The 260844-nt window shown below is 46.5% G+C and overlaps 1 protein-coding gene across 2 annotated transcripts; it reads left to right on the forward strand.

Moving 5' to 3' along the window:
* Positions 1 to 75889: 75889 nt before the first annotated feature.
* Positions 75890 to 243267, forward strand: B3GALT5 (beta-1,3-galactosyltransferase 5). 2 transcript variants are annotated; one of them, XM_086935429.1, is made up of 2 exons: positions 75890 to 75901; positions 239431 to 243267. In XM_086935429.1, exon 2 carries the CDS (start codon positions 239431 to 239433, stop codon positions 240385 to 240387), a length of 957 nt encoding a protein of 318 aa, XP_086791555.1. In that variant the 5' UTR covers positions 75890 to 75901; the 3' UTR covers positions 240388 to 243267. The 2 variants fall into 2 exon arrangements, with proteins under 2 accessions (XP_086791555.1, XP_086791554.1); XM_086935428.1 differs by lacking the exon at positions 75890 to 75901 and adding an exon at positions 177927 to 178230.
* The last annotated feature ends 17577 nt before the right edge of the window (positions 243268 to 260844 follow it).

Here is a 260844-nt window from a genome sequence, read left to right on the forward strand (position 1 = left end):
GCCACTCTCACAATCACTCACTCTCACACATTGTCATTTATAAGTAGTTACTCACACATGTACCACTGACATATCCATTCACTCACCAACATACCTATACACACACTCACCCACCCACACAGCCCTTCTCAGATGCACTCTTGAACACATATACCCAGTGAATCACCCACTCACACATCTATGCACAGTGTCAAACACCCCCACCAACCCGCACAGATACTGAGGCACCCATACAGATACTCAGACAACCAATCACTAACCCATATAGACACTCTTTTAGCTTCTCACCAACCCATGCAGCCGCTTATACACCAACTGACAGACTAATACAGACATTTACACAGTATACTCACTAACCCATGCATTCAGTAAGACACATTTAATCACTCACTTATACAGTCAGTCACGCACCTACTAAATCATCTATTCAGACACTCATACACCCGCTTATACTTCAGTACACCATGGCATATATATGTATATATATATATATATATATATATATATATATATATATATATATATATTACCTACTGGCAGTCGCCAGTAGGTAGTTATAGTTAGGATTTTTTTCAATGCAAAATCTCAAAATTCTATTGTGAATAACTTTGGCGCCGGTTGACGAATCTGCCTGAAAATTTCCTCAAATTTGCCTCGCGAAGCTCCGGTCCTTCCTTGAAAGTTTGGGAGGGATTCGTCAAGCGGGGGCTGAGATAAAAGGGGTCCCAAAACGTGTTTTCCCCATGTTAATTTCCATAGGGCGGTCGACCTCACTTTTAGCCCGAACGGCTGAATGGATTTTCACCAAACTTGGCAAAATTGTAGGAACTGGTAGCACGATGTGCCTTTGCTATGTCTCAAGAAATGTGCTCCAGTGGTTTTTGAGTAATTTAGGTTCAAAAAAATATATATATCTATGGCCACGCCCTGGTTTGCACACCGGGGCGCGCTCCGGGCGCGCCACGCGAGGTGCGCATGGAAAGCTGATTGGCTTTCAGGTGTCTGTAAACATTCGAAACAGTCCGGAGCGGCTGCCATCTTGTGTCTCGGTAGGATCGAGACACAAGAGGTGGCAAAAACAAAGGGGGAAATGACCATAAGGGGGCAGAGTAGACCCCCCTGACGCCCTAGGTTTGATGTGGGGGCTATAAAAGGGCCCCGAGGGGCAAAAAAACGTTTTTTTTTTTTTTTGATTTGCGCGGGGGGAGCGCCCGGTACGGGCACCGCGGAGCGTACCGGGGAGCGTTCCATGGGGAAAAAAGAATGATAGAGTTTCAAAAAAATTTAGCCTTTTTTTATAATTTGGAGGTAGTTCTAAAAAGAACAGTTTTTTTTCTTCTTTTTGTTGTTTTATATTTTTTTATGTTTTTTGAACATTTTGTACTTTTTTTGGCTTTTATGAACTATTTTGTATTTCTTTTGTTATTTTTATGGGGAGAAACAAAAAACAGGGAATTGAAAATGGCTCAACTGGAGTAAAAAGAAATAAGGAAAAAATTAGGGTTTTTTGGGGCAATTGTGGTTGTCACCAGCAAGGAGGATGAGCTTTAGGCTCTGCTCACCATAGGAGATGGTCTTACCACAAAAAATACAGGTGACCCTAAATTCTCCAAACCGTGGTTGAATGCAAGGGATTGTCTCCCTTGTCTCTGGTGCCGATGGAGTGGGTTGTTTTCGTTTGGAGGTGCTGGGTGTAGATTGGGGAGGGTTGCTGGCCAGTTCTCTCATCTCTGCGGCAGCATAGTTGTTAGGATGCTTGCGCTGCATGTGCCTAATCATGGTATTGTTCCCAAATGAATATTTGTTATTTGGGTTACCCCTTGAAAGTTCCATGTCACAGATAATAATATAACTTGATTTAGCTTTAAACATCCGTTTTTATAATCTACTATGTTTACTAACACACGTCTTTCACCATTACAAGATGGCGCCCAAATACAGATAGTATAGTCCTCTTTCGATCTCCAAACTTTTATGTTTAAATTCACGCGATCCCGCACTGCAGCTTCTTGCTTGCAGAGTGACGGTGGACACTTCTGGCTATCCGGGAACTTTGAACACTAGAACAGGTAAATGCTCCCTGCCCACGCGTTTGGTCCTTTGAGACTCATTTAAACTTTGCAACTCTTAATATGGGTTGTAATTTTTTCTCCCATTTTATTCATTCAGATCGCTCATTTCTGGCGACCTTGCTACTAACGGTGATTCTCTTGACAAGTGTGCGAGGATCCACATATAAAGAGAGGAGCTTTAATTGCTCATTTCCCGCTCTCACAGGTAAATGCTCCCAATTTATGTACCGAGTCTGTGGACCCATTTACATTCCGTTTCTCTTTTTTTAGTCATGGGTTCTAAATTTCTGACCCATTTTATCCTTATAGATCGTCCAACTTTCACGACTTTTGAATTGTTCTGCGATCCCCTTTACAAAGTAGGCGAGGTTCGACCCAGCCAGACAAAAGCTCTGAGGGCCATCTTCGTTTGAGTGCATAGGTAATGATATAACCATGCTAATATCTAATTACCTTATTTAATGACACACGAGTGGGTATTAACAATCCCCCACTTTTCAACGTTACAGATTAACCTTCACCCCGGCGTTCCATACATCTCCCTCCATCACACGCAGTTAAGGTTATCGATTTAAGGTACCGATTCAACCATAGAAACATGACTAGATTAGAATGCTAGATGTTAATAACACTATGCCAGTTAATAATATCAACATGCAATAACATGGATGCCCTATGAGTTCGAGGCATTCGACTTTCCTTGTGTGTGGTCGCATCTTAGAAACGTGCTTTTGTCATGTTCTATTTTTGTTAAAGTGTTATTAATTTAGGTCATTCCTTGATTTTCTTTAGAATGAGATTAAATCATTGACTCAATATAAATTTCATGCTGCAAGGAGTAGACGCACTGTAAATAAGCTTCTATTGCTATTTTTGTACAGAATTTCTATGTCACTGTTTTGTCCACATTGTTAATATTGTCTAAATGTCAGTTCTGCGTTTAATATTTTAGCTTAAGTCATATATTATAATGTCTTTATTTTAGCTAGGTTAGATTTTTTCGTGTGTACATATGTGTATAGTGCAACAATGAACTTTGAATTCAGTTATTATGTCATAGTCATACTGTTTTGTTCTATTTTTATTAGGGATTTACAATATAAATTTCTACTGTCCTGATGATGGTCTTGAAGAGTTGCCCGTAAAGACCGAAATGTCGACTCTCAGCCTTATCCAAAGGAGAATTCTTTAAATCTTTATTTTGGATAGGCGGCTTACAGGCTTTACAGAGATTTTGATTTGTTTCCCGATATTTATCCTGTATTCCTGTTTTGCACATTCTTTATGCTTTGTATTTTTCCCTTTATGATCTAATTTTGATAAAATTCACTTATTTGCCTATACACACGTCTATTTGTTTTTGTCTTAATGTCAAGTATTGTTGTGTCTAGTTAGTTTTTAAGTATATGAATGTTTATTTAAGCTTTTGCAATTAATTTCATCCAGGATAATCAGGTTACCTGTATTCAATTCAGTTACACAATTGAATCAATCCAATTGGTATAACAAACTCCTTTGGAGGCAATTTTACCCATTCTACTACGTTTTTACCCAAGCCACCAAAGGTTTACTGGGTTGCTCACTCTATCTACCACAGATAAGGCAAGTCACCTTTGCCGCATTCACTTTCTTTTTTCCCTCAGGGATGGAAAAAAACTCCCATACAATGTGTGGCTTGGTATGGGGTATTGTGTTCTTCCAGCCACCTCCTCCTCGTCCCCTCCTCCTCCTCTTCTTCTTGACCACAAATGTGATGTTGTGGTGGTCCTCTTGGTGGTGGTGGTGGTAGTGGTGGTGCAGATGCTCCAGCTGATGCTGCTACGGTAGCCATTTCAAAGTACAAAATATACCTCAAAGATTTCAAAACAGGTCTTCCTCAGTCAAAGGACAAAGTCAGAATAAGGAAAAAAGGTGGGGTCTTTCATCATTTGGAAAAAAAAATGTCCTGAACCAATGAGACGTGTTATTTTCAGGTCACAAGACCAGGGATTTCATCATTATGAAACCAAAACTGTTCTGCACCAATTAAAAGTGTTATTTTCAGGTCACATGACCCGACGCGCTTACGCGATGGGCCCCCGGGCGCGCCCCGGGTCGCGCCGCGTAAGTGCATCGGATGTTTACGTTGCGCGATCGTATTCGCTCGAGTGCTTCCGGGTGCGCTTACGCCATGCGTATCACGTGGACGCGGCTACGCGATACGTCACGATGATGTTTTCGTACGCGGCAATAGCGCTAACGGGACGCTCTCCGGAGCGCGCCCTGAGGCGCTTCAAAAGACTACGCTTTCCGGGGCGCTCACCGGGGCGCGCCCCGGGAGCGCTCCAGGGCAAAAAAAAAGAAAAAAAATATATACATTTAAAAAATTGTTTTAAATACAAATATAATATAGGATTCATTCATTTTCAAAAATATAACATTTCATAGCTATTGACATTCGCTATTAACAACATTTTGAAATTCACTGAAAAAAAACATAGGTTTGGGGCCTTATATATAGTTAGGAATTAGCATTTAAAAAACCTATGAAATTCACTGAAAAAACCATAGGTTTCACACCAGTTATAATTAGGAATTAGCATTTAAAAAACCTATTAAATTCACTGAAAAAACCATAGGTTTCACACCAGTTATAGTTAGCTGGAAATTTTACTGACATAAAACCATTGAAATTCCCACGTTATAGTTAGTTGGACTCACTATAACTTGTGTGCCTGCAATGCACTGCTGATGACGTCACATATTACATCACTCATGACATGGTCAGTGACATCACTCATGACATCACTGATGACACCATCCTTGTGATAGACTGACAGACCTCCTTTCGGTGTAATATAACCCTTGAAACACATATTAAAAAATAGAAACTAACATTTTCAAAAAAATTGAGATACCCATACCAGTTACAACAACCAATTCAGTAATTCCACCATCTATATACACATCCTCTCATTCAGCAACAGTTCTATATAGTCACTCATACATATACTCACTCATCATATGTAGTGATACACATATATATCCTGTTACACACCGACAGTCATCCAAAAGTTACTCACACACAGTCACACATGCAAATAAACTATTGAACATCCATTTATTTGCATATACAGCTATACACACACTAGCACATTACTTCTAAGGAAACTTACACATACTTACTCTCTTAAACAATCACTTATAGAAACACATACTTATTTAAACAGGAACTCTTTCAATCTCTCACTCACACATATACTCACTTATATACATCAATACTCACATATACTAGATTAAAACATATGTAGTTACTCATAAAGACACTAGTGAGGCAGGCATTCACTCACTAACACACACATATTCACACTCATCCACCCATACAGTCCTGCACATACGCCTTAAAAACACATACAAACAGTGAGTCAGTCACCAACCCATGCAGCCACTTATACACAAAGTGAAACACTGATACATATATTTAAAATGTTTAAAAATTACTCTGTAATATATGTATTCACTAAGATACACTTTATAAGCCAGTTAACCAATCAATATTTTATTAAAAATAAACATCCATTTACACACTTATTTAAACATTTATTCGTCCATCGACCTTTACAAATACATATATAAAACATATTGATATTTCAGAAAGACACACATTCACTGGATGGTGCCATCAGTGATGTCATGAGTGATGTCACTGACCATGTCATGAGTGATGTTATATGTGAAGTCATCAGCAGTGCATTGCAGGCGCGCAAGTTATAATGAGTACAACTAACTATAACGTGGGAATTTCAATGGTTTTATGTCGGTAAAATTTCCAGCTAACTATATCTGGTGTGAAACCTATGGTTTTTTCAGTGAATATATATATATATATATATATATATATATATATATATATATATATATATATATATATATATATATATATATATATATATATATATATATAAAAACTTACATTTTAAAGAAACACACATTCACTGGATGATGTCATCAGTGATGTCCTTTGATATGTCATCACTGCTGTCATCAGTGATGTCACTGATCATGTCATGAATGATATAATATGTGACGTCATCAGCAGTGCATTGCGGGGGCGCGAGTTATAGTTGGCTGAACTAACTATAACGGCCAAATTTCTCTGGTTTTGTACAAGTGAAATGTTTAACTTACTATAACGTCCCTGAAACCTGTTTTTTTCAGGGAATTTCTATGGATTTTTAAATGCTAATTTCTAACTATAACGTCCCTGAAACCTATGTTTTTTTCAGTAATTTTCAAAGGTTTTTTTAAATGCTAATTTCTAATTATAAAGTCCCTGAAACCTATGGTTTTTTCAGTGATATATATATATATATAGAATAAAATCATTTTCTCATACAAAACTGGTTAAAGGGCCTCCGTTCGTAATTGAATCAATAAACTATTGATAAAAGACAATTCATTAAATGGAACTGTAATCACAGTACCTGAAAAAACTCATCCTTACTTCCCAACTAATTTCTTGTGTTTATAGCATGAACAAGGAATCTAATCACAGTAATGCATACTTGGTCTGTCTGAAACAATTGTAGATACTCTAAAGCCTCATTACATTTTCTTATGTTTACCATTTTCAGAAGTGGCTATAAATACCATTTTCTCTTTTTTTTATAGAGCTAAATAAAACATACAATTGAGAATAAGGCATGACCACATTGCATGGACATACATCCAAGTCCTTCTTGGAGAAAACATTGGAAGGATAAGACACCAGAAAATGGGCCAGGCGTAATCTAAGCCTCAGGAGAAAAAATCTTTGATAACCAGGTACCCTCAACACATATTGTTCAATGCCAGGTGTAGTACACAGTGGTAGGTAGGCCATCATCCGCCCCTTATTCCGCACGCCTCTCAGCTCTTCTCATCAATATGGTCCAGTAACTAGTTTTTTATGAGTAATCTGGAATGACCATTAATCAGCAGCAGGTTACTAAATAACTCTGACCTGCCATTCTATGCAGTTTATTCTTTACATAGGTCAACCTCCTGATCTTATTGGCATTTGGTTTTAAGAAGTCATTAATTAATTACTGTGTCAGTACTGCCTCAGGTCTTGACCAGGTCTTGACCAGATGGAGAGACAGAGTAAAGTGGACGCTGTTCTTATAATATTCCCAATATACTGCAATCCTACTTCCTCATGCATTATTGACGAAGTGGAACCACAAGTAAGTGACAATAATCCAGCAAAACAAAAAAATATTTTCACTAGTTGGTAATGCTGTGTAGTCAGTGTACCCCATACACCTGCACCCTATGTGGCTATCGCTACAGATCTAGCTCTATAAATAGTGAATGCAGCATCCAACTTAGAGCCAAACCTAAAAAGGGCCGCAATAGCCTGTTTCAACTGTGCAACTCATACACTTTTCAAGGGCACACAAGTGCTCAGAGAATCGAATGGGATCCCTAAGTATGTAAAGTTAGGAACAATTTTGAGAGCTGTATCAACAATATTGAATGTAGATATTCAGGTACTCCGGGTGTCCACATATTATAGCATAACATTTCATTTTATTTGTTGACAACCCTAAATCAGACAGAAGTCCCACAAAACAGTCAAATAATTGTTCAAGTCCCCTCCCTGTTTGCACTATAAGTACACAGTTATCTGCATACATTAGGGCTGGTAAGTAACATGACCCTATCCTAGGGGGGGCTCTGCAACCACTGAAATCAGCCCCTTTTCTAACTCATTAATATAAAAACTAAAATGGAAAATGGCCATCATGCACCTTTGCCTGACCCCTTTTGTGATCGTATGAAGTGCACTCCCCTTGTGGCCCAATTGTAATCTTACCTGTCACGTCAGTCTGCAGTTGAGTCAAAAGGTGAGCAATTTTTGGGTTAGTCCCTTTACTCAATAACACGGTCTACAGTTTCCCCCACAAAACATTGTTAAATTCTGTACTTAAGTCTATGAACACTAGAAAGAGACATCCCTCCGTGTCGGTCACATACTTACTGAGAACCAGGTGGAGATTCAGACACTGATCTACCATCCCTTAAGTTTGTCTAAAACCAGACTGAGGAAAGAATCTGATTTTCTATTGCCCAAGTCCCCAAATGATCCTACAAAACTCTATCCAATATCTTCCTGGTCGAATCTAATAATGGCATGGGTCGATAAAAAGGAGGCTTGCTACTATCCCCCATTTTAAAAATAGGGACAATTTTCACCCAAGGCCATGACTTAGGCAGAGCATCCTTAATCGTACTCCTCAGCAAATTCACCAAGACAGGGATCCACAGTGCCGAAATGCCCTCAAAAAGATCGACAGTACTCCATTGGGTCCCAGCGCATTGTAACTTTTCGGTCTACTTATGGCAGAGATAGCATCCCCAAGTGAGATTATGAAGTGTTCGTTGAAATCATGTAGCATCTCAAAATGTTCGACCCAGTCATGTTCTGGAATAGTTGCTTCAACATCGACTCTGGGACAGTTTGAGAAAAATGAGGTGTTCACTATCTTCCAGAATTTCTTAACATCATTTCTGGAAGAGGCACTAACAAGCTGTTGTCACGCCTCCTGTTGGAAATGGGGGTTGCCCAAGTCTCAAAAGGGGTAGCATGGCATCAAGCGGGCAGGCCAAACTTCGAGGACATGTGAAGCATTCACGCAGTACCCTCAGTCAACACACCAGGCACACCACAAAAGAGGCAGGACACCAGTTCGAGTTGGAAAAAGATATGTAGTTTAGTAGTGTTTCCAACCTGCAAGGCAAAAGAATGCAAAACAGTAGTGTCACAACATGACGCCAATTGGCGCCAGAGCCAAGTGAATAAAGGGGGGATTATTTACATAGGAAGTAGTCCAAAGTGTCTAGCTGAAATATAAAAAGGTTAGCATTTGGCACGCACATCAGTGACACCTATATAAGGGAAAAATGCACTTTGCGTATTCGCCCATTAACCATGCAACCAAACATTAGGGATAAGAACCCAAAATAGGCATTAACATTAGGCAGGAACACCTGTAATAAAACATCAGGTTTCTTCCCCCCTCCACCTAGGGAACTACACATCAGGCAGGGCCTACTCAGGCCTTCATCCTTGGGAGGTTGGCTGAAATTGTAAGTTGCATATTAGCATAACTACACCTCATGCGTGGCAACGCCAACCCAACCCCTGTAAGGGAAAAACATCATATAATACCAGACAGGAACATGAATCCTCAGCCCCCCTGCAACCTGCAACACAAACATTAAGCAGTGCATTGGTATCAACAACATATAAAACCAGGCTTGAATCCCACTGCACCTGGGCATCACTTTAGTGTAGGCATAATATTAGCAAGATAATCAGCCTACAATTCAAACTAGGCACGGAAGCGCACCACACTTTGGTAGGTCACATGGAAATGCTGCGTTACCTTAGGGCAACCAGTATCCTAATTAGGATTAAACATGGCAATTAACCATTGCAGGACCCAGGGATAAACAAGCCACTAACAACCAGGCTAAGTTACCCAGCCCTTCACTCTGCAGGGCCCAACACCTAGCTAGGGGTTAACTTGTCCCTGTACCAATCCTGGGGGGGGGGCCTCAGTAATGTCCCGGCCCAGTCTAGAAGTCTCAAAGGGGACCAAAAGGGCCAGCGAGGCTCAGAACAGTTTCCAGGGGCGAGCCCTAGTCCTGGGGTGAGCACCGACCCTGTGCCCCGACTTCCACACAGGATAATCAAAACCCCACTCACCGGGATTCCTGCGAGTGCTGGCGGCTCCTCCTCCGTAGCTCCAGATGTTCTGGGGCAGGGCCCTCACGACTTCTGGAGGCCCTACAATGACGTAAGCCAGCTGCCCAGGCCCTTCTTCCTCACTGGGGCCAGGACTTCAGGGCGGCTGAAGGAGGGTTTCACCCAACTTCTTGGTCCCTCCCTAGGGACAGGGGATGAGCTGGCACCGTCCCTGTGCCTCGTCGCTCCTTCTCCCCCTCCTCATGGTACGTGGGCTGGGTGGCACCAACGCTGTGCCTGGGCAATCCTTGCCCGTCTCGCTCTCTCCACACGTGGGACTCTCCACACCACCCCCTGTCTCGCGCTCCTTGAGGGGAGCTCGTTTCTTCAATTCCGGCCCCTCGTTTGGGAGGGGGCCGGTCAGGGGAGGCCTGCGCGGCTCTGGCGCTCTTCTCGGGGCCTCCCTGCTCTTCACCCGGGTAACGTGGATCTCCACAGCGGAGGGGCCAGGCACCTTCAGTGTGCCTCGCGGCCCCCTCCCTTCTGTCTCCTCAGTCCGGCACGGCGCTAGGCTCTCTTCCGCGAGGGGGGGGTGGGGCAGGCACCGACCGTGTGCCTCGATGCCCCCTCCTCTCTTTCGACAACCGGGGCTTCACCTGGGTTCCCCTCTTTCCTCACGGGGACCCAGGGCTTCAGGACGCTCCTCTTCTCGGGCTGCCGGTCGGCAACCAATCCCTGCGCGGCCTCCAGGGGTCACGGCCGCGCAGGCCAATCCGCTCGGACGGGGGCGGGCCGATGACGCGGTCAGGCCCCCGTCACGTGATGCGGAACACAGCGGCCTCAGGGCCTGGCGCGGCCCTCTTTCCACCTCGGCGGCCCCCTCCTGACACCGGGGGTCGCTGCAACGATGCGCCGCCCAGCGGGGAAGGTCTCCTCACAGCGCCGGGTTGCGGCGGTGATTTTGGTGTCACAAGGGGTAGGCTCCCTTTTTAATTAATTATTTACTTCACGGGCAGTTCCAACCGGCGTGAGGCGTCAATAAGGTGTAGGCTCCTCACACTCGATCCTCCTCACAGTGCCCTCAGGCCACAGCGCGATTCTCCTCAGCAGATGACGCTATTTACAGCGCACTGCTCCTCCCTCTTAGCCCAACAGAATAGAGGCAGTTCAGGGCTTCTAGGGACACGCAGCTCCTCCCAGTCCTTCTCTAGCGCTTCCAACTTATAGCGCTTCCCAGGCAGGACAGTTCAGGTCAGGGCAGCAACAGTCTTGGAATTTACAGCGCTCAGGTAGGCAAACCAGGGCTTCCAAGTAGGCTCTTCACGGAGGGGGGGGGGGGCGAACAGCTCCACAGCCAGCCCCAGGGGCACACTCCTCACCTCCTGGGGGGTTCAAGCCCACAGCATTCCTCCTCTTCTGGGCACCTTTTTCCCTCAGCGCTGGCGTAGTTCAAGGTCCCACGGCGTCAGGGACCTATGAAGAGTCCTCCCTTGTCAGGGGCCCATGGGGACAGCAGCGGGGGGGGGTTTATAGGGGTGCAGGGCCCAGCTCACAGGCCCATGTGGCGGTAGCACCTCACAGCAGGTCCCCCTCCCTTCCTTGTCCCAGCGCTGACTAACCCTCTGGTGTCACTTCCCCCTATTTATATCCTCCTCCCAGGCAGTGCCAGGACCTTCTAGAATGTTGGCACATCTAGCCTAAACTGGTTCTAGGGGAGGGGGTGAGCACCCTGGGTGCCAGGCTTTCCCTCCAAAAGCTAGGGGTTGCTGGGTATTAATGACTAGACCGCCAACCTAACGCAGTCAGGTGGCAAAACCCATGACCATGGCATCCATTTTAAAAGCAATACATTTCAGTCAGGTGCAGTTTTAAAATGGGGGTTTTTACAAGTGCTCACATTATGTCAGGTAATTACATTTTTCAAAAGGGGTCTCACACCACTCATGGCCTATACAGGTTTAATCCCATGGGGGAGACAATCCAGATAAGGGGGTCAAAAGCGAAAAATTTTGGGGGAAAAAGGACAAGTCCAACACCTCCTCTCCAATTTTCTCTCATTTCATCTTTCCTACATGAGACAGCTGTCTTATAAAGCACCCTACATTTCGGTATGTCTGTTGGAACCCTCAGTGTAGCTTTCAAGGCAATTATTACGTTTTAAAGGGCTGTTGAGCATAACTTGTTGAACCGCTTAGTTTGTTTCTGTAAATTAATACGTTTCGGTGAGCTGTTTCTGTAAATTAATACGTTTCGGTGAAGTGAATTGGTCTCCGGCATGGGAACAAATTTCTGCAAAGGCCCCTAGAACTGCCTCTGGATCCGAAGTATCACTCAGGTAGATCTCAAACTGGGGATTACACTTTACCCACTAAGTCTACCAGATTTTTACCAGGCTGAATATCTCCCCATTTCTGCTGGATCCCATCATTTCTAGAATACCTTATGGGGCAGACCATTTTATCATGAGGAGCTTGATTCAACCCTAGTATCAAACTAAGAATTAGTGGATTGTGGTCACTTAGGGCACTGCTTTGAATGCAAAAATAATATACCTTTCTAGCCCATGATTTAGATAGCACTATAAAATCAATTAGTGAGCCCTTGCTCCTACTCTTGAATGTCATCTGGTGTGGGACTTTGCATGCAAACAAATCATGAGTAAACATCAGGACATACATGATCAACAGCCTATTCATCTTTTCTCCACAAGAATTATGGGCAAAATGTAGGGCATTTGACTGAACTTCATCAGGAAATCCACAGACAGTATCTTCTGTAAATGGGCACAGTCTAAGATTAAAATCTCTCCCCCGAATAATTGCATAATTCTCCATTAATGTTATAGTCTTTAGGTCATGCATAAAGGAATCGATAATTTGAGTATTCCTACAATTAAAATTATTGTGACCAAAGTTAACAAATACTACTAAGGGTACACTGGGAAGATAAAAAATGGCAAGTCTACCAGTCTTCATTCCTCTTGCTGTCAAAGGGGTGCATATAAGGGAAATTAAACCTCCCTTACGGCACCCTGAAAGAGATGCAATGGCCAGCAAAAATCTTGATAAAAGGCCATTTACATGTATCACAGACCGGGACCATGTCTCCTGTAGACACACAATGTGATGAGTTGGTATTAGTTTTAACCAGCTGCTATCAGTCAGAATATGCAAAAAGAACAATTGATTGACAGAATGCAGAACAATGTCATACATTTACCCCAGTACAGATATATGGGCCTAAATCCATCGTTTTTTTGCTCACCATGCCTTTCCAGTTTGGACCCAGCCATATGCAAATCAGCCTTGACCCTGCCAGGCCAGGTCCTCCCTGGACTGGAAACAAGCATCCTAAGACCGGTTTTGGGCTTTCAGGCCTCATCAGCCAGGAAACCGCTCCTGGGATGCTTGTTTCCAGTCCAGGGAGGACTCACCATAAGGATTATAAAAATAGCCCAGTGGGACTGGACAAATTCTGTCAGCGATCTCACACAGATTTCTGATCCCCTCCAGGATAAACCTCACAAGCTTAGGGTCCCAAAAATAGATAACAATACAGTAACCTGAGTCCACTTTTGGAGATGTACCCAACCATTGCACCCTGCGAACACCAACTATTCCATCTGAAAGAACTACGCAGCCGATTTGCCTGGAGGTGATATTCATCCAGTGGACCACCTTATTCTTTAATTGAAGGTCAGATTCCTGTTGGGCAGGTGCCATGGGAGCAACTTTCTTTAAAACAATTACATATGGAGTGATCACATGTGGGGGGGTTCCATGATCCAAAATTGCTGGAGTGGCAAGCGAAAGTGCTGTAGGACAGTTCCTTTGCAGGAAGTTGCACAGCCCCTGTTCGAGGGGACTTTGCTACAGGCACCAGGCTTGATATTACCCCTTTCATTTGGGCACCTTTTATGTGCTATCATACTTGTCATTTTCCGTTGGGAATTATCTCAGATTTGCATGAGGTTCCTCCCTTGATCATTCTAGGGTCCTTTGAAATGAGTTGGGTGTATGTAGTGAGCTCCTTCAGGGTTCTATTGATACTTTGAAGTGCCAGGGTAATGGGGGGCAGTAATTCTGTAAGGACTTCTTTCAGGGTATGGAGATCCCCCAGGGGCTGGCCACACCTAGCTCATCTGTCAAAGCCTTTTTTGATTTGCCTTTGGGGACGGAGCCCCTACTTCTAATTGCAGACAGTCTGGTACGGGCACTTCCTCCTGATTTTCGTGGCCGCCCCTGCTAGACCAAGGCCCATCTTTTTATTTTTACTTGGAGGGGACAGAAGTAAATCTGAGTTAGGGCTTTTCGTTTGTGTTGAAAGTCATCATTAGGCCCCGGGCACCTCCATTTGCTTCTGACTGGTAGTGGTGGTATCTGACTATAACTGACCCTAGGCTCTGCCAACCAGGCCCTGGGTCAGTGCTGTGGTGAAAACACACACACATTAAGCTACACAATAGGTTAGGCTATCCCTATGATTTGCATGACCTACTCTATAAGTCTCCAGTACATAGTAGGGCAGGGGGATTAAAACTACATTTAAGTCCCTAATATATAATAGGGCATGGTTGCTTAGAGGCCAGCAGCCCTTTCTGAACTTGCATGTGTGCACTGCTGAGAGCTTCAGGTCATTTTAAAATCAGCCCTGGGTTGCAGAACTGTTTTTAAATGTAAATTGTGCCAAAACTCTATTTTGGTGGTAGGGTCACTTAAAAATTGATAAGCTACAATGTTGTGGCATATTGGATACCAAGGGCTCCCTTAGGTGTCCCAGGGGTAGGGGGTCAGGTACTTATATGGAGGACCCTTATAAAGAGGTTGTATATGCCCTGGGGATAGAGAAATTGCAGATTTCACTTCCCTCATTGTATTCCTAAAATCAACTTTAGTGCTAACAGCACTGTGAAATGAGGATCTACACTATATTTGCATATCCAGGACCCCTGAAGTCTCCCCTAGGTATCCCAGGGGTGGGGTCTTGTAACTATAAGCAGGGTCCTTATAAAAGATGTTTTATATGCCCTGGTGTTGGAGAAATTGCACATTTCGATTTCCCCATTGTAGATCCCCAGCCACATAGGGTAACATTGCTATAGATTATGAACTCATATTCATCGCTAGGGATTACTGAAAAATATCATTCAAGGATTTAAGAGAATGGTATGGATAAATCCAACAATGTTCTGTTTTTTTTGTCAAATCTGTTTTATTGGCATTTTAGGTTGCATAGTACATTACAAGCATCATCAATAAAAGCTCAGTGGCATAGGCACATCAGTCATAAAGGCATGAGCACACTATCATATTATGCTTACAAATGTTCAAGTTGTGCAAAGAATAAGACATGGGATGTTCGCCCAAAGTTGACTGAACTGTGACGCTCCTGCCCTGATGCAGGCTCCGGGGCTGTCCATGAGAACCAGCACGCTGGACTCTCTACCGACCACATGATTCAGGGTTGGCCCTCCAACTTGAGCTTACAAACAGATGATGTATTTATGAAACAGAAAAAGAAAAACTAACTGCAGCGGCAAAACAACATTCATACTCCGACTCTCATTCTACCCGCCCTTTTCTCCTCCCCAGCCCCCAATCATCCACTCCCTCCCCCCGAGAACGTGTGCTTCTCGACTATGACTGCACTTGCGTGATTGCCTTTGTGTCCTTTTGGATCAGGAGTTAAACATAACAGACTCGGCAGGAGAACGGCCTGTGGTATGTTCCCACCCTTGTGTGCGTCCCCCAACCCCTCCGTGCCACCCGTGCCTCCCTCCCCATCCAGCGGATGTAATGCAGTAAGCATTTGCTCCCAGCGTACTGCTATGGGTTCCTTCTGGAGCCCCATCGTTTCCTCCCTGTGTATGGCGGTCCACTCTGCTCTGGCCCCATGCCTGGAGGGAGGAAGTCCATGCCCATGCACATGGCGGGTCACGCGCATTCCACCTCCTCTTGAGGAGGTGCTTTGCCACCACTAGCCCCAGGTCCAGGAAACGGGACGTCACCTTATCTTTAGGGGGTCTCCAGAAGTGATGTAAAATGTACTCAGGCCAGTCAAAGGGTATAGTTCGGTCTGTGCAACTTCTCAGCAGCTCGCTAATTGTTCGCCAGTAAGTGCCCAGCCCGGGATAGCTCCACAGCATGTGCAGGAAACCCACCCCCAGCTCATTGCACCTGGGGCAGAGGGCATAAGTGCGACAGAAGTATTTGTTGATCAGCTCTGGCGTGAGGTAGACCTTATGAACAATAAAAAGCATGTTTCTGGGGATGCGCACCGGACTTTTAAGGACCCTTTCCCACTTCTTGTCAGTTAGCGGCCGTCCCAAGTCTAGCTCCCATTTGCCTCTAAGAGGATCCAAACTAGTTGCCCCATGTGCCCGTAATGATGCCGCAAACCAGTGAACCAAATGTCTGCCCCTTCCCATGACATGGAGATACTGCATAATTAAATGTTGTCCAGGCTCTGTCGCTACGTCCCCCCATTTGGCAGTCATCTTCGCTATCATTGAGCGATGCATTAAGCCCCTGCTCTGTTACCAGTGTCTTGTATGCCGTGAGCCCCCCATCCCTATGAGATCGCCGAGTGTCTGGATGTCGGCCTCCCGCCACTCCATGAGCATGGAGGATGTGAGCACCCCATCACCACTAGGCGAGCCCTCCAATGGTATAGCAGGCGCGTAGGGAACCATGCTGCGTGTAAGGTACAAGGCTCTTTGGTAGCCCTTGTATGCCACTGCCAGTAGGAGTGGGGTTGGGCGCACAATCGCTGCTATTGGATGGAAAAGCTTCGTTATACGCTCTAGAGAGTATGACGGCATTACCGTGGCTGTATCCTCCCAATCTCTATCCGCCAACCAGCGAGCAACCCATTGTAGCTGCGCAGCTAGGTAGTAGTGCTCAAAGCAGGGGGCACAAGTCAAAAATTAATTCCCTTTGGGCGAATTAACGTTAATACATAGGTACTTACAGACAAACAGTAAACTTACCAATAGTAACAAGGAAGCAATGAAAAATAATGAAAAACTCAATACACGTGAAAACACTATGGTAAAATTAAATCTTCAGACAATTTATTAACATACATTACATTTGTTAAAAACTGGGAAACACATACAAAACGGAACAAAAATAGATAAAATCAACATTCCAATAAAAAAGGAGCTACAGGAAAAAGGACTAAACTCAAATAAAACAATTATTTTGAATTTCCCTTAATTTCTAATTCCAAATTCACTCCTTAAGCATCGACGCGTTTCGGCGGTACATTCAGTATATAACCGCCTTCATCAGGATAAATGTACAGTGTTTCCCAATACTTCTCAAGTAAGCAAGGGGTCTTTCAGTGTATAATAAGGGGTATACAGCCTCCTTATCTTTTGCAGGAGATATTCGTCCAGCGAATTATCTTCTTGACATAAACAGTGTCCTAATTAAAAGAATGGTGGAATCATTATTATATTTTCAAATTCAATGACACATCCAGCATAATGGCTGAGAAAGAAAGGTTAAAAATATTATACACCAAACACGCCGTAAGGCAAGGGAAATATGCCCAGGATACCGATTCTCAGATGAATTCAGGCGTTACAGCGTTGTGAGGTTTCCGGTTGCGGATAGGTACCCGGGACACGCGATTATTTTCTCTGTGCCTATCCTCTTTATGTCAGCTGAAAAACGTCCCGCGTGATAGTCTGCTCCTTCTGATGGCTAGCAGGGGGCAGCCAGTCCCTCCCGATCTGTTGGCAGAAATAGTTTCACCAGCGCCATCCTGTGCCTAGAGGTGCCCCAGATAAAGTCCCGCAGTATCCTATTGAGCATAGTAAAAAAGGAAGCCGGGATAAATAAAGGTAAGTTGACAAATTAGTACAGGAGGCGGGGGAGCATGACCATTTTAGCCAGAGCCACTCTGCCCGTGGTTGTCAGCGGGAGAGTGGTCCAAAAGCGTATCTGAGACCTAAGCGCTGTGACTGCCCTCCCAAGATTCCCATCAAATAAGTCAGCTGGGCGACGGTATATCTGGATCCCCAGATACCGAAAGGTGTCCTCTTTCCATTGGACTCGTGTGCCCTCGAGGCGGTATCCTGGGTCTGCGGTCCCTTCACTGAACGCGTAAAGGCAGGATTTACCTGCATTCACTAGGAGCCCCGAGACATCAGCGAACGTGTGCAGCAGCTGGGCTAGCTGCTCCGGTATGCATCCCACATCCCTCACAAAGACCAACAGGTCATCTGCATAAAACGATACCTGATGGACTGCGTCTCCCATCGGGATGTAATCGCCAAGAGTCTGCCGTTTGGCCACGGCCAGGGGCTCGATAGCCAATGCGAACAGTAGCGGGGACAGAGGGCACCTCTGCTGGGTGCCTCGGCCCACCGCCACTGCCTTTGAGATGTAAGGGACCAAGCGCACTCGGACTACGGGGTTCCTGTATAAGAGACTAACCATATGCAGGATTTCCATGTCGAGCCCATAGCGCGGCAGCACTGCCGACAGGTAACCCCATTCTAGGCAATCAAACGCCTTCTCCAGGTCTAATTTCAGGCACCCTGCCCTAGGCCACTCCAGCGATGCCTCAGCCGCCACCCTGAAGTGTCTCCTAAGGTTCAAGGACATGGATCTTGCTGGTACAAAACCGTTTTGGTCAGTGTGTATTAAGTGGGGGACCATGGGCGCCAACCGTTCCACTAACACCTTGGCGAAGACCTTATAGTCTATGTTAAGCATCGCCAGTGGCCTATATGAGCCCAGAGCCGTGGGGTCCCTGTCCGGTGTAGGCAAAGAAACCAGAAACGCCTCCCGCATAGAGGGGGGTAACGATCCGTCCTCTACCGCTGTAGTGTACAACTTGTGAAGTAATGGTGTCAGGGTTTCCCGGTATGCTTTAAAGTATTCGGCAAGCAGGCCATCCGGCCACGGAGTCTTCCCGGATGGCATGGACTGAATTGCCTCTCCGACTTCTTCCAAGGATAGGGGCACACCGAGTGTCTCCGTCTGTTCCTCGGAGGCCACGGGTAAATGGACAGAGTCCAGGAACCCCTCCAAGATGTGCCTGGGGCCATCGCCTTAGGCTCTGTACAGCTCCGCATAGTGATCAGTCAAGGCACTGTGTATTTCACGCTGTGTGTACACCATCTCTCCCCTTGCTGTACGGAGAGCTCCTGTTGGGGCACCGCGCCCCTCCCGCTGTATCAACCAGGCCAGTAGTCGGCCCGCTCTGTCCACCTTGAAATGGGTTCTGACCGTGTGCACTGATAGATGTGACACCTCAACCTCTACAAAAGCACTGCAAGCCTGGCGCAATGGTCTCCCAGTGCCCACCCTCCCCCTCCCGCTCATATTGTAAGAGCTCAGCCTCCAGGCACGCCAGAGAGGTAGGGAGCATTCTGCATATGTTCCACGTGGCTCCCATACAATGCCCCCGGACAGCCACTTTGTGTGCATCCCACTCTACCATGGCATTACTCGCAGTCCCTTCATTGACATCGAAGTATGCGAGGATCGCCGTGCCCAGTGATGAGCGAAACTCTGAATCCTCCAGAGCAGCAGGCTGTAGCCTCCATGTAGGGACAGGTGGGCGGTCCGCCTCCCAGCTAATAAGAAACCACAGGGGGTTATGATCGGAGTGGGTTGTCCCTAGGTACTCTGATTTTGCAATAAATGGGAGCAGGGACTGGGAGCCCACTATACTATCCAACCGGACATGCAAATTGTGGACTGTTGAATAGTAAGAATAGATCTTGTCTACTGGATGCTGCATGCACCACAGGTCCTGTATCGCCCAGTAGGATAGCCAGTTCTGGAACGTTTGCGCATTGAACGCTACCGCTGCAGCACGGAGGGGGGGGGGGAAAGATAGGTCCAGGTGTACATCCAGCACCATATTGAAGTCTCCTCCAAGCAGCCTGGGGAGGCCAGCATACGGGTGGAGGACCTGTGTCATCTGTGCTAGGAAGGAGGGTTGGTCTACGTTCGGGGCATAAAGTGATCCTAGGAGGACCTCCTGACCATTCCGCTGCCCCAGCATTAGGGAATACCTGCCATCCTGGTCCACCTTCGTTACCTCACATATGAAGGGGATGCCCGCCCTTACCCATATCAGGGTTCCGCGTGCATGCTCAGAGAAGACCATACCATATATTTGGCCCCTCCAACGCCTGCGGAGTTTGTCAACTTCTGTCTGGGTCATGTGGGTCTCCTGCAGGAGGGCAATCCCTATTGCATGACTCTAGGTAGGAAAAGACAGAGTAGCGTTTCGATGGTGTGTGCATACCACGTATGTTCCAAGTCACGAAGTTAGTGTGCGTCATGTGTCTGGACGTGCCGTGTCAGCGCAGGGCAGGGGGATTGCCTCAGTGGGGGGGCCAAAGGTACTGTCTGAGGGGGGTATATCAGTGTGCCACAACTTAAACATAACAACAACTGCAAACAATGCAACTGGTGGGGAGAATGCCCGAAGGAGCATACGTCCAAACCTCAAGGTGAACCACTAATGGTGAAGTGCTAGTCCAGTGTAGTAGCTAGTGGGGTGTGTGTAATGTCAGCAACTAGTCTACACTACGCCTCTATCTCAAGCCTCCAGTGCTCTCAAGAGGTGAGCAGTGAATCACAGGCTGGTCAATCGTGCAGGTTCGGTGTGGACCACAGCTGCAGGAGACTGCGAGTGCAACATCTGCGCGGCGCATCCCGCTCTCTGACTAGCAAGGCGAGCACATGAATTACATTAAATAACAGAAAATGCTCCCAGCGTATAGCATATTTCAACAGCGTGTGCGCAGACATGTTAAAGTGATACGATGTACATGGGCGTGGGCCATGAAAGGGTGCCACATTGCACCGCTCGATCACATGATTTGATCAGCTGTCTGAGGCGTCACTACTGGCATGTTCAAGTCTTTGGAGAACACGGTGGATGGGGACGACGTTCCCTGGTTACTGCGTGCATAGGTTTTCAGGCGGATATTATTGGTCGCTGTCCCAAGAGTCGCCACTTCCTCAAGAGCTTCCTGTTCTTCCATTCTTATCTTTTTTGGACTAGGCGCAACAGGGCAGAGGCCCGTGTCCCGGCGAGCCCCTCGCCGTTTGCGTCGCCTTGATCTCCTTTCCTGCCAGCCACCTTCCTCCGGGCCTGTAGGTCTTGTTCCTTTCCATTGCCCCGTCTCCTCCAGCCAGTCCCAAACGTCCGATGGGGCATCAAAGAAGCGGCTACCCTCCTTCGAGACCACAGGGAGGCGAGACGGGAACAATAGGGAGTAAGGCAACTCTAGATCCTGCAATTGTCGTTTCATCGCCATGTAGGTGCTCCTCCGTCTCTGACCGCTAATGTATAGTCTGGAAAGAACATCGCCCGACCATTTCCCACCGTGAGGTAGCCTAAGTTCCTGGTTTCGCGGAGCACCACGTTGCAATCTCGATAGTTAAGGAGATTGAAAAGGAACGGGCGAGGCTGAGCCCCCGGCCTGGGCTTCGGCGCTGGCACTCTATGCGCACTCTATCAATCAATCAATCAATCATGACACTTATATAGCGCACTACTCACCCGGAAGGGTCTCAAGGCGCTTGGGGGAGGGGGTCTGCTACTGCTCGAACAGCCAGGTCTTGAGTTGTCTCCTGAAGGCGAGATGGTCCTGGGTCAGCCGAAGGTGGATGGAGAGGGAGTTCCATGTCTTGGCGACTAGGTAGGAGAAGGATCTGCCTCCGGCGGTTGCTCTTCGGATGCGTGGTACGGCGACGAGGGCGAGGCTAGTGGACCGTAGCTGGCGGGTGGGCGTGTAGAAGGTCAGGCGGTCGTTGAGGTACTTGGGGCCCAGGTCGTAGAGAGACTTGTGTGCCTGGGTGAGGAGCCTGAACGTGATCCTCTTCTTGACGGGTAGCCAGTGCAGATTCCTCAGGTGGCCGGAGATGTGGCTGCGTCGGGGGATGTCCAGGATGAGTCGGGCGGAGGCGTTCTGGATGCGTTGGAGTCTTTTCTGTAGCTTGGCTGTGGTTCCGGCGTAGAGGGTGTTTCCGTAGTCCAATCGGCTGGTGACGAGGGCCTGGGTCACCGTCTTCCTGGTTTCGGTTGGGATCCATCAGAAGATCTTGCGAAGCATTCGTAGGGTGTGAAAGCATGATGAGGAGACGGCGTTGACTTGTCTGGTAATCGAGAGGGAGGAGTCCAGGATGAATCCCAGGTTGCGTGCATGGTCAGTTGGCTTGGAAGCGGTGCCCAGGGCTGGGGGCCACCAGGAGTCGTCCCATGCGGAGGGTGATGGTCCCAGGATGAGGACTTCCGTCTTGTCTGAGTTCAGTTTCAGGCGGCTGTTCTTCATCCACTCGGCGACGTCTTTCATCCCTTCGTGTAGGCTGGTTCTGGCGGTGTCGGGGTCTCTGGTGAGGGAGAGGATCAGCTGGGTGTTGTCGGCGTAGGAAATGATGTTGAGGTTGTGTTGGCATGCAAGGGTGGCAAGAGGTCGCATGTAGACTTTGAAGAGGGTGGGGCTGAGTGATGATCCTTGCGGAACGCCGCAGATGACTTTGGTGGCCTCGGATCTAAACAAGGGGAGGCGGACTCTCTGAGTTCTTCCGGCGAGGAACGAGACGATCCACTCTAGTGCCTTCTCTTGAATGCCGATGTTGCTGAGGCGCTGGATTAGGGTGCGGTGGCAGACAGTGTCGAAAGCTGCGGAGAGGTCCAGGAGGATGAGTGCCGCTGTTTCCCCGTTGTCGAGCAGGGCTCGAATGTCGTCGGTGGCTGCGATGAGGGCGGTCTCGGTGCTGTGGTTGCCTCTGAAACCAGACTGTGAGGGGTCGAGGGATCCGTTCGTCTCGAGGAAGGCGGCAAGTTGTCTGTTGATGATCTTCTCGATGACTTTGGCAGGGAAAGGAAGGAGCGAGATGGGGCGGAAGTTCTTGAGGTCGGTGGCGTCCGCTGTAGGTTTCTTCAGTAGGGCGCTGAGCTCGGCGTGCTTCCAGCTCTCCGGGAAGGTGGCGGTGGCGAAGGAGGTGTTGATGACGTCTCGGAGTTGGGGTGCGATGGTGGAGTCAGCCTTGTTGAAGACGTGGTGGGGGCAGGGGTCAGTCGGAGATCTGGAGTGGATGGTGTTCATTGTGCGGACTGTGTCTTCGGTGGTCACTGTGGTCCAGGTGCGGAGGGTGGCGGTGGGGAGCGTTGGTTCGACGGTTGGGTGCGTGGATGTCTGCAATCTTGCGGTGGAAGAACGAGGCGAGAGAGTCGCAGAGATCTTGTGAGGGAGTGATGTCGTTGTTGCCGGTGCTTGGGTTGGAGAACTCCTTGACGATGGTGAAGAGTTCCTTGCTGTCGCGGGCGTTGTTGTCCAGTCGTTCCTTCAGTGATTTCATCTTGGTGGTGCGGATGAGCTGGTGGTGCTTGCGGGTGGCGTGTTTCAGGGCGGTCATGTTGTCGGTGGTCTGGTCGAGGAGCCAAGCTTTCTCAAGGGTGCGGCAGGTCTTCTTGGAGTTCTTGAGTTCGTCGGTGAACCAGGAGGCCTTCTTGCTTCTGGGTCTGCTGGGAGGGTTCTTCAGTGGTGCGAGGTCGTCGGCGCAGGCAGTTAGCCACTGGGTGAAGTTGAGGGCTGCAATGCTGGGGTCCATTGTGCTGGCGGGTGGGTTCTGGCTGAGGGAGGTGGTGAGCTGGTTGGTGGTGATCTTGCTCCAGCTTCTGTGAGGAACCTGTTGTGGGTGGTGGTAGGTTGTGGTTCTTCTGAAGCTGAAGTGGACGCAGCTGTGGTCGGTCCAGTGGAGTCCGGTGGAGTGGCTGAAGGTGATGTGCTTGCTGGATGAGAAGACGGGGTCAAGCGCGTGGCCGGCGTAGTGGGTGGGGGTGTTGACCAGTTGCTGGAGTCCGAGGTTGGCGAGGTTGTCCAGCAGGGCGGCGGTGTTGCCGTCCTTGTTGTTCTCCAGGTGGAAGTTGAGGTCCCCTAGGAGGATGAAGTCGGCGGAGGGAAGGGCGTGTGGGCTGATGAAGTCCGTGATGTCTTCGCTGAATTGTGTGCGTGGTCCCGGGGGTCTGTAGATGAGGGTGCCTCTGAGGGTCGTCTTTGGGTTGGTGTGAATCTGGAAGTGGAGGTGCTCAGCGGCGGCGAAGGTGTCGTTGGACTCGGTCGTGATGCGGATGGTGTTCTTGTGGATGATGGCGATGCCTCCTCTGGTCTGGTTGACGCGGTGCCTCCTGATGATCTTGTACCCGTCCGGGATGGCGATGGCGATGTCGGGGGCTGAGGAGGCGTTCATCCAGGTTTCCGTGAGGAAGGCGACGTCTGGTGATGTAGTGTCCAGCAGGTTCCAGAGTTCCACGGCGTGTCTGTGGACGGAGCGGGTGTTGAGCAGGATGCACTTGAGGTTGCTGCTGGAGCTTGGTTTGGCAGGTGCGGTGCAGGTTCGGAGGCAGGTGAACTTGCAGGTTCTGCAGGTGAAGGGTCCGTGGAAGCGTTTCGGGGCGGCCTGGCAGCAGGCGGGGTTCCGGCCGGTATTGAGTGCGTTGAGTGCGGCGGCGTCGTAGGTCTGTCGTGTAGTCTTGCATCGACGGCGGGGGCCAGGGGTCCTGGCGCTGGGCGCGGTCCAGGCGCGGACGGGCTGTGACAGGCTTGCCTTTGGCGTGCCTTCGGCGCACAATTGGCACGCCCGCTGCGCGTCAACGCTGCGCGTACGTGGGGGCGGCATAAGAAGGAGCCGGGAGGGTGGAGCAGCTGGGTGGCGGGCCACAAATTGTGGCAATAGCACCCCACTAGGCAGATTTCGCGTAACCAGTTCTCAATGTACTGATCCGGGTTTTTGCCCTCCGGAAGGGCCTAACACGCAGACATTGTTGCGCCAAGAGCGCCCTTCAGCGTCCTCTATGCAGTATTTCAGCACGTGGACCCGGTCAACAATGTCCTGGAGCGCTATAGTGTGATTTTGCACCACAGGCTGGATTTCTTGAAGTGTCTGGCTCTGCACGGCAACCGACTCCGCTAGCTTACGATGGTCGGCATGGAGGAGAGTGAAATCCGACGTGACTTTGTCAATCCGTGCCTCTAGTGACACTTTTGTTTGCTCCAGGGTGGTGCCGATCTGCTCCACCGCCGCCAGCACAGAGTCCATCATGGCCACGACAGGGGCCTTGTCGCGTTTTATTAGCTACCGACTCTGGGGATAGCTTAGTTTGCAACCCTTCTTCTCCCCACAGCACAGGGGTTTTTGCTTCCTCTGCCTTCACTAGACGCCACCCCTCTGGTTTCGCCCCTTCATTAAATGCCTTCCGACCCCCCCACTTGCGCCCCCGACCAGCGGGCGCTTCGGTTCCGCAGGAGGATGGGCTCAACACACCCAGGACACCTCCGGCCGCCCAGTGCCCCCTCTACATGTGGTGCAGCTCTCACATTAGGGGGTATGCCGCTCCATCTACAGTCCTGTCCAAGATGGAGCTGTCTCCGAAATGGCGCCCAGGTCCCAATGTGCCAGGTCACAGCTACTCAATCCCCGCCAGCAGGCCTCACCCCAGCGCCTCCGGGTACTGTCCACACACCAAAGACTCGATCCCCTGTACTAGCTGGCTGCCCTATCTATAACCGCACCAGGCGCAATGCGGCGACTCGCTTACGTGCCAGCCGTGGGGGCCCCAACCGTTTTCAGCTCCTGTGGGTGTCCTTCCCAATCACCAGCTCGGCCTCTCACCTCAGTCCCCACCGAGCAATCCACCAGGCATGGCAGCACTCACAGGCCGCATCTCCACATCGGACTAGTTCAGAGTCAAGGCCCGGGCCCGGGCTGTCTTCAAGCTAGCTGGTACCAGGGCCTCAGACCACAGGGATAGCAGCCGTGCCCTATGTCCCCAAGCTCACCACCGCGGCTCGCTTCTTTTGTCGCCCCAGGCCACAGCACCTTACCGTCTGACCGGCAACAGCCAGCTTCCTTGATTACCGAGGGCCTCCAACGCAGCTGTCGCAGGCCTTGCAGGTCGGCAACTGGGATGCCTCCCACAGCGCCTCGGCACCTCTCAGGCCCTTCTTCTTCCGCCCCAGGTCCTGCTCCTCACCGTGGAATACAGGCACTGCAGCAGGTAGGGCGGGCCCGCGGGTCTTAGCGGGCCTCAGGTCTCAGGCGATGCAGGGCCCAGTCCTCAGTGAATCACAATGTACAGCCGATTCCTTCACCAACACCTTCCCGCTCTGCTGCACACTCTCTTTCGCTGGTCCCAGGCTCCCTCGCAGTGGTTGCGGCAGTCCACAGGTCAGGACCTCTCCAGCACCGCCCTGCTGCCTTCCCGAGCCCGCCTCCTGGTCCGGGCCGCACTTCGTCTCACAGCGCCCAACAGCAGCCGTAAGCAGCCCGGTCAGTCTCTCAGGGGCACCAGGCTCTGGGGCAACGCCTGGCGCCTTCAGCAGTGTCCCGGCATCACCATAGGCCTCGCCAATGGTCGTAGGGTCCCGGGGGACTTTTCGCGTCTTCACCTCCGGAGCCACTCTGGTGCAGCCGGTTCTTGGTCTCCGCTGCCACAACACCGATCCAGGAATCACCGAGCCCCACAGGCTCCTCGCTGCATCCTCTCACCATTCCTGCTTAGTATAGACACAGGGGACACCTCAGGAGGATGAACTGCAGGAGAATTAGGGGTCTGATGACAGAGCGCTAGCAGATCGCGTCCGCCATGATGGCTGGCTGGCCACGACCCCCAATCCAACAATATTCTGTTATTGAATTTATTCTGAAATCTACAGAAAATAAGTTTTAAGACTTTCTTGTCTGTAAGCCAAAATTCAGCCTTTCAGTGGTCTGCCCTGATTTGTCAAAGTTAACAGGATTTTAGCCAGGCTGCTTTGATGAAGTGATAAGTGGCTCACCCCAAAAAGGCTACTCTGTTGGACATAGCTCTGCTACAGAGGAATGCCTAAGCAGGGGTGAGGGGTTGTACACCATGGATCTTAAAAGAAAAGATTGGACAGGCAGGAACAGCCAGGTCCATCTACCCCCACTCCCAATGACGCAGTCAGATGGCATGCTTAAGGAGGGAATTTGCAGATGTCAGAGGGAGGAGAGTGTTGGAAATGAGCCATACTGGAGGTTGGTTTAGCTGGCTCTAGCTCCTCTGCCGAGACTTCAGCAATATTGAATTTTGAGGAATACTGCTTTCTTGGAGACCATCATACCACACTTTGAAGGAAGTAGTCATGCTCTGGTGTTGATGCCCTGTACCTCATTGGACAGATCTTCCCTCCTGCTTTCAATTTTATTTCCATTTTGCTTGACCCCAGAGAACACTGAATAAGTATCTGAGAGGGACAGAGCCTCTCATATCTGCTGCTTGACACTAAGAGAAGAAGGGTCCATTCTGGAAGTTTGATTTGCACCAACCAGGCACTGCACTCTCACTAACTGCGCATGCTGCACACTCTGGACCAATAGCCCTGTGAGCCTAACTTGCTTCAAGAGAAATAAAGAGGGGACTTTCTGCATGCTACAGGTTAACAGAGATCACCTGGACCATCATCACCAATAATCCCCAGCCTGGAGGGCGTCCAGTGGATTAGTAAGGGTTTTGTTCAAGTGGACTGTGGGAACTGATGTCCCAAACTTTCAAGTACCATCTTGGAGATTACAGCTACTTGGATGCTGTTTTGGACACTTTGGAACCTCCAGTGAAACTTTAGGAAGAAGTTTGGAGAAGTTTAGGGCAACTTTTGCAAAAACGATCCATAAGTTGACGGACTTAACATGATGAGCCAAGCTGGCAACCCTCAACCGTGAGCCGGCCTGCCCTGCTGGTTAGTCCCGCTGGAAAGCTCCTGAGGTCTGACTTCCAGAGTTTTACTGGGAGCTTGTCAAAAGTCAAGCCGGAGAACCCTCACCAAACCCGACCTGATGAAGAGCATCAAGAGACTCAGGTGGAAAAAGCTCCAGGAAAGTTTCTAGGTCTGAAGGTAAAAACTTTGACAGAGGCCCACCACGAGGGGTAGCCGTGCAGGGATTTATCGCGGTCAGCCTAAAACTTTGACTTTGTCCCGGTCTTGCATGATCAGGTGTTCCAATAGGTGCTATAGGTTTCAATGTGCTATATAGTGCTAAATCTTTTTTTTTCAATTTTTTTTTCAAAAACCTTTATTGACTACTTCAGAGTGATCACATTACACTGTTGCATCAAATCAGAGCATCTTACACATCAGGCAATTTTCAAAAAACAATGGACAGATGGAATTTCCAGTCCAACAGTAGCGTTATCCTGTATGGCACGGCAGAAATATCATAAATATCAGAAAGCCACAGGAGAGGATGTTAACCCTGCAGGGGGAGAGACAGGCCAGGAACATGAACAGGGAGGGAGGCAGTCACTGTACAACACCGGTGGCCGCCGCGGGCGGGGTGCCGGTGGGGATCGCGGGAGAGGCAGTTCTGCGCAAATGTGGTCGTGAGTGGAGTTATGTCACTAGGGGGCCCCAGATGTCAGGTGGGCGTGACCTTGCCGGCATCATATCCCAGTACTCGGGCTGGCATCTCTAACCGTCTTCAAGCCAATGGGCGAACCTGACGCCAGTCTTCGACCCCAAAACATAGCCACCCCACGCCTCGCGAGGACAAGCAGCTTTGCAGTCAGTCGGCGATAGGAATCCGGACAAAACTTGACAAAGCCCAGCAGGCACAGCAGTGGGTCGGGGATAACCCAGTGGAGGTAAGTTCAGAGATGGCGGCACAGACCTCCCGCCAGAAGTCCAACACCTTGGGGCACAGCCAATCCAGATGCGTGAAGTCAGCAGTAGGAGCAGAGCAGCGCATACAATTATCGATAGGTATGAGTCCCAATACGTGTAGCTGAACAGGGGTGTGATATAGTCTGTGCAGATATTTAAAATGTATGAGACGAAGACGATAGTTGGGAGACAGTTTCTTGGTCTGGTAACAACAATAAAGCCAATCAGCTTGGGAGATGTCCACACCTAATTCAGCGCCCCATGCCACACATGCACGCTCAGTAGACATAGAGGTGGTCAATAGCGTAAGGGCATATAATTTCGTTACCAGCTTAGGGGATGTATATATAAAATCGAGAGCAAGCATCGAGGATGGAGGTTGGGGGAATGTAGGGTGAAGCTCCCGTCAAATTGCTCAGAGCTGATAAAAGAGCAGAGTGTCCATCGGACCGGAGGAATCAGGAAGAGAATAAAACTTATTCCCGGGGTAAAGATCTGCCAATGTCGTCAATTCCAGGCAAGTGGCATGTTTGGACATGCCAGTTGGTTGCAGAGGAGGGAAGGCAGGATGACGTACAATCGGCATGTTATTAGCCGAAAGCGTAGGAGCGTTGTAGAAATGACACAGTCCCAACCAAGCCCAGCGCAGAGTCTCAACCGTGTCCACCTCCCCCTGAGGGAGGCTAGCCGGCGCAAACAAGGCAGTATTCAGCGGCCAAGGGGTAGCAAATTCAGCTTCGACAGCGACGTGCGGCTGATAAGGGGCAGAATGAACCCAGAAGTGTAAGAAACTACCCTGGGCGTTTAAGGCATGTAATTTGAAATTGGGAGCGCCCATAATGCCAACTGACATGGGGAGGGTGAGAATATCATATGCAATCCTGGGCTGCTTGCCAGCCCAAACGAGTGAGTTGATCAAAGAGCGGATTTTGCGAAAGCAATGGGCAGTTAGAGGAATGGGGATGTTTGTGAAAAGATAAAGGAATTTCGGGAGAACAACCATCTTAGCAATGACTATACGACCCGCCAGAGACCGAGGGGGCTGGTTCCAATGGGGTATTTAGAATTTTAGCCAGTCTACGGTTCGTCCAAAATTGGGCCTTTAAAGGTCATTTAAGTCCCTGCTCAGCCAAATTCCCAGGTAGCGGGTTGGTCCAGAAGCCCATACAAAGGGTAAATCAGGTGTTAATGGCTTAGTGGCATCTGTGAGTGGGAACAATATTGATTTGCTCCAGTTCACCTGTATGCCGGACAATCCACTGAATCTTTTTATCTTGCCCACAAGGAGGTTTAGGTTATCTTGGGGATGGCGGACATATAACGTGATGTCATCCACATACATGGAGACAAGGAGAGAACGGACCGAAAAGCTGATGCCCTTCTGAGTATGGTGTTGTCGAAGTCTGGCAGCGAGTGGCTCCATCGCGATAGCGAAGAGCATAGGGGAAAGCGGACAGTCCTGCTGAGTGACGCGCTCAATTGAAATGGGATCTGACACCTGGCCGTTAATCCGAAGACGAGCGGAGAGACGGGTATAGAGGAGTGATATCTTACGGATAACATTTTTACTGAAACCAAGGCGCGGCAAAAGAAAGAATAGAAATGACCACTCAAGTGTATCAAATGTCTTTGTGGCATTGAATAGGGCTGATACAGCGGGAAGACCAGGGTTGATTTGGTGGAGAACCGAAGAAAATTGTACTGAGGTTAGGAGAAGTGGCACGGCCAGGGATGAAGCCGGACTGATCTGGGAGGGCGATGAGGGGCATAAGGAGGAGCAGACGGGAGGCCAGTAATTTATCAAAAATCTTGTTATTGATATTAATTAAAGAAAGGGGGCGATAGGAGTCGCGACAGTCAGCTGGTTTGTCTGGCTTGAGTAGCAGCATGAGCATTGCCTCCCAGAGGGACTGCGAGAAAAGGCCATTATCAAAGGAATCCTTATATATGGCGGCCAGGTGTGGCACAAGAAGAGGGGCAAATGTCTTTTAGAACGAGGCGGGGAGGCCGTCAAGACCAGGGGCCTTATCACTGGGCAAACTATTTATGGCAGCGAGTATCTCCTCCTTGGAGAAGGGCTCGTCTAAGAATTTGCTGTGGTAGTCCTCCAGCCAAAACAACTCAATGGTATCGTAATATTGTTCAAAAGCCTTGCGGGAAGGGGAGGCACCGGTGGCGTAGAGCTGCGAGTAATAGTCCATGAAACAAACCTTAATTTCTTCTGGGGCGGTGGTTCTGGTGGGACCCCCGTCCCGAAGAGCCATGATATATGGCGCGTGGAGGGCGTAAGAGGTTTGCCAGCGTCTTACCTGGCCGATCGCCTTAGTCGTAGTGACGCGCTCGGGTCTCCCTGCCAAGAAAGGAGAGTTCCCTATCCACCTCCTCAGCGAATTCAGTATGTTTTACACGCAAGTTCGTGAGGGTTTCTGGCCTGGGGTGGGCCGCGTGTTCAGCGTTGAGGGCCTTAATCGCTGATTCTAACTTGTCCAGAGAGGTGCGGATGGAGCGAAGAACACCAGCTTGTTTTGAGACACACTCGCCGCATATCACTGTCTTGAAGCCTTCCTAGAGGGTACACGCGGAGTCCACTGAGCCGACGTTTAAGTCAAAGTAGTTGGTAATCGCTGTTTGGATCTCATCACAGAAAACGGCATCCCGAAGGGCGTTCAGAGGGAGCCGCCATGTGAAGGCGCGCCACAGAAAGTCTGGGAGACGAAGGCATAGCTGGACTGGCGCGTGATCAGAGAAGGTGGGTGCCATATGGTCCGCGGAGGTCAGCCATGTGACAAGATATGGGGAAGTAACCCAAAGATCAATACAGGACCAGCAGACACAGGCACCAGTGACGCAAGTGCCTTCACAGGCCTCAGGTCGGAAGTGACGCCAGGCGTCATTTAACGAGTTATCGGTAAATATGGACTGAAGAAAAGCAGTAGAGCAGGGGTGGGAAGAGTGGGGGCCGGAGCGGTCCAAGACCGCAGAAAGTGTGACGTTAAAATCACCCCCCCCCCCCCCAAAGAAGGGCAGCCAGTCCCAAAGAAGAAAAAAAGGTGCCCTACATGAGTGAAATATTCAGGATTGTCCGTGTTGGGTCTGTACACAGCAGCAACAGTCATGGGTTGAGACAGGAGGGTGCCGTGCAAGATGACATACGGTCCGTCTGGGTCAGTGAGCACCTGGGTGGTGTGCTAAGGGAGCCCCCTTCTTAACAAAATGGACACTCCCCTAGAATAGGAGGAATAAAAAGAGGAGTGCGTTTCGCCCCAGTAACACGACTGAAGTCTGGCAGAGTTTGAAGGCAGCAGATGGGTTTCCTGCAGAAGGCAGATGTCGACCTTATGCCGGTGTAGGTGTGAGTGAATGAGCCTGGCTTTGCGGTGATAGTTAAGACCTCAGATGTTCCAGGTCCAACATGTGGTGTCTGTCATGGTGTTTTGAACTTAGAAAAAAATAGAGTGCAGTGCACGAGGCCAGGGAGCGCAAACAGCCACCATGTGTGCTCGGGCAAGCATAGCCTGACAATAGGAGAAGCCGGGCGGGCACTTGAAGTGCTCTCTGGAACCGCCGGCGATCTGTAGTCATGAACAAAAAAGCCATGTTGATAGGCTTCAGGGAGCGGAAAGCTCTGAAGGAGGAACCTGTGTCTGTCAAGGGGGAGAGGATGCCATGTGTCGACATGCAGCCCTGAAAAGGCCTAATGATAAGGTGAAGCATCCAGCTAGATTTGGAAGATGCGAAAGCAAAAACATGAAAAACACCATAAAGAATTAAAAAAAACAAGAGAACCCCCTACCCCAACCCGTCCCAACCCCATGCACATGATGCAGTATAAAACTCTGTTTCTGGCGAAGCCAAAACAGACCAAGTGCAGTCAAGGACATTCCCCATAGACCACCCTCCACCCTACCGCCCCCCCCTTGCAACCCAAAAAACATTACCTAAAGGACCCCCAACCCTGCACCCACTCCAACTCCCTACTCACCCCAGGAACCCACAACTAGGAAGAAGGGAAACAACATTAGGAAAGGGAATTATACCGCAAGGGCATGGCAAGGCTCAGCGTACTTCCCCACAGAGAAGCAGGGTGGCCAAGCTGAAATAACAATGGACAACGTTCAGGAAAGGATTGGCTAACAAGTCAAAGCTTTTGCAATCATTGTCGCTGAGGCAATCGGATGCAGCAAGCTAAGAACCGGACGGTGAGGAGCGTGATGATTTATCGAGTTTCTTAGTGAAGACGAGGGCATCTCTGGGATCGGGGAATACAAGCGTTTTTGCGCCCTGCCGGACTCGCGGCTTTGCCGGATAGGCTAAAGAATAAGAGACCTCATGTTTTTGTAGGATCTGTTTTGCGGGAAGGAATTAACGCCGGGCAGCCTGTACAGTAATGGTATAGTCCAGGTAGAATGAGAGTGAATGAACTGAATGAATTTTTTTTATTGTTTCAGTTAATTAAAACCACAACAAGACATTTTAAAAGAATCGACTAGTGTGTTTAAAATTTCTTAATTTTTGGGTGCAATATCTGTTAATAGGTTCTAAAACATTCTCATTCTAAGATAGAGCTTGTTATTTAAAATAGAATACAGTGTAATTAGGATACAATCTGTCTAGCTTGGTTCAGGAGTTCTTGTTTTTTTTCTCTGTTAAGTTCCGGAGAGCCCTCTCCCCTAGCTACTGTCGTGTTATCCTTTTGTGGACATGGTGCTAAGGTTTGTTTTAGCGCTTGGGAGTGGGCTGCAAGGAACTTTAATAGTAGGCAGTTCAATCGCGTGTCTGCTGGGTTCAAGGTTGCCATAATTGCAGATCTGCACGTTCTTATGCCCCGCTCGTTCATAGACTTTTTTAAGAGAGAGATTCGAGCTTGAGCTAGATTCGGGCAGATACAGACAAGATGTATGAAGTCCTCATTGCTCCTCCCACATAGTCTGCAGATTTTGGGTCCGTCGTGCACCCAGCTTGGTTGGTCCATAATCGATGGAAATTTCCCCAAACGAAGTCCCATTAATTTCTGTTTTCTGTGAGCTGGGAATGTGATTGTTAAGTATGGGGCTGCCACAAGTGTTTTGTAATTTGATATGACCATCCATGCGTGTTTTCTGGTGCTAAACGTAGCTTTATCAAGTAAGAGAGAGTGGAATTTTGTCGACTTGTTTACAGCATGTTTGAACGCCGTGTAAGGCAGGTTGAGTTCCCAAAGTTTCCTTGTTCCAGTCTCAGTTATGGCCTTTTCAAGATACTGATTGTATGGGGACTTAACATCAGATCTTATTTCTTCCCATAGTGATTGGTGCAATTCCGAGGCTGACGTATTCTGTTTCAGTGTATACCAGTACTTGATATTTGCATACTTTCTTCCCAGTATTTAATTTGTTATTCCAAATTCTAACCTCGTCTGAGCTGGTGAGGCTCCCTGTTGTATTTGGAAGGTGGATTTGAAGATGGCTGTCGGCATTTTATTAAGCAGATCCGCAGCTTTCCTATGCAATCCTACACTGCCATATGACAGGGTTGGAAGAACTTTTGCTTTTATTGTTGCCAGTAGAGGTTTATATGATGGCCCCGTGAGCTTTTTAGCCAGAGATCTGAAAGCAAATGAAAGTGAGTTTGATCTCTGAGTGATGTACGACATTTGCTGCTGGTGGCTTTGTCGATTATCAAAGTAGAAGCCCAAGTACTTGAAGTTGGACACGGCCTCTAGCTTTGTTCCCTCCAGGTAGATGTGTGCACTGGCTGTACGCCGCCTGGTGATGAGCATTGTTTTTGTTTTTGTTGTATTTATCTCCAGGTTGTTGTTTGTTATGAATTCTGCCAGCCCTACTAATAACCTTTGGATGCCAATCTTCGTTAGGTTCAACAGTACCACGTCGTCAGCATAGGATAGATGAGTTAGCGGAAAAGAGCCAAGTTTAGGTGGATGGGATGGGATCTTATTTAGACTTGATGTTAGGTCTGCCATAAAAAAAGTTAAAAAGATGGGGGGCTAGGACACAGCCCTACTTGAGACCTTTGCTGGTATTGATTTTTCTTGAGAGCCGTGTTCCTTTCCCCAATTTAACTTCCATCCAAGTGTTGGAATAAAGGAATAAGATCCCTCTCAGGATTTTATCCGGAATGTTCCAGCTGCGTAATTTCCTCCATAAGATGTTACGATCTACGCTATCGAATGCTGCCTTTAAGTCAATGAAACACAGGTGAAGGGGCTGTTTTCTTCGGAGATATTTGTTGGCTAGCACTGAGAGAGTCATAATATTTGTCAGTGTCCCAGTCCCTTTCCTGAAGCCTGTTTGATTTAACGGTATTCTCTTTGTGTCGTCGGACCAATTTATTAGATCTTCCAGGACGAGGGATGCAAAGTACTTCGCCTCCACATCTAGGAGGGCGAGCAGTCTATAATTAGCTGGGGATGTTCTGTCTCCTCCTTTAAAAATGGGTGAGATTATGGAGCCCTGCCAACTTGATGGTATTTGGTTTTCGCTTATGATCTCTTCATATAATTTTTTTAATTTTCTGCACCAGAAGTCCGGATCAATTTTGTAGACTATTGGAGGGATCCCATTTGGCCCTGGAGCTCCGTTACCTCGTGACTTCCTTATGATTCTTCTTATGTCCTCTTCGCTATACCGTGTTTGTTTGACCTTATTTATTGCGTCCTTCTTCTCCCTTGGGCTATCCATGTCACGGTGAAGCCTGGTTATCAGGAGATCCCCGTCTGGGGATGGATTTGCTCTGCGTTCATCCTTTGGGTTTGATGTTTGCATGCAAGAGGTTCTAATTCCACTGCTGGGAGTGATGCTCCCTTTTCTTTTTTTGGCCACTTCATTGGTAGTTTGTTGGGTTGCTCCTGGGTTGGGCTGGTCTGGTGTTACCTCTACGAACCTCTCTGTTAATAACGCGACCCAGTCCGCTTCTTGGACATTGGATGATGGTGGGTTTGAGGGGTGATTTAAGCTGTTAATGATCCTCCAAAATGCGTTTGAGTTGGTGTCCTTGGCAGTGCAGAGTAATTTTACCCAGAAGTCATCATTCAGAGATCTTTTGTATTCCCACATTTTCTTTTTATATTCTTTCTTGAGGTTTTGTCTTTGGACCCAGTCTTTTGATGACGTAGTTGTCTTTTTTAATACTCTGGTGTTTCTACTTATCTCTATTTTGAGTTTTACCAGGTTCTTTGTCAGAGAAATTTTGTTAATTGGAGGCTGTGAATTATTTGGAACAGACGTACTTGCTGTTAATTTTCCTGTGAAGCTCTCCCATTTTTGTATTTGGGTACCTGTTGTTACCTCACTCTCTATTTTTAGTCTCTGCACGTTTGCCTACAGCTCATCGATGTTGGCCATTGTCCAGTTAAGTCGTTTCAGGTTAGTGGTCGGGAGGTTATCTCCCACTGTATTGCAGCTGTGGTATTTGGTCAGTTTTAAATTAAAATAAATGTGCTGATATGAATGATCGCTTTTTGAGGTATATTCTATTGAAAATTGCTGGACGAATGGCAATAGTGGAAGAGAGACTGCTGTGTAATCAAGCCTTGAGGCCGTCAAGGTTCCTAAATGGGTGTACTGCGGCGGGATGTCACCTTTGATTCTTCCGTTAAGGAACCGCAGTCCGAGGAATTCCAGGCTTGTTACCAGTTTCGACCAGTTGGATCGAAGCGCTCTGTTTGCAGCTGAGTTTGAGGTTTGACGTTCCAAAATTCGTTGTCAGCTGCTATAATCTCATCATCCTCAGGTGTATAGATGAGGTTTTAATTAAAATCACCTGTTACGATGATTTCCCAGGGTGGATTATTGTTTCGAGTATCCCTGATTATAGATACTAGCTGATCCGATGCGACTTGTTTCTCTTTTACCTTTGGAGGTGCATAGAAGTTAACCAGTAGTGTCGGAGTTGGTCTGCCCGGCATAGATAGTTTTATCAATTGCATGTTTGGCCCATATGGGGCTATTTGTTCTGAGTTAATCTTGATGTCCGACGCCATATAAACTGATAGACCCCCTTTTGGTCGACCAAAGTGGAAGTTTTTCCTTGCTGGTATATTGAAGTGAGTATACCCAACTAGAGGTAGCTCCTCCAATGCCCAAGTTTCTTGGAGGGCAATGATGTTGCATGCTGTCCAATTGTGGGGGGGCAAACCTTCTTCCATCCATTACCTGGATCCGGCTATATTCCAGGACAATAGGTGGACGATTTTCTGGGTACTATCCTTTTGGGGTTTTATGGGAGGTCAATTATTTTTCTGTTTGTTTAATGTGTCTGTTAGCCAGCGCCAGTAGGCGGCGTCATCCTTAGAATTTATTTGGTTACCTGTTGTAGTTGAGAGATGGATTGTCGGTGAAGGGCTGTTCCCTCTACCGTTCTGTAGTACTGAAATTACCTGATCCTTTTTTTCTGTCAGATTTTCTTTTTTCCCTTTTGTCGCCGGACGATCTTCAAGAGGGCCTGGGTTGCGTGGTTTTACCGGCCTGGAAAGTCTTATGCCCCATGAATCGAACCTCTCTCTAAAGGATAGTATTAACTGGGCCATTTCTGCTGTTCGCCATGTTGTTAATGTTTGCTCCAATGAACTAGTTGTGTCTTGCTTGCAAAATTTAACTGAGAGTAGGTCAGTGTTAGTTAGGTGTTGAAGCCCTTCAATATTGGCGTAAAGTTTAAACACGTTTCCCCTATTGAGAATGTCATGCTGGCCCTGGGTTTCGTATTCTGGGGTAAAAAAAAGTTGTTTGAGATGTAAGTTGTCATTGCTAGGCCAGTTCTCAGGGCCTTTCCCTAGTTCTGGTATGTTGTGTGGGCTGATTTTGCAGTGGGGCCAGTCCCGGCAGATGTTTGTGTTCCATGTGTATCGATTACCTGTGCGCACTGGGATATCATGGTCATTATGGTCTGGTTATTCTCTTTCGTTAAGCCTCCGTTCGTGGCTGTGCTAGTCTGGGGGTCTCCGATATACTCAGACTCTGTTCCCCTCTCCGGAGTGGCGTCCTCGTTGCCGTTCAAGTTTATATGACGGACTCCTTGCCTTAGTAATATTTTTATACCCACAGTGGGGGGTAGACTTTTTCCATCCCAGACCCGGCTTTTCCAATTTACAGTTCTTTCATTTATTTTTGATGGGACCTCCTGGTTGTTATTTGCGTTAGTAGGTGTACCCTCTGTTGTGGAATCTTGTAGCGTACCTTGAGACCTGCTTTGTCTTAGGATTCTTTCTTCTCTGCCTTTTGGGCAGTGTTTGATTCCTTCGTGTCGTTTTTCTCGGGTGACGTCATATCTTTGTCTGGCTGGTGTTAGTATTTTATTCTCGACCGCCTCTTGATATTTTCCGTGGTTCTCCGAAGTTGTAGGTAGGCCTGGAGGGCCGGTTGGTTGTGATGTACTGCCGGTTTCTGTGCGGCTTCCTTTTACCACTGCATCAATTATCTGTGTTCCATTACCCATGACCAACCTCGGCTGTGCGTCTCTTTTGTTTGTTTCGCCTATGGCCGTTAATACTGTGCATTTGCCAGCGTTGCATATCGTCTCTGTGCGAAGGGCCTCCCATTCTTTTTTTGTTAAGAGCTGTTGTCCTGATGAGTTGTGTGTTTGATCAAATGAAACATCGGATTGTATTGTCGTGTTTGGTGTTTCCTCCTTGTTTATAGCTGAGGTAAATATGGGGAATATTCTAGTACCGTCCTCCGCGTGCCCTGTTGGTTGTTTGTTCCTTGCTTTCCTTTCCCGTTTTTTTTGTCGCCTTGTTAAGGAAGTTTCTTTATTTTAAGTTGTTATGTTTACTGCTGGACTTATTTCTGCCCTGTTCTTTCCTTTGGCTGTATCCGGTTCTGGCATCTTAACGGTATTATGGTCAGTAATTTTTTGATTGCGTTCAGTGTTTCTGGACTCTTAACGGGATTGTGATCAATAATATTCCTGGGTGAATTTTCATTAGAAAAATGTGAATCTGATTTTATTACAGCCAGTATTTGTTCTATTAGATTGGGAAGGAGGTTTAGTTTGTCTATTATAGGACCGCAGGTCCAGGGACTCTGTTCCAGTGTATACTTTGATTGGGCTGTTATTATCAGATTGTTTAGTTTATCCAGTTTGTTGTCGATCCCCGCAATGTAGTGGGCTATGGTGTTCATTAAGTCGACTTGAATATCCATTTTGTCGGATTGCCAGTTTAAAGAATTTACTGTTGATTGAAGTGTTTCTATTGTGGAGAGAAACAACCCTGAAGTGCTTACACTAGCGCTCTGTTCGTAATTCTGATTGAGTGGCAAATCAGCATGTTCTTGGGGAAGCGAGGAGTTGCCCGGTTTTGGAGTAACAGTTCTTCCATCTCTGGAGTTTTCCGCTGATTTTCCTTTGCTTTGCAGTTGAGTAGACTGCCCTTCCTAGTTTGTGTTGCCTGGTTTTTTGTCTGAGATTTCTTCCCTTTGGTGGTAGGTTATGCTTGTGTTTTGCCGCTTTTCCTTGTTCATTAATGGGCTTGATGTAAGGCTTGCTGTGAGGCTTGATAGTTTTATTTCCCCCTTGTTATTTTCCCCTTTATTTTTACTTGTATCTTGCATTAATTCATTGTTTGATATTGGGCTTAATGTGGAATTTAATAGCTTCAGCCGTGACGTTTCTTGAGTGTTCTGACTAATCAGTTCCATTTGGGTTGTGTTTTGTTCCCTGTGTATCTGGGCTTTGAGTATCTGGGGCTCTTTGTTAAGTAATTTCTGTATTTGCGGTGCTGTTGGGGGGCTTTGTGATTTAGTTTCTGAATTTTTTTTAAAAAAGGTTAGTGCTGCTGTTGGTATTTTGAGTTCTGCGTTGGATGCTGATTTTTCTGTGCTCGTCAATACTTCCTTCATCCTCTTGTTATCTAGGGTGGCCTCTGTTGTGGTTCCAGTCACCTGTGTTTTACTCAAATCTAGGACGGAAATGTCTCCTATACTGCGTTTTTGTGGCGGGGAGGTTTCCTGGTCGAGACTCTCTCCAAGTTCGTCCTGCGTGTGGGCCATTGCTATAAATTCATCCTGGTACCTATTTTGGCGAGGTGAGCTAGTTGAATTTGCCCAAGGTACCTGGGGGGTTAGTTTCATGAATATTGATGTTAGGCCTTTGTTGTGATGGAGCAAGGATTTGCACGTAACGTGACTTGCTCTCTTTCATGAACCTCGCCTTAAATCATAACTGTACTAACTCCGATTGTTTGTCATTTATTTGTATTTCCCCAACACACGGGTGTCCCTAGGAGGCTTGCCTATGTGTTTTTCATCGTAATCAAGCTTGCACATTAATAAAATGGCCGCTTTGCAGAAATCCAGTCTGCGCATGCGTCAGTCATACCCATGTGATGTGACGCACTCGCAATCTGGACGGAAAAGTTCGCTCATGCGCAGTGGTGTTAAAATGGCCGCTTGTCACTAATCATGCTTCATGCTATCTTAAGCCGCTTTTGTCTATGCATCTTTTCTGCACTAACTCTTAATGCTATAAGTATTATAAAATAAGGGATTAAGAGTAGTTGGTCATGGTGTACAGTGTATTCATTTTATTCTGTGTTATTAATTTGTTTTCGCTTACTTTTCATGTACCGCGTAAATGAGGGCCTGGAAGTAGGGATGGGAACCATTTTGAAGCTGACGTGTCCCTCATCACGTGATCAAAGATCTGGGACGTGCAGCAATGGAGCCTGGCCAGTTGGCCATTGAAAAGGGGACTGTCCTTTCCAAGCGCACCTTCGCCCTTGAAGACTTGCTATTTTTACTCTGAATGTGCAACAATGTTGCAAACCTTTACTTTACTATTGTACTTTCCCACACGTATGCCTGGGAACCCAGATGCTAGGGGGAGGGTAATGTCACGTGAAATACGTAATAGAAATATAGGTGGTGACAAATGACTTATACCACCTCCCTTGACCAATCAGAAGATGGGACTTTGTCATTTTGCAACATTTATGGGTGGTCTTGGGGACTCAAAACAGTATATATAGCCTAGCTTAGCTTAGAGAAATTGTCCGACTTGTCCGAGTAGCAGACCTGTCACTGACCCTACGAACTCTATAGGTGCCTGATACAGAGTGCTGCGGAGCATTCTGCCTGAAACTTTCCACAAACTCCAAGTGGTGGAAATTAGTCCTAAGTGCTAAGCGAAGCACTTTGCTGGGAGATTCGAAAACCCAATCGGGATTATTGACGGATTCCGTGCAGAAGAGGGGGTAACGCTGGCGTTGCATCCGATGCTATGAGGGGTTGGTCGTGCCTTGGTGAACCCAGTCCTCACCCAGACCTGAGGGGTATCCTGTCCTGACGGTCCATGAGCTGTACCTGCTCACCTTCTGGTATTCCCTGAATCCTTGAGGGTCCTTGTCCCGTTCTTTCCCAACTGACCCGTGGCCAGGGTTAGTCCTCATTCTCACCTAGGTAAATATTGGCATAGGTGTCTGTCTATACTATACCCTAAATGTTCCTCCTCTGATTAAAGCAATCTTGCCTGTGATATTCTCCATACCTCCTTTGAATGTAATTTCATGCAATTGATTATTAGTAAATGTTCCACTTTTACCCTTCCTATAGGACATTGATAAACCCGACTGTTTTTCTAGATTGTTCCACTTATTCCCTTCCCCTTAGTATGGTTGCCGTGAAGTTAGAAAGATAGCATAAGGTTTAGGAAGTAGTATAAAATTATTAGGTCACACATTAGGTCTTCCTCACGTCCTTGCCCTAGATTAAACTGTATTAGATAAATGTTCATTATGATTCATGCCCTATAGTGTTCCCTTTTACTCTATGATACTCACTTTAATCCATAGTTATATCCTGGTTCTGATACTAATCATTGATGTATTACTTTGCATTCGCCTACTTGTAATGGCATTTTCGTTCTAAACTTATACTATATAAAACCCTTAAAACCATCAAGGTGTCTGTGGTCATTATACATTAAAGAAATACTGAAGGTATTAAATGTGTAATGTAGAATTTCTCCCTTTTAGGAAACCCTTATCACCTGTCCACTGCTAGCTCCTGATCCGTCAGGAGTAATGTGCCTGTGGTAAGTCAGGTACATGAATAGTAAGTGGTGTAAGAGTCACCCACTCGATTACTCATAAGAGCGTGACAGAGGTTTCACCCGGTTCATGCAAAAACACTGTCATCATATGCACGCCAGGGCCCAGTGCGTGGAAAATTTGGAAATCTAGTGACCCGGGTGACCCGCGCGCTCTATCAGTAATTTCTGGTAGCAGAGGAATGGTTAGGACTAGTAAGATAGGTAGATAAGATAGTTAGAAAAGAAACCGTGAAAAATAAATGTGCTGCTAAAATTGTTTTTAATATTGATTGTGTTACTTAATATTTTATTGCAAAAGAAATCGATTTCAAAAATTGTTTTAAATGATTTTATATATGTATTGCTGCTAAATATTATATGTTTTGTTAACCAATTGTGTGTGATTGTTGAGTGTTGTCTGAAATCCCCGGGGAATTGTATAACGGATGGTGAGTAGAATCCATCGCGTTTTGAGGTCATTTGTAGGGAGGAAAGGTTAGTGCATGGTTCAAGTGGAACTGGAAGCGCTAATTAGGTCTTTTTTCGGAAAACTGTATGAATGAAAGTAACGGGACTGCTGATAGAAACCTTGGTCTGATATCACCTAGTAAGGGTCACACTAAGGGAGTAATAGAGTCATCGGAGCTTGTATGATAGCAAAGGGAAACGCTGACGAACCCCAGGCTTAGTATATATCCCGGGAAGAAGTGGATGAGACTGGGTAATAGCAGGTTTTCTAATGCTTGCGTGAGGGTAGGCAAGAGAAGTCTATCCGAAGTGTATGAAAAGTAGACAGAAGTGGTTTACTTGCAGTAAAAGAAGAACTTTCTATCTCTTTAGAACACTCCTACACAATGGCGAATGTTACACGTTGTTGACTAAAATTAACAATAGCACCTTAGAGAAAATACAAAGTTTCCGTTACCTTGTAAAGGAGGGAGACAGTCGAAGGGCTGCTCTGACGTCACTCCGTGCCGCGCTGGTATTGGTTAAACCAGCGGGTGTGTAGTGAAGCCGAAATTGTAAGGGAGGGGTGAGTGCCGGAGTGTGAGAACGCGTCTCGCGAAAGGCCGCACACCCATTGTTCAAGAACTTTTTGCAACCTCTGCACTGATTGGTTGTTGAGAAATTGGAGTCGCGCTAGCATTGGAAGCACAAACGAAGTAAAAATTTTCCGCACCGAGCTTATAGATTGTTACGAGCGGTGTATGTGGTACCCTGATTTTCTGCCTGATCCGCGAAATCTAGGGTGTCATAAAGAGTTGATGAGCAAAGGCAGACCTCACAACATGTACGGAGGAAAGAGAAAAATGTCATTTGCCAGCAAAATAAAGAATTTCTTCAAAACTGACAAACCCGTACGAACTAGGGAGGGCGTGATCATTCCTCCGCCAGATACTCCAGCCTCTTTCATGATGTTAGAAAAAGGGTATCATACCTGTGTATGGTTAGAGAACTGGGTAAAGTACACTGCGGAGGATGGAGTTTTAGCCTTTCCCATTGATGGTACTTTTAACGGGAGAGTCCTATTTAACCTGAGGACCCGAATGAATGAATTACATCCCAGACCTAGATTAACTCAGTATGAAGCTTTAGAGGAATGGGAAATTGAGGCTCTAGAGCGAGACAGACCCCGAATGGACAAGGGAGTGACCCGATGGTATCCAAAAATGGTAAAGGAAACCAAGGAGCAGAAATTGAAACAGTGGAGACAAAATATGATGGTAGAAGGGTTATTCCCCATGTTCGGAGCTAATGAAATGATGGGAGGGAAGAAATGTACTGAGAAAACCCGACACATGATGCCCCTGGGTGAATCGGAAGATGAATTTTTAGAGGACTTATTTATGAAAGGTCCCCCGCCTTATAATGAAGACACCAGATCTCAAAGCTTAACTACTCCATTGAGACCTTCAGGAAGAAGAAGTACTAGTGAAGCCGATTCCACAGGGATAGAACAGAGAAGAGCGGGAGGAGAGGGATTTGGTAGACCCGACCCCGTGGTCCCGAATTATAACCCCTTTGGCGAGGAAAGACCAGTTTTATCCACTCCATCTGCTCCGAATATATATCCTTCTCTAGTACCCCAAATGATACAGGATCCCCCCATGAATCGAGTATTACACGAGCAGGAAAGGGATGCCCTGAGAGGACAGCGGAATGATCTCATACATGCCATAGCTCCGATTAATCCAAATCCTGAAGCCCTGACGATTCCAGTAACCATTGGTCCAGTTTTTCCCCTATATGGGGACAGAATGAATACTCCAAAAACTCCAGTCATAACCCCGATGATGCCCCCGCCCAGAAGGGAACCACTCATTATTGATGACCAAGCAAGTGAATGTGAGTCCATGGCTTCCTTGATGGATCTGCCTAATAGGGAACAGGGACCTAGTATGTCTCGAATGGGAACTCAGACTGGGAACAAAGACGTACTAATAGAGTCTTCATCAGGAACTCAAAGTGCGACAGTGGTAACTCCCGAGGAAATAGAAAGATGGACCCGAGAATTAGAAAAGGGAACCCCTCATCCGAAACCACTAGATATTTATAAGCTAAGAATAGAGCTAGAGGAACTGAGCGCAGGGAATGTGGGTTTAGAACGATTGAATGTCCGGGAGGAAGATGAGTTGTTGTTCATGTGCAAACACCTTTCTCGGAACGCAAAAATATACTATGACAAATTAATGGACACGGCAGTTTGTATGGGAATAGATATCAGCAGATCCAAGGTACTACAGAAATCCTATAGGGTAGAATTTTCAGACAAAGATCTAGAAAACCTGAATACCGCAGGGAAGAAGACGCAGATTAAAGAACTGATAAACTTAGCACAGAAATGGGGAGATCTAGACAAGTGGAAAGCCAGGTGGGCAAAGAAAAAGGAGGATAGCAAGGAGAGACCACGGACTGCTGAGTACGTCCTAAAAGAAGCTGACAAACCAGAAAAATTATGTCCCATGAGAGAAGTCCCAGGGGAAAAATATGTCCATGTCCCTTGGTCCAGACAAGATATAGTATCATTTACCAATGACTTTCCAAAATTACGGGAGAAACCAGTCGATTGGTACCGGCAGGTCGAACGCTTCATAAAAGTTCAGAAATGTCTTCTGAAAGACCTGGATGGTTTTTTCGACATTGTGGTGCCTGTAGATTTGTGGACCGAATGCAAAATTGAAATCGATTGGCCCAATGAAGAGTACGAGAGAGACTCTGTAACTGGAGCTCCCTCACCTGAAGTAATGAGAAAGTATGATCAAGTCATACAATACCTAAAGAAAAAGGTACCTGCAAAGGAAACTGATTGGACCCGTATAGATAGAACTACCCAAGAGCGTGATGAATCAGTCCACTCCTTTTATGAAAGGTTACTACAGGTGTTCAAAACTTACAGTGGAATCGATAATGTGGACATGAAGGATATGACCCATTTCAGTTATCGATTCGTGTTAGGATTGAGACCTGAAATATCCCAGTGGATTAGAGATAACAAAATCAGTTGGCAAGGGAAACCCATTGATGATGTTCTCAAATATGCCAAATACTGCGAAGATGAGATCGAGAACAAAAAGAAAGCCCTAAAGGAGAAGGTAATGTGGGCTCAGGTGAAATTAGCTGAACAACAAGAAAAACAGTTAAGTAAAATGACTAATACTAATAATGCACCAAATCCGAATACTGGGGGTGGAGGCAGGCCCCGGGTAAAAATGAGTAGAGAAGAGGCTATGGGAAAATTTCCCTGTCACGGATGTGGTCAGATGGGGCATTGGAGAGATAAATGTCCGCATTCGCAGGCTGATAATGCCCCCGTAAATGGTTTAAATCCACAGGTGCAGAAAGAGGGGATCCGAAAGACCCAACAGCAGGTAAATCAACCCCCGGTGCCTCGCGCTCCTAGACAGAATTATAGGAATCAGGGTCAACAGAATGAAAGGGTCGAAGTGTGGGAAGGAGAGAATGAAAGAAATGCACCCATTCCACAGTACCTGTTAAATGATACTTTTCTCTGTGATGATCAATACTGACGGGGCCTGAGAGGGGAGGACAAGGAGTGCGTGCTTGGCGCCTCCTTACCGGTAGACCAGACTGGACCATACATTGAAGGAAAGGTTGAAGGGACAGATGTCACCTTTCTGTTGGACACTGGTGCTACCCGTTCCACTGTGAGAACAGCGGATGTTCCTAACCTACCCCTCTCGGGAGAAGCTATCCAAGTAGTGGGAGTTTCAAATCAGATAATCAGTACTCCGGTAACAGAACCTATGGAAATTTCAATAGGAAATTTCAAGGAAATGCACAGATTTGTGGTCTGTGATTCCAGTCCTGTAAACCTATTAGGACGAGATTTGCTGTGCAAAATGCATTGCACCATCTTTTGCTCACCAAATGGTGTTGAAATCCAGACCCCAGATGAAGATGGCCTATATAAATTGATGTTACTAAGGCCTGACACAGAAATTAAGCCCATGTCCATTGAGAGTCTACCTGAAGAACTGCAATCGAGCGTAATACCTGAAGTTTGGGATTTTACTGGAAAAGATGTAGGCTTAATGGCAAATGTAGACCCAGTTAAAATAACTATAAAAGCAAATGCTGTATACCCAAATACCAAACAGTATAAAATGAGTGCGGAAGTGAAAGGAGTCGCAAGGGAATTAAACAGATTGCTCAAAGCAAACATCATTCAGGAAGTGATGAGTAGTCCCTGTAATTCACCCATACTTGGAATTAAGAAGCCTAGCGGAAAATATAGGGTAGTGCAGGACCTGCGCAAGGTAAACCAAATTGTAGTACCTTGCTGTCCCATAGTGCCTAACCCCGCAGTAATACTGTATCAAATTCCTTGGAATGCGGAATGGTTCACTGTCATAGACTTGTGCCATGCGTTCTTTTCCATCCCATTGCATCCAGAAAGCAAATTCCTTTTCAGTTGTGAATTCAACAGCCAGGTCTATGTCTGGAATCGTGTCCCCCAGGGGTACACCGAAAGTCCATCGATTTTCAACCAGATTCTAAAGAAATGTCTTGAATCCTTAGTACTGCCTAAAGAGTCTGTCCTGGTACAGTACATAGATGACCTGCTGGTAGCATCTAGAAGTCAAGACGACTGTGTCACTGATACCATTGCCTTGCTGAATCACCTAGGAAAAGGAGGACATAAGGTCTCACCAGACAAATTACAGTTCTGCAAGAACTCAGTAAAATATCTGGGGCACCAGATAGAGAAAGGGATCCGGAAAGTCACTACAGAAAGAATTAAAATAATTCGGGAAATGACACTACCAGTGACTCAGAAAGAAGTGAGAATGTTCCTAGGAGTTGTTGGGTACTGCAGACAATGGATCGTGGGTTTCGCGGCTATAGCTAAACCCTTGATTAACATGACAAAGAAAGGAGCAGAAGACCCAGTTTGTTGGAATGATGAATGCATGACTGCTTGGGTAAAATTGCGAAATTGTCTGTGCACAGCTCCTGCATTAGGAATGCCCGACTATTCCAAGAACTTTGAACTGTTTTGTGACACGAGAGACAATTGTGCGCTCTCGGTCTGAACCCAGGAACATGGTCTGATTAGACGTCCCGTGGCCTACTTCTCGGCCGCCCTAGATCCAGTGGCTGCTGGATTACCTGGGTGCCTGAAAGCAGTAGCTGCTACCTGTACAAGCCTAGAGCAGAGTGAGAACATTGTGATGGGACATCCTGTCACTGTATTTGTTCCACATTCAGTTGTGATCTTGCTCACCCGAACCAAGACACAGTATCTCACCCCTAGTCGGCTGACTAAGTATGAGAGGATTCTCATTGGTGCAGAAAATGTAATAATCTCCCGATGTAATATTCTAAACCCTGCCACTCTATTGCCCCTTCCCATTGATGTAGAGGCAGGAGATGAAATTGAGCATAGCTGCATAGACTTAACTGAATTTAGCACAAAACCCCGTCCTGATATCAGAGAAGTGGCCTTGGTTGATGAAGACCTCAAAATGTTTGTGGATGGTTCATGTTTGAGACATGAGAATGGAGGTTTGAGTGCTGCCTATGCTGTAGTCACATTGGAAAGAACCCTGGAAGCTTCCTATCTTTGCGAAGTTAAATCTGCTCAAGTAGCGGAGCTCATTGCTCTAACAAGAGCTTGTAAAATAGGGAAAAACAAAAGAGTAACTGTTTATACTGACAGTCAGTACTGTTATGGGGTTGTTCATGACTTCGGCCAGCTCTGGTTGCAAAGAGAATTCATGACTTCCTCAGGTTCTCCTATCCGAAATGGAAAACCAGTACAAAACTTACTAGAAGCCATCCAATTGCCCAAAGAATTGGCTGTGGTCAAGTGTGCGGCTCACCGATCTGGAAATGACGAGGTGACAGCCGGAAACAGATATGCTGACCAAATTGCCCAGTACTGCGCCCGACACAAAATGTCCCTCCTAATTAAATTATGGGGAGGTGAAAGCAGCTGCCAACTGATGTTGTTTGAAAGATTGGGAACATGGGATGAATTGAGAGAACTACAACAGACAACTGACAGGGAAGAAAGGAACAGGTGGGGGCAGGATGAATGTCGACCAAGGAAAGAGGATGGCGTTGTGGTCCACGTGACTGGTATGCCTGTACTACCTGAAAGACTGGTTACCGCAATGGCACGGATAATACATGAACCAACACATATTGGGAGGGATGCTATGTGCCGAATGTTTGAAAAGGTGTTCTACAGTCCAAAATTCAGGAGCACAGCAGACAAACTTTGTCAGAGGTGTTTAGTGTGTCAACAGTTCAATGCAGGAAAGAAGACAGTAGTGGAACAAAGTACCATTGGGAGAGCAGAAGGTCCCTTCATTAGGATGCAGGCAGACTTCATAACAATGCCCCTGTGCAAAGGATATAGATATGTCCTGGTCATAGTTTGCTTGTTTTCCCGGTGGGTGGAGGCTTACCCAGCAAAGAAGAATGATGCCCTGACTGTAGCTAAATTATTACTTAGGGAACTGATACCACGCTTTGGAATTCCAGAGACAATTGAAACAGACCAAGGTGGACATTTTTCAAACGAGGTCCTAAAGGAACTCTGCAGAGCATTTAAAATGGAACAAAGGCTGCACTGCGCCTATCATCCAGAGGCTTCTGGGATAGTCGAGCAGATAAACGGCACTCTCAAGTCCAGGCTGGCAAAACTGTGTGACTCCACAAAAATGAATTGGATAGAAGCTTTGCCCATGGTGCTGATGAGCTTGAGAAGTATTCCAAACAGAAAGACAGGCCTGAGCCCCCATGAAGTGCTGATGAGAAGAATGATGCGACAGGCATGGGTACCTGGACACAAACTGCTAAGTATTTCTGATGATATGGTGCTAGAGTACTGCAGGCAGTTGGGTGACCAAGTGCGTTCTATCTCTCACCAGATTGGAGAGACTGCTGTCGAATGGCCTACAACTCCAGCACACAATCTGAGACCAGGTGATTGGGTGGTGTTAAAGAAACACACCCGGACGAGTTGCCTTGGACCGAAGTGGGGCAGGCCTCGACAAGTGATCCTTGTCACCACAACTGCTGTGAAGTGTGCTGGTGTACCAAAGTGGATCCATGCAAGTCACACGAAGAAGGTGACTGGAGAAAACGCGACTGAAGCCGGAGGTAGTCAGCTGAGGAGACTCCAGAAGAGGGTCCGGATCCCGCTGACATCGAACTACCAGGCACAAGTCAAGAGGTTGAATGGTTTCCTGCTGATGACCAAGTTCTTGATCCAATAAGAACCAGAAAATACTCTTACCTAGTTAGTGAGTGGGACAGTGCAGGTGAGTCAGAACAAGAAGGAGAAGGTCAGATCATCAAAGCAATCATAAAATCTGATCAGGAAATAGGCCAAGTAGGGACAGTTCAAGTCATCGACACTCCTTCTGAGACAGAGGAGACTGGAAAGGGACAGATAGTAGTCAAAGCAGAAGTTCATGCGGAAGAAAATCAAGAGATCGAAGAGCATGAACAGGATCAGTTAGTAATAGATGAACGTGTTCAGGAAGAAGAGTCCAGTGAATCACTAACAAACGAAGATCAAATACAGACTAAACCTGAACTAGGTCAGCTTAAGGACCAGGCAGAAGAAATAGATGAAAGACCTGGAACTAGTCAGACAGGAAGGGAAAAAGACACTGCTGAAGCAATAGTGCGACAAAGAAGAAAAAGCAAAAGAGTTCACGAGGAAGAGCAAGTTTCCTCGACTACAAATAGGATCGAAAAGAAGGATGAACCCCGATATGTAAAAAGACTAAGAATAAGAATAAAAACAGTCGAAGAAAAACTAAAGGACCGAAAAAGAGCTGAAAGTGAAGGAAAAGAAGCCCGAGGAAAGTTCATCCGAAAGGGCAGATCGGAGCCCTGAATGGACTTATTTGGTGTTGGAAGAAATTGATGAGCCCGAAGCCTGTGGCAAAAGTGACGAAGAGCCAATTGCTAATCGGAGTTCTGACGAAGACCCTCCTTGAGGTGAAGCGAAGTAAAACCTCTGCTGAGAAGAAACGAAGAGGGGTTGGAAAACGCCACCTGTAAGATAAAATGTCTGATTCAAATGTCACTGGAAGGTCCAGATTTAGCTTTTGCAAGACATGCTGTAAAATATGCATCTGTAGTGTAGTACTGATAGTAATGATATGGATAGGATTAACAGTGTTTATACCTTTTATGATAAGCAAAGACCCTAACATATATCCTACAGACTTGACGACACAAGACGCAGAAGTTGTACATACTGAAGAAACACCACGAAGAGTAGAAAGACGTGACAATGCAATGAGTCTGAGACATACACGACCTGACTTAGAAGCATCAGATGAGGGTGAACTACATTATCACCAAATGAAGAACAGGACACACTTAAATGTTTTCGCTAATCTTTTAGTGCACTATGTAGAAGCTATGGAAATAGAAGATTGCTATGTCTGCATGATGCTACCTACTTCAGTGGCTGAAGGCGTGACATACCACCATTTACCCCTGACCTATGGAATTTCCTGTAGTATTTTAGCTAGTTTGTTCTATAGAAGCACTTTACAGTACTATTACTCAAACACTGACGTTATCTTTTCAGAACTTCCTATTAGAGGGAATCTGAACCTTGTACATACCCTTGGTGGAGTGACTCGCTACATGGGAGAATATTTCCTGACTATAGGTGACATAGACTTAGATGCAGCTAGAAAAGCTAACCTGACTTGTTCTTTACATGCACAAGAGAAAATGTTCTTGAAAATGGCAGAGAAGAGAAGGGAAAAGTTTCAGAAAAAGGCAACTGACGAAAAGAACAGAACCCCTAGATGGGCAGAAAACATGGATAACACCTCACAAAGCGAAGTTACTCCTGCTCTGTTGCTGGATTTTGAACGGAAAGGGAAGCTCTGTCTTCATAGAGAAAAGACTAGTTATTATAACAATGTATTCATTGGTTCCAGCGAGTGTGAACATAATTACAAGGTAATTGGAGGTTGGGGTTTCAAAAATGGGTCAGAACCTGTGTTTCCAGGAATTTATTATATATGTGGAAACAAGGCGTATTTCAAATTGCCGGATCACTGGTATGGAAGCTGCTACTTTGGCATTGTCTTTCCGAAAATATACCATGTGAACAATGCAGCTGGAAGCAATGAGATTACTAATGGCTTAGTGCGTAGAAAACGTGAAAGTGTAGGAGAAATTATAGGTGATATTTTTAGTGCACTGATACCTGGAATGGGGGTAGTTCTGAATACTCATAGAATCTGCAAATTATCTACAGTAGTGGATCGGTTATCAACTGACACTGCTGCTGGATTTCTGATGATCAATACCGAAATGGTTGCGATCAGATCAATGGTTTTACAGAATCGCCTTGCTCTTGATACCTTATTGGCAAAAGAGGGCGGAGTCTGCAGGATGCTGAGGGCACAACATTGTTGCACTTACATTCCTGATAAAAGTGTCGAAATTAAGAAGTATATAAGAAACATTACTAATTTGGAAAAAGAACTCAAACCATTAGAGGTTGACAGTGCCTGGAAGAGACTGACTGATGGTCTCTCCTCTGTAGGTAGTTGGTTCTCTAACTTAGGTAAAAGTCTTATATGGAAAATACTGATGCCAATAGCTGGAATAGGTTTGATTGTTCTGATCATATTCATCTGTTGCAAATGCCAGAAATGCAGAAAATATATAGTGAATAAAAGAGGAAAGCGAAAGGCTGAAGAATTAGAATTAGAAGAATTAAGAAACCAGATATATAAGAAAATAAAGAACAATCATACACACAGAGAGGCGGAGAGAAAGCTCAACAATAAGTTAATTGAGATTGAGATGGATGAATTGGATGAATGAAGTTGGCATCTGTTTTCATGTGTAGTGATGATAGTAAATATCATCAAAGAGGGGATTGATGGAGCAAGGATTCGCACGTAACGCGACTTGCTCTCTTTCATGAACCTCGCCTTAAATCATAACTGTACTAACTCCGATTGTTTGTCATTTATTTGTATTTCCCCAACACACGGGTGTCCCTAGGAGGCTTGCCTATGTGTTTTTCATCGTAATCAAGCTTGCACATTAATAAAATGGCCGCTTTGCAGAAATCCAGTCTGCGCATGCGTCGGTCATACCCATGTGATGTGACGCACTCGCAATCTGGAGGGAAAAGTTCGCTCATGCGCAGTGGTGTTAAAATGGCCGCTTGTCACTAATCATGCTTCATGCTATCTTAAGCCGCTTTTGTCTATGCATCTTTTCTGCACTAACTCTTAATGCTATAAGTATTATAAAATAAGGGATTAAGAGTAGTTGGTCATGGTGTACAGTGTATTCATTTTATTCTGTGTTATTAATTTGTTTTCGCTTACTTTTCATGTACCGCGTAAATGAGGGCCTGGAAGTAGGGATGGGAACCATTTTGAAGCTGACGTGTCCCTCATCACGTGATCAAAGATCTGGGACGTGCAGCAATGGAGCCTGGCCAGTTGGCCATTGAAAAGGGGACTGTCCTTTCCAAGCGCACCTTCGCCCTTGAAGACTTGCTATTTTTACTCTGAATGTGCAACAATGTTGCAAACCTTTACTTTACTATTGTACTTTCCCACACGTATGCCTGGGAACCCAGATGCTAGGGGGAGGGTAATGTCACGTGAAATACGTAATAGAAATATAGGTGGTGACAAATGACTTATACCACCTCCCTTGACCAATCAGAAGATGGGACTTTGTCATTTTGCAACATTTATGGGTGGTCTTGGGGACTCAAAACAGTATATATAGCCTAGCTTAGCTTAGAGAAATTGTCCGACTTGTCCGAGTAGCAGACCTGTCACTGACCCTACGAACTCTATAGGTGCCTGATACAGAGTGCTGCGGAGCATTCTGCCTGAAACTTTCCACAAACTCCAAGGGGTGGAAATTAGTCCTAAGTGCTAAGCGAAGCACTTTGCTGGGAGATTCGAAAACCCAATCGGGGTTATTGACGGATTCCGTGCAGAAGAGGGGGTAACGCTGGCGTTGCATCCGATGCTATGAGGGGTTGGTCGTTCCTTGGTGAACCCAGTCCTGACCCAGACCTGAGGGGTATCCTGTCCTGACGGTCCATGAGCTGTACCTGCTCACCTTCTGGTATTCCCTGAATCCTTGAGGGTCCTTGTCCCGTTCTTTCTCAACTGACCCGTGGACAGGGTTAGTCCTCATTCTCACCTAGGTAAATATTGGCATAGGTGTCTGTCTATACTATACCCTAAATTTTCCTCCTCTGATTAAAGCAATCTTGCCTGTGATATTCTCCATACCTCCTTTGAATGTAATTTCATGCAATTGATTATTAGTAAATGTTCCACTTTTACCCTTCCTATAGGACATTGATAAACCCGACTGTTTTTCTAGATTGTTCCACTTGTTCCCTTCCCCTTAGTATGGTTGCCGTGAAGTTAGAAAGATAGCATAAGGTTTAGGAAGTAGTATAAAATTATTAGGTCACACATTAGGTCTTCCTCACGTCCTTGCCCTAGATTAAACTGTATTAGATAAATGTTCATTATGATTCATGCCCTATAGTGTTCCCTTTTACTCTATGATACTCACTTTAATCCATAGTTATATCCTGGTTCTGATACTAATCATTGATGTATTACTTTGCATTCGCCTACTTGTAATGGCATTTTCGTTCTAAACTTATACTATATAAAACCCTTAAAACCATCAAGGTGTCTGTGGTCATTATACATTATAGAAATACTGAAGGTATTAAATGTGTAATGTAGAATTTCTCCCTTTTAGGAAACCCTTATCACCTGTCCACTGCTAGCTCCTGATCCGTCAGGAGTAATGTGCCTGTGGTAAGTCAGGTACATGAATAGTAAGTGGTGTAAGAGTCACCCACTCGATTACTCATAAGAGCGTGACAGAGGTTTCACCCGGTTCATGCAAAAACACTGTCATCATATGCACGCCAGGGCCCAGTGCGTGGAAAATTTGGAAATCTAGTGACCCGGGTGACCCGCGCGCTCTATCAGTTGCAGGAGACCTTCTCGGGAGTTAAAGGTATAGGTAGGCCCGGAAGAGATTGTTGGGTTGTAAGGAGAGTGGCTCCTGGATTTTTCAGAAAGAAAAAAGATTTTTTGTCTCTAGTTTCTCTCTCTCGCCCTGCTTTTTCCTGAACATTGATGCGATTGGAGAGATAAGTTGGGTGGGTAGTACTCTTGTTAGCCCTTTTTTTATATCCGTTTCGTTTGGTGATATTTTTTCCTGGTTTACTTTACACTGGTCAACTGGTGGGGATTTATTTGCCTTTGGAGTCCGTTTCTTTTGCTTTGGTGACCTCCTTACCCTACCTGATCTCATCCTTTAAGGGCTGTGTGGCTGGTTTTCTATTGTCCTTGCGGCCCGGTATCTGTGCCACCTGTACCGCCTGCCCCACACCGACCTTAGCCTCCCACTCCACTCCTCTCCACTCCCCCTCCCAAGCCTGTCTACCCCCACTGAGTAGGAGTAGCTGCCATCAGGGAGGATGATGAGGTGCAATTAAAGTGCGAAGCGTATAAGGTGGGGCGGCTACTAGCGGCTACTGGCGTTGCAAGAGTACTTTGGAAGTCAAATTTGTATAATTTGCCGGAGGTATGCTAGAGCCTGGTGGAACACCGTTCCTATACGATGGTGATGGCGTGGAAGCTCCGGCGTCCTGCTCCATGCCGCCTTCGCGGCCTCTGTTGCTTCAGCTCTCTCTCTCACTGCTAGCTCTCTACTCTAGCTCTCTACTGCTAACTACTGGTGTCGAGTAGGGAAAAAAAAAACTCCTCCAGTAGAGAACAGATTTTGATGAGGCAGGGGCAGTGGAAAAGAAACCGTGTAAGATACAGCAGTTAGTAGTTAGAAGTTAGTGGGAGTCGCAGCGTCGCTTTAAATAATTTATCACTGTAGGTGCGAACGATGTTAATTACCACCTTTGAGTTCGCTGTGCTGCGTTATGCCTCCCTCCTGGCAAGCGGTATCCAACAATATACAATGAGCAGCAGTACAGGCTGACCTGACGATGTGAGAAGTGGGGGCTTGGCTGGCTGGGTCCTCAGCACTTGCCTCCAGCCTCTGCCCTCATTGCCTCTGTTCTCCTTCTGCTGGCAGCCGCTCTTTGCTGCCAGCGCCTGCAGCCAGCAGCCCCCCAATGCCCCAGAGCTGCTTACGCAGTCCGGGGGTCACTGTGAGCACTGCTTCAAACACGGCACCTACCCGGTCAGGTAGCTGTCAGTCGTGCAAATCCTAGAAGAGCAGGCTTAGGTTGTGGCTCTGATGCAGATCTGATGCAGGCTCTTAGACAGGCTCTCTCCGCTCCGCTCCTCTACCCGTAGCCGCCGTACGTAGCTCTGATCACGGGCTCAGCCTCTCAGCTCCTCCCTGAAGGACTCCGCCCGGCCCGCAATGGCCCTCCGAGAATCAATCCCTCGCCCTCCCGGGAACGGGAACGGGGTGGGAGCGGGGAGCCAACCGGCCGGCCGGCGGAGCAGTGTCACGGAAGGAAGCGAAGCCTTTCACTGCACCAGTCAGCTTCTCTGCAGTCCTGTCTTGCCGTCTTACACCGGGAATCTTTTTACCGGATAACGGGTAACGGACTATGAAAGTATGCTCAGGCGGGACCTTGAAGAAACTCTGAGCGGGGATTCCCCGCTCGCCGCACCGCACCACTGAGTATGGCAACTGGCGTTCGGCGTTCTGTGTTCTGCTCGCCTCTGCAGTTATGACTGCTCTCTGAGTGAGTTTCCTTGGTGATTGATTTTGCCCATGTTGCATGCTGCACGGAGAATGGTATCCCGGTCTCTTAAGTTTAGGTATTTTGCAATAATGGGGTGAGGAGGCAATCCGGGACCAGGGCGTGGGTCAAGGGAGCGATGTGCGCGTTCAACAATAAAAACTGAGGAGAGAACGTCACTGAAGAGTTCCTTGACCAGTTGCTCCACAAAGTCCTCCATGCGAGAAATATTGGTGGACTCTGGTACACCTGTAATGCGGAGATTGCTCTGACGGGAACGTGCCTCCATGACCTCATTTTTATTCCGAATAATATCTAGGATTTTGTCCATCTGCAGCAATTTCTGGTTGTCTAAAGTAGCTGCATCCTCGATGTCTGAGACCCTGGATTCGACGTGGAGGAAACGATTATTGTGGGAGTTGTCAACCTGGTTCTTCACTGAGTCCAGACGAGCGGAGAGTTGGTCCAGTTGGGCCACTATTCCAATGACCGTTGATTTTACCTCAAGCATGATTGCCTACAGGTCATCGTCAAGGGCCGGATGTGCATCCATGGAGGTCGCAGTATCACCACCATCCGAGCCAGTGCTGTCCTGGCGAGTCGATCTTCGTTGGTCAAAGGTGATTTTGGGCTGCTTGGGGTCAGTCCTCCCATGGTGGCCAATCCCAGACAACCAACGCCACAAAGGCTGCGGCAAAGGGTGCGGTGGGCGGACCCACCCCCCTAGCAAGTGGAGACACACTAGGAAAGATAGTCAAAACACCGGTACTGGGGGGCAGTCGCAGCCGGCCTCCAAAAACAATGGGCGCTGGGATGGCGTTGGAGAGATGTGGCCGACAGCAAAGGCAGCAGGATGTCCGCACAGCCAGGAGATGGAGGAGCGGCGCCCAACAGGATCCAAAGGTGAAAAAGGAAGCAGGGGAGCGCACCGCACTCCTCACGAAGGTCAGGCAAGCACCAAGCGCGAGGCCCGCCCCATAGGGCCTATTATGGCAGGGACCTCGTAGCTCGCAATGCGGGGTCCAAGTAGTGCGAGGAAGCCTCCTCTGTTGATGCAAACAAGGAGTGGAGGAGAGACGGGTGCCTGGAGTAGAAGCTTCAAATGCTAAACACACGTTGTGCAGGATGGCCGTCCAGGGGCCACATTGTGGCGAAGTCCCACTAGCACCGCATGGGCCCCCAGGCTAAAGCAGGTCCGGCCAGTGAAGGAGCGCAGGCCCCAGGGCAGATCACCACCAGCAGATGAGGACCATAGCTGGCGCGACCCAGTCACCGAAGCTGCACCCGCTGCAGAGACAGAGAGGAGGAGGCGGAGTGGTCAGCGGGGAGAATCAGCTGGAGGTGAGTGCAGTCATCAAGCCATAAAGGAGGTGCAGCCCCCAGTCAGGATCAGGCCCACGGGGCTGAGTCAGCACCGATCCGCAGACAAGGGTCACCAATCCGTAATGGGGGCAGTGATTAATGCGGGCCCAAGGCCCAGAACCTCCCAGTCGCAGGCAGAGCACAGGCGCCAGGGGCGGCGGGGTCCAGGTACGTCAGGCTGTAGAGGGCAGAGGCCAGGGCGCAGATGAAGTCAGGGCACCCCATACAATGCAGCGGGGGAGAGGCCGGGAGAGCGTGCCAGTCTGGGGTCTCACCAGCAGAGGGACGCAGAGGTACGCTGCTCCGGGCTGGGCGGTGCAGCTCGCGGACCCCCAACCCTGCAGAGCAAGCTGCAGCGGCAGTGCCACTCACTGGTCCATGCAGTGTGGAGCCCTCAGACGTCCCGCAGGTGATGTGAAGCCCCCAGATCCCAGCCCAGCAGCAGAGGGAGGAGGGCCGATCTGGGGCGGCCTCGAGTCATGGGCCCAGCACAGTACTCGGGTGGCGTAACTCGACCCCAAGTTGTCACGGAGAGGCAGGAGCGGGATCTATCAACGCCTCAGGAGATGCCAGGTAAGAAAATGCTGTTCAAAAACAGGTATAGTGTAGTTGTCTGTAGGATGATGATGGATTTGTTAGCTTGGCTGGCAGAGCCCACTCAGATTGCGGCCATCTTGCAGCTGGCCTTAGTGCTAAATTTTTAAAAATTCATATCTCCTGTTTGCTACATTGGATTATTTTTGATTTTGTATTCATTTTAAAGATACAAATATTTCCATTTTTTATAAATTGGTGTTGGATTTTTATTGCGTGTTGTGTCTTAATTATTTACTCAATTGGTTTATATAAATGCTTTACATACCTGTCTTTGAAATTAAGCCTCTTGCTTGCAGACAAGCTGCCAAGGGTTGAGCATGGGAATAATTTTCTGAGACCTAGTCTGAGTCCTAGACTGTGTTAGTGATCTTTTTGCCTGTGGTATATGCATACCACTACTAATAATCCACTTTCCAACATTTTGTAACAGCTGTTGCTCCGTTATCCCTCCGGAAATATCTAGCTCTCCCATAAGCAGACAACAGTTCACTGAGCCCTTAGTGTTACTATTAGTTTTTCCAGATTTCCCCACCATTTAGTGAATGGGGCCACCACCAACAGATTAATTCTCTAAAGGCGCAGTCTGCCCTGCAGTGGAGATCGAAGATAGGGATTTCCTTGTAGCCCCCAGTCTTTCTTCCACAGATTCTATTTTAAAATTGATTGCAGTCATAGCAGTAATTGGTAATTGTGCCAGCCCCGTTTGTCTTTATGACCCATTACAGCAATATTAGCCTTGCACTTACCCATAGTTTTCATATGGCAGGTCAGTTTGCCAATTGTCAAATCTTCAATCCAAGAGGGGTGGCCCAGCCCAGCCTCTTCGGACACTGATGGGCAAGAACAGGCACATCCATCGCTGTGGGACAGCACAACAAGCTTTAAAGTGCTTCCCCAGGTGCGATGTTTTGGCAAGGGGCTGCCTCCTCGGGCTCACAGAATCTTGGGACCTGTACACCCGCCGAAACAATCCTTGCAGCGCCCACCCTGTGGGACAGCACATCCTTCACTTTATTTTATTGGTTAATACCACTTGTGGTGGACCAATATAATTATGGTCCCCACAGCCTCCCAAAAGCCTGAGCCCTAGGCGGCCAAGGATACTCCCTGCTCATCTGGGCAAATCAGCTGGGGGGCCTAGCCACTCCCGTACCTGCAAGGCCGTACGTCAACACCTCATTTCAGCTCCTGCAATGTCATGCACCCGCTTCTCTCCTGCGTGGGCAGCGCTCCTCACACCGTCAGTAACAGAGCCCACTCACAGCCAGGGGCTGCAATGTGCATGATGCCCACCCATCACCACCTGCAATTAGGGTGCAAATTCAGGGCGGTGAGTGTAAAAATTCAGGGCAAAGGGTCACAATTCAGGACATGAGGTCAAAATTCAGGACAAAAGGTAAGTTTTACAGACACATCAGAAGAGGGTGTGCAATAGTATATAAGTAAGTAAATAGACAACCACTTAAGTCCAAGTGAAAAGAAGTTTATATTAGTTCAAGACAATTGTGCACTTCATGGTTTTTCAATATACGCGCAGCTTTGAGCAAATGTGCAGGTCTTTTTGTGGTAACAAAACCGCCCTCACCTTTGAGGCCTCCCAGGGAAACACCCTATACCCGGTCTGGCCAGTCCGGCCTTGCTACCACCCTCCACTGGTGACCCTCCTCTTCACATAGACCCTCTCTCATGTGTATTTAATTTATTTGGTAGTGCTACTCATCCCAAGTAAGTAGGACAGGTTGTCGGAGTGCATTACATCACACATATATTATATAGAGACAATGAATCATATAAATGTGAAAGTCAATCTATAGGAAATGTACTTAAGATAATGGGGGCTACAAGGTGTAATCCTTCTTTCATCCATCATTCAGTCTTTCACCATTCATTCTGTCCTCTCATCTGTGTGCCCATCCATATCAATATTCAACCATTTTCAAACCTATTCATCATCTATTCTTCCATCCATCCATCATTCCACTCATCCATCCCTCCATCCACCCATCCCTCCATTCATTCTTTCACCGTATCCATCTGTATACTAATCCATCCATTCACTCATCCATCCAGCCATCTACCCTTTCACTCATCCAGCCATCCTTTAACTTACTCATTCATCCACACATTCACTCATCCTTCCTCCCATTCTCCCTTTCAGTCATCCATCCTCCCTTTCTCTTTCCATCTCTCTTTAATGTACTCATCCATTTATGAATCCATCCATTGACCCTATCACTCATCCATCCTTTCACTCATCCATCCACCCTTTCTCTCATCCATCCACCCTTTCCCTCCTTCACTCATCCATCCATCCTTTCTCTCATCCATCCACCCTTTCACTCCTTCACTCATCCATCTATCATTTTACCCATCCATCTATCCTTCCACCCACACATGCATCTATTTACCTTTTCTCTCATCCATCCTTCTACTCACTCATCCATCCTTTCTCTCATTATCCATCCATTCACCCTTTCATTCATCCATTAACCCTTTCTCTAATCCATCCATCCAGTCATACACCCATCCCTTCACTTACACACCTTTTCACATGAATTATGAGCTGAGCCTATGTCTGCTGAGTTGCAGACGGAAGAGGCCCATCAATGACTTCACCCCTGCTGTAGTTCCTAAAGCAAGGGGTGGGGCGGGGGAAGGCTCACTATGCCCCTGTACATAGGCAATCCGAAAAAGTAAAAGTCACGAGTCATTCATGATGCACAGTGCCACTGTGACTTGGTGTTGTTTCCTGGGCTTTAAGTGGGGTGAAAAAACTGTGTGTGTGTGTGTGGGGGGGGGCTCTCCAAAGGAGGTGTTCGATGTAATTGAGGGCATGGCTTAAAACACCTATGTTAAACAACTACCGCTAATTTGCTGCTTCTGTCATTGCATCCAGATATATAAGCCAATAAGTAGTGTTACATCTATAAGCCAGAACTATTGGCTTTGTCAGTCGTTGCTAGTTGCATAAAATAAAAAAAAGCTGCAACCATGGCTTTGTTGAATATAACAGACACATAAAATATGTCCGTTTTAAAAAGATTAGACAGTGAAAGACGCGTAACGCTTTTTTTTAAAACGTGTTTCACCACCTTTTCATGAACTGGGTTGTCATCTACCGGCATGGGCGTTTTTGTTAATTTCTTCCACCTGACTGAATGTCCTGCCCTAGACCGAGGCATGAGGAGGCCCACCACATGCAGGAAGAGCACAGACTGGCCCATTGTCATTCTGTATGTGGCAATCAGCCTAAGACTCCATTTGACCTCTTTTCTTATTTAAAACACTGGAACTTATTTTTAAAAAAGTTGACACATTTTTGGGGTGGATGTTTCAGTGTTCAGCTGCCAGACTTAAGGTATGTCACCACCTTCGTATACCATTTATGTGCTCGAGGAACGAATTGTGCCACGGAAGACATGTAGATAATTGTATGGGACACCTTGTCACATCTGCTGGAAAAAGACGTTCTGATGGGTGGGAGCAGCGGATACTTTTACATTGCAGAGGGACTTAGCATACACATTCTTAGTAATCACTTCCTGTCTGGCTTACGACCCAATTCCAGCAGAGAAACAGAAACCTTGGTATTACTGACAATAAGTGGCTAGCGTAAGGGACTATAAGTTAAGGTTTTAAAGCAGTCATGGAGGGCAGTTTGGGTTTAAGGTCAACATAGTCTTGGAGTAACATCACAAGTTCAGGGGGTCACTGTAAGCATAGATAACAGTGTCACAAGTTTAAGGAGGTTTTTGATGACATTTTAATTTACTGTGTGCATGATGAATACCTGGGAGGGAATCTCCCTGGTCTGAACCAAATGCCAGCCATTTACAACCCAGGCACCAAAGTACAAGAACATCACCCCTATCTCTACTAAAAGCCCAGACACTCCCTTCACCAAAACAGTCATCTCAGAGCTGCGCTGTTTGCCTCACAAGTGCAATCTGCAAAAAAAAAACACAGGCTAGAAATCTCTACAATCCTGATCTACTTTTCCTCACTGAGACCTGCTCCCCCCTCCTCCCCCCCCCCCCCCCCCCCCCCGCTATTCCATTCTCAGTAATGATAGGGTGGGTAAAGCCGGGGAGGCGTTGCAGCCATCTTGAGAACTTCTCTTCAATCCAAGGAACTTCCCAGGAGCTCTTTCTTCATATTTTAATGCATTTGTTTGGAACTGCATGTGGAGAAGTGTGGCTCACGGTGTAGTGGAGAAGTGTGGCTCACGGTGTAGAGCAGGCAGACCCGGAAGCTGAGGTCAGACCCGGGACCAGGGTTCAATTCCCGACGCGGCAGGGTCTTGAGCTCAAATGTCCACGGACTCGATAATTCTCGCTTCGGTGCCTGCTCTAATCATGGGTTCTCACTCTGCAACTCTGGGCATTAAGCTTGCTTAATCTCCACAACGGCCCCCCTGCGGCGGGATGCCTGGCTTTCACCTTGGGGATGCCCTGTAGGGACTATCTCACAGGGAAAAGCCAGGACGGGTTCCCAAGGCAAGCGCCGGAACCGGGTAGCTGTGCGCTCAATAAAATGCAATAATAATAATAGAGCACAGCTCCCCTCTCAGGATTCATGCCATTTATCACCCACCTGAGGAACTTACTGACTTTGCAAATGACCAGTACACACAAAGTGATAAACTGATATTTCTAGGAGACTCTTTTTTTAATAAACTTTATCTAAAGCTTTCAAGAACATAACCATGTGTGTGCACTCAGCAGCGAGCAAAGGCAATACAGAAATACAGTTGCAATGATTCAAAAAATCAGACCCTGCGCTCTTTCTAGGAGACTTTAATCTGCACTCAGGCATTTTGGCACATTCAGCTTCCAACCAGCTTGCCACATTTCTCTCAGGAAATGATCTTTTACAACACAGCTCAAAACCAACGCATTCCAAGGGCTCCATGCTAGACCATATTATTTCCTAAGAACGCCTGTTTAACCGTCGACAATCCTATTCCAGTAACGGTTCTGACCACTTCCTCGTCGCCTTCGCAATGCACCTATCTCATTCTGTAATCCTTGACCAATCTAAAAGGGCAACTGCCTGGTTTTGCAACACCACATATAGCGACCTTGACACTCTCTGCAACACAGCTATGAAGGCACTACCTGTTTTCAGCCCCAACTCTGATGTTATTGATTTGACCACCCAGTGTCTCACCAGTCTTTCCGTCTTGAAAGACAATGTTGCTCCGCTATAAAGCAAAAAGAAAAGGCCCACGCGTTCTCTCTAATCTCCGTTATGCAGGATCGTGCTATCACCAACACATCTGTAGAAAAAAAACAAATCACTTCAGAACCCTCCCCACCTATGCCAAGAACAAAACAAAAAACTATTTGACCTAATCAAAACTACCAGCAGATCTTCCTTAACCATCAAATTTTATAACACTCCAGCTCAGCAGCAGAATTTGCACAATTTTTTGATGAAAAAGTGAAATCGCTTGTTGACCATGTCGCTCATCCTACCACCCTTGAGTACTGCAAATCCAAAGACTCCTGGCACAGCTTTGGTGTTATCACAGAAGCTTCCCTTCTCAAGACCATTCTGAAAACAAAAACTTTAAACCATTCTATTGACCCATCCATAGCTAAATTGCAATAAACCTCTACACCTACACTCTCCCCTAGTGGACTAATCTGGTTAACCTCTTCCTCAGCCAAGACTGCCTTTCTGATGCCCTCAAAACAGGTCAGGTTACACCATTTCTAAAGAAATCCTCGGCTGATGTGAATGACCTAAACAATTTCCCCCCTATCATCAACCTCCCTTTCCTTGCTAACATCACTGAAAGATATGAAGAGGAGCAACTCCCCCCAACATATTAAGGACACCAACCTTCTTGATGAATTTCAATCAAGCTTCAATCAAGGCTGCAGCACTGAAACAGCACTGCTACAAGTTATCGATGATGCCCTGCAGATCTTGACTCCGGCAACTCCTGTCTCCTGATCCTTCTCGACCTGTCTGCAAAGAATTGGATTTGAAGACACAGTGCTCAGAGGGTTTGAATCATACCTCTCCGGCAGATCTCAGATGATTAAAATGGCAAACTGTTTCTCTACATCAAAGGCTGTGGCTCAATGCCTCCCTCAAGGCTCGATCCTCACACTCACCCTTTTCAATTTTTACATGGAACCACTGGGAAAACACCCAACAAAAGTCTCGGATCCATTATCACCTCTATACTGATGACACCTAACTCTACCTAAAGGGGTCTTTTGCACATGACATTTCAATTCGCTGTTCTTGGCCCCAGTTTCTGGAACTCCCTTCCCCCACTATCAGATCTATACCCTCGCATTCTGAGTTCCGCAAGGCGCTCAAAACTTTTCTTTTCCTGCAAGCTTTCCCGCCTTAATCCCCACACCTCTGCCTCTCAGGTTTTGCATCCTTCAGCGCCAAGAAACCGCCTGGTGTATGTGCGCTTAACAAATACTTTTAAATTCAAATTCAAATCCTCAACAACACCCTCAACTCCTTCCAAGATTGGATGACATCTCATCATCTAATACTGAACGCCTCTAAAACTGAATTATTTCTTCTCTCAACCTCAAACTCTCCACCTCTTGTTCAATCTTGGATGGATAATCTGCAGATTCTTAACAACAATGCTAAATTCATAGGTGTCTTATATTCCCAAATCAACACCATGGCCAAGAACGCATGCTACCAACTGCGCCTTCTCTGGGGGATTCGGCGTTTCATTCTAGAGCAAGACCTGACAATGCTGGTTCAATATTTGGTACCAAACAGACTGGACTATTGTAATTCTCTCCTTGCTGACCTCCCCAAAACTCACATATCCTCTCTAAAACCCATCCTCCATTCAGAAGCATGTTTCGTCTATACAAGATTGCCTGAATCATCCATAAAGCCATACACCCCTCAATACCTGACCAACAAACTCCGAATATCAGGCAGTTCCAGACCTTCATGCAATGCTGAAAATGTACTGCTCTAACCTCCAACTTTCAAAATGAAAAGACATATGGCGCATTCTTTCCAGGTATTGCAACTCGAATTTGAAAGTCACTACCCCCAAACCTTCGGACCACTGCCTCTTTCTGGATTTTCAAAACAGATCTTAAAACCCTACTCTTCCAAAGACACTTCTATCAATAATACTTCTCGCCCAGTTTCCCACCAGGCCCACGCCCCCTCATCCCAGGTCATGACCCTGATTGACACATGTCACTTTCAACAACTGCTACGACCCTCCATCTCAATTTTGTAAATATAATTTCTGTACTTGCATAACCCTGATCATTCCACCTTTTCTTATTATGTAATCTTAAGTAAATCTGTAACGTGTTAATCTATAACTCTCACCATGAGTACCTGTTGTACCTATTTGCAGTTTTACCTGCTTCCATGCTACTCTCATTCCGTGTGTAATTTACTTTGCTCTACTGTAAAACGCTCAGACACCTCTGGGTAAAGTTTGCACTATATAAAAATGCATGAATAAATAAATAAAGAAATCCAACAATAACTTGCAAGAAAAGCTGCGACAAGACAAAACTTTAGCTCTTGATCGAAGCAGGTTTCCTATTTATCATGGAGTTGGCCATGTGGTACACCAGTGTGGCTGCTGTTTAGTATGGCTAAAAGTTAGTGGAATGGAGTGTTTTAGACTGAAGTGGTGGAAGTAGAGTGCTGTAGACTAGATTTGTTGGAGTAGAGTTTCGTAGAGTGGAACGTAGGGAGTTGAGTTTGGTAGAGTTAGGGGAGTGGAGTTCAGTGGATCAGTGGCAAAGAGTGTATAAGAGTGGAGTGTCATAGAGTGGAGTGGCGTAGAGTGGGGTGGCCTAGAGTGCACTGGGGTGGAGTGGGCTGGAGAGGATTGAAGGAGTGGGGGAGTGGATTAGAGTAGATTGGAATGGAGTGATCTGGAATAAGTGGAGTGGGATGATTGGAGTGGAGTGGGTGGCTAGGATGGAGTGGATTGGAGCAGGGTAGATTGAAATGGGTTGAGATGCATTGGATTGGGGTGGATTGAGTGGGTTGGATTAGATTGGTTTGAGGAGATTTAAAGTGGGGTGGAAAGGATGTATTAGACTGGACTGGAGGAGGTGGATTGGAGTGTGATGGATTGGATTGGAGTGGGGTGGGTGGATGGATTGTATTGAGTGGGGTGGGCTGAACTTCAGGGGTGGATTGGGTAGGGTGGGGGATTGCAATAGAGTGGAGTAGTTTGGATTGGAGTGGAGTGGAGTGGATCGGGTGGACTAGATTGAAGTGGGGTGGATTGAAATGTGGTAGGGTGGGATGGATTGGACTGGAGTAGGGTCGACTGAAGTGAGGTGGATTGGGGTTGGGAAGAATGGAGTGAGGTAGAATGGAGTGGGGTGGAATGGAATGGAATGGAGTGAGGTAGTGAGTGAGGTAGAATGGAGTAGAGTTAATTGGATTGACATGGGGTGGGGTGAATTGTAGCGGAGTAGATTGGATTGCAGTGGGGTGGATTTGAAAGGAGTGAGGTGGATTGGATTGTGTGGGGTGGATTGGATTGGGGTGGATTGGATTGAGATGTGGTGGATAAAATTCAAGTGGATTGGATTGGGGCAGGGTGGATTGGAGTGGGGATATTGGATTTGGCTGCATTAAGGTGGATTGCATTGGGGTGCGGTGGGTTGGATTGGGGTGGATTGGAGTGGATTGGAGCGGGGCAGACTGGAGTGGATTGGAATGGGGCATATTGGAATTAGTTTTGGATTGGAGTAGGCAGATTGTTTTGGATTGGAGTGAGGCAGATTGTTTTGGATTTGAATGGGTCAGATTTGTGTGGGGCAGATTGGAGTGGGACAGATTGTTTTGAATTTGAGTAGGGTAGATTAATTTGAATTGGAGTGTGGCTGATTATTCTGGACTGGAGTGGGGAAGATTGTTTTGAATTGTGTGTGGCAGATTACTTTGGATTGGAATGGGGTGGTTTGGGGAGATAGTGGGGTATATTGGATTGAGGTGAGGTGGATTTGATTGGAGTGGGGTAGGTTGGATTGGTATGGATTGGGGTGGGTTGGATTTATGTTATGTGGATTGGATTGGAGTGGGTGGATTGTGGTGGATTGGGGTGGGGTAACTTGGGATGGAGTGGGTGGATTGGGTTGAGGTGGATTGGACTGGAGTGGGGTGATTTGCAGCGGGGCAGATTGGAGTGGGGTGATTGTTTTGAATTGGAGTAGGGCAGATTGTTTTAGAATGGAGTGGGATGAATTGGAGTGGAGTGAAGAAGATTGTTTTGGATTGAGTGGGATGGATTAGAGTGGGGCAGATTGTTTTGGATTCGAGTTTGGCAAATTGGAGTGCATGGATTGTATTAGATTGGAGTGGGGATAATTGTTTTGGATTGGAGTGGAGCAGATTGCAGTGGGGAAGCTTGTTTTGGATTGGAGTGGGGTAAATAGTTTTGGATTGCGTGGGATAGATTGTGTTGGGTTGGAGTGGGATATACTGGAGTGGGGCTTATTGAAGTGAGTTGGATGTAGTACACTGGAGTGAGGCAGAGTGTTTTGGATTGCAGTGGGGCAGATTGGAGTGAGGAGGATTGTTGTGGGTTGGCGTGGGGCAGATTGGCATTGGTGGATTGTTTTGGATAGGAGGGGGAAGATTGTTTTGGATTGGAGTGGGGCAGATTGCTTTGGGTTGGAGTAGGTCAAATTAATTTGGATTGGAGTGTGGCAGATTGTTTTGGAGTGGAGCAGATTGTTTTGGATTGAATTGGGGCAGATTGGAGTATGCAAGATTGAAATGGGGCAGATTGTTTTGGATTGGAGTGGTGTCGATTGGAGTGTAGTGGATTGGATCGGGTGAGGGGTTTGGATTGGATTGAGTGGGGCAGAATGGTGTGGCCTGGGATGAGGCTAATTAGTGTGGATTGCAGTGGGGCAGATTGGAGTGGGGTGGATTGGGGTGTACTGCATGATTATGTGTTAAAGCATCATTTTAGCAACTACACATAAGAAAGAAACAATGTTGCTTTGCAATAAGATAATCCTTATCTTTTGAGGACAGTGCCCATGAGCAAAAACAACAGAGAACATGAGTGCAAAGTGAGAATAGAAGACTTGGCAAAATAAAAGAAAGTTAACTAAAGAAAATAAATATTTGCAATTTTGTTTGTTCTATTGGGCAAATTGTTGCCAGTCACACGCCTGCTGTTTGCTGGGCACTAAAAGTTAAACTGTGCAAAATAGTACTTAAATCACGTCGGGAGCAGGGGACGGGCCCTGATTAAGTGATTGGTCCCTGCTCCACAGAGAGGAAGAGAAATTATGTTAGACCTGCCTTGACGAATTACGAGTCTGTAAAGAGGAGTGTCATGCAAGCCAACAAATAGTAAGCAACGGATGGGCTCCAAGCCCTTTTTTCACAACAGTATCTCGCAAGCGATATGCATGCACTAGTGCATGCTATCGCAGGCTCTACCCTAAAAACCAGGATGTATATAACCTGCCTTCTTTATAACAATGTGAACTACCATGCCGTTGGTTTATCAGCATGGCTTTACCACTAACCTGAACTTGAACCATCAAATGTTGTTCAATATAATTGTGAGTGCCCAAACCTAGATCTCAAAGAGACTGTACCATTCCACAAGTTTCCTATTCATGTTCCAAGCACTGCAGTGACACAATCTTGTTCTGGTACTGTTAGCTGAATAAAGTTGCTTCAGTGGACACGCAAGATATTCAGATGCATGGAACAAAACAGGAATGTCCCTTTTCGCCCATTGTGTTTGCATTAGATGTAAATTCATTGGCATGAAAACTAGGGGATGAATTCCCGGAAAAGGGTATTAAATCAGTTAGTGCAACAGTAGGAAAAGTGTGGGATGGCGGAGGGATAAAAATAACTATTCCCACTTTATGGAGTGCAACAGTAGGGTAAGTGTGAATAGCGGAGTAATTAAAATTACTATTCCAACTCCAGTGAGTGCAACAGTAGGGAAAGTAGGGAAAGTGTTGGCTAGCGGAGGGGTAACAATTACTATTCCCACTCCAATGAGTGCAACGGTAGGATAAGTGGTGGATAGCAGAGGGTTAAAGTTTACTATTTCAACTCCTGTGAGTGCAACAGTATGGAAAGTGTTGGATAGCGGAAGGGTGAACATTATTATTCCCACTCCAGTGAGTGCAACAGTAGAGAAAGTGTTGGATAGCAGAGAGGCAAAAATTACTATTCACACTCCATCAGTCAAAAATATATATATATATATAAATAAATAATATTAAAACAATAACATATAAGAATAATTACATATAACAAGTACCTACAAATATATATTGAAAATATTTACAAACAAAAAAATGAATTCATGTATACATCTATTAATTTAATTTCATACCCTACAACTCTACACCAATAACACACTTCAACATTTTAAATTAAATTTACTTCTATAATTAACATCATCAATAATCAATCAACAAATATTTTTAAATAAAAAAACTAATAACATTATTTAACTACACACACTTTAACACTATAATGTCCACAACACACACCTAAATTAAGCTATAAAATAATAAAATACTATTAAACTTATTTTTAAATTAAAAACTATTACTATTAACAATTAATTACAAAGTAATACAATGTATTTAATACCCACCCTTTACAACTTTAAAAATAAAAACAACACACAAAAAAATAAACAATTACCCAAAATAAATATCAAATAATTAACATTAATTAGCAAATAAATATTAGTTAAATACACAAATTACTTCCCATCCATTGCCGCTATAAACACCACAACACACACCTGAAATTAATTGTACAATTGCCATAATAAATTCTTTATTTTAATTCATATCAATTGACAAATAATTATTAATAAAAAATAAATAAACTACTTAACACCCTTTAGCCCTATAAACCCCTAAACACACACCTGAAATTTATTACACAATTACCATAATTATTTACCAATTAATTAATTATATTTATTTAAGAACAAACTATCAATTAATTAACAATAAATTACTTCTCACTCTTTACGCCTATAAACACCAAAACACACACCTAAAATAATTAAACAATTACCATAATTATTCACCAATTAATTAATTAAAATGAATTAACAACTAATTATTAATTTGTCAATTAAAAATAAATTACTTCCCACCCTTTACACCTATAAACACCAAAAACACACACCTACAATCACTTACACAATTACCATAATGAATTACCAATTAATTAATTAATTAAAATTAATTAACAACCAATTACCAATTCATCAGAATTACTTCCCACCCTTTACACCTATAAACACAAAAAAATAATGAATTACACAATTATCATGATTAATTACAAAATACATAATTATTATTAATTAACAACAAATTATCAATTAATTAATCAAAAATAACTTTACACATTTAACACTAAAACAGCTCAATCAAACAAATAATAATAAATAAAAACGAATCAATTAATTTAATATAATTAAATTACTTTCCACCCTATTCCCCTATAATATACAAAATAAATATTTATTATTAATTAACAACAAATTATTAATTAATTAATAAAAAATAACTTTACACATTTAACACTAAAACAGCTCAATCAAACAAATAATAATAAATAAAAACTAATCAATTAATTTAATATAATTAAATTACTTTCCACCCTATTCCCCTATAAACCCACAACCCGCCACAGAACTAAAAACGCAAAATTCAAATAAGAAGAATAACTACTAAAAATGTAACACATATATTAAAAATACAAACAATTCTTATACAAAAAATACATCACATACATTTAAAACATATACTAAAATACATAACACTAATTAAAAAACAATATTTTTAACAACAATTTTTTTGCAAATGATTTTAAACACTTTGATATTTCTAAAATTGATATTATCTACCTTAAGTCGATATTCTTGATCACGACATTCTTGCTATCGATATTTCTGACCTACGATATTTCTGACTCTATATTTGTGCAACTAGATTTTAAACTCGATATTCATTTCTGCACACCCTCGAATTTGGGTTACTGATGAACTAAAAAAAAGCTGAGTTCTTTGGCGAAACCCAGTTGCTGCCAGTCTCATTAAACAGTTTAGCCTACACGTCTCGAGAATAAGCACATATTAAAAGTAAATGGATTACTAAGGCCCAAATAATCCGGATGTTGGTATCTTTATAAGTGGCATTTCCTTTGTTAATGGTAGACGGAATTACAGTAGTTACATTCTCACTCCACACTAACTTTTCTATAGCTTTTGGTGCCCTCCATTGTTAGGTATTTAAGAAGTGAAACACTGCAGGGATTCTTGAATTAGGTGCATAAACACATCAAAGTTGCAATGGAAATTAATAAATCATCATTTTACAGAGAGGGTTAACTGCTACAGGTTGGCCGCTCCAAATTGTGTATTTATCCCTAACCCTACTCCCATTGGACCATAAAATATTACATTTCTGGAAAAGTTCCGTTCAAGAGTAGGCTAAATGGCTTATGCTCCAGAGGGTTTGGTGTATTAATCCGTAAATCAAAGCCTGAACACCCAAGGTTTACTTGTAAGTTACAAGGCTGAGATTGTATTGATATGATGCAGGCTTGCTTTGAGGTTCGGAAAAGATGGGCTTTAATCACTCAGTGTTGGTCAGGCATGGTGAGTACAGTTCATTTCACTCTCTCAAGGCCTGTAATGCGGATAGTACTCTACATAAAATAGAACATGAAAATACTGTCAAGTCTGTATCACTGGCTTTAGGGGTTTCCGATAAATCTATCCCAATTCTGAAAACCTTTTATGATTATCAGAGATATTTGCAAATGCAACAAGTAATGACAAAAGTGCCAGGTTTAGGAGACTAAAATGGGGAGGCAGTTGTTTTACCACCAAAGCCCCTGCCCTGTGGAACAGTCTACCTATATCATCAAGGCAGCTCCAATGCTGTTGGGCTTCAGTAAGCTAATAAAAACCTGGCTTTTTTAGGTCGAGCGACCTATCTCAATGCGCATGCGCATTGAGCGGGAGCGAGATATATAGGAGCTTAAATAAGCTTTACCTACACTGGCGATTGACTGGCGAGTTGATGCTGTGCCCGTGCGCTTTTAGGTCAATGCGCAAGAGCATTGACCTAAAATGCGCGTGCACATCATCAAATCGCCAGTCAATCGCCAGCAGCACTCCTCCCCTGCTGCTTCACACCCTCATGCCGCTCTCCCCGCTCCGCCCCCTCCCCTGCCCGCCGTGTCGCATTTCTCCTCCCCCCTCCCCACAGCAATGCCCTCCGCCGGCCGTACTTTCACTTTGACGGCCACAGGCCGTCTCTCGTGTTTCTCCTTGTTATATCTCCTCCCTTTTCATTCCTTTGCGAGATTTCGTCACCATGGGTTAGAAACGTGCTTTGAGACATTGCCACACCTCATTAAGTTAAATGTTCATTCTTTAGGTATTTTAATAGAATGGACTTTGTCCCTGGGGGAAGACAGCAGTTTACTAAGGAAGAGGAAAAACAACCCTCCATTCTTTTCAGCAAGCTGAGAGGACAACTACAGCAGCAGTTGGCGAGGGATGAAATGAATGCCCAATGGCTCTTATCAACTTTAATCTTTTGAGAACATTAGTCCACTAACCCCAAATGCTTGATTCTAGAGGGCGCATAGAACCCTTCTGGCTTTAAAGGTATTGTACCTCAAAAGCACATCCTTAAGGAAGTGCACAATGTCGCAGCACAAATCCTTAGCTCGGTAACTGGAGCCCCGCCCCAATCTACTCCGCTTCCCTCCGTGGCCCCCGGCCATCATCGTGGCTTCGTCACCTTGCTCACACAACATTTAAAATTATATGAAAGTCTGATGGATGCAACAAAATTGGCCTGCTTCTTCCAAATTCATGCTTGGCAGTCATTTGGAATAATTGCTTGTTTTTCTTTTCACACACTAAGCGCTGTTTGTAGCCCTCGGAGACTCGCAGCTTTCACTTCAGTAAGTGGTTGTGTGCATGCGAGAGACAGTGATGCTGACTCAGAGTTGGGCTGCCTAGTGCCCTGTCAGGGAAAATATTGAATCTAAAAAATAAACTTGCACTGGAAGGTTGTGTTGAAATATATTTTTCTTTTAAAATAATGGCAGACAGTATCAGGCATGCAATGCCCATTTGGCTAAAAGGGGGTTGGTACTCTCGAGCTGTCTTCAAAGTGCAGATGACTCGAATCGGACGTCTCTTTTGTATGCAATTATGCGGGAAGGAGCAGGTTCCAATCACGAATTACAGGACCTGCCATTAGGAGCTTCTTGATTATTTTTTTTTTAATTGATGGTTGAGCCGACCACCTCAGTGCCACTGCGCCAAAATCAGAAGAGTGGTTTAATTCTGATGGAGGTGTAACACACACATATATTGGTACACCTAGAATAAAAGTCTGTGGGGAAAACAATATTTTTAGCTTCGTTTTTTGGGGCGAGTTTGAGAGCGCGCTTGCAATACTATTGTGTTCAATAAAGGACTTGCAGCCCGCCCACTGCTTATCATTTGTTGAGTCTAGGAAATGTGAGCACTCTGTATTTTGCATCCAATTCATGGAGTACTCGGATGCAATTTTACACAGCTTAGGTTGTTTAGTTTCAAGTGCAAGTAAGTAGTCCATTTATATTTCCTTGCCTGCTAGGTCTTGTAATCCTGGACTTGTAATATGGAATTTGAAGTTACACTACCAAAAAAAGGTAACGTCACTCAGCACCAGGTGATTATTTTCAGTTTCTCCGACATCAGTATGTAATCAGCTAACTCTGCCTTTCCTATGTAAACACTGGCCCCATGTGTTGTATGGTAAAACGTCCTATTACAAACCTGAAAAGAGGTATCCTACTTTCAATTTCACCCACCGCATCCACCACCACCACATCCACCGCATCCACCACCACATCCACCACCACATCCACCACCACCTCCACCATCACCTCCACATCCACCATGACATCCACCGCCACATCCACCACCACATCCACCGCATCCACATCCACCGCATCCACCACCACATCCACCACCACTTTCACCACATCCACCACATCCACCACCACATCCAACACATCCACCACTACTTCCACCACCACCGCATCCACCACTACCGCATCCACCAACACCACATCCACCACCACCACCACCACCACACCCACCACCACCACACCCACCACCACCACATCCACCACCACCACATGAGAGTTATCAGGAAGATCCTGCCTTTTCTCCCCTTTGAAGCAAGAAAAACCGTGGTTCTGGGCCTGATTCAGTCGCGACTGGACTACGGAAATGCTTTGTATCTCGGAGCCCCTGACTTCACCCTGCGCAAACTGCAATTAATACAGAATTGCGCAGCCAGAACACTCTTACAACTCCCCCGCAGATCATCAGCAAAACCCGGACGGAGGACACTGCACTGGCTCCCTATAAAGGAAAGAGTAAACTTTAAAGCACTCTGTATTGCCCACCAGACCTTCTGGTCTACAGGCCCAGCAATCAATCTCCCTCTCATTACACCCTACCTCCCCACAAGACAGTTGCGCTCCACCTCTGCAAATCTAGCCATTGTGCCGCCAATAAAGAAATCAAGGTCAGGAGGCCGCTCCTTCTCCTACAATGTAGCTAAGAGGTGGAACGCTCTGCCCCAGCATCTCAGATCTAATTCTAATATTCTCTCCTTTCGCAAACAGCTGAAAACGCTCCTATTCACTACTTAATGATGGAGCTGAACCTGCCTCCTCTAACCCAAACCTCAGATGGTATGCTTAGCGCTTGGACGCCTCAGGGCAGCTATGTGCGCTCTACAAATCGGAATTCATTCATTCATTCATTCATTCATTCATTCATTCACCACCACATCCACCACCACATCCAACACATCCACCATCACTTCCAACACCACCGATTCCACCACCACCGCATCCACCAGCACCACATCCACCACCGCATCCACCACCACCACATCCACATCCACCACCACCACCGCATCCACCAACACCGCATCCACCATCACCACCACATCCACCACCGCATCCACCACCACGTCCACCACCGCATCCACCACCACGTCCACCACCACATCCACCATATCCCCCAGATCCACCACATCTATATGTGTGTGTGTGTGTGTGTGTGTGTGTGTGGCTCTGTGTGTGTGTAGGTGCAAATGCAATGTTCTTGGATTTTCGTCACAATAAAATACACTGAACATAATCTTCACAAATGTTATTTACAAACGTTTAAGCTATTGCCATTATAAATTACAATAACTTTTATTTAAGTATTAATTATTTACAAAATTAAAAACCTTTGTTATTTGTAATATCAATACATCTAAGTCACGTAAATACAACACACATTGCATTACAAATGCTATAGGTGTCACATTGGCGAAAGTTAAAACTATTGACATTGTAACTGACAAAGCAATTAATTTTGCTATTTTCAAAACCAACACATAAATAAAAAAAGTGTCATTTACAATACCAATCGCTCAAACTTTCCTAATGCGAGACCTATTGCATTTCCAATGCTTGTTTATTCTTAGCTGCCTAGTTATTCTCAGCACCTAATACCCTCACCTGACTGCCACTCAAACAGCGCTAAGACACCTATGGATATTGGAGCGCTTTAGAACATAACATAACAATGCAGAGGGAGTGCCAAGCTTTGTATACCAATAGTTATACCCTAAGAAAAACGACAAAATAAAGTTAAGAAAAACGTCTAATTGCCCATTACTCAGCACTTGCCTTCACTAAGTTAATTTTTTTCACATCAAAAGCATTCTTGCCAACAAGGAATTTCAGGTTCTTGGCATTCCCTTGATGGTACAGAGCATGCCCTTATTTTATGGTGTGGATTTGAACTTTGGTCTGCATGGTAGCTGTGCGCCCTTGATGCCCAAAGCTTTTGGAATAGTTTGCATCTTAATGACAATGATGTGAAAACAGTAAATTACCGAGTATTTTGTGTGCTTTTTTAATTGACGTACTTGCCAATGTTAATTATTTTCATGCAAGCCTGGAGCCTTAACAGGAAGCTGCCCATGTGATTTTCTGGGCTATGTCAGACAGAGCATGCATTCATGCTTGGGTGGAGCTTTTCATGTGAATCCGTCTATTATAAAGTGACCCGTTAAAAATAATGGCAAACTAAAAACTCAGTATGTATCCGTTTATGCAGTGCAGAAGAGCATGACCTAGGAATCCTGTCTGTCGATTCGCGAGTAAATGTAAGTGGGTGGGCTTGGTTAAATGTTTTTCATTCAGACTTAGAAGATTTTGTGAGGCTAAATCTCTTACGCGGGACATGGAAGGTAAATGTAGGTGAGAAGAGCTCCATGATGCTGTTGGACCTGATACTCATCAGGTGGTGTTTCTGCAAACATTTAGCTTTTTCTGCCTGGGTTTTGATGATTCTCTTGTGTGGCAGCCGGGCTCTGGGCACTTTCCCACTATAAATGTAAATGTTTTTGTACTTGTATAGCGCACAGCTACCCACAGTGGGTTTCCCGGCGCTTGTACGAATACCACAAGGGAACCCTTCCTGGCTTTCCCTGTGAAGTGTCCACTCCTGGGCACCCCCATGGTGCAGACCAGGCATCCCTTGCGTTGTGGAGACTAAGCAAGCTATTGCCCAGAGTTGCAGCGTGGGACCCATGGTCAGAATAGGCACTGAGGGGAGAATATCCGGTCAGGGGAATTAATGAGCCCGAGACCAGCCGGGGAAGGAATCGAACCCTGGTCCCTGGCCAGAGCTCTGCATCAAGGTCTGCCTGCTCTAACCATTGAGCCACACTTCTCCACATACAGTGTGAAAGTTTGGGCGCCCTTCATACGCGTGTTGGGAAGTGGTGCTGACTCGATGTTTTGAAACATGGGCCAGTCTGCCATTGCAGACCGGTGTGTGCGTGCTAGCATCTATCGTGATTAAACTCATGAGCAGTCTGCCACTGCAGGCTGCTGAATGTGAGCACCTGCACCTATGGTGCCCGTGATTGCGTGTGTAGCCTGTCATCGCAGTAGTATCGTATGTCTTTCTTCGCCTTAGTCACTTTTGTTTAATTTTTATGGAATTCATTCAAGGTATTTTGAACCTGAACCTGATCAAGTAGTTTCTTGCAGTCCGTAATGGAACTTGTTTCTTTTATTTGCTTTTCCAGGTCACTAATTTCTTCTGTTAGTTTCTGAGCCTGTTCAACCGCTGTATCTATCCCAAGCACCATCCCATGCCTGGAGCAGGAAGTGCCTATGTAAGTAAAGTTACTCAGGTATTTTATGCTGTCGGTGTCTGCCGGCCGACCGGGATGATATCTGCCTTGAGATATTCTGTGAGCATACAAATCATTCATTGTAGTCCGACCCGTTTCTTTCTGCACCTTTCTAGTTGTTCGACTAGTGATATGCTGACTGGCTGCGCTGATTCTGTTGTATCTGAGAACAGAGACGGTCCCTCTAAAATCTTTCTGAGATAGTCATCTGAATACAAAGGGGCATGATTAGACATGTATTGTATGGCAGGGAGCCCTAGAAATCTTTCCCACATCTAAGGTGTGTGGTTCCTGTACCACAGGGACCCTGACACTCATAAACGTCTAGTTGGTGGTGAGTGGATTCACCAGTTGTAGGACCCCACGTGGCCCGTTTCATCTATTGTGTCGCATATCCCTTGTGTGTCACGCCGACTGCATGCTCATTGCATTGTGGTGTCCGATTTACAGGGTGTGACCCTCAGAGGTGGGAGTATACCCTTAGTAGTGCCTCATTCTACCTCATGTGGCTCTGCTGAACTTGTGACTGGATTGGTGCAACCTATATCATCATGCACCAGATGTTGTGCCTCATTTCCAGGGATGTACGGAATTTGCAACTCTTCCCTGTGTCCGACCGGAATTGTCTGGTCATTGTGCTTCATTTCCAGAGAACAACGGAATTGTCTTTCTTCGTGTTTGAAACCTGAAGTGTCTGGTCAGACCCTTATCAACGTGCACCAGACGCTGTGCCCAGATTGCCTGAGCACGACCCTTATCAACGTGTACTGGTCGGGATGCCTTCTCCCATTGAGAGCCTCCCCTGTGTTACTCCCCATTCATTGGCTGTTCCCATTTGGCCCTCATTGTGATGGACCAACTGCCCTCTCCGCACATAGCCCCTTCCCGAAGACATATTGGAGCCAGGTAATAGCGAGAGAGATTGACTGGACTGAAGGAACACTTCTGAGACAGTCGGAAGCGGGTCAATAGGCTCTGTGACTCCATTTTGTTTTGAGACCAGTGGATGAACTTCCCAAGTGACTGCTAAACTCCCCGTGTTTATGTCTGCCTCCTAAATAAACTGTACTACATATCCCCACCTGCTTCCTGAGGACTAGCGTGACTTTGGCAGCTTGTGGTCTAGTATCCAGGAGGAGGTGCTCGTTATCTTCCATCTGTGGGTATAGGACAACCCGGGTGAACTAGCGGGTGGAGGGAGGCTGAGACAACGGAGTCTGCAGGGTGTTATCCATTGACCTGGTGGGTACCAGTTGCTCCACTTTATGGTGCTTAGTGTGTATGCGTGCACAAGTGTTATGTGCAGACTGGGCGCATAACTGTCGCACCGTGCAGTAGCGAGGAGTAAGTATGTAAGTGGGAATGATAGTTGCTGGACAACCTGTGATTAATGACTCTTGCCTGCAGTGCCGCTTTATATGTTGATTTCATGCCAAAAGCACTATACATTTGACATTGGGTTTACTTGTGTGGGTCTGGCCCGAGGTGTTGCAAAAAGGTTTTGTGAATGTACATATCTTTGATATCGTTGTGACCCGTGGTGTACCCTTTAAACGTGTTGGATTGTATTATCAGGATTGCTGGGGTGGGCCTGGGGAGGACAGCATGTTGCACTGCATAAGGGTGCTCTCTCTGGGAGGTGGTGTTAGATTTGGAATTGTCCACAGTGTGCATACTGTTGATATCATAACAATACGAATGGGCCTAGTACTGCTAGTAATATTTACAAATTTGTTTTATGCCCAACAGTACCTTTGCATACATCCTGTGTGAAGTCTTCTTTATGACGCTCAGTGTATTTATTATGAGTGACTGCAGTGCCTTTGTTTTACACATTTCCTCTGATTGCTCAATGCCAAGCTACTCAAGGGGGATCATGTTATACCAGGTGCAGCCCGTGCAGGTAAGAGCGTGGGGAGGGTGGGAGGAGGGGAGTCAACAGACGACGATGAGGGAAAATACAATTTAAAAAAAAGAAAACCACTTACCTTGCACTCGCTGCACTGCCGACGATGCGGCGAGCGCAAGGCCAGTGGTTTTCTTTTTTTTTATTTCCCCCATCATCATTTATTGACTCCTCCCCACCATGCCCTACTGCTCTTACCTGCACTGACCGCTCCTGTATTATACAGCAAGTGTAATCATCCACCCTTGACGGGAGCAGTAGGTTCCAACAGATGCTGACTATGTCTGCTGAGTCCTTCGACTTGAATCTTGAATCAAGTCATTCTGATGAAGCTCCAAAGGTTCTGCCTGTTTCTGGTGGACTCTGAGCCTTGTCCCAGTCCTACAGAGATCCGTTTTTTTAAGTCCCAACTTTTAGGAAAAGTTCTGTAACTTGGTTTTTGGATATCAAAACCTCTTCAAAACAGTAGGAAAGGTTCACTAGACAACAATGTATGGGTTCATACTGTAGGAAATCTTCGCACAGATCATATTCAAGTTCACAGCAAACAGCTCCATTCTTGGGATTTCTCTGCCACAGTACGCGCTCCATTTACTTCCACGGCCTTTGACGCACCCTAGGAAGGTTTTGCAGGGCAGGCAAGAGTAATTCCTATTTAGAGCTGGTTCACTGACTTTCTTCCAGGCAGCTTCAACCTTCTTCCTTTCCAGGAACCTTTGCACTATCCTGATAAAGAAGAGATGCTCTACAGGGGTAAGCAGGCTTCACTGGGAGGACCTGGGCCCTATTTTCTTCAGGTCTGCAAAAATGAGTGTCACTAGCTCGGGAAACCCCTAGTTTCACTAGTTCTGAGAGCAGTATTTCTATCGTAGAGATAAAAGACAGCGCTGGAGATGAGTATGTCTACAGGCCTTTGCCAGGTACCGAGTTATCCTCTGATGCAGAAAAGGTGTCTTTTGCTTGAGGTTGGCTGTTTGCTGGGAGTGGCTTAGTCGGGCATTTTAAAGGATACAACCAATCGGTGACACTAACATTTCTGGGGAGATTTACAAGCTCCTTGCGCCGCCATTGCGACATCTTTGTTTGATGCAACGGCTGTGCAAGCAATGCAGCCTATTTACAACAGGATGCATCTAAGGAGATGCGTCACGGTGTAAAGCCCTGCTTCACATTATACCTGGGCCAGGAATAATGTATGCAGCCTAGGCGTTCCCACGCAAAAAGCTGTGTAGAACTGATGCAGTGAAATTTGCAACATTTCGCGGTGTCACTCTACGCCTTCACTGTATCAAAATCCCTATGCCTGCTCAGACCAGGTATAAACAAAAGAGATTACATGGGGGAAAACTAGAAAGCCTGCAGAAACGTGAACGGCCTCGTGTAAACCCTGCAGAAGAGCTTTAGACAGGCTATATTTAATAATTAAAAATGGATAAACCCTTATGGGCAATCAAAACCTGATAATTCAACGGTTTTCTTACACTCTATTACCTAACACTTTGCTCATAATTAAACATGACTTTCTGTGTCTCTTATGGCAACTTTACACTGGAAACAAATGTCAAAGGCAGTGGGCATACAAACCGGGGAAACCTCAGGGAAATTTATTCTCTTGGTCAGTGAAGTGGAACAGGGATTAGAAAGTCAGATTCAACCTCACATCCTATATAACACTTGAAAATCCTCAATATCCGGTTGGTGCCAGCTCTTTAAAGAAGAACCTGACGCTTAGATACAGGTAGGTAAAAGTGGCTGAGACTAGGAAGGGGTATTAATAGCACACTGAGTGCCTTATATATGAAGCCCTCATGCTGCCTCACTTTTTGTGACTCAGCAGTGGTGTAAAAAGTGCACCATACTGCGCCACATTTACAAAATGACGCACCTAGCAGATGCATCACTTTGTAAACCCTGGGCTACATTATACCTGCAACATGTATTATGTTTACAGGGTGGGCATTCTGTCATAGAAAAGGCACGTCGTAGTGATGCAGTGCAATCTATGAGATTTCACTGCAACACTTCTACGAGGTAAGTGTGCCAAATCCTTATGTCTTCTTTAAGCAGGCGTAAGGCGTGAAGCCGGGCTTTTCAAGCCCCATGCGAAAATGGAACATTGTTGAAGTTGCGTCTGTTTTTAGACACACTTCAGCAAAGCGCAACTTTTGCCCCTACCGATACTTCAGGAAAACTGACGTTTCTGTAAATCCTTGCGACATGGAGCACTGAACAGCAAACACGGCGTATCGCATTCATGTTGTCGCAAGGAGGGCACACGGAAAAGTGTTGCTCTGCTGTTTTCACGCAGCGATGCAACACTTTTGATAAATGAGGCCCTAACAGTGCAGGGATGGAGAAGGGTCACCAGCAATGAAGCAGGAAAGTGCCTGCAGCCCAAAAAGTACGAATGCATTGACTGTGATCTTTGTTTTCCAAACTGAGCTGTGGGAATCCTTTGACCTTGGACAGTCAAGGGTGTGGTCCTCTCTTCACAGAGTAATCCTGCTCCTTGTCTTCTGCACTGGGTCCTAGATTTGGTCCCAGCCCAGTAGAAGGACAGCTGCCAGGAAAGCAGAGCTCTTGTCAGGAGGGCCACTGCAGCTTGCACCACCCATTGCCTCTGCCTGCGCTGCCACTAACAGTATCAATATAACTAACCATCACAAACCTGCAAGTGTGACAATTCAGCATATTCCAAGCCCCCAAAGCTATAAGAATGGCTTAGACGACAAGTGTTAATCATTTCTAAGGTTTATGGAATTAATAAACAACTGTTGTTCTGCTCATCTCTAAATTCAACAGGTGGCAGTATGTCATAAGTGCAGGTGTTGACAATTAAGTTCAGGTGCTGGGCACCGGAAACCACCGGCTCAAATTAACCACTGCAGGAAAGGTTTGGTCCCTGCCAAGGTGTCTGTCAGGAAATAATGTGAATGTTTTCCTCATTGCTCAAATGATGTACAGCTTACATGTGTAATAGGGGAAGTATTTATCCATCTTTGGAAGCAAAGGCAGAAAACCAGAGGCTCCCAAAATTCTGCTAGTTTCACAAGTTAAAGCATTGCTTCAATCAGGGAGGGGAGCATCATGCCCATTTGTCCTTTGTCTTCATGAGCTGAGGTGCAGGGGTCAAAAGCCAGATCAGTTTCAGTTGGTAATGGTGTGCATGTATAGTATCTCTAGCCAAGCATAATACTACCATTGCTATGTGGGCAGCCAGGAATACAGGAAAAGGGAGGGGTACATTCACCGGGACTGGGAACCCTGCTCTGGAGAATGGAAGGGGTGACAAAACCCTCCCACAGTCGACGGTTTTGGGGAGAAGGTCCTGAATACATAGACATGCAGATAATGTCCACAGTGCAAAAATACAGCCTGCAGGGAGCCCGGAACTTGTGCCGCCATGCACATTAAGGGGGTCACTAGGATGGCGATCCGTGCGCCAACCCAACCTGATTTACCCCGCCATATTATCATGGCCGCGGTATTGTGGGGGACGCAAAGTGCATCCGCCACTTGGCAATCATTACGATTGCCAGACGGGCGATCTTGGCCACGAACATGGTGCCATCTATATTGAGTAGGGTGACCACATTCTCAAAACAAAAAACGGGGACAGGTCATAGACATAGAAGTAGGACTACGGTATGCAGTAACCATCGACATAAAAGTAGGACGATTTGACAGCTGTCATAATTTGAATTTAAAAACACTTATAAAGCGCGCATTTACCTAGTGGTTTCTTGGCGCTGGCGGACTTTAGAACCTGGGTGGTAGCTGTGAGAAAGCTAGGCTGTGAATGCTTGCAGAAAAAGATGGGTTTTTAAGGCCTTGCGAAAGTCAGGGTAAAGTGGGATGGATCGTATATTGAGGGGGAGGGAGTTCCAGAAAGTAGGACCTAGGACCGCAAATTCCCCCCCCCCCCCCCCATCCTCTTCTTCCTGAAACGAGAAACGGAAAGAAGGGACTGGGAGGAGGAGCGGAGCTCTCTGACTGGTGTATAGCTGGAAATTGACGAGTTTATGAATGCTGGGGCAGTTCCAGCTCGGGCCTGAAACGCAGTACAGCCAAGTTTGAAGAGGGCCCGCTCCCTAATGGGCAACCAATGCAAATTCTTTAATACAGAGGTAGCATGATGGAGTTTAGGGAGACCATGAATGAGACGTAGAAAAGGGACTATAATGACAGCTCCCTCCACAGACCGAGTGGGCACTAGCTATGCAGAACCTGTAGGTTGTGAAGGAAGCTCACACTGTCACAGGCTGCTTGAGCAGGACCCTGGGTGTACATACATCTGTGAAGGAAGCTTGCAGTGCCACTGTCTGTGCTGAGCCTGTGCTGTATAAGAGAAAAGCGCACTGCGACAGCACATGCTGCCAGGCAAGTGTGCATGTGTGTGATGCTTTCATTGGTGCTGCGTGCATTATACCTGCTCTCTACCAGACAGGATTTTGCCCTATCACTGCCTGTGCTCTTTCGCTGGTGTGTGTATGTGGTGTGTTGCAGCCTGAGGGGCGTATCAGCGTAGTTCTCACGAATGCACCTCAGGTGATGGGGTTTAGTGGATATGTCACCTGTAGGATTAAGAAGACCTGTGTTGTGATCCTGGCTGTCCTCACTTGACTGGATTGTGGAATCCTACACACAGACATGCCAACCGTCCCGATTCAGGCGTGAGACTACCGATTTCAAGGCTAGTCTCCCGCCTCCCGATTCCTGCAAGAAAAAAACCAGATTCCTCGGGGTTTCAGCTGACAGGGCTTGGCATTGTGTAAAGTGCCAATTCTTCCAGCAATAGTCAGAGTGGCGACGCAGGGGCTCTAGAAGGGGTGAAAAACAACAAAGCGTCATTAACGAGGGAATGGTCTTTTAAAGACGTGTGAAGTATGGGGGGGGGAGGGGGGAGGGCTGTGTGTGTGCAAGGGAAGCTGTTTTAGCCACGGGGGTGGGGTGGGGAAGCATGCACTGCCAGCAACCTGCCAGGCCAATGCACAACACTTGCATCACACTCTCTCTGCCTGGCATTGCGCTCCTTGGTTCTGAAAGGTATGAGAAAACGTGTATTTGTGTTTCAAATGTCAAATCCTGAAGCAGCACACTTCAAAAGCCAGTAACCCGATTCAAGGCCCCATTCTCCCGATTTTTTTTTTATCTCCCTCTTTGCTCTTCTGAAATGTTGGCATGTATGTACACATGACTTGCTCTTACGTACTTTTCAAGAAAAGGGCAGGATGTGAGCAGGCACAGCGTTTGAAAATAAGCGTGATGGAAATTATACAAGATGCAATCTAATTCCTCGCTGCATACTTTGGAAGCAGAAGACTGGCGCTGACAAATGTAACTTAATTTCCTTTTCTGTGCCTCAGTTCACAATGTGGGCTACTCGAGAACATTAATTAATTAATTCAAGAGGTTTACACTGCATGTCACATAGGGAATTCGTGGGTGTTCCGTATACAGGATATGTAAGAAAGAAAGCCAGTTTGTCTCGGTGTCACAGAATGTGCACTCATCAACTTGCAGGATGTTCTCCATACAGGTGTATGCCTCGGCTCAAGAGTGTCCTCACTGGTGAATCCCTCATGCATTATATTAATGTGCAGATAAATTCCTCAGGTGGTAACCATGATTAGGTTGAATTCGTAAAATACGATTTTGGTAAATGTCCAAAGGAAGATACTCAAAAGTTTATAAGGAGCATCAGTTTGCAACACTTTTTTTTTAAGTGCTTCAAATCATCACTTTATTCAGTTCGACCAGATGAAAGTCATTTGTGGGGCTGCAGAATAACTCACCGAACATCCCTAACATAATGGTCAATTAAGCTGAGCAAGTATACGTTTTAAAAGAGAATATTAGTGTACTCATTAACGGCCTGCTGTTTGAAAGACTATTTTACAAAAAATGCAACACCTACTCGTTCCAGTAAATTAAATCTTACTTTTTTCTCCTAAAAACGGACAATTGCTGAGCAGTGTATTTACAGGTTTGACTAGACATTTGTCGATTTCCCCTTCCTCTAATGCGCGCATGAGGCCTGATCAGGCATGCAACACCCATTGGACTTCACCACCCGCGCCCTCCCCCCATCGTGTGTGGCAGCCTCTGATGAGACCGATTCCGGGCACCCACAGAGCCACACCCGATCGTTTCACAGGTCTTTAAAAGACCATTTGAATTTTAATTAGTCCTTGCTGTTGTTTCACACCTTGTTGGAGGCCCTGCAGCTCCACTCTGCCCTGATTAACATCCTTGCAACACGCCTGTGCGGGCACCTCTTGGAAGTCAGCAAAAGTGTAGGTGGCGCTGCGTGGAAAAAGAAGAGAAATCCCGAGAGAAAACTTCTCTCTTCTAAGGATTTCCCTTCCTGCTACAGCGCTCATCACACGCAATGAAAAACCGGGACATTTTTGTGTTTAACTCGGACACCTTTCGAAAACGGGGACATTTGACTCATTTGGAGCAAAGTGTCGGGACACGGGGACACTTCTCCAAAAACGGGGACCGTCCGGGGAAAACCGGGACGTCTGGTCACCCTAATATTGAGGTGCGTGCAGAAACTGGCCTTTCAATGGCGGCGATGCAAGCATGGAAAGGTTGGCGGTATTTGCAATGGGGGCCAGTTGCCCGCCCCCAGGGCTGTGGGGGGTGCTCTTGGGAGGTACCCATGGTACCCCCCTCCATTCCCATGCACAAGGTGGCAGGCATCGCGTGGTGCCGGCCCCGTTGTGCATGGGAATGCATGACATAGCACTTTGGCATTGCGGCAGGTGTTGCTTACAGCAGCATCTGCCGCAATGTCAACAATGCGGAATGCGACCACCAGGGTGGCTGTCGCATCCTAATTAGCTGTGCGGGACCACCACACTTCTGGCAGCTGGTCCCAGCACCACAAGGATAGTTGGCGGACTAAAGTCCGCCCGCCATCCTAATCAGCCCCTTAATCTGGGAAGAAAACCCTCAATTCTGCTCACGGGAAACGTCTCATGTGTACGACAGACTCTTTATTCACATAAATGTTATTTATAGAGCACACAGATGCCCGAAGGCGTCCAGGCTCTAGAACTAAAACTAGAGGTCAAAGTTGAAGAACAACAAAGCTGGAACAGTCATGTTTTCTGATACTTCTGACATTTCACATAGCATGTTGTGGGGCAAAGCTCAAGGGGAAGTGACCTCCAGAGAGATGCGGTTTTGAACGAGAAGGCTCGACTGCCCTGGCCGACCTAATGAATTTTATATAGACATAACTAGGGTCCTGTGCTAGCCAAAGGGACGTACCTGAACACATTCAAGAAAATGTTGCTTTAAGAACATGAAGCTGGTAAGATTCAGAGCTTTTAAGCAGAGCTAGAGACTTTTAAACATAACATGCTTATGGATGAGAAGCCAGTGAAGCTTCTTATAGACACAGAAACAGAGGCAAAGTGAGGACACTTATCAACAATCTTTTCCAGTGGTTGTGGGGGCTCCTCCATTGGAGAGGAGGAGCTTCGCCCCAATTAAGTGCCTCCTGAAGCCCCAGAGATGAAAAGAAAACCTGGTTATTGGTTTCTATTTTATTTTTCATCCTCCTGTCCTGAACCGAGCATCAGGACAGGGCGGGCCTGCTGAGCGACAGCAGGGAGGAGTGGTGGGCATAGGACTGTTTAAAGTGTGCATGTCCCTTTGGCTATCCGTCTTGTGACAGCCAGCCACACTTGCACACTTTAAACCTCTCAACCCATCTGTCTTAAGACACCAAGGTTGAGAGAAAGTGCAGGCATCCAGTTCCCTCTGGAGCCAGACAGAAGCCGCTCCCACCAATCAGGGCACTGCTCACAGGCTGGTGAACAGCCTAAGAGCAGGTCAGGATTGGTCAAGGGAGTTTGTTGGGGCCTGCACTGCTGTCCTTGCAGAAGAGGTCGGAGTGAGAGGAGGATGCCCGTCATGATCCTTAAGTGTTTAAAAAAAATTTTTATTTGCCTACCCCCCTTCCCTTAGTTGATGCCAGCCATGTGATCTTGAGCAAGTTGAAGTGGGCAAGCAGCAGGGAGGCCAGGATATAAGGAGTTTGCATAATCTTGATGAGAAGCAACAATCACTTTAATGATGTCAAGTGGAGATATTCTAGTACATTTGGCAAACTCTTCATTAAAACAATAAAGTTAAAGAAACATTCAAAGGGAACTTTGACAATTTGAGGTTTAAAAGATAGTTTGCCATCAACGTAAAGCCCCAATTTCTATTTGTGTTCGTGGGTGAGGGCAGCTTCCTAAAGATTCTGCCCACCAAGTGGAGTACCAGACGGAGGGGCGTCACCTATCACTACTACCTCCATCTTATCTGTATTTAGCTTTATGCAGTAGTCGGTCATCCAGTCTGCGACTTCAGTAAGGCAGCATCAGAAGTGAAGCCCCTAACTTGCAGAGTTCCAATCCAAACGAATAATCATTTGAGTATCATCCGCATAACTCACAGTTGACAAATTATAGCAGTGGATGAGTTTTGCTAGGTTCTCAACATAGATGTTGAAAAGCATTGGACTGAGGGATGAGCCTTAAGGGACTCCTCGTGCCAGCCACAGTGATAGGGAACAAAAGGGGGGACAAGAGCACTTCCTGACTCTGAGCAGAGTAGAAGGAGGATATCCAGTCCAGTCCATGCCCTTAATGTCTGCCTATGAAGCCTAGTTATCAACCTCTCATGTCACACAGTGTTACAAATGGCAGAGAAATCAAGCTAGGTGAAGGCCGATGTGCCACCTTGATCCAGGTTAATGCGGAGGACTTCTTATACACCGCTATAAGAGCTCTCCCGGTGCTGTGGCAGGATGGAAGCCTGGTTGAGTAGATTCAAGAAGGGAATTTAGAGAGGTAAAAGAGGACAATTGAGCATTTATCTCCTTCTCAGTGATCTTTACAATGAATGGCAACAGTGAGTTCAGACCATAATTGCTCATGACACCCTCATCTTAGGGTGTTTTTTTTTTTAGCAGAGGGATTACATGGGCTCTTTTCCACAACTCAAGTTCAAGTTCAAGTTCGAGCATTTATATAGCGGGCTACTCACCCAGAGGGTCTCAAGGCGCTTGGGGAAGGGGTTCATTATTTGTCGAATAGCCAGGTTTTAAGTTCTTTTCTGAAGGAGATGTGGTTTTGAGTAAGGCGGAGGTGAGTGGGGAGTGAGTTCCAGGTCTTGGCAGCAAGGAAGGAGAAGGATCTGCCACCCATGGTGGATTTTCGGATGCGCGGGACTGCGGCGAGGGCTTGAATGGACGATCTTAGTTGGCGGGTGGGTTTGTAGAAGGAGTGTTGAGGCATTCAGGTCCTAGATTGTAGAGGGCCTTGTGTGCGTGGGTGAGAAGGCGGAATGTAATTCTTTTGTTGACGGGAAGCCAGTGGAGGTCTTTTAGGTGTCCGGTGATGTGATCTTGGTGAGGGATGTCTAATATGATTCTCGCTGATGCGTTGGAGTTTTTTCTGTAATTTTGCGGTGATTCCGGCGTATAGTGTGTTGCCATAATCCAGTTGACTCGTGACCAGTGCGTGGGTGACAGTCTTTCTTGTCTCAAGGGGGATCCAGCGGAAGATCTTTTTGAGGATGCGAAGTACGTTGAAGCAGGAGGAAGAGACTGCGTTGACTTGTCTGGACATCGAGAGAGAGGAGTCTAGGATGAATCCAAGGTTACGTGCATGGTCTGTGGGTGTGGGTGCTGTGCCCAGAGCTGAAGGCCACCAATAGTCGTCCCAAGCAGAGGGGGAAGGTCCTAGGAAGAGCACCTCCGTTTTGTCTGAGTTGAGTTTTAGGCGGCTATGTTTCATCCATTCGGCTACTTCTTTCATTCCTTCGTGAAGATTGGTTTTGGCGGTGTTAGAGTCTTTGGTGAGGGAAAGGATTAACTGGGTGTCGTAGGCGTAATAGATGATGTTAAGGTTGTGTTGGCGCGCGATGGATGCGAGTGGGCTCATGTAAACGTTGAAGAGGGTGGGACTGAGTGATGATCCTTGTGGTACACCACAGATGACTTCAGTGGCCTCTGAGTTGAATGGGGGAAGTCGGACTCTTTGAGTTCTCCCAGCGAGGAATGAGATGATCCAGTCCAAGGCTTTACCTTTTATGCCGGTGTTGCTGAGGCTATGTATAAGGGTGCTGTGGCAGAATGTGTCGAAAGCGGCGGATAGGTCGAGTAGAATGAGGGCCACTTTTTCTCCGTTGTCCAGTAGTGTTCGGATGTCGTCAGTCGCTGCAATGAGGGCGGTTTCGGTGCTGTGTTTGGCTCGAAACCCGGATTGGGATGGATCGAGGGAGTTGTTGGATTCAAGCAAGGCGGCAAGCTGGCTGTTGACAGCTTTCTCAATGACTTTGGCCGGGAATGGGAGGAGGGATATGGGTCGGTAGTTTTTAAGTTCAGAGGGGTCTGCTGTGGCTTTCTTCAGAAGGGCGCTGAGTTCGGCGTGTTTCTAGCTTTCTGGAAAGGTGGCAGAGTTGAACGAGCAGTTGATGACATCACGGAGATGAGGTGCGATGATGGAGTCAGCTTTGTTGAAGATGTGGTGGGGGTAGGGGTCGGTTGCGAGCCAGAGTGGATTGAGTTCATTAGGCAGATGGTATCTTCAGTGGTGATTGGGTACCAGGCCTTAAGGTTGTTAGTTGGCGGAGTAGGATCTGAGGGGGGTGGGGCGGGTTGATCGCTGGGATTAATCTCGAAGCTGTTGTGGATGTCGGCAATTTTGTTGTAGAAGAAGGAGGATAATGCATCGCAGAGGTCTTGGGAGGGAGTGATGTCGTTAGATGCTGCGGTGGGGTTGGTGAATTCTTTGACGATGTTGAAAAGTTCCTTGCTGTTGTGAGTGTTGTTGTCGAGACGATCCTTGAATGCTGATTTCTTGGCGTATCTAATCAGTTGGTGGTGTTTGCGGGTGGCTGCCTTGAGGGTGGCTATGTTGTCGGTGGTTGGGTTTTTTCTCCATGTTTTCTCCAGGGACCGGCATAGCTTCTTGGATTTTTTAAGGTCATTATTGAACCAGGGAGCCTTTTTGCTGGCTGATTTGATCTGGTGCTTTTTCAGGGGTGCTAATTCGTCAGCGCTGTGGGTGATCCATTGTTTGAGATTGGTGGCCGCTTGGTTTGGGTCCAATGAGGGGGTGGGAGGGTTTTGGTTGAGTGATGTGAGGAGTTGGTTGGAGGTGATTTTGTTCCAGTTTCTCAGAGGAATAGGTTGAGGGCGGTTGTGGGTCAGGGTGGTTTTGTAGCTGAAGTGAACACAGCTGTGGTCCGTCCAGTGGAGCAGAAAAGGAAGAATTAACCAGTTCCTGACTCTGAGGGGCCACAGTAGGGGCAACTAGATGAAAAATCCTATCAGGACAAGGTTCGTTCAGAGATCCATCCTTAACTGTCTTAATAAGACGTTCAGTGATAGACAGGAGAAAGTTGTCAGTACTTAAGCAGTCTGTGCAAGGGGGGCATTGCAAATGATGTAATCATTTCATGAAAGAAGGAAGAAAGAGCTTCACATATCTCGGGGTACCGAACTGAAGATTTCCGGGTGCATTAAGGATTGGCAACTTCGCATATTATTCTAAACAAGTTGTGGGATGTCATTACAAATACAACTGGTAACCAGTATGACAGGGCGCTCAGCGACAAATTAAAGGGAAAGTTGCCAAAGTACTTAACTCTCACGGTGCTACTAAGGGAGAAGAGTATGGTTACCAATCATACCCACCAGGAACCACATATGTGAAACCTAAACAAAGTAAAAATAGTTCCCCCTGAGCACTCTAACCACATTATTAAACAGTTAAATATCCACAGACTTCAGATTTTTCAAATGCAGGAAAACAATTATATTCCAGTCCTTATTATGATACAATCAATATAGTCCTCGTATTCCAGTTAGATTTTATTCATCCACTGTAGTTCAAGCGTAGCAAAAAACACAGCCAACACGTGTTTCGTCAGGCTTTGTAAAGCACATTGACTTCCTCAGTGATGCAACCCAAACAAATAATGTATGAATACTATACACATTACATGAGGGTAACATAAAATAAATTAATGCAACTAGGTTATCACAGAAACAATCTATTAATGGGGGAATCCAGTGCAAGAATAGAACAGACAAAGGATAGGACCAAATCCAAAATCACCCACGTGTATAAAAAGAACTGTTAACCAGAAGGCGAGAACCACTCTCATCATAAGAGTACTTACAGGGGCTAAAGTAATAATAGTGTAAAGCTGTTTAGGAGAAAGCAGAGGTTGCTTATAAAAATTCAATAATCACCTGTCCTACACAATCACAACTCAGATTTCTGCTACTCCCCAAATTGTTCTCAAGATCAATATCCTGTTATATTAATACATCAATATTACTAAGAGAAAATCATCTACCCCTCAAAACTACTTGGGGGCCGATTCCGATTCGGGAGAAAAAAACGCCGTACGACTGGTATTCGTAGCTGTGTCCGTACGAATGGAAAAAGACCGACCGAACTGCGTAGTACGATCCGAATCCTGAAAATACGTCCGAATATCAGCAAACCGTACAAACCATAATGGAAGACCCGTACGAAATGGCGTTGTAACCCAAACCGTACGATTTGGAAACATGCCGTACGAACTAACAAGTACGATCCAGACCAGGGACCAAGTACGCGATTTGTACGGGCAAAAGTAGTCACGCATGAATCATGATTTGTACGGAAAACATCGCGTATAAGCAAGCCACACCAACATATATGACACGCACACCCCTCAATCAAGCATAAACAAACCCCCCTGAAAACAGACCGTAACAGCCAGCCGCACGAGCAAATACGACTCGCACACCCCTCAATCAAGTGGACACGAACCCCCCCAAAAACGGACCATAACAGCCAGCCGCACCAACAAATACGACCCGCACACCCCTCAATGAAGCGTACACGAACCTCCACCCGGAAAACGGACCGTTACAGCCAGCCGCACCATCAAATACGACCCGCACACCCCTCAATGAAGCATACACGAACCCCCCCCCCAAAATGGACCGTAACAGCCAGCCGCACCAGTAAATACGACCCGCACACCCCTCAATGAAGCGTACACGAATGTCCACCCGGAAAACGGACCGTAACAGCCAGCCGCACCAGCAAATACGACCCACACACCCCTCAATGAAGCGTAGATGAACCCCCCCCAAATACGGACCGTAACAGCCAGCCACACCAGTAAATACGACCCGCACACCCCTCAATGAAGCATACACAAACCCCCCCAAAATGGACCGTAACAGCCAGCCGCACCAGTAAATACAACCCACACACCCCTCTATGAAGCGTACACGAACCCCCACCCGGAAAACGGACCGTAACAGCCAGCTGCATCAACAAATACGCCCCGCACACCCCTCAATGAAGCATACACGAACCTCCACCCGGAAAACGGACCGTAACAGCCAGTCGCACCAGCAAATACGACCCGCACACCCCTCAATGAAGCGTACATGATCCCCCACAAAACGGACGGTAACAGCCAGCCGCACCAGTAAATACGACCCGCACACCCCTCAATGAAGCGTACATGAACCCCCACCCGGAAAACGGACCGTAACAGCCAGCCGCACCAACAAATACGACCCGCACACCCCTCAATGAAGCGTACACGAACCCCTCCAAAACGGACCGTAACAGCCAGCCGCACCAGCAAATACGTCTCGCATACCCCACAATCAAGCATACACGACCCCCCCTAAACGGACCGTAACAGCCAGCCGCACCATCAAATACTGTCAGACTCCACGCTGCAGGATCCGGCTGTAGTACATAGAACTCCACCTCCCAACCTCACCAACACACTGTTGCATAAAACACAGTGTGTTCGAGGGATAGGGCGAGGGAAAATAAAGAGAACAAGGAAGGGACGGAAGGGGACTGCAGGGAAGGGATAGCTGAAAGACAAGAAAATAAACACACCAGGTTAAAGCTATTCACAATGTAAACCTACACTCATTTCATTCTCGCTAAACAGATCAGTAAGATTCACCTTTGTGAATGAAGTGTTCTCCACCTCTTCCCTGTTATAACATATCTCGGATATCAGAACCTCTGGTCCCTGAAGGATACAAAAAGCAGGTTATACTCTTGTAACGTATAGAACCCCTATAGGTTATTCTTTAGTTCCGTCTGCAACGTACCCCTCCTTGTATTAGTTAAGATCCATATGTTGCATCCGTAGCACACCACAATCCCAAGTGAATCCAAAAAAAATTAATAAGTGAATAGCATGAAGTCTCTCTGAAAATAAACAAAAGACGTTCCAGTTTAGACACGGCAAGACGTAGCATCCTACTACTGTCCTCCGCTCTAATAAATAATAATCCACAGGACCCCAATTGAATTCAAACTCCAAACACGGCAAGGTGTAGATCCCCACTACCTTCCGCTTTGGCACTTAACATAAAAGACACTAGTGACTTTCTTCGGAACGGTAGCGTGTAGATAATGTCTCCCCACTACGCTCCGCTCTATATCCGGCCAATTACAAGAAAACCTACACCGCCGTGCAAGTCAATACATAAGGGATCTGTCTCTTTAACTCCTCGAAGAGCATTAACTAAAGAACATAGGTAGCGCGTTTAGTCACGAGCTCCCTGTAACTTACAGGGAATGGAAATCTGTCCAAAGGTCCGCTCACGCTCAGAAGCTGTTCCTCCAGCCGGTACCCACTGATACAGCCCAGAACGCTGGATATGGTCTCCGCCACAGAGACGCCCTGGAACCCGACCGCTACCCGGGAAACATCCGAGTCAGCAGTCTGTAGTCTGATAGGCGGGCTGCAATATCAAAACAAAGGCGCGGCTCCTCACACGCCGATAGCACACGGAATGAGCGACTAGCGCTCCCCAAGGAAACTATCAGGGAAACGCTTCGCATGAAACAAGAGGCTAAGATTCAAATCTACTGTCAGCACAAAATCACGAACAGTGATAGACGGTCCCGCCCATCTTTAAGTAGTGCCACTCCCACCTCCAGGACTTCTGGGAGATGTAGTCATTTATCCATTTAGGTAGGCGCCTTGGCAATTCCTGACAAATACGACCAGCACACCCCTCAATGAAGCGTACATGAACCCCCCCCAAAACGGACCGTAACAGCCAGCCGCTTCTGTAAATACGACCCGCACACTCCTTAATGAAACGTACACGAACCCCCACCCGGAAAACGGACCGTAACAGCCAGCCGCACCAACAAATAAGACCCACACACCCCTCAATGAAGCGTACACGAACCCCCCCCACAAAACGGACCGTAACAGCCAGCCGCACCAGTAAATACGACCCGCACACCCCTCAATGAAGCGTACTCGAAGTCCCACCCGGAAAACGGACGGTAACAGCCAGCCCCATCAACATATACGACCCGCACAACCCTCAATCAAGCGTACACGAACCCCCTCCGAAAACGGACCGTAACAGCCAGCCGCACGAGCAAATACGACTCCCACACCCTTCAATGAAGCGTACACGATCCTCCGCCTGGAAAACGGACCGTAACAGCCAGCCGCACCATAAAATACGACCAGCACACCCCTCAATGAAGCGTACACGAACCCCCCTCCAAAACGGACCGTAACAGCCAGCCGCACCAGTAAATCTGACCCGCACACCCCTCAATGAAGCGTACACGAACCCCCACCCGGAAAACGGACCGTAACAGCCAGCCGCACCAACAAATACGACCCGCACACCCCTCAATGAAGCGTACACTAATCTCCACCCGGAAAACGGACCGTAAAAAAACAGCCGCACCAGCAAATACGACCTGCACACCCCTCAATGAAGCGTACACGAACTCCCCCAAAACGGACTGTAACAGCCAGCCGCACCAGTAAATACGACCTGCATACCCCTCAATGAAGCGTACTCGAACCCCCACCCGGAAAACGGACCGTAACAGCCAGCCGCACCAGCCAATACGACCCGCACACCCCTCAATGAAGCGTACACGAACCCCCCCAAAACGGACCGTAACAGCCAGCCGCACCAGTAAATACGACCCGCACACCCCTCAATGAAGCATACACGAACCCCCACCCGGAAAACGGACCGTAACAGCCAGCTGCACCAGTAAATACGACCCGCACAACCCTCAATAAAGCGTACACAACCCCCCTAAACAGACCGTAACAGCCAGCCGCACGAGCAAATACGACCCGCACACCCCTCAATCAAGCGTACACGATCCCCCCCCCCCAAAAAGGACCGTAACAGCCAGCCGCACCAACCAATACGACTCGCACACCCCTCAATGAAGCGTACACGATCCTCTACCCGGAAAACGGACCGTAACAGCCAGCCGCACCATCAAATACGACCCGCACACCCCTCAATGAAGCGTACACGAATCTCCACCCGGAAAACGGACCGTAACAAACAGCCGCACCAGCAAATACGACCTGGACACCCCTCAATAAAGCGTACACGAACCCCCCCAAAACGGACCGTAACAGCCAGCCGCACCAGTAAATATGACCCGCATACCCCTCAATGAAGCGTACTCGAACCCCCACCCGGAAAACGGACGGTAACAGCCAGCTGCACCAGCCAATACGACCCGCACACCCCTCAATGAAGCGTAGACGAACCCCAACCAAGAAAACGGACCGTAACAGCCAGCCGTACCAACAAATACTACCGCACACCCCGCAATGAAGCGTACACGAATCTCCAAACGGAAAACGGACCGTAACAGCCAGCCGCATCAGCAAATACGACCTGCGCACCCCTCAATGAAGCGTACACAAACCCCCCCAAAACGGACCGTAACAGCCAGCCGCACCAGTAAATACGACTCGCACACCCCTCAATGAAGCGTACTCAAACCCCCACCCGTAAAACGGACGTTAACAGCCAGCCGCACCAGCCAACACGACCCGCACACCCTTCAATGAAGCGTACACGAACCCCCCCAAAACGGACCGTAACAACCAACCGCACCAGTAAATACGACCCGCACACCCCTCAATGAAGCGTACACGAACCCCCACCAGGAAAACGGACCGTAACAGCCAGCCGCACCACAAATACGACCCGCACACCCCTCAATGAAGCGTACACGAACCTCCACCTGGAAAATGGACCATAACAGCCAGCCGCACCAGCAAATACGACCCGCACACCCCTCAATGAAGCGTACACGAACCCCCCCAAAACGGACGGTAACAGCCAGCCACACCAGTAAATACGATCCGCACACCCCTCAATGAAGCGTACATGAACCCCTACCCGGATAACTGACTATAACAGCCAGCTGCACCAACATATACGACCCGCACACCCCTCAATGAAACGTACACAACCCCCCCTAAACAGACCGTAACAGCCAGCCGCACGAGCAAATACGACCCGCACACCCCTCAATCAAGTGTACATGATCCCCCCCAAAAAAGGACTGTAACAGCCAGCCGCACCAACCAATACGACTCGCACACCCCTCAATGAAGCGTACACGATCCTCTACCCGGAAAACGGACCGTAACAGCCAGCCGCACCATCAAATACGACCCGCACACCCCTCAATGAAGCGTACACGAACGCCCCTCCAAAACGGACCGTAACAGCCAGCCGCACCATCAAATACGACCCGCACACCCCTCAATGAAGCGTACACGAACCCCCCTCCAAAACGGAACGTAACAGCCAGCCGCACCAGTAAATATGACCCGCACACCCCTCAATGAAGCGTACACGAACCCCCACCCGGAAAACGGACCGTAACAGCCAGCCACACCAACAAATACGACCCGCACACCCCTCAATGAAGCGTACACTAATCTCCACCCGGAAAACGGACCGTAACAAACAGCCGCACCAGCAAATACAACCTGAACACCCCTCAATGAAGCGTACACGAACTCCCCCAAAACGGACTGTAACAGCCAGCCGCACCAGTAAATACGACCTGCATACCCCTCAATGAAGCGTACTCGAACCCCCACCCGGAAAACGGACGGTAACAGCCAGCCGCACCAGCCAATACAACCCGCACACCCCTCAATGAAGCGTACACGAACCCCCCCAAAACGGACCGTAACAGCCAGCCGCACCAGTAAATACGACCCGCACACCCCTCAATGAAGCATACACGACCCCCCACCCGGAAAACGGACCGTAACAGCCAGCCGCACCAGTAAATACGACCCGCACACCCCTCAATAAAGCGTACTTGAAGTCCCACCTGGAAAACGGACGGTAACAGCCAGCCGCACCAACATATACGACCCGCATGCCCCTCAATGAAACGTACACAACCCCCCTAAACAGACCGTAACAGCCAGCCGCACGAGCAAATACGACCCGCACACCCCTCAATCAAGCGTACACGATCCCCCCCAAAAAAGGACCGTAACAGCCAGCCGCACCAACCAATACGACTCGCACACCCCTCAATGAAGCGTACATGTTCCTCTACCCGGAAAATGGACCGTAACAGCCAGCCGCACCATTAAATACGACCCACACACCCCTCAATGAAGCGTACACGAACCTCCCTCCAAAACGGACCGTAACAGCCAGCCGCACCAGTAAATACGACCCGCACACCCCTCAATGAAGCGTACACGAACCCCCACCCGGAAAACGGACCGTAACAGCCAGCCGCTCCAACAAATATGACTCGCACACCCCTCAATGAAGCGTACTCGAACCCCCGCCCGGAAAACAGACGTTAACAGCCAGCCGCACCAGCCAACACGACCCGCACACCCTTCAATGAAGCGTACACGAACCCCCCCAAAACAGACCGTAACAACAAACCGCACCAGTAAATACGACCCGCACACCACTCAATGAAGCGTACACGAACCCCCACCAGGAAAACGGACCGTAACAGCCAGCCGCACCACAAATACGACCCGCACACCCCTCAATGAAGCGTACACGAACCTCCACCTGGAAAATGGACCATAACAGCCAGCCGCACCAGCAAATACGACCCGCACACCCCTGAATGAAGCGTACACGAACCCCCCCAAAACGGACGGTAACAGCCAGCCGCACCAGTAAATACGACCCGCACACCCCTCAATGAAGCGTACATTAACCCCTACCCGGAAAACTGACCATAACAGCCAGCCGCACCAACAAATACAGCCCGCACACCCCTCAATGAAGCGTATATGAATCCCCCCAAAATGGACCGTAACAGCCAGCCGCACCAGCAAATACGACCCGCACACCCCACAATCAAGCGTACACGACCCCCCCACGAAAATGGACCATAACAGCCAGCCGCACCAACAAATACGACCCGCACTCCCCTCAATGAAGCGTACACGAACACCCCTAAACGGACAGTAACAGCCAGCCGCACCAGCAAATACGACCTGCACTCCCCTCAATGAAGCGTACACGAACCCCCCGAAAACCGACCGTAACAGCCAGCCGCACCAACAAATACGACCCATACATCACTCAATAAAGCATACGCGAACGCCCCAAAAACGTCCCTTATGAGCCAGCAACAACAACAAAAGCGAACTGCACACCCCCCACTAATAAAGAGCACACAAACCCCGAAACCAGCACAAGGAGGGTGCAAAGTAGTCGCACAACCCCACAAAACATGTCTCCTGTGTACACAACATAGGAAAGCAATTTCCTGGCCACATGCAAACAGAGGGCCCAAGTCACACCCACCCCTTATAACACACCCACTGAACATTCTAAAAAAGCCACACCCACAAATGGACCAATAAAAGGGCCCACACATACAACCCATCATCCTTTGCAACATACCTATTTGGGCAAAGACACTGATAGCACAGCAACAACTGCAGCCATACACCTTCACACATACACCCAATCTCATTCACACACACACCACCCCCTTCACAATCAGACCCACACACCCTCATCTATACACACCCTCACCCCCAATCACTCACACCCCACACCATGACCACACAAAAGAATCCAAAGTTCACTAACCCGGAGATGGAGATCCTTACAGATGAAATCATCAGAGTTGAGCCACAGCTGTTTGGTGCATTGGTCAGACAGAACAGCATAGCTGACAAAACACGCCTGTGGGTGAGGATAGTTGATAAGGTCAATGCTGTTGCACCCATCAAGCGCACCAGGCAGGAATGCCAGGTCAGGTGGTACAATCTGCGGAGGATTGTCAAGAAGAAGATGGACCAAGACTACGCCAATGCACACTTCAACTACACTGGAGGTGGTGGTCCCCGCAGACCTCCACAATACCATCCCTGGGAAGAGAAAGTCATGGCCCTGCTTCCACCGGTGAGTTCACAGAATCAAAGGAGCCGTGGAGCCTGGTGAGTATTAAACAACTCATGTAACATGTGGGGACTCCCAGCAGTGCCTAACAGTATGGGGGTGGTGTTGGGTGTGTGGCCATGACTCCCAGCAGTGCCTAACAGTATGGGGAGTGTGGCCATGACTCCCAGCAGTGCCTAACAGTATGGGGAGTGTGGCCATGACTCCCAGCAGTGCCTAACAGTATGGGGGTGGTGTGGGGGTGGTGTGGCCATGACTCCCAGCAGTGCCTAACAGTATGGGGGTGGTGTGGGGGTGTGTGGCCATGACTCCCAGCAATGCCTAACAGTATGGGGGTGTGGCCATGACTCCCAGCAGTGCCTAACCGTATAGGAATGGTGTGGGGGTTTGTGGCCATGACTCCCAGCAGTGCCTAACAGTATGTGGGTGGTGTGGGGGGTGTGGCCATGACTCCCAGCAGTGCCTAACAGTATGGAGGTGGTGTTGGGTGTGTGGCCATGACTGCCAGCTGTGCCTAACAGTATGGGGAGTGTGGCCATGACTCCCAGCAGTGCCTAACACTATGGGGGTGGTGTGGCCATGACTCCCAGCAGTGCCTAACAGTATGGGGATGGTGTGGGGGTGTGTGGCCATGACTCCCAGCAATGCCTAACAGTATGGGGGGTGTGGCCATGACTCCCAGCAGTGCCTAACCGTATGGGAGTGGTGTGGGGGTTTGTGGCCATGACTCCCAGCAGTGCCTAACAGTATGGGCCAGTTATATTTTATATATAACTGGGTTTACACTCACTGGAATAGGGCGGATGTTATGGCTCTTAAAACCGCTTTGCCTGACCCGCGTAAAAATCCGGCGGCTTTCTATGAGGAAGTTGATGGGGCTATTAGCTTGTGTGTTATGACTTTAGTTGATATTGACCTTTTCTTTGGTTTAATATTACCTCCCGATATGTGGAAGGCAATTTAGTAAGGTAGATGATCGAGCGATTTTAGGGGCAGATTGGAAGCGCATAGAACAAGCGGATTTAGAAAGAGAGCCTGTGTGTAAACCATGCCAATTGATTTTAGATCTCCCTGTGGCTATTTTGTATAAATTAAAATTGCTCATTCACCCTAAAAAGATTGATTGGACGGTGTTAGCTTCTTCTAAACAGAAGTCAGAGGAGTCGGTTTCCGATTTCTTCAGACGCTTCGAGGAAGCTTTTCACGATTATAGTGGGCAATCATTAACAGAAGACACGGGTAGGCATTTGTTTGTTGATAAGTATGTGGCTAATCTCCTACCGGAGAATGCAAAACGTTTGAAGGCTAGTGAAAGTTCATGGGCTACTGCAACTCCTGCTTCCCTCCTCACAATGGCTCAGTACTATGAACTCAAGATCAAAGTTGGGGGAGGGGGGAATTCGTGATCCGTTCAGTTTCCTGCAATCATAGATAATCTAATCAAAAGGGAAGGATCACTTGTCCTGCATAACATCGGGTATGCATGAATGGTTCTTACTAGTCCCAATAAAAAACCCTCATGCACGTGTTGGTTAATGGGGATGTTAAGCGGTATATCTTGGTTCTCCGCTGTCCCTTACACGTGTCTTCATAATCATGGGGTTTAGTGGTTTATGCAACCACCAACCGGGAGGTAATACCCTGAGTTAAAAACAGTAGTGATCAGTGAAGTGAAAATTTGTAAAAAGTCTCTCTCTCCCAGACAAATATTTTAATAGTTTCCGGGACCAGCGTTGGCAGAGTCAGCACAAGCAGCATGACGGAGTGACCGTGTGTGCCTCCCTGACCCACCTGGATCCTGATGAGGTTTAACATAACCATTAACGAAGGTACTGTGAGAAGTTGGCCCGATATGCAACGTTCGCTATTCTAGCGACCGCTATGTATCGTTCCAACGACCCTTATGGTGTTTGGTTGTAAGTCAACCTATAGACCAGCTATCCTAGTAGCGTGGATACGAGCAGTCTAAGGCTAAAGACTCGAGAGGGCGCGTTAAGCCAGCTGTTTACCACACATGTACCCCTTGAACACCCAGTGAAAGGACACCACACAAGTGTTATGAAAATAAACAGTATATTTATTAAGAATCACAACAGCCCTGTACTCTTTATGAGGACAGGGTACTAAGCACAAACCAAATCTCTTTAGCAAATACTTCAAGTGCACAATTAAAACAAGTGTCCGAGGACACGGAAAGTTTAAGGTCTCGGGCGGACCCGATAAGGCAAGTCGGAAGCGAGGGACTCGGGACCCTAGAGTAAAGAGGCTATGCAGGCACCGAAATGCCGAGTTACCTAGCCACGAGGGCTGCGGCTGCACAAGTCTTACAGGCGTCGGGGTCTTCGCTGACGAGCCAGGAGCCGGAAGAAAAGGAGTTGCTGGCCGGCGACCAGTGCTGAATAGTTCGTAGAGATCCAAGCCTGGATCAGAGAGTGTTGATACCTGAAAGCAGAGGGGACCAAGTTCGTACTACTAGCCAGTAGTCAGAGGGTACCAGGAGGGCACCGGTTGGCCGTCACCTCGACCAGGTGAGTGGGCGACGCTAGGCTCTGCGGTCTCACGGACCAGGAGGCGTTGTCGGCGACCACGGTGGAGGTGCGAGCTGTCCCACGAAGGATGATGCTGTCGGCGTCGCTGGGCCCAGGATGGGGCAACAAGCCTTGGCAAATCTCAGGGCCACGTGGTGGGCCTAAGATGGCGTCTTGAGTGGACCAGGAGGGCCCGGGGTGCTTCTCGCAAAGATGGAAGCAAGGGCCAGTCTGGAGCAACCAGACCAGCAGAGTTGATTGTCGGATGTCGTCACAGAAGGGCACAAGCCGGCGGCTAGTGACCAGACAACGTGCTGAGCAGCGAGCAGAAGGGCCCCACGCAGATCGTGGAGATGCTGGGAGACTGCACTTCGGTGCTGGAGCGGCTCAGGGTCGGGGTTTCTCGGACCCCAGAGCACTCACCAGAGAGTTACCTCGATGGTCGTGCTGGTTTTAAGAGCGTGCAGGTTCTGATGATGGCCGGTCCCTCGAGGTCTCGTCGCACCCACCGATCACAGCTGAGCTGATGACGTGGGTAGAGGTCAGAGGTGCCAGGGAAGCCGGTTCTCGTCGAGCTGGGCCGTCGGATTCCTTGAGGAAGGACTTACAGCAAACCGCATAGTTCTTAGATGGTGCCCGCTGATGCAGGGTGACTACTCCTTAGTCACAAGGGAGAAATCTTGAGAAGAGTCTTGAATGTCCTTTCGTAGAAAGTAGTTCTTGAATCAAAGATGATCTAATTTGGAAGGGTCCCCGCTCCGGTCTTTATCCTAAAGAAAGGGGTGGGTACATGACTAGGTCCTGCCCTAAGGGTGGGACCAGGAAGGGGGGTAGTTACACCCCTCTCCCCTGCCGGACTTTCCCCAGGCCAGGGCTGTCGCCCCTGGAACTGGTTCTAACCGGCAGATGCGTAGTGAGCACCGGGGTGCCACTCCGCAGTCACCTTCTCGCAAAAGCCCTACCTACCCAGAATACACAAACCCTGTCTGGGACGGTGCGAACACCGCCCTCGACAGGAAACCCTTTGTCCGAGCGCTCCTCCCTGGAAGGACTCCCAGCAGCAGGAGGTCAGACTCGTGTCTGTGGTGGCAGCATCCATTTTGTGGAGCTGAGGCTTCAGTTAACTTTAACCGGGGTTCACAGTTACGTACATGTCGTGTCCCTCTAGAAGGGTGGAATGCTAACCTCATCGCCAGAATTGGTGAGAGGGCAGCACCCCGATTCGTATGACACCTTACTCGACATGCCTTGATAACGCGACACCGGAGTTACCGATATGGTACGCGTTATCATGGAACAGCCATTGGGTCTTGATTCCGCAAGCTGCAACCGGGCTCGGCTCGGGCCTGAACCTAGCTCACACGGGCCCACGCACTCTGCCTTCAGGATTGTTAAGGCCTGCCATAGGAGTGACTGATAGGAACTCGGGTGTCCATTGTATGGTTAGATATAGAGCTACTATACCTAAAGCGAAAGGTGATTACACGTCTTCGCCCCAGCTGTCGTGCAGCCAGTTGTGTCAAATTTAGGAGGCCAGCCAGGGGTGGCATAATACATGCTTCAGCCCCTGGCGGCCCTGGGTACACCTATGCCCTGCGTTACGGGGTCTGATAAGGTGGCCCAGTACCAATTGGTAAATGCACCTAGGGTACATATCGTAATTTAGAAAGAGAACAGCCAGGCTGTGGGTCTGATTAGCAGGCCCACAGCCAGAGAAAGTCGTAAACCAGTGAAACAAAAGCAAAAAATCTGGGTGATCATAGGATTGCAGACCCTACTCTCCTACATGACCCCCCCCCAAACGTCGGAACAATAAGCTAACCTTGACCAGGTGAGTCTTCTTGTTCTAAGTGGAAATATCTGGAGAGCCCATCGGCATTGCCATGATCACTACCAGGTCTATGTTCCACTGTAAAGTCCATCCCCTGTAGGGAAATGGACCACCTAAGCAGTTTGGGGATTTCACCCTTCATCTGATTTAGCCACAAGAGGGGCTTATGGTCGGTCTGAATCTTGAAGTGAGTGCCAAACAAGTATGGCCTCAGCTTCTTCAGGGCCCAAACCACAGCAAAGGCCTCCCTCTCAATAGCTGACCAATTCTTCTCTCTGGGGGTCAGCCTTCTGCTTATAAAAGCAATGGGCTGGTCTTGACCATCAAAATTCAGTTGAGAAAGAACAGCTCCCACACCCAACTCAGAAGCATCTGTTTGGACAATGAATGGTTTGGAGTAGTCCGGACTCTTGAGGATAGGCGCCGTGCACATGGCCTGCTTTAGGTCATCGAATGCTTTTTGACAGCTCGCTGTCCACTGAACCTTTTTTGGCATTTTCTTACTTGTCAGTTCGTTTAATGGTGTCACAATTGAACCATAGTTCCTGACAAACTTCCTATAGTAACCAGTCAGGCCCAAGAAAGCTCGAACCTGAGTCTGGGTGGTTGGAGGAGCCCAGTCCCTGATCGACTGTATCTTGCTCTCCAGTGGCTGAACCTGACCTCCACCTACAAGGTGGCCCAGGTATACAACCTGTATCTGCCCTATCTGGCACTTGGTGGCCTTGATAGTGAGACCTGCTGCTTGCAGCGCCTCTAACGTCTTCCGCAGGTGGACCAGGTGATCCTCCCAGGTGGAGCTAAAGACAGCAATATCGTCAAGATACGCCGCACAGAAGTCATCCAGCCCAGTAAGGACTTGATTCACCAACCTTTGGAAGGTGGCAGGTGCATTTTTCAGACCAAAGGGCATTACCACGAACTGATAATGCCCACCAGGGGTTGAAAATGCGGTTTTAGGCTTGGCGTCCTCAGCTAACCTGATTTGCCAATACCCAGCTGTCAGGTCAAACGTACTTAAGTAGTTGGCCGAAGCCAATCTATCGATAAGCTCGTCTGCCCTTGGTATTGGGTGGGCGTCAGTCTTAGTGACTGCATTGAGACCCCTGTAGTCTACGCAAAACCTCATCTCTTTCTTACCGCCCTGGGTGTGAGGTTTCGGCACTAGAACTACGGGACTAGCCCAAGGGCTATCCGAGGGTTCAATGACTCCCAGCTCCAACATTTTCTGCACTTCACTCTTGATGCATTCTCTAACGTGATCAGGCTGCCTGTAGATTTTACTCTTGACGGGCAAGCTGTCACCAGTGTCAACCTCATGGGTGCACCAATCGGTCTGACTGGGTGTTAGAGAAAACATATGCCTGAACGACTGAAGAACCTGTTTACAGTCGCTCTGTTGATGTTCGGAGAGGCTGCCACAAAAGACAACACCATCTACCGATCCATCGTCAGGATTCTGAGTGAGCAGGTCGGGGAGAGGGTCACTCTCCTCTTCCTGTCCCTCATCTAGGGCCATGAGCAAACTCATGTCCTTCCTGTCGACATATGCTTTTAGCCTGTTGACATGAAGCACCCTGTGGGGGCTCCGGGGAGTTCCCAGGTCGACCAGGTAGGTGACCTCTCCCTTTTTCTCCAGGATGGTGTAGGGCCCGGACCATTTGTCCTTGAGTGCTGCTGGGGCCACTGGCTCCAACACCCACACCTTCTGTCCGGGCTGGTAAACAGTCAAGACAGCCTTTTGGTCATGCCAAGCTTTTTGGAGTTCTTGGCTGGCCTTAAGTTTTTCGGATGCCTTCTCCATGTATTCAGCCATCCGCGAGCGGAGGCCAAGCACATAGTCCACTATGTTGGCTGCAGGCTTTTTGAGAGGTCTCTCCCATCCTTCCTTCACCAAACACAGGGGTCCTCTTACAGGATGCCCGTACAGAAGTTCAAAAGGGCTGTAGCCAACCCCCTTCTGTGGGACTTCTCTGTAGGCGAACAAGAGGCAGGGGATCAGGACGTCCCATCTACGCCGAAGCTTTTCCGGTAGTCCATGAATCATCCCTTTTAGGGTCCTGTTGAATCTCTCAACAAGCCCATTGCATTGTGGGTGATAGGGTGTAGTGAACTTGTAGTTGACACCACATTCCTTCCACATAGCAGTTAAGTAGCTCGACATAAAGTTTGCACCTCTGTCGGAGACGACCTCCTTAGGGAAGCCCACTCTGGAGAATACTCCAACTAGGGCTCTTGCCACAACAGGTGCTGTAGTGGTCCTAAGGGGAATAGCTTCAGGATACCTGGTGGCATGATCCACTACCACCAGTATAAACTTGTGCCCTGATGCTGTAGGTGGTTCCATGGGACCGACGATGTCGATCCCCACCCGTTCAAAGGGCACCCCCACCACAGGCATTGGTATAAGGGGGGCCTTTGTCGTGCCACCTGACTTACCACTGGCTTGGCAAGTGACACAGGAGCGGCAAAACTCCTTGGTATCTTCGTTCATGTGAGGCCAGTGAAAGTGTGAGACAAGCCTGTCCCACGTTTTCGCCTGGCCTAAGTGACCTGCTAAGGGAATCTCGTGGGCCAAGGTAAGTAGGAAACCACGCTGAGACAAGGGTACAACCAGCCTCCTGGTCATGCCAGGCTTGGGGTCTCTTGACTCAGTGTACAGGAGTCCATCTTCCCAGTATACCTTGTGGGTACCTGTGGCGTTCCCAGCAGCCTCAGCAGCAGCCTGCTGTCTGAGGGGTTCAAGAGAAGGGCAGTCTAACTGGTCCTTCCCCAGGTCTTCCCTTGAGGGTCCCCCTGAACCCAAGAATTCAACTTGATCAAGTTCGAATTCCCTAGGCTCAGTTTCCCTCAATTCCTGTAGGTCAGCCTCCTCTGAGACTTGATCCTCGACCTGGGGCAAGGGGGAAGGCGCAGCCTTAACCCTACTGCTCTTTTTCTTGGGAGGTGTCTGGTCCGTTGTTCCAGGATCCAGCACCTGTTCAGTGGGGCATTTCCTGACCTGTGACCTAGTCACAGCGAACACATGTGCTGGCAAACCTAACATTTCCATGTGAGTCCGGTGCTCCACTTCTGACCATTGTGATGACTCCAAATCATTGCCCAACAAACAATCCACTGGGAGGTCTGGACTAACTACAACCTTCTTTTGGCCAGTTACCCCTCCCCAGGAGAAAGCTACAATTGCCATACTATGATTGGTAGTGACATTGCTTGCATTGGTCACCAGGAATTCTGTACCTGGCATGATCTGTCCAGGGTCCACAAAGTTAGGCGTCACCATGGTGACGCTGGCACAAGTGTCCCTATAGGCCTGAGCCATCTTTCCATTTATGAAAGGCGTCTGTCGGTATTTGCCCAAGGTATTGGGACTTATGTCAGGGGACACGTCCGCGTCCCCTGTACTGACAAGGACAGCCTGAGTGAGTGTGCCAACTAAGTTGTCACGCCCCTCAGAACCCAGGGTTAACCCTACTAAACCCTTGGGAGGCGCACTACCACTGCTGACTGTACTAGGGGGCACAGGTGCCTTAGGGGCTGCAGTGGCAGGAGTCTGCCCTCCTCCTTTCTTGGTGCACTCACTAAACCAGTGAGATTTACTTTTACAGTACTGGCACCATCTTTTGGATTGGCCTTCTTTCTTCTTTTGGGGAGCCTGACCCCCACCCTCTTTGGGTTGTTGGGGACCTGTCGAAGACTTCTGGTCATTTTGTTCCCCTTTAGAATCTTTACCCTTCTGGTCTGCTTTCTTCTGACCACCTTGATTCTGGCCCTGGTTCTGTTTAACTCTTGTACGAACCCATCTGTCTGCCTTCTTTCCCAATTCTTGGGGAGAGGTCAGATCCGAGTCGACAAGATGCTGATGCAACAACTGGTTCTGACAATTGTTTAAAATTTGTTCTCTCATCATCAAATTATACAATCCTTTGTAATCAGTAACCTTACTGCCCAGCAACCAGCCCTCAAAAGCCTTAGTGGCACAATCGACAAAATCAGACCAATCTTGAGACTGCGTTTTCTGGGTATCCCTGAACAGCACCCTGTACTGCTCAGTGGTTAGGCCGAACCCTTCAACGAGTGTATTCTTCAAGACTTGGTAATTGTTAGCGTCCTCCACCCTTGTGGTGAGGAGCTTGTCTCTTCCTTTTCCTTCAAAGGAGAGCCACAAGATAGCTGCCCACTGACTCTGGGGAACGCCTTGTACCGTGCAGGCCCTCTCCAAAGCAGTAATCCATTTATGGATGTCGTCCCCTTGTTTGAAGGGGGGCACTATCTTACCAAGGTGTTTCGTATCGAAACTCTTTTCCCTATTGCTAGGTACATTGCTGCCACCAGTGGGGACTGCCCCACTTAACTGTTGCTCTCTCGCAAAGGCAAGCCTCTCTTTGGCCAGGGCAAGTTCTTCCCTTTCGATCCTCAGATTAGCTGCCCTTTCCTTAGCTTCGTACACTCTCCTCTGAGGGGACGTCATCCCTCTCTGAGAAGAGTTGTGAGAGCCATTGGTTCGAAGGGATCCGCCAGAGTCTCTCGACAGAGATCGGGCTCGTCCATTCCCAATGTTAAGCGGACCTGACAGTAGCGCCGGGGGTCCCCCAGTACCACTATCATGTTTGCTTAAGTTGGACCTGCTCAGTCTAACGACTTCTACCTGTCCCTTACCTGCCTCATCCCCAGAGGGATCCTCATCCTCATCATCCTCCACATCTTCGTTCTCAGTTGCGAGGTGGATGAGGTCAGGATCGTCTCTGGTTCCCTCGAGGGGAGGCATGTCTCCTTCTGGATTAGAAGAGCTAAGAAGTTTCTCGGCCCTTCTGGCATCATAAGTCTCCAAGAGACCAATCAGAAAGGACGTTGTGGGGTTAGACCCCTGCTTGATCTTCCTGGAGTGACATAGCTGTCTTAACTCCTTAAAGCTCAGCACAGTATATCCTGAAGGGATGACCTGTGGAGGGTCAACTGACACAAGGGGAGACCCAGAGTTTCCTCCTTTGTCCGACATACTGTTTCTAGTGTGGTGTAAGTGATGCACCTACCTACACTACGTGTTTACCTACTGTTCCCTTGCTAAGAGTTGTAGCCAAGGTGTGCTAAGCCTTGAGGAGCTACAACAGCTGGTTCAGTAGAACTCAGAGTATTCTAAGCTTTAGTTATATGTACTAACAGTACTTGTGCGATCTTTCAACAAGATATTCTTAGGATACGTGTGGTAAAACAACAGCAAGCTCAAATCCCAACCGCTGCTCACCAATGTGAGAAGTTGGCCCGATATGCAACGTTCGCTATTCTAGCGACCGCTATGTATCGTTCCAACGACCCTTATGGTGTTTGGTTGTAAGTCAACCTATAGACCAGCTATCCTAGTAGCGTGGATACGAGCAGTCTAAGGCTAAAGACTCGAGAGGGCGCGTTAAGCCAGCTGTTTACCACACATGTACCCCTTGAACACCCAGTGAAAGGACACCACACAAGTGTTATGAAAATAAACAGTATATTTATTAAGAATCACAACAGCCCTGTACTCTTTATGAGGACAGGGTACTAAGCACAAACCAAATCTCTTTAGCAACTACTTCAAGTGCACAATTAAAACAAGTGTCCGAGGACACGGAAAGTTTAAGGTCTCGGGCGGACCCGATAAGGCAAGTCGGAAGCAAGGGACTCGGGACCCTAGAGTAAAGAGGCTATGCAGGCACCGAAATGCCGAGTTACCTAGCCACGAGGGCTGCGGCTGCACAAGTCTTACAGGCGTCGGGGTCTTCGCTGACGAGCCAGGAGCCGGAAGAAAAGGAGTTGCTGGCCGGCGACCAGTGCTGAATAGTTCGTAGAGATCCAAGCCTGGATCAGAGAGTGTTGATACCTGAAAGCAGAGGGGACCAAGTTCGTACTACTAGCCAGTAGTCAGAGGGTACCAGGAGGGCACCGGTTGGCCGTCACCTCGACCAGGTGAGTGGGCGACGCTAGGCTCTGCAGTCTCACGGACCAGGAGGCGTTGTCGGCGACCACGGTGGAGGTGCGAGCTGTCCCACGAAGGATGATGCTGTCGGCGTCGCTGGGCCCAGGATGGGGCAACAAGCCTTGGCAAATCTCAGGGCCACGTGGTGGGCCTAAGATGGCGTCTTGAGTGGACCAGGAGGGCCCGGGGTGCTTCTCGCAAAGATGGAAGCAAGGGCCAGTCTGGAGCAACCAGACCAGCAGAGTTGATTGTCGGATGTCGTCACAGAAGGGCACAAGCCAGCGGCTAGTGACCAGACAACGTGCTGAGCAGCGAGCAGAAGGGCCCCACGCAGATCGTGGAGATGCTGGGAGACTGCACTTCGGTGCTGGAGCGGCTCAGGGTCGGGGTTTCTCGGACCCCAGAGCACTCACCAGAGAGTTACCTCGATGGTCGTGCTGGTTTTAAGAGCGTGCAGGTTCTGATGATGGCCGGTCCCTCGAGGTCTCGTCGCACCCACCGATCACAGCTGAGCTGATGATGTGGGTAGAGGTCAGAGGTGCCAGGGAAGCCGGTTCTCGTCGAGCTGGGCCGTCGGATTCCTTGAGGAAGGACTTACAGCAAACCGCAGAGTTCTTAGATGGTGCCCGCTGATGCAGGGTGACTACTCCTTAGTCACAAGGGAGAAATCTTGAGAAGAGTCTTGAATGTCCTTTCGTAGAAAGTAGTTCTTGAATCAAAGATGATCTAATTTGGAAGGGTCCCCGCTCCGGTCTTTATCCTAAAGAAAGGGGTGGGTACATGACTAGGTCCTGCCCTAAGGGTGGGACCAGGAAGGGGGGTAGTTACACCCCTCTCCCCTGCCGGACTTTCCCCAGGCCAGGGCTGTCGCCCCTGGAACTGGTTCTAACCGGCAGATGCGTAGTGAGCACCGGGGTGCCACTCCGCAGTCACCTTCTCGCAAAAGCCCTACCTACCCAGAATACACAAACCCTGTCTGGGACGGTGCGAACACCGCCCTCGACAGGAAACCCTTTGTCCGAGCGCTCCTCGCTGGAAGGACTCCCAGCAGCAGGAGGTCAGACTCGTGTCTGTGGTGGCAGCATCCATTTTGTGGAGCTGAGGCTTCAGTTAACTTTAACCGGGGTTCACAGTTACGTACATGTCGTGTCCCTCTAGAAGGGTGGAATGCTAACCTCATCGCCAGAATTGGTGAGAGGGCAGCACCCCGATTCGTATGACACCTTACTCGACATGCCTTGATAACGCGACACCGGAGTTACCGATATGGTACGCGTTATCATGGAACAGCCATTGGGTCTTGATTCCGCAAGCTGCAACCGGGCTCGGCTCGGGCCTGAACCTAGCTCACACGGGCCCACGCACTCTGCCTTCAGGATTGTTAAGGCCTGCCATAGGAGTGACTGATAGGAACTCGGGTGTCCATTGTATGGTTAGATATAGAGCTACTATACCTAAAGCGAAAGGTGATTACACGTCTTCGCCCCAGCTGTCGTGCAGCCAGTTGTGTCAAATTTAGGAGGCCAGCCAGGGGTGGCATAATACATGCTTCAGCCCCTGGCGGCCCTGGGTACACCTATGCCCTGCGTTACGGGGTCTGATAAGGTGGCCCAGTACCAATTGGTAAATGCACCTAGGGTACATATCGTAATTTAGAAAGAGAACAGCCAGGCTGTGGGTCTGATTAGCAGGCCCACAGCCAGAGAAAGTCGTAAACCAGTGAAACAAAAGCAAAAAATCTGGGTGATCATAGGATTGCAGACCCTACTCTCCTACAGGTACTATTTGACCTTTTTAGGAACAGCATAACGACATGTTCCTTTAAATCTAATTTTACTTGGAGATTTCACATATAGAGACGTGAGAGGTCTCTATACACTTTGCACCGTGGTCCTGATGAAAGCCCCACCGACCTTCTGGCGACCCAAGGGCTGAAACATGTCGACCTGTACCACAATTCTAGTGTGAAAGAGTCATAACCACTCTTGTTCACTTACATCAATTTTTTTAAATTTGCCTCCAGAAACCAGAACTATTAAAATATTTGTCTGGAAGAGAGAGACTTTTTACTAATTTTGACTTCATCACGTCACAGTCACTATCACTGATCACTACTGTTTTTAACTGAGGGTATTACCTCCCGGTTGGAGGTTGCATAAACCACTAAACCCCATGATTATGCAGACACGTGTAAGGGACAGCGGAGAACCAAGATATACCGCTTAACATCGCCATTAACCAACACGTGCATGAGGGTTTTTTATTGGGACTAGTAAGAACCATTCCTGCATACCCGATGTTATGCAGGACAAGTGATCCTTCCCTTTTGATTAGATTATCAGTACTATGAACGACAGGAGATAGAAGCTAAAGAGAGTGAGGATAAGAAGACGAAAGACTTAAAAACAAAGGTGATGCTAGCGCAGGTTTATGGCTCGCAGCAGAGAGGGAATGATAGAGGAAGACGGGGGGATCGCATGCTTCGCCTTCTGCCCGCGCTGATATTTCTGCAGACCAGTGTGCTTATTGTAAGCAGTTTGGGCATTAGCTCGCAGATTGTCCCGTGCTTCGAGAACAGCGCAATCAGCCTGGTCAAGGAAAAAACAGGTTTCTGAATGGTTATTCTGGTCCTAGGGGAGGAGCGAATGATCGCGGTAGGTTTGAAGCTAGGGGTCGTTTTCAGACTGACTATAATACTTTTGATCGACGGAATCAATAGCAGATAGTCGAGGGTAAGACTCCTGAGTTGCAGGATGCTACTTATGCATAGGATTGCGTAGGATGGGGTATGGAATCGGTTGAAATACCAGTAGATCAAAGGGGTCCATATATTTCAGCACATGTTTTGGGCTCTACTGATCAGTTTCTGGTCGATACAGGAGCTACACGTAGTGCTCTGTCCAAACAATTGGTTCCAAGGGCTCCCCTGTCTGGCGAAATGATTACATCGATAGGGTTCGATGGAACACCTTCCCTTAGCCCATTGTCTCAGCCTCTCCCATTCCACATTGATAAATTTACTGCCGCATGTCCATTTTTATTGTCCCCAAATACACCAGATAATATTGTGCGCCTTGATATGCTCAAACTTTTTCGCACGACAATACGCTGCGCCCCCGAAGGGGTGCGGGTTATTTTGAATGAGAATTACCCAGAGTCTGAGAGATCGTGCCTCCTTCAGGAAGCCGATGCGCTAGCCTCCCTTCCAAGTGCTTTGTGGGCCACTTCTGATACTGATGTCGGACAAATGATTATCCCCCCTGTACATATCACGGTTAAGGAGGGAGTGCTTTTGCCACGTGTACCGCAATACAAAATATCTAGAGAAGGTGAAGTTGCTTTGACCCATATTATAAATGACTTGATTACTGTAGGAGTAGTGGAAGAAGTTCCCTATAATGTTTGCAACAGCCCTATTCTTCCGATCCTGAAGAAAGATACAGATACTAGGGTTTACCGTTTTATCATTGACCTGAGATAAGTCAACAAAATTGTAGTGCCCCAATATCCTGTGGTGTCCGATATCACTACTTTAATTACTTTGGTTCCACCCACGGCCACCACCCTCTAAGTTGTCGATTTGAAGAACGCTTTCTTTTCGATTCCCATTCACCCTGATAGCCGATACCTTTTCGGCTTTACTCTGAATAATAGATCATATAGATTTTGTAGAGTTCCTCAAGGCTATACAGAGAGTCCCAGCATTTACAGTCAGGCCTTGAAAATACAGCTTGATTCCTTTAAGTTACTGTCTGGAGTCACTCTTATTCAATATGTTGACAATATTTTGTTAGCGGCAGATACACCAGAGCAATGCGAGGAGAGCACTCTCTCCCTGCTTTCTTCATTTGCCAAGCATAATCACAAAGTGTCACGAAAGAAATTACAATATTGTAGACCAAAGGTGACCTACCTCGGTCATCTTCTGTCTAAGGAGGGGCGTGCGCAGGCATCAGATCGCATTCAAACAATTCTAAATACACCAGTTCCCTCCACTCAGAAAGATGTTCGTGCTTTTATAGGGTTGACGTCCTTTTGCAAAGAGTGGATATTGGGATTTTCACACATTATAAAACCTTTATTAGCTTTGTTATCCAAAAATACACCGACTCCCCTTGAATGGACAGATGAATGCCAGAGTGCTTTTGAACATTTGAGACAGGCGCTCTGCTCTGCACGAGTGTTAGGTACGCCAGATTACACAAAGATTTTTACATTGTATGTACACAAGAAGGATGGATGTGCATTGTCAGTTTTAGTGCAGACACATGGAGATAAACAACGACCTTGTGCGTACTTCTCAGCAGTACTTGATCCCGTAGCACGAGGATTACCTGGGTGTTTTCGAGCAGTTGCAGCAACAGCAGTGTCTATACGACAGAGTGAGGGAATAGTTTTGTCGCACAAATTGTTGGTGTTAGTGCCCCATGCGGTAGACGCCTTATTGAACCAAACGAAAACACAGCATCTAACTAGCACTCGTTTAACAGGATACGAGTTAACGCTGTTGGCGCCACATATTACACTGAAAAGGTGCGTCACTTTAAACCCTGCTACTTTACTGCCATATCCAGTTTATGAGTCTCAGGAGGAAGAACAATATGATTGTGTTTTTCTAACTGAAGAACAGACAAAGGGCAGTATTGATTTACAAGATACGCCACTTTCAGATGTAGATGGGGAACTATGGGTTGATGGGTCGTGTTTGAAGTTGCCAGATGGTACAACTTCTGCAGCGTATGCAATCACGACACTTAGGACGGTGGTAGAAACAGCTCGTATCCCACAAAAGTCGGCCCAAGCAGCCAAATTGATAGCTCTAACGAAAGCATGTGAGCTAAGTGCTGGATTACGTGTGAACATTTACACTGACAGTCGCTATGCTTTTGGAGTAGTGCACGATTTTGGCCTACTCTGGAAGGAGCGAGGATTTTTGACTTCACATGGGTCGCAAATCATGCATGGAGATTTAGTGCACGATCTCCTGAATGCGTTGATATATCTAAAGAAAGTAGCAATAGTTAAATGCAGCGCACATAAAAAGGTGACAGACAAAATAGGCAAGGGAAATGCTTTCGCCGATTACACAGCCAGAGAGACTGCAATGTTTAAGAATGTCTCTCCCATGTATGTGGTAAAATTGCAGGTTGAGAGATGGCATGAGGTCAGAGAAGAAATAGTAGACATACAGAAATCAGCCTCTGAAGCGGAACTTAAAAGCTGGGCTACAGAGGGAGTGCTGGATGATGAGGGCTGTTGGCGTAGCAAGAATATGGAGAAATGGAATTTGCCTGCTGCTTATTTGCAAGCAATGGTTCAAATGACACATGGGCTGGCACATGTTGGAGCTTTTGCAATTACCAAATTGCTTACACGAGTTTGGGAGCATCCTGACATTGCCAGCACGGCCAAAAGAGTGGTGCAAACCTGCTTGATAGGCTTACAGCATAATCCTGCCAAAGGAACTCATACTCCTAGAGGAGGGTTCGCTCCACCGACTGCACCATTCAAAGTACTACAGATGGATTACATCCAGCTTGAGCACTGTAATAACCTGAAGTATGTCCTGGTGGTGGTGTGTGCCTTCAGTAAATGGATAGAGGCCTACCCCACGAAGGACAATACAGCGTTGACAACAGCTAAGGAGTTGCTTAAAGAGTACTTCCCAAGATATGGTGTTTGTAAATTTTTGTGGAGCGACAATGGGCCCCATTTTGTGGGGAAGATCGTGGAATATGTCCTGAAGGGTTTGGGGATAAAACAAAAATGCCATGCTGTGTTTCACCCGCAGTCAGCAGGTTTGGTGGAAAGATACAATGCCACTTTGAAACTGAAGCTAGCAAAGATCGTAGCCTCTACGTCCTTGAAATGGCCGGACGCCTTGCCCTTAGCACTGCTATCTATTAGATCAGTGCCACACTCCCGATCTGGCCTCACACCATATGAGGTAGTGTTCGGAAGGCCAATGAATATTTGGGGAGTCCCTAAGCCCAGCCCAGTGCATGATGTGCCATGTATAATGATGAACGATTATTTGGCACGATTAACAAATGATTTGTTTTCCATTCACCAGCAGGTTCGAGAGGCTCTTCCGGACAAATCCACGGGCGAGGCTCACAATCTCCGACCTGGGGACCATGTAATGGTCCGATCATTTGAGAGATCCAGCAGTCTAGAGCCGAGGTGGCGTGGACCAGAGTAGGTGTTGCTAGCAACCCGAACAGCAGTATGAGTCACGAACAAGCAGTGGTGGGTGAATTCCTCGCACTGCCGCTGCGTTTCTCCGGACCTGGTGAAACCTGCCGCGTTGTCTGATTATCGAGAAATCTTGGATGCGGAGAAGAGTCCAGCCACCACGCCCAGCGAATCTGAGGAAGCCCTCCCGGATCACACAGTTTTTGGTGCAGCGAAGTACAATCTGCGATCAAGAAAAGCAGCTGTTTTGTGCGAGACTGGTTGAGTTACCGCCTTGAGGTTTGTGAAAACGGATGCCGAGAATATCAAGGGAGGGGGATCAGTTCTGTCTAGTGTAGAGACACCCCTCTTGAATCTCGGAGAAGATACCAACGGCTACCTCGGGGCTCAGCACTCATTTTCGTTTTCAGCTTTGTTTAAATTATTTTGTTCTGAGACTATGGCACCTAATATGGCAAGAAATAAGAAGATTCTTGGTGCTCTGATCTTTGTTTCAACGATTGTGGTAATAACAATAATAGCTTGGGTTGTAGAGCGAATGGCCCCGGTGAGAGAGTATTTGCTTCCTATCACTCCAGCTCCATCTGAACATTTCCATTTTACTTTGCCCTATCATGAAGAGAGACATAGACAGACTTATCTGAACAACAGTTTAATTCAAATTCTCCATCACACCCACAACATGACCAACACTTCGAACTGTTGGGTGTGTGGTATGTTGCCTGGACATCAAAAGAAAGGAGGAACTCCTCTTATTCCTCTTCTGTTTTCTCATAATGGTTCCTGCAATGCCTGGTCTACCCTTTTGTTCACTCTGCGATGGCCAACAAAAGGAGGACTACTCTTTCGACTTAATAAAGTTTGCCACGTTGATAAGGATGGTCACCCACAAGCAGAAGGGACTAAACTCGAGTGGGAAGAATACCGACCGGACAATGTATCTTCACCTCGTATTTTTACTAATTTGAGAACTGTGAATATGTCCAGCCTATTCGTAATTACAGTCATTAAAGCAAGAGCCAAGCTCTGTGTTAAAAATAAAGATACTATCCCAGTTGGCAATAGTGAATGCGTTACCACACCAGCATTCGATACACCAAATAATGTTGCCTTTGTAACGTCACGTAACACCTACTTCATTTGTGGGGATAAGGGCTACCACCGTCTTCCCGTTGGGTGGTCAGGAACATGTTATATATCTTTAGTATTGCCCCCTGTTTTTATTGCCCCACCCATGTACCACAATGATTTTGTATTATACCATGATTTTATATTGAATAGGGAGAAAAGGGCATTAGATCTTGATGATATTGATCAGACAGATACCGTGTTACAGCAATATGTTGATTTCAATGTAGGCCTATTTTCATTTGTAGGAGCAGCCCTTAACAGTAGAAAAATAAGGCTGCTGACACGTGTTGTGGAAGCTGTCGCCAACGAAACTACCTCGGCTCTAGGGAACTTGACTGAGGAGCTTCAAATTACTAGAATTGTGACACTTCAGAATAGAATGGTTCTTGACGTCATGCTGGCCGATCGCGGGGGTGCATGTCGCATTATCGGGAGTAGTTGCTGTGTATATGTTCCCGACAACTCACCTTCTGTATATGATGCTATTTCCAAATTACATAAAATTGCGTCAGAAATTCATCCCGAAAATGGTACATGGACATTCTCAAATTGGTTCTGGACTCTGCTTAGTACCTGGGGTTGGAAATTATTGACTATCCTTTGTATCATTGTTGGAATATTCTTCATGTTCTGCCTATGTATCCAATGTGGCCCTACGCTATGTTCCTTATGTATCACAGCTTGTATTCCGTCTAGACGAGCTATTGCTATAAATGAACAATTGACTAGCAGAGAAATAACGAAAATAATGCTAATAGATATCAATGACGAGTATCCAGAATATTTCAGATATGAGGTAGCTTCAGCAAAATGCTAAAAGGGCCGTCTGTCGTATTTTGACAGCGATTGGGTTAGTATTTGCTTCAGCTACACAAGTTTTCCCCTGTTAACTTGACCATATTCTGGAGGCCATTTTGTATTCCTGACCTCCATTTTAGGTGAATGAGCTGCCTCGTGGTCAGCATGCCCTTTCCTCCTTCTTCTCTGCCAATGACTATCTGGTCTGCCCGGTAACAGGCTACTTTTTTTTATTGTTGGTCAAGTCTGCACATGCGCTCTTAGGCCCCTGGGGTCAACGATCGGTCACTGCCCAGGAATGTTCCTAAAACTGACCAGTAGTACTAAGCTCCTCCTACAAGTTGGCTGTGCTCCAAAAATGCCCTTATATGTACCTGAAATTGTTCAAATGTGTGCACCGCCCATTTCAAACTTCTGTATCTGTATAAAAAGGCCACATGCTCGATGTTCGGTGTGCTAATTCTTGCATTGCCGAAGGGTAGTGTTTGAATGTACCACCACCCCATGGGGTATTAACAAACTTGTCTTTTTTATTCCAGTGTCCGTGCCAACTTCTATTTTAAGGTATCGCGAGCTCGCAGAGTATGTAGGTCTGCTAGAACCTAATACCACACCAGCAGTGCTTAACAGTATAGGGGTGGTGTGGGGGTGTGTGGCTATGACTCCCAGCAGTGCCTAACAGTATGGGGGCGTGGCCATGACACCCAGCAGTGCCTAACAGTATGTGGGTGGTGTGGGGGTGTGTGGCCATGACTCCCATCAGTGACTAACAGTATGAGGGTTGTGGCCATGACTCCCAGCAGTGCCTAACAGTATGGGGGTGGTGTGGGGGTGTGTGGCCATGACTACCAGCAGTGTCTAACAGTATGGGGGTGGTATGGGGGTGTGGCCATGACTCCCAGCAGGGCCTAACAGTATGAGGGTGGTGTGGGGGGGTGTGGCAATGACTCCCAGCAGTGCCTAACAGTATGTGGGTGGTGTGGGGGTATGTGGCCATGACTCCCAGCAGTGCCTAACAGTATGTGGGTGGTGTGGGGGTAAGTGGCCATGACTCCCAGCAGTGCCTAACAGTATGGGGTGGTGTGGGGGTGTGTGGCCATGACTCCCAGCAGTGCCTAACAGTATGGGGGGTGTGGCCATGACTCCCAGCAGTGCCTAACAATATGGGAGTAGTGTGGGGGGGTGTGGCCATGACTCCCAGTAGTGCCTTACAGTATGGGGGTGGTATGGGGGGTGTAGCCATGACTCCCAGCAGTGCCTAACAGTATGAGGGGTGTGGCCATGACTCCCATCAGTGCCTAACAGTATGGGGGTGGTGTAGGGGTGTGTGGCCATGACTCCAAGCAGTGCCTAACAGTATGGGGGTGGGTGCAAGGGGAGCGCCAGAAGCCTGCAAGGGGGAGGGTGAGAGGGTGCAAGATGTAGGGTAGGAGGCTGCACTCAACCCATATGGTCCAGGTACACACCCATGCACCATGCTCAATGCACAGGGAGTGTGAAAATACTGACAAGATATCGGACTATGGGGCCTGGTGTAGGCAGCACAAGGACCTCCTGTGACCAGTGCAAACACTAAAACCAGGACAAGGTCAGATATCCTGCACAGGAACTCACAACCACTATCATGGCAGCATGCTTCATGGGGGGACAAACACACCACGAAGGAAGCCCACTTGCAGATCATACTCATACTACTAGCATGGGGTGTGACACACACCCCTTACAGGAACTGAGCCCCTGGGGACAGGCAATGGAGTACACCACTCTCACAATCGTCATGTAACACAACATAAAAAATACTGATCTGATGACGCATCAAAGCAAAACAAGCACAGTGCTGAATCACAAGTCCATTATGCCACTCACACAATGCTGTTGCCACAGTTTTGTGACGCTGTGGAGGCACTCAAGTAGCACCATGGACCTGGGTATTGACAAGGTAATGCATCTTGGAGAAGTGCCACATTCTAAAGCCCTCTGCCAGAAGTAGGTGTACTGGTCCTGGGGGGTTGGCAGTGGGTGGCCGTCACGGCACAGCAACACCTCTCAAAAGTTGCTGAATGAAATCAGCTAAATTCCACTCAGTCTACATCATAAACATGCAGCATTACAACCCTGTGCATGCTTGAACCAGGCATTAGGATTGACGCTGCATTGTGCAGATTGGCCCACACAGAGCACAGCTTGATCTGTGTGGTGGTGGCGATACAAGCCACAGCAATGGCTCTGCCAGTCACCGTAAACAGTATCCAACATGTCAAGCACCCCATAGCATATGTCAATCTCATCCCACAACATACCCATATACAAGTGAACAATTACAACAATCCAAAGCAGGAGGAACAGTGCTAACGGCAATGGATTTCAAAATTGGATGTTGCATGATAGTACATTAACAGTGTTTGTCTCTCACACCCACCGGGTAACGTGTGGAATCTACCCCCAACCAGGGGGGAGATGGATCCCAGTCCCAGGCTCAGTCGGACCCTGACCCCACTGACAGAGACGCCTCTCAACACACCGTGGTTGACCCCAACCAACCCGGCCCCTCTGGACCCCAAACCCATGCAGCAGCTGGATCAGATACATCTGTGCCAAACACCACACCCATTCCCGCCACATCCCAGCAGACATCTGGGAGCCCTGACCATAATCCACAACAGAGCCAGTCTGACAATGAAGGACAAGGTTCGCCGGGCACCCACGAGGTGGCAGATGACACGTTTGGCCAGGGTTGATGGGAGTGGCGCAAGGCGGAGGCGAGAACCTGACTAGCCAGCCGCAGGGCCCGGTATGTCAGAACTCAGAGACATCATGGATGTATACCGGCGGGACACCAGGGAGTTCAGCCTGTTTGTGGAGGCCCTCAACAAAATGACCGATCAGCAGGCCCAGCTACATGCCAGTCAAGAACAACACCAGGGACAGATGGAGGCAAGACTGGATGAGCTTATGACGGTGCATAGGGAAATTAACCAATCACTCCGCCTGATCGCTGTCAACATGCAAAACCCTCCCTGTGTCACAAGGCCAGAAACATCTAGGCAAAGACCAACAACAGGCACAGGGAGGGAGGAGGAGGAGGAGGAGGAGGATTTGTCAGACGGAGCATCCCACGCATCATCAAGGCCTGCACGTGAGGGTCCCCCAAGGAAGGTGGGTCGTCCACGGACAAGACGTTGAGAGGCATAGGGCCATGCACAACTCCCAGGTCACCTGGTCTGGCATCTAGCCTTCGTGTGCAACAGCATCCCCTTATTGATTTTCTGACTCACCCACATGGACTTGCTGGTTGCAGTGTGCCCAATGATGCCAAGCACTGTGGCCTGGACTCTGTTGACTCAACCTGTAAGGCATCAAATCTCCAGCTGTGAACTTTGGATTCTCCCCCTTTTTGTACAGCACCTATTCACTTTTCACGCACAAGATCTGAAAATAAATGTAAATGACATAATACGCAGTGGTGGAGACGTTTTGTACCCAGATGCAAAAACATATGTGTGGGGACATGGAAATAATACAAGAGTTTTCAACAAACTGCAGCCATCCACATACTGGGATCTGAGTCCGGTTGAGGACACACATAGGTCACAATATTCCAACAACTACATACATGGATAGCAATACACACCTGTGATGGTTAAAAAATGCAGAAGGGGGTTAGCTTGCAATACTGCAATTACAGACCGGTACAGAAGAGTCACTTGGAGGTGTACAGATATGTAGGTGTCCACGGAGGGAGTACCAGTATCTGTGTTCAGAGGTATGAGAACTATCAGCCGCATGCAGTTGTACTGTGGATGTCATGAATGGTGCCCAGGCCAAGGGTGGCAGGACGGACTGCGGGTAACAGGGTGTTGGATGGTAGATATCCATATTAGTGTATTGGCCTGGGCCTGAGGAGTGCCTACTGAGTGTGGCTGAGGATTATGAAGGACAACCTGCAGTTGACTGTGGGACTATTGTAGGTATCTCAGGTGGACGGTCATGTGGCAGTAGCAGGGGATGTTGAGGTTGAGGTGTGTGCATGCACCCTGGAGTTGCACAAGTACTCCTGGAGTCTGGTACTTGTACCTGTGTAGAGGTTCTTGCTGTAGTTGGGCTGGCTGGTGTCGTTGACAGCGACCAGGCTGAACACCACCTCGTCAACAGACATCGCCATAGCTATCCCAGAAGACCATAAGATCTCCCGCAGACAACGCACCAACAGAGTGGGAGGGGGAATCGCCATCATCCACATGAACACTCCCAGAGTCATTACCAACACCAACGAGACACTCCACATCGCCTAGCACATGCACTTACAGATCCACACTGACGCCAACAACACCCTCAGAGAAACACTCATTGACAGACCACCTGGACCACAACCACGATCCATCAACTCCATCATCAGCACGCACGGCCTTGGCTACATGGATTCCATACTCCTTGGGGACATGAACTTCGAGCTTGAGTACAACAACAACGCAAGCTCCACTGCCATGATCGACAACCTCGTCAACCTCAGATTAAAACTACTCCTGACAACACCCACCCACACCGCTGGACACACACAGGACCCCATCTTTTTGGCAACTCAACATGTCTCCTTCAACCACACCACCGTACACCACTGGAGAGACCACAGATGCCTCCACTTCATCTTCGGTAAACCCACCACACCATCCCGCACACAGTACATGCCACGCCGCTGTTGGTGCAAGGCCACCGTGGACTAACTGACTGCCACCCTCGCCCTGGGACCACCCGCCGACCACACCTACTCCGACTCTGCTGCCATCAACCTCAAACAGTGGATCAACAACTACGCCGACATCCTCGCCACAATCAAGGCCTCCGCCACCTATCACAACAACAAGATAGCCGCATGGTTCACCAAAGACCTCAGGACCTCCAAGTGCACCTGTTGGAAACTGTAGAGGAGCTGGCTCCGAAACCAAACACCATACAGCTGCACTACACACAAGAGCGCCACATGCAGACACCACCAACTCATCAGGACCGCCAACAGGACAGCCTACACAGCAACGCACATAATAGCAAACAGCACTTGAACATCGTGATTGAACTCACAACTCCCACCTACAACACCAATGACATAGCACCATCACAAGACCTGTGTGACTCACTGTTCACCTTCTGACCCTGTAAGATCATCAACATCCACAACAGCTTCCACTCCGCTACCCCCCCACAAATGAGTACACGCCCCCTTAGACCAACATCCACAAAAATAACCTGACCGCCCGGTACTACGTCAGCGATAAAGACACCATCAGGACCATGGACTCCATCCAGCTTAGCCAGCGCACCTCTTCTCCCAAAAACAATCCGCATCACCTTCCAGACAGCTTACTTCAGTGGGAGCTGGGAAAATGCTGCGCTCAACGTCTTAGTGAATATACAAAATGCGGACCACAAATACCTCAAGAACTTGTGGGCCCTCTCCCCTTCACAGAAAAGGTCACATAGAAGATTGTCAACAGAATGCTGACCCGCTACCTCGAAGACAACAACATCATGGGACCATCCCAGTCTGGATTCCGCTGCTGCCACAGCACGGACACCGCCCTCATCACCGCCAACAACGACATCTGCATCCTCATGGACAAAGGAGAAACAGCCGCCCTCATCCTTCTGGACATATCACCAGCCTTCCTCACGGTCTGCCAAGACACCCTAATAGCACACATCCATGACGCCGGAATCCTAGAGATTGCCCTGGCCTGGGCCACATCCTTCCTCTCCCGCAGGGCCCAGAGCATCTGCCTCCCACACTTCCATTCCATGACCACTGAGACCATCCGCAGCGTCCCACAGGGATCACCCTTCTGCCCGACGTTGATCAATATCCACATGGCAACACTCACACATGTTGCACTAAAACATATCTTCACCATCATCTCCTACGCCAATTACACACAGCTGATCATATCCCTCACCAAAGAACCGCACACTGCCAAAGGAAACCTCCACAGAGGAATGAAGGCCGTTGTCAAATGGATGAAGGACAGCAGGCTGAAGCACAATTATGACTAAACGGCGGACCTCATCCACGGCCCCAACACCTCAGCCTGTGACGACTCGTGTTGGCCAACATCGCTAGGAACTGTCCCAGAACTCACCAATCACGCACGCAACCTGTGGGTCATCCTCAAATCCTCCCTCACCATGACCAAGCAGGACAACGCCATCTCATCTTCCTGCTTCAACACCCTCTGTATGCCCCGTACGATCTTGAAATGGATCACCTCAAACTTGTGAGAAACAGTCATCTGGGCCCTCTCCACAAGCTCACTGGATTACGGGAATGCCCCCTATGCAGCTACACCAACCAAACACATGAGACGGCTGCAACGCATCCAGAACGCCTCGTCACGTATGATTGCCAATTTCCCCAACACGGCCACATCACACCACACCCGAGAGGCCTACACTGGCTCCCTGTCAACAACAGGATCACCTCCAGACTCATCATCCACGCACACAAAGCTCCTAACCACGCCGGACCAGCATACCATAACAACCGACTCAGCTTCTACACACCCACCCGCAGCCTCTGCTCTACATACCTCACACTTGCCACAGTCCCTCAATTCCAGAAAACCACCGTCAGTGACAGATCCTCATCCTACCTTGCCTCAAAGACCTGGAACACACTCCCTACAAGGCTACAACTGACCCAGGACGTGCTGGCCTTCAGAAGACTTCACCAGACCTGGATTTTCGATCTGTAGCAGCCCCTCCCCAGCGCATTGAGACCCTCACGGGTAGGTAGGGCGCTTACAAATTGAATAGATTGATTGTTTGATAGGTGGCTTAGCCAAATTGTGTGTGTAGGATTGGAGAGCTGTAGATGATAGTTACAATGAGGGTAGACAGGCAGTTGGTGTGATCCCGGATGTGCAGATGTTTGACAATGCAGAGTGTGTCGTTGGTGTTGTATGTGACTCTGAGGGTGTACCTCCTTAAGTTGGACCAATCATAATCCTGGTTTTGGTGTGTGGTCCATGTGGGTTTTGGACTATCCGTCTGTGATGGCTATGTAGAAGTGGTGTTCTGATGTTGCGTACTACCACGTTACAGCAATGAAGGCGATGTGTGGTGCTATTGTGTTGACGAGGTAACACAGTACAATGTGGTGCTGCTGGAAGTTGTGTGTGTGCTGTACGAGGCCCATATCCTGGTTGCACGTAGACGCACTGTTAGGTGGGGCTGCATCGTGTTGCCAGTATGAGTTGCATACACATGCTGAGAAGCTGTCATGGGTGTGTTTGTGATAGCTTGATGCCAGGTGGATGATTGTCTGGTGTTCACTGTGTGGAGGGTGCCTGGAGCAAGAGTCTGTTGTGTCACATGAGTCATGAAAAGAGGTGAGCGTCTTGCAGTGTGCTTGTTGTCGGTGCTGACGGACCTGCCTTTCTCATGTTGTGCAACAGTGGCACAGTCAAGCTGCGGCATGCTTTAAGAATAGATGGATGGAGGAGTATCTTGTAGGTGTGTTTGGTGCAGGATCCGGTCACTCGGTGCTGCGTTGTGGCTGGGGATGCAGCAGCATGAATGAGTGAACGCATGACGGCAGAAGGGGTATGACAACATGCTAAACAAGCACACAAATCCAAGGATTCTAGCAGGGCACAAAGTGACATGTGTATGTGAAGGCTGGAGTGTCTGGTCACCCATGGCTCACCGCAAGCTAAATGTGTGAACAGTCACCAAAGATCATGGGCACAGGATTAGGCAGCCTAAGGCCAATCGGGGCACAGGACACACAACGTCAGCAGGTGTAGCCTGCACGTCGTGTGTAGCAAGCTAAACAACACATACACAACCATGTACGTCAGGCACTATATGGTACATTTGCCATTTCCAACAGCATGCATGTTGTCACTGTACACGTAATCACATATGAACAACCATCGTAAACAATGCCATATTTAACGCATGCAGACTGGCAAGAGATGTGCGTTGACAGCAATGAGGCACAATGTACTTTGTTAAACACACTTACTACACAATAGGATAACGTTGTTTGTGATGCCATGCTGCATTAGCCATTGTACATGCCCAGTGGCATTGCTCTGAAGACAATAACAGTCATGCAATGATGTCACCTGTAATGCGGCTGAAAGATTCTCCACACGACTGCCAGGGACTGGCCGTATCTTTGATCATCAGAGTGGTGCGATGCTGAAAGGGTTCCATCTCCAAATAGCCCCTTGGTCTGAGTACAAATGACAGACACAAAAGGGAGATCAGGCGAGGGAAGGAGAGAATGGGTACTGCATGGAGGGAGATCTGAAACAAAGTTAAACATGCATAAGGATTCAATACGTTTGTCACAGAATCACAGAATACCTTTGGACCTATACTGTACCAGTCACACCTGTGAAGTGTAACCACTGGCACTGTACCCTATGTGTGATCACAGATTTAGCAATGAGACTAGATCAGATGCTTGAACACTAACAGATAAATAGGTAGTACAGTTTCTCACCTGAACAAAGCAAGTGTAACTCTCACAAGGCTGCTACTATGCAATTAGATCCATGCGGCCATCAAATATTTCACAGTGTATGATTGAGGGTCCTAATCTCAGAAAATGTAATATATAGCAGTGCTACTGACACAAAGCCAACAATCCGTATTTAGCCCTGTGAATCTGTAAGGGCCATGACAGGAAAGCAGACATCACCCGCAAGAGCTGTTAGCAGCTCCAGAAATGAGGAAAGGAATTACCTAAACACAAGGAAGCCCCGCAGGAGCCAGTCATTGGCTCTTGCAACTGTGCCCCACTATGCTAAACATGACACGCAAGTGGGACCAAACTCAACAGCGAGTAATGAGGAAGAAAGCCACAAAATTAAGCCTACCGTGACCATGAGATGCTGCACGGCACAAGATAATCCTGTGAATTACCTCACTCAACTGGTGCCACAGTGATTTAACATTTGCTACAGCCCAACATAGTGATGACATCAGCGCAACATACCTGGCATCATGGGAATGGAAATGGAACATAAACTCACCGAGAAGGTTAGCGAAGCAGTGTTCTCCACCGGCACTGAGGTAACGACATGACAGTGACATGACATACTGCCACTAGGGGCAATGCATCCATGCAAACAGACTCACAGGACACTTGACAGAACATGTGGGACATACACTGGCCCACACCAACACAAATTGTTTTCTGGAAATCAAACTGTACTGGCCCACAAGGTTGAGTGGATGATTCGGACACATCCTGCTGCACACAGTAAGGCTGCAATTCTCCACGGAGCCTGTGTTTGTGATGTCACACACAATGGCAACCTGTGGTATCCGCAATGTGTCAGGGTCAATGTTACCACACATTGATGCATTCACCAAAGTCAATACTCAACTACAGATGACTGTCAAGAAAGGGTAGTGTATTGTCATGGGGGTGGCGCAACATGAAATTGATACATGGTAACGTGACATGTATGTATGGGCCTACAACATGCGCATGAACAGTTTCCACACATTTATAAACCATACCAACAATAAACTGCCTGTTTGTAATCCTTACCCAAACTGACATTTTCACATGTCCGTGCAGGGAACGCAGATTCATCCGACGTTGCTATCATCAAGAGGAATTGCAGGAGGACCAAGATGACACAAACAGACAACAGGCAGGGCGACCTTGAAAGGACAGGCACACAAGGAGTCATGTACTGGATATAATAATTCTGACATGGTCATGTACAGAACACTAACAATGTAGTAAACTTGTACATTCAAAGTTCACTCATTGCGCTCATGTGTGTGGCATGATATCGGCACTTGTGTGACACTGCACCACAAACATCACAGTGACATTGTAGACAGTCTGCTGGACACACAGTATGCTACACATGTCACTCCATGGTAGTAGCATGAACACTATTTTACAGGTACTCACCGTTATGAGAAGACGTTGCGTATGAGCTGACCCCGGATATCATCATCCTCCTCCTCATCGCTAGCATCCTGGCCAAGGCCTTCATCCTCAATGGGTGGATGTTCCTCATCATCAGGATCCAGGATGAGTGGCACGTCCATCTCCACTGCCATGTTGTGAAGCATGCAGCACACAATGAAGATGTTACACACCTTGAGCGGGGCGTATAGTAGGGATCCGCCTGTCTTGTCGAGACACCTGAACCGGCTCTTCAGGAGTCCAAACGTATGCTATATCACACGCCTGGTCTGCCCTTGTGCCTTATTGTACCGCTGATCTGCAGCAGTTCTGGGGTTGCGTAGTGGAGTCATGAGCCACGGCATGTTTGGATATCCGGCGTCTCCTACAACAATACATCATGGCAATGAGTGTTTAATGAGAAGCCGTGAGAGAGATAAATTACATTGAGACATACATGAGAAACAGTGTTTACCGACCAACAAGACATGCACGATGGTTGCGCAGCTGCAGCATCATCTGTGGTACCCTGCTCCGCCTCATGATTAATGCATCGTGGCACGATCCTGGAAAACGTGCACAAACATGGGAAATCATCATGTTAGCAAGACACACCACCAGGGCATTTATGGAGTGGTAATGTTTCTTGTTGCGGAAGGCCTGCTCCTGAGCCTGTGCTGGTACCAGTCCAACATGTGTCCCATCAATGGACCCAATTACATGTGGCATGTGTCCCAGGGCATAGAATTCACCCTTGACATTGGTCAACTCTTCTGGAGTAGGGTACTTTATGAATTCCTCAATGTGCTCCAACATAGCAGCTAAGACATCACGTAGTACATGGCTGAACGTGGTCTGGGACATCCCCCCACATCAGCTATGGTGAATTGGAACGTACCTGTGGCAAAGAAATGTAGGGCTGCCATCACCTTTACCTTGGGTGTCAGCGCAGTTGGATACCTGTATCGCGGTTGGAGATGTGGTTCCAGCCTGTCCGTCAACTTCTGAATCAACTCTCAAGTGAATCTGTAGCAGCGTATGCATTCACGTTCCCTCATCGCATCCAAGTCAGGCAATGGCCTTGGCAGAGAGGGTGCCCTGCACGACATGTTTGGGGAGAAAGGTGTACAACTATCGGCAAACAACAATTACAATGTACATAGCACAATCAACACTGCTTCAACACATAAAATCACAAATGATTCTGCCGTGGGCTATACATCATGGACACTTATGCCAGCTAGTTGCCACTCCTACAACAAAACTGATTCACCTGTTGTCAGTGAAATGGACATTACAGGCACTCAAATGTTCAGCTGGGATGGTCTGAGTTAGTAGAACAATGTATCACGTCAGTGACACACGTCACGTGACCTGCATGAGAAGGTTGTCAACACATCCAGACAGCTGACTGCAAGGAACACACCCACGTCACATGTGCTATATTTTTAACATTTCTGTGATATTGTGCCTGAATTTTGCATTTGACAAAAATACACCACACCCATCCTCAGAATGCAGATCTGTATGTCTGTGGACAAATGCTCTATGGTGCCATCACACACATGAGCTGTAGAAATGCCCCTGTGGCATGGTGTGCGTACATGTGAGACACTTGCAATCACGACACAGACCCATCACAGATGCCCCTAAAGAGGATTACGTTTACCAGATACAAACAGCATGTCCAATCTGTTACATGGCACACACATTACATTGTCACACAGGGTAATGCTGAGCGTCAATTGGTCAAGTGAGACAGTCCCCCTATCCCTGGCATCATGTAACAGATGCCCGTACTGAAGAGTGTGACATCCCAGTGTTCATGTGAATAACAACATATTCATGATGTTACTCATGTGACAAGTGTGAAGGTAATGGGAACGACATAGTGGCCCATCACACATGTCATGTCTCCACAGCCAATCACACATTAACTGTGCCACTAGATCACATGCCCTCTGCTATATAACTGTGTGCCACACCTAGGGTCTGCTCATGTAAGTATGCCATGCCAAGACATACATGGACATTCTCATGATGACCCCACACCCACATCCCTGCCATGTGTTTTCCTGTTCTCACTATAGTAATGGTGCCATGCGTGAGCTTGTCGAATGCACTGTACACATGCATTCACTAGAGCGTGTGAAACGCCCAGTACCCCAATAGTACGTACATGTGTACGGGTCGTTTTACTATTGCATCGTAGACATACGCAAGCAGAGCGTACCCCAATAGTACGTGCGTGTGTACGGGTCGTTTCACTATTGTATTGTAGACATATGCGAGCAGAGCGTACCCTAATAGTACGTGCGTGTGTACGGGTCGTTTCACTATTGCATTGTAGACATAAGCGAGCAAAGCTTACCCCAATAGTACGTGCATGTGTACTGGTCGTTTCACTATTGCATTGTAGACATACGCGAGCAGAGCGTACCCCAATAGTACGTGTGTCTGTACGGGTCATTTAACAATGAAGGAACCCAATCATCACGAGAAGCTGAAGGGGCAATGGTGCGGTACTTAGAACCTAAGACACCTATAGACTCTTGCAAGATGATAAGCTGGAACATAGCAGGGCTAAATGCCAAACGACAGGATAAGGCATGGTCAAGCTTTGTTTTAGGCCACCATATTATCGCCCTCCAGGAAACCTGGGACACTTCCGCCAATCTTTGGTGGGATGGGTTTATCAGTTTCACTAAAGCAGCCGTTCCCAGTCGTATGGGGAGGGCAAAGGGAGGCCTTTTAATCCTGTTTTCCTTAGACCTGAAGGGAAGTTGTAGGCAGATTAGCACTGACTCCCCTAATATTTTGATGGTAGAAAGAGTGACTAATAACACGAGCAGGACCATATATATAAACTTTTACAACTCAGGGAATAGTGACTATAGAGGTTGTAACATTACTAATCTAGATAGTATTTTAAAATTGGACAGCCAGAATACCAAGTATGACTTAGAGTATATTTTATTAGGCGATTTTAACATCCACCCATGTAACTTAGTTTGTAGGAGAAGAAGCGATGATGGGGATGAAGGACTAGAGGGACTCCATTTTGAACATACCACAAAGGGTGAGGAGTTGGAAGATTTTCTTGCCAACTTCGATTTGCATGAACCGGATGGTGGCCCCAGATTGTCAACTTTCACTGGCGTCCCTCAAGGTACAATAATAGATTATATCTTTGTATCCCTAGGTATTTTAAACCGGGTTATTGCTTACCGTACGGTACAAACACACTTTAGCGACCATAACCCGGTAGTACTTGAAGTGGCTTGGGGAGTTCATATGGGGTTATCTCCAACGATAGAAAGGCCTGCTCACCCCCTGAGGACGTCTGACCAAGGCAGGCGTGTGAAATGGGCAAAAGTGGTACCGGGAAAATTCTATGCAGAAAAGTTCCTAAAGATTAAGGACCAGGTCGAGATTTGTAAAAATCCCTGTACCCAGGGTCAAGAAATTGTAGAGGCATTTGAGGCAATATGTGGGCAGGTGTCACAGGATCTTCTAGCAAAACCAAAAAAAGGAACTCCAGTAAACAAGCGCTGGTTTGACTCAGCATGTTCTAAAGCCCATAGACTATTGTTGGCAGCCCTAAAAAAGACCCCCAGGGTAAAAGATGAGAACACCAGACTTAGGAAAACTTATAAGTTAGCCGTTAAAAGACGAAAGGATATCATTAAACATGAAGCGTGGGATAGTCTCCTTTCGGAGGCAGTCCTGAAGGATAGTAGAAAATTTTGGGAGATTATCAAACAGCCCTTCTTCTCAGATGACAACAATGAATCCCTGGACTGCGTTATCCCTGACGAAAAATGGCTGTCTCATTTTAAAAACGTATACGGAGATACTGACGAGGCAACTAAAGGTGTTTCGTTGGTAACCTTAGCCGCCCGCCCCATCCTTTTTAACCATCAAGAAGTGGAAAAAGCTATTTTGGCTACTACAAAGCATAAGGCACCCGGTCCCGATGGAGTTCCTGCCGACTTTTTTATGTATTCACCAAAATTGTGGGCTGAAGTTTTGGCAAACGTGTTCAATGCAGTCAATGGTAACTCAGCACCTGCCTCATGGGACACCTCTACCATCGTCCCTATTTTTAAAAAAACGCCAGCGGGATGATCCCGGTTGTTATAGGCCTATATCCCTCCTGGATTCATCTGTAAAAATTTTAGGTAGAGTTCTTTTATCCAGGTTGAGGGAAAATGTTGAGAGCTGTGGTGGGTTGTCTGAGATCCAATATGGTTTTAGGGAAAGAAAGGGGACCATCGAACAGTGTGCAAACTTACATTTGCTCATCTCCAAATACACCGTGGCCAAGGAGGGGTCCGTGTATCTTGTATTCATGGATCTCTCCTTGGCTTTCGACCTGGTTAATAGGACAAAATTGTGGGCCATCCTGTTGGAGATGGGTATTGACGAGGCATTGGTTGCCTTTATAGCCACCCTGCACCAAGAACTCTTTTCAGCTGTACGCGTAACGAACGAGGGTAGGTGTACCCCCCTCTTTAAATCATTAAGGGGGGTGCGGCAAGGCTGCATTTTAGCCCCCTTGCTCTTCACCATTTATATCAATGGCCTGGGCGCACACCTAGGTGGGCAGGAAGCCGACGTCCCGCATGTAGGAGCAGCTAAGATCCCGGCGCTCCTATATGCGGATGACGCCGTACTAATCGCTCGCACTGGCGTTGGCCTCCAGCACCTTCTGAATGCCTTTGGTTCGTTTATGGAGCGATTGGATCTTAAGGTAAACGTAACCAAGTCACATACAATGGTGGTGGGCCATGAGTGTTGTAAGAAGAGAAGTAAAACATTCACATGTAGGGGGGACACGGTTTCCAGGGTATCTACATTTCCCTATTTAGGCGTACTGTTCGATCAGAAAGGGACCTGGGGCCCGCAGGTAAGAGCCAAGAGGCTGGCCGTCATTAGATCATCATCAGCACTCTTGGGCTTCGCTGGTAGGCTAGGGGCTAGGCCTATGGAAGCTCTGTTAAAAATCTATAAGAGTAAATCCGTGGCTATCGCACTATATGGTTCCGCATTGTGGGGTTATGTAAATTTGGAACGAATCCAGAGAGCAGAGAATAGATTCATCAGAACCCTGCTTTCTGTACCCCAGTCGACCCCAACCTATTCCATTCATAAAGAAGTGGGCCTACATTTTTTGTCTGACATGCTGAGTATGGCCCCCCTGATTTTTTGGCTAAAAATGTGGATGAACGAAGAACTCCCATTAAATCACAAGATCATGTCTGACGTTCTGTCCCTGGATAAATCCAAAAAGATTCCTTGGCTGGCCTATTTGGCTAAGGCATTTTCAGACCTGGGACGCCTGGAGCTTTTTACCTCCCCCGAGAACATTAGGGTACAAGACATTGATTTCGTGAAAAAGTCCTTTATGGGAAGGAAGGAAGCATGCCGCGAAGAATGTGAACTGGCAAAACCGTCAGTGAGGGAACATTGCCTACTTCTCAACTCATTTTCACTTGCACCTTATCTTGGTTTTGTCACAATTCCCTTCCATAGGTTTCTTTTAACTAAATTCAGATTTAATTTGTTACATTTTTACTTAGGCTCTTTTAAAAATTGGCAGAAGCCGGAGCTAGCCTTGCCCTGTAGCTGCGACCAGTTCTCTGTACAAGATACAATGCATTTTGTCATGTTTTGTGGGTTGTATTCAGAGCCAAGAAAAAAATATTTGTTGCCTATTCTTAAAGAGGCTGGCTTCACTCAAGTGAGACCGGCTCTGCTCTTTTTACAATTACTGCCCAATCCCCACATTACCTTTTGCATAGCTAATTTTCTGGTAGCCGCTTCAAGGGTGAAAGCAGCCTGCCTAGATTCGCCTTAGAGCAAACGTTTTATCACATATACTCATGTTTGAATGTAATACTTTTTAATTGTCTGTAACACTTTTTAAATTTGTCGTCTACATTTATCGTTGTTTATGAAAAAGGGAAAAAAACCTTGTATGAAATGTTTTTATCTTTTCCTCCTCTTTGTATGGCTTTTAATTAAGCCGAATAAAGATATTCTGACTGGGTCATTTAACTATTGAATAAGTTGCATTCGCGACGGAAAATGCACCGTACTTGTGTGGGGATTCCAGATAATACATAGGGAACATCTAGGGGACGAGTAGAATGCCCAGAATGCAGGCTAGTTGTCAAGGAAAGAGAGATTTGAGTGTGTTCTACAGGTGTTCTGGAAAAATCAGTTGGGCAAAACTAGACAATGTTGCAACATTTGTTGTGGTGCTCAAGCTCAGTTTTTAAACCATGCAAATGGTGCCATGGCCTTATGTGTAATGGGATTGGATGGACCATAGGATGCAAAGTTATCTGGCCTACCACACTGTACTCATTGGGCTGACAGCCCCTCAGCAGCACTGATTTAAGGCTGCATGTGGCTGTGAGAGGGCACTTGCCTGCACAACATTGGAGTGGACAACACTGCTGCTGTCTCTGCATTCCTGGACCCTGATTTTGCTGAGCATGGAGAGGGCACCTGCATTCAGTGAGGAGGAGAACAAGGCCCTGCTGGATGCCCTCCTGCCAAACTACAGCATGCTGAATGGGAGACCGGGGAAGCAGGTGAGTGATGGCTGCACTACCTTGGACTGTGCACCTGTTGTGTGTGTAACACTACAGCCATTGTGTATTAATGGAACTGAGATGCAATGTTGTTTTGAGTGAGTGCCGGGTGTGTACATTGTGGTATCTCCCATGCAGTGAATGATGTGGTGAAATAGTGTTTACTGCTCACCTGCATTGTGCTAACTGTGACTTTCAATGCAATGTGAATCACACTTTCTGCTGTGCCACACCTTGCATGTTTTTGTGGCATGATTTACTGAGGTGTGACAGTGTTCCCCCAGAGTGACAGATGAATGTACTCACTGTTGATGATTGTTATCCATCACCTGTGTGGATGTTAAACATATGCATGCTTTGAAGTCATGGACATTGAAGAGTGTGAATGTTCTTTGTCACCTGGCTAATTGTGTATGTGCTGTTTAGCAACACTGATGCATGACGTATGCCACAGCTGTACCCATCTGATGTGACAAGTATGCAGTGCTGTGTGCATGACTTGGACAGTTAGCATGAGGCCTGTGTCACATCTTCCTAGGGTGTGACATGTGCAAAGTGAGGTTGTATACGCTGTTGACAATGACAAGCAAATGATCTGTGCCAGGGTGTGCATGTGTGGTCTGCTGAGGGTTCTTAGGTGTAGTCGGATATGTAACAGCATGTCATGTGCTGTCCAACACCCTGAAGTAGCATATCTTGTTCAGTGTGTGCCATGCTCAGTGAGTGGTTTGCAGCCCTTATGGCATCTGTAACCTTTCAAAGACATGTAGTGCATTGGGTTTTGCTCACAGGCCACATTCACATGGACAATGATGCAAGTCCGGTCAGCATCATATGCCCTGTTGTCATCGTCAATGTGGTGCCAGTGTGTGTCTTTGGGACATGGATCAGGTGCACTGATGTTGTTTCACTTTATCTTCCTGACAGGTATCTGCCTATGAGAAGGGGGGAATCTGGCTGGACATAGCCAGGGCTGTCAGGAGTGAGGGGTGCCCTCGCCGGAGTATCCGTAACATCAGGAAGAGGTGGCAGGACATCCGGTGCTGGACCCGCCGTATCGCCCGGGTCCAGCTGAAGCTTGAAGCTCCACGCCGGCATGGCGGTACCCGTCACCTCACCCCACCCCACATGCTCCGGGTCCTGGAAGTGGTTTTCCCAGACTCCATAGGCAGTTGCAGGAGGGACAGCAGCAATGAGGGGGTAGGTACATGTCTGTTTGTTGTCAAGTGTGTCACATGCTACCTGCAGTGCTCCAAAGCCTGGTAACACTCCCACAGTTGGGGTGGTGTGGTCAGACAGGCACTTTATGCATTGTCATTTAAAGGCCCCATATTCAGCAGATGCTCTTTTATATACCTTCCCCTCCTCCACATTTGTCCCCAGCTTTGGGTCTTACATTTTTGCGCATGTCCTCCTAGGGTGCAATGTATTAGTATGCATATTGCTTATCACATCATCATGTTGGAGGGAGGTCTGTGACACGTGTTGGTACCTTAACTGTTGCACGACATGTGCACTGTGTTTGCCCTTCATGATATTTTGGCACTGATCATGAGTCTGTACATGGAGTTCAGCAGGGGTCTGCCTCAGTGGCCTTTGTCCCTGGTATACTTTGTACTTCTCATGTGTTAGCTACAGGTGCACACTGTCCATGTATACAAAATTTGGCTGGTGCATACTCCCACTGGGCAGTGCATGTGTGCATATTCACAAGAAATGTTGCAGGTTGTTTATAAGTAATATTGATGGGCAGCCACACAATGTGACCTTGGCTTATTTGATATAGCTTCCCAGTTATTGATACCCAGATTATGAGTACTCACTACTTGAGCTGTATCACTCACATTGATGGAGTGATTGGGGTGTTGTGCATGGGAGGTGTGATGGGCCTGCCTGTTTGGCCTTGTCAGTGGTGTGCTGTGTATGTTATTTCTGATGTGAAATTGTCACTGCGCACCTAGCCTGTGCTGCTGGACAATGCAGTCATTGTTGGATTTACAGGCGATGTTATTAGCTTCCAGAGATGATTGTTCCACTTCGTTTATTGCTACATGTATGGATTGGTGATGCAACACAGTATTTTCTTTGTGTGCACGCTACAGTATTCACATTTCCCATGTGGTTGCGGATGTGTCAAGAATGCATCAATGTTTTTCACATTCACAATTGTAGGCACATTAGCTTTGTCATTTTCAGAATTTTGGACATGTGTGCCACTTCACTTGACAGCCAGTGTGTGTCTGTGCTAGCAACTGTATGGTGTGGTGATAGTTGCCCCTGTGAGGAGTGTCACTACAGTGTGTGGGGATGGAGGGAGCCTCCGTACCAATCATATACTCACACACAGTCAACAGGTCAGGGTTTTATCCATCACCTCTCTGTTGCCCACTCTGCCCCCCAAGTTCAAACATGGTCATCTGCAAATCTGTCTGTCCATGTGCCTCATGGGAACAGTCCAGCCATAATTGTCAAGCCATGCCTTCCCTGGACTGGGAACAAGGTTCCTGGATCCACTTTCTGGCATTACAGCCGTCTTCAGCCATGCTTGTTTGTATACACATCTGTGTTTCACACAGGCTTGGCTGTAGACAGCTGTGATGCAATTGAGAGGTGAGTGAAAACTTGTTTCAGGTCCAGGGATGGCATCACATGGCAGTTCGGGCAGGACTGTTCCCATGTGGCGCAGGGTCAGACAGATTTGAACATGACCATGTATGGACTTGGGTGGCAGAGTGGGCAACTGAACGGTGATTGATCCACACCTATCCTGTTGACAGGCAGTGGCTCATCATTGTGACTCTCATACAAGTTGTGGCCTTGTCTGTTACTTGCATCTTTGTATACAATGAGCTTTGAGTCTATTACAATTACGCATTACTAGACTTATATATGTGCTGAGTTATGTGGCATGTGACTCATGATGCATGCCATGAATCTAAATGTCCTCAAATGATTTGTTGCTGATATGTCTGATGTGTACAGGTGACTGATATATTTTTCATTTTCTCCTTGCCAACAGCATCATCACCACAATCTGGAGGAGACACAGGCACGGACCAGACAGAGGGACCCAGCAGCACTGCCATCAGCTTTGAGGAAATGGAGGGAGGAAGTGGCACAGAGGGTGAGGGGAGTCAGGCAGCCGGACCTCATGAGCACGACGCCTCATACCATGCAGACGGCTCGGATTCTGACTCCCAGGAGGAGGGGGAATATGCAGCTATGCCATCTACAACAACTATGCCTGTCCCCTCCTGCTGCGGAACCATCTCCACCCTCCCAGTTGTTAGGGTCCCTAGGGTCTGTGCTACCCCCGTGTCTCCTTTGTCCCCGGCACCGCAGCCCCTTTCCCTGTCTCCCCTGCTGCCCTCAGTGCTGAGTCTGTGGACCTGCTCCGGCAGATCCAAGTTGGTCAGGCATCAATGCTGACTGTCCTCGATGGCCAAAGACACATCATGACACAGTTGTTGGCATACATGGAGGGCATGTCATCAGCCATGTATGGCCAAAGTCGGAGTTTGGCAGCCATAGAGTCTTCACTGACGGCAGCACTGTCCATCCTGCAGCATCAGCCCCCCCCACTCCTTCAGACCCATCCACATCACCCTGTCCCATACTTGTCCAACTTACACACAGACGCCACAAGTCAGACACCACAACAGACACACCCAGCACACCCACACAGCAGTCGAAACGCAAATCTCCATGCACCCAATCTCAAGGGGATGTAGGCACACCTACAGGGAGAGGGGACAGACGTCGCACACGCATCCACAGACACACGACCCCTGACTCACAGCCCTCTACCTCCACCCCCATTGTGTCTCCGGGTTCAGGTGGTAGTTTGTCTGAACTGGCAGCAGTGTGCAGCGATGAATATTTGTCATCAATTGGCGCTGCACCGGACACTGTGGAGGAATCCAACCCACCTGCACCCACTACACCTGCCCTTCCCTCTCCTGTCCCTGCGGTGCCGGACAATTACCCCGATGATGCCCCCCATGTGTCCACAGACATCTGATCTCCATGTGTAGGCAAGTTTGGGTGTGACAACATCCACAACGCCACCACTGTTGGGGACATTCATTTGGGCTGGCCATTGGCTTTCTGTGAGCCTGGACTCATTATTTTCGTATTTTTGATTTTGGCGCTGAATAAAGCTTTTCTTTTTTCATTCTGAACCTTTGCATTTCAGGAAATTGCTTTGACTGCTGTGTGCCTACAAGTTGGCGTAATGTTCATATTTGGGTATTGTAACATATGTCTAATTCCTGATGGTAATGAGGTGGACCATGGTATGTTTGTGCTATCGCAATGTTGCAGCAAACCATCTAGATTGGTGTGTCTGCAGTTTGCATGCAGACATTGTCCCAAAGAGTGTCCCTTCCTCAGTGACACATGTGATGTTCACTACGGACAGTTACACAATTGTTGTGATGGCGTTTCTGTTGATTCCCTATAGATTTGTACCTTCCATTCGGCAATGGCCTTGCCTGCTCACAAATGAATTCAAATAATTGGTCAGTGCCATCCATGCTACTCACTGTGCTTGAGTTTGTAGTATGTAGTAATGCCTTCAGGGAGACCATCATACTTTATCAGACTATGCATGACAATGTTATCAGCCTTGACGTTATGAATCAGATTGTACATGTTTTATATTTGGACACACACAATACATTTTGATTCTTTGTATCTAGGGGATTTCTACCCTGTCACATCCATGAGGGAGTACATGTTGCACCACCTGGACAATCACATCATGTCTGGGATGTACATGACACTTTATTAGTCCTTTGGTGATTCATTTCTTTGGTGGTCTGTTACATGACTACACACTATTGAGTCATGATGGAGGGGTGTGTGCCAGCGAACTAGACGGGTGGATGTACATGTGGGATCTGACAATACACCACATGTGGTGTGTCACCCAGTGTGTGACAGGATACCATTCTCCGTGGAGTAGGTCACTGCTGTGTGATGTGTTGATATGCAACTATCATGAGTGTTCCCAGTTAGGAATGTACACATACTGGCATGTACTTGATGTATGATGTTGGACATGCACACCCCTATAGACTGAGCAGTGCTGGCAGTCGTGTGCACCCACCCCCTATACCGTTGGGCACTGCTCGGCACTACTGGGAGTCCTGTGCACCCACCCCCTATACTGTTGGGCACTGCTGGGAGTCCTGTGCAACCACCCCCTATACTGTTGGGCACTGCTGGACACTGCTGGGAGTCCTCTGCACCCACCCCCTATACTGTTGGGTACTGCTGGACACTGCTGGGAGTTCTCTGCACCCACCCCCTATACTGTTGGGCACTGCTGGACACTGCTGGGCACTGCTGGGAGTCCTCTGCACCCACCCCTATACTGTTGGGCACTGCTGGGAGCCCTCTGCACCCACCCCCTATACTGTTGGGCACTGCTGGACACTGCTGGGCACTACTGGGAGTCCTGTGCACCCACCCCCTATACTGTTGGGCACTGCTGGGAGTCCTGTGCACCCACCCCCTATACTGTTGGGCACTGCTGGACACTACTGGGAGTCCTGTGCACCCACCCGCTATACTGTTGGGCACTGCTGGGAGTCCTGTGCACCTACCCCCTATACTGTTGGGCACTGCTGGAAGTCCTGTGCACCCACCCACTATACTGTTGGGTACTGCTGGACACTACTGGGAGTCCTCTGCACCCACCTCCTATACTGTTGGGCACTGCTGGGAGTCCTATGCACCCACCCCCTATACTGTTGGGCACTGCTGGGGGTCTTTACTCCCCACCACTCAGATGTGACGCACCGTACCAGACATTTCTGACGTGTGTGCGGCACTTATCACTATTGCAATGGTGATATGCGTTGGCGTGTGGCGTACCGTACCCGACAATTCTGACGTGTGTGCGGCACGTATCACTATTGAGATTGTGATATGCGCTAGCGTGTGGCGTACCGTACCCCGACATTTCTGACGTGTGTGCGGCACGTATCACTATTGCAATTGTGATATGCGCTAGCGTGTGGTGTATCGTAACCCGACATTTCTGACGTGTGTGCGGCATGTATCACTATTGTAATTGTGATATGCGCTAGTGTGTGGCGTACCGTACCCAGACATTTCAGACGTGTGTGCGGCACGTATCACTATTGCAATTGTGATATGCTCTAGCGTGTGGCGTACCGTGCCCCGACATTTCTGACGTGTGTGCGGCACGTATCACTATTGCAATAGTGATATGTGCTAGCGTGTGGCGCACCGTACCCCGACGTTTATGGCGTATGTGCGGCACGTATCACTGTAGCAATGGTGAGATGCGCTAGCGTGTGGCGGACCGTACAGGTATACTTTCGTTGTTGGGGTACGTTGTACTCACCGTCTGCGCCGTCGCCAGTTTCTATATACGAGGTCGTAGGCGTACAGGGCTGGGATGACACGCTCGAGGGGGTACATGTCGTGTATGTCGCGTACCGGGGTGCAGTTCGGGCCGGACTCTGGTTTTACGGCTGTTTACAGCTCTCGTAGCAAAAGGGTCATACGGAGTGTCGACAACACGGATCGTACTTCCTGGTCCGGAAATTGCTGCCTATTTACGTACGGACATAGCGTACAGGGTCACCCGGAGACAATCTGTATGTACTTTGAAGTTGTACGGTGTTTGGTACGAGTCGTACGGGGTGGCGCTTTGGGTTAGAATCGTACTTGCTCGTACGTACGGGGACGTTGTAGGTGTACGATTCGTACGGGAAATACGCTCCGTACAGCTAATCGGAGCGCTTTTTCCCGAATCGGAATCGGCCCCTTAGTGTACCTTCTCTATTAATTTAAAGAGATTGCAATTTCATAATCCATATACCGTTTATGTGTAATCCCACGAAGTTCAATCGTAATCTTCTGCTATAGTTAAGTCCTATCTTCATCAATTATGATCAAATCATCTGTTCTTCAATAGTACCTACAATATCAGTGTACCCAAAATCATATATATAATATACGCACTAATTGTACATTACAAGAAAAAAGAATACTCTCAATTTATAGAATCACATAGCATAACTACTCACCCCATGGGTTCAAATCAATTTAAATAGTCTTCAAATCGCTGCGTCGGTTCAATCTCTCCGATCGCTAAAAGCTAGGAAATAAAGAAAGACCCATTCTAATATTCCTTCAACACTACTATTGTAAATAACACAAAAACACACCCACACCGCTCCCATTAGGTAAGGCCGACTAATAAAAGCGATAACTGTAAGCGGCAGCAAAATACCACTTTCTCCAAGTGCCAACACATCCCTCGACATCATCACTGTGCTTCCAGACTATTAGGAGACAGTGGTAGTCACAAACAATATATATGCTTCTGCATGTATACTAATGAAAATAAACTTCATCGAACACTATCTATGCTTGCAGTTAAACGCACAATTACGTTCTCACTACGAGTAATCTATGCCCAGCAAGTTACACAAACTTACCCATATCCCAATCCTGTGCACTGATACAATATCCTACATCGGTAACCGGCGTCCTACATCAGCGCCATCTTTGTATTCCTTATATATACCCACTCTGTGGGCGCCATCTTTGAGTATGTTAAATTCGAAATACTCAAGTAGTAGGCAGTTCCCTAAGTTTACGTTCTAAATTAATAATTAATCAAACTCTAATAATCGGAAAAAATGATAATTAGGAAGTTGACGCAAAACTCCTCAAACAGTAAAATATCCTACATTGGTAACCGGCGTCCTACATCAGTGCCATCTTTGTATTCCTCATACATTTCCACCATATGGGCACCATCTTTGAGTGTGTTAAACTCGATATACTCGAGTAATAACCAGTTTCCTAAGCTTCCGTCCTAAATTAATATTTAATCAAATCCAAGTACTTGACAAAACTAATAATCACGCTAACTGGAGCAAAACTCATCCAACAAAGTTCCAGAAAGAAAAGTTAAGAAACTCTGCGTGATCTAGGCATCCTCATCAACACCGTAAAAATCAGCACGCCATCTTAGAGTATGTTTGAATCACGTACTGAGATGAGAACAATATCCTTAAACACTTAATCTGTGTTCTCCTCCTATAACAAACCTACATTCAAAATATATCAATATACCATTTCGCATTTATCGTGCAGTACCCATTTTATTAATAAAGGGTAACTCAAAGGAATATTAGCTCAATATAAATATCAGTACAGATCGAAAGATTAAACAATAACCTAAAACCACAACAATCAGTTTGTTAATACTACATCAGAGTATACCCAAAGTAACAAAAACAATATGGAGTGTACCCATCTATTATTAAGGTGCTCCAGTTTACCAACAATTTTACTAACATGGGGTTGGCATCAGTCATCATCACATTATATCCATATTCATAAGTCACAATAGGATCAACAAGTAGTGAGGTGAGAAAATATAGAAGAAAAGTATAAAATAGAGGTCAGTAGGCAAATATCACTAATACACAACATACTAATCATATTGCAGTTTTAACAATAATATACTCAATATCCAATCTACTCAATTGTCCTCGGAAAATGGAGGCTTCACATATTAATATTAAACCCAACATACACAGGGGTAATCACAAATAGTAACATATTCCACATAATAACATAAGTTATACCACATTATCATTCACAGTTATATTAACATATTCAAATCCCTAAGTTCATTCCTGCACTCCATCATAATGCACTCAATAAGACTAAACAAGTATACTCATTATATTGTTATTCTTGTCCTAAAAAGTTTTGAAATTCCTTGTCAATGTTCATTCCACATTCTACCGCTTTCAATTTCATTAACCAAATAACTTCTCTCCGTCTGAGTTTCAATTGTCTATTGCCCCTCTTGGGTCCTGGCTAATGTAGTCAATACCATGAAATCGAAATGTGTGCTTATGTTGGTCATCATGTTTCTGTACAGCGTGTGCCGCAATAGTGTATCTATTATCCCCATTCTTCCATGCTCTAAAATGCTCCAACATTCTATCACGCAGTCTCCTGATCGTACTGCCAACATCTATCTGGCCACAGGAGCATGCAATCACATATACCACATAAGTGGTGTCACAGTTGATAAAAACATCAATCTCATATTCACCTGTATTGTTGTAAGCAAATTTTTGAACTCTGTTATCTGCCCACCTACATGAGCTGCACCGGCCACATTTATAAAAGCCTTTCAATCTATTGGTCAGCCAAGACCTTCCCCCTTATATGGATAACTAGGGCTGACATTGTTAGCCAATGTAATTCCTTTTCTAAATGTCAAACCAGGACGTTCACCAATAAAGGGCAATATATCCTTATCTGCTGTCAGCAGGTGCCAATGCTTATTCAAAATAGAGTATACCTTATGGCTCTCATTATTATATTGTGTAATAAGTCTGATCTTATTCCCTTCTTTACTCTTAGACTCAGTCTCCTTGGGTGCCAATGTCTGTGCCCGGTTCAAACCAAGCACTCTCTTCCTAGCTTTATTTATGACCATGCGGTCATAACCCCTGGCTTGAAATCTCCTTGATATATCCTCCACATTCCAAACAAAATCATTATCATTAGAGCAATTTCGTCTTGCTCTTACCTTTTCACCAAAGGGTATCGCATTTATCTGATATCCATCTATAACCGCGACGACCCCATATCCACTCCACCTCAAACCACCCCATAAAGAGGTTGGCAAAAGACTGAGCGAATCTGGAACCCATCGCTGTACCGAGGCACTGTCTATACCACTTGTTTTTAAACAAGAACAGAATGTTTGAGTACCAATTCAGTCATCTGTAAAATAGAACCAGTATGACAGGGCGCTCAGCGACAAATTAAAGGGAAAGTTACCAAATTACTTAACTCTCACAGTGCTACTAAGAGAGAAGAGTATGGTTACCAATCTTACCCACCAGGAACCACTCACGTGGAACTGCATTTGTCACCCCGAGTGGGACGGGTATGCTCAAACGTGAGTCCCGTGCTCTCCACGCCACTGGAGTCAATCTATCCTGGCTGAAGGCGGCTGATAGCCAGAAACCGGTCCTAGAATGCCTGATTCCGGTCCAGGGAAGACATGGCTTGGCAGTTCGGGCTGGACTGTTCCCATGAGGCACAGGGTCAAGGCTGATTTACATATGGCCATGTCTGAACTGGGGTGGGGTGGTGAGCAAAAAAACGATGGATTTAGGCCCAGATCTCTGTACTGGGGTGAATGTATGACATTGTTCTGAATTCTGTCCATCAAGTGTTGTTTTTGCATTTTCTAAAGAAATTGAGGCAGATTAATATCAAAATGACAAGCAATACAGTGATGGATTTAGGCCCAGATCTCTGTACTCTGGTGAATGTATGACATTGTTCTGCATTCTGTCCATCAACTGTTGTTTTTGCATTTGTCACCCAGAGTGGGACGGGTATGCTCAGACATAAGTCCTGTGCTCTCAACACTACTGGAGTCAAGCTATCCTGGCTGAAGATGGCTGATAGCCAGAAACTGGTCCTAGGATGCTTGATTCCGGTCTAGGGAAGACATGGCTTGGCAGTTCAGGCTGGACTGTTCCCATGAGGAACAGGGTCAAGGCTGATTTGCATATGGCCATGTCTGAACTGGGGTGGTGTGGTGAGCAACAAAACGATGGATTTAGGCCCAGATCTCTGTACTGGGGTGAATGTATGACATTGTTCTGAATTCTGTCCATCAAGTGTTGTTTTTGCATTTGCTAAAGAAATTGAGGCAGATTAATATCAAAATGACAAGCAATACAGTGATGGTGATACAGAAAAGGAGCAACAACATCTGATGTTCAGAAAATAGTCTACGGCTCTCTCGTCTATTGTTGGACAGGCCTCGTGCACGGGCCGCTCCCTCCCCGCATAGGAAGACCCGAACACCGGCTCTCCCAGTATCACCAGAAGAACCACCCCGACAACCCGCAGAAGCAACCTGCCCCCAACGGGATGCCTGCTCCCGAACACCACGACATCGGCCGGCCCGGGCCACCTTCAGCAGCAATGCCCCGGCTCTGGACACCGCACCACGAGGCCGCGTGGCCTTAGCTCGACCCCAACCCAGGGCCTGGCCAGGCCCCGACATCGAGGCACCACCATCCACCCAGGAGGTGAAGAGACCACTTGGCAGGTCAATGGGAGAAAGGAGTGTCGATGGCTCTCCCCCGCCAGGTGCCGATCGCCCCCAGCCTCCCCGGGCGCTGGCTCCACCCCCCTGCTGGGTGTCTGGACTCCCTCATCCCGGACCTCCCGACCTCCAAGCGCGAGGGTCCGGACATCAAAGGAGGCCAGACCTATAACTGGGGCAGCTCCAGAGCAGGAAGGCAGTTGTATCCTGGAGTCGAGAGACACCTTGAAGAACTCATCCTTGACGGACTGCTGGCGCTGCCGCAGCCCTGCCTTGTGAATCATCGATCCTGCCTGCTGGCGCTGCCGCGGCCCTCTGCAACCTACACCTTCGTCGGGACCTGCTGGCGCTGCCGCGGCCCATCCTTGTGAACCATCGTTCCTGCCTGCTGGCGCTGCCGCGGCCCTCTGCAATCTACACCTTCGTCGGGACCTGCTGGCGCTGCCGCGGCCCATCCTTGTGAACCATCGTCGGGACCTGCTGGCGCTGCCGCGGCCCATCCTTGTGAACCATCGTCGGGACCTGCTGGCGCTGCCGCGGCCCATCCTTGTGAACCATCGTTCCTGCCTGCTGGCGCTGCCGCGGCCCTTCTCAAGTGAGACTTGTCATCCTAGCCGGCTGGCGCTGCCGCGGCCCGACCTTCCAGAACTCCGAGCTCGAGGATTGTGAGCTACCCATCTTGCCACCCCGTACCAGACCGGTACCAAGACTGTCCCGCTACCCTTTTCCCCCTCAGAGACTATAATTGAGAGGACCCTCGTGTCCCGACCTCACTGTACCGTTGATACCTCTGCTTTAAGAATCGTATATAAAGAGTGTTGACCTCATTCTTGTGTGGTGTCCATCTGTGGGGGGGAAGTTACTTGTCTGTACGATCGCTGGAGACGGCCCTCACCGGAGGCCTCTCCCCCTGTCCTCGGCCGACCCTCCAGGTCCCCGTCTAACATTGGTGGCCAGCGGCGCGATTCGAACCAACGCGTAATCGTACAGAGAGTAACTCACCCCACGACTCAACCACAATGACAACCAAAGAGAGCGAATCCACAGGAAAATTCCAGATGGAGAAATTAGAAGAATACAACCACAGAGAACTGAAACAATTTTGCATGGAACTAGGCATTGCTACCACAGGACTGAGCACGAAATAGGACTTCAAACACGCCCTGGAATCTTGGGCGGAGACGGGCACGACCGTACCCCAGAACCAAAACACAGAGACGCCAGAAACAAGCACCACTCCGGCAGAAGGAAGGAGATCGGGTCTCTCCCCGGAGGAGATCCGAGAACGAGAGAAAAGCAGACTCCATGAATTAGAGTTGGCACGATTTCGGTTGGACGGAGAACTGAAATTGGCCGAACAGAAGATAACATTGGAACACTTGCGGCTCCGAGAGGAGCGGGAAGAGAAGCAAAAACAGAGAGAGTTAGAAGAGAAAAAACTGGCCTACGAACATGAGCGCAACCTAGCCGAAATAGAGCTTCGGAAACAAAATAAAGACCTCGGGGTGCCCGAGCGCCCGAACACTCCGGGCCCTGCAGACCCTAAAGTCCACATCCCCAAGGATGTCGTCCGAGAATATTATAAGAATGACGATATCCAGCAGTGGTTCAAGGCCTGCGAAATAGCCATGACCTCCCACCGGATTTCTCGAAGTGACTGGGGAGCTGGGTTATGGGGGAGGTTCGTCAACGAAGGGCGCGACGCCCTGCTGCAACTGCCGGACCATCAGATGACGTCCTACGACCACATGAAGGCAGCCCTCCTCACTCGATACGGACTCACGCCCGAGATGTACCGCCAGCGGTTCCGTGACTGCAAACGGATCCCGGGTACAACTTGGGTAGAGTACGAGAACTTTTTCAGCAGAGCATTCGAGGGGTGGATCAAGGGCAGCCAGGTAACCACCTACGAGCAACTCTTTAACCTCATTGTGTGGGAGCACCTCTCCAACAATTGCTTCGTCGAGCTCAGGCAGCACCTCCTCGACAGCAAACTGACTGAACCTCGGCAGCTCGCCGCCGAAGCTGACCGGTGGGAAAGCACTCGAGTTTCCCGAAGTGGGCCCAGCGATCCGAACAGAACCAACCAAGGTCCCCATCGCCCCCGAGGAGGAGGAGGCCAGGGACGGGGCCGAGACGCCGCCCCGGCGGCTCCCGCCAGCAACACCCCGCCCCCGGCCGGCAGGGGAAATCCCCCGATGCGTCCGGGGTTCCGAGCCAATGTTACTTGCCACCGGTGCCAGCGGACCGGCCACTATGCCAACGACCCTAATTGCCCGAAGAACCAGAATCCTATACCTCACCAGGTCGCTGCCGCCACCCTGGGAGAAGAGCAAGCCCCAGAGGATTATGAAGAATACGAACAGGAACAGCCAGAGTGGGAACCAGCCGCCATGTCCCTGGTCTGCCTAGGGGAAAGAGACATGATTCCGCGGGCTCCCCTACCCGCCAATACGAAAAAATACAGCCAGTGGGTAAACATAAATGGGCGCAAGGCCGAAGCCCTACGCGACACCGGGGCCAGTGTGACGGCGGTCCGCTGTCATCTGGTAACCCCGGAGCAGATCCTGCCAAACGTCCTTTGCCCCGTCCGATCAGCCGACAACTCAGAAAGCCTGTGTCGGATGGCCTGCGTCCCCTTCGAGTGGGGAGGAGTGTCCGGAATGCTGAAGGTGACTGTCCGCGATGATGCCCCAGTGGACTGCCTCCTGGGGAACGACCTCGAAAGTTCCCCCTGGGCAGCCGTCGAAAGAAGAGAGCACCTGGGGATGTTGGGCCTCCCTGAATGGGCCTGCATAACGACCCGGTCCATGGCCGCCCGCGCCATCTCCAGTCCCGAAGAACCCGAATGGCCAGAGCCTCCTCCCCCGATCGTCCTGGAGGGAGACGCCCTAGGTGCCAATCTCCCAGAACAAAACAGAGAAGAGCCCGTGCAACTCCAGGACCTTCCAGAACTGGCTCAGTGGCGACAGGAAGGTGGTCCCACCCAAGAACAATTCCGACAAGAACAGAAGACCTGTCCCTCCCTCGAGGGACTCAGGCAGCAAGCCCTCGCCCAGAGCGCAGGAGACACCGCGGGGGCACACTGGATTTATTGGGACAATGACCTGCTCTACAGCGAGCAAAGAATTGCGGACCTGGGGGCCAGTCGGGTGCTGGTGGTGCCCCTCCGCTTCCGAAACTTCCTTTTGAACTTAGCGCACAATGTCCCTCTTGCTGGGCACTTGGGACAAGACAAAACTTACAACCGCCTGGTAACACACTTTTACTGGCCCAAAATGCGAAATGATGTCTCCATCCACTGCCGGGCCTGCCCCACCTGCCAGGCCAGCGGGAAGAGCGGCCGAAAGATTAAAGCACCCTTGCAACCCTTTCCCGTCGTCACCACCCCGTTCGAACGGGTGGGAATAGACATTGTGGGGCCCCTAGACCCCCGAACGGCCCAGGGGCACCAGTTCATCCTAGTCCTGGTGGACCACGCCACCCGGTACCCCGAGGCCATTCCTCTTCGAACTGTGACAGCACCCGTGGTAGGCCGAGCCCTGATGGGGATCTTCTCTCGAGTGGGCTTCCCCCGGGAGGTCGTCAGCGACAGGGGCACGAACTTTATCTCAAAATACATGAGGTCTCTCTGGCAACAGTGTGGAGTCACCTACCGCTTCACGACCCCTTATCACCCACAAGGAAACGGACTGGTCGAGCGGTTTAACCGTACCCTCAAGGGAATGATCATGGGCCTGGAAGAACCCCTACGTCGCCAATGGGACGTGCTGCTCCCGTGCCTCCTCTTCGCCTATCGAGAAGTCCCCCAGAAATCCCTCGGCTTCAGCCCATTCGAGCTCCTGTACGGACACCCCGTCCGGGGCCCCCTCAGCCTGGTCAAGGAAGGATGGGAGATGGCCCCTCAGAAGACCCCTCCGGACGTGTACAAGTATCTCCTGACCCTCCGCAACCAGACCCGGCGATTCAGGGAACTCGCCAAAGCCAACCTTGAGGCCAGTCAGGAGGACATGAAGAAATGGTACGATCAACATGCCTCCTCCATCGAGTTCGAACCAGGCCAGCAAGTATGGGTGATGTCTCCAGTCGAACCTTGTGCCCTGCAAGACAAGTGGACAGGACCCTTCAAAGTGATAGAGCGCAAGGGTCCTGTCACCTACCTAATAGACATGGAGTCCCCCCGGAACCCGCTCCGAGTCCTCCACGCAAACAGACTCAAACCCCACTTCGTACGCTCGGAGCTCAGCCTACTAATGGCAACAGACAGTGGGACAGAAGAAGACTCCGAGCCCCTCCCGGACCTACTGAGGACCCGTGAAAAAGATGGCTCCGTGGACGGGGTCAGACTCTCCGAGGCCTTGTCCCCAGAACAACACCAAGACTCCCGGGCTCTCCTGCTGCAATTTTCGGATCTGTTCTCCCTCACCCCAGGGGTCACCCCCTGGTGCCTTCATGACGTGGACACTGGGGACAGTCCGCCCATTCGACACACGGCGTACCGAGTGCCAGATCGGGTACGCACCTGCATCCAGGACGAAGTCTCCAAAATGCTGGCGCTAGGAGTGATCAAGCCCTCCGACAGCCCCTGGGCCAGCCCAGTCGTACTGGTCCCCAAGGCTGCCGCCCCGGGCGTCGCCCCCGAGCTCCGGTTCTGTGTAGACTATCGGGGCCTGAACGCTGTTACCAGAACCGACGCTCACCCTATCCCCCGGGCGGATGAGCTGATTGACCGCATAGGGGCCGCCCGCTACCTGAGCATCTTCGACCTAACAGCGGGCTACTGGCAGATCGGCCTCACCCCCAGAGCCCAAGAGCGATCCGCCTTCTCCACCCCGGATGGTCACTACCACTTCAACGTGATGCCATTCGGCATGAAAAACGCCCCAGCTACTTTCCAACGACTCGTGAACCAGGTATTGGCGGGCCTCGAAGAATTCAGCGCCGCCTACCTGGACGATATCGCTGTGTACAGTCGTCACTGGGCCGACCACCTTCACCACCTCAGAGAAGTCCTGCACGCCCTCCAGCGGGCCGGCCTCACCATCAAAGCCAGCAAATGTCAGATCGGCCAGGGGTCTGTGACCTATCTCGGACACCAAGTGGGGAGCGGTCTGGTGGCCCCCCTTCAGCTCAAGATCGCTGCCATCCAGTCCTGGCAACCTCCTGTCACCCAAACCGAGGTCCGAGCCTTCCTAGGGCTCACCGGATACTAGCGGCGGTTTGTAAAGGACTATGGCAGCATTTTGGGGCCCCTCACAGAACTCACATCCAAGAAAAACCCCCAAACCGTCAACTGGACTCCAGACTGTCAAGCGGCCTTCGAGAAGTTGAAGGCCGCCATGTGCACCGCCCCCGTGCTCCAGGCCCCCGACTACAGCCGGGAATTCATCGTCCAGATGGACGCCTCCGATCATGGCGTTGGGGCAGTACTCTCGCAACTCAACGCTGAGGGAGTCGACCAGCCAGTGGCCTTCATCAGCCGACGCCTGCTGGCCCGAGAGCAGCGCTGGAGCACCATCGAGCGGGAGGCCTTCGCAGTAGTATGGGCCCTCAAGAAGCTCCGGCCCTACCTCCTCGGTACCCATTTCAGGGTGCAAACAGACCATAGACCCCTGCAATGGCTGATGCAGATGCGGGGGAGAACCCAAAACTGTTGCGATGGTCCATCTCCCTGCAGGGGATGGACTTCACTGTGGAGCATCGCCCTGGCCAAGACCACGCCAACGCAGACGGCCTGTCACGCTTTTTCCGCCTCGGCGAGGAGAGTACCCAAGAAGATGGGTGACTCTCCCTGCCTTCAGCTGGGGGGGACGCATGTTGGACAGGCCTCGTGCACGGGCCGCTCCCTCCCCGCATAGGAAGACCCGAACACCGGCTCTCCCAGTATCACCAGAAGAACCACCCCGACAACCCGCAGAAGCAACCTACAACCCGTCCCCAACGGGACGCCTGCTCCCGAACACCACCACATCGGCCGGCCCGGGCCACCTTCAGCAGCAATGCCCCGGCTCCGCCGCCATCTTGGACACTGCACCACGAGGCCGCGTGGCCTCAGCTCGACCCCAACCCAGGGCCTGGCCAGGCCCCGACATCGAGGCACCACCATCCACCCAGGAGGTGAAGAGACCACTTGGCAGGTCAATGGGAGAAAGGAGTGTCGATGGCTCTCCCCCGCCAGGTGCCGATCGCCCCCAGCCTTCCCGGGCGCTGGCTCCACCCCCCTGCTGGGTGTCTGGACTCCCTCATCCCGGACCTCCCGACCTCCAAGCGCGAGGGTCCGGACATCAAAGGAGGCCAGACCTATAACTGGGGCAGCTCCAGAGCAGGAAGGCAGTTGTATCCTGGAGTCGAGCGACACCTTGAAGAACTCATCCTTGACGGACTGCTGGCGCTGCCGCAGCCCTGCCTTGTGAATCATCGATCCTGCCTGCTGGCGCTGCCGCGACCCTCTGCAACCTACACCTTCGTCGGGACCTGCTGGCGCTGCCGCGGCCCATCCTTGTGAACCATCGTCGGGACCTGCTGGCGCTGCCGCGGCCCATCCTTGTGAACCATCGTCGGGACCTGCTGGCGCTGCCGCGGCCCATCCTTGTGAACCATCGTTCCTGCCTGCTGGCGCTGCCGCAGCCCTTCTCAAGTGAGACTTGTCATCCTAGCCGGCTGGCGCTGCCGCGGCCCGACCTTCCAGAACTCCGAGCTCGAGGATTGTGAGCTACCCATCTTGCCACCCCGTATCAGACCGGTACCAAGACTGTCCCGCTACCCTTTTCCCCCTCAGAGACTAGAATTGAGAGGACCCTCGTGTCCCGACCTCACTGTACCGTTGATACCTCTGCTTTAAGAATTGTATATAAAGAGTGTTGACCTCATCCTTGTGTGGTGTCCATCTGTGGGGGGGAAGTTACTTGTCTGTACGATCGCTGGAGACGGCCCTCACCGGAGGCCTCTCCCCCTGTCCTCGGCCGACCCTCCAGGTCCCCGTCTAACATCTATACATTAGTAATGTGAATCACCCAAACCCATTATAAGTCAAGAGGGTGGTCTGATAACCTAGAGGATCCAAATCAGGCAATTTTCATGAAGAAAACCAGGACAAAGCAAGGAAACATTAGGTAGTAAAGTATTAGCATCTCAGAAGCTCAGTCAAGAGTCTTCTGTGGGTTGGAGAACAAGTGTTAGCCTAAGCCACACTTCGGAAGAAATCAAAGAAAAGCATAAGGGACTAAACCTCTCAAAGTCCATTCACGTAGGGAGTATCTGGGAAGGTGTCTGCGAGTAATCCGGAAGAGAGATGTGCATAGAATCCGCAGAAGGGTTCAGCAAAGCAAATGCTAAAGTCAGAAAGGTGCAGTAGGGAATCTAAAGGAAAAACTGATATGGTGAACACAAAATTATATCTCAGAAAGTTCTGGTGCGCCTCATCATTAGGGGTCTGTTTTTCTCAACAGTTCTCAGATTGCAGTCTGAAAAACCATCGAGTTATCCCACACTGGACATGGAGACGACATTTCTTTCATGCACACACATGGATTGCAACATTTGCTCAATTGGATCTTTCAGTTGGGGCTCTGGTTCCATCAAGGTCTTCTTCTCAGGCTCTTTCCGTCTGTCTCTGGTACAATAATGTATATATTCTAAACTAAAAATGCATGTGGATACCTGCAAGAAATGTCACATCAGTAGAAAATGGAAAACAGTATTTTATGAAATGAAGGATGGTGAAATATAAGCCTAAATAGTCAGGACAAGTTTAAGTATTAATTCAATGGTGCACTTTTAATATGTGTGTACACATTAAAACACAAATGAATGAATGTTTCTAGTAAACTGTATTACCTTCATATAATATGTGGCATACAGTAAACGTTAATGCAATCAAAAGTAAGTATGACTAAGAACTACATTTTAAATGCATATATGTGTAACATTACTGCACACATTACATAAACCTTATTGTTTTAGGTAAAATCACATTCTGCATATGTAAGGATAGTTCAGATCCAGTTTTCAAGTCATTAAAGGGGCAATTACAATGTTGGGCGGATGGGACCGACCTCTGGTTGGTAGTCCCGCCCGCCTCATTTGGATGCGACCGAACACTGTTTGGTCACTTTCCGACATTTTCCTATTGGAGCATGCATTAGGGTCATAAACCGGTCATAATACATGCTCCCATAGGGAAATGGGAGGTGTTGTTCATCCCTGCACCTCAAGGTGCCTGCCACTGGGTGCAGGGATTAACAGGGGGGCACCATAGGCGCCTCCTTGCCTCCCAACCGGAGTCCACACACACAAGGGGCCCTGCTGTGGGGCCCCAAACATGCTTTCCAACATGGTTTCCACGTCGGACAGGCCAGTATAGAAACCATGCTGCAAACCGTGCATCATAATCCCAACGGCAGAAAGGCCTGCCCTGTGGGATTACGAGCCGGTTCCAAATTGCTGATGAGCTCCTTGAGCCCGTCGGAAGCCAGCTGGAATGACCGGCTAGTTTCAATTCTGACCGGCTGATACATAATCAGCCGGTCGGAATTGAAACCAACGAAGGGGGTGGTCAAGGCCTTTCCGACCTCCATCGTTTATAAGCCCCTTAATGTTGCCCGTATATTATAGCACACGTTTACAAAAGTTTAATTGTATTTCCACAGTATGTACATCATCTAGTATATGATATTGGTTCTAAATTCATTAAGACTCTAATCAGGTAGTGTAAAACACACATGAGATGAGTAAATTCTCTAATTCTACAATAAAGGCACTCTAATATTAATGTCAAATGCAACATTTTGGTCAAAAGAATACGATGAAAGGAGATAGAAATTGCAAAGCAAATGGGTAACGCTATAAAAAATAAAGGAAAAGTAAAAACAAATAAGATTGAAAGAAGAAAAAAATCTACAGAAAAAAGGCAAAACAAGACGAGAATGTGTAAAGGAAATAATTTAGTCCCAAAACATCAATGAAGGGGGAAAAAGAAGCTGTGATCCATTCTGCTTCCTTATGCGAGAGCAAAAAAATCAAGTTGGGGGAGAATGGACCACTTGTCCTGTGTTACCAGGATCTAGAATAACGTGGGACGGCCATTGTTGTAAAAAACCCTCATATCCGGACACAGGCGTTGGGCGGTATATTTTGATTCTCCGCCTTTCAGTGCCGTAACAGCATTATCATTGGGTCGTTTCCTTTGTACGTTATGCTGACCTCCACATAGAGGAAAACCAACTTGAATGGCAGTAGTGGCACTGAAAGGCGGAGAATCAACATATACCGCCCGACGCCTGTGTCCGTATATGAAAATGAAAAATGAAATACCGGTATTTGTAAAGCGCACAGCTACCTCCGAAGTGGTGTCCCGGCGCTGGGGGCCCTCGGGAAAATTAAGCAAGCTATTGCCCAGAGTCACATGGTGCTGAGATAACCTGCCCCCAGCACCGGGGATCAAACTGTGAACCCCGTAGCCCAGAGTCAGGCACCCTGGCCGCTGCGCCACACCTCTTCCACCCAATTCAGGGTTTTATACAATGATGGCCCTCCCATATTATTCTAGACCCTGGTAACACAAGTGGTTTATTCTCCCCCAACTTAATTTTGGGAAATAATTTAGGCCATAAGAAAAAGAGTGAATGCAATGAATTAAAAGACTGATTAAAAAAAACACAATATACTAAACAGGTTCCTCAGGTTAAGTTTAAGAGTGAGTTATCTTATTGAGTTAATGAACATAGAACATAACTTTGTTTAATCTGCAGATAGTTCGGTTCCGGTTTCAGAGACCTGAATCCTATAGGCCAGGTGGCCTGACTGTTAATGGTTTTGGCACTAGTGAGATGGATCATTGGGTTAACTAGGCCTACAGCACAGCGCTGTCAGGTTGCTTATAATCCCAGTCAGAAAGCTAAATGTCAATAACCCGCTTGTAATATGTTGTAATCTTAAGGAGAAATCTCAGTTAATGAATACACCTATTGCAAAGATTAGTACTCAACCAGCAGATGCCAGGTTTCAGAGTTAGTGTCATAGATCAGCGGGTTAATACACATACTGCAGGGATCTCTTTGCAAACGGGTAGATTTGTAAAGTGTCTCTCTAGCAAAAGAACGCTTTGCAAACGAAGGTAACAGGGCCCTCAGTTGAAAAGCGAACCTTAAGAACAACTGAACAATTAACCCGTGACATTCTCCCTTGCCACAAACCAAAAAACACCCCAAACTCTGCACACCCCAGATTCCGCCCCCATCCAGACCCACTGATTATTTTGTTCATGTTGCATATATTCTTAGGCCTGCATCTGCAGATGATGGAACACATTTTTAGTGTGTTAAAGGAGCCATCTGTAATGAGAACAACTGTTGTCTTTGCCAGCTCTGCATCCCTAACAATCATTACCAATAAGCAGTCTAGAATGTCTGGAGGTGCTTAAATTATTCTGGACAAAGGGAAAATGCTCATGGTCGCTCCATATTATTTTCAGCTTGCCGGCGCCATTACATTTGTTTTTCTAAATTGGATATTTTAAATGCGATTGTTACTCCCTCATCTAGATCCCTTGCTTCTTGTGCTGAGGGACTCGCGCTGCACTTCACTCTGGAGGACAAGCAATGTTAACTTGTTCAACGCCTCGACAAGTCCACACAGGCCAGAATCTGTTTTCTGGTTCAGAAAGATCATCAGCTCTGTGGGAGTGGCAAAAGCTTGGGGGCAGATTTCTTAACATTTTGTGCTGTGGATAATCGACTTCTTTGGCACAGCCATTACACAGAATGTTATTTGTGATTTACAAAGCCACACAAATCAGATTTGTATGGCTTTGTGTTATGGAGGCGTTTCAGGGGTTTGGCATTGGAGTTCCCATGCATTTAAACATGAATTTTTGCACATTTCCAGATTTACTTAAGCTGGTAAACTATGGAATGTGTTCTAATGCTTTGCTTCCCTGAAGCAGGCCTCAGGAGTAAAAATATATTTCTCCTTATTACTTCCTCTTGCTATGCGCGCTGCATTGTGCAGCATGCATAGAAGAAGTGAAATAGATATATAAAGATTGCTGTTGTGCAAAAATAATCCTGCCTGTAACGCAGTCAGCCTTGTACTGTAGCTCCCTTGCTGCCCTGCATGAACTATTAGTAAATGTGACCCTATGCGTATATGTTGAGATGTTGTTCTTCATACCGCACTTGTTACTTTTCTAAGCACCTGATACAACAGCTGCTACCATTACTCAATGCAATGGTACTCATTTTACCGATCTTTGAATGATGAGAAGCTGAATTAGGTTTGCAGTAAATGGGTCTCATGACCTGCACAGCACGGAATGCCAGCTGTGAATGATTAAGTCACTGAGCCATCATGCTAGCTGGACTAAGACTGAAACATGGCTGTGGAGGCTCATGTATCACACAGTGAGTTTAATAACAATGGACTGGAATGTACCTCAGAAAAATGAACAATGGCTGAGGTCACCCCATGTTTTCCATCCATCACTTTTTTGTCTTTCTCGATTTTCATCTCCTAACTTTAGGACTCCTAAACTGAGAAAAATCCTAATTTTAAGACTTTCGGTATTCACAGAAGGTATTTAGGAGTCCTAAAGTTAGGAGTCCTAACTTTACTACAACTTAACTGAGAAAAAGCCTAATTTTAAGACTTTAGGTATTCACAGAAGACATTTAGGAGTCCTAAAGTTAGAAGTCCTAACTTTACTACTCCTAAACTGAGAAAAATCCTAACTTTAAAATTTTCGGTATTCACAGAAAGCATTTAGGAGTCCTAAAGTTAGAAGTCCTAACTTTACTACTCCTAAACTGAGAAAAATCCTAACTTTAAAACTTTCGGTATTCACAGAAAGCATTTAGGAGTCCTAAAGTTAGGACTCCTAACTTCTGTGAATACCAAAATGAGTAAGTGCCTTCTGTGAACACGAAAACGGTAGTAAGTTTAGGATTTTGTCTTAAGTTAGTTCTGTATATCGGGCCCACAGACCTTATCGCTTGGTTTTGTATCACATCATAGTAATGATTATACCACAGTGTATATTTTTACTGGGTTTCAAACTCAAATGATGGTTTTCCTTAGTGTCCTAGATCTTCAGTTAGTTATTGTGATTGTGGTTAATTTTTTTAACATGAGCGCAGGAGTCCAAAGTTTTTCTTAGAAGTCCACTGCTGACAATGCAGAATTCTGAGGTCCCTTGAAACTAAGACTGTTATGGTATGCTTTGTTATGGGTAGTTTTATAGCATGCATCTTACCCGAGACAGTACCCCATTGCTGTGTATAGTCACATTTTTAGCTTCTTCATGAATGCGGACATTAAGCTGGTGGTCGTAATGTGGAGGTGAGTTTGTTCCAGACTTTAGGAGCCAGGTATGAAAAGGTGCAGCCAATGCAATTAGCTCTACAGACGCGTGGGACAGTCATACATGCGAATAGACCAGATTCAGGTGCGAGACTCCTGACTTTGAAGCCAAAAATGGCTTTAAATTGGCTGTTGAATTTTGCACTGTTTCCCTGGTCGAACATTATGAAAATAATAATGTGAAGAATCAATCACATCAAATAAAAGAATGAAACTAACTCTATAAAAGAACTTTGACTACCTTTTTTGAATAAATCTACGAATTCATCACCGAGTGCCCCGGGGGGACAATGATCTCAAGGGAAACAGTGCAAAATTCAGCTTTATTTACACCCCGAGTACAGGGGGGTTACTCCGCGGGCACCACCCATCCATATATACTTTGTCGACATTTGCAAACAGGTGTGCGTCTCCTACAAGCCGTTTTGGTATACATTTAAATATGCTGTCTCACGACTGCAATTGCCTCTGCTTCAATAGAAGTCAATGAGGAAAATATATTCCCCAATTATTACTTTTTTTAATCTCCCACTTTCCTCTTCTACATTGTTGGCATGTATATGGACAGTGACGAACAGGAGGTTGGCTGAGCGGTGTCTGAAGGGTGTGTGGAAGCTGTTGTGGCAGTTCAGGTAGGTGGGGCCTAAACAGTGTAGTTATTTGGATGTATGTGCGAGTAGGTTGCACTTGTGTGTGGGGAGCCAGTGTAGGTCTCTGAGGTGGGTGGAGATGTGGGTGAGTAGAGAGAGGTTGAGTGATAGCATGGCTGCCCTCCTCTGGATCCACTTTGTACGTTGGGCAGAGATTTGAGTGCATACTGTGTTCCCACAGTCCAGCTTGCTGGTGATGAGTGCTTGTGTGATTGTTTGGTTGGTGCCCAGAAGAATCCTTCTGAAAATTTTCCTTAGAGTCTTGAGAGTGTAGAAGAGGGAAGAGGTGAGCGTGTTAACTTGTTTGGCTATCGATAGTTTGCTATCGGCTAGGATTCCCTGGGTTTGGCTTGGCTGGAAAGGGTGAGTGAGGGTCCGAGTTCAGTTGGCCACCAGGCTGAAGACAGAGATTTCAGTCTTCCTGAAGAGAGCTACCGCCGTCTTGTCCGAGTTGAGTTAGAGGCAGCTTGATTTCATCCAAGGGCGACTTTTGACATGCACTCAACAAACTTTGCTTGGGATTTGCTGTCTTCCTTAGAGAGGGTGAGGGTGAGTTGTGTGCCGTCGGCATATGAGATTATGTGGTTTCTGAGAGTTCGAAAGGTATTGGCGAGGAGGGCCATGTAGCTATTGAAGAGTGTGTGACTGAGTGAAGATTCCTAGGGGACCCCACTAAAACATAGGTAGGATCAGAAGTATGGGTGGTAGGCCAACTTTCTGTGTGCGTCCAGTGAAGAATGAACTGATCCATTGAAGGGCTGTTGAGTGAATTCTTAACTTGTGGAAGCACTGGATGTGGATTGGGTGGAAGACGGTGTTAAAAGCAGCGGAGACATCAAGAAGTATGCAGGCTGTGGTACCACCTGCATCTCAGATCGTCCAGATGTTGTCAGCAGCAGTGATGAGGGTGCTTTTGATGTAGTGATTAGGTCTGATGCCCAATTAGGATAGGTCTACGAGGGGATCATCATCAGGGCTGGACTGACCATAGTGGGCACCAAGCATTTTCCCAGTGGGCTGCCAGGGTTAGCGGCATGTTTTGGGCCCCTGGGGGCCAATTTCTTACAGGGCTGTTTTTGCAGCATAGCTGCAATATCGGCAGCTGTAACAAAGTCGGCCGAAACCGGACGTAGCAAACAGCTCGGCCGCACCCCCAAGGCCCCCGGGGTCCGGCTGAGAACTTTGCCAGGGACGGTTTTGGTTCCCAGTCCGGCCCTGATTATCATATGCCTAGACTGCCTAGTTTTGATTCCTCATCATGCCTCTTTCTTCAACCACCCTACACTTCTAATATGTTTATTTTACTCTTGCAGGTACTTTCCTATCCCGTTATCTCCCTTTTCAATTTTTCTATCTTTCTCTTCCTCTTCCTTTCTCTGTTTTCTGCCTTTTTCTTTGTTGCCCCTTATCCCAAATCTGATGATGAAAAATAAATCCAGGTACCCAAAAAATGATATCCGGTGGCCAGCGATTTCACACTTTAATCGCAGAAGAAAAAACGTTTTTCCAAAATGATGAAGAGGTTTCCTTCACAGACCAAAGCATGATTCGGTTTGTGGAGATGTGCAGTGAGAAAAGTGCATGGGACAGTAGTTCTCCTAGGTATACGTAATCCAGACCAGTACATTTCTGATGGGTAAAATCAGGGGGCTGCAATGGATTGCTTATACTCTTCTTCTTGCTTCTTGATCAGTACCTATGCCCATTGATCATCAGACGTGGGTTGTATTGTATTGTATTGCAATTGCATTTATATAGCGCTTACTACCCCTGACGAGGCGTCAAAGCGCTTTTTCGGCGAGTAGTACGCTACTCCGGGACCCATAGAGGATTAGTGTTGAATTAGTATAGTGAAACATGCTTGTACATTTTAAGTGGTGGATAGGTTAGTTAGTTATTTGGATGGATTTGGAATGATAGCAGAAGGATAGAGGAGGAAAAAAGGTTTGTATTTACATAGCGCTTGTTACCCCTGATGGGGTGTTGAAGCACGTTACACCGGAAGCCCATAGGGATTAGTGGTGAATTAGTATTGTGAAATATGAAAGTAATTTCAGTGGTGGATATTAGTCAGTTATTAGTCAGTTATTTGAAGTGATAAGATCAGATACAGACACCCGTGATCTGATCGACCTACTGCAGGGGCTCGATTTGACACAATGGGTGTGTGATCCGACACACAAGGCAGGACACACCCTGGACGGGATCTTTTCTAATCATCCCAGCCTAAAGGTTTCATCGGTACTGCCGGTCCCCTGGTCTGATCACTCAGCAGTCCATTTTAAGGTCTCTTTAATCACCCCCATGAAACCACCTAGTACTAGAAACGCCCCCAGACAGGTCAGAAAATGGAACATCATTAATGGTGAAACGCTAGATGACGTATTAAAAAACTCCCTGAGACCCCTCGCTGACAATGTGGAGGAAGCTGCCGCGGCCTATACAATCTGGCTAGAAAGTGCCTGCCTACTTCTGGCTCCCCCCCAAAGTACTTACTCCACACAGGCAAATCCTGTCGCCCCTTGGTTTTCGGAACAAATCAGGGACCATAAAACTCGGTGTCAAAAACTTGAGAGAATTTGGCGGACAAACTACATTGAGACAGATAAAAAAATTCTCAATACTGAGCAAAGAGCCTACAAAGAAAGAATTTTACAGGCAAAAAGGGCCTTCCTCACGAAACGGATTAAAGAAGCCAGCAACACCACAAAGGAATTATTCCAAACTGTTTCATCGCTGGCAACCCCAAAAACCATAGAAATTCCCCCCAGTCTCCCACTCTGTGAGAATCACGCCACCTTCTTTCTGGAAAAAGTAGAAAATATCTTTTTTTCCCTAGACTGTCTGGTCAGAACCTCTCCACTTAGGGATGGTCCGGAACCAGACAGTAACCAGGAAAAACTCCTACATTTCCAGCCCATCAGTGAAAAGGAAGTAGTGGGCCGTCTATTGAAGATAAAATCTGGCTCCCCACACGATCCATGCCCTACTGCAATAGCCAAATTAGCTCCCGCCAGCATTGCAGCCGGACTTACTCCCCTTCTCAACCAGATGTTGGATAAAGAGGAATACCCCGCAAGATGGAAACGAGCCTCCATCCTGCCCCTTCTTAAAAAACCCAACCTGGACATCACCGAGATGAACAATTACCGGCCGATTGCACAATTACCCCTCCCCGCCAAAATTATGGAAGGCAACTTAAATGTACAATTAACTGCCTTTTTAAAGACAGGAGAACATCTTGACGGTTTTCGTGCGGAACACAGCACGGAATCTGCCCTGATCAAATCCGTGGAAGACATTAGAAAGGTGATGGACGCAGGAGGCAGAGCCGCCCTGATCCTGTTGGACCTTTCCGCGGCCTTCGACACTGTCCATCACAAATTGTTGGTGGACCGGTTGAGGGCCAGTGGAGTTCAAGGAAAGGCATTAAAAATCCTACAGTCCTGGAGGCAAGATGGCCGCCGTAGCTCTGTAGAGGAAAGTCGCTTTTTCTCCTCTCTCCTATCCTAGGATGATAATGGGCTTTTGAGTACGGGGATGTGGGACCCTGCTGGTCTATTCCATCGTATCTCGGCGGAAGCATTCAGGACAGGATATTTGAGGAAAATATCAGCTACTGCGAAGAAAATCTTGTGTAGCTGCTGGAGGAAAATAGCTAACAGCGTTAAACCATCTCCAAAATGTCACAAAGAAGTAAGCAAGATAAAGACAAAGACAAAGACAAAACATCAGCAACTGGGTCGATCAAAGGCTCAGTAACGCGAGAAGAAAATCGCACAGGAGCGATCCCAAAAGTATCAGTGGCTGCTAAAAAACAGATGGAGTATCTCAACCGCTCCTCAAAGGGAGCCCTTCAGAGGAAAACCGACAGGCAAAAAAAGAAACCCGAGGCAAAACCAGAGACCGGATTAGCAGCGAGCAAAGCTGTAAAGGAGTTGACACAGGAGCCTGAAGGGAAAATGCACCGATCACAAACGGTGATTACAAAGGAGCAGATGCGGCAATCCACGTTACCTGAATCCTTCTCGCCTAAAGCGCCTCCAATGGCTCAGAAGCGAGCGGACGACCTTCTGCATCCAGGAGCACTGAGCGGACCCACAACGGCAGCACAGATCGAGGTAGGAGCTCCGCGGCTCTCAGCCGCATTGAACGCGGGCGCCGAGGAAACGGAGGAAACCGACCGCGAGGACGCAAGCGCTGAAGCCCCAGTTGCCGGGCAACCACCGGACGCGGTAGGAAGTAGCACGCAACAAGCGGTTCAGAGCGCCGGAGCCGAGAAGGTGAGCGAGGGGGCAATGGAGAATGCTGCTACAGGTCGGAAAGCTCTAGAGCAGCTTGAAAGACATAATAATGTGCAAATGTTGGATGCATTATTAAATGTGGAAGCAGGGTTAAATAAAAGAACTTGGCAGCATTCTGAGCCAAGCTGGGGGAGCACCCAGAGTATTGAAGTGCGACAAGAACTCGAGTATGATCAGGACAGTGCTAAGGGTGGCAAGGAAGACAGAGGCATTAGGGGAGGTTCCCCTGAATTTTTCTCAGTTAATGAGGGGTCTGATACAACGGACATTAGTGAGCCTGAAAATGAGGAGGAGGGGAGCTGCACTCACCACACTTCTGGCTCAGACACAAGTAAGGATTCCAGGGATTTAGCGACTCAAAAAAGAAGGAGAGTCGGAATGAGAAGAGACGGGCGAGGGTCTAGAAGCAGCATGAACAAGAAAATTGTCGTGGGACTATTCTGCTACCTCAGAGACTTACCAGGAAAACGGTCAGGGAGAGGGAGATAATACCGGGAGGCCAAAATCTCAAAATGTAACTCTGGAATTGTTGTTCGGTACTGTTAGAAACGGGACCCTGGCCGGACAAGACTCGCGTCGAGGTCAGTCAGGGATCACCATTCCTAAAGTCAGGGCAGGGGAGTCACACACCAAGGCAACCCCCACTCGCCCTCTAGGTAGCGTGGCGCGAGCAGTCTAGGCTAAACTTGGAGGCGGTATGAGGTAAGTATTTGCGCACGCACCCCAGCAACAACACCCAAGGCCCACCACAAAGAAAAGACTCCACACAAGGTTATATAAAAAATAGCCTTTGTATTATAATAAACAAAACACATTAGATAACACACGCAAACTGTACAATGTGCCAGAGGCACGGGCAGAATTTACAAGGGGAATTATGTACAGGACAGGGCCACATGGACCACTGTCAGGGGTAGGCACTTGTTAGAAAATAATACTGGTAGGTATACACTTATGTCGTAAACATAGAATGAGTAGCACCAAAATCATAAATACAACACACATCCAGTAATCACTGGAACAGTAAGGACCTCCTACGCAACCCTAACACACTGTAGGTAAATCACGCAGGTAACTAGGACCTAAGGAAGGAATACCAACACCTAAGCAGTTCACTCTTAGCAAAGGGAAGGAAACCTAAACATAACATGAACCATCAACAATCTACTATGCAGGTCACACCTAGCATAATGGAATAAACATAAGAATACCTAATCAGGTTACTTTTAGAGAAGGTAAGCAGAATCAACATTTCACTGTGCAGGTCGCATTTAGTACAGTGGATAAACCTAAACAATCCTCTCTGCAGGTCACATTTAGCAAAAAGGGGATAACCAAAAGAATACCTAATCAGGTCACTTTGAGAAAAGGCACAGGTTAGAACACATGCGCAAGAATTACATCATCAAGTACATTACAATGCGCAGGGTGCACAAAGCACAACACTCATAAATGTCCCTCAGGCCAACTGGCCTCGAAAGGGGCGGAATGCCCTGAGTCTCAGTGTCAGGGGGTCTGTGCAGGCAGCACAGAACACAAACCTAAACGTGGCAACTGTCCACTAAGTGCTGGACAGTTGTTAAATAGAACTGGGCAAACGTTGGAGCCAGGAGGGCTCAAGAACAAGGTGGGGAGACACAGTGTGGGAGCCTCGGGGCTACAACCAACTGACTGCCTGTGTCCCCCTAGAGCCTCTCAGGGCTCGCTGAAGAAATGTGCAATGTAGAGCTCCGCGCTCTAAATCAATAACAATGCCCCCTCGAGCCTCGGGGCTCGTAAATACAGGTAGGGCAAGGAGCCTCGCCGGGCTCTCAATAAACAAATTGCCCCCAGGAGCCTCGCGCTCCTAAAAAGGAATGCCACACACGTTGGAGTCCCTCACGGGGGACTCAAAAACACGTAATGCCCCCAGGAGCCTCGGGGCTCCACAAAGAAGTGCAGCAGCGTTGGAGCGGCCCTCTGCCAATCGGGGCCGCTCGACGAACAAAGGACCCTGTCCCCGCACTCACCGGTATCACGCTGGTGCTGCGGGGGCAGGAACACTGCCGGCTCTCCTTGACTGCAGCGCGGGGCTCCTCTTCCTTGGAGCCTCGCTGGCGGCGCCTCTCTCCTCGCTGCCGGGTTGCGGAGGCGGGACTTCCGGTCGGCCTCTCAGGGGCCGCGCTGCTATTGGCCGGTCGGCCAGAACACTTCCGGGTCGTCGCGGGCAGCGCGGCGGCCCGTTTCAGGTAGGCAGGCGGCTTCTCAATACCCGAGGAGTGGGCTACCTCGAGGTATTTACAAAATCAAAGTACGGGGCAATGCCGGGTGGGCACCGGCCTCCAAAATAACGATAAAGCGAGGTGGGCACTCGCTAATACCGCAAATCGGCAAATCGGCTCTGACGCCGGGTGGGCAGTCTCACACTCATATGAGTGTGAGACTCTCGGTCTCACACTCACTTCCGCTCCACTGAGACAGACAGCAAGCCCCTACACCCTCCTCACTATACTGAGACCTAGCTGGGCTACTCTCACCCTCCTCCACCACGCTGGGTTGGAGAAAACCTGACCCACTATTATTGGAATCACTCACTAGCGGTGCTAAGGAACCTCTTGCACTCTCCCATCGGTCGGCTTCCGCTGCAAGCTCACATGCACTAAACGATCCAAACTTCAACAGGTGCTGGCGCAACTCTGGCACACAATAACTGAGCAGGTGCTCTGTGACAACCATGCAAAACAATCCGCCAGACTTGTCGTTCACGTGAGCCTTTTCCCAATCAAACAGTGCTCCACAACACTCATCTTCAATATCTTCCCAAGACTGATGAGGCAGTTTCCTAAGTCTCCTGAACTTCAACCCAAACTCTTCTGCGGGGGAAACAGGCAACATACTCGGGGAACTGGGAGTGGGACTGTCTACACCAACATTTAAAAAGCTGCCACCACTGGACTCCACCCTCCCTGGGGAATCCAGACAATTACACATGCACTCAGGGGGTAACCTACTCTCTTGGGCTACCTTCTCCCTGAACAAGGCCCTCTCTTCCTTCCTATCCAACCACTCCCCTGGGGACAGGGAAAGGGATGGGGCGCTTGCACTGACACTGGACCCAGCAAGGGACTCCCTATCTATGGGGTCCTCACTCTCTGCTGACATCCATCCACTGTCATCACCATCCAACTCACATTCATCATCAGAATCTTCAGGGCTTCCCACAGACTCACCACCCTCATGGCGTGCGGCCCGGGCCCTATCTCTCTCTCTGTGCTCGAGATCCCACTGATCCTTTTGCCACTGGAACAGGCTGTCCCTAAGCTGGGACTGAGTAACCAACTCACTCACCTCTATGCCTCCCTTTTCGCAGAATCTGACCAGCTCTAATCTACTGTACCTAAACAGACTACAGAGATCAAAAACTGGCTCCATTTTGACGGACGTTCTCGGGAAAAGTTTGACACAGGGAACCTGGGGGTCTGAGCTAAACAGGAGAATACAATCACAATTCAGCAAGATTCCTATCTCAGAACTTGCACTCCACTGTCCAGTTAAACACACACTCATTCACACACAACCCTCCCCTCGGACTGGTAAGGCAGTTTCTACCACCCCTGATTCTCTCAACCTGACCACAAGCGACACAGGTACCAAACTCTGGGAGCAGGGCGGGGAACAAGGTACTGGACAAAATACAAATGACACCTTTCAGGAGAAGCAAAACTGAACTTCCCTAAAAAACAATAATCCCCAAAACGCGGTTATCTAAAAATGCAGAGCTTTGAAGTGTGGCCTGTTGCCACTGTGGTACAGCGCAAACACAAATTCTTATCCTCACCGCTTGCCGCCAATGTTAGAAACGGGACCCTGGCCGGCCAAGACTCGCGTCGAGGTCAGTCAGGGATCACCATTCCTAAAGTCAGGGCAGGGGAGTCACACACCAAGGCAACCCCCACTCGCCCTCTAGGTAGCGTGGCGCGAGCAGTCTAGGCTAAACTTGGAGGCGGTATGAGTTAAGTATTTGCGCACGCACCCCAGCAACAACACCCAAGGCCCACCACAAAGAAAAGACTCCACACAAGGTTATATAAAAAATAGCCTTTGTATTATAATAAACAAAACACATTAGATAACACACGCAAACTGTACAATGTGCCAGAGGCACGGGCAGAATTTACAAGGGGAATTATGTACAGGACAGGGCCACATGGACCACTGTCAGGGGTAGGCACTTGTTAGAAAATAATACTGGTAGGTATACACTTATGTCGTAAACATAGAATGAGTAGCACCAAAATCATAAATACAACACACATCCAGTAATCACTGGAACAGTAAGGACCTCCTACGCAACCCTAACACACTGTAGGTAAATCACGCAGGTAACTAGGACCTAAGGAAGGAATACCAACACCTAAGCAGTTCACTCTTAGCAAAGGGAAGGAAACCTAAACATAACATGAACCATCAACAATCTACTATGCAGGTCACACCTAGCATAATGGAATAAACATAAGAATACCTAATCAGGTTACTTTTAGAGAAGGTAAGCAGAATCAACATTTCACTGTGCAGGTCGCATTTAGTACAGTGGATAAACCTAAACAATCCTCTCTGCAGGTCACATTTAGCAAAAAGGGGATAACCAAAAGAATACCTAATCAGGTCACTTTGAGAAAAGGCACAGGTTAGAACACATGCGCAAGAATTACATCATCAAGTACATTACAATGCGCAGGGTGCACAAAGCACAACACTCATAAATGTCCCTCAGGCCAACTGGCCTCGAAAGGGGCGGAATGCCCTGAGTCTCAGTGTCAGGGGGTCTGTGCAGGCAGCACAGAACACAAACCTAAACGTGGCAACTGTCCACTAAGTGCTGGACAGTTGTTAAATAGAACTGGGCAAACGTTGGAGCCAGGAGGGCTCAAGAACAAGGTGGGGAGACACAGTGTGGGAGCCTCGGGGCTACAACCAACTGACTGCCTGTGTCCCCCTAGAGCCTCTCAGGGCTCGCTGAAGAAATGTGCAATGTAGAGCTCCGCGCTCTAAATCAATACAATGCCCCCTCGAGCCTCGGGGCTCGTAAATACAGGTAGGGCAAGGAGCCTCGCCGGGCTCTCAATAAACAAATTGCCCCCAGGAGCCTCGCGCTCCTAAAAAGGAATGCCACACACGTTGGAGTCCCTCACGGGGGACTCAAAAACACGTAATGCCCCCAGGAGCCTCGGGGCTCCACAAAGAAGTGCAGCAGCGTTGGAGCGGCCCTCTGCCAATCGGGGCCGCTCGACGAACAAAGGACCCTGTCCCCGCACTCACCGGTATCACGCTGGTGCTGCGGGGGCAGGAACACTGCCGGCTCTCCTTGACTGCAGCGCGGGGCTCCTCTTCCTTGGAGCCTCGCTGGCGGCGCCTCTCTCCTCGCTGCCGGGTTGCGGAGGCGGGACTTCCGGTCGGCCTCTCAGGGGCCGCGCTGCTATTGGCCGGTCGGCCAGAACACTTCCGGGTCGTCGCGGGCAGCGCGGCGGCCCGTTTCAGGTAGGCAGGCGGCTTCTCAATACCCGAGGAGTGGGCTCCCTCGAGGTATTTACAAAATCAAAGTACGGGGCAAAGCCGGGTGGGCACCGGCCTCCAAAATAACGATAAAGCGAGGTGGGCACTCGCTAATGCCGAAAATCGGCAAATCGGCTCTGACGCCGGGTGGGCACCGGTAATGCAATAAAAGCGCTCTCAAGCGCCAAGAGAAGGGCGCCCAGCGCTATCAGGAAAATAAAGCGCGCCCAGCGCTATAAATCAGAATCAGAGCGCTCCCATGCACTCTAAGTAAAGCAAAAGCTCCAGCAGGGACTGGAGGCAGGCAGAGGGGCAAGGCAGGGCCAGAGCCAGCACACTGGGTCTCCAGGCAGGGAGACAGCCCAAGTGGCGGTCCTCTTGGCCCCAGCAGCAGCAGAGCCCCCTCTGGCAGGATCCTAGGCAGAACCAAGAACAGGACAAATTGCATGGGGACACAGCCCCTTCTTATACAGCAAAACCCCTTTGTCTCAAGGGTGCAGGGTGGGGGAAAACCAGTCGCAGCTGGTTCTGAAGTACTCTGTTTACCCCAACCACCCTCTCTATTCACTGGCAGGGCTAGGGCCATCAGTCGCACTACAGGGGGTGGAGCCAGCATTGTCCGGGGAAAGTCCAGGCCCATCAGGGACCAAGTGCACTCCTCCCAAGCCATCAAGCATGCTGATCTCACACTCACCACCGGGCAGACCCATCCAGCCTTCCTGGAGCCAGGCTCACCAGCCAGCTCCAGCCAATCACACTGCAGACATATTTTCCAGCAATATGCCAAGTCCTAGAAATGGCATTTCTACACATGCCACATTCACGCAACATACATCATTGCGAAGCATTCATTCCCACGAACACGCACATACCAAATTCGAGCATGCACTCCCCACACATCAGGAATTACTAGGGACACAGACATTCCCCATGCATCCCTATGGGAGAGCAGGCCAGCCTCACTACATGCACGCACTTTACTCTGGGACACAGAGAAAAAGTGCGCACAGACCAGAAAATCATCCACGCATATCACAGATAAAAAGCAAAAAGATTAGGGGTGAACCTGCCATAAGGGCCAAGTCCAACAGGTACACTGAAGCAGATGCAATCCGAAGCCAGGGCGGAAAGTCGGAGAGCAAAACGAGACACAAAAAAGTTACAAGCTTCACTGAGAAAAGTAAATAGAAAGTACGAAGAGGTTGAGGAAAGAGTAACCCAGGTTGAAGAAAGAACCAGCAGAGTGGAAGATGAGGTAACAGAATGGCAGACCTTCAAAATAGTGTAAAGAAAAGTAGTGGAAGACTTGCAGTGGAAGCTCGAAGACTTTGAAAACCGCCAAAGGCGGAACAATGTAAGACTTTTGGGACTTGAGGAAGGGCGGGAGGGACAGGATCCGAGAGGATATGTGGTTAAAGTATTAAAAGAAGCCTTTCCAGAATCAAAATGGCAGTGGGATCTAGAAGTGCAAAGAGCCCACAGATATCCTCTATTTGTAAGGAAAAACCGTGGGGGTCAAGAGAATGCACTTCCAAGGGCAATGCTGGTCTTCCTAGGGAACTTTCTTGCGAGGCAAGAAATAATGGATAAGGCTAGACCAGATTCCAGAAAGACAGCTGACGGAAACACATTTTTTGCCAGACCGGATTTCTGCCACGTTACGGTGGAAAGAAGGTGGAAGTTAAGGCAGATGATAGTACCCTTCCAGAAGCAAGGTGCAGAAGCTTATTTGTTGTTCCCGGCAAGACTGAAAGTCATCAGTAAGGGGCACACTAGGATGTTCCTGTCTGAGATAAAAGCGGGGGAATATTTGACAGAAATCTCAGAGAAACATAAAGGAAAGGAGAGTAGAGGAAGAACTCCACCAAAAAGTCCACCAAAAACCCCGTAAGTGGAAATATATAAAAAAAAAAAGAACACAGTTATATCTAACTGATGAGAGAGTAGGATAGGAGAGAGTAGCGACACTACAGACTACAGGGGCTACACATAGGTCAAGATTGACCTATTTGCCTGTAGCTTGGGGGGGAGGGATCCAAAAGGGAGGGGGGCAGGGGGGGGGGAAGGGGGGGGGTGAAAGGAGTCACACTTAGGATGTGGTAGCGAGCACAGCACATGTGAGGGCACAAAGAAAGATATGCGAAGCAATATGCAAAGTAATATGTTAAAAAATACAGAAGGAAAGGAAATAATGAAGCTTATAGAATCTAACTGGCACAGGTACATACAGAGGGTGGGAAAAAGCATGAACTATAATGACTTGTAGGATAGCCTCAATAAATATCTGCGGGCTAAATGAGCTAAACAAAAGGCTTAAAGCGGCTGCCCTGCTAAAATCGTTACATCTTGATTTAGTGTGCCTTCAGGAAACGCACATTGAAGGCACTAAGGCGTATTTGTTGGAGCAGCTTGGCTTTAATGTGCTAGCAAAAACTAATCAAAGCACAAAGACAAGAGGTGTGGCGATTCTAGGTAGGAGACAGGATACGTTGGTTAGGAGGAAGAAGGAGGATCAGTGGGGCAGATGGGTTATAGCAGAACTAAGATTCAAGAGGGAAACTATCATGGTTGTCTCTGTTTATGGCTCCACAGGAGATGATCCGGATATATTCCAATTTTTAGACACAGAATTGGCGCAGTGGCCGGAGCCGATTATGCTCTGCGGTGATCTGAACCTCCACGACATAGACAGTAGTTTTTTAGACCCTGGTAGAAAATACTCAGGGAGAAAGAAGAGGACTTATAGGGCCTTGGCAGACATGGTAACTCATAACTCTCTGGAAGATCCCTGGGTAAAATGTCATCCAAATTTAGATGGAAGCACCTTTTTCTCAGCCCCCCATCAGATATTGGTTAGGCTGGATTACTTCTTAATTACAAGAGGACTGATGGATAGAGCAAGAATAGACAGGGAACCCAGAATCATCTCAGATCATAGTCCGCTAGTCTTAACAGTAATAATTGGGCAAAGGAGAAACAAAGAGCTAAGACAATGGACATTTGATAGAACACTGCTCCAGGATCAGAGCTATAGGGAAATTATGAGTAACTGGATTAAGGAATACTGGGAGATAAATAGGGGCACAGCAACACCAGGGGTAGTGTGGGATGCTTTTAAAGCTGGAGTAAGAGGGGAAACCCTGAGTTATGTAATTAAGGACCAAAAGATGGAGAAGGTAAAAGCCGAACAGGCTAAGAGACTAATCACGGAAGCAGAGGAAGCACTTACTTCAGCCATACAAACACGTTCTCCAACTGACCAGATCTTATTGAAAATAGTTGCTCTTAAAGCCGAAGCTATGGACGGGATGGCCAAAAAGACAGTAGAGAGGTATCTAGTAAATAAAGAAAAAGTATATGAACTTAGTGAAAGAGTTGGCCATATACTGGCTGTGCGTGCTAGGCAAAGGGAAGGGATGGCTGATATTAAGGAGATCAAAAATTCTCAGGGTGTTATGGTAAAGGAAGCTGAACAGATTAGAGAGGTATTTAAACAATTCTACACAGAGTTGTATACAGAGGATGGCCCAGAGAGAGAGGAGGATATAAGGAGATACCTAAGAGAGATAGAGCCCCCAGAGTTAGCAGAGGAGGACAGGAATGGGTTGGAAGAGGTATTTCAGTTGGATGAACTGGTCGAGGCTTTGAGGGACTTACCATCTGGGAAGGCAGCTGGTCCGGACCAGATCCCTGTAGAATTTTACAAAGCTTTTCAACCTTCTCTTTTAAAAGAAATGTTTAATGTTATGCTGTTAGCACAAAAGGGCGAGTGCGCCCCAGAATCATGGGGCGGAGCAGATATCATTGTAATACCCAAGAAGGGAAAACCTCCAGATGTCCCGGAGTCCTATCGCCCCATCACTCTAATGAACGCGGATGTCAAGGTGTTCTCTAAAATCCTGGCTAAAAGGTTATCTAGGGTAGTGGAATCATTGGTAACCCCCTCCCAGCACGGGTTTATTCCGGGTAAAGGAACAACTCAACACACTAGACAGGTAATCACGGCATTTGATGCAGCAAGTACTCTAGGAGACCCTATGGCAGCTTTGTTTCTGGACGCCGAGAAAGCATTCGACAGGGTCTGCTGGAGGTACTTATGGGCAGTTTTGAGGTGGAACGGCATAGGGGCAGGATTTATTAAGGCCCTGCAGACCTTATATATAAATCCGGTGGCCAAGATAAGGGTTAATAGAGGGCAATCAACCGCAGTTAATATCCACAGAGGAACAAGGCAGGGGTGTCCATCTTCTCCCCTGCTCTTTGATTTATACCTTGATCCTTATATACATAAGTTGGAAAGTAATGATCAGATTCCACCGCTAGTATTAAATGGATGCAGGTTTAAAACGTTAGCGTATGCAGACGATGTGGCCATCTTGACTTCAAAACCTACAGACGCTATTAGGGCAATTGAAGAAGAAGCTATGCGATTTGGGCAATTCTCAGGATATAGCCTGAACAATACTAAAACACAGATAGTTAAAAATCATTGGGTAGTATGTAACGATGATAGAGTTGTGGGAGCAGCAACCTATTTAGGGGTGCAAATTACAGCAGAGGTAGATAAGATTGTTAAAAACAACATGGCACCTTTAATAGCCCAAGCCAAAACGGACTTAGAGAAGATGAATAACCTTCACCTATCACTGGTAGGCTGTACAAACATCATCAAGATGATGGTTTTACCTAAATTTTTGTACTTCTTTAGGGCTATACCCCTTTTGTTTGAAGCCAGCTGGTTCAATGGCCTTGAGGCCATATGTAACAGGTTCATCTGGGCGCACGGTAAGACCCGGAGGGCCTACAGGTTTATGACACTTCCTAGGGAAAAGGGGGGATGGGGTGCACCAGATTTTCGTTTATATTATATGGCAACTGTTTTGCAATATATACAGGGATTATTTGGGGGGAATAATGATGATGAAAGAGTGTATAACATGTCTACTGAGGTTTACGCTGTCGTGCTAGGGGCAAATGCCTATAATTGTTTCTTAAAATGTACAGATTGTAGTTATTTCAAGAGAACCCGGTTCAAGACGGTTATGGCGGCTGTAACTGTGTGGAATGCATTTCTAAAGAAAGTTAAGATGGGGAGGTATAATAGATATGTGTCTTTAATTAACAATAGATGATTTCCCATGGAAATTTTTGCTGATCAGACGATGGCAGAGTGGGCAGCAAGTGGGATTACGCAAATAGGGGACTTGTTTTCCCAGGATGGTTTCAAACAATTTTCAGATCTGCGAGTTACATGTGGCCTAGACAATAGGTTTTTTTTTAAGTATTTACAGATTAGGAGTTTCCTTAAAAACAAAGTGGGAGGTCCCGCAGGCTTTGATAAAATTTAAATAATGGAAAAATTAAGTTGATGGGGGATTGCACAATTAGGTCTTTCTATGCAATTTTGTTAAAAGGAAAGTTGGACAACCTAGAGAAATTTAGCACGAAATGGGCAGACAAATTGGGAGATGAAAGTAATCTGTTTCTTGAATCACTTAATTTAGGACGTACAATATTAAGCGCAGCCCCTCTGCAGTCTCAGCATTATAAAACACTATATTTTCTTTATTTTACTCCTGCAAGGATAGCAAAATGGGTTGGGAGTACAGGAATCAACTGCCCTCGATGCGATGTGCTGGAGGCAGATAGTATACATATCTTTGCAACATGTCCCCATTTACATTCATTGATTAAAGAGATAGAGGGGTTTTTAGCAAGATCCTTGGGTATATTGATCTCTCTTACATCATCTTGGATCATGCTAGGAGTGGCTAATGGGGATCAGGATCAGTATGCAGAATTTTTGTTTGTTGCAATGGCTGTTTACAGATTGACAATAGCCAGGGCTTGGCTAGATAAAAATCCCCCAAAATTTCAAACTTGGTTGGCAAATATGTTATATGCATACAATATAGAGAAAAACATCTATGCTCGGAAAGGGAGGAGAGGAAGATGTTTGGGTAGAAGGATCTGGGAGCCCTTAAGTAACTGGAAGGAGAAGCAAAGTAATGATGAATAGAGGGAAAAAGTGTACCGTCCGTTTTTATCCCTTGTTTATTTAATATCCCTTTATTGTTTGAACAAAGTGATAAAACAACTTTGATTAATTTATTATTTGAATGGTGTATTATATACGTACCAATGATTGAATATATATAATAGAAATTAAGGAAAATATTGTAATTGTAATTGTTAAAGTGTATTGTATGCAAGATAAACTGTGCTTATTACGATGAATAATAAAAAGAAATAATAAAAAACAAAAATCCTACAGTCCTTCCTCTCCAACAGAACTCAGTCAGTGGCCCTGGGAGACTTGAATCACATCCGTTTGTGCTCCCTTGTGGAGTTCCCAAGGGGTCCTCACTCAGTCCCACCCTTTTTAATGTTTATGTTGCCACCCTAGCACCGGTGATTCGATCGTTTGGTTTTCACCTCACAGCATACGCAGATGACACACAAATAGTGGTGTCACTGCTACCCGGCAACACTTAGTACAGCAGATAGGTTTAGGATATGCATGCAAGAGGTGGGCTGCTGGATGGCTCAAAATTGTCTTAAACTTAACTCCACAAAGACAGAAGTGTTGCTCTAGGGACAACTTTTGGTCCTCTAGATGGTGGCCGGATGAAATGGGACCCCTCCCCTCCCCAGTGGCAAAAGTTAAAAATCTTGGTATACTGATGGACGACTCTTTGTCCTTTAAACCTCAGATCAATGCACTGTCCTCCTCTATGCACTACATCCTCAAAACAATCAGGAAAGTTCTTCCTTATTTAGAGAGGGAGCATAGGAAAACTGTCGTTACTGGTCTAGTCCTTTCACGTTTGGACTATTGTAACAGCTTGATGTTAAACGCCCAGCAGGGCGTACTTAACAAACTCCAGCTACTGAAAAACACAGCCACCCGCCTGATCACCGACACTCCTAAATTTGCCTCTGTAGCTCAGGACTTGGTGAACCTTCACTGGTTGCCAGTCCGCAGGAGAATTGTTTTCAAAGCACTCTGCATGGTCTTCAAGGCCCTGCATGATATGGGTCTGAGGTGCATGAAACTGCTCTTCCACTGGCATAAACCAGCAAGAATCCTGAGATCAGGGGAACTCGCGCTGGTAACAATCTCCAGAGTCAAGAAAGCACGTTGGGGAGGTAGGAGCTTTTCCCTCGGTGCGGTAGAGGCGTGGAATAGACTTCCACTTAATCTCAGACAGTCTTCCGACCTGATGGGTTTCAGGAAAGAGCTCAAGACCTGGCTCTTTACTCATTAAGCTTCCAGACATCCACACACACAGGCTCAATCACACTAGCGCCAGGACACCTCCGGGTAACAGAGCGCTCTACAAAAGTGATAAATAAATAAATAAATAAGGATAGCAAAGGGATAAAAGGGGAAGAAAGGTTAGCTGCAAGAAGCAGGAGATGCCGTGTGCCCTGATAACCTGCCCGTTATGTGTTTTGGTTGTGTTCAGAGTTCTCTCAAAAAGGTAATTTTACAGAAAACCAGTGCCAGGAGTTGAAAAAGTACTGGAACTAGACGCACAGTGTTCCCTTTTTTCCCGTTTTGATATCTAGTGGCGCAATCACTGGACATTACACGGGTTGCAGTGGTCCTCAGCCACGCGCTGCCACCAGTGGTGGGAAAGTAACTAGTCACATTATTATAATCTTCCTCACCACTTACAGCCCCCCGCAGTACATAAATCTCCACCCATCAGAGTATCTATGCATTGTTTTGCACCATGTAGCTTTTTTCCTGCAAAGTTGCTCTTCTCAATAGTACAGTGAGCGCAGCACGAGAACATCTGTTCCATGCACGACTACAGACCAAACCCAGAACCTCTACCATCAAGTATTTGAGATGCGGTAGGTCTTGCATTCGCGAGAGTTTAATCTATTGGCATTGTAAATGACCATGCCTTTACATTTATCTGTGTTGATAATTAACATAGAAATAAAAGGCATTGTCATTTACAATGCTAATAGCTCCAACTTTTGTAAATGAGAGACCTATTGCATTTAAAGAAGCAGCCGACATTGTCCTGGGCTGCTTGGAAAGTGAAAGCGCGCATGGCGCGCTGAAAGTTGCAGGAAGGCATGTCGTGTCTGCAGTAGGAAAAACTCATTGAAGAAAATAGTGCTTACAGACTAAGTAAGAAATACCGTGTAACAAACGAAGTAAAAGGGCCCGTCCTCATGGGAGGTTACAAATAAAGACAAGGCGGTGCTAAGGAAGAAGTAACAAGCCTATTAACGAATCAGAAGCCAGCATTTACAAAGGACAATGACACAATTAAATAAAAAAAAATATTGGCGGAGAGTGGGTGGTGCATTAAGTCCATACTCAAATACAGCATGCCTCGTAGAGCAGTACATGCGCTGTTCAGGTTTGACCTAAAAAAGTGCCCTCGCAGACATGCAATGTGTTTTTGTTTTTTAGTGATGCTCAAATACCGTTCTCTATGTGCCGGGCATGCTTTATCAAAATGGCATAGCCAGTATGTCATGGCCCTAGTGCAAGGTAGGAAATGAGCCCCTGAGCTGCTGCTTGAATAGTAAAAGAGAGCAATATTGAGGGTTAAACAGGCCCCTCATGCCTAAGGGTCCTGTTGCCACTCCACCTGTTGTATCAATGGAAGAAACGACCCAGGCTTTATATACATCTGAAGAAGGCATGCTGAGTTGTTTAAACCCCTGCTTAAAATGTTTAAGTACATACAACTACGAGTCCTAGAGTGCAAAGTGCATTTGGCTGCAATGGCCGGAGGGACTGCATGGGTCACATATGACATGGAGCCAGCCCCTGGGCTTTAGTCACTACACTCTGAAGCTGAAAGTCTGTAACACAATGCCTGAAAGTGCACAGGAGCTGTATTCCACAGACAATCTTTTTTTTTGCAGATTTATATAGCACCAACTCGATCCAGAGGTATTGGAGCACTTTACATGAGCACCAGTTACATTACACAAGGACACATTATTTTTAATGTTTTTTGGTAGTCACAGGGAGATTAACGAGGCTTGCAGCTTGGTTTCCCAGATCCAAGGTTCGGCAGTCTAGCAGTGAGCTGTTAATTATATATCTAGATTTTATCTGTTTTACTGTTTCTTCCTTCTTAATCTTGAAAAGCGCTCTGATATTCTCTTTGAGTCATTATAGAAAATTCTATTCTCCATAACTATGGAAGTGCCTTCCCAGTGTGTTCTTGTGGTCGGAGTTTCTGCCATTTATTGCAGTATTATCCTTCTACCTGTGTTTGGTACTCTTTTGGAACATGCACACGTCACTTTTCTCTTGTAACACACTGTTTACTACCTCTTACATTTTGTTTGCTTTAGATACTTGCACAAGTACCACCATTGCCTATGTAACGTTTGTTCTTGTGTTTGAGTGTCTGCCGTTTATTGCAGTGTTATACCTCTACTGGTACTTTGTACGCTTTTGTAACTTGCACACATGTCACATTGTCCTCCTGTAATGTACCGTTTGCTACCTCTTGTATTTTGATTGCTCACAATTGCAATTTTTGCCTCATGTAACTTAACGTTTGCTTTTGGAATTTGTTCACTTGTAATTTTCTCCTCATGTAATGTTAGTGTTCCTATTGTGAAGCGCTCTGACACCATCGGGTAAAGTCCGCCCTATATAATAACGCATAATTAAATAAATAAAACTTTATAAATTAATAAATATGCAGATCTGTGTGTGAAGTGATAGGTGTGCCCATGAGGATGGGTTAGTGAAAACAGAGGCCGCGCCCTGCCACTCTCGCCTGATTCCCACCTGCCTCTTGGTGGAAGTGCCCCCTGAGGCGCGTAGGTGTCGCGCCAGGGAGGGGCGGAGTCTCCTGACAGTGGGCACCTTGTTCAGCGGCGCTGTGCCTCATTCTGCTCAAAGCCCGTTATTTCTGCACATCCCCTTCTTAGGGGGTGGAGACGCCTTGGACCTCCCTCCCTCCCTCGTTCCTCGCCGCAGTTCTTCCGAATCACTGATCCGACAAGGCGCCTCTTGTGTCTGCAGCCGGACGGAGGGCACCTCTGGGGCGACGGAGGTACCGGGGGATGAGGGCGGAAGACGGGCAGGGCCCTGGCTGCCGCGCCAGGGGTGACCCCCCAGGGCCAGCTGCTGCCCCGCGCCCCGGCTGCTACTGGGCATGCTCGGCTTGACGTCAAAAGGTAAGCCGCTTGGGCATCCGTATTTATTTGCTCCCGTTCCAGTGATGAGGTCTCACAGGGCTGCGCGACCTTCATTCCTGGCAGTGGCGGGAGGGAGGTGGAAGCTGTGTAAACATGGTGGACGACGGTCTGCCCGGCAACACACCACCACCAGCCTAGGGTGACCAGGCGTCTCAGATTTGCCCGGACGGTCCCTGTTATTCACCTGCTATCCGGGCAATTTTCAGAAAATTTTGCTCCTGTCCCGGTTTTTACAGAGGGGTGACTGAACACTGTGGGAGGTGCTTTTTTATGTTTTACAAACAGGGATAGTTAGCAGTTGTTTCAAAGCAATCCAATTAACAGGCAAGCTACTGGTTTTAAAAATTGAATTTTTAATGTATGTTCTCTACATAGCCACCCTCGTCCACTGCTGAAATACGGGCGCAGGATGGGCTGGAAGGAAAGGGGTTCACGTGTAGTGAGTGTTAGGCGCTACCGGGACACGGAAATAGGGAAAAAAACAGAGGTATTTCTTATTTACCGTCTGCCTCTGTGTGACTTTTCCAAATCCCACGTGCCTATCCTTTCTGGAGCAGATCCAGGCTCCTTAGGCGGGTCCCTCCGGTGACGATGATTGGGTGGTGACTTCGTGGAAGATTTAAGCAGTTATTACAAGGACAGTGACCGCTCAAGGCTAATGCATACGCAGTAAAGTTGCAGATAGTAAAAGGTGGTGTAGGTGGCCCCCACACACAGAACAGGGACTGCGTGGGCAGCTTCAGGGCTAGGTGAACGAACTCTACCATCTGTTGTTTCGGTCCATGAACTTTAATACACCAAAATGCCTGGGGTAGCGGAAGTGATATCAAATGCCCTTTTACCATGTACACACACAATCACACTAACACACACACTCACATAAACACACTCACCAGGGATATCTTAAGGATTTTGGGGGCCCTGGGCCAATTGTATTTTTCGGGTCCCTATCAGGGAACGTCTTTGAATTTATGATTTAATTTCAGCACTTTCATGACCTCTTTGGCCAGGTCGCTGACAGCACGCAGGTGCACTAGTTCAAATTCTAAATGTGTTTAATCTAATATTCAGGGATAGTGACGTGTGTTTTTACTATTGTAACACAGCAGCAGCTCACTAACATTGCTGTAAATAATCTCTGTGACACCCTCCCATTGACACCTAAAAGAAACTTTTTGTATGGATGCTGCGTGAAACAAACACATTTCTCTGCAATATGTTTGTATTAGATGCACTCGTCACCCACATTAAAAATGCATTAAAAGAAAACTGTATTTAAAACAATCTGTTTAAGAATTATTCAAGGTCAGCATGGCAGAACAGAGCTTGATCCATCAGGGTGCCAGCTGAAAGACTTGGACCCTGGCCAAAGCCCACTTTGCCCATGCCTTTATACGTCTCTGATCCTCACCCTCAAGCACGCATACGACATACATTTAAAAGCCTTTTTTAGGTTATGCATGCACATCACTTGACACTGTGCTTGTAAAATCTCTTGTAGTTAATATGTCGTAAAAGGGGACTTTTATCAGCTCCTGTCACTAAATTACTGTGTTCATTCCTTTTTGGGTGGAACTTTTATTTTGTTAACTTCCTCTGGCTGCACACAGTTACAATACTTTTACTTAAACTGTTCATACTGTTTAAGCACCATTCACTGTCAAGATACGAACTCTTCCCATGGAAAAGGCAGACAGCTTCCAACAGTATGCTGGGACGCTTGCTTTTTACTACTTAGTTGTGTAAAGCAGATGCTTCAACCTTAGAAGATTTGTAGCATTTGTGAACCACGGCACTCAGATAGGGAATGGAGGCCTGGGAATGTTCTCCATGCAGGCTGTAATGCAGCCTTCATAGAGAACATGCAAAGTGCTCATGACTGGCCAGCTCGAGAGGGCCGGTCAAACAGTCATGCGCACTTTACGGAGTGCCACCACTCCTTTTATTTTTCCTTCATTTCCACTGCTAAAAGCAGTGGGGCGATGCTACTCTGCCTGAACGCAGGAGCCACCACTGCGTAGCGCTAAACATACACAAGTCACTATTCTCCACTGCACCAGCCAGAATTCAGTTCTGTAGCTCTTTGGTGCAGTGCATTAACTAGTAAAGGTTTCATACTGTACCATAGTGCATTTCCCACAGATTAACGTAACTTTAATTTAAACTGCAGTATTTTATATGTAGTTACTGAAAGGTGAAAGGCCGAAAAAAGTTACAGAATATTTTTTTTTTAGTCACGCCTTTGACCACGCCTACACGCTCACTTACCATATCCTGATTGCGCAGAGCATCACAGTTCCAATACTTTTTGAAATACACTTCGACCACTGGGAATATCCATATTGATTCGAGAATACAGACCTTTTATGCGTGGCTATTTGATTCCGAGAGCTTTTCTGCTCCGACCCTGCTCTGTTAGGGGTGAGAAATGCAGGGTATTGGTCATGACTTGAAGGTGCTGGGTCGACTCTAGGCGAGTTGAGAGAACGTCCAGGGTGCTGATGCGGGTCAGGGAGTGGCTGGTCTCTGCCTAGGCCTGGAACCCCCGCCTGAATCCATGTGGGAGTTTACCAGCTGCAAGAACAGACCTGGAAACATCTGACTGTTCCAGAACTCAGTACTCCCCAGTGCGGCATCAGGTGGTCACTTGGAAATGGCGTACAACACTTGCAGACTCATAATAAGTCCCCCTGGGCTCAAACGTCTAAACAATGCAGATGATGTTTGCTAAAAAGCCAGGATTGCTAGAAAGTGACAGGTGACTTCGAGCCGCTTGACACCTAAGTTTTATAATTGAACAAAGTTGAAAAATTGTTTGATTCATATGTAAAACCCAAACTGGACGCTGTTCACTTATTTTGCTATGGTGCATTCTTGCGTTTACATTGTGCTTTGCAAGAAGCGTTCACTGTGCAATTTGTCTGGCTTTTGTAGAGTGAAAGCTTCATAAAGCTTCACTAACACACAACGCAATTGCGGCTTGGGCAGACCAGTGCAAGCTTCCACTGCACTAAGAACAGTTACAGGTATGGTCATCCTTTAGGGGGTTGCCAGGGGTCGCAGCCTTTTGCGACCCCTGCCACTGTCCGTGCAACCCCTAGCATTAGATGGACAAGGAATCAGAGTAAGAAAGCTTGCCTGGCCTATTCCTTATTTGTCTCAATTATGTTAGAAGATTACAGAGTGTAAAGCGAAACAAAAAAGGGTTTAATTTTAAAAGTGAGCTCAGAGGCGCTTCCACATATCCTTGTTCAAAGGTTTACATCTGTGTGCTCTAAAACCGCAAATAAATAATTAAGTTGCACTGTAACATAAACAACCAGTAAAAATTCAAAGGACAGCAGTGAAATATTTTCATACGAAGGAACTAAATTAAAACTCACACCTAAAAAATAAAGAATATCAGACTTGCAAAACTTGTATGAATTTATGGTTGGGTACAACTGTATGCAGAACTGCTTTTACAATCGGCACAGGCTTCACAAAACAGGTGCACAATAGAGTATTTTCATGTTACATTTTATTTAGAAATGTGGCCATGAAATTTAATAGCTGTACCATTGGTTATCATAACCGTTCACCAGATAGTAATGTTTTTTTTTACTTGCTTCAATTGTATTGTTCTAATTTGATGAACCTTACACTATGATGCAATTGGGCCTGAGGGTAATGTGACAACTTTTCCTTTGTAACTACCAGAGTCAACAGTCATCTGATGTCACATCTTGTGATGTCATCAGGGTCAAAGGGTATGTAATGTCACTTCCACTTGTCCAGACATTTATGGTGAATTGACACCCGTGTTTACCGAATTGAGACCGTGATTTGTAAAAAAAAAAGAGAAAAAAATCTAAGGGCCATATGTATGAAGCTATTTTCGATTCGCAAAGGCCGAAATTCGCCGAATTTCGGCCTTTGCGAATCGGAAACGGCCATTTTTGCACATTTGCAATGTATGAAAAAGTAGCAAAATAAGGAATTGCAAAAATTTGCAATTCCTTATTTTGCCATAGCATTTAAGGAATCGCAATTTTGCGATTCCTTAATTGCTATGTAAGAAGCTTTTTACTCTTGCGAATTTGGTTTAAGGAATCGCAATTTACCACCAACTGAAAGTTGGTGGTAAATTGCGATTCCTTTTCAATAAGCACAAATTGGCATTTTTCATTGTGGCATGTGACGCACATGCATGCCCTTAGGGCATGTATGTGCGCCATATGCGCACACATGTCATTTTCAGGGGTGCAGCAGGGTGTTCTTGAGACACCCCCTGCACCCTTGAAAATTCGCACAATTTGCGATTAGCAAATAGCGATTAGCAAATTTCCCCTTCATTCCTATGGGCCTCCTGGCCCATAGAAATGAATGGGAAGTATTCCTTATTTGCGAATTCACAATTTGCGAATTCGCAAACAAGTAATAGTAAGGAATCACTAAAATTCCTAGATTACCTACATACATACCGTTTTGCGAATTCTGAATAGCGATTCCTTAGGATTCGCTAATTAAAATTCGCAAAACGGAAGTATGATACATATGGCCCTAAGTGCGGTGGTGCAAAGTGTTTATTTGGAGTCTGCTGCGAACATTGCCAAATGCCAGTGTTGCCAAATACAGAGACATTAACATAATCTGGACTCCACCTCATAGTTATTTCTTTCATCGCCCTGTACTTGCGGTTTCTTTATGTCACTTGTGAGGTTTATTTATCATTCTTCTTTAACACTGTTATCCTATGTTATTTCCCTTTTCTGCCTTTCTTTTTTACGTTTTGAGGCAACGTTTGATGATTATAAAATGTCCTGGGCCTAAAAAGTAGGGTTGGTGCAAACCACCATCACCACCAGTGTAAATTAAGCAGCAGGCACATAAAAGCACGTGGAGTAGTGTGGCTCGATGGTTAGAGCGGCAGACCCTGATGCAGAGGTCTAGCCCAGGACCAGGGTTCAAATCCCGCCCGCCTCGGCGGGTCTTGGGCTCAATTTCCTGGGGCCTGATAATTCTCGCCTCGGTGCCTATTCTAAGCATGGGTCCAACTCTGGGCAATAGCTTGCTTAATCTCCACAACGGCCCCAACAACGCTAGGATGCCTGGCTTCCTAGGAGCGCTATAAAGCATGCTAAATCAATCTAGTTTCCAAAATCTAGCTATGACAAAATACAACTACATCCTAGGAGCGCAATAAAGCACGTTAAAGAAACCTAGTTTACAAAATCTATATTTAGCAGAGAGCCTACATACTTTTAATCTTCAGCCTTTTGGAATATTGGATGTAAGTAAAGCCTCAATTAGGCACCTCTTAAACAGATCAACAAATCTATTGTCTTTTATGCAGGATAAAGAGGCCTTAGCAGCAGAAAGCACACCTGGCCTATTGTTAACACGTTTGAGAAAGTTGTGCTCCAACCCTATCTGTGCAAAAAACACAGTTGATGGACAGAATGTAGAACAATGTCATACATTCCCCCCAGTACAAGGATCTGGGCCTAAATCCATCATTTTTTTGCACTCCACACCACCCTGGGTTAGACACTGGCTATATGCAAATCAGCTCTGACCCTGTGCCCCATGGGAACAGTCCAGTCCGAACTACCAAGCCATGTCTTTCCCAGACCGGAATCAAGCATCCAAGGACCGGTTTCTGGCCATCAGCCTTCATTCAGCCTGGATAGCTTGACTCCAGTGGTGTGGAGAGCCTGGGACTCACGTCTGAGTATACCCAGCACACTCGGGGTGAAAATTGCAAGAAACACAGTTTATGGACAGAATGTAGAACAATGTCATACATTCACCCCAGTACAAGGATCTGGGCCTAAATCCATCATTTTTTTTGCACTCCACACCACCCTGGGTTAGACACTGGCTATATGCAAATCAGCTCTGACCCTGTGCCCCATGGGAACAGTCCAGTCCGAACTACCAAGCCATGTCTTTCCCAGACCAGAATCAAGCATCCAAGGACCGGTTTCTGGCTATCAGCCTTCATTCAGCCTGGATAGCTTGACTCCAGTGGTGTGGAGAGCCTGGGACTCACGTCTGAGTATACCCAGCACACTCGGGTGAAAATTGCAAAAAACACAGTTGATGGACAGAATGTAGAACAATGTCATACATTCACCCCAGTACAAGGATCTGGGCCTAAATCCATCATTTTTTTGCACTCCACACCACCCTGGGTTAGACACTGGCTATATGCAAATCAGCTCTGACCCTGTGCCCCATGGGAACAGTCCAGTCCGAACTACAAAAAAGTGCAAAAAAACGATGGATTTAGGCCCAGATCCTTGTACTGGGGTGAATGTATGACATTGTTCTACATTCTGTCCATCAACTGTGTTTTTTGCAATTTTCACCCCGAGTGTGCTGGGTATACTCAGACGTGAGTCCCAGGCTCTCCACACCACTGGAGTCAAGCTATCCAGGCTGAATGAAGGCTGATAGCCAGAAACCGGTCCTTGGATGCTTGATTCTGGTCTGGGAAAGACATGGCTTGGTAGTTCGGACTGGACTGTTCCCATGGGGCACAGGGTCAGAGCTGATTTGCATATAGCCAGTATCTAACCCAGGGTGGTGTGGAGTGCAAAAAAACGATGGATTTAGGCCCAGATCCTTGTAGTGGGGTGAATGTATGACATTGTTCTACATTCTGTCCATCAACTGTGTTTTTTGCAATTTTCACCCCGAGTGTGCTGGGTATACTCAGACGTGAGTCCCAGGCTCTCCACACCACTGGAATCAAGCTATCCAGGCTGAATGAAGGCTGATAGCCAGAAACCGGTCCTTGGATGCTTGATTCCGGTCTGGGAAAGACATGGCTTGGTAGTTCGGACTGGACTGTTCCCATGGGGCACAGGGTCAGAGCTGATTTGCATATAGCCAGTGTCTAACCCAGGGTGGTGTGGAGTGCAAAAAAACGATGGATTTAGGCCCAGATCCTTGTACTGGGGTGAATGTATGACATTGTTCTACATTCTGTCCATCAACTGTGTTTTTTGCAATTTCCAACCCTATCTGTGGGCTCATCTACAACCTTATAAAATGTGACTTTGGGGCCGATTAGGATGGCCGACGGATTGCCCCAGCCGGGCTGGCGGTAGCCACTGCCGGCCCAGCGGGGGCGATCCATCCGCCATCCTCACTGAAATGACCCCCTGCCACATTAGGATGGCTGGGGGGTCCGCGGCGTAAGGGAAGACCGTCCGCCGGTAGCCTTTGCGACCGGCGGAAAAAGTGCCTACATATGGTGGCGGTGTCTGCGAGATACCGCCAACCATATTACGATGCCTGCGGTCCTATGCCTTTCCACGGCGGCATTGCCGCCGTGGAAAGACATATGGTCTTTGCTTTGGGGGACCGTTGCGGGCCCCCAGGGGGAAGGGGGGTGCACATGGGGGGTACACATGGTACCCCCCCTGCATTTCAAAGTAGAACATGGCAGGCACCGCGCGGTGCCTGTCATGTTGTGCTTTGAAAGGCACAACATGCATTTTTAGCATTGCGGCGGGCGGTGCTTTCAGCACCGCCCGCCGCAAAGTAAAAAATGCGGGATGCACCCGCCACAGTGGCGGATGCATCCTAATTTGACGTACGAGACCTCCGCCCTTATGGCGGACGGTCCCATACCACGACAGGATGTCCGTCATCCTAATCGGCCCCCTATTTCTTAAGTTAAGACTCAGCAGATATCCAACTAAGGACGGCACTCATAGAGGGATACAACAATGGTCAGCAAATTATTGCAGACTTTGTGGTTTCTCTAAAGCAGTGATCCTCCAAGTACGGCTCAGGGGCTGGCTGCGGCCCTCCTGACCTTCACTTGCGGCCCACAGGTTAACAGCAACACTGGGTTGCTATTTACTTCAGAGAGCACTAAGTTTCAGAAATATGTTAAATAAATGGGAAGCTTTCATTTACAAGCTAACTGAAGTAAAGGAAAATAATATAATATGTATCCTGCAACATTTTACCATCCACAAGGCCCCTCTATGCGGCCCTCGGGCTCACCACAGATCACACTTTGCTGCACCTCGAAAAATGTTTGTGAGTACATCTTCTCTAAATAATCTTTATCGCAAATAGCACGTGCCTGCCCTCGCCTACTCCAGCGCACATCTGAAACCATTGTTTATAGAACATGGAGTGAGAACATTCAACCAAGCCACAATTCTTTGTCTATCTGGAAGATCAACCTATTTGATTGGTCAATTTACCAAGTTTATTGTTCTAGCTGATAACATGCTGAATTCAGATTTAAAATGTGTATAAATTGATTTGGAGTTTTAGGGCCCGATTTACAGAACAAACTTAAGACAAAATCCTAAACAGAAGGCACTTACTCATTTTGGTATTCACAGAAGGCACTTACTGATGAGTAAGTGCCTTCAGTGAGTACCAAAATGAGTAACTTACTCATTTTGAGTAACTTACTCATTTTGAGTAACTTACTCAATTTGGTATTCACAGAAGGCACTTACTCGTTGATGAATACGTTCCTTCTGTGAATACCAAAATGAGTAAGTGTCCTCTGTGAATACCAAAAGGAGTAAGCGCCTTCTGTGAATACCAAAATGAATAACTTACTCATTTTGAGTAACTTACTAATTTTGGTATTCACAGAAGGCACTTACTCATTGATGAATACGTTCCTTCTGTGAATACCGAAATGAGTAAGTGTCCTCTGTGAATACCAAAATGAGTAAGTGCCTTCTGTGAATGCCAAAATGGTAGTAAGTTTAGGATTTTGTCTTAAGTTAGTTCTGTGAATCGGTCCCTTAGAGAGTATGTGTAAGCACAGAGGCACTTCATTTTTCATTTTATCAATGGTATATAATGGTATAAAGTGGTATATAATGTTTATAGTTTTATTGAATTTTTTTATGGTGAAATATATATTATACAGGTCACTTGTTCGGTTACTGGGGGATTAGGCATTACAGTTAATGAGTAAGCACTAAAGCACGATATTGTTAATGTGCACAATGATACACAATGTTTACAGTTTTTGAATTGTCTTTGGTGCTTTTTAATTATTATATGTTACTTTCATTAAGCTTAGTGAACCGCTGTGATAAAGATGTGCATTTGTGGTATTAATGTACCAGTATGGTATGTAAATAATGAAGCTTTTTTTGCGTTCAGTTGCATAATATTTAGCGGCTATGGAATTTCTAATTGCCCTGGCTAATTGACATATTCTAATTTTAAATGAATAATTAATTGTGTGCTACACATGGCATCGCTCTTCTGATTGTAATGATTTGTATTAAACAATAAAGAATGTATATAATTAAAAAAAGCTTGTGATTGCGAGTAAAATGAAAACTGTTTGCTAAAATCACAAGTAAAAAACGATTTGCGACTATAAACTAAGAATCTACAAAGTGCACGCTTGCACATCAATTTTACAGTGACTGCTGCAGAAGAACACCTCCCCTTACATGTACATCTGTTCAGAAATCATCAAATGCGAGCATTGGTTCTGCAGCACGACATCCTTTCTGAATAAAAACTAAGAATAATGTGTAGGCTTAGATTTCCAAACATTGCTCTCCTGCACAATCTACTCCAAAATTGTGCATACACACAACAGAGTGCTGCTTTCACCCAACCCTGCTGTGTGGGTGTACACACAGGTAGTCATGTTTCAAAACGACCAGAAATCAAGTAAATGATCTCTAAATAGTAGACATAAAGATCCGGGCAATTTGAGAATGGCCGATTCCCAGAAGGCCAAAGGTGTACAGTTTCCTGGTTCCACCGATTTCTAAAGGCATTATCAAGGAGTGTTCTCACACTTGATTCACAGTAATCCCTTTACTTTATAAGAGCCTTGCTTTCCGATGGTTTAAAGATGCAGACAGGGCTTGCCAGACATTGAAGAATTGTTTTTACACCTGCACTTAGTTTGGCTCACCCAATGAATAAAATCCATTCATAGCCGAAGCAGACCCTTACTGGTCTCTTGTATCGGCACAAAAAGTCAGATGTATCTAGAGCCATTCTTTACTCAGAAGTAAAATCCTTCAAAACAGCATTACACCATAGCTCAAAGTGAGCTAATGAGGGTCTCATTTATGGGATTTTGGCATAGGGCAGCGCAGCAAGTCTTGTTATGCTGACCTTCGCCAAAGTGAAAGGGCAGGACTGCACCACTATTAATGCAATACAGTGCATTCTTGTCCTTTATTCCCGCGCTGGCGCTGTTTCGGCAGCCTAGCACTAACGCTGGCACTGTAGGAAAGACTGGAGGACTCAGGGAGTTGAATGTAGCAGGAGTTTATTAGAAACACGTCTTAGTAAGTCCAGTGCATCAGTTCATAATCCATAGTTCTAAACCACAGATCTCAGCAAGCACATTCAAAAGATGCAGACAAGGGCATGTGCACAACAGCCAGAGACTGCCACGAGATGTCACAGGAAAAGCCACGTGCCATCTCGTGGTCACTGCCATCTCGTGGTCACAGATAACAACAGTATGTGCAGTATACAGTATACAACACACCTCCCTCCTTGTAAATAAAAAACAAAAAAAAAAAACAAAACCTATACAGTGCTAAAATCTTAATACATGACAAAGTCCTAGTAGAGAAGAAAGAAAGAAAAACAATAACCTATACAATCCTAACATTTTAATTCATGACAAAATCCTTGTATCTTTCAGGGAGACGGTGAGGCCTAGGACAGTTTTTTGAGGCCACAGTAGAAGGAATGGTCCTTACAGCCTTAGGATTCCCATTCTCACTCAAAAGACATCCTGAAGAAGTTCCCACATTTCCAGATTCAAAATCAAGAAAAACATTGCTATCATCGCTTGACACAACAGCATCACTCGGCATACCTTGACCTTTAAATACAGAAACTCTGTTCAAGTTCCAAACACTCCCATCCTCAATTCTGACGGCATGCTTGAAAACCTCAATAACTTCCATGGGACGGGACCAAATTTGACCCCCTTTCAGAACACCTTCCTTTCTTTTAATACGAACAAAATCACCAACTGAGATGATATGTTTGCTAACAGATCCCTGCTTTGCTCCCATCCTTTCCTTCATCTTATCTTTATATGCGCTAACTCTATCTCGAACCAACTCATAATCTACTCTTGAAGAAACCCCATTGTCACTCAAACTTCTTTTTAACCACCATGGAGTTAAACGAGTACTGGGTTTCCGACCCCTTAAAAGTTCAAACGGACTAACCAAAGTGACAGAGTTAGGAGATGTCCTATAAGACAATAACATAGACTGAAGGGCATTACGCCAATTTAATTGACCTTTAACAGAAAGTTGGATCGCCTCCTTCACAACTCTGTTGAATCTTTCAACTTGGCCATTGGCTTCAGGATGGAACACAGCAATTTTATTGTGCAAAATCCCACATTTGGTGATAAAACCTTGAAAATCCTTACTAGTAAACTGTGGTCCATTGTCCGTCACTATTTCTTCTGGAATTCCTTCCCTACAAAAAACATCATCTAAGAACTCTACTACGTTCCTAGTTGTTATCTCTTTAACCATTTTTACCTCTGGCCATTTTGAGAAGTAGTCTATCAAAACCATCCCAAATCTCTCACGCTCAGGTAGGACAGAAAATGGACCAATGAAATCAAGACCTAATTTCTGCCAAGGACCAAGAGGATATTCCACAGGGCAGGGTTCAGGACGTAAAGGAACAGCAGACTTATCACTGTTGGCACATTCTGAACATTTTTGGACATAGTGTTCAACACAACCGTCCACTCCTGGCCACCAAAAAAAATCTTTTATGCGTCTCCTGGTAAAAGAAATTCCTAAATGCCCCTCATGGGCAATACTAATAATAGTATTTCTCAAGGCAAAAGGAGGGATGAATTTATCACCTCGCATCAGAACCCCATTTTCAACAGCTAACTCATCTTGAACTTTGGCATAACTCATCATATCACCTGAAAACTTCCTTTGTTCAGGCCATCCTTGTAGAATGTAATTCTTAACCTGAGTCAATTCAACACTCTTCTCCATTTCTCTTGCCCAGGACTCTTTACTCAAATCAAACTTCTCCCCAAACACTAGCATGATGTCTTGCGAAGTGAACGCAACTTCACATTCATCATCGTCACATGGAACATCGCAGGGAGTGTGCAACCTAGACATGCAATCAGCATGAATGTTAGTTTTCTCCTTTACATACACCATCTCAAAATGAAAAGACTGTAGCCTAGATGCCAACCTGGCTAGGCGAGCTGATAAAGTTCGACCTCCACCTGGTGCCATCATGTAAATGAGAGGCTTATGGTCCGTCTTGATGACGAATTTTGTCCCCCACAAAAATGTTTTAAAATGTTCGGCTGCCCAAACTGACGCCAATAACTCTCTTTCAATAACTGAATAGTGTTTTTCAGCGTCCCTCAGAGCCCTTGAAGCATAAGCGATTATCCATTCTTTTCCACAGTCATTCTGCATGAGCACAGCTCCTAACCCTGTGCTACTTGCATCTACCATGATGGTACATTTTTTCCCAATAACAAAAGGTCTTAAACAGGGTGCATTCACAACAAACGCTTTAAGGTTCTGAAATGCCTCCGTCATAACATCAGACCATAAAAACCTTGCGTTCTTCTTTAGAAGTGGTCTAAAGGAATCAACTTTGGAAGAAAAATTTGGGATAAATTTGGCATAGAATTCTATTAATCCTAAGAAGGCTACCAATTGTTCTTTTGAAACAGGCACCAGGGCTTTAATGATGCTCTCTATGTGTTTTTGCTTAGGTCTGATCCCAGAAGCACTTATGGAATGTCCCAAATATTCAACTTCTTTTTCTCTTATTTTACACTTATCAAGGCGAAGAGTAAGACCTTTAGAGGACAAGGCGGAAATAACATTCCTTAAATTAATATCATGCTCCTCTACATTTTTCCCAAATACAAGAATATCATCTTGAAAGGCGATTGCCCCTGTCAACCCTTCAAGTGTCTCTTTCATCAGTCTTTGGAAGACGGAAGCGGCACTAGCCAATCCAAAAGGCATGCGTTTGTATCTAAAGAGGCCTTCTGGCGTAATAAAAGCCGTCAAATTTTTGGAATCATCATCTAGAACGACTTGATGATAGGCGCTTGCCAAATCTATACATGAGAAAATCACAGCACCTCCCAATGTTGAAACCATCTCATGCAAATTTGGCAAGGGATGAGCATCTACCCAAATAGAGTTATTTAAACTGCGAAGATCAACACAGAGTCTCAGTTCGCCGTTGGATTTGACCGAAATAACGATCGGGGAAACCCACGGGGAGGACTCAATGGGCTCAATGATATCCTTGTCACACAAATCTTTGAGAAGAACCTTAAGTTTATCCCTGTAGGTAAGAGGGACGTTCCTGACTCTGTGCCGAACAGGAACAACACCATCGTTGAGTTTAATAGTGTGTTTAAAACCCAAAAACTGACCGAGTTTCCCACTGAAAACATGAGGAAACTCAGACTTCAGATTATCAACCATGAGATTACGATCAGGATCATTGGTGTTAGCAACAGAGTAAACAGGGGGATTAGCTCTAGGGTCTATCTTAATGCCCAATTGATCCTGGTGTGGCCATCCTAACAGAGGCTGCCCAGACTTAGCAACATATATTTTACCATATGTGGATTCACCTGAAAAGGTGATTTTCCCCCAAAAATAACCTACTAATTCAATCCTGTGTCCGGTGTAGCCCCCTGGAGAGATGTCGGACTCAAGTAAAATCTTGTTGGGCCAATTCTTTTTTACAACATCTAAACCCAATAATGTATACCATGCACAGGTGTCCACAAAAATGTTAATTGTCTTCCCCTCTATAATCACATCACAAGATGGGAATTTACTTACACCTTCACTACCACAAATATTAATGACCGTATTGATATCGTTTTCATTGGAATCATAGTCATCAAAATCTTGAACTATGTTAACTTTTTTTGTAGTAGATTTACAAAACTTTGTTAAATGCCCTTTCTTATTGCATTTCATACACATTTTATCAAGGGCAGGACAAACTTTAGAATTTGCTAAATGATTTGAACTTCCACATCTGAAACAAATCCACTGAGTGTTGCTCTTCTTATCACTTTTAGTGTACTTAAATTTTGAGTCACTCTTATTACTAGCAAAATCACTTCTAGAAGTAAATGGTTTCCTGAATTTCTCTCCTTCTTTGGAAACGCTAAAAACATCTCCCTTTTCACTCCCTCTTATCTCCTTTACAAATTTCTCGGAATGTTCAATCGATCTGGCAATGTCAATGGCTGCATTTAGAGACATATCCGAGGTTGTCCAAAGTCTTTCCTGGACCTTTTTATTATTCGTTCTCATCAGTATTTGGTCTCTTAATACCTGTTCATAGGTTATGTGTTCAAAATCACACGTTACGGCAAGAGATCTGAGAGACGATACAAAGTCATCAATCGGTTCATCTGCAGATTGTTTGCGAGAATAGAAAATAAATCTCTCCATAACAATGTTCTTTTTCTTTCCAAATCTGATTTTTAATTGTTCAGCTGCACATTCATACACATCTTTTTCTCCAGGATTAGTTAAGGCTGGAAGAGTGACGAATTCTTTTAATCCAATTCCCCCTAGGCAATGTTTTAAAAGAGATAGTTTCCTCTCAGGTTCACATTCAGTGCCATCCATGACCTCAACATAGGCTAGGAAAACAGGTTCCCATATTTCCCACTCCATGGGGGGGTCACCTTTATTAGCCAAAAACGAAGGGGGAGGAACAATTCCACTCATGTCAAAATTGTTGATGTAAAACAATTATTAAGATGTGTAAAAAAAATGAAAGTCTAAACAAGAGTACTTTTAATATAAGGCTGGTTGAAATAATACCTTTAAATGAGGTCGAGTTGATAGACTATCGTGTAGAATGAATTCCAGGAAGCAAAACGGCTTGAAAGTAAAAAAAACGGTGAAGAAAGAAACAATCCGATGAAAGTTACCAACTCAAGATGGCCGCCGTGGAAATTGCTTTCTCTTTAGAGGAGATTGCCCTTGTTTTGACAGCGTGTGACGTGAAGACGCTTTTCACGTAGTTCGCGCATGCGCGCGTGGAGTCAGAAGCTCGAAAGGCAGACAGAGACTCGCGCTGAGAACTCGCGCTATGAGGAAGTTTTCAAAGCTTGAAAAGACGATGAAAATGGATTTAAATACCTCCGAAACAGAAGAGCGAGTCGTCGGAGTAGCTGCGAGAGTCCGCTTGCGTCGCTGTGGAGATCTCCAGATTGAGTAAGCCAGGAATAGATTTGCTGAAAATATTCTCTTTTTTTTTTTTTTTTTAAATGTTGACGAAATCTTCAGTAAAATGATGAGAACGTCCTTTTTCCCTCGTCGCCAGTCTAGGAAAGACTGGAGGACTCAGGGAGTTGAATGTAGCAGGAGTTTATTAGAAACACGTCTTAGTAAGTCCAGTGCATCAGTTCATAATCCATAGTTCTAAACCACAGATCTCAGCAAGCACATTCAAAAGATGCAGACAAGGGCATGTGCACAACAGCCAGAGACTGCCACGAGATGTCACAGGAAAAGCCACGTGCCATCTCGTGGTCACTGCCATCTCGTGGTCACAGATAACAACAGTATGTGCAGTATACAGTATACAACAGGCACCATGGCAAAAAAGTGGCAGTTCTGTAGTGTTATAGGGAAAAATAGGATACACACACAGAGGTAAGACCTGCAACTTCTATGCAGAAGTTTCAAGTTAAAATAGGCCCAGTCCTCTCCATGATAAATAGGTCAGAAAATAGCATGTTACAAGGGACAATGAGTTTAACTGAACTTATCAGGTCATCCAGTTTGTGGAAAGGTCAGGAAATGGCCAGCAGTCACAAAGATAAGCTACTGCATGAAGCATAGATCATATCTTCTTCTTCCAGACTCGGGAAACCAGTAGTGTTTTAAAAGTTGGAACTATAAAAACCACAAACCACAAGCCCATCTGCTGGAGAGACTGAGCTGGAAGGTGTCAATCATGTCTTTTGTAATCTGTTACTAATAGATGCACACATAGATTAAGCACGCACACGTGTATGTTGCTTCAGTTAAAAATCACGTCACCCTTACTTTTTTTTTTAAACTCTTTTTATTAGCACTTTATCATTATGCAGGATTCGTACAACTTAACAGTTTAGTGAGAAACTTTCAATACAGATTCAGCATACTGTGCTTATCAGATTTTATAACAGTAAGAATGGACAAAATTTAGACCACTTTAAAGGCTCTGTTTCTGGAATTGGTATGCTGTTGAGCACCAATCGACTGTAAGTCACAAACTGTATGCTGCTTTGTCCCTTTTGTGTGGACCTGTTGAGTTGGTGATATAGACCACCACGAGTTGTGCCTAAAGACTGTATGGTTCAGAAAAGGGGGTGGTGATGAACAGAGTGTCTGAATTGAGCAGACCACTCTTACCCAGTCCAAAGATCAGGGCTTGATCCATCACCGTTTTTTAGCTCACTGCACCATCCCAGCTCAGAACTTGGCTATATGCAAATTAGTCTGACCCTGGCCCAGTGCATCATGGGAACAGGGCAGACCAAACTACCAAGCCAATTCTTATACTGGGAAGGAAACAAGCTACCGGGGACCGGTTTCTGGCATTTCAGCCGTCTTCGGCCCGGCTTGCTTGAATCCTGATGGTGCAATGAGCTAGGGACTCACATCTGAGTATACCCTTCCACGCTTATGGTGGACAAAAAGGATTCAGAAAAGGGGGTGGTGATGAACAGAGTGTCTGAATTAAGCAGACCACTCTTACCCAGTCCAAAGATCAGGGCTTGATCCATCATCGTTTTTTAGCTCACTGCACCATCCCAGCTCAGAACTTGGCTATATGCAAATTAGTCTGACCCTGGCCCAGTGCATCATGGGAACAGGGCAGACCAAACTACCAAGCCAATTCTTATACTGGGAAGGAAACAAGCTACCGGGGACTGGTTTCTGGCATTTCAGCCGTCTTCGGCCCGGCTTGCTTGAATCCTGATGGTGCAATGAGCTAGGGACTCACATCTGAGTATACCCTTCCACGCTTATGGTGGACAAAAATGATTCAGAAAAGGGGGTGGTGATGAACAGAGTGTCTGAATTAAGCAGACCACTCTTACCCAGTCCAAAGATCAGGGCTTGATCCATCACCGTTTTTTAGCTCACTGCACCATCCCAGCTCAGAACTTGGCTATATGCAAATTAGTCTGACCCTGGCCCAGTGCATCATGGGAACAGGGCAGACCACTACCAAGCCAATTCTTATACTGGGAAGGAAACAAGCTACCGGGGACCGGTTTCTGGCATTTCAGCCGTCTTCGGTCCGGCTTGCTTGAATCCTGATGGTGCAATGAGCTATGGACTCACATCTGAGTATACCCTTTCACGCTTATGGTGGACAAAAATGATTCAGAAAAGGGGGTGGTGATGAACAGAGTGTCTGAATTAAGCAGACCACTCTTACCCAGTCCAAAAATCAGGGCTTGATCCATCACCGTTTTTTAGCTCACTGCACCATCCCAGCTCAGAACTTGGCTATATGCAAATTAGTCTGACCCTGGCCCAGTGCATCATGGGAACAGGGCAGACCAAACTACCAAGCCAATTCTTATACTGGGAAGGAAACAAGCTACCGGGGACCGGTTTCTGGCATTTCAGCCGTCTTCGGCCCGGCTTGCTTGAATCCTGATGGTTCAATGAGCTAGGGACTCACATCTGAGTATACCCTTCCACGCTTATGGTGGACAAAAATGATTCAGAAAAGGGGGTGGTGATGAACAGAGTGTCTCCTTTCTGGTGAAGACTTGGCTTGGTAGTTTAGTCTGCCCTGTTCCCATGATGCACTGGGCCAGGGACAGACTGATTTGCATATAGCCAGGTTCTGAGCTGGGATGGTGCAGTGAGATAAATAACGGTGATGGATCAAGCCCTGATCTTTGGACTGGGTAAGAGTGGTCTGCTTAATTCAGACACTCTGTTCATCACCACCCCCTTTTCTGAATCGTTTTTGGCCACTATTGGTGTGGCAGGGTATACTCAGACATGAGACCCTTTCTCACTGCACCATCAGGATTCAAGGAAGCCGGGCCGAAGAAGGCTGAAATGCCAGAAACCGGTCCCCGGTAGCTTGTCTCCTTTCTGGTGAAGAATTGGCTTGGTAGTTTAGTCTGCCCTGTTCCCATGATGCACTGGGCCAGGGACAGACTGATTTGCATATAGCCAGGTTCTGAGCTGGGATGGTGCAGTGAGATAAATAACGGTGATGGATCAAGCCCTGATCTTTGGACTGGGTAAGAGTGGTCTGCTTAATTCAGACACTCTGTTCATCACCACCCCCTTTTCTGAATCCTTTTTGGCCACTATAGGTGTGGCAGGGTATACTCAGACATGAGTCCCTTTCTCACTGCACCATCAGGATTCATGCAAGCAGGCCGAAGAAGGCTGAAATTGCAGAAACCGGTCCCCGGTAGTTTGTCTCCTTTCTGGTGAAGAATTAGATTGGTAGTTTAGTCTGCCCTGTTCCCATGATGCACTGGGCCAGGGACAGACTGATTTGCATATAGCCAGGTTCTGAGCTGGGATGGTGCAGTGAGATAAATAACGGTGATGGATCAAGCCCTGATCTTTGGAATGGGTAAGAGTGGTTTGCTTAATTCAGACACTCTGTTCATCACCACCCCCTTTTCTGAATCGTTTTTGGCCACTATAGGTGTGACAGGGTATACTCAGACATGAGTCCCTTTCTCACTGCACCATCAGGATTAAAGCAAGCCGGGCAGAAGAAGGCTGAAATGCCAGAAATCGGTCCCCAGTAGCTTGTCTCCTTTCTGGTGAAGAATTGGCTTGGTAGTTTAGTCTGCCCTGTTCCCATGATGCACTGGGCCAGGGACAGACTGATTTGCATATAGCCAGGTTCTGAGCTGGGATGGTGCAGTGAGATAAATAACGGTGATGGATCAAGCCCTGATCTTTGGAATGGGTAAGAGTGGTTTGCTTAATTCAGACACTCTGTTCATCACCACCCCCTTTTCTGAATCGTTTTTGGCCACTATAGGTGTGGCAGGGTATACTCAGACATGAGTCCCTTTCTCACTGCACCATCAGGATTCAAGCAAGCCGGGCCGAAGAAGGCTGAAATGCCAGAAACCGGTCCCCAGTAGCTTGTCTCCTTTCTGGTGAAGAATTGGCTTGGTAGTTTAGTCTGCCCTGTTCCCATGATGCACTGGGCCAGGGACAGACTGATTTGCATATAGCCAGGTTCTGAGCTGGGATGGTGCAGTGAGATAAATAACGGTGATGGATCAAGCCCTGATCTTTGGACTGGGTAAGAGTGGTCTGCTTAATTCAGACACTCTGTTCATCACCACCCCCTTTTCTGAATCGTTTTTGGCCACTATAGGTGTGGCAGGGTATACTCAGACATGAGTCCCTTTCTCACTGCACCTTCAGGATTCAAGCAAGCCGGGCCGAAGAAGGCTGAAATGCCAGAAACCGGTCCCCGGTAGCTTGTCTCCTTTCTGGTGAAGAATTGGCTTGGTAGTTTAGTCTGCCCTGTTCCCATGATGCACTGGGCCAGGGACAGACTGATTTGCATATAGCCAGGTTCTGAGCTGGGATGGTGCAGTGAGATAAATAACGGTGATGGATCAAGCCCTGATCTTTGGACTGGGTAAGAGTGGTCTGCTTAATTCAGACACTCTGTTCATCACCACCCCCTTTTCTGAATCGTTTTTGGCCACTATAGGTGTGGCAGGGTATACTCAGACATGAGTCCCTTTCTCACTGCACCATCAGGATTCAAGCAAGCCGGGCCGAAGAAGGCTGAAATGCCAGAAACCGGTCCCCGGTAGCTTGTCTCCTTTCTGGTGAAGAATTGGCTTGGTAGTTTAGTCTGCCCCGTTCCCATGATGCACTGGGCCAGGGACAGACTGATTTGCATATAGCCAGGTTCTGAGCTGGGATGGTGCAGTGAGATAAATAACGGTGATGGATCAAGCCCTGATCTTTGGACTGGGTAAGAGTGGTCTGCTTAATTCAGACACTCTGTTCATCACCACCCCCTTTTCTGAATCGTTTTTGGCCACTATAAGTGTGGCAGGGTATACTCAGACATGAGTCCCTTTCTCACTGCACCATCAGGATTCAAGCAAGCCGGGCCGAAGAAGGCTGAAATGCCAGAAACCGGTCCCCGGTAGCTTGTCTCCTTTCTGGTGAAGAATTGGCTTGGTAGTTTAGTCTGCCCTGTTCCCATGATGCACTGGGCCAGGGACAGACTGATTTGCATATAGCCAGGTTCTGAGCTGGGATGGTGCAGTGAGATAAATAACGGTGATGGATCAAGCCCTGATCTTTGGACTGGGTAAGAGTGGTCTGCTCAATTCAGACACTCTGTTCATCACCACCCCCTTTTCTGAATCGTTTTTGGCCACTATAAGTGTGGCAGGGTATACTCAGACATGAGTCCCTTTCTCACTGCACCATCAGGATTCAAGCAAGCCGGGCCGAAGAAGGCTGAAATGCCAGAAACCGGTCCCCGGTAGCTTGTCTCCTTTCTGGTGAAGAATTGGCTTGGTAGTTTAGTCTGCCCTGTTCCCATGATGCACTGGGCCAGGGACAGACTGATTTGCATATAGCCAGGTTCTGAGCTGGGATGGTGCAGTGAGATAAATAACGGTGATGGATCAAGCCCTGATCTTTGGACTGGGTAAGAGTGGTCTGCTTAAATCAGACACTCTGTTCATCACCACCCCCTTTTCTGAATCGTTTTTGGCCACTATTGGTGTGGCAGGGTATACTCAGACATGAGTCCCTTTCTCACTGCACCATCAGGATTCAAGCAAGCCGGGCCGAAGAAGGCTGAAATGCCAGAAACCGGTCCCCGGTAGCTTGTCTCCTTTCTGGTGAAGAATTGGCTTGGTAGTTTAGTCTGCCCTGTTCCCAAGATGCACTGGGCCAGGGGCAGACTGATTTGCATATAGCCAGGTTCTGAGCTGGGATGGTGCAGTGAGATAAATAACGGTGATGGATCAAGCCCTGATCTTTGGACTGGGTAAGAGTGGTCTGCTTAATTCAGACACTCTGTTCATCACCACCCCCTTTTCTGAATCGTAAAGACTGTATGGACCATAACTCAACAATAATGTTAACTAGAACTGGGATTCACTGCATGAGAAATGGCTGGAAGGCCAAGAATCTGGTGTAAGTTTTAACTCTTGTAGTGCAGGACCTGGGGCTCGGGCGTGTTGTGTAAGATACTGGTCACTTTCAGGTTATGAGCTATCCTCGGTCAGGGGTCGCTGCGAAGGGGCGGCGTGTGGTGTGCTCTCGCGGGATGCCCCTCTGGTTGGTGGCGGGGTGACCTGTTCATGCGGGTCTTCCGCTGCATGGTGCTTGGATTCATGGAGCAATGTCGCCCATTGCATGGAGATGGAATGGTTATGCATACCCTGCAGCGCTTCAGAGAGATGCAACTCCTCCTCTGCGGCACCCCACTTACTTAAAGCAGCTCGCCAGGCCACAATTGGTGGCCCTTCCGGGGCTCCCCAGTGCATGGCTATGCATCTTTTGGCAAGCAGGATCGCCAGGGCAGCAAAGCACGTCTCTACTTTCTGTTGCTTGCGGCACCTAGCGCTCAGGCCTCCCACGTATTAAGATCTGTAAGCCCAGTGACCGCTAGTAAGGTGGCATGAATCGTAGCCCAGTATGAGTGGAGCGCTGGTCAACCCCAAAACATGTGGATAAAGGACGCGCCCGGTTCCGGACATCTAGGGCATGTAAAGCGCGTGTCCGGGTAATAGCATTGGAGGCGTTCAGGGGTGAGGTATGCGCGGTGCAAAATATGATATTGTATGTTTTTGAACCAGTAATTTTGGGACACCTTTTTCGGGAATTCCAAGGCTCGTTCCCATTCTGTCATGATGGAGCCTCTGAAATTCCTCCTCCCATTTGTCACTAAGTGACGTCCAAGGACCCATCTGCAAGATTGTATGTAGTACTGGATGTTTGGGCGGCTTTGAGTCAATAGCATGCCACATACCACGGCAATCGACCAGTAGTTGTCTAGGTGTAAGAAATCGTCCATTGGGAAGGCCAGTTTCAGCGACTAGTTCCGGTTTGCAATTGCCCATTCACAAATAGTGCGCCCGCTTCAGTGACTGCGTGGTCCGTTCATATGTGCATCACACGCTCTGTGTAGTGTGAACGTCCTCTAGGGAAGCCTACCAGTGGTTGTATGGGGGAATACATGGGAACGGTGCAACTCATTATGTGTATGCGTTTCAGGCATGTACTCGCCACTGTCATCTGGAGAGGGCAGTATTGAAAGGGCTCAGCGCCGGGCATCAAAATATGGTGTATGCTGGGGGCTGAGATCTGTCTCGTCATGGTATGCGTTTCCGTCATCGCGCGTCCGGCTGTCCAGCCTGATACCCATTGTAACTGGGCTGCCAGGAACTACGCCTTGAAGGAGGGTGTACCCAAGCCCCCTTGATCCATGGGCAGCTGTAATTTGGCTAGGGCTATTCATCTCCGACCGGATCCCCAGATCAAGGACACTAGGAGGGCATCCAGCTCTCTGAAGAAGGAGCGAGGATGGACCACCGGTAAATTGGCAAAGAGGTATAGTAACCGTGGCACCAGGATCATCTTGGCCACTGCAATTTTCCCTATGGGAGCCAGTGGGAGTTCCTTCCAGAAGTTCACCGAAGACCTTGCCCCAGCCAGCGCCCTTCGAAAATTCCTTTCGTATACGTCCTGAGGAGAGTGATAGAGCCTAACGCCCAGGTAGCGGACTGCATCCATTCTCCATAGGCCACCTATTAGAAGGTGCTGAGGATGGAGGTCCCTCGAGAGTGGGTATATTGTGGACTTAGTCCAATTGACCTTAAGCCCTTCCACCTTCTCAAAGTCTTGCAGGATGTCCATAATAGGAGTGAGGTCTGATGTGATGTTGCGAACATAAACAAGCACATCGTCGGCATACAGTGACACTGCATGGTCTGTACCCGCGACAGGTATGCCCCATGTCTCTCCCTCGCTGCGAAGGTGGATCGGGAGTGGCTCCATCGCTATCGCGAAGAACAGGGGGGAAAGCAGGCAGCCCTGCCTAGTGCCCCGGAGGATTGGGAACGAAGACGACATGTATGGCCCCATCTGTACCCTGGAGGATGGATCAGTGCCTATGAGCTTGGTATATGCCAGTAAGAGTGGGCCTACTCCCATCCGCTGCAGTACCCCAAAGAGGTATGGCCAACTCAGGGTATCAAAAGCCTTTTCTCCAGGACTAGGCACACCGCCCGCGGGAAATGTCCACTCACCTGGTCCTGGACATGAAACGGGCGTCTAATGTTATAGAACAGAGGTCTTCAAACTTTTTTACTCTGAGCCCCCCCACCCCCCTAAGCAAAATGTTTTGAGGTCTGGCCCCCCTCCAAAACTTTATGGTAAGGATTGGGGGAGCGGGAGGGACATGGCTGCGTGCAGGAAGCAGGGCTTATGAGATTTTTTCAGGAATACTTTTTCTATAGCTTATGAACTGCACCAAGTATGAGACTTATAAAACAGCAAATGCATCAAACAAAAACAGATATCCCAAACAAACTGCTCCCCATAATTGGGGTGTTCTGAACCCCTCACACTCTTTGACCCCCTTGCAACTACACCTGCTGCAATAAGGATAACTGCAGTCCTGAGTAGTAGGTTATCTCCGCTGCCTCTTTTACCTCTTCCCCTCCATGATGGATCATCACCTCTGTCCTAATGCTAGAATGGACAATAAGCTCTGATGACCCCCTTTTTTAAAGGTAGACAATCATAATTGTGATGCAGTGGGCTCCCCAAATCCCTGGGCCCCAGTCCTGCTGCATCTGCTCCTTTATGATAACCAGCAGTGGCCACTTACCCACTTGGCAGCAGTACCAGCTTCACTAATGAATGTGCCTTTTAAAAAACACAAAAACACCTATATTGTCCCCTTCTTTGGGGTAACTCTCTGAAGAAGCAGTCTCTTGCCATTTGTAAACATAAAAATGAGTCCCATAAGTGCTCCCTATTCTGGGCCTTCTCTTTGACAATATCATGAATCTTGCTCATTTACTCTGTCTCCTAGACCATTACTGTGAGGCCCCAAGGACCGAGAGGATTAAGGCTCTGCATCTGAATGCAACCCTGTTGACCTACCTGCCACACCATGAACTCAGCTTTCACAACAAGCATTTGCAATGCAATAGTTCTTGCATTACTGAAAGTTTGACCTATTGGCGTGGCAAAAAATAAGGCATGTTAGATAATGTTTTTGTTAAAAAAATATCCCGGCAGTAGCGTAAGTAAGGGTTTAGTACCTTATAGGGCTAATAGAGGTCCACAGGGACACCTAGTAACAGCCTGTTGTACTGCACCTTGTTCTTGCTTCGTGCATTTTATTTGATTACTTCTTAGGCTATTGCGAGGACATTTTTTAACAACAACAAAAAATAACAAACATCATTTGCAACGCCAATAGCTCAAACTTTCAGAAATGCGAGACCTATTGCATTGTAAATGCTTTTTAAAATCTATTTTTTTACTTTTGTAGCAATGGCGGCACGCCCGCTTTAGCTTAAGATGTTTAAAGCTAAAGCGTGGTGTGCCGCAATAGTAACAAAAGTAAATTTGCAATGCAATTGGTCTCACATTAGTGAAAGTTGGAGCTATGGGCATTGCAAATGACAATTTGTATTAGTTATGTTTTTTGCGGAAGTCTGGCTTCGCTTTTGTGTTTATTGATAAAACATACATTAGCATATACCCATACACCATCATCCAAGGCCCATGAAGTGGAAAAATGCAGGAAACAGACAACTGGCCATATGGATAAATCAAAACAGTCAGCATAAAGTAAAAATTGAGAGTGTTTTTCAAGCTAGTGTCAAATCAAGACAGGGTGGAACTCCTGTGCTTACAAAAGCCAAAAGACAGAGGCGGCTAAATATGTTCAAAGGGGAATTAGTCTCAGACATCACACAGGAAGGAAACTTATTCTGTCACTTACCGGTTGCTAGTGAAGATGCAACAATTGGCAAATCTCTATGGGTAATACTAAATAAAGAATGCGCGCTAAACAAAAGATGTAAAAGCTGTTTAGATCCAATTAACAATTTAGCAGAAGCCCAAGTGCGTAACAATGGCAAAACGGAAGCTTACATACATGCTGCAGGGAGGGTACGTCATCCCTGGTTTGGTGATGGCCCCGCAGAAAAATAGCAAATGTGACCGGGTGGCAGACAGACAGTATAAACTGACCTGAATGTGGCAGCCTGGGGGTAAAGAAACCATAACAGTATCACAGTAACCATAAGGCAGGCCAAAACTGCAAATCATCAAATTACTGCTCAAACTTACTTTGTCTGATCAGCTGGGAAAGAAGATACTGCATGACCAAGGGTTTGGGTCGCAAAACAATCCTCAAAACCAGCGTGAAGCGGGACAATTACCGGCAATTTGTTAGATATGTTTTGAATAAACGGCCGCAAACAAGAAGTGGACTGGGCTATGTCTGGAAGGCTAGTCTGGTGTAGAATAGCCTAGAGCGTAAATGTTAGTCGAAGGAATCGGTAAAAACTGAAAGCCATTAAATAACCGGCTTCAGTTAACTCAAATGGCAATAATGGGTTGAAATAAATATTTTACAAAACGCTTGTCAATTTGAGTATAATAGGGCGAGCCTAGTGAAAAAAAATTAAAAGTAACACGCTTGTCACAGTGACTGCAATATGGCAAGCACTACGACTGGGCAGGGTTTTTTGTCCTATATGTTGCAAGCAGATTCTTAAGACTGTTACAAAAACACAAGAAATCCCCTTCTATGGAGACAAAGAGAAACTGGGTGAGGAATTCTTTTCTGTGGTGCCGAACCATAAGAGTTTCCAACAACGTACCCGCTTTCACCAGTCCTATCGAGGAGTGTCACATAGTTATTTGATCGGAGGAGCATCTCCCTGACTGTTTAACGAGAAGGAAGAACCAAACGGCAGAGAAAGCGATCGCTTTCACTTTCGCGATCGCTTAAAAAACTAAGAAGCCCACGAGTGGTGCGCCCTCGACTTCGACACACGTGGCCTATTGGTATCTATTACGCGCACCAAGCGCGTAATAGACACCAATAGGCCATGGGCGGAGCAATGCGCCCGCCTGTGGCCTATTGCGTGCAGTCTTTCATTAAAAGACGCACACAAAGGCCAATAGCTGCCCACAAAAGGAAAAGCTTACAAACTTGTTTTCTCACCTACTAAAGGGCTCGCGCTGCGGGCATTGCTGCGCAGTGCAACGCAGGGCACGAGCCCTAAAAAAATGCCCCTGAATGGTTAATACTGACTTTGAGATGCCTCTGCCTGAAATCGGAGTGTGTGGTGGTAGTGTAGAAAGTTAAAAATGAAACCATGGAATCATGAGTTTCTGCAGCAGCAGCGTTTTCCACACAATTATCAGTCTACAGCATTTGCTACATACGTATTTTCCGGCGTATAAGACGACCCGGCGTATAAGACGACCCCCTACTTTTCATTAAAAAAATTAGGTTTTGTGATATATTCGCCGTATAAGACGACCCGTGATTTTAGCCCTCCTCCGTGACATAAAGTGTAAAGACTGTCCATCCGATCCTAAAAAGAACGCAGTGTCTTGGTGATTTAACAGGAATGTACTGTTAGTAACTGCAGCAAAACATGACGTTGCTGTATTGCCGGCGGGAAAATATCACAGTCCCCTTTCTATGGCCATTAACTGACGCTCCTCTGCTTCCGATGACCGCGAGATTTCTGGTCACATCGGAAGGAGAGAGACGCCAGATCAGGACATGCTGCTGCATCCCCCCACCCTCCCACGAGCAGGGCGCCCGAATTCCTCCCCACTGGAGCTGCTGCGCTGCCATCACACCGACGCGGAGGCTCGAGGCATGCTCACAGGCTCGGTGCCCTTCTGTATACCGACCTGGGTCACGCCAGATCAGGACATGCTGCTGCATCCCCCCACCCTCCCACGAGCAGGGCGCCCGAATTCCTCCCCACTGGAGCTGCTGCGCTGCCATCACACCGACGCGGAGGCTCGAGGCATGCTCACAGGCTCGGTATACCGACCTGGGTCGTGAAGGCGGAGCGGCACGACTACAATAGCCGGTAAGGACTACAGCAGGCGGGCATAGGCAAGGTTGGTGGAGCAGTAAAATTTAGTTACCGGCGTATAAGACGACCCCCGACTTTCGAGCACATTTTAAAGGGTTAAAAAGTCGTCTTATACGCCGGAAAATACGGTAATCTGCAGATTTCAACAACAAAAACTTGATTCTAGCTCAAACGGAACAAATATTACTTAAAGTGTGACAAAGTGTTCCGGAGCAGTGGAAGGCCCTTTGCAAAGATTGGATAGTAATCTTGTAGTTGCTTACTGCAGTATTTGGGTGCTACACTGGTACTAATGAGGTGAAATATTTCCCCTGACAGAGTTACCGTGAGTTAAAATGACAAAATGATGAAGTAATACTAAGCAAAATTGTGGCGCATTGTGCCCCATAATTTACCTTTTCTTGCTGCATAATTTAGTTAAACCTGCCGCATAATTATGTCCTCTTCTGCTGAATAATTCCAGTGGATCTGCTTTATGGTGGCAAAGATCTATTCTTTTAAAGAAGTAATGTAAAGGAGTTATCAGCTAGGATCTGGAATAGTGGAGACACTTACAAAAATGTCGGCATTAGATTCTGTTTGATTACTTATTACTAAAAAGTATGTTTTATAGGAACTTGTTTTATCTCAATCACTGCATCATTTTGCAGCAATGCATCATTTTGTTTTAAAATAATGACTTACATATTCACAGAGCTTTATGCCACAGGCTGGGACCTCATAGCACTATAAACAGGGCCATTGGAATTATACGGCAGAAGAAGGCCAAATTATTCAGCATGGTTGACTAAATTCTGCAGCAAGCAAAGACGAATGCTGCATATTTTGGGATAGCATTACTGCACTATTTTTACACTTGTTAACATTGTCCTGGCCTTTATTGCCCCTCATAAGTTCCACATTAACACCCACATATAGCAATAACCAACAGAAAGGTGACCAGTTAACCTTTAGAAAGGGTCTTCCACTGTGAGGTAACAAGTGTTGCTGCATTTTTTAATCTTCAAATTATGCAGCAGACGATGGATTATGTGGCAAATGCGGGAGAACCATAACTATGCACTGTGAGTGCAGGGTGAGCGTGAAAGTGAAGGTTGAGAATGGGGAGTGAGTTGTCTGAATGCAGGGCGAATTCCCAGACACTTGAAGTTAATCAGCATGTTATTGACGGGGCGTAGGGTCTCAGATATAAGTTAAACTGTTGCTATTATGAAATTAATCTGGAAATCAATGGTGTAGGAAATAAATAAATAATATGCTGATCCTGCAACAAACTTCCAGTCTGATGATTTGGGTTGCCAGCTCATTATTTTGATGTTGCAGACGGCACAAAAATAAACAGTCACCTAAAGCCCTATTTTCAACACTTATCTGTGCGAAAAGCAAATATAAAGCACTTTTAAATGTGTTCTAGGGCTGCCTGAATGTTTCATGACTGAAACTAAAAGGAACAGGCAGAAAGTCAAATTACAAATGAATACATACTTTTTAGGTCGAGGACCGAAGGCTGGCTTGCCAGCTTCCGGGAGGAGATTTAATGTTTTTTAGACGGGGCTTGAACCCATTGAACTCCATTGGCTGGCTTCCTAAACGGAGGCCAGCCATTGGAGGAGAGAGGCGTCACTCCAAACAAGCCCCGTCTCTTTCGGATTCGGGGGCGTGTTTTTTGCGTTGTTTCCACCTGTGACGTCATCCGTCACTCAACGCCAAAACATGCCCCCGAACCCGAAATTTTCGGATGTTTGCGGCCGCCATTGTTGCCCGGAGCAGCCTCGCTGCCACAAGTAAGTTTTCTTCTTCCCCCTGATTGCACTCGTGTTTTTCTTGCCTTCTTCCCCCTGATTGCACTCGTGTTTTTCTTGCCTTCTGCCCCGCTGTCCGCCCCCCCTTCCCTCTGCCCGCAGCACTCCGTCGTCTCTCCTCGCCCCCTTCCCTGTGCCCCCAGCTCTCCTTTGTCTCTCCTCGCCCCCCTTCCCTGTGCCCGCAGCTTTCTTTCGTCTCGCCTCGACCCCCCTTCCCTGTGCCCGCAGCTCTCCTTCGTCTCTCCTCCAGCTCTGTCTTCAGAAGCCTCAGGGTAATGATTAGCCAGGTAGAGTATATTTATTGGCTTGTATTGCAAAACTAGTTTTTGATTATTGAACTGTTCCTTCAGCCTGATAAATAAAACTGCCTCGCCTTCTAAGTTGTGCTATAACAACGGTCTATTGGGCCTTCCCAGAGTTATTTACGAATCATAAGTGATCCTTTGTTTCTTTTCAGTGCCTCATGTTGCGGTGCTTAACAACTGTATAGCACACCAGAACAGGACCAATCTCACAACGATTCCCTTGGCTCTAGCAAGATTAAGGCAATCTGCCTTTGATATGTTGAGTTTTTGCTATAGCGCAGCTCGAGTGATTCTTTGGTATTTCGCAGGTTCTGTAGACCGTTACCATTGATGTGAAATCCATTTAATACAAAAAAATGCACGCAACTGACGGTGTAAAAACAGACAGTAACAGTAGTCTTATGTTCTGTTTCGTGCCAAAGAGCCATCACGCTTGAGAGATTTAAAAACATATGAGAGAGCCTTCATGTGACGAGAAGAGCTGTGTTGCTACAGCAGCCACCATCTCTTGTGTGCCTTCTCTCACATCACTTTGCACATTGGCCCTTTTTCGTCATCAGTATCGATCACAGTCTTGGATGTGTTCCTCACTGTCGACAGCAAAGAAAGTGGTGGGTTCCACGCAGGGCCAGGCTAGGTACCCAAAGCAGCCCGGGCAGATTTGAAGGACCAGACTCCGCCCCCTCCCTGGGGAGGGGGCGGGTGGGGGTGCAAGTGTGAAGCACTGCTGCTTTTGTTACTGGGGAGTGACAATGCAGCAATAGTATCGAAAATCCCCCCCCCCCTTCTGCAAAACCAACCGCCACCATTCCAGCCTCCCGGTAAAAACGCCTGATGCCTGCTACGGCCAGTCCGACCCTGGTTTCATCTCATTCCTGCAGCAAAATTCCGATTTAAAGGTTAGTCGTAAGTTAAGCCTGGCAAGAAACAGCAGGAGTGTCTCTTACAGGACAGTAGGAAATATCAAAAACAGTGTGGTCTCTTTTACATAAACTGCAGGGACTGTCAGTCACAGTTTATGAGCAGGACAGCAGCAGTCAATAATGATTACCTGGGTCCTTCTGTACAAGAATGCAGGAAAAGGTAATGTCAGTGTGGGTCTCACTGTACACTGCCAGAGGAACAGTTAAATATGCCAAGGACCCTTCTCTGAAGGACAATAAGGAGAGTTAAAAAAGGAATGAGTCCCTAGGATTCTAGGAAGCTCTCCTATAGGACTGTGGGGACGTTTAGTGACAGCTGATGAACAGGACAGCAGTTTTTGTTAATGGCTGCCTGTTCCTTCTGTACATGAATTCCGGAATTCTTAGGAGCAGACTGGGCCCCTCTGTACAGTACCACCAGGACTGTTTCTGAAAGCTTCGACCCTTCTCTGCTAGAGTGCGAGAACTACTGGGGATAACATGGTTCTCTCTCAGCAGGTATGGTCCCTCTTGACATGACCTCAGTGCGTATATCAGCCCACGTGGCTCCCTTTGACTAGAGTAACTCCATTCGTTGTAGTTGAGATTTGTGGTGAATTTGTAACTGCAGCACTCCATAAAACTGCAGGTTTAGGTGTGGTGAGTCAGGCATTGATCCAACGGCGGTGCACAAAGGCTGACAGCTTGCCAGACCTTCCACCCTCACTGTTCACCTCCTCTGCCCCCATCCGTTCACCTCCAACACTGTATAATCACCTGAAATGAAGGTTTCACAAGCATGTCGCAGGAGGTGACTTATGAGAGAGTGATCCATCTTGTAGGTGATTTTTTGAAAATATAAAACAAAAACGTTAATTGCCATAGCTGGCGCTGTCAATCCTTAAAGAAAAACGTTGTTGTTCCTCCAGATATTCCATCAGGCAAAGAACAAGTAGCTGAAATGCGGCTTGTTGTGCCTGTATATATACATTAACACCGTCGTGAAAGATTGTATTGATTCAAAATAAGCGGTCTGTTGTCCAAATGCCTAATCCCATTGGTGCAAGTTTCCTAAAAAACCATAAAGTAGAGGAAGTGATATCACAAGATCTTATTTATTATATGTAGGGTTTTTGTATAGTATTAGAAGCCACTGGGGTTAGCATCGGAGAGCTATGTATCAGATAACATTGTGACGTGTGAACGTGTGATAACATACACACAAGCATAGGTGGCAAAGACAGCAAATGTACTGAATATTCTGAGATGAAGACGTAAAAGCCTCGGGTAGGCTCCGAGTGTGGGCCTCGGACGGAGCAGCTGATTTTAGGCATCTACCTACTATGCCCAAGTCTTATGAGTGAGGCGGACAGCTGCTTATTGGGTCAGGCAGCCACATGAAGGAAGTGACGTCACATGGCCTTTGGCCCAGCTAATATCATATGTGGTGACAGACACTACGGTAAGTGTAAAATTAATAAACAGATCAGAATTCTCACTGAAACTTGAAGGTTGATTCTGCCACCAGTTACTATGAATAAGGAAGACCAGACCCTCAGTTTTTTGTTATTTTCGACAGGAGGTCGGTGTGCACCAAAGTGTTTATTTCACCTACTATAAGTTCTAGGGTCTCTGGAGTCAGCCACCTGACTAAGGGTGAGCCCAAATAAGACATTTGCTTATTACAGTCCAGGAAGAAAATGCAGAAAACCATTGAATGTACCAAAATTAAACATAATACTGCTAAGTCACAGCTCAATGGAAGCATCAGGCGCCACATTCACCCAACAAAAACACAAACTTTGCTCCCGAATGCAAAAATATATAATGAGTTGATTGGTCGGTACTCATATAAAAGTGCTGAAGTACTCATAAAGTGCCAAAAAAGTTGTGAGTGGCAACCACCGACTGCCAAAGTATCCATCTCCTCCGAGGGATTCCTCATGAAAAAGAACACTCCTTAGAATAAGTGCTGAACCCACTATTTCTGCAGCAGAGGGGGACAAGTGACTTCCTTTGAGTGTTTATTTTAAAATCCACCCTTTCTCAGTGTCCAGGTACTCTGCTCAATCAGCACCCATCTTCCAAGAAGCGAGTGGGTCCCAAGGTTCTGTCAAGGGCCCCTTACATTTCTCACTCTATGTACTACCTTCCTTGGTACCATCATCTTCTTGCGTCATCCCTGCAGAAAATATACAGAGCTCCTCTTTCTTTTCATTGCTCATTAACGCCCTCTGCACTCCATTCACCAAGTGCTTGAGTACCATTGGCCCTTGGATGGTCCTACAATCTCATGCTCAACTCATCCCAGATTGAGCTAAAATACGTTCCTGCTTCTTTGAACAAGTGTCCCAAACCTTTTTTTATTTCTTTCACTTCTGATGCCAATAACTCTCCCCCTACTCCTAGAAAACTGGGAGTAATATTACAATCAACATTTACTATAACAGCCTGCTCCTGGCTCTCCCTAATTACTGCCTCTCCACAATTAGCAAACTGATAAACCTTTGAGAGCTCGTTTTGCTTCCAATTAATTATGTCTGTTTCTATTGTCTTTAATGAAAATGCCATGTTGAGTAATCACAGCCATTTTTGTGTACCCCTGTCATACTAAGGTCTGCTCTGTGCTTGCACTTCTTACGTAGTCAGCCTCAAGGAACCTAAGCTCAATGACTGCAGACCTGATCAAGTAACAAAATTAATGCAGCTAAAACATGGTTGCAAATCCCTGACATTAGTAGCTGTTACGTTGTGGCGTGACCTAAACCTGAGCCACTAGCCGTTTAAGACAGGAGCGCCCGTGCAGCTAAGAGTGTAAGGGTGGTTGCGCTGGTTTGGGGGAATTTGACAGACGACCAGGAGGGAAAATAATAATACCTGGTCTCACCGCTCTTACCTGATGCTTGTTTAAGAAACACTGGTCAACTGGGATATTTAAACTTGCTGTTGGGTGATCTCGGAGCAGAACAGGTATTGCAAGTGAAAAATATTGGACAAGGTTCTCACCCGTCTCACCAGATTTGGCTCTACCTTTAGCCCATCCCCGCATTGAACTGTCAAGTTCTGAATTAATCGAAAGGCAATGCACTTTATGAAATCTCTTATAAATAAATAAATGAACATTTAAGGAGTTTATGTTGGAAATGCTCATGCGTAAGATCAAAGTAAGAATAACAGAACACAAGAGCAACATCAGACAAAAGAATCAAAAATCATCAATAGCCACGCACTGGTTGGAAGAAAGGCACAACATCTCTCAACTTCGGTTCACCATTCTAGAAGTGATCAGACCCCAACAAGATACGGACATTCACAAAAAAAGACTGAGATCAGAATATTACTGGATTCGGAAGATGGGCAGTTTACAGCCTCAAGGATTAAATGATAGGATCGAATTATCATGTTTTTTGTAACTACAATTTGAGAATGTTCCTTTGATTCTGCACACCATTTACTCATATTATCCCATACTAAGATGGCCGACACCATGACATTATCGATGTACATGTTTCATATTACATTTGTATAGAATTTCGATGCTAAAATGCGAGTAGTATTTTAATTTGATTTTGTTCAATATCCTTAGTGATTATACACATCCTTTTACCATAGTTGTTTTGTTTTTATTGTTTTCATTTTTTCATTCGTTATGGCTTTGAAATATTCCCTTGTTTTTTCATGTGGCTACACAGTATTATTGGGATCACTGTATTTATAATTATTGATATTTTCAGTCGTTTTTCGACGGTTAAGATCGGTCACTATCATGTGACTTCCCTGTGATCCAATTAACGCACTGTTTTAAGGCTAACACCCGGAGTAAACTGTTAGCGCATTTACGATTGGTCGAACTAAGCTGTTCGTGTTGAATGTCACTTCCGTAAGTACAAATAATCTCGGTTAAACGTTGCAGGTTACGAGATACTTTGTTTTGTAATGATTAGAAACAGAATTGAAATGTGCATATGATATAAACTTGAAAAGCACGTTATAGAACAGTTTAGGACATTTAGTTTATTCATTTTTGTGGATTCACTCGTATTGCAGTTTTAGCTTTGTGATTACATTTACAATTTGGTTTAACGATCACAATATGGTTGACAATAATACAGTTTCAATGTATATATTGACATTTTATGTTCTTTGTTTATATCGATTGATTGAGTTTATAAGGTTGGCTCAAAAATTCCTTGTTTTCTCCAGGTACAGACCCCCGAGGAAGGGTCCCAGACCCGAAATGCATTGGGTTTATAGGAAGTGATGAAATATGATTTATTTACTAAATCATGGAGTTTGTTACGATGAATAATAAATAACGAAAACTGATGAACATTGGATACATTTTCTCGTGAATGATTTAAGAATGAGGATTTCGTGGATGACCTAACGGTCTAAGTCAAAGAGTGCACACGACCACCAAAGGTGGGATTCTCCGCCTTTTCTAACAAATCATTTGAATAATAGTGTTCCTAGACAAAACACTTTGGGAGTAGTTGCACACAAATCAAACTTGGAATAAATTAATTAATTAAACAGTTAAAAACGAGTGCACCAACGGATCTTGTATCATTTATCATAGCCCTCCAGAGTCTCCCATTTCTCACAGATATGCATTGGTCTTGGGCTGAATGGGGCCCTTTTGAAGGATTGGGGGTGCCGCTGGAGGGCTGCCTGACCCCATCCGCCCCGCGCCGCATAGGCGGTAGGGTTCTGCGTTATTGCCCTGCAGTCAGCCAGCAACACACTAGGCCCAATTCACAGAACTAACTTAAGACAACATCCTAAACTTACTACCATTTTGGTATTCACAGAAGGCACTAACTCATTGCGGTATTCACAGAAGGCACTTACTCATTTCGGTATTCACAGAAGTTAGGAGTCCTAACTTTAGGACTCCTAAATGCCTTCTGTGAATACCAAAAGTCTTAAACTTAGGATTTTTCTCAGTGTATGAGTAGTAAAGTTAGGACTCCTAACTTTAGCACTCCTAAACTGAGAAATATCCTAACTTTAAGACTTTTAGTATTCACAGAAGGCATTTAGGAGTCCTAAAGTTGGGAGTCCTAACATTACTACTCCTAAACTGAGAACAATCCTACCTTTAAGACTTTCGGTATTCACAGAAGGCATTTAGGAGTCCTAAAGTTAGGACTCCTAACTTCTGTGAATACCGAAATGAGTAAGTGCCTTCTGCGAATACCAAAATGGTAGTAAGTTTAGGATTTTGTTTTAAGTTAGTTCTGTGAATCGGGCCCACTGCCATTTAGAAAGTTTTCTGTTTGGGGTGAAGGAGAGCGGCCGGCATACCCTTATACTTGTGGGTATTTTAGGATATTCTCCATTGTATGTTACCCAGTAAGCAGCTGCAGATCTGATTTCTTTCATAGTGAGTCAGAGTACTGTCTGATGCTAGGAACAGAAGGACCTTGGAGTACAGGCCCAGCTCAGACTCTGGACACCACTTCCTAACTCATGTGGAGAAGTGTGGCTCAGGGGTTAGAGGCGGCAGACCTGGAGCTTGAGTTCGGCCCAGGACCAGGGTTCAATTCCCCGCCTTGGCGGGTCTTGGGCTCAAAAATTCCACGGACTCGATAATTCTCGCTCCGGTGCCTTCTCGACTCACGGGTTCACACTCTGCAACTCTAGGCAATAGCTTGCTTAATCTCCACAATGGCCCCTTGCGGTGGGATGCCTGGCTTTCACCTTGTGGATACCCTGCCAGGGTTATCTCACAGGGGAATACCAGGATGGGTTCCCTAAGCAAGCGCGGAGATGCCCCAGGGTAAGTCGTGCGCTATATAAGTTTCATTCATTTCATATTGTGTAGGATTGAAATATTTTCACCTAAAGTTCTTACTCTAATGTTAATTTATTCATAACTGCTGCATGATCCTTGACTATGGGATGGAATAGCTTGATGAACGACAGTAAATGCCTGTACAGAACACGAAAATGAGTTTGAATAGAAAAGAGAGCTAGACAAATGCATAGAACCTGTATGTATCTCCGATAAAATGTTGTCTTACTTCGAGGCACGGAGAATGATCAGTAATGACAGAAAAAATGTAAATTAAAAAACAAGAGTGATATTAAGGTTGTGAGGACACTTGAGAGTGAAAATAAAAATGTTTATTGTTGGCCATCCAGTCTTTTTTGGTGCTTAAAAAAGCTGAAAGAAGAAATGCAAAGCAGCTTTTTTTCTATAAGCAGTGCTTCCGGTAAGGAATATAAATGGGAGTTAATGTACATATCTATGTTGATAATGAGTGAAAATGAATTTTCATTTATGACAGGGGTGTCAGAGGTGAGTTAAATATATTTTCGTTTTAAAACATAGCCATTTCAAGCGATAAATACTTTCTTTGTCAAATAAATCAGGTGTGTGTCAAGCTCTGCTGCCAACAGGCAAAACAGTAAAACAGCTCCCCCTAGTGGTGTGGTGAACATCAATTTAAATTAAGGGTAGACCCTGTAGGAGCATTACAAACAGAGCCCGCAGCTCTCCTTCCTCTCTCCTCGCCCCCCCTTCCATGTGCCCGCAGCTTTCCTTCGTCTCTCATCACCTCCCCCCTTCCCTGTGCCCGCAGCCCTCCTCCGTTCATTTAGGAGCATTACAACCAGAGCCCGCATCTCTTCTTTGTCTCTCCTCGCCCCCCCTTCCTTGTGCCCGCGGCTTTCCTTCCTTCGTCTCTCCTCGCCCCCCTTCCCTGTGCCCGCAGCCCTCCTCCGTTCGTGTAAAATGGAACTTAGCGAAAGACCTTGATAACATGTTTTTATGGCCAGCCTTAAGTTCTGAGCCTTGTGTAGATCCATGCCATGCTCCATCCCATGTACACATCGGTTTACCTTGCATGTGTCCCAGAGTATATCCTGAATTTCGTGTTCATGGTTCCTCGTTTGCGTATGTGCATACTGCGTTTCGTGTGCAGGACTGTGCTTGCATTCTATGGGGCCACATGCAACCATTCCGGTACTTGGCTCTGCACAAGCTGCGTTTAATTTACATGACTTGTACCAGTCCATGATTTGCTGAATCTCATGACCAGGACTGTGAACGGGTCCACGGCGCTGTACATTTTACGTTCATGACTGGCCGTGTATAGCCCAGAACATGGTGCGACATCCCCATGTGTTAAATGTCGATTGTACTGGCCCAAGGAAGGATGCTTTTATTATGTACAAGGTATTGAACGAATGAAGTGCCTCTTCAAATAGTCCCTCCCTGGGGAAAAATTACATTCCTATTTTTTAGGTCGAGGCTACCGTCGCGCTGCGAAGCAGTGGGAGGAGCCGAAGATTTTATGTTTTCTACAGTGGGGCTTGAACCCACCCCTCTTCTCCATTGGCTGGCCTCGTAAATGCTGGTCAGCCATTGGAGGACAGGGGCGTCACTCTGTGCTAGCCCCGGCTTGAGCAGATTCGGGGCGTGTTTTTTTGCATTTTTTAATCAGTGACATCATCCGTCACTCAAATGCAAAAACACGCCCCCGAATCCCAAAATGGCCATGTGTTTCTCCGAGGCATTTCCGCCTCGCCTCGGAGAAACGTGGTGGTGTTTCCGGAGCTGCTCGCCCCTTCCTTTCTGCTTTCAGGAGCTGCTCGGCTCCACTCGCCTCCCCCCTTCCCTCTGCCCTCCTCCGTTGCGCTCTCGCCTCCCCCCCCGCCGTAGCTCTCTCCTCCCCCCCTTCCTCTCCCCCCCTCTCCGCCGCAGCTCTCTCCCCGTGGCTTGTATTACAAAAGGGGGTTGCGGTGCAACCCGAAATCTGTCTAAAATGTCAAAAATCAGCCCGTAAGCGCAGCTATGTGTGCGTACCTGCTTTCATTGGAGCCTTTATTGTGAGGCTCATGGCGAAAAGTACTCTGCCTATCAGCCCCATTTAGAAGTGGCACAACCGGAATGTTTAAGAAGTGAAGGCAGAGTTGGTCTCTACTTCGCTGTTAGAAAACCAGCTCCTGACGTGTAAGTCAGAAAGTGGATGTGGTTCGGGTGCCGGGTGACACAGTTCACATTTTGCAGTGGATGTTCTGTTACTTCTCTCCTCTAAATAACCCGGGCAAACTAATTCCGAGTCGTCCATCTTTTTGTGTGCAAATAATGAAAATAATAAATACTGGGGACATTTGAAGGTGGTGAGGTGGAAAAGGTCAGGACGAGTGCCCGCCGGCGAGCGACTGCAAAGTGAGCCCAAGCAGCCTAAGAAGGGTATTCGCGTCTGATCGGAACTGTCCGGTGGCCAGCGCCTGGAAGTAGCCTGCTCTGGCATGAAAAGCTATTCGAAGACGAAACCCGATCAATGTAAATGACGTGCAGTGCATAAATCAGACAACGGCCTCTCTCCTTCATTATGAATTTTCTACAAAGAAGGCTTAATTAGAAGGAGGTGAAAGCGTACTTGTGTCACAGCATCGCATTTCCTGTTTGACACACGTCTTTTCTGAGGACAGTCGTTCTTACCTTGTTCAGCAAAAAGAACGCGTGAGTGTGTAGGACTCCCACGAGATGACGCGAACCTATTAAGCCTGGGAATAGTTTGTGTTAACTTCAGAGCTCAGCGCAGCGCTTTCTCTATAGTCTAGTAACAACTATACGAAGGATACATTGCTTTCGAAAAGTAGATTGTTACTGTAGTTGTCAGCACCTGGGAATGGAAAAATGTATTTGGCAGATTCTAAACAGCGGGCAGTTAAGTTGAAAGCGTTGCTCCATTTCTGTTTTTAAAACTGGTCCGTTGGCGAGCATGATACTCCGAAGAACATACTCGCATCCTTGTAAATTCAGCAACATTAATTACTGTGCGTCCCGTGAGAGCAGCTGTTCACTGCGCTGCCAGTTTTTTGCATATAATGCGAGGGTTCGCTTTGCCTATTTTACATCTAAAGTGCGAAATAAGTGTGAGAAGTTGGCCTGATATGTAGTGCTCACTATTCTAGTGATCACTGTGTATCATTCCAAACGACCCTTATTGATGATTGGTTGTAAGTCAACCGTTAGACCAGCTATCCTAGTAGCATGGACAAGAGCAGTCTTTAGGCTAAACTCAAGAGGGCGTGTTAAGCCAGCTGTTATACCATCACATATACCCCTTGAACACCAAGTGAAAGGACACCACACAAGTTGTTATGAAAATAAAGTATATTTATTTAGAACACAACAGCCCTGGACTCTTTAAGAGGACAGGGCGCTAAGCACAATACAAAGCTCTTAGGAAAATACTCAAATCGCACAATTTCCACAAATGCCCGAGGGGCACGAAAAGCCTTATACTACAAAAGTGGAATGCGAAATTACTAGCTGGTAAGTACTACTCTAATAGACTTTAGGATCGCAAGGACTTGAATACTGAACCTTCAGATTACTAGCGGGAGGCCTAGGGGGATCGGGTGCAGAGTGTGCACTCTCACGCGGGATGCGGGACAAAGTCTATGGTTGCTAGAAATTACAAAGTTAGTGTTATCGGACGAATCCGACTAGGTAGAGCTGAAACGAAAAAGGATCTGGACCCTTGCCAGTGAGGCTATGCTGGAGCACCGAAATGCTGAGGTTACCTAGCCCAGGGGCTGCAGCTGCATAGGTCTGGAAAGACGTCGGGAATCCTCGTTGCAGTCTATGGAGCCTGAAAGAAGAAGTTGCTGGCAGGCGACCAGTGAAGAGATTCGGAGGGATCCAAGCCTGGATCGAAGATGGAAGACACCTGTAAGCAGAGGGGACCAAGTTCTGAATCACTAGCCAGTGATTAGATGGGCACCAGGATGGCACCGGATGGAGTCACCTCGACCAGGTGAGTGGTCGACGCTGGGCTCTGCAGTCTCACGGACCAGGAGGCGTTGTCGGCGACCAGGATGGAGGTGCGAGCTGTCCCACGAAGGTATCTGCTGTCAACGTCGCTGGCTGCAATGCCAGAAACCGGTCCCCGGTAGCTTGTCTCCTTTCTGGTGAAGAATTGGCTTGGTAGTTTGGTCTGCCCTGTTCCCATCATGCACTGGGACAGGAACAGACTAATTTGCATGTAGCCAGGTTCTGAGCTGGGATGGTGCAGTGAGCTAAAAAACGGTGATGGATCAAGCCCTGATCTCTTGACTGGGTAGGAGTATTCTGCATCATTCAGAAACTCTGTCCATCACCTTTTCCAAAATTGATTTTATCCACACTAAGTGTGGGAGGGTATACTCAGACGTGAGTCCCTAGCTCATTGCACCATCAGGATTCAAGCAAGCCGGGCCGATGACGGCTGAAATGCCAGAAACCGGTCCCCGGTAGCTTGTCTCCTTTCTGGTGAAGAATTGGCTTGGTAGTTTGGTCTGCCCTGTTCCCATCATGCACTGGGACAGGAACAGACTAATTTGCATGTAGCCAGGTTCTGAGCTGGGATGGTGCAGTGAGCTAAAAAACGGTGATGGATCAAGCACTGATCTCTTGACTGGGTAGGAGTATTCTGCATCATTCAGAAACTCTGTCCATCACCTTTTCCAAAATTGATTTTATCCACACTAAGTGTGGGAGGGTATACTCAGACGTGAGTCCCTAGCTCATTGCACCATCAGGATTCAAGCAAGCCGGGCCGATGACGGCTGAAATGCCAGAAACCGGTCCCCGGTAGCTTGTCTCCTTTCTGGTGAAGAATTGGCTTGGTAGTTTGATCTGCCCTGTTCCCATCATGCACTGGGACAGGAACAGACTAATTTGCATGTAGCCAGGTTCTGAGCTGGGATGGTGCAGTGAGCTAAAAAACGGTGATGGATCAAACCCTGATCTCTTGACTGGGTAGGAGTATTCTGCATCATTCAGAAACTCTGTCCATCACCTTTTCCAAAATTGATTTTATCCACACTAAGTGTGGGAGGGTATACTCAGACGTGAGTCCCTAGCTCATTGCACCATCAGGATTCAAGCAAGCCGGGCCGATGACGGCTGAAATGCCAGAAACCGGTCCCCGGTAGCTTGTCTCCTTTCTGGTGAAGAATTGGCTTGGTAGTTTGGTCTGCCCTGTTCCCATCATGCACTGGGACAGGAACAGACTAATTTGCATGTAGCCAGGTTCTGAGCTGGGATGGTGCAGTGAGCTAAAAAACGGTGATGGATCAAGCCCTGATCTCTTGACTGGGTAGGAGTATTCTGCATCATTCAGAAACTCTGTCCATCACCTTTTCCAAAATTGTCAACGTTGCTGGACCCAGGATTGGGGCAACAAGTCTTGGTAAATGCAAGCCCACGCGGTGGACTTAAAATGGCGTCTGGAGTGGACCAGGAGGGTCCGGGGTGCTCCTCTTTTGGAGGGGAGCAAGGGCCAGTCTGGAGCAACCAGACCAGCGGGGTTGTCGTCGTGGAGCGTCGTCAAGAGGGCCACAAGCCAGCAGGCAAGTAGCCGGACAACGCGGTGAGCAGCAAAGAGCAGAAGGGCCCCACGCAGATCGGGTGGATGCTGGGGGGCTGGACTTCGGTGCTGGAGCTGCTCAGGGTCAGGGCTTCTCGAACCCCAAAGCACTCACTCGAGGATCCCTCGGCGGTCGTGCTGGATAAGCGTCGTGCAGTTCTGAAGATGGCCGGTCCCTCGAGGTCTCGTCACACCCACGGATCTCAGCTGAGCTGACGATGTAGGTAGAGGTCAGAGGTGCCAGGGAAGCCGGGTCTCGTCGTGCCGGTCGGTCGGATTCCGGAGGAAGGACGTAAAGCAAACCGCAGTGTTCTTAGATGGTGCCTGCGGGTGCAGGGTGACTACTCCTTAGTCACAAGGGAGAAATCTTAGGAAGAAGTCTTGAGTTCCTTTCGTAGAAAGTAGTTTCAGAATTCAAAGATGATCTAATTTGGAAGGGTCCCCGCTCCCACCTTTATACTAAAGAAAGGGGCTGGTACGGGACTAGGTCCTGCCCATGGGTGGGACCAGGAAGGGGGGTGGTTACACCCCCTCCCATGCCGGACTTTCCCCAGCTCAGGGGCTGGTGTGCCCCTGGAACTGGTTCAAGCCGGCCTATGCATAGTGAGCACCGGGGTGCCACTTGCAGTCACCTTCCTATTCAGCCCTGCCTACCCAGGATACACAAAACCCTGTCTGAGATGGTGCTAGCACCGCCCCTGACAGGAAACCCTTTGTCCAAGCTCTCCTCGCTGGAAGGACTCCCAGCAGCAGGAGGTCAGACTTGTGTCTGTGGTGGCAGCATCCATTTTGTGATGCTGAGGCTCGAGTTAACTTTAACCTGGGTTCACAGTTACACACATGTCGTGTCCCTCTAGAAGGGTGGAATGCTAACCCCGTCGCCAGAATTGGCGAGGGGTTAGTATTCCAATTCGTATGACACCTTACTCGACATGTTTTGATAAAGCGATACCAGAGTTGGCATACAACCGCGAGGATTATAATGCACTTAAGAGTATATGGTATGCGTTATCATGGAACAGCTATTAGGACTTGGTTCCGCAAGCTGCAAACGGGCTCAGCTCATGCCAGAGCACCATCTCACATGATTCCAAGCACTCTGCCTTCAGGATTGTCAAGGCCTGCCATAGGAGTGACTGATAGGAATACATGTGTCCATTTTAGGGTTAGATATAGGTATACTATATCTAAAGCAAAGGGTGATTACACCACCATGCCCCAGCTGTCGTGCAGCCAGTTGTGTCAGATTTGGATGGCCAGCCAGGGGTGGCATAATACATGCTGCAGCCCCTGGTAGGCCCTGGGTACACCTATGCCCTGGGTACCTAAGGTACACTGTACAGGGACTGATAAGGTGACTCAGTATCCAATTAGATATGTACCTAAGGTACATGGAATCCATTTTACAGAGAGAGCAGTAGGCCTGGGGCCCTGAATAGCAGGGTCCCAGGTCAACTAAGTCGGAAAACCAGCAAAACACCAGGCAAAAAGTTGGGGGCAACCATAGTCAGGTATCCACCCTCCTACAATAAGAACATGGTTAGACAACATTTGCCATTTCCAGGATAAATAAATAAAATATGCTATCGCTGTTACATCACAATAGTGTTTATTTTAGCCACCATTGCTTCATGCAGGTAACTGACATCGCTGATGACATCACATATACAAAATGACCAATCCGATTGTGCCCATGTCCTCAGCTTCTCCCTGGAGTCCAGAGCCAAGGCGAGGGTGCGTTTCAAAGGTTGAAATCATAAGTAACCTGGAACGGACATGAATAATGTCCGAAAACCTTTCCAAGGGCAGCAGGGTGTGAAGACACGCTTTTATCTCGAATGTTAAAATTAAGCTGACGTGTTCCTACCCACAAAAGGACACAATGCCAATCGACACCCCTGAAAGCATTTCAAAATAGTACAGTCAAAATGTACTGCGCAAGTCCTGAGGGAAGCGCTTTTACTGGGTAAAAATATATATGTATATATATATATATTACAAAGATGTTCATAACATTCGAGATGAAAGCGCATTTCTCAGTGACACATTCAATCAAACAAGTATTTGCAATGCATTAGGTCTCGCAGTTACATGAGTTAAAGCTATTGACATTGTAAATGACAATGCCTTTTATTTATGTTTTAAAAACAAAAATAAATATAAAAGGCATTGTTATTTGCAATGTCAATAGCTCAAACTTGTTTTTTTTTGGGCAGTGCAGTTTGCAAATATTATTACTTATTTTTGGGAGCTAGGTTCAATCCTCTGTCACCTAAACTTGGATGTTAACTGCAGCTGTACTCTTTTGTAACACTGTCTGAATACTATGCATAATGTGTATATTTTCTTTACTGTTGGTCAGTTCAAGAGTAAAATATTCTGTAAAACGGTTGGCTTGTCCTGTAACCAGTTGCGGTTGGAACGGTTGGCTACACCGCAAAATCCCTGGTGCCCGGTAAATGGGAGAAATAACAAGGATTTTACCCAAGCATCACGCCCAAGTAGAATAATGTTACCGACGGGTCCACGTGCACGGAAAGTGAACAGAACCCTTTCGGCACATAAATTGAACTTAAACGTGGCAGTGTCTCTGTGACTTATGTCCCTTGAGCAGGGCTTTATGTGGGATGAAGAAACTGGAGGGGCTCTCAAAGGGGCGTGGCCAATGTAATTAAGGGTGTGGCTTAAAAACACAAAAGCTAAAAATCTGTGCTTAGCATAGTGTGCCACCCAACTTGTATTCTGCTGTTTCTCTCATTGCATCCATATATATGATACACCAAGTAACTTAATACCTACACCAAGTCAGGACTATTGGCTTTGTCAATGGTTGTTAGTTGCACAAGATACATAAGCAGCAACTATGGCTTGTATATTATTGAAAAAGCTTCCACTTAGAGCCCTGGTGTGTGGGTGGCTCTATGTGAATGACTGTGTGGGTGGCTCTGTATGTGTGTGTGGGTGGCTTAGTGTGTGTAGCTCTGTGTGGGTGTAAATGCAATAGGTCATGCATTTGCGAGCGATTAAGCTATTGGCATTGTAAATGACAATGCCATTTATTTAACGATTTCGCTATTGGCAATGTAAATGACAATGCCATTTATTTATGATTTAAAAAAAAAACACCAACAAAAAAAAATGTCATGAGCAATGCTAATAGCTCTACCTTTAATAATGCCGAGACCATTGCATTGTAAATGCTTGTTATTTAAGACCCTATTTAGTGTCAAAGCAAGGTCTTTGCAGGCTCTTTAAAAATACATGGCTGGCATTTTTTCTATTGGCAACCCTTTTTTTAATATTCCTTTTCATGAAATGCATTTTCACACTACAGCAGTAACTTTAAAATACAAATATAAGGAATAGGCAGAGTCCGGGCCCAGGGGGTACTGGAAAAAGAAAAAAACGAAGCCTCGGTAACCAGTTTCCAAAGGTATGCAAATGGTCTTTAAAGTCCTGTGAAAAACTCTGGCGTGCTGGAGTCTTAATAAGACTCCACACACTGCACAGCCGAGCCCCCAGCAGCACACCCACTGACCTCTGGCCCTACGGCACACTGCACTTCCAAGCGTCTTCATTTACATGTACATGCAGAGGCCATTGCACCCCTCCTGGGAACCCATCCACATCCCCCAGGGAGGCGCGCCCCACTGTTTGAAGACCTGTGTTATAGGAGGTGTTTCTATTTGGTACAAACCCACATTGATCTGGGTGTATCAGGGTGGGGAAGAGCGCAATATATCTTTCTGCCAGTATTTTCCCAAAGATTTTATAGTCTGAGGGCTATCGGCCTATATGAATCCACAAGATGGGGGTCCCTGTCCGGCTCAGGAAAGGAGACTATTACTTATTTGTTCATGGACTGTGGGGGAGCTCCCTCCTCTAAAGCGGACTGGTATACGTTTACTAATTGCGGCACAAGGTTTGTGGAGAATGTACGATAAAACTCTAGAGGGAAGCCGTCCAGGCCGGGTGCCTTGCTGGTAGCCAGAGCCTGCAACGCCTGTTTAATGTCCAATGCCGCAATCTTCTTGTCATGCTCGCACCGAACAGGCAGTGCTATTCTGGATATTGGGAGCACTTGGAGAAAGTGGTGCAGGGCCTCTGGGTCCGCTGCATCAGGGGACGCATATAGATGTGTGTAGTGCTGCTGGAAAACGTCCAAGATGGATGCTTGCGAGAATACCAAGGTGCCGGCCGCATTGTGAATCACTGTAATCACAGGCAGGGTGGTGTTTTGTTTTACCAGCCGGGCTAACAGCGCACCAGCTCTGTTGCCCTCCTTGTGCTGCCTTGTGGTGTGCGCCGTAAAATTATATCTGTGGAGGTCCGCCAACGTCTCTGCGTATGCAGTTTTGGCGTCAGTTATTTGAGCCATCGTGGCCTCCCCTCTATCCGCGCTTGCGTTAACTGGGCTAGCTCACGCTCCTTCGTAACTATGCTGCGTTCAAGGATTTTGCGGACCCCAGAGAAATGTTATATGCATGTGCCCCTAAGTACCACTTTAAAAGCGTTTCATTCCGCTGCTTGTGTGGACGCAGCGTGCTCATTTTCGGTAAAGTAGTTTCGTATGTGTGTCGTCTATCTTTGTCTAAAAACTGGATGTTATAGGCCACTGACTCCCCGGACTTTCTCTTTCTGACCGAAACTTGGTTCACTGCGGACTCCCTTCCCGACCTCTTTGCCATTCTTAATAAACACCTATTATGCCCTCCGGGCTGATCGTCCGGACGGTAAGGTGGGGGGAGGGGTAGCGATGATCATTCGGTCGACTCTCAAATTTCAACTTCTTAATCACCCCCCCATTTCTAATGTAGACTACCTTGTGGCCCGCTCTGTTAATCTTTCTGCCCCCCTCACTGTCGTCCTTGTGTACCGTCCTCCTCAATCTATGCCTTCCTTTGTAGCCTCCCTTCAGGACCTCATGGCCACTCTTGTGGTCAACAATTCCTCCTTCCTCCTGCTCGGCGACTTTAACTACTGGCCGGGCGACCCTAGGGAAGACCTCCCCTCGAAAGATTTTTCAGGTACTCTTCAATGTTTAAACTTTACACCTCATGTCTTAGTCCCTACTCACGTCCAGGGTCACATCTTGGATCAAATCTGGTCCTCTCGTCCCATTGTCTCATCCCTTCTCATATCCCCATGCGTTTGGTCGGATCATCTTTCCATTTCTTTTGCCATCCATCTGGGAGCGGTTGACAAGCCCCCCCTCCCGAAAAACATCCTAGCCCGCAGTTGGAATCGGACCGACCTCGACTCCCTCTCGCTCACTTTGGCCTCCTCTGCTCCTACCCTTACTAATCTTCCTCTTGATTCCCAGGTTAACGCCATTGGCACATGGCTTTCCTCTTCGTGCGACCTTGCCGCTCTGCTTAGAAAGATCAAGGCGGTTCGTCCATATGACGCGCACAAATGGTTCTCTCCAGAACTTAAAACACTTAAACTCTACCTCAGGCGGTCAGAACGCCACTGGAGACGGAACTATTGTCCCTCTTTGCGCGCCAAATACAAATCACTCCTTACTGAATATAAAAAAGCGATCCTAGCGGCTAAAACCGCTTACTTCTCTGAGAGAGTAGCTCTCGCGTCCAATAAACCCCGTGAAATTTTCTCTCTGGTCCACAATCTTGCCACCTCTGATCGCTGCACCACCAGTTTGGTTCCCTCACAGTCCCTCTGTTCCTCACTTAATGATTTTTTTATCGACAAGATCGTGAAGATTAAAGCCATCATTCCTACAGTGCCTCAACCCCGTCCCATTTGTCCCTCCATCTGCCCCCCTTTTTCTTTCGCTTCCTTCCCTCCCATTTCCACTGATCTATTTTTAAAACTTCTGGTCAAAATCAAGTCTGGCTCCCCCGTGGATTGCGCGCCAGCACGCATTCTTAAAACTCTCTTCACTAACTGTCCTGCTCCCCCTCTTGCCCTCCTCAACTCCTCCTTGGCCCTCGGATCTGTCCCCTCTTCTTTTAAATCCGCCATAGTCCTCCCTATTCTAAAAAAAAAACGGTCTAGATCCCTCTCTTCCTTCCAATTTCCGTCCCATTTCTCTTCTTCCCTACCTCGGCAAGATCCTCGAAGCTCATATTGAGAAAAATGGCCTCCTTGCATCCCATCAGGCAGGATTCCGCCCGGGCCACTCCCTGGAGATGGTGGTCCTCGTAGTCTTGGACGAGCTCAAGGGGAAGGCCGATTCTAACCTTCCCCAACCCCTGGTCCTTCTCGACTTGTCCGCTGCGTTTGACACGGTTGACCACTCCATCCTTCTCGACCGTGTCAGCGCAGCGGGCATCCGGGGCGCGGCCTTTTCTTGGCTGGCGTCCTTCCTTCAGGATAGGTCCCAGGCAGTTCATCTCCCCGGTTTCTCTGCACCTCCCCGTCCAGTCACTTGTGGTGTTCCCCAAGGCTCCTCTCTTTCCCCTCTCCTTTTCAATCTCCACATTCACCCCCTCATCACTTCTCTCCTTGAGCTGGGGGTCTCTGTGTATAACTGCGCAGATGACCTTCAGCTCGTCTTTGATCTTTCTTCTACCCCTGATTCTCTTCCCAAGTTCTGCTCTACTTTAGTCTTCATTTCTGACTGGATGAGCGCTAACCAACTGAAGCTCAATCCAGACAAGACAGAACTTGTTCTCACTGGGGGCCCCTCCAACCCTTGGTCCCCTGCACATTGGCCCCTTTCTTTTGGTCCCCCCCTGTCCCCTCTTCCTCTGTACGCACTCTCGGTATTAAAGTCAGTCATAACCTATTTATGCACAGTCAGATCAGCTCTGTTGTGTCCTCCTGTTTTCTCTCTCTTCGTTTAATTCAGAAAATCTCACGTTTTTTTACTATCGATGCACTTAAATCCATAGTCATGGCCCTTGTCACCTCCCGTCTTGACTATGGGAATGGCCTGTACGTGGGCATACCTGCTTACGAATCCCGCCGTCTACAGGCCATTCAAAATCAAGCTGCTCGCCTCATCCTCTCCTTCTCTAAATCTTCTCATATCACCCCGGTTCTCAAATCACTTCATTGGCTCCCTGTTCGTTTCAGATCCTTTTTCAAACTGGCCTGTCTAGCTTTTCTGGCTCACTCCCGATCTGCGCCCTTGTTCATTAGCTCTCTTGTCTCTTCTCATGCCCCTGCCCGCACTCTTCGCTCCTCCTCTCTTTCTCTTCTTCACATCCCTCGCTTCCGTAAATCCAGAACGGGGGGCACCCGATTCTCAGTCCTAGCCCCCCAGTTCTGGAACAGTCTTCCTCTTTCCATTCGCTCCATCCCCATCTACACTCAGTTCCGCAAAGCCCTGAAAACTTTCCTCTTTTCTCAGGCATTCCCTTCCTAATCTCCTTGGGTCCCCTCTGTTGAGCTCTGATCAGGTCCCCAGTGCCAGGAAGCCGCTTGGCCACTGTGCGCTCTATTAAATACTTTATTCATTCATTCATTCATCTGTCGGCAGATGGCAAGTGGGTACTGGGGGCTTAGGCATGTGCCACGCTAGTGTGATCGTATGGACATCATGATCGGACAGGACTCTGCCCAGGTATTCAGTCTCCTGTAGTTTGGGGAGGATAGACGAAGAGCATTGGAAACAGTGCAGGTGCACATTTAAATTATGGGGAATTGAGTGAAATGAATAGTCGTAGGCTCAGAAGTTTGGATCGCCAAGCATCAGTCAAGCCCCAGTGTGCCGTCCAGCTCGAGAAGCGCGCTGCCTGCACTATTCTCGGAGAGGCGGGATGCGGAGGGTAGGACCTGTCTAAGGTGATATACTGTACACAGTTAAAATCGCCGCCCAGAATCCATGGGGCCTGGGTGTATGCGCTCAAAGGGCGTGAAAGTGTGCCCCAAAATGTCCCCTGATCTGTATTCGGCGCATAGATGCTTCTCAATACCACGGCCTAGCTATCTAATAGCCTGTGGAGGAGCGCGTACCTGCCTTCCACATCTACTTAAATTGGACCCCTGGGTGCAACCAAATGAAAGACCCCCTTGCGTAGGCGGAATAAGTAGTGGGTCAGAAAACCCCACACCAGCGCTTGCGCAGCTTCTCCAATTTTGTTGGTACTAGGTGCGTTTCTTGCAGCAGCGCGAACTGCACATTCTGCCGCTTTATATAGGCATAAACTGCATACCGTTTGTGGGCTGTGTGTATCCCTCAAACATTCAAGGTGAGGATGGTGTTGTTTCCCTTATGTGCCTTTTTGCAGTGTATGGGATCGGAGGGGGGTGGGGTCTCTGTGTGCCACGTCATGCCACAGCCAATTGTCCTGCCTCAATCGGAATTCCTGACTCACATGTGCCTGGAGCACCTCCGCATTGTGCTGTTGCATACTTAGTGCGGTTATGAGTAACTTTAGGGGAGAAAATCAGGGATGGGGGACTATCTCAATTCTGGGGATGTATCGCAAACGGCGATACGTCCAAACTCATATTAGCACTCTAAAAGAACTGTGAGCATTTTAAGAATGTTCTATCATAATGCTAAAATACTGCACAGGTCCTCAATTTCGCTCTGTACCACACAAATAACAATTAGGCATATTTTTCCACACTGAAAAGCAGTTAAGAGTTAACTGTGGTTTAGCTTTGTTTGAGTGCGCAATTTTTATTTTATTTCATGACATAAATATTTGTTATTGTAACAGGTCGGATCAGGATATTTATATTTCTTAAGTTAAAAATACAAGCATGTAAATGTTATCAAACTTGTACGTAAACAACAAAGGGGACATCAGGAAGGAGTGCACCCCACGTATCGTATTATTCATTTTTCCAATAGAATTAAATCAATAAGGAAAAAATCCTACTTATCGGTTTTATGGGCAACAGCTTTTGTCGCTATGCTTGCCAGTTTGAGTATAAGATTTAAATGTCTACGGCTAGATTACATCTAGTTTCAAGTTTATTTCATTTATGATTATGGACCTCCAAAGAGGTCCACATTAAAAACAAATCACATACATGTGAATAAGAAGGAATTCTAATTTACCATTAAATACACAAAATAAAATATTCCACCCCATCATGAGATCGGAGAATCTTAAACAATATCCAATGTTCATAAAACTTTCATTCTAATAAACAGTAGTATATTATACAGAGCAAAATATCAAGTGACATTCGAGCTGTAAGTTTAAAAGTGTAAGGATTAAAAAAATATATATAGAAAAAAATTATTTATATACCATAAAAATCCAATCAAACAATTCATAAAAGATCAAAATCGCCCACCCAGAAAAAAACAACCTCTACACCCTGCAGAACTGATGCACCTTAATATAATTTTAAAAAGTTTTTTTTTAAAAGTAAAAAATTCTGTGACAAAATATTTATTGTAAAGTGATTGTAATACTGCTGAGGCAGAGAAGATAGATAGCTGTAAACATATTGGTCTCAGCCATTTCTGGCGACATAACAAAGCAAGACAGATAAATAATACATGATTAGTATCTTGAGTACGATTGTTGCACACGTTACGGATCGCTGATTAACCATACCATTTAGCCAAAAGGCAATTTAGAGGGAGCATGCCCTGCCTCAACAGTAACCAAAAAACGGTGCACTCCATGTGGCAGATTCCATGAAATATAAACCTTGACGTTATTTATCAAACAGGAATCAATAGCTCTATGGTTAGCCTTCATTAAAATGCAAGCTTCCCTAACATTTTCGGACTCCTAAATGCCTTCTGTGAATACCAAAAGTCTTAAAATTAGGATTTTTCTCAATTTAGTAGTAGTAAAGTTAGGACTCCTAACTTTAGGACTCCTAAATGCCTTCTGTGAATACCGAAAGTCCTAAAATTACGATTTTTCTCAATTTAGTAGTAGTAAAGTTAGGAATACTAACTTTAGGACGCCTAAATGCCTTCTGTGAATACCGAAAGTCTTAAAATTAGGATTTTACTCAATTTAGTAGTAGTAAAGTTAGGAGTCCTAACTTTACTACTACTAAATTGTGAAAAATCGTAATTTTAGGACTTTCGGTATTCACAGAAGGCAATTTGGAGTCCTAACTTTACTACTACTTAATTGAGAAAAATACTAATTTTAAGACTTTCGGTATTCACACAAGGCATTTAGGAGTCCTAAAGTTAGGAGTCCTAACTTCTGTGAATACCGAAATGAATAAGTTCCTTCTGTGAATACCAAAAGTAGTAAGTGCATTCTGTGAATGCCAAAAGTAGTAAGTGCAATCTGTGAATACCAAAACAGTAGTAAGTTTAGGATTGAGTCTTAAGTTCATTCTGTGAATCGGGCCCAATATTTAATCTGAAACGTGTCAAGAGGAATCTATCATAATTGGACATAGACAGAGTTAAATACGGCTGTAATTCATCACCAGTTAATAACAGCTGATGCAAGATAACCGTCTTTTTCTTTACTTCCTCTAACATTCTTTTCTCCTCGAGGTGTTCCATACACAATTTTTTCAACAACTTTCTGGATATATTAACCATTGTGCGAGGATCATCATAGTATTTTTGGCAATCGATTTCTATTCGAAAACATTTAACATAGTATAGCCATTTGAATCTACTCACATTTTCTAGTTTTAAGACGTCCCACAAAATAGCCTGGTTCACGGTACACTCATTTGTTGTCCATACCCTATGCCACAGAAGAATGGGCTAAGTTCTGATTATATCTGTAATGTACGGTTGCCCAAGTTCGATGTAGCAGATATAGGTCGCAACACTTTCTGGTATTGTCAGAATATGCCTCATGAACATATTTTCGGCTATTTGAATTGATTTTATGTTAGTATACCCCCAAAGTCTAGTTCCATACAGAGCCACTGATAGACACGTAGCATTATAAATAGTTAAGACTTCTCTTTTTGGTTTCTTACCCAACTTCTTTATGAAATTCTTTAAGGCCATTATTGTTTTTGAAAACAGGAGGGTTCTAGCCTTTACAGCACTTGTCTAAGAGCCAGTCCCATGAAACAGGATACCCAGGTAAGGGAAGGTGGAGGTATTTTCCAGGGGAATATTATTTATGGACATTGTTTTTATTTGTTTCCTAGTTCGTGTACCACAGTTCGTGGAGAAGGTTTTACTACAGTTCATTTTTAGGTCCATACTCAACATGAACTTATCAAAGGATGTTATCAGGTTCTGTAGGGCCATGGGGGTCCGGGCCATTAGGACTGCATCATCCGCATGCAAGAGTGCAGGGATAGATCTATTGCCAACCCTGGGCATATCCCTGCACTCTTGCAACAGATGATGCTCAAGTCCGTTTATATAGACCAAAAATAAAAATGGAGCCAGGACGCATCCCTGGCATACCCCACGTCCTATCCTGAATGATCTGGTACATTCACCCCTCTTTCCATAACGAACCGATGCTGTGGCCCCTGAATACAATTCCCTTAAAAAACAAATAATAGGGTCTTCCACGCCCAACCTTTCTAATAGTGCCCATAGTTTACTATGGGACACACAGTCAAATGCCGAGGTAAGATCGACAAACGTCAGGTATAGGCGTTCACCCTTTACCCTGGTATATTTTTGATGAACAATAAATAAATTTAAACCCTGTTCAATTGTTCCTATGCCCTTCTGGAATCCAAATTGCAAGTCACTTATTATCCCATTATCCTCGGCCCAATTTTGGAGTCTAACTAGGATAACTCTGCCAAGGATCTTTATAGATGAATCTAGAAGGGAGATTGGCCTATAGCAAGCACAATTTTGTCTATCTCCCTTCTTGTGTATTGGGACAATGACCGAGGTGAACCATGAAGGATTTAATCCCCTCGCATTAAAAAGCTATACCAGCATGGGGCCCCAGATCTCACTATTTGCTTTGAACAAATCTGTTGGGATCCCATCTGGGCCTGCAGCCTTTCCCCCCTTTGTTGCTTTCAAGCTCATCATAACTTCATCCAGAATAATCATCAGCTTCTGGGCCCGTACCCTTTTGTCACACAGTGTGTCCAAGCCTATTTTGGATGTTTGATCTAGGCAGCTATAAAGATTTGAAAAATGTTCGACCCAATCGTCCTCCGCGATCGCAATTTCCATACGCGCTTTGGTATTATCGTACAGAATGTGGGCGTTTACGGCCCTCCAAAACGCAGATGGATCTTTAGACTGTGATGCTGCACATAGGACTTCCCAGGCCTCCCTTTTTATAGCCTTTTTCCTATTTTTTAATGCCTCGTTATATGCCTTCCTTGATCCTCTTATTAGTAAAGGGTCTCGAGGTATCCTATTAATGGCGTATTTCAGGTCAGAAAGTGCCTTTGTACATGCGCTGTCAAACCATCTCCTGTTGCTTTTGGCCCGTTTCTTTGACTCCACCCACAAACTATTTCTAATAGAAGATGGGCCAGTAAGCTGCACCAGAGAGGACAGAAACTGTTTTGACCAAGCACAGGGCTTCTCTGCCACCAGAGAACAAAGGGTATTGTAGTATAAATATTGGGACCCAGACCCCAGAACTTTAGATCATTTCTGGAAATCAAGAGGAACCTTTGCCAAGGAGAAGAGCCAGAGAAGCTGAGGAGGAATACTGCCCTGCGCTGTTTGCTGTCTGCGGTTTGCTTGCAGTGGCTACTTGCTGCCACGGAAAGAAGAAAAGGACTTTTGCTGTTTTCTGTGTCCCCTGCTTGAAGAATATCTCAAAGGGCTGGAAACTGAGCTTGCATGCTGTTCTGAAGTCTCCGGGACACAAAGACTTCACAACCACCTCCCCTGAACTGCCTTGCTGGGAGTTCTGACCTGCAAGGAGGTGCCTGCTGTTGTTTTGGACCTCTAGAGACTGTTTTCTAGGGGAGCTGGAAAATCAACGCTGAAAAGCGTGACGCACCCGTACTTGTTTCTGACGCATCGCCGAAGAAACCGTCGCAGTGCCTGCTGCGGCTCGAGAAATCCATGCACGCTGCATTGAGTGCAACAATCTCCGATGTCTAAGATCACCCCACCAAAAAGGAAGGGTCTCTCCAGAGAATGAAAGGCCTTTTCTGCATCGAGTAAATCCACAGTTACAGGGACCTCTGAAGATATTCTGTTCAAAACTGAAAAAACGCAAGTAAATTTAATGAGGTAGATTGGTGCGGAATAAAGCCTGACTGGATAGGGGAGATGATGGTCTTGAGAAGGAGAGACAATCTAGTAGCAAGAACCTTAGAAAGAATTTTGTTATCAAAATTCAGCAAAGACAGCGAGAGGTCTATAGGATTGGCAGTGCGATGGGTCCCTCCAAGGCTTTAACATTAGAATTGGGATCCCTTCGCAAAGCGTGGGAGGTAGTATACTCGTCTCATGTGATTTGGCGTAAAGTATTAAGAGGCGGGGAGCAAGGGGAGCAAGATGTTTGTAAATTTTGTGAAATAGTTCCTGGAGGCCTTTGACCCATCCATTGCATCTATTGCGGAGATGATTTCCTCAACCGCTATTGTTTCACTCAGAATTTGTTGCTGTGGAGCAGACAGCCAGACCATAGCTGAGAGGTAGGTCACCAGGGCGCTACCCTCCTCCGTGTACCTAGAGGTGTATAGCTGGGTGTAAAACCGTAGCGAATTTGCCAGTACTCTGCCATTATCTGAGGTCCGGCCTCATCCTCACGTATGAGCTCCGGTATGTAATCGGTCCCCCTCTGTGGGTAGAGCACTCTCGCCAGTGTTGGGCCCGGGCTCTCGCCCTCACAGTAGCGGTGGGCCCTCGCATATTTACCAAGAAAGTGCACCTTACGATCAGCCACTTCGCAAAATTCCTCCATCACGTTAGCACGGAGGTTGATTTGGTTGTAATTGAAACCCCCAGGGGCAGCAGCATCTACGCCCTGAAGAGTGACTTCCAACCATTCCAAGGAACGACATATATTGCATAGTATACCGCACTGTTTAGCTATAACTTCCCTACGGATATAGGCCTTAAAGGCCTCCCAGAGGGTGGTCTGTGTGGCTACCGAGCCTTTGTTAAGTTCAAAATAGTCAGTGACGGCAGTCCGAAGTTCTCTGCGAAAGACCGAGTTAAGTAAAGCATGGCCAGGAAAACACCACGTTTTGGCCCTGCTGCCGGGGAGTGGAACATTTAAAATCATTCACTCCGGGCATGGTTCAACAACATACCCCACGAAAATACAAGCTATAGTTGGAGAAATATCTATATGGACCACAAGCTGAGGCATAAGTAATAGAGGAGCCCAGAGAGAAGTCGGACCAACTGAGTGCAGCATCACAATCATCCTCACAAAATGGAGTTTAATTAAAACAAAAACAAAAATCAGTTCCCAAACACTTCCCCCCCACCCTTCCCAGGCAAAACTGTTCCCAGCGATGTCCCATATGAGAACAAAAACTAAAAAATACCCAATACAAACAGAAATATAATAGTGTACACCACAGAGGGTGAGCAACGCCTCAACAGCAAGTTCCTGTTGTAAGCTCATGTTAACAGTTAGTGATCAGGATAAAGGATACTTGTGAGGGAAAAAGGGGGGCAGCTTCTGTTCAGTCGGAAATATCTGACATGTTTAGAGAACAACCCAAGGGCATCGCCCGTCTGTAAGCACATTGACCCCCTCTGAAGAATTCTCCGCACAGTTCATAAGGACCCATAGGTACTGCTGATCATCCTCAAGAGCTGTGGGTAAGGAGCATGTTGCTCAAAGTGACTACAGCAATTCTTCACATACCTTGTCAGTCCACTGGAAACAGATTTGAGCTGTTCATGGCCTGCAGAACGCTTGGGCGTCCGCAGGGGTGTCAAAACTACTTGGCTTACCCTGTACATTCACACAAAGACGAGCAGGGTAAAGCTTGTCTTTGTAAATTATTTTGGGGGTTCCACTTATTTTGAAGTAAGTACATACTTCTCCCCTCCCTCTTCTACTTGAAAGCCCATCTGTCACAGCAGGAGAGACTCTGAAGCTGTTAGTCCCAAAACAAAGGCCATGGGAGTGACTAGAGTCCACACCTGGAAGTCATCCACAGTGATATGTGCATTAACTGAGCCATACTTTTAATGATTCTATTATCACCCCCATCTCCTGCCTGAGATGTTTCCAGACCCCTTCTTTGTGATCTCTCAATAAATTAAAGAACACCCTTTGAAGTTTACAGCGGGAGTCTATCTATTCCTTCTCCAGTGTGTCCGACCTAGTTCCCAGGAATGCAGCAATACACAAATCTGTAGGAGGGAAATCCCCCACCTCCTCATGTCTAAGCCAGACAGGCCTGGGCTTCCCAAATGGAATCCAGGGTCCTCCATCTTATGTACCATTACCAGTACATTTGCACTTAGTGAATGTCCATGCCACACACACTGTCCGGCACTGTTACCTCCATTTATTGTGCTACCCCAGGCTTTGAGCACACACATTCACTCTGCACGCACTGCTCAGTACCAGCATTTCTGCATTGTGCCATTTCCAGGCACTTTCATGTATTGTTCTCCTTGCTACTCATACACCCAATTTGTGCATTCACCATTCACACACTGCAAAGCATTACATCTCTCATGTACTGCACTCCTCGAAGGTACACATTCACCCAATACATGCTCTCACCAAGCAAGTAATGGCACAGTACTTCTCTATCCCTGTACTGTACCCATCCCAGGCACACATACAGCCAGGGCAGAGACACCACTCCTGCACTGCGCAACACTTCCCATCTAGCCAATGTGGGGCAAGGGGTGCCTCAGCACATAGCAGTGAAACTTTAAAGTGAGAGAGCCAGTAGGCCCCACTTCAGTGACACAGGTTAAAATGGTCATTTTCACTCCCACTTAGCACTACCTGGTATGCTGTCACCACCAACATGCTTATCCTGCTTAACTCTAGGTGAACGACTAAAGCATGCAAATTGTGATGGATGGAATGCTTGAATTAATCAAAATTTATGTAATCTCTTGAGGCTGCATCCCAATTCATTGTTATTTTTAACACTATACCACCTCAGTTTAACTCCAGCCATATGCAAATCAGTCTTGCCCTTGCTCCAGTGGGAATAGTCCAGCCCAAGTGGTCAGGCCAGGTGCTTCCTGCACCAGAACACAAGCAATCCAGGACCGGTTTCACCCTAGTTAGGGCTTATCTGGTTGGTTCCAGGGACACAGTGTGCATGTGACCCACATCTGTTGTACTTAGAGCAACACACTAAAGTATACAAAAAAGCGATGGATGCAATGCATGAATTAATCTCAGCCACTGGTAAGTATTCAAAGCTACGTCACAATCCCACGTTATTTTGCACACCCTGCCACCTCAGTTTGGACCCAGCCATATGCAAATCAGTCATGACGCTGCTCCAGTGGTAACTGTCCAGCCTGAACCGCCAGGCCAGGTCGTCCCTGTACCATGACACAAGCAACCCAGGACCGGTTTCAACCTATTTAGGACTCATCACCTGGATATAGCTTGGGTACTTTGACCCAGTGTGCATGGGAACCCCATCTCAGCACATCCATCCCACTTAGGGTGATACACCAAATTATACAAAACAGTGATGGATGGAATGCTTGAATTAAGCTCAGCCACTGGTAATTACTTGCACTGAATCACAGTCTATTGTTATTTTGTACACAATGCCACCTCAGTTTGGTCTGAGACGTCCAATGCACACTCCGTCACTAGAACCATTGTGTACCCGACTGAAGAGCCAAAATCTCGGGGCAAAAGTGGTTCTGGGTTGCTTGTGTTCTGGTTCAGTATGGCCTGGACTGTTCCCACTGAAGCAAGGTCAAGATTGATTTGGATGTGACTGGGGTCAAACTGAGGTGGCATGATGTGCAAAATAACGATGGCCTGGGATGCCGCCTAAGTAATTACCAGTGGCTGAGATTTAATTCAAGCATTCCATCTATCACTGTTTTGTAGCTTCTGGTGAATTCATTAACCTTCCACCACTATGAGGGTAGTGCTTTGGGCACTCTCCCCGGTCCAACAAGACTGCAATCTGTGAGACAGGCCTATGTCATGGCTCACATGCATGATCCGTGACAACAAAAATCAGCATTATGATTAATTGCGGATGTCCCATTGCAGAATGCATCCAAATAAATGCAGAGCTTGCACAAAAGCTTCATTCACAACTTAAAAATATCCTCAGCATATAACAGTACAACAATGCAGTTGGGTAATCAAGGCATCCCAACACATCAAATGACTTTCTGTGGCTCCTATTTCAGTTATTGTAGATAAATTAAATTCCCCTCATTCAGAAAGAATGAATTTGGAGCGACAGGGTCAACTTTTACATACGATCAAGAGAGTCATATTCTCATGCGATCTGCTCTTTAGAACGAAACGTATTTAGATATGGTTTAACAGTGCAGAATGTAGGTTTCTGTCTATTCATTCCCAGGTCCACAATTTGCTGTATCTTTAGCTGCAAACCACCAACTCATTGCAAGCCTATGCATTTCCGCTAGAAATATCCTCTATTTCCTGTTATGCTATTGTGAAACTGTCATTTCAGTAATTATTTCCCCAACTTTCTAAAAATGTTATCTTTATTTTTAGTTCAAATTGTATTCTTGATTTCTTCATCCAAAGTTAAACAAACATAGTCCTGTAAAATTATTTATTTGTAAAATCATTTATTTACGTTGCTGAATATAACATGTTTTTCTGTGACTATGTAAAGATCAAACATAATTAAGGTATCATTTTCTGAAGGTAACAATATAAATTTAGAATCACTTTAAAATGTACATCTTTTGTATCAAATTTACCTTGTGATTTCATTGGAAAAGTACTCTCTAATGCTTTTTAGGTCCATCCTAACATCACAGCTGTTGCCATAAGTAATGTAGTCAAACCTAAAAGTGAGCATTCAAGAGTACTACAGAGAGGAGCTTTGACTTTACCATATGATGATAGCAAGAGGTATATGTTTTGTTTGGCCAGAGGTTGTGTGCTTTCACATAACAAAAGTGCTTCCTCTCCACCCAGCTGGAATTACTTTATTTTTCCAGCTGCCTGAAATATCAGCAGACAATATGGCTGCCTGAGCTTGAACTTTCAGGGCCACACCCATGACACTGTGAAGTTGTTACGGTGTCTTAGATAACAATATACTTTACTATGTTCGTTTTTTCCTGGCGTCAGCAAAGATCCCCTACCCTTCCGTCATTAACTATAGAAGATTTGCACTACAATAATCCCTGTTAGGCTCTCTTTGGAGAGAAAGTAATTATTTATACTATATGATCTTATGTTTATATGCATGATGGTTGCTTTATGGGAAAGCTTAAGCTCAGCACAGGTGGCATTGATTAGTTATGGTGATAAGCCAATCAATTGTGAGAGACCTGATTGGTACACTAGGAAAACATATTTCTGATGCCATAGGGCTGATGTGTTTACTATGAAAAGTTATGATAAACTCAGTAGGCCTGATTATATTGATTGTGAAAAAAATATTTTAAAGTCAATAGTCATTTAAGAGTAGATTTTTATTTCTCTTTATTAAAGCCTACAGATTGGTATTTTGTTACATTAAATGTCACAGATTATCTTTGTAAGGAAAGCTTGTGGTGTTACCATCTCTTACACAATCAAGGGGAAGAACATATGTGCTGTAATAATTCCTGTCTGTATCTCTTCTTAGTAGTCTGGTAGGATTTTGTAATTAAAAAAGAGTCATTCAATAACACCCACATATATAAATGCACTTTGAACCGCCTAGGGGCTTTGAGTCAACTCTTCAGTGCCATTGATCTGTTTGAGTGTCATGTATTCTTTGCTTCCATCGATGCCACAATGCTGCTTGGGGTAATGGTTCAGTACACATTAATTATGGACTCTCTTGTCATGTGAATGATGCATATTCTGATTACATGTACTTCTGTCTGAAAATGAGTGTGGTTCAGTGTCAGGGCTGGTTGGCCAGGTTCAGTGTCAGGGCTGGTTATCAGTCCTTTAGATTGTAATTTTCTTCTTTTATAGGTCCTCCTTTATTCTTTGCTTTTCTTCTGTTTATTTGAATGTTTCTTAAGAGTAAAATATAACTCTCCATGCAGTGCTAATGGGTCACTTGATTGCCACTAATTTCATCTGCAGTGCTCGGCATCACACCAGGACACCATTATGGATTGTTGTTGTCCCTGGTGTTTCATTGGGTCACCATTTCAAGATGATCAGCATGTTGGTTCTAAATGTGGTGGCCAAGCTAGAACTTGAAAACAACAATATACTATTTACAATATCTCTGCAAGACGGGCACTTGCTGCTATGCTATGCAAATGCCTGCTGTGTTTAAATGGGAGCATATTTGCCTTTTCCACTTGTATTCTTTTACTTCTCTTGCATATGTTGTTTGGTTTGTATGTGTTTTATTGTGGTTGTGTCAGAGGGTGTATGCAAGAATAAGTCAGCAGATGATGAATGGATGCATGAGTGAAAAGATGAGTGATACAGTGCATGTATGATGACCTGTTGAGCGGCTTAACCCATCAGTGATACAACAGGCACTTTAATTCATACGCCAGACCTATTGGAATTGCCAGTGCGTGTTGCTTTATTTTTCTACTTTGCATACGGTGAATGTTCACTAAGACCCTAATGTTGAGATCAGTGTTTAATCAAATATTAATATTAGAATAGCATTGTCTTCATGAATAAAATTCTCTGTCTCTTACTTCAAAACCTCAATTTGTTAAAAATAATATGTCTCTTATCTATTTTCTTTTGTTTTCAGATGGCTAAAAGGAGGGTGATCTTCATCGTGGTATTGCTGCTTTGCTGTTTGGGCTTCTTTATGTTTGCAGTTCAACTGAACTTCGTAAAATTTTGCTTCTCCTGTAACAATGGGGGAGCTATGTTCATATTTAATTTTGGAGCTGATAATGGAACTTTTCTACTGTTACCAGATGCAAGGTGTCAACAGAAGCCTCCATTCTTAGTGATCCTTGTGGCAGCAAGACCCAAAGATGTAAAAGCTCGAACAGCAATCCGTCGCACTTGGGGAAAAGACCAAACTATTGGAAACAAAAGGATTGCAGTATTTTTCCTTGTTGGAACAATGGCGGAAGGGGAAAGAAAAGCAGAGGCAGATATTGCTGCTGAAAGCCTGGTCTACAGAGATATAATCCAGAAGAATTTCACTGACACCTACTTCAATCTTACTGTAAAGACTGTGATGGGTCTTGAGTGGGTACACCACTTTTGTCCGCAAACCACGTTTGTGATGAAGACTGACACAGACATGTTTGTCAATGTCTTTTACCTGACTGAATTGCTAGTGAAAAAGAACAGAACTACAAAATTTTTCACTGGTTACCTGAAACTTCATGAATTACCAATACGGAGTAGGATTAGCAAGTGGTATATCAGTGAGGAAGAATATCCAGACAAACTATATCCACCATTTTGCTCTGGCACAGGGTACATTCTTTCCACTGATGTTGCCCACGATGTTTTGACTATTTCGGAAAGCGTTCCTTTTTTTAAACTGGAAGATGTCTTTGTAGGGATGTGCCTTCAACAGCTCAACATAAAGCCTGAGCCTCTTCACAGTGAAGAAACATTTTTCCCTGATAAGATTGAATTCTCGATTTGCAGATTTAGAAAAATTGTAACTTGTCACCACATCAACCCTAGTGAGTTGATGATATACTGGAATGCGTTGAACAGAACCACAGAAGAAAAGTGCTGACATTCAAATTTGACCATCTGTTAGCCAAAAATAAGACTATATTACACATTTCAGATATGTGGTAAATCCAGTTTCTTTACAGTACTGTATTTCTAATGCTCATTTTTAAAATCCTTGAAGGAAATCTTGCCATTCCTATTACAGCGCATGAAATAATCTCTTTTGCTCAAGACAAATGCGGAGTCCATGTTAAAGTTATGGTAAGCTTCATTACTGTTATTTAGGCTTAATGCCTGCTGTTGAGGACCATAATGGTTGTTAAGGGCCCTGCACCCGAGTTATAGGACCGAGCAGCAGGGTAGAGCCTATAACGTGGGAGAAGGTCTTTAATGACCGTTATAGCCTGTGGCAGAAGGGCTATAATGCTATTAGAAGATTCCACCCACTGAGGATAGAATGTTCTAAATTAAAAATGGAGAAACAAACACACACTGGAATGTTGAAGCAGAAGGCTTATACCAGCTATTACAAGTCCAGAGCTACTTTTTCTGCAATGGAACCCTTCAAAATTCTAATATTCTAATTCAGGTTAGAGTTATGCATAACATGGGTTCCATTTTAACATCTATTGTGTGACAGTAATTTGCAAATGTGCATTTTAAAAGTAAACAAAAAAGAAGTCAAGGAAGGCATAAACTCGAGAAATGGTGCATGTCATTCTCGAACTTTAAACAATTCTGAATGATTTCTTCACTAACTTTAAACAATTCTGAATGATTAATGATGCTGGAAGTTGAAGTATCTAGCATTAAATCGAAGAAAATCCTACCGCCAGAATAAACACTTAGGTATCTTGCTAATGATGTTTATATGCTGAGGATATTTATTTGTTTTGTTGTAAATGTATCTTATGTGCCAGATGTGCATTTATTTGGATACATTCTGCAATGCGAAAACCACAATTAATCCTTTAAGATCAAACTTAAATCTAAGAAATTCATTGTGTTCTGAGATGCTAAGCATACTGCTTCAAAATAATTATGATTCATGGGTTTAACACTCAGCAACACTTTCAAGTTCTCAAGTAGTGCACATATATGACTTACACAAAAATAATGCTCCAAATTGTGGCAAATTAACGAGAAATAGCATAAGGTCATGTAAAATATTTCCTTGACTAAGTTCTATAACAACTGAGTACTTCATGACTACCAATGTCCTCCTGTAGTAATGCAAAGTTTTAATTTAAGGGTAATGCATAGAGTGCTTTATTCCCAGTTACAGCATGCTTTCACAGAACCATTCCGGTAGAGCTAACAGAGCCCGTAAGTACATTGTGGTATAATCTGAAATGCAGTTATTTTTCTCGTTCTGCCTTCCAACACTTAACTAACTCTCAAACACATACACTGCTTTCCACACCATAACCTCAAATGCAGTTTTTTTGCTCCCTCTGCCTTACATCACTTGATTACCTCTCAAAAACATTTACTTCTCTCCACACCACAATCTTCATCCCCCCTCTTTCCTTTGCAGTATTTGCTCTGACCTACCTTACACATACCTCTGTACAACACTGGGACTTATTTTACCAGGCTTTGACTACTTGAGGGGCAGAGCAGTATTCCCAGTTGGGATACCTCTCCACCTGATTACAAATGATCCTGTGTTCCAGCTCCTGAAACTCCCTGGCACAGGAAAACTGGCTCAGATCTTAAAATCTGGAAAATCCTTGTCCCTTTCCCTGACTGACCACTTCCTACAGCATTGGTGTTATGGAATGGTCCCTCAGCCGGGTTAGACAACCCTACTCCCACACGCTGTCCCAATGCAATGGTCAAGATATCTCTAAAATGTAAGCATTCGAAGTCTGCCTCTCACCATTCACCAAATTATAAAAAAAAGTACGCATAAACGGGCCAGTAAGTCTCCACCGCTGCCCAATCTCTTTGAAATATTTCTTCCTCCAAGTTACTGCTAGAGGAAGAGATAAAGAAGCTGCCAGACGAAGTCCAAGCCTCAAACGTTCTTGTTGAGCTTTGCTAAGCTTTGTATACTAAGGAATAATCCCAAACTTTTTTCCTCTGATATTGCAGACATCATTAATGCCTTCTTCACCAATAGGTCAATAACCGAATGCTTGAAGACAGCTGCAGTCACTCCAGTCCTGAAGAAACCAATGGCTCATCTGAATTTCTAATTAGTTATAGGCGAATTTCTAACCTCCCGAGCCCTAGTTATATCTTTGAGAGGTAACTTACAAAAAAAACTGGAGGTTCAGACCCATGAGAACGTATATGAAAGAGGATCTTGTCCTCTTAGAAAAAAACCTTCAAGCAGTGTACTGTTGTTAATTTCAGCATTATATGATAAACCCCATGTAACTTACTTAAAATGCTAAGGCCCTCACTACAAGAGCTGCACAACTCCAGAGGTGACAACACCTCATCCAGTGCTTAGTTTATAAAAAAGTCATAAGTGCAGGTGTCCAAAAGGTTTCTTGGCAGGCATTCGGCCAATTATCCCATTGGCACTGCCCACTTACTTTACTGGTGCTGCCCAATGCTTGAATTTTCAGTTCCCAAAATCTTATTTCAGTGAGTAAGCACAGCCAGTGTACCTTCCTTTTTCCAGTTGTTTTTTTGGGATGGAAGGTGAGGTGTTCAAGACAGCTTTGAAAAAATGGGTTTCATATAGTGCATTTTATATCTCAATTTCCACGTACATGTTTTTAAAAGCCATAGTGCTGAAAGGGCACTATAAAAGGAATCTCATAAAATAGTCTATGTATTTCGTGGTGCAGATTGGGAGAAGAGCAAGTTTTGGGGGACATGAATCAATCTAATCTGCTTTATTATTCATTAAATTGTTCCTGGTAGCAACTTCCATCCACGACACAATTACCATTAAATCTTAAAATGGGGCTGTTTTACTATTTTTTTTAAAATGTAATTTATCTATTCTAGAAATGGTTACATGTGAAATGTAACATTTAACTTATTTTTACTTTGAACTTTGTACATTTTACTTTTATATGATTTATATATATTGTTGAACCTTGTAGGTCCTACTCACGTCTGCACTGCTCTCACTTTCCTTCTACACTGAATTTCCCCCCCTTCTTGCAGGAGAACCACAGAAAGACTCTCTGTTAGGGAGGAATTGTAATGAGGTGGCATGATTGCCATGGGGTAGCAAATAGGTAATTAAGAGGTCATTAGGATGGCGGACGGACCTGCGTCCGTCCGCCACCCCCGAGGTAGAGGGACCGTCCGCATGGGCAGCGGCGGTCCCCCCATGCAAATTAGGATGTGACCGCCAGCCAGGCGTTCACATCCTGTATCTTTAACCTTGCGGCGGGTGCTGCTTGAAGCAGCACCCGCTGCAAGGTCAAAAATGCATGTATTGCATTTACATGCAAAAAGCGGCAGGCACCGCTCGGTGCCTGCCGCTTTGTTCATGTTAATGCAGGGGTACCATAGGTACCCCCCATGTGCACCCCCCACCCCCTGACACCCTGGGTGCCCGCAACAGGCCCCCAAACTGAAAACACCACATGCTTTTCCACTGCGGAAAAGCCACTGTGGAAAAGCATGTTTCCGCATGCATCCTAATATGGCTGGCGGTGTCTGATAGACACCGCCACCATATTAGAGCTAAAGCTGCGAACTGTCTTCCCGACCCCCCTGCCATCCTAATCTGGCGGGGGGGTCTTTTCAATCACCGCAGCGGTGAATCCGCATCCTCCGGGCCGGCGGTGGCTTCTGCCGGCCCGGAGGATGCGGATTCACCGCAATCCTAATCGGCCCCTAAGTTGCTACTGTTCGTTGGCAGAAGTGTCCCTAGTTATTTTGATGACACCAACTCCAAATAAATAATTTCCCTTGAATGTGGGTCAATCTTTGTCAAATCCGTACTAACTTTCCTAATACAATATTTTAATGACCTGCATCACAGTTATCCTCAAAGTTAGCTTAGAAAATAGAACAATACTCCATATTTTCATGGTAACAAGGGAGTACCTAGTCTGCACTGGAGTTGGCGTTACGGGTTGCCTGAAAGACCTACTAGGAGTTGCAAATTATACTCATTTTTGCTAAACACCCTGCCAGTTTTCTGCCTTTTTGTATCAACTTAAAACTACATTTTTTCATTTGAGAGCCAGGAAAAAGGAGTCAAGGAAAACAAAGCCTCAGTGCAGTGTAGGAGACAGCATCTCTGGAAAGTGAGAAGCTGTGAGCTGCTACAACTAGGACTAGGTCTGTTATATGGGAAGAGATGTAGTGGTGACATTAGTCATCCTTAGGTAGAAACTCAGGGTCGGGGTGAAACAGACATAGGTGGCATGAGAAGGCATCACCCAAGATTATATTTGGTCCACCAAGCAAGACTCAAGCTGAAGATCTGGTTCTGACTTGGCACTTGACAAAGGGGACTAGCTCGTCAAAAAAGAGCCAGCCCGGCTGGCATGCTAGACATAATCCCTTTCCCTCTCTAATGCAGTTTTTTAAAAATGTTAACCTTCATTAGTAATAAATCTGCAATTATCTTTTTGCTGGGAACCAAGTATCCCATTGTAGCGCTTGACTCTTGGTGTACGAAGCAGAGTATCCCAAGGCCTACTCATGAGAGGCAGTGTGAGCTAATAATCCTAATTTGCTGGCAGCAACAACAGCACTCTATAAATTATTGTCCAGGCAGTGCCTTTTCTTTTAAAAATGAAAATCACTTTTATTACACACACACATCTAAATACTGCACATTAAATTGCAAATGTATACACTCGGGTAGGTGAAAGTACCTTTGATGACACCCTCATTTCACACATTGCTCCTAGTGGGTCCTGAACCCTAATCCTAGTGGGTCCTGAACCCTAAAACTACAATACCCCGACCCATACCAGATGCAACAGCACAATATATGGGGTGTCAGTATATATAACGCAGGTCAACTTGATTTTTCAGGGTGTCATCACATTAATACTAATGACCATGTTATGGATTGTCAGTGTAACATCTTTGCAATTAATGGGAACAATATCATTACTTAAAAGCATTTTCTCTAAGCGTAAACAATGCAAGCTCAACAGTATTGTCAATAAAGCTTTTTTAAACTGAAGACAAGTGTCGATGTCTTTCTTTACATTTTACAGGCTGCACAATGCACTGTAGAACCAACTACAAAGGGTCCCTGCACCCCAGAGCCCAAAAACAAAAGCTCCAGTTCTGTAAGTGTTCGAAATAATGGTAAACCTTTCCTGGGGTCAGGGTTTAAATCCAAATATTCCTTTCTGCAGCCCCCAACACGCTTTGATAAATGACGTTGGTGCCACTTCTCAGTTTGAGGCACCGCAATATATGCAAATTAGCCTCTTCCAGGGCTTATTTTCATGAATAACTGATGAACGAGTGTGTAATCTGCTGTTGGCCTTTGCAGCACTTTTTTGTACTCTGTTTTCTCTTTTTTTTATGGGTACCATGGTCAAACCCACAGAACCCAAAAGCATTGTTTTCCGTTTTGTTTTTAAGGGTGATGCGAGGAACATACTCCCAAGCTGCTTGGTCCGCTCCTCGGTACCACTCTGGACGGGCGCTCCTACTACAGTGGGTGTGGAGCACGGGGGGGACATTGCTTGCTCGTGGACCTCTGCTAGCCCAGACATGGGTATGGAATGTGGGAAAGGCATTGCTTCCAGGGCTCCTACCTCTATGAGAGCAAAAGGAAGAGCAATGTGCTGTCCAGTGATCTTCCCTTCTTTGTCTTGGGGGATGGGATCCCTAGGGTACTGCTAATTGCCTGGGTCTCAGGCGAGAAAAGAGTCTCAATGGAGGGGACCTCACTCATGTCTCCTTCGCACTTAAAACAAATCAGTGGATTTGCATTGATACCCTGGAGCTTGTCCTTCCCCAAGAGACTTCCTGGAAGCTTGGGCACAGAGCTATGCACTTGTTTTCTTTAAACGGGGCAAAACTTGAACCTATATATCTCTGTCCCTATAAGGCTAATTGTCCTCATCTTTGGCCTGCTTTCTCTTGGTGTCCAGTGCTAGCTTTTTCGAATTTTCTGGTCTCTGCAGGGTGCTTTTCCTTGGGAGCTGCATTTTCCTGTTTCCTACGCTAGACCTGTTGTCTGTCTGGTGCTTTTTAGGTCTCGTGTGGGCGTGGCAGCGAAGCTGCCCCGCCTCTGCGAGAGATCTTGTAAATACAAGATTTCTAAAAGGGACTCTAAGCCCCACCCCTCCTTACCATTTTGGAGCATCAGCGTTTATGGTTAACACTGGCTTCCCAATGGAAAGGAGTGTTTTTGGGTGCCACCCTGTCCGTTTTTCGGACAGCCCCTCCGGACACCGTGTCCTGGTTTGCAGCAGGCTGTTGTGAAGACTTTTCTAATCTGCTTGTTTATTTTAACAAGCAGATAAGAAAAGTCTTCATAAGGGCTCTCCGTCAGACCCGCACATTCCAGCGCGAGCTGACATTCTGGCGGGCAGAGCTCTTGTCCTGCAGCTGAGGAATGAGGCCGTTGGGGCCGAAGCCAAGGGGTCTCTGCAGGTGCACAGAGCTGGGCTCCGGTGCGTCACTGCTGCCTGCTGTCTCCCTCGTGCGCCGTCCCGTGGGCTCTGACTGCGTCAGGCCTCTCAGCTCTGCACCGGCAGTGGGGGGCCGGAGTCAGCCTGCCTGCGTCCCGCGGAGCTTTCATTGCAGAGCCTGTTAAGTTTTAACGGGGTGCACCCTTAAAACTACCCGACCTGGGTCATGTTAATAGTACGTTAAGGCAGTGGTTGATGTAGTCACTATATATATACATTAGTATTGACAGTAGGCCACAAGACAATTCAAATTGAGTTAATCGGGAACACAAATTTAATTCTTCAATCAAGTATTCAATAAATGCTCTTACAATTCAGAGTATTCATATCAGTCTGTGTGGTATCAATATACTTTCATTATGTACAGTATAATACAGTGCTCTCAGTGCAGAAAGAGAGAAAGGTTTTTAAGGAAAGCGGGGTGGTTGGGTAAGTGAGGGACAGGGTAAAGGTGGTCTGACATAGACACAATTCAATTATGTACAGTGGAACCTTTACAGCCAAGTATGGGTCTATAGTTCCCTTTATTTTTTTGTTTGAATATATTTTATTGAGAATATAACAGTGAAATCTGAATTGTCTTGTGGCCTACTGTCAATACTAATGTAAATATATAGTGACTACATCGACCACTTCATTGCAGTGCCAGCGCCTCTGTGAGTACAGATGCGGCACCTTCCACTGCCAAGGCTCTTTAAGGAATTACGCTTTCCCTTCATATGCCCAGATGATTGTCCCCGTCAAGAGGTTGTTCCCCCAGCACCTTCAAACGCACAGATTGATCTTAGGCAGGGTCGGGATTCTTCTGCGAGTTAATGTCAGCGGCTGTGCGGTGGGACGCGCGGCCTGAGGGGCGTCTCCTCATTCTTGGGATGTTTTGAGTGCTGATAATGTTGTTGCCACTGGCGCTATAGAACATTAGCCAAAGAGGAAGTGTACCTCAACTGAAGTTTATTCTCTTTTCCACATTAGGGTCATCCGTACCCAATAAATGTGCATTTGTAGGAACAGGTTGTAAGATAGACTCGCTCCGCACCCTGTTGTAGATGAAGACAGCAAGGTTCTTTTAAAGGGAGCCAGCGGGTCAGGTTACACAGGCAGCGCCGCCCTACCAGAGGCGATGCAGACAGGTTACAGGCAACAGTGCGCCCCCTTTCCATACCCTGAGTCAGAACGGGCATTTTCTCACCCTAGGCAATGGCGGGCGTCGAGGTGCCGCTCTTCCTAGAGGTCAGGGTTTCTTAGATTTGGGGGGTCATGCCTTTCTATCCCCAAGTAGAGAAGAGATCAGCTCGGGTTCCAGTGACTGGTTCGGTTGCCTCCTCTGACTTAGCTCGCCCTCCTTTTCATTTTCATTTTCTTCCTCTTTTCTCTCTTCCTCTGTTTTATCCTCTACCCCCTTATCTTCTACTCACCCCCCTACAACAAATACCATCTTTCTCTCCCCAGCTTCCTTCCTGCGCCTGATCCACTCTTTCGCCTCCACAAGTCCCTCCCTTGGTCTGCCCCGGTCTTCCTTCCTTGCGTCGCGCACCCTTTTTCTTCTTTCTTTTCTGTCTCTCCCCTTCTGCTCCGTAATATCTCTCCCCCTCTTAACCTTTCTGTTTCTTCCCCCGCCTATCTCGCCCAGTCCCCCTTCCCTCTGTAATCTGTGTGTAATATATGTCTTCTTCCATCCTTTGTTTCACTGCCTGTTTATCTGCACTTTTCCTCCCCTTTCTTCCCTTCGTGCTGACATATCCCTCCCTGTCTTCTCTTCCCCTCTTCTATCGCCTTTCTACATTCTTCTAGGCAAAGTAACCCTTTTCTCACGCCCCCTGTAATGCTTCTGTCTCTTACCCCTCACCCACTGTCTTCCTACTTCTCCCTCCTATCTTTCAGTCATGTCCCTCCCTCTGCCTCAACCCGCTTCTCTCCACCTATCTCTCACACTCTCACACTCTGCAGCCCTCCCCCTGTGACGTCCTCTCCTCAGTGTCTACAAGCCTCTCGTTTTCAGTCTCTCCCTCTCCCCCACTGTCTTTATTTTTATTTATTTTATACATTTTTATAAAGCGCAGACTTTACCGAAGGTGTCAGAGCACTGTACAATAGAACCAGTTACGTTACATGAGTTAAATGTTACAAAAATGGAACGTACAAAAATAGCAGGACACAGAATCAAAACACAGCAGGCAAAAGGAACACAATATCAAACACACCAAGCAAGGAATGTAAAAAAACAAACAAACAAAAGAAAAAATATATATATAACAAATTTACAATGGCTAACGAACATCCTGGCGGGGTCTGAGAATGAATTGAGAAATTGAGAAAAATCCTAATTTTAAGACTTTGGGTATTCACAGAAGGCATTTAGGAGTCTGAAAGTTAGGACTCCTAACTTCTGTGAATACCAAAATGAGTAAGTGCCTTCTGTGAATACCAAAATGAGTAAGTGAATACTAAAATGGTAGTAAGTTTAGGATTTTGTCTTGAGTTAGTTCTGTGAATCGGGCCCCTTGTGAGGAAGACACCTTGAGGTAGATTTGGGTGTTATCCGCATAGAAATGGTAGATGATTCCAGATTTGCTTAGGATCTTCCCTAATGGTTCCAGATGTAGATTAAACAGAGTGGGGGCAAGGATAGAACCCTCCCTCTGCCCGTCTATCTTCCCCTGTTCCATCTGTATGTCACCGTCTCCACCTTCTCTTTGTAATATTTCTCTCTCTACCCCTCCTCCAGCCACCCTATCTTCCCTGCCCCCCCTCTCTGTAGCAGGAAGGAAGAAGGGAATGAGGCAGCGCTGACATGAAACGATGCAAAACAGCCCCCCTCCCTGCAGCCCACGAAAGAGAGAGGAACACACAGAGGACAATCGCCTTCCCCGAGCAGGCTTTTATCTTTCTTTTCCCGCTTCCCCCCATCCTCCACCAGCCAAAGCTCAAGTTTTCTTTTCTCTTTCTTTCAAAGGACCAGGGCTTTTTTCTCTTTCCTTTTAAACTCGGGCTAGAACAACACGACGGGGTGAGGGGCATATTTATTCTTTATTTTCTTCTCCTTTTCCCTTCCCCTTTTTCACCTCACTTCCTTTATCAGGGTTTTGTTTTTTAAAGGTTTTCTAGGAGCTCTTTCACTTGAAAACCAAGTCACGACTTTTTTCCTTCTGTTAATTTAATCGGTTAAAAAGGGCGAGGCTGTTGCAGTGTTTGTGTTTCAGGGACTGTTCTGGGGAAACACTTTTGAGAAAGCTGTTATCATGCAGTTCTGGGCTTTTAAAGCTCCTGCTAAGAGGCCAAGTTGCAACTTTTAGTGACTAATTGGAGTCCCCATCCCTCCTCCAGCTTTAGGAATCAAAACAATAGAGAGTTTGGTGTTTGGAAGAAGGCTGTATGTCAGGTTTAAAAAAAAAAATATTGGTAAGTGAGAGCAAGAACACAGCTCAGTGCCTACAAGGCTGTATGTCATGTTACTTTAAATTAGTTGCTTGTCATGTTATAGAATCTTTTCATTTAACTCCATTCTATTGTAGTTTGCATTCCTGTATAGAACCAGCAGGACAGTTGCTGGGAATTAAGTCCTGTGTAGGCTGCATCCTACCTTGCTCCTGTGCTCTTTTTAATAAACCCTTACTTCTTTAATATTCTAAAGTTTCATACTTTACAATTGGCGACGCGGTTAAAAAAGAAGCACTAGGAATCCCTGAACCCATTAATTCTTTGGAATTTTCATCAATTTCACTTCGCATTGGATTTCCTTCTTCATATTTCTTCAGGCGGATTCAAGACTTCAGCATTTCTGAATAATAGAAATTTTCGTGAGTACTCTGCTGGGAATTTTTATGGAAAGACTAAGAGTGCGAGCTGAAATAAGACTAAGCGTGTGAGACTATTTATTTTCAAACGTTTCAACGTGGTTTAACTTTCCTGCACTGATTAATGAGCTGCCGTCTATTAAGGAAAGACTGTCGTATGAATGCCTCCTGAATTAATTGAATGCCTGTCAGGATTTATCGAGCTGCATAGCAGTAACTTCCTCAAACTTCGCCGCGCATCTTTTGAAATCTCACGTTACCTATTTGGAAAGCTTGCGCGAGGCATTTTGTGCTGACAAGGCTGTGGGGACATTCTTCTTGTGACGTCTCAACGTTGAATTCTGCTTCTTTCTTCCGAACGCTGTCCTCTGTTGTCTTCTTTCGACGTGTCAATCCTCTGCGTGTTTTGCGAAGTTAATGCTTTCACGCTGATCACATGATGCTACGTGATGATGCAAGACGTCGGCGGCCAATTTGAGTTTCCCGGACAACGGAAGACAACACTAAGAGGCTGAATCTCCGATATTTACTCGTTGACAGCTTAACAGCTGTACAGTTCATTTTACAATTTTACATTTTATTCAACAACAGATAAATAGTGTACTGTTTAAAATAGGAGTAAAGGAAGGTTACTATTTTTAAATTATTTTCTTCAACATCTTATCTATGGAAAAGAAGACTCTGGTATAAGTACTTTTAGTAAGATTTTCTCCTATCTATATTATTTATTATTTGAATAATCGACTATGGCTTCACAAAATTTCACTATTCAATCACCTCAAGCTTTTTGGCCTACAAGTCCTGAACCATGCATGAAGTGTTACAATGGAAAGCTTATTTCCTTAACTTCATTGAAACTATTGACGAAGATGGAAAAATGAAACCTGAAAGGAAAAATAAGTTATTTCTTCATTCTGTAGGTGCTTGTGGCCTTAAGATTTATGATGAAATGAGTAAGAGTGTTGGGGGTGGTGATGCAAATGTATTTACTGATATTTTGAAAGATTTTGATAATCATTTTCCCCCCAAGGTTTGCATAGGTATTACCAGATATAAGTTTTTTTTGCAGAAAACAGCTCTGGTGAAACTATTGATGTTTATGTTTCTGAACTTAAGAAAATGGCCGAAGATTGTAAATTTGATCACCTTCAAGAACAGTTTATTAGGGATCAAGTTGTTATGCATCGAGAATAAAGGTTTGACCATAGAATATCCCAAATGTAAATTTGGTGTCAAATCTGTTACGTACTTAGGCCATGTATTGTGCTCTGATGGTGCTTCTACCAAACCTAAATTAGTGGATGCCATAAAACAAGCTCCACCTCCTGCAAATAAAGATGATGTTCGTTCATTTTTAGGTATGGTAGAATTTTATGCGAAGTTCATTAAAGGATTCTCAAGTAAGGTTTTTAACATTAGACAATTACACAAAAGCAATGTCAAATTTGTATGGTCTGCAATCTGTTAGAATTAATTCAACAACATCAAAATGCAGATCATCCATGCACCGGTTTTGAGTCCTTTTGATCCAGATTTGAAGTCTGTAATTACCGTAGATGCTAGTAACAAAGGTTTGGGGGGAGTTCTTTCTCAAATTGGTACAAATGGAAAAGAATGTATTGTTGCATTCGCTTCTAGAGCTCTATCTACTCCTGAGAGTAAATTTTCTGTGATTGAGAAGGAAACATTGGCCGTGGTTTGGGTTTTAGAACATTTCCGCAGTTTTGTTTGGGGTAAAGAATGTGTTGTAAGATCAGATCACCAACCTCTTACCAAACTTCTTTCTACAGATGGACTTTACAATGCTACTGCCAGGATAGCAAGAATGTCTGTGCGTCTTCAAGACTTTTTTGTTAAAATTGAATATGTGCCTTGTAAAAGCACTGTTCTTGCGGATTTTTTATCCCGCATGCCTTCTGATTTGCAACAGTGTGATGTGAATGAATGGGATTCATTACAGGTGGCGTTGGTTCATGATGAGAATTCTTTTTGCATAGATAAAGGAAAATGGAGTGAAGAATATTTAAAAGAGAATGTGTTGGTTTCTGTCATTTCCTATTTTTGTAATGGTTGGCCTAATAAAAACAATTTAACTTCTGAGGTTAAACTGTATTGGGAAGTTAGGAATGAGTTAACGGTTGTGGAGGGTATGATTTTTCGTGGTGAAAGGGCAGTTCCTCCCATTTCTTTGAGGAGTTCTATTCTTCAATTATGTCATAATGATCATTGTGGAATAGTGAAGACCAAACAAAATGTTAAGAGATGGTACTGGTGGCCTGGTGCTGATTTACTTGCTGAAAGAATTGTTCATGATTGCATTACCTGTGCTAATTCGGTCAAGGTACTCAATACTTTGAGACCTGATATGTGTGAACCTATCATTCCAGATGGTCTGTGGCATACTGTTGCCATTGACATCATGGGGCCTTTGGGAGATTTCCATAAATATATAATTTCTATTATTTATGTTTTTTCAAGGTGGCCTAACATTACCATTGTGGATAAGGTAGATTCTGTTAAAGTTTTGGAATTTTTGGACAAAGTTTTCATTAAGGAAGGCCTTCCAGTTCAAATCATAAGTGACAATGGGGTACAATTTATGTCTAAACTGGCGAAATCCTATTTTGAAAGAACTGGCATAATTCATAGAACTACATCCTTGTACAATCCAAGTTGAAATGGTCTTTGTGAAAGATTTAATAAAGTACTCAAAAATGCTATCCAAATTGCTGGTGTCCAAGGTGAGGATTAGGAAGCGCATGTGTTTAAGGCAGTTTGGTCTTATAGGACTAATATTCATGATGCGTTGCAAATGTCCCCTTTTGAGATTATTAGAGGCTGTATTGCTAGAACTAAGTGCAATCCTGATTGCTTACATAAGCAATCTTGTGTTGACATCAATATGAATGATGTTAAGAATAAGCTTCTTGAGAAGCATCTTCATTACAAATGTAATTTTGATAAAAAATTTGGTGATGGTTTAGTTGATGTTAAAGCAGGTATGTAGGTTTTAAGTAAGAAAAACCTGGAAAGTAAGAAAGGGTGAATCACAATTTCCTAAACCTTTGTTAGTGAAGAAATTCGTTGTCTTCTGGAATTGGAGAGTTCCATACTCCTCAAAAGGAGGATCATGGTGGCATCATTGTGTCAGAATGTGCTACTGTTTCATCTAGTGGAGTTTCTGAGGTGGTTCAATCTTCTGAGTGTGCAGATTCAGTCCAACTTTCTAGAGATGCTACTTATTGGCCTGGTTTTTCTGGCAATGAAGTTTTGCATGATCCTGTTTGTGATGCTTCTACTGCTGGTAATGATAATTTGTCTAATTCTGATTTTGTAAATAGGAACGATGTGAATAGCAATGTAGAAAATCTCAAGAAACGTATTCCTGTTAAACCTAAATGGTTAAACGATTGTGTGTTAATTGTTATTTTGTTTTATTTTTGTTTTTGTTACAGAGGAAGATGTGTCATGTTGCTTTAAATGAGTTTCTTGTCATGTTATAGAATGTTTTCATTTAACTCTATTCTATTGTAGTTTGCATTCCTGTATAGAACCAGCAGGACAGTTGCTGGGAATTAAGTCATGTGTAGGCTGCGTCCTACCTTGCTCCTGTGCTCTTTTTAATAAATCCTTACTTCTTTAATATTCTTAAGTTTCATACTTTACACTGTATCAGTCCCCCTGCCTGGCACTCCTATCTTTCGAAGGGAAATAAAGTCACCCTTTTACAGGAATACAGTTTATGGTTCTCTCGCAGAATTTGAAAAACAGGCAATGGGCTTCCTTTTTGTGTCGCAGAATTTGAAAAACAGGCAATGGGCTTCCTTTTTGTGTCACCAATGTACCAAATATACCTTAACCAATTTCCTAAACATAAATGGTATTTTATCCGATTAGAAAATAACAAGGAAAAACTGTAATTTCTCTATTAAACCTAACTCAGCTACTTGTATTTAATCATCGTAGTTGCTATACTATAGCCTCATAGCCCGCCTTAGAGGGCTATACCAGCTATTAAAGGCCCTCTCCAGCGTTAAAGGCCCGAGCCGAAGGCGAGGGACTTTAACAAGGGAGGGGGACTTTAATAGCTGGTATAGCCCAGCTACGAAGGGCTATAAGGCTATTAGAACATTCTGCCACTAGAGGGCAGAATTTTCTAACTAAAAAGAACTAAGCCTTATGGGAGTGTGAGGGGATTGGAATCCCCTCAGGCTCCCTGAAGCCTTTGTTCACAGCCAGAGCTGTGAACAAAGAATCATTGGAATGTTGGAGCTCCAGGCTTATACCAGCCATTATAAGCCCGGAGCACTCCATTGTTTTCAATGGAGCTCCCAACATTCCAAATCTAATTTATTTTGTATGGCTTATTAGCTGAAACAAAAATACAATGAGAAAAACATCAGACTACCTGGTACAGTCGTGGGCAGTAAATTGAAACTTTGGTTACGAATTGCAGACTGTCTTTGTAGTTGATGGGATCCGATTTGCACTTTTTCTTCTTCTTAATTTTAACCACTCAGTAGAAACAACAAAGCATTTTAAGCAAGACATCGATTTCCAAGTGTTCTTAATAGATGCCATGACATAATTTCGAAATGTTATTTGAAGGAGAAATTATCCTGACATCCAGTAGCTTGTCTCGTTTCTAATTCCGCCTCCGTTCCATGAAGCATCTTTCTTTTTGGCTAAACACATTTACGATTTGCCCACCCCCTTACTATCTAGCTACCAGCCCACTCCTTATCACCAGGAACAGCTTTATGGTTCTTTACATCCGTATAACTACATACTGCATTCTGGGAGTTGTAGTCTTGATTCATTTTAGTTGACCCCATTGTACTAATACACCTGAAAACACTGATTTATTAAAAGGAAAGCCCAGGTCTGGAATACGGTGTCTTCAATGCCTTGGAATCACCTGGTAAAGCTGTCTTTCAGTTCAGTTAGAGAGAGCATTCGTTGCCAAGTTGTAGTTGTCCTCACATGGTGTTGCTATTGTAGACACAATAAAGGGTGATGCTTTATCATCTTCAGACACGCTTGTTTACATAGATAGGCATCAATGAATATTAGAATACTGAGTAGCAAGATGACTGCATAGCACACCTGGTCAATTATCACTTCATTTTAGCCCCCTTTACTTCATTGCCATTTTCACAACATGAATTGAAAAAAATGATACTGTGATACCTGCTATGTACTCTTGCCAGACATATTTCTCCACACAACTAGAATTTGTTTCAAGCTGGTGGTGTGAGAATATTTTTAAATAATTTCCTCTCCAGCGCTTAACCCCACTCTGTTTTTATTTCCCTCCCTTAAAAGCTCATCCACGGCAATCAGAGCCACACCAGCACCACCAATCGATTCTTCTAGGAACCATGAGTCCATGCAAGAGGTTACTTCATCATACACGCCACCCTGGAGTCCTCAGAAATTTTAACACAAGCATTTACAATGCAATAGGTCTCGCACTGACATTATTTTCAGCTATTGACATCGTAAATGACATTGTTTTTTTTTCTTTTGTAAAACATAAAAAAAAGGAATTATAATTTAAAATGTCAATAGCTAAAAGTTTTGTTTAAGCTATTGGCATTGTTAATACCAATGTTTTTTTTTATGTTTTAAAAATAAAAACAAAAATAAAAGGCATTGTCATTTGCAATGTCAATAGTCATTAGCAAATACCTTTTATTTATGTTTTACAACAGAAAAACAAAAAAATAATGTCCTTTCCAATGTCAATAGGTCAAAATAATGTCAGTGCAAGACCTATTGCATTGTAAATGCTTGTTTCTACCCGATGGGGCATTGTGTGCAGCCCCTCCTCATACAGCCGGTAGAGCACCCTCCCTGCTGCACTCCCCCAGTCCCAGACTCCTAGCTTCTAGAAGGGTATCAATGTGTCATTGGTGTCCAGGGCCAGTCCTGAGAGGATCTAGGGGAACCAGGTTCCCCAGTATGTCCATTTCCCCAACTGTTTCTCAGAGAGCATAAGGGGGCCAGGGCTATTGGCCCAGGCGAGACTTATCCTAGTGCTGGGGGTCAGGTGGAGTCAAAGCATGTAATCAGTCCTTGCACAGCATCAGGTTACTCCTTCCAGCTGGGCATTGTTTCACATTTGTTGCTCCCAGATAAATGCTCTTCCCAACTCTCTCTTCCTTATGTAAGGGTTTTTAAATGAATGAATGATCATCTTGTAGAGCACAAACTTTGCCCAAAGGCGTCAAGGCGCTAAGGATAGAATTGGCGTTCATGAGAGGAAGGAAAGAGGCTTTCAGATGTTAAAGTGCGAAGAGCCAAGTTTTTAAAGACTTACGAAAGGGTAGATGCGACTCTTGACAAGAGATCGTTAGAGGGAGAGTATTCCAGAGTGTAGAAACGGCGACAGCAAAGGCTCTCTCCCACCTCCCCCACCTAGCCCTCCTAGACCTAGGGACTAACAGCCAGTTTTTATTGGCGGACCACAGCTGTTTGGTGGGGACATACCATTGGAAGAGTCTTTTGATTCCTTCAGGACCATAATTATTAAGAGCCCAATGGACAATACATACAGCCTTACACAGACTTCTCTTTTCTAGAGGAAGTCAATGTCATTTGCGAATTGCTGTATAGACCGAGTGGAATTTAGGAAAATCCAACACGAGTCTTGCTTCTGCATTCTGTACAAGTTGCAGTCTAAGGATGGATCTCTGTTCATGGCCGGCTAGAAATCGTTACAAAAGTCCAACCTGGACAGAATTAGGCAACAGCTGCCAGCTTTCGTGAAGAGAGAGAAAGGCAGAGAAAAATCTTCCTCAGGATCCTGATAACGCCGAAACAGGTAGATGCAGTTCTGTTGATCTGAGGATCGAAAGAGAGGGAATTGTCGACTAGAAAAACAAGATTCATTGCTGATACAGCAGAGCAAAGGCATGGACAGAGCATTTCAGGCTGTCAGGAGTAAGACCATATGGATTGTTGACTACCAAAGACCAGGACCACTGTTTTGTCCCCATTGAGTCGAAGGTAGCTGTCTACGATCCAGGCGGCCACGGCCCACATGCAGCTTTTAAAGTTTGCTGCGGATGCCTCAATGCTGTTAATGATGGACACAATTATTTGTGTGTCATCAGCATAGGATAGAGCCTCCAACCCAAAAGATCGAATTACCTTGGCCAATGAAGAGACATAAATGTTGAATAAAGTTGGACTCAATGAGGAACCCTGTGAAACACCACACAAGGTGACAGTGGAATCAGAATAACATTGGTTCAGCTTTACTTTTTGTGACCTATCTGTGAGAAATGAGGATAAAAGCTCCAGAGCGGAGCCTGATACCTCGATTTCTTGAAGATGGATAATCAGCCTTGTTGGCGAGATGGTATCAAAGGCTGCAAACAGGTCCAAAAGTATTAACAGAGAGGTATCCCCTACATCTACCTGAGTACGTATGTTAGTTACTGCAGATGTTAAAGCGGTTTCAGAGCTATGGCCACTCCTGAAACCATATTGAGATCTATCAAGCAGGTGATGTCGCTCCAGGTAGGTACTCAGTTGGATATTTAAATGCATCTCCAGAATCTTGGCAGGGACTTTTAGTAGCAAGATGGGCCAATAGTTGTTAGGTTCTGAAGGGTCCAGGTTGATTTTCTTTAGTAAAGGCTTAACCACCGTTGTTTTCCAGTTGAGTGGAAAATGCCCCGATGAAATGGCCAGATTAAGCATGAATGTTAGGTGAGGGACAATCATCTCCCTTCCTAATTTCATAATCTTCGGGGGCAGGGTTCCAAAGGGGACCGGGATGCAATTCCCCCTAAAAGATAATCTGTTTGCTCATGGGACAGGGGAAGAAAGGCAAACATTGTGGCTTCCCCCCACCTAATTTGGGAGGGTTATAAAATTAAATTCAGGGATAGGTATTTGAGCTGTGTTAGAAATCTCTGTTTTAAAATTGTCCAGGGAGGAATAGATTTCTAGGATTTTTGAGTGAAAGTATTGGCCATCTTGTCACAGAAGTCCTGCGAACTGTCATTGTATAGTGAGACAGGAGGAGAAGAGAGAAAATGAATCACATTAAATAGTTACCTAGGGTATTTGAGTGATTCTGTCTTTCGAGAGTAAAATAATGATTTTTCCTCTTTGATGACTGTTTTGAATTCCGCTAGCTTTTTTTGTGATTATCTCTTTCGATCGGGTCAAGATGTCGCCGCCAGATCCTCTCTTGATGGCGACAGGTTTGTCTAAGTTTCCTCAACTTCTCTGAAAACCAGGGGGCAGTGGGGTTTTTTCTGCCTACATAATGTTCTTTAAGGGGGGCGAGAAAGTCGATTGCTGTCGTCAGCCAATTAGAATACTCTGTTGATACCAAATTGGCATAAATTTGATTTGTCCAATAAAGGTTGCTAAAGGCCCTGAGATATTCCTTATTGATACAATTGTAGTTCCTTGTAAGTACTTTTTTATTCCCCTTATTCAAAGTTTTTTGTGATAGTGGAAGCACAATGGGAAAAGGAACCGAACAATGGTCAGACCAGGAAAGTTCTCCTTTACCGTAAGATGGGGATCATTAAAAAATATGCTGTCCAGTATATGTTCTGCCTCATGGTTGGAGATTTTACCAATTGTGGTAGACCACAGCATGCCCGGGTTTCTATAAAAGTCTGTCAAGCTTTACATAAGGAATTTTCCAAATTAAAATTAAAATCTCCAAGAAGCGTCAAATTTTGTTTATCCAGGTATGGTTCTATGTGATTTGTAAAATCCTGGGTGAAGGAAGATCTAGGCCCAGGAGAAAAATATGTCAGGACTCCAGCGAGGCTTTCTGGCAAGAGTATTTTTAGGGAGAAAAATATTGCTTGATGGAGTCAGTAGGGTTTGTTAACGGCTTGATATAACAGGTGCAGGAATCCTTGACCAGAATGCCTACCCCTCCACCCCAACTTTGCCTATTCTATCAAATCATGATAAGGTGTATCCATGTGCGATTGCATCTACCAGATCAGGGCAGCAACAGTTCTTAGCCCAGGTCTCTGTAATGAAAACCCAGTCTGGTCTTTGGGAGGAGACAAAGTCAGAGAACTCAACTTAATTTTTGATCAAGGATCTGGAATTGATTAGATATTCAGAGAAGGAGTGCTCGCGAGGGTTTGGGTGGGGGGCCTCGTGGGCAAGCGTATGGCTAATTTTAGCAAGGGATAGCTGAAAATTACAGGTGGGGCAGGCAAACAGCTGATCAAGTGAGTCAACTTCCATTGTACAGTATGGCATTGGAACTTTTTATGACCCCGCAGTTCAAGAACGCGATTTTTAGAGTAGGCAAAGTAATTAATAGTATCCCTTGCAAAACAACCAGGGTTTCTGGTGTAAGGCGCAGCCCTGGCGCGGACGGACGCAGACGGGTTTGTAAGTGGCGGGCCCGCTGTGCGTGTCCACTGCGCGTCTGGCCCAGCATGCTCCTAAATAGGCTATGCCGGAAAACACTGGACCGCTGACCCCACCGGAAGAAAAGCACTGTCACAGACAGTAAGGCATGTGACAGGAAGAACATGCTTCCCTCCGCAACATACGGCACACTGCTACCGCAGACCAGGGAAGTGATTTAAGGATGAGCAGAAGACCGTAATAACAACAGTTTAATTTTTTTTTTTAAATCAGATAAAAATTATTTAAAATGGTGAAACCAACATGAGCAAAGTAAAATGCAAAGTAGACACAGTAAAAAGAGAGGTAAAGTGGAAGGGAAACATCCTTAACAACGAAGTTTAAATTACCACTTACCGGAATAACGAAGTCTGAAGACCGACAAATCTTAACAACGACTTTCTTAAACCACGACTTTACTTAACAACGAAGCTAAATAGATGCTTCTGCCTTCTGTGATCAAGATACATGAAAAAAATGACCACTAGATGGCAAGCGTGCATTCTGCATGAAATACTGCGCGCTCCAAACTGTTGAAACTGGACAGAAACATTGCCGAGGCATTCAGTCTTTGCAAGGGAACTAAGGGGCATATTATCAAGGGGGTTTATCTCCGCTTTTTTGGCTTTAAAAGCCAAGAAAGCGGAGATAAAATTATCTCCCTATTACCAAGCTGTCGCTAACACCAGTTAGAGACAGCTAGTAGGAGATAGCGACCATCTTGGGCCCCAC

The sequence above is a fragment of the Lissotriton vulgaris genome, chromosome 8, assembly GCF_964263255.1.
Source record: "Lissotriton vulgaris chromosome 8, aLisVul1.2, whole genome shotgun sequence".
In the NCBI taxonomy this organism is placed as follows: domain Eukaryota; kingdom Metazoa; phylum Chordata; class Amphibia; order Caudata; family Salamandridae; genus Lissotriton; species Lissotriton vulgaris.

Bases quoted from the DNA above. Each gene is read 5' to 3' on its own strand.
- B3GALT5 (XM_086935429.1), top strand. From the start codon at position 239,431: ATGGCTAAAAGGAGGGTGATCTTCATCGTGGTATTGCTGCTTTGCTGT.